Consider the following 242,846-nt stretch of genomic DNA (forward strand, 5'->3'; position numbering starts at 1 on the left):
CTGTGTGAATCTATTTAAAGTTCATTTGTCACCAACACATTGCATCTAATACCCCTTTCACACTGCAGCTCTTAACCGGTATATTGCCGTTCTTTTAGCCTTTAAAACTGGTTAGAGCTGCAGTGTGAAAGCGCCAGTCTGCATTTACCGGTTACAAATAACCGGTACTTGCAAACGGGTAAAAAGCCCTACACGGTTCAGACCTGTTTTTTTATGCAGTGTGAACGGCTGTGAACCGGTATATAGGACTCAGGCAGCAGTTAGCACTGAGCTGGTTATCAGCGCAGTGAATATTTAGTGATCGGGAGCCTCTCATTCATATGCGCATATGTAATTAGCGGCTCATTCATATCCTTCCTAGTGACTCATGCACGCCCGCTGCCTACCGTGCTGCCCGGATCCACAGCCAGGTGCCAGGGGAGAGAGGGGGTGTTTCTAGGTGCTGGCTGTGTGTGTGGGGGGCCCTGCAGCTTTACCGACACCCAGGGCCAGCGCCACCACCTCTAGGCATTTGCCTAGGGCGCCGGCCACTGGAGGGCGGCAGTTCGCCCCTCGCCCCCCCCCCCCCGCATGGAGGTAAGCGTAGGTGCTGGAGCGGGCAGAGGTGTCCGTGCCGCGGGGGTACCTGCGGCGCTGCGTATAACGCTGGCGGCGGAGGCGGGGTCCCTGCAGTGAATAGGAAATAACTAGTGCTATGCAGTGGCGCGGGAAGCGCTGCTGGGTTTCAAAACACTTGCCTCACGCTGATTGGCTGAGATTCAGACAATCAGCATGTGGCCAGTGTTTTCAGAATCAGAAGCGCTATCAGGATAGCGCTAGTCATTTCTTAATCACTGCAGGGACGCAGCCGACGCCAGCTTTATACACAGTGCTGCAGGTACCCCGCGGCACGGAAGGACACCCCTGCATGCTCCTGTCAGACGCCAGCATGGATCCCGTGCCCGCTCCCCAGACGGCCCACCCCGACTCGCCTGGGCCGCTCCAGTGCCGTGCACCGGCTCTGCCGACACCTGTGGCTGCCGCCCCCGGGTCACCCTCTGAACCCGCTCTGCCTAATGCATTGTATATTACTGGTTAATTACCGTGTACCTTTCACGTTCAATGTGAAAGGTACAAAAACGGTAATTAACCAGTAATATACCGTTTACAACATGCAGTGTGAATGGGATTAAAATGGGTCAGAGCAGGTTTGGCAGTGTGAAAGCAGCATAAGTGATTTAGGGATGTTACTGGTTTTCTAGTAGTTTAACAAACCTCCTAAAAGTAAAAAAAAAAAATGAAATAATGCTTATAAAAATGATGATAACAATCTCAAAAGTCTGTAACCTGATTATTTTTTATATATTTATTAAATCAAGTTATATATGTTAAAATAGATGGTCTTAACCTAATTCATTCATAAAAGAAAAAAAAACAGACAATTTCTGAGAGGTTGTAACAAAATATTAGCCAGTTAAGAGTTTAAAGTGAGACTTTTTTAAAGTTCTTTTTATTAAGCACTTATAGAAACATACAGGTAATGTACGTTTGTTTTGGATATACAGGTTGAGTATCCTGTATCCGTGCATCCATTATCCGAATTATTCCAAAAACCGTGGTTTTTAGAATCATTCGAAAGAATTTTTTTTTTACCCCCCTAACCCTCTTTTCATACTTACCAAGTCCCAGGGTGTCCACAGCAGGCCTCCGGCATCTTCTCCAGGGTCTCCAGCGGTCCCAGGAATGCATTGCGCGAGTGTGCGCGCGCGCCGGTGACGTCACCGGTGCGCGCACACACCCGCGCAATGCATTCCTGGGACCGCTGGAGGCCCTGGAGAAGATGCCGGAGGCCTGCTGTGGACGCCGAGGGACCACCGGACACCATCGGGGGACAGGTAAGTAAGCCTAAAAAAAAATATTCTAAAAACCGAAAAATTCCCCTATCCGGAATGCTTGTGGTCCCGAGCATTTCGGATAGGGGATACTCAACCTGTACATTAAATGCTGAAGAGAAAATAATATGTTGTACAAATATGTAAGAATGTAGTATACTGTACGTCATAATTTTGCAGTAAAAGATGACATAAGGGGTGACATTTATTAGAGATCGATGTTGGGTTTTTGGCGATTTTTATCGCAAAAACGGCCGTTTTTTTTTTTCTTTCCCAAATCGACTACTTAATGGGTGGCGATTAGCGGCATAAATCGCACTTTTTGCCGCTAATTCGCACTTTCTGAAGTGGCGATTTACAACATCGCATCCAGATGTTTTCCCATTGAAAAAGATACAAATCGCTAATTTAATGTCTGCCGCATTTGGAAATCGACAGCAAAGTGCGATTTTTGACCAAAAAAAAAATAGACCAAGTACAGGGTGGCGATTTGCAAAAAATCGCCAGCGTTTGAGCGTAGAAACGGTTAAATCTCACAGGTGACCCACATAGCACTTACTAACTCCCCTACATATACGCCCACATGATTATGGACACCTGTGAGGCTGTTTGAGATGGACATTTTGCAGAGTGGACTGGAGGTGCTAGTGTGTGAGCTGGGGCGTTTGGAGGAGCTACGCAGGAGGGATGCTGCTGCCCACCAGATCCAGGTACCCCGACCACTCTGTGCTTCTCGTCGGTACCGTGCTAGGGTGTACCTGGACTCCCTCTCTGATCAACAGGTGGTGGACATGTTTAGGTTGAACCGACAGAACCTGTTGAACTTATATGAGCAGGTGAGAGATGATTTGGACCCTTGTGGGGGAGTCAACTATGCAGTGTCTGGGCTGCAGAAATTAATGTGCGCCCTCCACTTGTCCCTCCCACCCATACCCAGTATTAGGGACCCCCAGTGGCAGAGAGGCCTTGACGCACGGCCTGGGGGCTTAGCCCTATATCTGCAGATATATGCAACCAACATCTCTGTATTATCTGATCAATATGTAGTTATTTTCTCATTCAGTGTGCAATTGGGATACAAAATGTTTTTTTTTTCCTAGACAGAATTACCCCTCCCTTTTGGCACCTGAATGACACACACCTCTGATTGAGCAGCTTACCAACCAAAATGTTGTGCAGTTGAGAGGCATAGATGGGTCAGCATTAGGAGGGATTGCTGACACCTGAGTGCCATTGGAGAAGCCAGGGGTATCTCCAGGTAAGCTGGCTCTCAGACGTTATAAGCCATTATCATGTGGCCTTACACTGGGCTATTAAGCCCAGACATATATGTTATTGCTTATGGGATGGGTTTGGGAATGTGGTTCCCCCTGTGTTGGTAGGGCTGGTCTGCTCCAGGTCAGCACACCCTAACACTTTATTAACTCTTATTTTTCCTATCACATTGTATATATTTTGTATTTTAATCCCACCTTCACTTCCCTACATAGCACTTATGTGCTTCTTATTAACCCTTACTAATTTTCATTTGTGTGCTGCCCTGGAGTAATCAACCTGTGTCGGCATATTGGGGGCCCACACCCCAGACCCATACCCAGTATTAGGGACCCCCAGTGGCAGAGAGGCCTTGACGCACGGCCTGGGGGCTTAGCCCTATATCTGCAGATATATGCAACCAACATCTCTGTATTATCTGATCAATATGTAGTTATTTTCTCATTCAGTGTGCAATTGGGATACAAAATGTTTTTTTTTTCCTAGACAGAATTACCCCTCCCTTTTGGCACCTGAATGACACACACCTCTGATTGAGCAGCTTACCAACCAAAATGTTGTGCAGTTGAGAGGCATAGATGGGTCAGCATTAGGAGGGATTGCTGACACCTGAGTGCCATTGGAGAAGCCAGGGGTATCTCCAGGTAAGCTGGCTCTCAGACGTTATAAGCCATTATCATGTGGCCTTACACTGGGCTATTAAGCCCAGACATATATGTTATTGCTTATGGGATGGGTTTGGGAATGTGGTTCCCCCTGTGTTGGTAGGGCTGGTCTGCTCCAGGTCAGCACACCCTAACACTTTATTAACTCTTATTTTTCCTATCACATTGTATATATTTTGTATTTTAATCCCACCTTCACTTCCCTACATAGCACTTATGTGCTTCTTATTAACCCTTACTAATTTTCATTTGTGTGCTGCCCTGGAGTAATCAACCTGTGTCGGCATATTGGGGGCCCACACCCCAGACCCATACCCAGTATTAGGGACCCCCAGTGGCAGAGAGGCCTTGACGCACGGCCTGGGGGCTTAGCCCTATATCTGCAGATATATGCAACCAACATCTCTGTATTATCTGATCAATATGTAGTTATTTTCTCATTCAGTGTGCAATTGGGATACAAAATGTTTTTTTTTTTCCTAGACAGAATTACCCCTCCCTTTTGGCACCTGAATGACACACACCTCTGATTGAGCAGCTTACCAACCAAAATGTTGTGCAGTTGAGAGGCATAGATGGGTCAGCATTAGGAGGGATTGCTGACACCTGAGTGCCATTGGAGAAGCCAGGGGTATCTCCAGGTAAGCTGGCTCTCAGACGTTATAAGCCATTATCATGTGGCCTTACACTGGGCTATTAAGCCCAGACATATATGTTATTGCTTATGGGATGGGTTTGGGAATGTGGTTCCCCCTGTGTTGGTAGGGCTGGTCTGCTCCAGGTCAGCACACCCTAACACTTTATTAACTCTTATTTTTCCTATCACATTGTATATATTTTGTATTTTAATCCCACCTTCACTTCCCTACATAGCACTTATGTGCTTCTTATTAACCCTTACTAATTTTCATTTGTGTGCTGCCCTGGAGTAATCAACCTGTGTCGGCATATTGGGGGCCCACACCCCAGACCCATACCCAGTATTAGGGACCCCCAGTGGCAGAGAGGCCTTGACGCACGGCCTGGGGGCTTAGCCCTATATCTGCAGATATATGCAACCAACATCTCTGTATTATCTGATCAATATGTAGTTATTTTCTCATTCAGTGTGCAATTGGGATACAAAATGTTTTTTTTTTCCTAGACAGAATTACCCCTCCCTTTTGGCACCTGAATGACACACACCTCTGATTGAGCAGCTTACCAACCAAAATGTTGTGCAGTTGAGAGGCATAGATGGGTCAGCATTAGGAGGGATTGCTGACACCTGAGTGCCATTGGAGAAGCCAGGGGTATCTCCAGGTAAGCTGGCTCTCAGACGTTATAAGCCATTATCATGTGGCCTTACACTGGGCTATTAAGCCCAGACATATATGTTATTGCTTATGGGATGGGTTTGGGAATGTGGTTCCCCCTGTGTTGGTAGGGCTGGTCTGCTCCAGGTCAGCACACCCTAACACTTTATTAACTCTTATTTTTCCTATCACATTGTATATATTTTGTATTTTAATCCCACCTTCACTTCCCTACATAGCACTTATGTGCTTCTTATTAACCCTTACTAATTTTCATTTGTGTGCTGCCCTGGAGTAATCAACCTGTGTCGGCATATTGGGGGCCCACACCCCAGACCCATACCCAGTATTAGGGACCCCCAGTGGCAGAGAGGCCTTGACGCACGGCCTGGGGGCTTAGCCCTATATCTGCAGATATATGCAACCAACATCTCTGTATTATCTGATCAATATGTAGTTATTTTCTCATTCAGTGTGCAATTGGGATACAAAATGTTTTTTTTTTCCTAGACAGAATTACCCCTCCCTTTTGGCACCTGAATGACACACACCTCTGATTGAGCAGCTTACCAACCAAAATGTTGTACAAATATGTAAGAATGTAGTATACTGTACGTCATAATTTTGCAGTAAAAGATGACATAAGGGGTGACATTTATTAGAGATCGATGTTGGGTTTTTGGCGATTTTTATCGCAAAAACGGCCGTTTTTTTTTTTCTTTCCCAAATCGACTACTTAATGGGTGGCGATTAGCGGCATAAATCGCACTTTTTGCCGCTAATTCGCACTTTCTGAAGTGGCGATTTACAACATCGCATCCAGATGTTTTCCCATTGAAAAAGATACAAATCGCTAATTTAATGTCTGCCGCATTTGGAAATCGACAGCAAAGTGCGATTTTTGACCAAAAAAAAAATAGACCAAGTACAGGGTGGCGATTTGCAAAAAATCGCCAGCGTTTGAGCGTAGAAACGGTTAAATCTCACAGGTGACCCACATAGCACTTACTAACTCCCCTACATATACGCCCACATGATTATGGACACCTGTGAGGCTGTTTGAGATGGACATTTTGCAGAGTGGACTGGAGGTGCTAGTGTGTGAGCTGGGGCGTTTGGAGGAGCTACGCAGGAGGGATGCTGCTGCCCACCAGATCCAGGTACCCCGACCACTCTGTGCTTCTCGTCGGTACCGTGCTAGGGTGTACCTGGACTCCCTCTCTGATCAACAGGTGGTGGACATGTTTAGGTTGAACCGACAGAACCTGTTGAACTTATATGAGCAGGTGAGAGATGATTTGGACCCTTGTGGGGGAGTCAACTATGCAGTGTCTGGGCTGCAGAAATTAATGTGCGCCCTCCACTTGTTTGCCACAGGCTCCACTCAGTCTGTGAGCTCATGGGCCTTGGGGGTGTCACAAGCCACTTTCTCTAAACATTTTTCTCAAGTGTTAAATGCATTAAAGAAGCTGTGGCACACATATATTACATTCCCACGTTGTGAGTCCGAGTGGCAGGACCTGAAGGTGGCATTCTATCGGCTCTCAGCATTTCCTAATGTGCTGGGAGCCATAGACTGCACCCACATTGGGATTCGGGCCCCGCACGTGAGGGAGCATGTCTATGTCAATCGCAGGGGCAGACATTCCCTCAATGTGCAGGTGGTCTGCGATGCCAACCTCAGAATTCTCAGTGTGGTTGCAGGCTACCCCGGGAACTGCCATGATGCCTATATCCTGCGTCACTCAGCTCTCTGGGACCGTTTCCACAACAACACCATGCCAGAGGGCTGGCTACTTGGTAAGTCACTTACCACTGTTTACATGCTGTTTGCTTACCTATGTCTTTACCTTTAACATCCATGTGTGTAACCTTCTAATCAAGAGTCATTTCTGTTGTAATTCTTTATACCAGCCCAAACAATATAGTATAGGCTGCTACTATTATGTACCAATTACCCACATGATATGTGACCACACAAATCCCTTTACATGTTAGGTGACTCAGGATATGGGTGTCATTCGTGGCTCATGACACCTCTGCGGAACCCACAAAGCCCTGCACAGCACCGCTACAATGCTGCACATATTGCTACCCGCAATGTAGTGGAACGCACCTTTGGGGTGCTGAACAGCCGATTTCGGTGTTTGGACAGGTCAGCAGGTACACTGCTATACCACCCTGCCAAAGTGGTTTTGGTTGTCCAGGCTTGCTGCATGCTGCATAACATAGCTTTGGGTCAACCAAATTATGTAGATGTGGCCCCTGCAGCAGTCGTGCAGGAAGCTCAAACTACTGATGTTGTAGTGCGAAGTACACGGAGGGGGGATGTGGTTCGTAGACGGATGATCCTGCAGCATTTCACAGGTAATTTGTGTGTGTACAATGAATAGTAATGGGGAACCTGTAACACACATACATTGGTAACATTACATTTTTCCCTGTCCATGTTAATTGCCCAGAAGCAGACCAACAATAATGGGCAACACCTGAAAGCTATCCCACCACAGCATACTTTATGCCTGGCAACATGATAACACCTATAACAATGTCAAGTAAGTACTGTAGTTTTCTGTGTGTACAAATGGTGGCAAATACAAATTAACATAGGCTTAATGGATGGAGGTGACATGGATCATTGATCAGAGGTGGTTGAAATGTTGCAAAACAAGTGGCGCCTACATACAGTATGCAATTCCCAATGCTTATCCCCTTCAAATGTGACTATTTCCATAAAATTCCATGACAAATAAGCACACACAACCCAAAGTCCCGTGTCTGCTAAAATGTGACTAGTTGACAATACATAATAGAACAATGTGGGTAATCATTTGTAAAGAATGACAACAAGTTTGCTGGATGCAAATAATTTTTACTTGCAGAAAAATTTAGCCATAGGCCATAGCATATCAAAAATTTGCAGGAACAATCACTGCATGAGTGAAGGAAAAAAAGAAAGAACATGATACACATGTAAATGCAAAGAACATTATTCATGTTTAAATACAGCCCGGGTATTAGCACCCTTACCACTAGTGGCACCACCACCCCTAGTACGGACACTACGCCGTGGGGGAGTAGTGGGGGACCCACTCATGGGTGTGGAGGACACACTACTGCTTTGGGTAGATGTGGTTTGGTGCTGACCTAACAAAGTAGTTGCACTGAGGCTGTTTTGCGTTTGTAGGGACATCAACGCAGTTGTTTGGCCATTAATAGCTTGGGTCTGTTCAACCATATTGGCATTTAATGCTCTAAAATTAGTAGTTTGACCCTGAATGGCTTGGCCAATTTCTGCTAAGCGTGTGTCTAATGTGGAGACAAGACAAATTTGTGTCCCTACATTAGCCCTTGTTACGCACATACCCCTTCACGGTTTCTAGTTGGGTGGTCTGCACCTCCATAAAAGCTAGTTGTTTCCCCTTAAAAAGATGGATGGATTGCGCCAACTCCTCCGCACTAGTGGGGGTGTTGGTGGCTGCAATGATTGGGGGCTGCTGCCTATGTGACTGCGTATAGGGGGCCTCATTGACTGGGTGTGCTTGGTTTTGTGCAGGTTCCAACGATGGCACCGTCTCCAGGATGATTTCACTCATGTCGTCCATATTTTGCATGGGATCCGTAGGTTCAGGCATCGGTTGTGAAGGACCTACACATGAGAAAAGAGTGGTAAGTATGCTATGAGATTGGTGTATGGCGGGTCATGTTACCTTAGTTGGAATGGTTAGGTGTTGCTCATGCATTATGCATTGGCACAGGCTACTGTGGTGGGGACAGCCATGTGTGAAATGTGCAATGTGTTTGTGTAACAGTATGATATCTCACCTGCAGACTGGACAGTGTGAACAATCGGATGTGGCTGATGTTGGTGAACAGCAGGCTGGGACTCCAGAACTGGAGCTGTTTGAAAGAAGAAGACATTTTCCATTATGATCATTTGCACCTAACTGTCACTTTTTCAAATATGCTGATAAAAACTTTACCTAAATCAAACTTTTTTACTCTGATATGATTACATAAGGAATGTGAAGCCTTTTAACTGAAGTGGTTATTTCAGTATTATGACTGTGAACGAGATTTTGAATCCACTTGCAAATAACAGGAAAGACCAGCAGATTACACATGTAAAAGTGACTGTAAAGTGCTTTTCCAAATACCCAGAGGAATGATATGGATTAACAATCAAGTACACTGCAGGCCTACAGTGATTAGGACAGCACACATTAATTGGATCTGTGGAACTACATAACCCAGCAAAATGCACAGTCCATTATTTAGCAATGCAAGGTAGCAAAATGTGATTTTGCTGGGATATGTAGTTCCACACACAGCAATCTTTTGGACACATAAAGCATAGCAACATAATAGCATGCGCACATGACATAGCAAAATGTGTAGTTGACATGTGTGGACACTTACCAGTTGGCGGTGGAGTGGGGGGCCTGTCTGTGTCGGCAATGTGGATGCCGGGAAGCACCTCCGGTGGGATGATTCGGCGTAGCAGCCTCTCATAGGCCTTAAAGCGGACCTCCTGCCTAGGGCCACCTCCTGTGCGACAGGCCTCTTTCTTCTTCAGGGCAAGCTTGGCTTTGAGGAGGCGCTTGATGTCATTGTATCGCTTTTTGACGTTGCGCACACTCCTCTTGTGTGTGCTAACTGCATTTACCGCGGAGGTGATACTGTCCCACATCCCCTTCTTCCTTGCCACACTTGTGCGGTGATGGTGAGGACCAAGTAGGCGGTCATACAGGGGCAATAGTGCACGCACCAGGGCCATATTCTCCTCATAAGAGAACCTGACTTTCCTCCCACTAGCTGTACGAGCTGCATCATCCTCCTCCCCATTTTCAGCCTCACCCTCTTCCTCCTCCTCCTCCTGTCCTGGTTCTACCCCCAGCACCTCCAAGTCAGCTTCATCTGCCTCCTGCACAGGCCAGTCCACCTCAGAGAAATCCCCCTCTTGCAGCTCCTCCTCTGTGTGCCTGGCACTCTGTTCCTCCTGTGAGGACACCTGGCTTGTGCCTGCTTCCTCCTCATCCTCCATAGCCACCTGCTCAGCTTCCACCATGTGGCCTCTCCCTGGCGCAGCTCTGCCTCTGGCAGTGCTGCCTCTCACTCCCCTACCTCTCCCAGTGGTTGGGGTATTTGGGCCCAAGCTGGCTGTCCCTCTGCCTCCTCTGCACCTAACCAATCCTCCTCTCCTCTCCATCTCAAACGCCTTACTCCCTTTCAAAGGGTAAAATGACATCTGCGCCCCTTTATATAGGGGGTGTGATGCGTATTGCAAGGGACTAAGGTGGGCCAATAGGTTAGCATGTTGTATGTGCTGTTCAGGTGGATTGGTGTAAATCGCATTTTGGTTGGCCGCAAATACGCACATGACCTAACCCGGAAATCGCACTTTTATGGCGTATTACATCGACTCAATTCGCACCTTATCGCCGTCTATCGCACTTTTCAGGCGGCTTTGCGCCAGCCATTCAATACGCGATTTCTGGAAAAAAATGCGATTTCAAAAAATGGCGATATATGGTGATTTGAGTTTAAATCGCATTTTCGGAAAAACTGTCAACACAATAAATCTCGCCCAAGGTTTCCCTGTCTCTGTTAGAGGGGAGGCATTTTTAATTTTATTGGGAGGCCAATCCTGGAGATTGAAAAAAATGCCCGCGATCCCTACACATAATTGGATTATTCAGGTTCACTCGCAAAGGCAAATTGCTTTTCAAATGGACAAAATCATATGCACTGCAGGTAGGAATGATGTAACATGTGCAGAGAGAGTTACATTTGGGTGGGTTATTTTGTTTCTGTGCAGGGAAAATACTGGCTGCTTTATTTTTACACTGCAATATAGATCTCACTTTGAAGTAAAATCCCACCCAAATCTAACATGTTACATCTGACCCACCTGCCGTGCACATGGTTTTGTCCATTTGATAAGTAATTTGCCTTTGCAAGTGAACCAGAATAAGGGCCATAATGTATTGTATTCCATCCGAAGGAGAAGTCTGTATTGTATATTAATCACAGGAATGAATTATGAGGTCACTGTTAAGGTATAATTTGTTGGGCTCGCTCCTGATATCATATGTGGGGCACTACTGGGTGTTGAATGTATGGAGAGGTGCAAACAGTAATGGTGGAAATGGTAAGTGGGCTTTGCTGGAAGGGGAGGAAGGTACACATTTTTGCCTAGTACAACTTGGGTACTAAAACTGCTCTGGAAATCGAATTTTCTACCATAGAACAGTGATGACAGTGAGCAATATGTCTATGCTCATACCAGCAGTCATAGCTGGTGTCTGACCATTACTTATGTCAGTGTTGCAGCATCACCACTTTTTGTTTGCCCCCAGTAAGTGTTAAAAGCCTGTATTTGCCTGCAATGAGCTGCCACCTACTGAAAGGCACACGTGACGGCATTCTCATATGCGCATGCCCAGGGGTTCTGTGCGGGCGCCTTTGCAGACCTGCACAGTCAGCATGGTGCTTGCACAGGGGTGCAGCCGTGTCCCCATGCAAATACGCAGTGTGCTGGGGGCGGGCGGCTGACGTCACATGACATCAACCGTCGCACTGTCTTCATCCTGGAGCCCACAGAAATAAGTCAGTCTCCACTGATTATATTTGCAAGCCCAGGAGAAATCATTCGATGGTTGCTGACCATCGAATGATTTCTCCTGCTGCGGGCACATGCGAGGGGATGTGTTTTCATAACACATCCTCTCGCAAAGTTGCAAGGGGATACAGCGGGGGGGACATTTTTCCAGGGCAGCGTGCACACTGGGACTCGGTAAGCTGCAATCTTCGTAGCTTTCAGAGTTAGCCAGAATGAGGCCCATCATTTCTTTAAAGATATTACATTAACAAACTCCTTGCTAAAATTCTTGGGAAAATGATATGGCCATAATAGGCACTAGAGGGATTCATTTTTATAAACCTCTCTTTAGTCAGTCTGCTTTTATCATACGCTAGTTAATGCCTGTGCATGGTTTGTACAGCACAACTTAACTATGTTTTCCATGTTCTAACAGAGTTGCTAATGTGAAATACCTTAAAGATCCTGTCTTTCACATCCTAATCTAAAAAGGAAACAGGAAAGGGGAACTTAAACTCCCAGTGCTTAGACAGCAACGCGGCAGAAGTAGACCAGTGTCCATGGGAAAGCAGGGAAAAAACAACTGTGTGTTATAGCAATACTGAGAACACAGAGGGACTAATAGTATGTGACCTGCACTAACTCTATGAACTGCCGTGGAAATTGGATGGATATATTTTGGAAAGCATGGATTTTTTAGCATTTTTTGTTCTCTTCATTTCCAGACTTCTGATTTCAGGTAGGAATATCCAGGGCCATTCATTAGACATGGTATGCCTATTGTCTGGAATCTCTTTGCTACTGTGTTTTTCTCCCCTCTGCTTTTATATCTAAGTGTCAACATTAACATCAGATTGACATGTTATTCTTGTTGTCAGTTTATTCATTTATTGTATATGACAAGCACATTATCGGTTAGGTGTATTTTACTGTATGTGTCACTTGTGATATGATAACGATTTAGGTGAATGAACATACACTTAGCACAATACCAACACACCATGATCATGAAGCATGCCAGTCCTTTGTTGTCTTACAATCATTGCTGAGTAATTGTTAGAGGCCTCTCATAAAGTGACACTTCATTACATGCTCATATTTGATATTATTCTATCTTGATAAACTACTGCAAAACTATGTTTTAGGCAATGTTGTCATGTCTACCATTTATGTAGATTTACCTACTAATGTATTCTTGATATAGGCGATTGTAATGTTTTAAAAATGGAATGAGACCACACTTGTATGGCTTCAGTAGATTTCTTCTAAGCACTAATAGGGGAAAAAGATAATCCGCTCCTATACATTTTTTTACGATGGCATATTTGTTTTGTCACATTTTAATTGCAAAGAAATCTACATAGAAAACCCCCACGAAGGAAAGCAATTGTAAACTGTGAAATATTAAAAAAAAATTTTTTAACTATGATTTAAAAAGAGTTTAGGCACGTTGGTCTGTACTTAGTTGAACATCCTATGGCATCTGTTTCAGTTAGTAGTCTTATATGGTAAGTGTCTATTCATTTGTAAATATCAGGGAACAAAATTTTTCAGTAAGGTCAGGGTATCGGGGACATGCACAAGGTCAGGGTATCGGGGAGGTGCACAATGGGTTCAGGGTATTGGGGATCACACAATAAAGTCATAGTATTGGGGGGCAGACACAGTAATGTCAGGGATTCAGGGACATGCACAATAATGACAGAGTATCCTGGATGCGCACAGTAAGGTCAGGGTATCAGGGACAGGCCCAGTATGGTCAGGGTATCAGACGCACAGAACATTTTATTAGACGATAACTATTATTACTGGGCCAAATAAGGACATCACGTTTCTCCATTTTAAGTCAGTCTTGTATTGCTCTAGCAGTGTACTTTGTATAAATGTTTTGTTGACTGACAAACTTCATAACTTGAACTATTTGTCAGAGAAGAGCAGGTTTTTGTCCAGAAGTTATATGTAATGTGATGGATTTATCTTCCCATCAATTTTGGCAAAATTGTGGTTCTCCATGGCTGAAAAGCAGACCCATACCATGATGTTACCACTGCCACAAGTCAACATTGCGATGGTACTACCAGGATGGTGTGCAGTGTTTGCTTGCACCCTGCTATTCTATCCACACCATTCAACTTACTTCTCAGACCACAAGACTTTGTGCCACATCTCTGCAGTATACTATGTAGCTTTTGATCTCATTGCAGGGAAAGATATGAGATTTTTCAGCTATGGCTTCTTATTTGCAACCTTACGATTAAGACCACTTTTGTGGAATGCCGTATAGATTTTGAACTATATTTCTGTAGCTTATTCATTGCAGTAGATTCTCAGTCAAGTGTACTTATCGTCGCTAGGTACATGCAATACTTCTACAAGTGAGGTATGGCTAGTAAAAACATTGCTGTTATTAATATAAGGCATAAACGATCATATGGGGTTTGCAAACCGACACTTCTTCATTAATCCTTCTGTGTTTGGTTGTTCCCAGCAGTGCGGCTGCACAGTAGTTTTATACCACCTTCACTTATAAACAATGACTGCGATGAGTGCTTAAAGGGGGTTTAATACATTTGTGGGGATCTTATTAATGCTTTTATAAATGTGTGTGTCATTAATTTTATCTCTGACTTATGTTGTTTATATGAAGGTGGTTCAGTAAATAAGCTAACAAAACCACTCACGATAGTGAGTGGTTATATTTACGCATTGAACTCATACAGTATTGTATTTCCACATAGTCCCAATACTTGTCTAAGCACTTGTTTCAATGGTACATCTATCCCAGCAAGGAAGAAATCAGTGTCAAGTGCCTGAAGCTAGTACTTGCTCATGTTGTGCACAGTAGCCACAGAGATGTTCAGTTCATTAGCTAACTCTGAGGCGTGTGACCCCCTGAATAAGACCTTCAATGTTGTACAAATTGTAATTTGTGGTGAATGTGCATGGCAGGCTAGATCACTACTCATCTTGAACATATTTTATAGGCTGTTTTCTAACCCTTTTTCATTCAATTGTGATTTCAAATGGATTTTTCCCCTATTGGCATGCCCTGCGTCTAGGTCTGAATCAGCCCCAATATGACTCATATGAGGTGCAGTCTAAGTAGCCGTGAAAGCAGTGGCCTGCCTGCTCTGGCAGGAAATGTAATTTAGACCATCCCGATGCATAGCTACTACTACAGAGGCCATGGTCAAACAGGGAAAGGGCACATGTCTTTTGGCCTGATTTAGACCTGCTCGAGTGTTCAAAACCCAGCGAGCAGGTAACCGCCTCCCCTCCGAGCATTCGCACTCATCCCTGTGCACGGCTGCGAATGCGTTGACAGTCGTGCACACAGGGGGAATATCACTCACCATTGAATGATTTCCCCCCTGCTCACAGCGTCTAGACTCACTCGGCACTGCGAAGACCATAAGGAGAAAGAGGTTGCTGCTTCCATTGGTTAAAGCTATGCACAGCAGCCAACAGGTGTTGTGTATAGCCTCAACCAATGGGAGCGCTACCTTGCGGTGGGCAGGAACAGCTGGAGCCGCCCATGTACTGCCTCCCTACATGCCCTGAGTATAGCAAGGAGCATGTACTGTAACCACCTGGAAATTAGCATGTAACCACATGTAACCCCTTGGCAATGAGCAATGAATCTAGGTCAACAAGCAAGAAACTCGTGGCAACGAGCATATAACCACCGGCAACAAGAAAGAATCCCCTGGCAATGAAATAGAAACCCCTGGCAATTAGCATGTAGGGTAAAAAAATGTATAATTAATGTTCGGGGCAGGGCATCGGAAACTTTTTTGGCTCGGGGGCACAACATTTCAAGTAACTCCACTTGGTGTGTGTCTTATAGATGCACCCCTTTTGAGTGGCCATGCTCTCCTTTGGTGCTCGTATCCGTTCCCCCTTGAGTGCACACTAATTCACTTTACATTTTCCATACCCCCACTTCAATATTTCCACTTCGACCCGTGGTCCATTATACATTGCATGGTTGCTCTCCCATAGGAGTTTTGCCCCTTGCCTCTATTACCTTCATAGGTAAAAGTCAGTGCTTTATGTTGGCGCCAGTTTGAAAACAGTATGTTTCTGATGGGATGATCTGGTGGCAGAGGCGGATTAAGACCTCATGGGGTCCTAGGCAAGTTACTGGTTTGGGGACCATTCTCAAACTATTGCTGCTGATTGCAGGCGGCATCAATAGAGTACCTTGGCGCATGTAGAGTCTACCGATAAATGCTCAGTTGCCTAAACATCGGCTTTGCGTAAGAATCTGAATCAGGCTCTAGGCCTTTCAGAAGAAGGCTTAAGACTTATGTCACATTTAAAGTAAATTGACTGCCCACATACAGTGGATGAAACCACCTTTGGAGTGTAGACAGGTCCATGTGATCTCATAACGTCATCGGGTAGTTGTGCAATGCCCCTCTGGATATGGTTTGGATGGCCAGGATATCTTTAAGGGGCCCCACTGCGCCCTAGACAGCCATATAAGTTGTCTTGTGGAAAATATGACCCTAAATGGTGGATCATCTCAGCTAATGCCACGCAAAATTACTTTATATTGAGCCCACATCATATTCAATTAGTGAGCGGTGGTCTCCTTTTCCTTGCAATTTGTTTGGCAGGTGCCTGTAATCAGGAGACGTCTTATATATAAGGGAACATTTATCTGTATTACATTTACATTAGTAAACAAAACTTTCACTTTTCACTGGGGACAGTTTCCTTCCACATGCAGTGTGTTCTATGCCTAGGCAAACAAATGAATGCGTTTGCACATTAAAAAGCCATTGAGCATCTGTATTTCTTTAGTTTAATATACTATCCTTATAGTTTTATCTATTTTATTTCCCATATAAATTATTTTAATGTTATGTTTACTTCAACAACAAGTAACATTCAAAAAAAGGCTTCAAAAACATTTAAAAAATTGTTATACTGATAATATTCATTGCTGGAGAGAAAGCATACATATTAATATTTATAAGAGCGGCTGACCAGGTCTGAATTGGAATCTGAAAGTTTGTTTGTCGGGGAAACCATCTATCTCACCGAGTAACCATACCCAGCATGTTAGCAACAACGTATCCCAACTTACAATTTTCGTACCTCATTAAACCCATGACTCAATACAGCCTAAGAAGGCAGTTGGAGACGCTATTCACTGATGATTTATTGGTTTGTAATATATATTTAGGATAACAATATATAAAAGAAAAAGTACTTTTGGGCACTGCCTACATTGTTTCAACATCGGCTCAGTTTTGTAAAGCTGTTTGGGTAGTGTGCAGTAAGCTGTGTATAGGGAGAGGAATCAGCATCAGAAAGAAATAAGTATTAGTGCCACTGTATAGGTCATTGGTATGGCCCCATCTAGAATACACTGTCTAGTTCTGGAGACTATGTGGTCATTCTATGTGCAGCCCCCCTTTGCAAATGGCTTCAGCGACTTGAATAGTAACCAAGCCATTTGCAAGAGTCGGGGCGGGGGCTTATGGCGTCGGGGATGAGAATTACCCATGGGAGCATCCAGCATTTGATGGGCATTCTCATGAAACCGCTGGACATTCCCATGGTTACATGGGTGGGCCGATGCCTTTCGGGGGTTGGCGGTTGACTTTCTTATCTTGATCCTGTAGCTTGGGTCCTCTTCTCCATGAAAAAAACCCAAATGGATACCTCTGAAAACTTATGCTTACCATCCCTTTGGCGTAGATTGGTACTCTTTGGTCCATCCAGGGGTTCAAATATAAGAAACTGGCAAAACTCAATACCATGGAGCCACCATTGATGGGGCCTGGTCATAAGATAAAGCACTATTTTGCGGAAAACAGGGTTTTTCTGTGCTTGAAGTTCGGGCTATTCATGGAGTAGGTTACCTTGGAGAAGTTCTTTGCTTCTCCTGTGGTGCCCCAGCTGTGTGGTTGAATGGCATCACCATACATTAGTATGGTGAGTGTGATTAATGAAGGAATGTAAAGCTCTGGTCTCTGCTTCTCCATGGCATTTAGCTTTGTCATCACAGGATGGCAGAATCTGAACATCTATGCAGAAGTTGCAAGCAAGCTAAGTACCCAGCACCCAGCACCCAGACATAGCTCTGCCCCCTGACCTTCCTGCAGCGTCCCGGGACCACAGGCACCAGCGCATGTGCAGAGGGACTCGCTGGCTGAATCCAACACCCCAGAAGGGGACCGAAAGAGAAGACAGCACCCTGGAACCCAAGATACCACATCACATTGCCAGAAAGGTGAGTATATATGAATTGTTACTTGCCAAAGCTATATATTGCATCGATCCTATGTAATGTATTGTTACAAGTATCCATTTTATGTAATGTACATGAACATATCCCTAAGTCTTATTGCAGTGCATTGCTGGTCACCTGCACCCATTTAAAAAAAAAAAAACAGGCCAAGCTTTGAATAAATATCAGTTTGCACCAAGACCACCCACCCCCACACCTGCTTACCAGCCTGTCCTCCCTACAAGGTCATATAAGTCATTTATAGCATGCAATCCCCCTCCTATAGACTTCCCTATGCAGCATCTTACATATTACTCAGTTAGCGATTTGCCAGTTCCTCTGTCACAGCAGCCAGGACCTCAATCAGCCTTCACAACCCTTGCCTGCTGCATATGGCAGCGCACTTCCGCACCTGCAACCCTCGGTGGCTGAATCCAGTCAAAGGTTACACCCCCGTCCCCCTGCAACCAGCTGCCTCTGCTCACCCAAGCACATACCGCTAACACCCCCCTTCCCCCAAGTCACTAACTGACGCTGCACATCCTGTCCGCACTCCCGCGCCACCTTTTTCCGCTCACTGCCAGGCCTGCTTGCACCACCGGAAAAAAAAGACATGCGGATGCCTTTTTATCAGGGCAGTCTTAACGGCATTGTGAGCCCTAGGCAAAGCAATGCACTGGGCCCCTACTTACATTTTTAAAACATATCTTTCTGTGGTGTCTCTCCACCTGCTATCAGAGGCACCAGTAAACTCCTGCTCGAAGGCCCCTAGAATTGTTGGGCCCTAGGGCAGCTGCCCAGTAAGCCCATGCGTTAAGATGGCCCTGCTTGTTAGGACCACCACCCATAGCATCCCCTGTGAAAGTATTGCGACACCACAGGGAACCACTAGGCTACAGCCTGCACAATTTGTCAGGAGAGTGTTCCTAAAACAATGATAAAAGGGCATAGCGACCATAGATCCTGCCCCACCTTCACTGTCAAAGTTACATGTATTACATATAAAGGTAGACTTTATATTAGCTGAGTATTGGGGAATGTGTACACATTGAAAGTGTAAATTATGGGGTGAAATATTTAAGTTGGTCCCTGTGTGCTAACACACTGTAGGGGGTTATTCTGGTTGATTCGCAGCCTTGCAAATCCACCAAACCCCACACGGGGAATGTCCGCCCAGCCACCCCCCCTCACAGCGCAGGTTCGCCCACACAGGCTGCGAATGGATGTTTAGCAGCCCGGCGCCCCCCACCCTTCTCCGCCCCCCCCTCCCCCACACACGCCGTATGGGGTGCGTGCACCCGGCAAACCAAAAAGTTTGCCATGGGTGTATGCACCCTACGTCTGCATATGCGCAGAAACGCGCCTGCGCGCAACATCGGTCCTCCGAATGAATCCCCACTAAGCGTGGGGAGGCGGTGGCGGGCTCCATCAGAATAGGATGGCAAACGCCGTCGGATGGCGATGCATTATCTGTGTGTAATATCTATCTATATATATATATATATATATATATATATATATATTTATATATATATATATAAGGAAACTCACTCACCCAATCTCCGTTGCAGGCAGAATAAGCAAGAAGGGACCAGCACTAGTTTTCGTGGAAACAAATTGTATTAACCCCTTCACGACATTTGACGTATATATACGTCATGGCCGGGAAGTACTTCCCGACACATGACGTATATATACGTCATGACTTTAAACTGTCACTGCGTCTCGAGACGCAGTGACAGAGGGACGATGTCTGCTGTCCCTGACAGCAGACATGTCCCTGCATGCCCAGGGGGGGCTGCGATGTCGCCCCCCCGTCGGCGATCGCTGTGATTGGCTGTTCAGTGTGAACAGCCATTCACAGCGTTTTCCGGTGTTACCAGCGAATCAGACGCTTGGTAACACAGGTGTCAATCACCGCCGGGCGTCAGGGGGCATGAGGGGGTCATCGGTGACGATGACACCTCACCCCACCCTCACCCCACCTGCCCCCAAGGCTGTGATTGGTCCGTGGGACCCACGGACCAATCACAGCCAAGGCGCGACATTTAAACTAACGGTGACTGCGCTGCAGACGCCATTCCGGTCTGGAATAGCGTGCAGAGCGGTCACCGTGCCTATCTGCCGTGATACTGACCTGATCCTTGCTAATACTTACCTGATCCTTGCAAATACCTTACCTGATCACTTGATCACTGCTTGTCGCGTGCTGGACGCTTCCTGGATCTGACTTCCTGAGACTTCCTGCTGCTGCTGCAGTGTGATAGAGAGATAGAGAGATAGAGAGAGATAGAGAGAGATAGAGAGATAGTGACAGAGAGAGCTATATTGTGTGTCTGCTACCCCCCCTTTTTGGGGGTGCAGGGGTTTTTTATATATAAATAACTGTCACTGCTGCTGCTGCAGTGTCATAGTGATAGATAGTGATAGATAGTGAGAGATAGTGATAGATAGATAGTGATAGATAGTGAGAGATAGAGAGATTTGTGTCTGCTACCCCCCCTTTTTGGGGGTGCAGGTTTTTTTTTTATATATATATAACTGTCAGTGCTGCTGCTGCAGTGTCATAGTGATAGATAGTGATAGATAGTGAGAGATAGAGAGAGATAGTGACATAGAGTGATAGAGAGTGTATATTTTGTGTCTGCTACCCCCCCTTTTTGGGGGTGCAGGTTTTTTTTTATACATATAACTGTCAGTGCTGCTGCTGCAGTGTGATAGATAGTGATAGATAGTGATAGATAGTGATAGATAGTGAGAGATAGAGAGAGATAGTGACAGAGAGTGATAGAGAGTGTATATTTTGTGTCTGCTACCCCCGCCTTTTGTGCTGATCACTATATCTGAGGTGATCAGCAACTTTTTGGGGGCGCAGAGGTTTTTTTTTTTTTATATATATACCTGTCAGTTGCTGCCAGTTGCACCAAAGGTTGTGCACCTGCTGCCCCTCACTGGTAATCAGTGTCGCATCACTGATCACCTTTTTTTTTTTTTTGTGGGTGCTGTGTGGTCTTTTTTTAATTTTTTTTTTACACACATTGTGATTTTGTGGGTGTCCTGTGGCCACTGTGCGCTGATCAGTGACGTACATCACTGATCAGCTTTTTCGGCACAGGGTTGATCTATTTTTTTTTTTTTTTTGATCAAATTCCTGTTGCCTTTGAGCGCTGTTCAGTGACGGACGTTACTGACCAACATCTGTGCTCAATTTTTGGCGCAGGACCTTTTTTTTTTTTTTTTTAACCCCTTCAATTTTTTTTTTTTTTAACCCCTTCAATTTTTTTTTTTTTAACCCCTTCAAATTTTTTTTTTTTGTATAAAGTATTTTTTTTTTCTGCACTACATACACACTACACACTACATACCCCCCGGGTTGAAATAAAGTTTGTACCCCCCCCTACACTATACACGTGTTGAAACATTTCACTACCAGTAACACAAAAATAAAAATGTCATCCCAAATGTCATCCCAAATGTCATCCCAGTCATCCAGAAGAATGTATTCAGTGGAGGAGGCATATGCCATGCTTGCTTCTGATTCTGACACAGCCAGTGAGGCAAGCGGGGAATTTGAAGGATTCGTCTTAAGCTCCTCTTCCTCCTCTGGTGATGAGGGACCCCCTCAAAGACGCCCCCGTAGAGCAGCTGAGACCCCCCCCCCAATAATTGATCTCGTATGGACCCCACCACCAGACAATTTTGAGCCCCAGGTTCCTGAGTTTTTGGCCATCCCAGGAATCCAATTTGATTCCACAGGTCTCAGAGAAATTGACTTTTTCAAATTATTTTTCTCTGATGATTTTATAAATTTAATGGTGGACCAAACTAATTTATATGCCCAGCAGTTTATTGCTCAAAACCCCACGTCATCATTTGCTAGGTGGACCCCTGTAGATGCAGTAGAGATGATGACGTTTTGGGGTCTGGTGTTTCATATGGGCATAGTAAAAAAGCCACAAATTAGGCAATATTGGAGTACAGATGTTCTGTACAGCACCCCATTTTACCGTATGGCCATGACTCGGACTCGTTTTGAGGCAATCCATAAATTTATACATTACACCGATAATGCACAGTGCCCACCCAGAGATGATCCCACCTTTGACAGGCTTTTCAAAGTCAGGCCGGTCAATGATCATTTCAGTGCCAAATTTGCAGAGCTATACATCCCTGATAAATGTATTAGCATCGACGAGTCCCTTATACATTTTAAAGGAAGGGTTAAATTCCGCCAGTACCTTCCCAGTAAGAGGGCAAGGTATGGCATAAAAATGTATAAGCTGTGTGAAAGCACCACAGGGTACACCCACAAGTTTAGGGTATATGAAGGGAAGGATTCAAGAATTGAACCGCCAGAATGCCCCCCCTCCCTCGTAGGTGTTAGTGGAAAAATTGTCTGGGATTTAATGCACCCCTTCCTGGATAAGGGTTATCACCTCTATGTGGATAACTTTTACACCAGCATCCCCCTGTTTAAGGCCCTTGGTTCAAGAGGTACAGCAGCTTGCGGTACTGTGCGTAAGAACCAAAGAGGCCTCCCAAAAACGCACATTGCCCAAGTAATGAGAAGGGGTGAAAGCAGGGGAATATGCACCGAAAATATGTTGTTGGTCAAATATAAGGACAAGAGGGATGTCCTTATACTGACAACAATTCATGGAGACAGTACCACCTCCATCCCTGTACGAGGTACCAGTACCCACACCTCAAAACCAAATTGTATCCTAGATTACAATAAGTACATGGGCGGAGTGGATCTTTCAGATCAGGTACTGAAGCCGTACAGTGCCCTGCGGAAAACAAATATCTGGTACAAGAAGCTGGCCGTGTATATCATCCAGATGGCACTGTATAACGCTTACGTGCTATTCCGTTCTACCGGCCAGAGGGGGACATTTATGCACTTTCAAGAGGAAGTCATAAAGGGCCTAATATTTGGGAACCAGCAGGCAGAGGGCCCCAGTACTTCTAGTACTGGCCCCCGTATTGTACCAGGGCAGCATTTTCCCAACGAAATCCCCTCCACTGCAAGAAAGGGCAGGACACAAAAAAGGTGCAAAGTTTGCTATAAAAAGGGAATAAGAAAGGAAACTATTTTCCACTGTGAAACTTGCCCCGACAAACCCGGCCTATGTATAAAGGAGTGTTTCAAAATATACCACACATCTATGGATTATTAGGTTCATCATTTCACCGTGCTTCGGGGGTCTTGCTAATGCCACATAGCACCCACCATTCATTCCACCAGAATCTGAGCTGCAAAATCCAAAAATCACTCCTTCCCTTCTGAGTCCTGCCATGCACCCAACTGGTATTTTTTGGTCACATGTGAGGCATTGCCGTACTCTGGAGAAATGGGGGCACAGATTTTGGGGTGCTTTGTCTCCTTCATTCCTTGTGAAAATGAAAAATTTTGAGCCAGAACTGCATTTTTGTGTAAAAAAATGTAATTTTTCATTTTCACTGCCCAGTTGTATCAAAATTGGTGAAACCCCTGGGGGTTTGAAAAGTACACTATACCCCTAGATGAATTCCCTGAGGAGTGTAGTTTGCAAAATGGGGTCACTTGTGGGGGGGTTCCACTGTATTGGTAATGCAACATAGCACCCACCATTCATTCCACCAAAATCTGTGCTCCAAAATCGAAAAAATCACTCCTTCCCTTCTGAGTCCTGCCATGCACCCAACTGGTATTTTTTGGTCACATGTGAGGCATTGCCGTACTCTGGAGAAATGGGGGCACAGATTTTGGGGTGCTTTGTCTCCTTCATTCCTTGTGAAAATGAAAAATTTTGAGCCAGAAGTACATTTTTGTGTAAAAAAATGTAATTTTTCATTTTCACTGCCCAGTTGTATCAAAATTGGTGAAACCCCTGGGGGTTTGAAATGTACACTATACCCCTAGATGAATTCCCTGAGGAGTGTAGTTTGCAAAATGGGGTCACTTGTGGGGGGGTTCCACTGTATTGGTAATGCAACATAGCACCCACCATTCATTCCACCAAAATCTGTGCTCCAAAATCCAAAAATCACTCCTTCCCTTCTGAGTCCTGCCATGCACCCAACTGGTATTTTTTGGTCACATGTGAGGCATTGCCGTACTCTGGAGAAATGGGGGCACAGATTTTGGGGTGCTTTGTCTCCTTCATTCCTTGTGAAAATGAAAAATTTTGAGCCAGAAGTACATTTTTGTGTAAAAAAATGTAATTTTTCATTTTCACTGCCCAGTTGTATCAAAATTGGTGAAACCCCTGGGGGTTTGAAATGTACACTATACCCCTAGATGAATTCCCTGAGGGGTGTACTTTGCAAAATGGGGTGACTTGTGGGGGGGTTCCACTGTATTGGTGCTTTGGGAGTCTTGCTAATGCAACATGGCACCCACCATTCATTCCACCAAAATCTGTGCTGCCAAATCCAAAAATCACTCCTTCCCTTCTGAGTCCTGCCATGCGCCCAACTGGTATTTTTTGGTCACATGTGAGGCATTGCCGTACTCGGGAGAAATTGGGGCACAGATTTTGGGGTGCTTTGTCTCCTTCATTCCTTGTGAAAATGAAAAATTTTGAGCCAGAACTGCATTTTTGTGTAAAAAAATGTAATTTTTCATTTTCACTGCCCAGTTGTATCAAAATTGGTGAAACCCCTGGGGGTTTGAAATGTACACTATACCCCTAGATGAATTCCCTGAGGGGTGTACTTTGCAAAATGGGGTGACTTGTGGGGGGGTTCCACTGTATTGGTGCTTTGGGAGTCTTGCTAATGCAACATGGCACCCACCATTCATTCCACCAAAATCTGTGCTGCCAAATCCAAAAATCACTCCTTCCCTTCTGAGTCCTGCCATGCGCCCAACTGGTATTTTTTGGTCACATGTGAGGCATTGCCATACTCGGGATAAATTGGGGCACAGATTTTGGGGTGCTTTGTCTCCTTCATTCCTTGTGAAAATGAAAAATTTTGAGCCAGAACTGCATTTTTGTGTAAAAAAATGTAATTTTTAATTTTCACTGCCCAGTTGTATCAAAATTGGTGAAACCCCTGGGGGTTTGAAATGTACACTATACCCCTAGATGAATTCCCTGAGGGGTGTACTTTGCAAAATGGGGTGACTTGTGGGGGGGTTCCACTGTATTGGTGCTTTGGGAGTCTTGCTAATGCAACATGGCACCCACCATTCATTCCACCAAAATCTGTGCTGCCAAATCCAAAAATCACTCCTTCCCTTCTGAGTCCTGCCATGCGCCCAACTGGTATTTTTTGGTCACATGTGAGGCATTGCCGTACTCGGGAGAAATTGGGGCACAGATTTTGGGGTGCTTTGTCTCCTTCATTCCTTGTGAAAATGAAAAATTTTGAGCCAGAACTGCATTTTTGTGTAAAAAAAATGTAATTTTTCATTTTCACTGCCCAGTTGTATCAAAATTGGTGAAACCCCTGGGGGTTTGAAATGTACACTATACCCCTAGATGAATTCCCTGAGGGGTGTACTTTGCAAAATGGGGTGACTTGTGGGGGGGTTCCACTGTATTGGTGCTTTGGGAGTCTTGCTAATGCAACATGGCACCCACCATTCATTCCACCAAAATCTGTGCTGCCAAATCCAAAAATCACTCCTTCCCTTCTGAGTCCTGCCATGCGCCCAACTGGTATTTTTTGGTCACATGTGAGGCATTGCCGTACTCGGGAGAAATTGGGGCACAGATTTTGGGGTGCTTTGTCTCCTTCATTCCTTGTGAAAATGAAAAATTTTGAGCCAGAACTGCATTTTTGTGTAAAAAAATGTAATTTTTCATTTTCACTGCCCAGTTGTATCAAAATTGGTGAAACCCCTGGGGGTTTCAAATGTACACTATACACCTAGATGAATTCCCTGAGGGGTGTACTTTGCAAAATGGGGTGACTTGTGGGGGGGTTCCACTGTATTGGTGCTTTGGGAGTCTTGCTAATGCAACATGGCACCCACCATTCATTCCACCAAAATCTGTGCTGCCAAATCCAAAAATCACTCCTTCCCTTCTGAGTCCTGCCATGCGCCCAACTGGTATTTTTTGGTCACATGTGAGGCATTGCCGTACTCGGGAGAAATTGGGGCACAGATTTTGGGGTGCTTTGTCTCCTTCATTCCTTGTGAAAATGAAAAATTTTGAGCCAGAACTGCATTTTTGTGTAAAAAAAATGTAATTTTTCATTTTCACTGCCCAGTTGTATCAAAATTGGTGAAACCCCTGGGGGTTTGAAATGTACACTATACCCCTAGATGAATTCCCTGAGGGGTGTACTTTGCAAAATGGGGTGACTTGTGGGGGGGTTCCACTGTATTGGTGCTTTGGGAGTCTTGCTAATGCAACATGGCACCCACCTTTCATTCCACCAAAATCTGTGCTGCCAAATCCAAAAATCACTCCTTCCCTTCTGAGTCCTGCCATGCGCCCAACTGGTATTTTTTGGTCACATGTGAGGCATTGCCGTACTCGGGAGAAATTGGGGCACAGATTTTGGGGTGCTTTGTCTCCTTCATTCCTTGTGAAAATGAAAAATTTTGAGCCAGAACTGCATTTTTGTGTAAAAAAAATGTAATTTTTCATTTTCACTGCCCAGTTGTATCAAAATTGGTGAAACCCCTGGGGGTTTGAAATGTACACTATACCCCTAGATGAATTCCCTGAGGGGTGTACTTTGCAAAATGGGGTGACTTGTGGGGGGGTTCCACTGTATTGGTGCTTTGGGAGTCTTGCTAATGCAACATGGCACCCACCATTCATTCCACCAAAATCTGTGCTGCCAAATCCAAAAATCACTCCTTCCCTTCTGAGTCCTGCCATGCGCCCAACTGGTATTTTTTGGTCACATGTGAGGCATTGCCGTACTCGGGAGAAATTGGGGCACAGATTTTGGGGTGCTTTGTCTCCTTCATTCCTTGTGAAAATGAAAAATTTTGAGCCAGAACTGCATTTTTGTGTAAAAAAATGTAATTTTTCATTTTCACTGCCCAGTTGTATCAAAATTGGTGAAACCCCTGGGGGTTTGAAATGTACACTATACACCTAGATGAATTCCCTGAGGGGTGTACTTTGCAAAATGGGGTGACTTGTGGGGGGGTTCCACTGTATTGGTGCTTTGGGAGTCTTGCTAATGCAACATGGCACCCACCATTCATTCCACCAAAATCTGTGCTGCCAAATCCAAAAATCACTCCTTCCCTTCTGAGTCCTGCCATGCGCCCAACTGGTATTTTTTGGTCACATGTGAGGCATTGCCGTACTCGGGAGAAATTGGGGCACAGATTTTGGGGTGCTTTGTCTCCTTCATTCCTTGTGAAAATGAAAAATTTTGAGCCAGAACTGCATTTTTGTGTAAAAAAATGTAATTTTTCATTTTCACTGCCCAGTTGTACCAAAATTGGTGAAACCCCTGGGGGTTTGAAATGTACACTATACCCCTAGATGAATTCCCTGAGGGGTGTACTTTGCAAAATGGGGTGACTTGTGGGGGGTTCCACTGTATTGGTGCAACATAGCACCCACCATTTATTCCACCAAAATCTGTGCTGCAAAATCCAAAAATCACTCCTTCCCTTCTGAGTCCTGCCATGCGCCCAACTGGTATTTTTTGGTCACATGTGAGGCATTGCCGTACTCGGGAGAAATTGGGGCACATATTTTGGGGTGCTTTGTCTCCTTCATTCCTTGTGAAAATGAAAAATTTTGAGCCAGAACTGCATGTTTGTGTAAAAAAATGTAATTTTCCATTTTCACATCCCAGTTGTACCAAAATTGGTGAAACCCCTGGGGGTTTTAAATGTACACTATACCCCTAGATGAATTCCCTGAGGGGTGTAGATTGCAAAATGGGGTGACTTGTGGGGGAGGTTCCTAACTTTTAGCACTTATGGTGCCTAGAAACCTACATGGTGCCTAAAAAAAAATCTCATAAAAAGGAGGCTCCAAAATCAAGTAGGTGCTCCTTCTATTATGAAGCCTGTGGTTTGGTCAACGTGCACACTAGGGCCACATATAGGATATTTTTGAAAAGAAAAGAATTGGGGGAATCAATTTTTAGTCACATTTCTCTAGTAAAATCTACTGTATTCGTTAGAAAAATGTATTAAAATTGAAACTCTGCAAAAAAAAAGAAATTTTGAAATTTCACCTACACTTTGTTTTAATTCCTGTGAAACACCTAAAGGGTTAACAAACTTCCAAAATGCTGTTTTGAATACTGTGAGGGGTGCAGTTTTTGAAATGGCATCATTTATGGGGGTGTCTCACATACAAGTCCCTCAAAGTCACATCAGAACTGAACTGGTCCCTAAAAAAATCAGTGTTTGAAATTTTCTTGAAAATTTGAGAATTTGCTAGTCATATTTGAAGCCTCCTAGTGTCCAAAAAAATGAAAAGGAGGTTGAAATAATGATTGCAACATAAAGTAGACATATGGTCTTTGTTAGTTATTAACTATTTTGAGTGGTATGATTATTTGTCTCACAAGCAGAAAATGTGACATTTTGCATATTGCTAAATTTTCCATTTTTTCACGATATTTTGGTATTTTTCACAAAAAAACACAGACTGTATCGACCCAAATTTACCACTAACTTGAAGTACAATGTGTCACGAGAAAACAATCTCAAAATCACTGGGATAAGTAAAAGCAAAAAAAAGTTATCCCCACTTAAGTGAGACATGTCAGATTTGAAAAAAAGGGCTCTGTCATGAAGGCACAAACTGGCTCTGTCATGAAGGGGTTAAAGTTTACAGTGCAGGCATGTTAAGTACAAACATCGTGTACAGCTGACCCAACAGCCGTTTCAACCAGAGGTTTTGGTTTTCGTCAGGGGTAAACCAGAACCTCTGGTTGAAACGGCTGTTGGGTCAGCTGTACACGATGTTTGTACTTAACATGCCTGCACTGTAAACTTTAATACAATTTGTTTCCACGAAAACGAGTGCTGGTCCCTTCTTGCTTATTCTGCCTGCAACGGAGATTGGGTGAGTGAGTTTCCTTATCATTTCTTTATGGACTGCTGCACCGTGCCTCTAATACCCAGAGTGTGTGCCTACCTGCCTGTTCTATTATATATATATAAAGAGAGAGAGAGAGAGAGAGAGAGAGAATGTAGTCTAAACACACTCATCGTGGCTACGACTAGCCCTGCCTGTCGCTCATTTGGTGTAGTGCGCTTGTATACTTTTATGCGCGTGTGTATGTTCACCCCACTTCACCCTCCATAGGTTTTTTATGGAGCTGGTGCAACTAGCCGCAGCTTGGCTTACTATGTTGCAACCACAGCAAGTGTGTTTCACACATTTGTACATACATGCTTCCGAAACAGAACTGCACTTGAATGTCTAGTGTGGATTTACTACATAGAGAAGGGGACGTAGCAACACACATACTGTACAAACACGATTCCAACATCAGTTGCTGTGGGAACTCACACAGCAAGAAAATTCAAGAATGCATGGGAAATCAAAGTTATTTGTATGGCTTTAAATAGAAAATAAAACCAAACAACCCCTCCAAAATAAACAAATAAAAGCTAATGAAAATTACACACAGATTTATTTTCATGTTAATTCCTTTTTTACTGTGATCGTATGTATATTCTCACCAATGTTACTTAACTTATATTGTTATTCACAAAGATAAACTATATCTTTAAGCACTGTATCATTTCTACATACCTGGCGTACATTGTAATTCTCCAATCATTTAGTTAAGTGCTTAACTTGTGAAAATGATCAAGGTCCTATTATAAGAACCAATTGGACTGTGTGGGTGTGGCCAGGAACGTATTCGTAGGCCGCATAGCAAAAGTTTGTAAGGGCCCCCTATTTAGCAACTGATGGTAATACAAGTATGGAAAACATATTACTGAGAGAGTATGGGCCCCATAGCAGCTGCACCCCTTGCACCTATGGTAGTTACTCCCTTGGATGTGGCTAGTGCAGTGGTTCCCAAACTTTTTCAGTCCAAGGCACCCTTTGGGTCTCCATGACTTTTTAAAGGCACCCTTAAGCCAAAATAGCTGATGCTACACACCTGCTAATGGTGCATGTAGAAACGCAGTTTTATTTGTGGGGGTGGCTAGGTACAAATAGACACCACCAGCTGTGTACACATGGTGCGATTCTATCTATTTTTACTATATAGTCAAAATTAAATAGAAAGTTTACTCAGAATCGCACAGTATTCAGCCACATTTGATACCTAAGCACATCCACATTTAGTCAGCATACATTGAATTTGGCCTAGGACCAAAAGTGCAAGACCAAAGTCAGTCTAAACTAAAGTGCAGTTAGCCAAAATCGAATAGTCAAAGTTGGATAGTCAAAATCGGTTATGAGCCAGACTTGAACCATGTGTACCTTAAAACAAGTCAGGATGTCTTACTCTTAAACAATAGTGTGCAGAATTTTAGACATTTTGGGTCCTGAAATCAGTGTCAACCATTTGAACACCCGATCTGTTTGCATTTGGTGGTACGTGGATAGATATTAGTACTAACTAAACTTTAGTTCTGTGTTCTATCTCCTCAATAATCATCAACTCAATAGAAAGCAGTTCATCTTTTGGGAAGCCCGTTGGGCATTATAAAGTAGTAAAGACACCAAAGACAAGATAGCTCATTGCTTTTGTCATCTCTGTTCTTCCACTTGTGATCTGCCCTGCCAACTTGTTGACAGCAGCTGCTGCCAAATATCAGTCACTTGTATAGCATCATATTCCTGCCTCTGTGACCTGCAGTGAGGATGATGCCAATGGTAAACACTGGGATGCACACAGTTTCTCCAAGCCTGCAGATAACAATAAATGTATGTATCTGCACATAAGTGACAAATGTCTCCATGGCTGTTGTGGTTGCCATCAGCCAGCTGTCCTTGCATGTCTGGAATGAATAGTTAATGATTTATGTTAACACTTTCCTTTTGTAGTCCCTCCCTTCTCCTCATTAGAACCACACTAGTATTAGCTGCACTGAAATGAGAGAGACAGAGATGAGCAGAGGTAGGTACATAGATGAAAGAGAGATAGATGAAGTATGGGGGAAGAGATGAGAGAGAGACATACACAGGTGAAGGGAATAAATGAGAGACAGGCGGGGGGGGGGGGGGGCAAAGAGGGACGTAGATGAGAGGGGCAAATGTGGGGGAGAACAGAGGAAATCAGAAACCCTGAAATGACTGACACAAAATGACCCACAAACAATGGATACCAATGTATCAATATTTCCCCACACCTCTTAGATTGTAAGCTCACTTAGCCCATACACACTAGAAGATAACGTGAACAATATAATTCAGAACGATCTTTGTTAATGATGCTCCCGTGCATTGTTAACGACGATTGATATCTACCGAACATGCAGGTCAATTTGGCAATATAGGCTAACTACCTACATATTTAGCTGGCCCTGGTGACATCATCGAACAATATCTGTGGCCAGTTTCGTTTAGCTTGAACGTACAATATGGGACGTCCGCGGACAATATTGTTAACTATTCCGGCCGCGGCCCCCGTCGTCTAGAGCAGCGGTTCTCAAACTGTGGGTCCTGACCCCCAAGTGGGTCCCGACCTTCTCAGTATGGGGTTGCAATTATTCAAAAATCTGTTGAATTGTTTATTTTAGACTCCTCCCATCATTTTATGCCTCCACAATGATGCCATGCAGGTGCTCTCTGATGACTACACATGTTATATGACCTTCTGCAGTAACTTTCTGGGGTCCCGTAATAATTGTTATTGTCTGATGGGGTCCCAGAGCAAAAAAGTTTGAGGACCTCTGGTCTAGAGTGTATGGGGCTTAGACTGCTTGCCTTTTGTTTTGTCGATATATGTTATTTATTTGTAGGATGTACCCTAAATGTAATGGAGGCATGTGTTATAAGCGTAATTTATTTTTATAAGCTTAAATTGTGCTATTGACCACTGTATAGATCATATCGTAAGAATATATGCTTAAATCTCGTACCCATCTCACAAGCCATGACAGTTTTCCTTCTTTTGTGTTATGGTGATTTCACATTTCCTACTGGCTTGGAGAAAGACAATGCTAAGTTCTTAGTGAGGTCAGAAAAGCAATCTTGACATTTACTGCAGCCAGGGGAAGTAGAAAGGGCACTTAAAGGACAGCATTAACCTTCTACCAAGTTGATAGTCTGGGTGTTAACTAAAATTCCAAATGCCAAGTAATCTCCACCTTTGTTTTGACTGCTGCTTTTACTACTTTACAAAGTGTTTTGTACTTTGGAACTATTTCTGAAGACAAAACCTTTTTTTAGTCATGCAATACACATAACTTGTGCTTTTGATGAAGTTCTAAGTGCTAAATTTGTCTTGGTGTTATAAAAATGTCTTTGAGGAGAACTATCAGCAGACCACATTGATATTGTGCAATATAAATAAGATCTAGTATATTTTCAGTGAACTGCTCCCATGATTTGCTAGATAGTTGATAGAAAAATAACCTATAAACAGACCGCATTGACTTTTATAGGAACATTCATTTCATATTTATTTTTAGAGCATTATTACATGTTTCTCTTTAGTACAAAAGCTACTTCTAGGCATTATACAGGGTGATTCAAAAGTCGCAGTACACACTTCTGTTTCGAAAACTGTGCAGGAAATGGAAAAACTGAATACTCCAGTAAGGTATGTTCGGTACATACCATAAAAGATAGCCCACCTCACCCATACAAATGGAACCAGGCTTGTTTGGTTAGCCGGTGCACTGAGACGACCCAACTTAGGACACAGCTCACGGGGACAAGGACATTCCACAAAATGGGGCACGTGAGTGTACCACACGTATGCGCACCTCATTTGCTCTGTGGTGCGCTGAATGGTGCGTGGTTTCATCTGTACCTTACTGGAGTATTCAGTTTTCCCATTTCCTGCACTGTTTTTGGAACAAAAGGGTGTACTGCGACTTTTGAATCACCCTGTAGAGATGGGATGGGAATCACCACCTGCCACTTAACACTTGTAAAAGCATGTACACTGCTATGGGAATATAAATGATGTGTTGCAATGGTTTCATACACACTCTTGCTTGTGCCTATGGTCCCCTCTACCTAATTTGTGTTTGGATGGAACTGCACACGCATACTATATAATTAAAATTGAAACGCAGCAGGAGGCCTCTATAGGAGATAGATGCCTCCTGCAGAAATTTGTGAAATCCAAGTGCTTTATCTGATGATGCATCCTTGGATCACCATCATTACTATTGGTCGCGATTTGCAATGTTTCCAGGCAGCAGCCAGTCTGCGTAAGCTGAAACTTTCTCAGGATGGCTGTTGGATCCATTCACCTGGTTCCAGGGAGTCTTCGTCTAAAAACACAAACCCTGGAGGAGGATTATCTACTCTTTTATTTATAAAAAGATATCACTGAGAAGGGCCCTTCTTAGCGACATCTTTAAAATACAAAACAAAACATGAAGTCCGTATGGGGTTTTACACTGTGATAGAACATGGAAAAATATGATGATATACTGAGAATTTGCCATGCCTGAAGCATTAAAAATGTACTCACAGGTTAGTTGGGTTGGGATCGTTTGGTCTACAAGAAGTTGGTCGATTAGGTCAACACCAATAGGCCGACATGGGGAAAGGTCGACATGGGTTTAGGTCAACAGGTCAATACTGTAGGTTGACACAAGCATTAGGTCGGCAGTCAAAAGGTTGACAGGGTTTTTCACAATTTTTTGACCCAAATGTCGACACAGTCGACATGGACACAGTTTCCAGTGCACTGCATCCCCTCGCATCGCCCGCTTCGCTTGCAATGCTTCGGGCACACTATTTTATTCTCCCACCACGCCCTAGTGGATGGTGGGGCATGAAATACCGCCTGTCGGCACATGGCTCAAAAACAATGAAAAACCCCATGTCGACCTTTTGACTGTCGACCTAGACACTGTCGACCTAATGCTTGTGTCGACCTAATGACCTGTCGACCTAAACCCATGTCGACCTAACGGTGTTGACCAACTTCTTGTAGACCCAATGACCGTATCCCAGTTAGTTAGGAAAGATTACAGAAATACTTGGATTCCAACCTCAACACTTGATTTTGCATGTTCTGCTTATCAATGCAGGATGCAGGGGAAGGGGACAAAGAAGACCTGTAAAAAAAGCTCAGATTTCCAAGACTACAGTATATGTGAACAGAAACAACAGACCCTTTCCTTCCTGTCCATTAGGGATTCTTAATTTATGGATCAGGAACCAAAACCTCTTTCACCATTTCATTTACTTAGTGAAGTACAGTAAACTCTCTCAATAGCCTGTGCCTGACTTATTGGTGTATTGATCAAGGGATCAATACAGCAAAACAGCTGCTGTCATGTTCTACACCATTATGGTCTGTAGGGCATTGACTGGTAATCTTTTATTGTGTGATGTACAATAAAACAAAGAACCTGCATTTTCATTTTTGGTATGCTGGTTTAAAGTATGATATCGATCTAGTTAAGATGAAGATGACATTTATTTAAACCACGCACCATGTTGCTTTGGGGATGTTTGTTCATACTTCTATAAAGGGGAGAAGCTGTATTAGTATTTTATTATATAGGATATTAATAGTGACAATTCTTACTTACACATTGGTAATAGGGGAAATCAATATTATCAGGAACAATCCTTATTCTTTTTATAGTAGACTGGCACTTGAGGTGTCAGGAGAGCCTGCTCTTTATTTTGACAATTTTACTTTGAGATTAATGTACAGTTATTAAACATCCTAGCATCTGATGTGTGACCTTTTGCATGTATACAGTTTAGCATTCAATAAACTTACTTATCTAAACCTAAAATAAGGACTCAGATTAATTGGATAATAATTAATTAATGGTGGCCAAGAAAGAAAGGCTAATTATCTAAGCTCCACCCCACATCTGACGTACTTAATCAAACATTCCCTAATAACATGGGTTATCCGCTCAGCTTTCTACATTGACTGCCCACCCGTCTGGATGGTATCGCTGTCCACCAGCAGGTGATCCAGCAAAGGCCTATAGTCAACGAAGACCTAATTCAATGAACCGGCTGTTCTTTCCCAACAATCAGCCAACGCAATTAAGCACCCACCTACCAATAAGAAAAAAGGGGAGGGAGGGCGGGAAACTTCAGGAAAAAGAAAGAAAGAAGTTTTCCTTTCACTAATATCCCAGCTAACACTGCCATCCCCTGCATCCTTGTTGGACCTGAGTCACAAGCTTCCCTAGGTGCACACAGCCTTGGATGTTTAACCCACTACATGCTTAGTGCTCAAATCATTAGGATGAGTGAATGATTCGAGTCACTCACTGTTTACTGAGTCAAGTCAGTCAGCGGCAGTAGCCCCGCCTCGCCTCTCTCAGACTCAAGTCAGCAGGAGGGACTTAAGTCGGCAGCAGAGTCGGAGCACTCACACAGTGGGAGTCACCCCAGTCGGAGGGAGGCAGGGAGGGAGCAGTCATGACTCACTAGTGGGTCAGGGGCAGGGCTGCAGTGCCTGGACGAATCCCTGCCAGTGGGTCGAGACAGCTGTTCAATGTGTATGCTCAGTGATTCAGCGATGCGGATCAGATTCATGCAGCAGCAGAAGTGAGCCAATGCACTAAATGTGTTCAGTGTTGTGCACTGTCCCTACATTCCAAATAAATCACTCATGACTCATGAGCCTTCACTGAACTGCCATGTGTCTCAACTCAGTTCAGTGAATCACGTTGTCCATGACTACTGATTAACTGCCAGTATGCAAGCCCCAGCCTCTGACTGGCTTCCGGTCAGGATGCTTCCATTGGCTCACGGCTGGTGCCACATGCGTAATGTCGCTGTAGCTGTCTGCGGCTTGTTGGCATGCTAACCAAGTACTCAAGTACGGCTAGACCCCCAGATGGCCATCCTGCCAGTCACCAGCAGTTTCCTGCACCCCCAAGGTGCCAGCATTGCAAAAGCAGGCAGTATTTGCCCTGCATGCAAAAGTACTAAATGTGTTTGCAATTGGGTGGATTGACTGAGGATATACCATTAAGGGACTCTGACCGCTGGAGGGATGGTGAACTACTGGGGTAGCATTATCACCCCAGATGTGTATGACTGTGCCTCTCCTAAAAGGTCCATTGTGGTATTCAGCCATTTTGTTACCTGTGATTTATATGATTTTATTCTGACATCTTAATACATTGATAATACTGCACTATGAGATGTCTCCTCTTTCATTTTTCTCTGGAGGTGATGAGGACATCATAAAGAGTACACAAAGAGGACTGTGCATGATATCATCACCATTAATGGGCTGAATCCTTGGTGGAGGAGCACTTGATACTTAGGGGGAAATTGACTAAGATGGGAGTTTTATTTCACATGGGCAACCAATCAGAATCTATTTATTTAGCACCTTCTAGATGATAATAGATAGTATCTGATTGGCTGCATATAGCAACTTCCCCTCTGAAATAGAACTACCATATTGAAAACTGAGCAATATACCAGTAAATGTGCCTCTTTGTGCTTGTAATGTTCTTGTTTTAGTGCAGGCCTGGCCAGCCTCCGGCTCTCCAGCTGTTGTGAAACTATAATTCCCAGCATGTTTGCCCAGCTGATTGGTGACAGGAGAAGCTGGGAATATTGGTTTTCTATTAATGCTTATACCAATGCAGTAATACTATTATCACCACAATGTATGATTAAAAATATCTCTGTCACATTTGAGTGATACTTGCTAGCAGCATTAAGAGAGGTCTTACCTCTACCTCTGCCAGTGTTGACGGGTTAAGAAATTGGTGCCTTAGGAAAGATTTTAGCTGGTGCCCCATCCCCAATCTGGGTGAGACGGAAAGTTGGAGCCCCTTAAATTGCAGCCACTCTCACATATCAATATAATACATTAATGATAATTACAATGTCACTGAACAGCCCCAACTCTCTTACTAGCTGGTCTGCCTCCTTATCCAGGTCTGCCTGTACCTCCCGGAGGCTCCACATCCCCCTCTACTGGCCAGTCTACCTTCTCCTCCCACCCCCCCAACCTGTGTCCTACTCCTACTTCCCATCCTCCAGTTTTCTTATCTCCTCCCTATACTCTATTTGATGATTACATTTATTTTCTTCTAATCACCATGCAGTGGCATCTCCAGTGTATGCCGCCTCCCACCATCACCTTGCGGTCCTGTGGCCTTACATCGGGAGCCTCCTTTAGCAAGGTCACCATAGGCATGTGCCTAGACCACCTATGTCAAGGACTAGCCCTGAGTTTAGCATATGTGATTCCACTGCCAGTTCACTCATGTGATGTGTGATGGATATCCCAGTAGCTTGTTTTCTCATAAGCGTATACTTTGATATTATACACAAGCACACAATTTCCTATTCATTAACTGTTTAAAATTAGCATTAAAGGAAATGAAAGGAGGTTTGTTTTTCTTATAAAGCTGAGCTGTGAATTACAAAATTGATTCACATACCTAATGTGACCCCTGTTCTACATTTGTGAGACATTTAGAATGGGAAAAAGTTGAACTTCATGAATGTATATTTTCCCCTCACTATGTAAATAATGTATGCACAATGATGAGACAGCAAGAGCTCTAAAGAAAAAAAATAACTTTGACAAATCAGATATACACTCAGGGCCGGCGCTACCCACTCAGCAGCTCCTGCAAAGCAGGGAGGCGCCATGCTGAAAAGGCTCTGTCTTTCTCCCTGATCTGCTAAAGCTGCCTCAGCCCTCACTGTCACTGCCTCCTGCACGCCGCCCGCAGCACCTGACAGCGGGCGGACGGCAGTATAAACAGCTGCTCCCTGCACCGCGAGTGCACACAGCCTGCATGCCGCCCGCAGTGCCTGTCTGACAGCGGGTGGCAGTTTGGAGAGGCTGAGCAGCTCCCTGCACCGCGCATACTGTGTTCCTCCTGCTTCCTGCCCCTCTCTTCCTCACGGACACTTACACTGAGGCATGTAGCGCTGTCTGTGAATGCCTGGATGACATGTCATGTCCGGATCCGCCCCCTACCCGTTGCTCCCTGCGCCTGTCAGCTGTCAATCAAATGACGAACAGGCAGCAGCGCCACCTCCCCTTCCTTCCCTCTTCTCAGTGTGCTGTGCCAGTGCCACTGCCAGTCCTCAACACTCTGCCCCCTCTATCTCCTCCCCTCTTCTTCCATCTCTCCCCTCCTTTCCCCCTCAGTCATGAGAGGGGTGGTCATACACTCTGCAATAGCAGCGTGTGATGCGATGTGCACACCTGCGGGCATTGCATCGCACAGTACAAAAAGTATGTGCTGCACATACTCTTTGTACTGCTTTCGGATCGCTTCGCACACACATTGCATGCATGCCGTGCAATGCGATCTAGCCCATAACATACGCGATTCTCGCAGTGTGTATGGGCACCTTTAGTGCCTGCAACATTTTGCGGACACAGCACTGAGATGGTGTATGCCTACATGTACATGCACCCGAGATCCTCCATAGGATCGCATGTTGCATACACTCCCACAATCGGGCTGCAGCTTGTTGCAATGGCAATGTTAAAGGGCGCAAAATTTATGGTTTGCAGGAGGGCGCCGGACACCCTAGCACCGGTCCTGTATACACTAGACTGAAAACTGCATGTTTTGTTATGCACTTATCAGTATGGAATCATTTTGTCATTATAATGCGATAGAACAGATTTTTTTTTGTTATCAGTGTTGCAATTTATCATTAAAGAGAGGGGGAGCAGCAGGGCCTGGCTGGGGAGAGAGAAAGACCTGCCTCCTCTCCCAACTATCAATGTATGGGGCCCCAAAAATTCTGTTGCCAGTCCTGTGTACAGGATCAGATTACCTGTAGCCAGGGCTGGATTAACAATGGGCCTGATGGAGCTACTGCTTTAGGCCCACTCTCCAAATAGGCCCATTTTGTAGATGAGGATTGGGGCTTTCCAACGAGCCCAGCCCCGTGACGTTAGCCCCCTGGGAACCAGAGATACCGCCGGGCAAAGCTAGAACATGGATAACATGGGGCCCGCTAATTCCGACCCCACCCAATTCCAAACGGCTGCCAGTCCCCCCCCCCCCCCCCTGGCATTACAGAAGCTTGAATCAAACCAAAATTGCTGGACCTTTGAGGGCAGATTTCTCTGGAACCATATGGCCCAGTTTCATGGGACCAAAACCATTCGAAGCCCACTTAAAAGTTATTTAATATGATACTGGTCTCATGTAAATGGGTCTGTTGGTTCCGAAGATAAAGCCAGTTAAACAATATAGCCAGTTAAGGGGGGGGGGGTTTCTCTCCCCTTCACACCAGAAAATGCAGGGATTAGGCTGGTGTAAAAGGGGTCAACCCAGGAATGTCCCTGCACGATCCTGGGTCCATATTCCCGGGTAAGTCCCTGCATTTTCTGGTGTGAAAGGGGTATTATTTCAAATAGCCGGGATGTCACTTCTGTCTGGCGGTGGCTGTCCCCCAGTTACTGCGAGCATGTATTCCCCCTTGGCAATGAGCATGTAATCCCACCAACGATCATGGAACCCCTGGCAATGAGCATGGAACCCCTGGCAATGAGCATGTAGGTAAGCAGCACTTATGTAGCATCATTTTTAATTGGCATTACGGTGTTTGGCATAATACATAATGGAAATTATGGTGTGTGGTTCAACATGCCTTTGGCACACAATGTCCCTGTTTGAGAAGCATATTGGGAATTTTGGCCCAATCCGTTTGGTATAGTGTGTATTTTGGCTTAATCTGTGTGGCATAACGTGAATTTTGACTCAGTCAGTGTGAATTTTGACTCAATCCATGTGGCATAATGTGTAAGAGGCAAGTACAGTATAAGGGGGTTACTATTGTGTTGCCTGATTTGTATAAGGGGTATATGGTGTGGTAAACTTAGGTGACCAAATAAAAGGTGCTGAAATGTTGTCTACCAAGTTTTGGCGTCCTGTGGGTGTACCTTTGGAGGGCACCTGGCAATATATCTCCCTGCATCCTGTGAGTGTCGGAATTTGTAATATATAATTATTTGAAAGTATTTACACAACTAGAGACACACCCATGAGCAGATCACCCAACCAGAACACTGGTCACGCCCATAGGCGAATCTAGGGGGTGGTCAGCCCCTTGTCTCTAGTCCCCTGGGAACTGGAGATACTGCCAGGCAAAGCTGGAACATTTTCCCTATAGGATAACATGGGACCCGCTAATTCCGACCCCCACCCAGTTCAACGGCTGCCAGTTACCCCTTCGGCATCACTGAAGCTCGAGGTTGATCTCAGTCGAACCCAAATCGCTGGGCCTTCAATCTGATACCAGGCTGGATCCATATGGGTTAATTGGTTCCAGGGATATTGAGGTTAAACCGTTTTTTTTTTTTTTTTCATTTCTTAAATGTAATTTCATGACTGTTTATGTTCTTTGAGGGCAGATTTCTCTGGAACCAAACAGCCCAGTTTCACGGGACCAAAATCATTCGAAGCGAACTCAAAAGTTCTTCAATATGATACTGTAAATGGGTCAGTTGGTTCCGAAGATATAGCTGGTTGGTTAAAGGGGGGTAGGGAGAGGGAAGTGGTTGTCTCTCCCCCTCACACCAGAAAATGCAGGGACTAGGCTGGTGTATAAGGGGTCAGCCTGGGAATGTCCCTGCATGTTCCTGGGACCATATTCCCGGGTAAATCCCTGCATTTTCTGTTGTGAAAGGGGTATTACTTCAAACAGCCATGACCTGCAGTGCTCTGAATACAGTCGGGTAGCCCCCTGCTCTCTGCCCAGCTGTCAATGACTTTCACCCCTGCAGCTTCCGCTGAAATTCTTCTCCCCTCTTTCACCTCAGCCCGCCCCCCTTTAATCATGTGGTGCCGGCCCGGCGCGCTCCCCCGACGCCACGCACAACAACAGCGCGCACAATATTTCAAATTTCCATTCGGCTAGAGGGGAACGTGCTCTGCGCTGCGCTCTGCTCCTCTCCCCATAGAAGCAGCTGCACCGATCTCCATCTCTCCCTGCAGCAGCAGTGAAGGCTCATATAAAAATTTACAGTAAGTGGCACTTTTGTAGGCATTGCTTTAAGGGATGCTACAAGTGGCGGTATGTGGGGGCATTACGCATAATGTGTGACTTAATGTGTAAGGGGCATTACGGTGTGCAGCATCATGTGTAAGGGACATTATGTGTGCAGCATCATGTGTAATGGGTACTATGGTGCGCGGCATCATGTGTGATGGGTACTATGGTGTGCGGCATCATGTGTAATGGGTACTATGGTGTGCGGCATCATGTGTAAAGGCTACTATGGTGTGCAGCATCATGTGTAATGGTTACTATGGTGTGCGGCATCATGTGTAATGGGTACTATGGTGCCATCAAGCAAGAACCCCCTAGCAATGAGCACGTAGGTAAGCAGCAGTTATGTGGCAAATATGTAATAGGCATTACGGTTTGTTATATAGTATGTAATGGGCATCATGATGTGTGGGACAATGTGTAATGGGCATTATGGTGTGTGGCCTTATGTGTAATTGGCATTACGGCGTGTGGCTTATGTGCAATGGGTATTACGGAGTTTGCTAAAATGTGTAATGGGCATTACTGTGTATGGTCTAAAGTGTAATACCACACCCCTTTTTGTGATACCACGCCTCCTTCCCATGAGTCCACGCCCCTTTTTGGCACGCGGTTACGCCGCACAAAGGTCCCCCTACTATTATGTCTAGATCTGGGACCACCCATTACCATAATTCTAGATTCGCCTATGGTCACGCCCCCCACATTATTAGGTGCTGGCCACAACCCCTATTATTGTGCATAATAGGCCCTTGATAATTTTTAGCTCCAGGCCTATTTAGACCTTAATCTGGCACCGCCTGTAGCTCCACACCTAAACTGTTTAATACTTATGGTAATGACATCTGATTCATAGTTGCCTACCCTCCTGCATTCTGCAGTAGACTCCCTGAAATAACAGCAATCTCCTTCTCTCCCTCATTAGTCTAGCAATCTCACCCATGTCACCTAGCCCACATTACACTGTTACATCTTGTGGGGAAAAAAGGATTGAGAGATAGATACATTTACATTGAATCAGCAGCACCATTTCCCAGCACTTTACCAAGTATAGTAGCTCTTATTAACTGCTTTGGGGCTCCTCTACATTTGAAGTAATTTTCAAAGATTCCTCTCAGATGTAGCAGTACACACCACGCTTCTAGGTGCCACGTTCACAATCTCATTTCACAATCTCCCCATATATATGGAACTAGACACGACCTTTGGGTGGTGCATGACACGCCCCCTCAATGGAGCACTGTGCAAAGTTCTACTTCCAACTATAATCTCCCTGAAACTAGTTTTCAGAAGTAGGCAAGTACAGTATGATCTGATTGTAATCAGGGGACTTAGAACAATGGGCATCTTACACTATATTAAATAACACTCTGGCCTAGTCATTCCTGTTATCAATTACATTGAGAACAATATAGCCAAACAAACAACATATTCCAAACATAACAGACAAAACATAACTATACAATATATTAATAGCACAATTCAATACAATACTATACAGCATACCGCCAATAACATGATATAAATTAGCCATGGGCAGAACCAGGGCTAGGAAAGTACCTGCAGTCTTCTAACACTGCGAAATGAGATACAGGCCTTGTTGTCACACCACCAATGTAAAACTTAACTTTTATTTCTGAACTCTTTAAAAAGACTAGCGACTGAGCTTTGCTCCGCACTGACACGTCTGTGTGATAACATTTCTTTCCATTGGGACAAACTGCTATTGCCAGCATTGGAGTGTTATGCTATATTACCAATACCAGGCACTGTTACAATGTTTATCATACCGCTTTGTATCCAGCTATCTAAATTGCTCTAACAGATACATTTATGTTCCTCCGCATATGATTACTTCTCAAATCAGCACTGAAGGAATATACTGTATTATTTACTCCCACGTGCTAGGATATTAATGAGACCATAAAATCAGCGATCCTGCTCTGTGTATCCACCTGCAGATAATCTCCACATACGCAGAGGATTTTAATTCTAATTAGCCATCTGCAGAAATTAGTAGATTGTGACCACAGATACAAACCTTTCATTGTTATTGTACCTCTAATAGAGAATTGATACTCAGCAGACAGGTATACGTAAACCTACCATCAGGTTGTTTAACCTCTATATTGTATGCAAGTGGTAATTTGATTGTATCCCTTATCTGATATATTCCAAAACACGTTACCTACCGCTAGGTACCGTACTATTCCAATTGTGGGCATAGTCACCACTATATAATTACTACTGTAAAACCAATCGGGTTCTATAAGCAGTTGACTGGAGCCATTGTTGGTGACCCGAATCCCCACTTAGTATACCACCATACCTCACTGGTCTGCCCAACACCCTTCCGAACTTGGAAGCCAAGCAGTGAAGGGCCTGGATAGTAACCGGGTGGGTGACCCCAGGTGAAGTCCAGGTGTGGTATCATTTACTGTGGGGTCCTGGTGTCACTACAATAGTGGCTTTGGAGCCGCCTACTGCTTTGCGTTCCTGATAAAAACAGCCATTTGAGCTAAAAATTACACCTACACGACGTGGGGCAGCGAATCCCCTTTTGAAAAATATTTTCCATTTTTTCTGGGGATCTAACTCATTTTGCAGCCTACGATCACTCTGGTTTATATACCTGAGATGATGAAATGCAATAAATGATATATAAAAGTGTGATTTAAATTTTCTTTAATTTTTGTTTTTGAAATATAATATCCTATTGTATTACAAATTATATAATCACACAACAAAACATAACGAAAATAATTTAATACAATGTTTAATTGCGCCACTTCTTTTTAAAGAGTTCAGAAATAAAAGTTAAGTTTTAAATTAAATCTACAACCTACTATTCTAATATTGATTAATAACCAAAGAGTGCGCCCACAAAGCGTTTACTGTCTTTTGCTTTGTTTCTCTGCAAAGACAAAAAAACCCTCTTCCAGTCTAAGTCACTGAACGCAGGGCGCACCACCAGCACCATAACCATTAGCATTAGCAAAAAGTGGTTCTTTATGCTGGTCACAAACATTGAAACCAATTAATCACTATACAAATCCAGCTGTTGCGGGTCCAAACCCCCCATTTTCCTGTACACCACCAATGTAGACAGAAAGATGGTGTGCCAGCGCTGGCTGTTTTAAGAAAACAATACACGGTTCAAAGTACAAATTTACAAATTTATTAATAACAACACATTAAAAACACTAAAGGTGAATCGCTCTAGATGGTGCTAATAGCACTATATGGGGGCATCACTTGCACAAGAACATTGGATAGAAAATAGGCTGTATATTACCATCCCTTTTGCACCTGGTGGTTTTTGGAGCCAGGGTATAGTGACAAAGTGTCCGTGGTATGTCCTATAATTTCAAGGACTCAAGGTTCCCAAAATAGGATGTCCTCTGATTGTCGTCTGGACAGGATTAGGGACAAGGCAGATATCCCAAATGAGATTTTGTAATCCAGGAATTCTTGAGGATCATCTAGGGATGAATGGACTCGTCACTTGTAGGAGGATGGATGTCAATCATACAGCAGGTTTTTGGTAGTGCTCAACGCGTTTCCCCGGTATCACCGGCTTCATCAGGAGCAAGTACCAATGTAGACAGCACTGAACAGCATATGTGGAATTCATATTAAACATTGCCCCATTGGAACTTCCTGTGTCATAATCCAACTGGAGCAACCAGAGGACAAGGTTTGATGGTGAATATCTGTCAGATGTGAGCATGACTAATGCTTCTGTAGTGAGGCCGCCTACAATCCCTTCCCTAAAAGAACCTTTAAATTACAGTGCACAAGAGTGGCAGGTGTGTACAATTGCTGCTCACCATGATGGGAAGGAAACATACCTTCCAACTTTCCAACAGTTGGCACACTGTAGCAGTACACTGAAGTCGGTGCTATTCCACGTACAGTTGGGGGATGGTTTTTGCAGTGAGCAATAAAATGTTTCCGGTTAAAAGTATAATACTCATCCTATCCTAGTGGAATCATACAAAGTGTGGATAGCATTACAGAATCGATTGATATTTAGGTGTACTTTACTTTTGGTCACAGTCACTGCATGTGTTACTGTGTCATGGGTACAAAAACAGGCAACTCCCTAAAGTAAGCAAGTCCCTTGAAGAGAGAGCTCCCAATTCACAGTGAAAGTTAAATGCTTGGAGCTGGAAGCCTTGAATTCTGCATATTTTGTATATAAGGAAGGAAATTCCATTGTGCAGGAAGCTAGGGCTTTTTCTTTTGCAATATTAAAATAAGTCAAGGAAGGATGTGGACACTGGAGAAGATACGGTGCCTATGAACAGTCACATATCTTTGGGCCCAATTCAAAGTTGTGCGCTGGGTCAATGTTTTTCCAACTGAGCGATTTTCAGCAGCCTGTACATGCGCTGCAATCGCTTTGTACATGGGTCTAGGTCCCTTTGTGATCACTCTCACCGTAAGAACTTATCACAGAGTGATTGACAGAAAGTGACCATATGCTTGAAATAATAAATGTGCCCCTTTCACTACTACTACTAATGCAGGGATTTGTGTGTCTGTAACTGCAATGATTTCATGCCAGAAGCTGTTATCATCAGTATCTGTCCTTGCCCCTACCCCATGTTCCATGCAAGAGATCCGCCAGTAACAGGCATCCCATGGACACCTATGTCATTCCTATAAAACAAAGGTGTTAGATTTTAGGAAGGCTGATTTTGTAGAGATGGGAAACTCTGTAAGGGATTCTTTTTCAAAGTGGAGAAACTTGGAAGGAGTGCAGGAGAAGTGGGAACAATTAAAAAGTGCAATACTAAAAGCAACAGAGTTAGGAAAAACACAAGGAAAAGGAAGCCATTGTGGTTTGGAAAGAAGTAGCAAGTATTGTGAAAGCAAAAAAGTTGGTCTTTAAGAAGTTTAAGCAGACGCAAAATAATGAGAACAAAGAGGTGTATCTTATTAGACAGAAGGAGGCTAAGAAGGTAATCAGATGTGCAAAAGCACAGGCTGAAGAGAAAATGGCCCAGTCAGTGGGTAAAGGGGGGAAAACTTTTTTAGGTATATAAGTGAAAGGAGAAAAACAAAAAGTGGAATAATAAGACTAAAGACAGAGAGTGGAAGTATTCTTGAGGGGGACAATGTAAACGCAGATCATATTAATAATTATTACTGCTCAGTATTCACTGCTGAAAGAGAGGGGAAGGGGCCACAGTTAAGTTTCAAGTATAGTCAGAAAACTGAGGGAGAAACAAGTACATTTACAGAGGAGAAAGTCCTCAAAGAACTCTCAAAACTGAAAGGGGATAAATCAATGGGGCCAGATGGGATACATCCAAGGATACTAAAAGAGCTTAAAGGGGAGCTGGTAAAACCAATAACAGAATTATTTAACCAGTCACTAGCTACTGGAGTAATCCCAGAGGACTGGAAAACAGCGAATGTAGTCCCACTGCACAAAAGTGGAAGCAAGGAAGAGGTAAGCAACTATCGACCAGTGAGCCTTACATCAGTAGTAGGGAAATTAATGGAAACACTCCTAAAACAAAGAGTTGTAGAATATCTCAAAACCAGCAATTTACAGGATCCGAAACAGCATGGGTTTACCAGGGGGAAGATCATGTCAAACAAATCTTATTGACTTTTTTGACTGGGTGACTAAAGTAATAGATCAAGGTGGGGCTGTCAATGTAGCTTATCTAGACTTTAGTAAGGCTTTTGACACTGTCCCACATCGCAGACTGTTAAATAAACTTGAAAGCTTGGGATTGGATTCTAAGATAGTTAAATTAATAAGATCGTGGTTGCAGGACAGAGAGTTGTAGTAAACGGAGTACAGTCAAAGGAGGGAAAGGTTACAGGTGGAGTACCTCAGGGATCTGTACTTGGACCAGTGCTTTTTAATATCTTTATTGGTGATATTGCAAATGGAATTGAGGGTAAAATGTGCTTTTTTGCAGATGACACAAAGGTATGTAACAGGGTAGATACACCAGGAGGGGTGAAACAAATGATTGATGATCTAGGTCAGGGGTCCTCAAACTATTTTGCTCCGGGACCCCATCAGACAATAAAAATAATTACAGGACCCCAGCAAGTTACTGCAGAAGATCATCATATCATATGTGTAGTCAGCAGACAGCACATACTGTACATGGCAGCATTCTAGAGGCACACAATGATGGAAGGATTCTATAACAACAGAAAATTCAACAGATTTTTCAGACTCCTTGAATTACTAACTGAGATTAGAAAACTCATCAGCATGATGGTCAGCAACATGAAGTCGTGACCCCATGCTGAGAAGGTTGGGACCCACTATGATGTCAGGACCCACAGTTTGAGAACTGCTGATCTAGGTAGATTAGAGGAATTGTCAAGAGCATGGCAACTACAGTTTAATGCCAAAAAATGCAAAATCATGCAGTTGGGTCTCAAAAATCCAAAGACTAAATACAGTATAAATGGAACTATAATGGAAACTACTGAGGAAGAGAGGATCTAGGTGTCACTATTTCAGGGGACTTAAAGGCAGGTAGGCAATGTAACAAAGCAATGAAGAAGGCAAGTCAGATGCTTGGTTGCATAGGGAGAGGTATCAGCAGTAGAAAGAAAGAAGTAATAATGCCACTGTATAGGTGATATGACCACCATGGCTGCTACCCATGCCTCCCATACTATAGTTACCCCTGGGGTCCCTAATAGGGCAGTACATGCTCTGGTGCTTACCTCCGCTGGCAGTCCCCAGGTTGCTGGGCTGTGTACTGTCGTGCTGTCACCTGCTGGTGACAGTGATGAAGTGCGCGCTGGTGACATGCGGGTACTGTTCGGCGTGGGGCCTGAGGCTCCATGATGCTCTGTGCCTCTGTTTGGGCCTTGCTGGACACACAGCCTGGAGTGTGCTGCACATGCTTCCTGCAGGCTGGGAACTGTCACCGCCCCTAGGCGGCGGCCCTCTGGTTTCTCCAATGGGACTGCACTGCCAATCAGCTCCAACCAATTGCAGTGCAGCCCTCCTGATAAATACTGACTGACTAGGTCTAGGAGTCAGTCAGTACAATGATGTCCTTCCCTAGACATCTGACTCCCTCCTCCTGACAGCGCTGCTGCCGGCCAGGTATCTTCAAGAGGAATCCTTCTGCTTGCCTGCTGTACTCGACCATCCACCTGCAGGACCCTGCTGCCACCTCTACGGTCCAGACAAGGTTAGCCCCCCAAAGGGGATCACCCTTTTCCTCACCTGACGGTCACTTCACCTGCAACCCTCCTGGTCACAGCTACTCAGGCCTGCTATTATTCCTTCCGGATTCCAACTTCCAATTGTCCAATCATCCAATCGTCCAATTGTCCAATCGTTCAATCATCTAATCTTTCATTCAATTCTTCAATCATCAATCCAATCATCTTTCCAAGTATATTCTTCAGTTTGATTATTCAAGTTTACGTTTATTATTCAATCTACACTTCAAGCCATCTTCAGATATCAACCTCGTGCTCCACCCACTACGAACTTTACAATAACTTTTATATATCATTGACTTTGGTTATCGCATATCTTCAGTATTACCTTTGTGCCACTATTCATCTCCATTATTACAGTATCTTTATTAAAACTGGTTTTCTTTTATCCAATTGCATCACTCCATTCTGTCGTTTATGCAAAAACCTTACATCAAGGCACCTAGCCTCCGTTACACTCCAGCTGGTGCCACTGCTAGCGTGACAATAGGTCATTGGTACGACCACATCTAGAGTACTGTTTTCAGTTCTGGAGGCCATATCTCCAGAAGGATATAAATACATTAGAGACTGTACAAAGAAGGGAAACTAAAATGGTGCATGCCCTACATTACAAAACGTACCAGGAAAGACTAAAAGATCTTAATATGTATATTTTAGAGCAGAGAAGGGAAAGGGGGGATATGATAGAAACTTTCAAATATATCAAGGGTTTTAAGAAGGGACAGGTGGGAGACATTCTTCACAGGAAGAGGAGCAACAGAACACGAGGACATGCACTGCAACTAGAGAGAGGAAGATTCAGGGGAAATTTGAGGAAGAATTACTTCACAGAAAGAGTAGTAGATACGTGGAATAGCTTCCCATCAGAGGTGGTAGAGGCAAATACAGTAGTACAATTTAAACATGCTTGGGATAGGCATATTGATATCCAAAAAAATAAGGATCAAATATGGTTTGAGGTAACAGGTTTAAAAAAGGGGCAGACTAGATGGGCCAAGTGGTTCTTTTCTGCCATGAAATTTCTATGTTTCTATATACCACTCCCACAAGTCAGGGTGGTTCACCAAAACACCCAACTTTATGGAAAGATAGATCTGGCCAAGTACCAACTGATTAGATAAACATGGAAAAAAAGGATGGGATATAGATACAATGGCGCAAATATAAGAATACTTCAAGAAATACTTTCGGACTCCTCTTTTCGTGAGATGAAGTGGATCTCAGATGGACGTGGATTACCAAGCCATATGGGTACGTGAAAAAACAGAAAAATAAACAATAATTAAAATCCGTGTGTGTGTTATTATAAACACTCTAGTGAGTGATATCGTGAAAGCTGAGGTGAGCTGAGTTCCACAAGGCGTACCAAGACTCACGTGGATTTTAAATGTGGTCCCTCTTATAAAGGTTTCTTTAGGCCCAATCTTGGGGAGCTCAGCTTCTCATCTTCAATAGATTAATTTTCATTTATGATGAAATTACACAGGTGCTCGAAAAAGAGAGAGATATAGTGTCTCAGCAACAAGGTGATTCTTTTAAATCAGTGAGGAGCTGTACAAAAATAATATATTCTGACAGCGTACCTCACCTACATTTTAGTCAAGTGAAGTACACATCAAAAGGTTTCTTTAACTCTGAATTACGTGGGAGCGTACCCCTACTCACGGTGTGTTTGGTGATTTTCAAACCTATAAAGGTTTCTTTTATATTGGTGTGACGAGTGAAGAACTTGTGAGAAGACCAGGTAAGTGTCTATTGGCTCGGAAATTCCAATTTTTCAGGATATGCAAATTTTGTGACGAAATGACACAGGTGCTCGAAAAAGAGAGAGATATAATGTCTCAGCAATGAAATGATTCTTTTAAATAAGTGGGGAGCTGTACAAAAATAATGTGTTTTGACAGCGTACCTCACTCACATTTTAATCAAGTGAAGTACACATCAAAAGGTTTCTTTAACTCTAGATTACGTAAGAGCGTACCCCTACTCAAGGTGTATTTGGTGATTTTCAAACCTATAAAGGTTTCTTTTGTACTGATGTGACAAGTGAAGGGCTTGTGAGAAGACCAGGTGAGTGTCTGTTGACTCAGAGACTCCAATATTTCAGAATATACAAAACATAAAGAAAGAGGGATTGTACCAATGTAATTGGATATCCTATGGAATATGTTTTGTATCATAGGTCTATTAGCTGACCAATGATAGCGTACCTTACTCACCCCTTAAAGAGGGGGGCAAAAGCCCGTAATGGTTTCTTTTTCCTATTTGTGATTGACGATTTGGATTTCAACAGGAATAGAGCCAAAATTGTAATTCGATAAAAAATTCCACAAAGTTTAATCCATATATAAAATAGTTCCACGTATGTCCCATGAACAAACCATGCGGACTTGAAAAAAACAAAAAAGCACAAAAAACAAAATTTGTCCAATAGAATCCAAAAATTTAAAACATATTTAAAAGCATACGTACATCCGGGAGTGTGGCTGCTCAATTTCCTCTGGCAGGATCTACGCGTTTCGGTCTTGCGGACCTTTATCAAGATGTCCATGATCCACTGTCACTTGTTTTGTAGATTAGATAAACATACCTGTACACACAGATGCATAAATTCACAAAGAAATCCTTAAACTCTACACAATTTAATATTTTCCCTGCTAATTGAATTTACATTTTACTTTCAATGGACAGATCCATATACAGAACTACAGCCTTAAGATGCAAGTAATCATTGGAGACCATCTGAACCCGCAGAATCAGAATAAAACTTAGTGCTGGACAAAAAGGCTGACTGAAACATCAAGAAGCACAGATATAGCAATACACCATACCAGTGGTTCCCAAACTGTGTGCCTAGGCTCCCTGGGGTGCCTCGGGACACTTGCAGGGGTGCCTCGGGTTGGTCGTCCAGGACCAATGAAAATTATTTATGATCAATTATTTCTGGACTAAACCAGTTTTGGTGGCTGCCAATCATAAAATGTGTACAGAACCAAATCCTGCCCTTTACCACATAACTGAACCTAAGAAGCACATATAAACACAATCTACTTAATTTGATATATATTTTTTGGGGCCTAGGGGTGCCGTCGAAAAATTCTGATACCCTAGGGTGCCGTGATTAGAAAAAGATTGGGAACCCCTGCACCATACTAAAGCAAATCCTAGCCACCAAACTGTTCATGAAAGTCAAGCTTTTTTTCAAACATGCAACAACATTAATAAGATTGAATCACAACTATCAGCAACTGAACCAGGGCCTTCTTTACCTATAGGCACACTGGGCAGCTGCCCTGGGCACAATGATGTTAGGGGCATGTAAGTATCTTTTGACTGGCAGGTATAGAATGCTGTCCAGCCACTCTGAATAAACACAATCAGAGTGGCCAGGCAGCTTTTTCTACCTGCATCCCAGTCTGGGGTGCTGAAGGGGGTCCCGACAGTCGGGATCCCAACAGTCATTTACCCGACGTCAGGATACCGACTGTGAAAACACTGCCAGACGGGTTCCCGACGGGTTCCCGACGTCCACCGGCTATTCTCCCTCGTGGGGGTCCACAACCCCCATAGAGGGAGAATAGAATAGAGGGAGAATAGAATAGGTGGCGAGCGTAGCGAGCCCGCAAGGGGCTTTGATGCGCTCACCATGCTGTCTGAGTCAGGCCAGTCGGGATCCCGACGTCGGGCTAAAGACTGTCAGGATCCTGACTGTCGGAAACCCTATACCACACCCCCCAGTCTGCAGGCAAAATGCATGCTGATTGGTTGGTGACTATATTTATTACTGGGCTGACAGTAATTCACTGTATGGAAGCATGTGGAGAAAAGGCACTTGACCAGATCAGGGATAATATATGATTTATTTATTTTTTATATATTCCTGTGAATTGGAATGTAGGGGCCCCAGTGCATTACTTTGCTTGGGGTCTACAGTGCCTGAACTGAGCAAGCATAGTGTGCTGATACTGGTTCCAACTAAGTGGACCATGTAGAGGAGACAGCTGCCAACTTCAAGTCCTGGTTGCGGGTGGGGTGTACTGCGCTCACCTTGAGATTGTTTCGGAGCGCTGCTCAGCCACAGGGGTATCCCTACCCCCTGTGTGTTGCGTATACAGAGAAAACAATGGGTGGGCTTAAGCGCTGCTCCTATGTGTGTCTGTCTACTGTAAATAAAGTGGATATCCCAATGTAAAAGTAAAAGTAAAGTCTGTTTATTGTAATGAATAACAGTATGCAAAATAAGAATAAGAATTAGGTAAATGGGGTGACTTTGTGGGGGTAATTGGGCAAAAGTCTGGGTACACACTGGAACACGCGAGAGCCCCTCAGGGGATCGGGGGATCAACAGACCCCTTTCTACCATAAACCCACTGGCTTATGTCTCTCCGTGTCCTATATGCCCCTGATGGTATGATCCACACACTTAGGTGGATTGCTATATGCGATAGTCAAAGTTAGGTGTGAGCAGTGTGCGGCGTCCCGCTTTACTGCTCCTTACCCTTGGTTGTTGGTGCCTCTGATAACAGGTCCCGCTGACCCCTGGTCAGTCCTGACCGGTTGCGGGGGTGATTGTCCTCGGACCCGGAGGCAGTGGGGATGTGTGGTGGCGTGATCGGCGCCTTGGTTCCGGGACTGCTGCAGCCGCAGCGTCCTCTGTGTGCGGTGTCCCCGTCAGGCTGTGTGACGCGACTTCCGGGTTTCTGTTCTCGCGAGAACAGTGCTGTTACCCGTGGTCGCGTCTGCAAGGTGTTTAACGATCGACTCCTGCCGGAGGAGACTGGATGCTTAGTGTTCCTTCAGTGGGTAGGTTGCGATGTCTAAGCGGGTCTTTTGATGGAGGTATGTGCGTGTACCAACGCGTTTCGGCAATGCTGCCTTTTTCAAGGTATGAACACCTTGAAAAAGGCAGCATTGCCGAAACGCGTTGGTACACGCACATACCTCCATCAAAAGACCCGCTTAGACATCGCAACCTACCCACTGAAGGAACACTAAGCATCCAGTCTCCTCCGGCAGGAGTCGATCGTTAAACACCTTGCAGACGCGACCACGGGTAACAGCACTGTTCTCGCGAGAACAGAAACCCGGAAGTCGCGTCACACAGCCTGACGGGGACACCGCACACAGAGGACGCTGCGGCTGCAGCAGTCCCGGAACCAAGGCGCCGATCACGCCACCACACATCCCCACTGCCTCCGGGTCCGAGGACAATCACCCCCGCAACCGGTCAGGACTGACCAGGGGTCAGCGGGACCTGTTATCAGAGGCACCAACAACCAAGGGTAAGGAGCAGTAAAGCGGGACGCCGCACACTGCTCACACCTAACTTTGACTATCGCATATAGCAATCCACCTAAGTGTGTGGATCATACCATCAGGGGCATATAGGACACGGAGAGACATAAGCCAGTGGGTTTATGGTAGAAAGGGGTCTGTTGATCCCCCGATCCCCTAAAGGGGCTCTCGCGTGTTCCAGTGTGTACCCAGACTTTTGCCCAATTACCCCCACAAAGTCACCCCATTTACCTAATTCTTATTCTTATTTTGCATACTGTTATTCATTACAATAAACAGACTTTACTTTTACTTTTACATTGGGATATCCACTTTATTTACAGTAGACAGACACACATAGGAGCAGCGCTTAAGCCCACCCATTGTTTTCTCTGTATACCCAACTCCAAGTCCTGCATGAGGGGACTGCGCAAACCCCGGCTTTTATGGACTGCGCAAACTGCAGCTCATAGAAGCTGGATTGGGCTACACAAGAAGGCAGCTCTCTGCTTATCACAGCCCAGACAGGTAGCTCTGGAGGGGAGAAACACCTCCTAACAGGACTGCCTTGTGTGTCTGTGACTAATAGATAGGATCTCCAATTGAAAGTTACTGCCAGTTATAGTGAAGCCAATGCAGTCACAGACTGCATCTGTCTTAACTGGCACCGAGCAGAGTGGCAGATTTTACAGGGAGGGGGCTGCAGTGGTTTGCAAGCTTGGAACCTAACCCATTCTCTATTGAATGAGAAGCACTTGAGCAGTTTTTCCTTCTTCCCCTAATTCTGTCCCAGATTTCTGAGTTTTGTTTCTTTTTACAAACCCTGTAGCTTTTTATATGTTAGATATTTGTTTGGCTGCTTATTTATTGGACCTTCTGCTAAACTGCAGCAAAGAAGCCCATATCACAAAGGCAGTTTCTGATCTTTTAAATCTGTGGCATGGAGTCTCATTTACCACTAGCTATTGAAGGGACTTATGCAGATTTAGTGAGCATACTGTAGCTCAAGCAATAAAAGCCCATTCCAGACTCTTTCTCCTGCTGTGTTGGGTATCACGTGTGTCTGGGTCTCTTTTGATCTCTTTTCTTATTTTGAATTAATAACCTAATGTCTCCATTTACAACAAATATGAAGATCTACCACGGCACTGGACCTTTGGTTCAGAAAGAACTTGATGTTTAAGATAGTCCCAATAGATCACAATCTTAAACATCAAGTTCTTTCTGAACTAAAGGTCCAGCACTATGGTAGATCTTCATATTCTTTGTAAGTTTTCAATAGTTTAAAGTTGAACTATTTTTTGATGGTCAAGCAGCAGCAGGGCCGAGTTTAGTGCTCAAGTTTGCTGTTTATTAATTCTTTATCTTGTACATCTACATTTCTCTCCTTTTCTGCAATTGTCATAGTTTCCAAAAAAAGAGGCACATGATGAATTTCCTCCTAGCAGTGGTGTAAGTTCGTCCCAGATGCCCAGAGGCAAGATATATATATATATTTGTGCCCACCCACCCACCAACACACACACACAACCTTAATAAATATATGTATTTATATGAAGCAGGAGCCCGGCAGCAGGTGTTTCCAATTGCCTCTCAGAGTTCTGCCTCTGCCTCCTAGTCTCCTAGAAAGCCGAATGGGGCAGGTAAACAGACTTATTGAGAGACTCGAAATGAAATTTGAGTCTATCAATGAAACGAATAGCAACTATAAGTATATAACCTAATTGGAGATACTAACGATACTAACCACTAATATATTTGAAATCAATAACTCTAGCCATAATCAGATCCATCACTTTACATTAATTGCATGCAATAGTGGCTTAATATTAACAGAATTAATGAATGAATCTGCAATTTTATGCCATGTATATGAATTTTTATGTAGTGTTTATTAATGTCAACATTATTTATATTTATTGAAAATATTATAAATTTGTTATTATTTGAAAGATAAAAGGTGTTCTTTTAATTTAAGCGCAGACTTTCTTTCTTTCCCTCCAATAGACCCATGAGTAAAAAAGTACCCGTTCTCCTCCCCCTCTTGGTGTTGCTACACCTGGGCAAATCTGCATGCAGGATAAATACTGGCTGCTTTTGCAAGTAGACCAGAAATGTTGGACAGCTTTATTTTTACACTGCAATGTGGATCTCTCTGCACATGTTACCATGCTCTCCAACATGACCCATTTCATTAGGTACAAAATGCTCTGCTTCTGGACTTCTTCCTTAGTTTAGGATTGCCTTCACCTGTGCTGGAACACCGTTATCATCACTGAACTAGTTCAACACTGGTGACTGCAATTAATAATTAAGAAAGAAGTCCAGAAACAGAGCATGTTGTACCTAATGGAATGGGTCATGTTGGAGGGTATGCATGTTCCATCTGTCCCTCCCTGCAGTGCAGAAAGTTGCCGTTTCTTACCTTATTACCACTTCCAAATCAGACCATTTTATGGGCAGCTGAGTTATGCTAAGCTTTAAGGGCACAGAGTAAATATAAGTTTAATGTATATTTTCTCCAGGCCAGTATTTGCAGATGTGCTCAGGTGCAGTAGAACTGAAGCCCAATGATTTTGTTTTTAAAAAGTTAAAAAACAAATTCATTTTTTTTTTATTACAAACTTCATTACATCATAAAAGGAAAACATATTTTGCAATGCTATTACTCAGTTATTTCTGCTTGGAGGTAATAGCAGAGTTATTATGATGGTGTTCGCCTTGCCTTTGTCGTCCTGTATACAGTATGTCACATTTTTGCTTTCTTTCCTCCGCTCATTTCAATAGTAACCTTGCAGTAGATCTTAGTAACTCCAGTATGTAAACTTTGAGCGTCCATATTAAGTTTCAAAATCCATAAATAAATATTAAATATTAAAACTTTAAATGCCATCAGTGAAATGCACAGACATTTTGTGTGCATGTGTGTGTAGCCCACATGTGGGTTCTTTGTTAACAATGTGTATTGTGGAAGTGTCTTTCTCACCTGTGACAATTGCGTTGCAAAGACGATGTGGTAGTATTCATGGATGCCACCTTTTGTGCAGCCCCTGGATCCTGTAAAGTTTGGTCGATTGAATCAATATGCTCTATAGGTAGAATTACCGTTAATTAATTACACAGGTTCTGTGGCTGATTAGAAACAGGTGAAATGCAGGCTTGAAGTCAGCCATCTGCCAAACATGTGCAATTTATTAGTGTCCCAATTTAAAGGGATGGTATTGTAAGCCTAGCTATAGCGCTGCAGTAGGCCTGTTATGTATGTTGCAATGTTTTCATATAACATGTTGGCATGTCACCATTCAGCATGACCATTTGGGTGACATGGAGACATGTTCGAATGTTGACCTAACCTCCGTGATGGCACAGCAGTTACTAACCTGTTCCCAACGTCTGTAGCAGCTCAAGCACAGCTACCATGTCCCATTAGCCATTGCCTCTGATTGTGCAATGGATTCAGTAAGTCTTTTCCCCATATGCTGAACCCTAAGCCCCAGAGCCTGGTACTAACTTCCCCATGCAGCCTAACCATAACTCTCCCATCACCATCTGATCCTAATCATCAGCCTGCTCAGAATGTTAACATTTGTAAACACCAATATTCTAAGGATGTCAACGAATCATGTCTTGTGTTGACATCGTAGTGTTGACATTATGTCTGACTCAGTATACAGTAGCAGGACATTCACATGGATTACACAAACTGTAATGGAACCCATAGATGTATTTTATAGGAACATGGAAAGTATTGTAATGGATTATTATTTATGTAGTTTTGTAGCAATTCAGCATTGTGCTTTGTTTTTGTGTAGCTTATATAATGGATATAAAGCATAATTATGTACACTACATATGTAATATATACATACATAATTGTGAACTTGTACATAAGAGTTGTTTGTTTATTTTAAGCATAGCAGCCTCTAATTATATGTAAAAAAATAAATTTGTGTAGTATTTCTTATACAATAATAATGCAAACCCCATTTGTAAATGTGTAAAATATAAATGAATAAGTACGTGTAAGAGCATTGCAGAACACTCTTTTCCCAAGATGCAATGCAGATTTTGATGATAGGCAAAATAATTGCACTACTGTACCTACACTCCAATAGGGTAAAGCATTAATCTCCACTCCATAAGCAATAGCCAGAGACTGCGGCTATATTACAGTCCTTCATATGCAAAAGGGGTCATGTCACAACTCACGGGTGCGTAACACAAGTCACGGGAAAGGCGGGTGGGGGCTTGCAGCACTTCCCTGTTTCTTTGTATGCCAGATGGGCGAGCAGAGCACTGCTGGGCAGAGCTACTCGGCCAGCCCGTGTCTATGTGAACAGAATTTTTGGTCAACCCCGGGCTCTCTGACTGGCCGGGCAGGCCCATCAATTTATTGGCCCTTTTAGCGTTTGCCAGATGGCAGTCTGGCCCTCATCATAGGAGTTAGATTCTCATGTAGTTCTTCCAGAAAAGAAATAATCAATAAGAGATCCAAGTGTGATATCTTTTGATCAAAGGTTCACAAACAAACATTCACAATATTTAAATATTTATCTCATGGTTCAGGTTTCAATTGAAATGATCAGTCCTCTCCGCTAACGCATTTTAACATCAGCAGGTATGTTTCTCAAAGCAGAAGTATTGAAATATGGACCATGGGAGTGAGCTTATTGTGATCCTGGTGGTAGAGCAAGATCCAGTCACATTGGGCCTTATTCTAGTTCACTATTTCTGACAAAATCCTTCTTATATGGACAAAACCATGTGCACTGCAGGGGGGCAGATGTAAAATGTGCAGAGAGAATTAGATTTGGGTGAGTTATTTTGTTTCTGTGCAGGGTAAATACTGACTGCTTTATTTTTACACTGCAATATAGATCTCACTTTGAAGTAAAACCCCACCCAAATCTAATTCTCTCTGCACAAGTAACATCTGCCCCACCTGCAGTGCACATGGTTTTGTCCAGCTAAGAAGGATTTTGTCAGAAAAATTGAACTAGAACAAGGCCCATTGTCAGCAGTTGCATTGTTGACACCACAATGTCAACATCAGAATGTGGGCATTGATCAACGTGTCAACAGACACCATGCTAACATCCTCAGGATGTTATCATGTTCACATAGTTGACATCTGAAATGTAATGATGTGAAATTTTTACATTCTTTAGGATTAGGCGCTACCGCTGAGAGGAGTAGTGTTATGCTGCTTAATGGGGGCTAGGATTAGGCTGTAGCGGAGGTGTGTGTGTGTGTGTGTGTGTGTGTGTGGGGGGGGGGGGGGGGGTGTTAGGGATGGGTGGAAAATACTTACTGAGACCACTGCTCCATCAGAGGACTGTACTGGAAGTAACAATCACTTTACCAACAGAATCTGGAAGTCACGCTGGAGCCAATGCAGCAATTAAGACCTACTTTGTAACCACTGCAAGTGTATTACTAATAAAACAGGGACAGGAAGTCCATTTTTTGGCAGCAATCTCATGTTCCTTTTAGACTTAAAATGTATTTGTTCTTGCCAATTTTTTTTTATATATAAAGAAAAGGTCAAAGCAAATAAGGAGATAGTAAAAAAATAAAATAAAGTTAAAATAAATAATATAATTAAAAAAATTAATAATATTAAATACAGACATTCCTCACTTAACGACCAGGTTCCGTTCCTACGACCCGGTCGTTAAGTGAATTGGTTGTTAAACGAGCCTATATAAAACCCCTTAAGACATCTGAGACGCAGGTCGTTAAACAGGCAGGGCAGGTCGTAACTGCGAGAGGGTAGGCGGGTAGGTCGTAAATCAGAGCAGGCAGGGTCGTAAGTCCGAGGATTCACAGCACGGACGCTAAACGAAGGCCCGGGTCGTAAGTTCGGGTGGTCGGTAAACAGGTAGGTCGTTAAGTGAGGAATGTCTGTATATACAAAATTTTACTATTTTATTAATAAAGAACACAGTATTTAAAAAGCATTCAATAAGTACACTCCCATCACCGAAATAGAATCCTTTTGAGATTTGAAATGTATTGGAGACTAGGGTAGCAGCGTTGGTTGCAGCCACACAGTAATCAGGAGCATTTCCCTGGTACTTGACATCAACAGGGGCCTGCAACCCACTCTGGTCGAGTGAATATCGTAACCTGCTGGAGCAGATTTAAAGCTCCCTAGGATAAGATCAGGGCTAATTTTCAACCTCCTTGACTTTCTAAACCCTCCACAGTGACACAATAGAAGAGCTAAACATTATTCTGAGTATTGTGCATTTTAAACTTTTTTACTTTAGTATTTCATTTCACCCAACTCTATGGGGGAAATTTACTAAAGGAAATTTGTAAAAAAAATAGGTGGGTACTGCTTTCCTAGCACGGCGCGACTGCCATCGCGGCATAAGATGCATGAGATGATGCAATCGACGCGATTGACGAGATTTTTACATTGGAATCAATGTAAAAAGCCCCCAAAACCCCAATTTTAATTGCTAACCCCCCCTCATGGGTGAAATGGCCCTCCCATTGTTAACGCCACCCCACTATTGACGCCAACCCAAAGCGTGGCGAGCGCAGCGGTACGTGTCCTCCGACCTTTTCATACCCCCACTATCCACGTCGGCGTGGAGTTGATTTTATATAGTGTGGCGAGTGCAGCGAGCCACCGAGCCCGAAGCATGGCGAGCGCAGCGAGCCCCGCGGAATACATGTAAAGTAGTCCGTGTCCCCTCGCCACGCTTCGGGCTCGGTGGCTCGCTGCGCTCGCCACACTATATGAAATCAACTCCATGCCGACGTGGATAGTGGGGGTATGAAAAGGTCGGAGGACGCGTACCGCTACGCTTGCCACGCTTCGGGTTGGCGTTGATAGTGCTGGTGGCGTTAACAATGGTTATTGGGGGCTCACGATTTTTTTATCTCATGCATCTTATGCATCTTATGTATGCATAAGATCTATGAGATTAAAAAATTGGGTCCATCGCGTTGATTGTATGCCTTAAGTACCTTAAACTTAAGGCATACAATCAATGAGACGGGCGCCGTGCTAGGAAAGCAGTACCAATAGGTGTATTTGTATCTAGAAATACACTTATTTTTGACATTTACTATCCCGAAAATACAGCAATTCGTATTTGTATTGATGTGCTATCAATACGAATACGAATTGCCGTATTTTCGGGATAGTAAATGTAAAAAATAAGTGTATTTCTGGATACAAATACACCTATTTTTTACAAATTTCCTTTAGTAAATTTCCCCCTATGTGTGAAATGCATGTCAGCAGCACAGGGGGATCCATTTGTGCCCACAGTATTTACCCTTGTACCACAGCTCCAGTAGACTTACCTGCCTTATATTGCAGTTACCTACCATCTCCTTATACAGTATTTACTACACTTTCATCGGTGCTATCATGGATTTTGTTTGTATTAGGTATACATACTGTATCCTGACTAACAGCAGACACAGGCTATATCTATATACCTCTTTGTTATTGTGCCCATTGGTGCTCTTATATTTCTTTCACTGTCACATGACACCCAGAATAGCAAAAGCCAGGGACATTTGATACGGTTCTTTTCCACTCTGGTACTTACATTTCAATACATGTAAATTCATACCCTCCAACATTTGAAGGGCAGAAATCGATACACATTTAGGAAGGGGCATGACCATGGGTAAAGTGGGCGTGGTCACGTCCCCAGGCACCCTGCCCCCCCGGCCAAGCAACTAATGCAGCTCTTGTCACATGGTGGCTTGGTGGGCAGCTGGCATATTAAATATATATTTAATATATTTATTTATTAAATATACTTATTGAATATGCCAGCAGCCCACCAAGCCACCATGTGACATGAGCTGCAGCAGGTGCACATGTCAAACAATGGATAGAGTATAACAATGAGGAGATTTTATTATTCAAAATCAGTGCAGCCTGAGCCACCTACTTTCTGCACTGTACTATAGTGCTTGAGTGATGTGCTGAAGTTCAGGAAGGCAGCAGGCTCCGATGCGAAGATCCCCCCACCACGCGCTCAGGGGCTGGCAGGCCACCGCACCCCAAGTGCGCATGTGGAGACTGAGGGCTGAGAGGACTGAGCTTTCCCCTGAGTGTGCAGGGTGCGCGGTGCTGGCGCATGACGTCATGACGCACGGGACCGGCCTGCAATGCACTCTTGGGAACGGGTGAGGGGGAGAGGGGAGAGCCGGCGCACCTAGCAGCAGAGACACAGAGTGGAGCAGGAGAGCCAGGAGGAAAATTATGCGCACAGTGAGTGACTGACTGCCGCAATTAATGGAGAAAAAAAACGGTTCATTTGGTGCAATCTATATTTGCCGGTATGGACTGTTAAAAATGGTACTGTACCGGCAAATTCAGTACAGTTGGAGGGTATATAAATTAGGTTATAATACCAGTATATGACCAGTGGTGTCTCTAATATGACAATGGGTGCGATAGATATAAAAAAATTCTACTCACATATAAAACTATTAACATATAACATATAAATCATACTACACCAGCATATATCTTTTTAATTATCTCATAATATCTCCCAACTTAACCACTCCGCTCTGCACATGATCTGCGTCTCTCTTCATCAGGAATTTTGGTGCCTGAGTCTCATTTTCCAGTCCTCAATTGACTTACCGTAACCCGGCTCCTGCTCCCCCATCTCCTCTTCTGCTAAGCTGCAGGCCAGAGGTCCTGGAGCGCAGGCTTTTTTAACTGAGGATGCTGGTGGCCAATTAAAGTGCAGCATCAGACCCCTTCCTAAGGCTATATACAACAAATTTAATAGACTTATATCCAGTTATGTTTGGAGGGGCACAAAACCCAAAATAGCAAAATCAACCTTAATTACCGCTAAAACTGTGGGAGGGGTCGCATACCCCGACCTAGAGAAATACCACATGGCATGCATAATTGCTCAGGCCAGGAATTGGTTTCAGAAAGACAACCCTAAACCATGGGTAATTATGGAACAAGCTTATACACCTCCCCTAACTCTGCCAGATGTGCAGTGGCTGCCACAGGTAGCGGTTCCCTCTGGGATTAGTCGGTGTAAAGCTATGCAGACGACTATTTCATTTTGGCACAAAATGGTCCTATCTAATGAAGCAACTACCCTACCCTGTCCCCACTTATATATGCTGCATCGGCTCCAGCGTGACTTCCACTTAAGCTATAGCGCAGCTGATCCCCAATCTAAATTTCAATACATGGTCTGACTTAGGCATTTCAACCCTTCAAGATATTCTTTCTAACTGTGACCTGACCCCCCTCTCCTACCTCCAAACACAATTTTGTATACCAAATCAAGACTTCAAATACCTTCAAATACGGCACTGGTTTCATAGTTTCACCCCCAAACCTCCTCGGCAACATAAATTCCCTAAAATGCTCATGTTTCTTTTTATGTCTCGTTCTGATCGGGGAGGAATTTCTAAATGGTACCGATATTTAATTAAGGAGAATGGGAAAGTTGCATTCCCCTCAAAAATTAAATGGGAGAGGGATATGCCCAACACGTTGAAGAAATTTGGTCACAAATCACGTACTCCTGCTTTTGAATCTCCAAAAACGTCAACCACTCCGAAATGTTCTACAAATTGCTGCATAGAGCATATCTTACCCCTGCGATATTGCATAAGTTCTGGCCTAATGTCTCTCCTTATTGTTGGAGGAATTTCGGCATGGTGGGAGATATAGTTCATGTTTTCTGGACATGCCCGGCCCTGCAGCCCCTGTGGCATGAGGTGTTCTGTCTTATATCAAAGGTGTTGCACAGACAAGTTTGCATGAGTCCCCTATAGGACAACTATCTCCTGGGCCACATATTGATAGCAGCCAAAGCTTCTATATCTCAAATGTGGAAGTCAAATTCAATACCTACTCTTTTAATTATACATTTTATTAACAATTAGTTACAATACAAAGTTAAAATCCAGTAACACTTCTTCTCTTATACATTTCGAGCAAACAGACAAACAGACAAACATACAAACAAAACACATTTATCCTAGCTATACCTCCCCTCTAACTTTCCTCCCCCCTTCTTCACTATTCACTCTTTTACTTTCTTAAAAGGGCGGTTCCTCATTTACCGTTTCATGTCTATACCAAGAGGAATCTGCAAATGAGTTCCTTAAGGCCTTCTTTAGGGATGGTGATAGTGTTCTGATGTATGGTAACCATGTCTCTATAAAGTTCTTTGTCAATTTCTCTTTGTGTGTTGTTGTCTCTGTCCAATCCATACAAAATAAATGCATTATCCTAGGGTGTACTAGGGACATGGAAGTTGGAGTAGTGTTAATCCATTGTGCTAGTATGGTTTTCTTTGTGGCAGATGCTAATTTAATGAGCAGTTTCCTAATGGGTAGCGTGTGATCTTTTTGCTCTTGAGGTGAGTATGACCCCCAAAAGGCCCATTTTTTCGTAATTATAAACTCTATATGTAAGGTCTGTTTTATGTACTCTTGTAACTCCTGCCATAGAGTTTGGACCACCCCACAGGAGCACATACAATGTATTATTTCAGCATTATCTTCCCCACATTTGTAACATTTTGTGTCGGTAGCCTCTCCTATCATTTCTTTGATCTTCGGAGTCAAATAGGCTCGGTGTAGTAGTTTTTGATGCATTTCTACATACGTTGTGGATGCCAATATTTTATTTAATTGATTATATGCTTTAAATATGTCTCTCATTTTCATATCTGGGAAGTCTAGTTGCCATTTTAACATCCCTTTTGGTTTTTGTTCTATATTTATTTTTACCCGACATAGCTCATATATTTGTGCTGTCGTAATATTTCTCCCCATGCCTAGATGTTTATCTAATATTACGAGTTCTTCTTTAGCTTGGCATTTTGACACTACTGAATTAATGTCTGGATATAAGTGAAATACGGTATGTTCAATTGAGGGTATTTTTCTTTTATTTCCATATAGGTTAACGGTGTTTTCACATCCCTATTTAGCATGTTTACCACGTATTTTAACCCTTCTTTCTGCCATTTGTTAAAAATATTCATATACTGATTTGGTGGAAAGTTTGGGTTACCCCAAAATGGCAGAAAAACTGAGTGTTGTTTACTACCGGTACGTATCATTCTCCATGCCATGCATGTGGTGTTTAACAGTATGCTTTAATGGAAAGAAAAGAGAAAAAGTATGTCCTTACGGGTGCACCTGTTAGGTCCTTAAATGAAATAAAATATAGCTTTTAATAGATAATTATTAAAACTAAGCGAAATATGACAAACACACATGTAACATTTAAATGTGAATACAAGGGGAAGGGTAGGTGTGTTTATTAAAATTCGGTGGCCTGCTCAATTCGCACTAATATATTTTCACAGGTTTATCTTAAATTTTCGCATGTATGTATACATCAAATAATAAACTTGTCTCAATACCACGTATGTATGTGCTCCTTGGAATAAATTGTGGTTGATATTGTATCTGTCTTTTTACTTTTTACAAAAAGTTGTGTCCGGATCATGCAGCAGATAATGCCTAAATATGACACCTTCAGGTATATAAGAAGTTGTGTCTGGAACTTGTGCAGCAGACAGTGCATAGATATGACACCTTCAGTTGGGTTATAGTTCCCATGGGAAGGAAGATCACCCTTCTGGAAATCAAAATCTCAGTGATTTGGGTAATTGTTCTCTAATCGACTCTGTGTCGTCATACATGGGGCTCCAACGGTGATTGGATGGCACACTCAAAAAATCATATATCATATCAGACTATCACTTGGAGATTTGAATGAACTAGGAGTTTTAAACTATCAGATGACAAGGATAGTCAGGTGTTGGCTGCCATAGTCGACACGCTGTGTGTCAGCCAAAGGCCCATTAATTGGTAGTATTATCTACTCGAAAGGAGCCAATGTTTACAATCACAACATCTTCCTGTGTCGTAGTATTTGTTGTTGACTCAGAGTACCTGACACCAGTATGTAATAAACCAATTGGTTGTGAATGGTGTGTCGGCTGCCGCCTGTCGACTTAAGGATATGCGTATTCCTCTGGAGGTAATATCTCACTTCTATTCAGGGAGCATGGATTTATAGTGTAGGCTATAGACACAAGTGAATAGGCTAAGTCACTCAACAGCTTTAATGTAGAAGGATAATACAAAAAGACACCTTTAATTGTAACATTGTCAAACATGAATTCTTGTGTATATATTATCCTTTTGATACACTGTAGTGAAAAAGCTGTAAGAGTAGACTGCGTGTGGCTCTAGATAGAAATATATGATTGGATGTTGGCTGCCACAGTCGACATACAGTGTGTCGACAAAAAAGCCCTTTGGTTAGTGGTATAACCTACTAGAAAAGAGCCTATATGTACCATCAAGCACCTTCCCGTATCGTGATATTCACAAATGAGTAGGTAGAATCACTTAACAGTGGTTAGTGGTATAACCTGCTGGAAGGGAGCCAAAATGTACCATCAAACACCTTCCTGTGTCATAATATTTCTAGAGGCGATATCCCACCTCTAGTCAGGAAGCATGGGTTTGTGATATGGGCTAAGTATACAAGTGAGTAGGCTGAGTCACTCAGCAGCTTTATTGAGATTGTAGGTGCCAAAGGATAACAGTTCACAATTGTAACATTTGTTAGACATAAATTCTTATGTGCACGTTGTCATTTTGATACACTGTAGTGAAAAGAACGTAAGAGTAGACTGCCTGTAACTCTAGTATTGCTGCTGCCTGAGGCTCTTTAATTTTACAGGGAGTAGACTGTAATGCTGTCGACTGGTATCGACACTAGTAATGAACTCAAGGGGCTAGAGTCACTGGGGCATGTGCTATTACGATACTGTAATGGCAAAGGATCTACTGATGAGTATCAGCTCTATGGCTGTACACTAGATCCCTTGCCTCGCCAGTGATAAACGGGAATACGTGGTAGCTTAAGGATGACACGCTCTCATGGTGTGTCAAATGTTAAGCCACTGTCAGACTGCCGCTGCCGTCCTTCTGCAGGATGCGGGATCGGCAGCCGGTATATGACAAGTATGAGTAAACCTGCGGGTAAAAATACATAAATCAAAATGCAATTTGCTAAATGTTGGCGAATGAGCAGGCACCACCGCTAGCCGGCGCGCGCTTCGCCTCCAGCTTTTTCAAGGCCAACCCGACCTTCAGACCGGATGCTCCTTAAATACCCTATTGCCGTGGGCGTGTAGGGCGGATGGTCCGTCCTATGCATGATTGGCAGTAGTCTCCCCCTATCAGCCGAGTAAGCTTTTGTGGGGGCGGGAAGTCTACCCGCAGCTCCGATTGACAGCTCTATTTCCAGACATTGGATCGTGGCTAGGTGAGTATCTTATCTATCCAGATATGTATAGCGCGTTGCTGATGATTTATCACAGTCCGGAGTGATAATGCCTATACGCGGTTCCCCCTTCCATGTCTTTAGCTATTGCTGAAATGTTTTAAGGAGGACAGAAAAGAGTGCCTTTTCTTGGTGCACCTAGAGAAATAATACTTAGTAAAACATCACTTTTATTGAGTTCATTTAAAATAGTTGCGAAGATATAAAAAGGACTGGACAACACGTAAGACAACAAATAGTGATTTTTAAAAAGGATAAGAATCCTCACCTAGCGGGACCCCACTACCCGTTATCACCGTTATTGTTTATAATAGATATAGTGTGGCACGGAAGACTTGTTTATATTACCAAAGTCATGTAATGTGGATAAGTCAGGTTTGTAACTTTATCATATACAATGTATCACAATAGTCCTGAGGCTCACTTAGTGCAGCCACCAGCACGCGCTTGAACACGGATGTGATGCCGTTTCAGCGCTGCTGTTAGGCTTGCTGGAGCCAGTAGTTCCACAACCTGCGTTCCAACCGCAGAGCTGAGTCTGAGGTGTGCCTGTGTGCACTCCCTCGCTCATGTGGATCTAGAACAGGCAGGGACACACACGGCTCTGGCGCCAGAGACCATGTCAGTGTACTGATTGGGGACCGTGTCCAACGGAAACCCCAATGTAGCCAACAACAAATATATATACAGTTTGTAAGTGGGGAGGGGAAAGTGGGGTATTAGACACACTAGGTGTGTAGTTAGTCGAGCGTACGCTTTCGCAAAAAAGCTTCCTCAGGACCACTGGGCAAGCAGCCGGAAGCTCCTTAAGTACCAGTTCCTCCATGCATATTCATGATATGCAAATTAGGGTGGGAGTGGATTAACCAACTCATTAGTGTTAACGATTGCCTGGGTTGGTGGTCAGGTTTCCATATGTGAGCATGTTATTAGTTGTCTGAGTTGGTGGTCAGATTGCCATGTGTGTATGCATTCACCTGTACAATCTTTTGTCAAGGTATAGTGCAAATTTGTTAAGAGCGCAGAGTTTTATTCTATTTGACAGTGTCACTTTAGAGATCATCTCTCTACGCTTTAAATGCACTGTGCGTGGTTTCCTATTGGCGTTCATATTATAGTTTTGGCAGATCGTCTGATACGATCAGCATGCTATTAGTTGTCAATGCGTCAATGAGTGTACCTCTTGTGGTGACAGTGACATGTGAGGGAAAATATTGTTGTGTGGAAATAGTGGTAGAGGTACACTCATTGACCGCGACATATTTATATCCTTATATATATTTAATTTTATTGCTACGTCCATCTTAACTACACATATGCGTACTTATATGTAAAGGAGATGCAGAATTTATGACAGGTACACACACCATGTGTTAAGGACCACTCATGTTATGTTATGGTATACTAATGAATATGATACTGCTCCGTCAGAAGTACATTTCAGCAATAGCTAAAGACATGGAAGGGGGAACCGCGTATAGGCATTATCACTCCGGACTGTGATAAATCATCAGCAACGCGCTATACATATCTGGATAGATAAGATACTCACCTAGCCACGATCCAATGTCTGGAAATAGAGCTGTCAATCGGAGCTGCGGGTAGACTTCCCGCCCCCACAAAAGCTTACTCGGCTGATAGGGGGAGACTACTGCCAATCATGCATAGGACGGACCATCCGCCCTACACGCCCACGGCAATAGGGTATTTAAGGAGCATCCGGTCTGAAGGTCGGGTTGGCCTTGAAAAAGCTGGAGGCGAAGCGCGCGCCGGCTAGCGGTGGTGCCTGCTCATTCGCCAACATTTAGCAAATTGCATTTTGATTTATGTATTTTTACCCGCAGGTTTACTCATACTTGTCATATACCGGCTGCCGATCCCGCATCCTGCAGAAGGACGGCAGCGGCAGTCTGACAGTGGCTTAACATTTGACACACCATGAGAGCGTGTCATCCTTAAGCTACCACGTATTCCCGTTTATCACTGGCGAGGCAAGGGATCTAGTGTACAGCCATAGAGCTGATACTCATCAGTAGATCCTTTGCCATTACAGTATCGTAATAGCACATGCCCCAGTGACTCTAGCCCCTTGAGTTCATTACTAGTGTCGATACCAGTCGACAGCATTACAGTCTACTCCCTGTAAAATTAAAGAGCCTCAGGCAGCAGCAATACTAGAGTTACAGGCAGTCTACTCTTACGTTCTTTTCACTACAGTGTATCAAAATGACAACGTGCACATAAGAATTTATGTCTAACAAATGTTACAATTGTGAACTGTTATCCTTTGGCACCTACAATCTCAATAAAGCTGCTGAGTGACTCAGCCTACTCACTTGTATACTTAGCCCATATCACAAACCCATGCTTCCTGACTAGAGGTGGGATATCGCCTCTAGAAATATTATGACACAGGAAGGTGTTTGATGGTACATTTTGGCTCCCTTCCAGCAGGTTATACCACTAACCACTGTTAAGTGATTCTACCTACTCATTTGTGAATATCACGATACGGGAAGGTGCTTGATGGTACATATAGGCTCTTTTCTAGTAGGTTATACCACTAACCAAAGGGCTTTTTTGTCGACACACTGTATGTCGACTGTGGCAGCCAACATCCAATCATATATTTCTATCTAGAGCCACACGCAGTCTACTCTTACAGCTTTTTCACTACAGTGTATCAAAAGGATAATATATACACAAGAATTCATGTTTGACAATGTTACAATTAAAGGTGTCTTTTTGTATTATCCTTCTACATTAAAGCTGTTGAGTGACTTAGCCTATTCACTTGTGTCTATAGCCTACACTATAAATCCATGCTCCCTGAATAGAAGTGAGATATTACCTCCAGAGGAATACGCATATCCTTAAGTCGACAGGCGGCAGCCGACACACCATTCACAACCAATTGGTTTATTACATACTGGTGTCAGGTACTCTGAGTCAACAACAAATACTACGACACAGGAAGATGTTGTGATTGTAAACATTGGCTCCTTTCGAGTAGATAATACTACCAATTAATGGGCCTTTGGCTGACACACAGCGTGTCGACTATGGCAGCCAACACCTGACTATCCTTGTCATCTGATAGTTTAAAACTCCTAGTTCATTCAAATCTCCAAGTGATAGTCTGATATGATATATGATTTTTTGAGTGTGCCATCCAATCACCGTTGGAGCCCCATGTATGACGACACAGAGTCGATTAGAGAACAATTACCCAAATCACTGAGATTTTGATTTCCAGAAGGGTGATCTTCCTTCCCATGGGAACTATAACCCAACTGAAGGTGTCATATCTATGCACTGTCTGCTGCACAAGTTCCAGACACAACTTCTTATATACCTGAAGGTGTCATATTTAGGCATTATCTGCTGCATGATCCGGACACAACTTTTTGTAAAAAGTAAAAAGACAGATACAATATCAACCACAATTTATTCCAAGGAGCACATACATACGTGGTATTGAGACAAGTTTATTATTTGATGTATACATACATGCGAAAATTTAAGATAAACCTGTGAAAATATATTAGTGCGAATTGAGCAGGCCACCGAATTTTAATAAACACACCTACCCTTCCCCTTGTATTCACATTTAAATGTTACATGTGTGTTTGTCATATTTCGCTTAGTTTTAATAATTATCTATTAAAAGCTATATTTTATTTCATTTAAGGACCTAACAGGTGCACCCGTAAGGACATACTTTTTCTCTTTTCTTTCCATTAAAGCTATCTCCATATTGTCCAGTGGTCGCACACCTCCCACAACCAATTTACAAAGTATAGGCTTATGCCAGTCTGTTATTACTTAGGGGGGTCCTAATTTCCTCAAAAACCCAATGAGGATCCTGTGCGGGTGACTACCTCTCTATTTTTGTTGCTCGTGTTTAACAGTATATTTTTTCTAATTTCTTCTGGCATGCTTTTAGCCGTCTAATGTAATAAAGCGGCTAATTGGATGTTAGGGCTGAAACTCTGTTCCATTCCATAATCCGCATATTTATTACTCCCCATAATCCAGTCCGTAGCCATCCGATAATTTGCTGCTATCGCATATGATTTTAGACACGGGAGATTTAATCCCCCCAGATCCCTCTTTTGCTGCAATTTAAATAATGATATTCTGGATCGTTTCCCTGACCATATGAATTTGCTGATTTTTTTTATTATGCTTGCCAATATCCCCTTTAGTGGGCATAATGGGAAGCATTTGCAAAATGTATAGGATCCTTGGGAACGTGATCATCTTTTATAGGTGAGCTCTTCCTATGTACGATAGGGGAAGGTGTCTCCATCTAGTAAAGTCAGCTTTAGTTCTTTCCCATAACGTATCAAAATTCAAAGAGTATAGCTTTGAGGGGTCTGGTGGGATTTTAATCCCGAGATATGTTATCCCTTGCGTTGTGGCCCATCTAAAGGGGAAGTTATTTCCCCATCCCTTTTTTGCTTCTGAGAAGGGGCATAGTGCCTCTGATTTCGTATAATTTATTTTAAATCCCCCCACTCTTTCAAATTCTGTTAGCATTGCTACTAGTATTGGTATAGCTTGTTTAGGATTGGCCATATATAACAATATATCGTCTGCAAAAGCGGACACTTTAAATTCCTTATCTGCCAACTGTATACCTTTCCATTCTTTAGTCAATGTTATGTGTCTTAGTAATGGGTCTAGTGCCAAATTAATAATAAGGGAGAAAGTGGGCACCCTTATCGTGTCCCTCTATTTAACTGAAATGAATTTGTATTATGATTATTTACTGTAATAAATGCTGAGGCTTCTTTATACAGTGTCTGGAATATATGGATGAATTCCTCTCCAAATTTTTGTTTCTGGAAGAGTGTTTCTAAATATTGCCATGACACCCTATCAAAGGCTTTATCAGCGTCGCAACTAATACGGCCTACACACATGCCGATATTAAGGCATTTTCTAAGCGATTTTGCTTAGTTTGGCAAAGTCGCTTAGCAAATGCCCTCACATCGGTGTATGTGTGGGGGCTGTATCGGCATCCGTGCGCGTCCCCGCGCGTCTTTATCGCTGGCCGAGATTGATGGACAGTGTCCATCAATCTCGGCATCGGCAGTGTTCTCCCACCGGAGAACACTGGCGCTGTCTGCTCGCTTAGCACACAGAGCTGACAGCTCGCTCTGTGTGTGGGCTGTCAGCTCTGTGTGCTAGGCGATAGCAGCGCAGCACAGCCCGACCTAGCATAGCTAGGTCGCCCTACACACATCGGCATGTGTGTAGGGCCCATAAGAATAATTGTGTCTTTATTTTTTTATTTGATGGGTTTTATAAATTGCAGCTATTAGTGATCTTACATTATATACTGAGTATCTGTTTTTCAGAAAACCTGTTTGTTGTGGCATTAAAAGGGATGGTAATATTTGTTGAAAGCGTGCTGCTATTATTTTCGTGAAGAGTTTGAAATCTTGGTTAAGGAGTGATATTGGCTGGTATGTCGTAATTAAAGTGGGCTCTTTATTGGGTTTTGGGATAAGTACTATGCGTGCTTCATTAAATCATGCTGGTGTCTTGTGTCCTGTTATTATAGCATTATATAATTTAGCTAACTGTGGTACTACTTGTGTATTTAATAATTTGTAATATGCTGCTGATAGGCCATCTGGCCCGGGGGTTTTGTGCAGTGGAAGTGTCTTAATCATGTGCTCTATCTCTTTTCTGTTATTGGGGCAAACAATAATTCTCTGTGTTCAGTGGATAATTGTGTTATGTGTGCCTCTTCCAAAAAATGTGCGTTCGCTAGAGGGTTGTTTACTGATGCCTTATACAGGTTCCCAAAATAAGACACGAATGCTACAGCTATTTGTGTTTGATCTCTAATTATTTTATCCTTTTCTGTTTTTATTATCGAAATTGCTTTATGTCCTCTAGCTGTTTTTACTAAGTTAGCTAGCATTTTACCTGCTCGGTTACCCCATCTAAAATATCTGTTTTTCTTATTTTGTACATACCAATTGGCTCTTTCTGTGACTATATTGTCGTAGGCTGCTTTTGCTTCTTTATATCTTGTTCTATTTATGCTCGCTGGATCTGCTAGCAGTCTCGCGTATGTCATTGAGACTTCCACTGATGCTTTTGCTAGCAGCCTTTGATGTTTCTTTCTCTGGGCAGCTTTATAGGCCATGTTATGCCCTGGCATCACTGGTTTTGACGCCAGCCATAACAAGTTAATATCCTCCTCATGCACCTCGTTGTCCTTTGTATAGTTTTGGTGCATCTGGATCAGATGTTCTTTAAATTTTGTTGAATTACTTAAATATTCTGGAAAATTCCAGTTAAAAGATTGTAATATTTTCTGGTCCAGATGCTTCCTTCATAACTACGGGTGCATGATCCGATATCACTATATCCAATATATCTGTTTTATCTATTTTTTGCAACATATTATCCTCCACCAACCAAAAGTCTAATCTAGAGAATGAATTGTGTGGGTGAGGGTAGAACGTATAACCCTTTACATCTGGGTTCGCAAATCTCCATGGGTCTATTAGATGCAAGTTCTCCAACAACATTAGCAATGTTGGGGGTGCTTTTCTTTTTCCTGTGTTCCTATCGGATCCCATTTTGGCATATAGTTGGGCGTCTAGGATTGCATTAAAGTCCCCTCCCATGACCAATACTCCTTCTTTCCACCCTTGAATTTTTGTGTATAGGTCTGAAAAAAATTGAGTATTCTCTCCTGGTGGGGCATAAATACATACCAAAAAAGTTTTGAGATGCCAGGGATCACCTAACACCACCCTATGGTATGGTTAGGTCAGGGCTTTTTAAAGCCTTTTCATCCAGTCAAGCACCATATATTGTTTTTCCCAACAGACCACCTCACTAATAAATTATTAATATTCTGTCTGCCATAAGTTGAAGATCATCAATATAAAAATTCACCGTGGAGGCACTACCCCTATAGACACTTCACAAGAGACTTTAGAGAGTCCACATATTTAATTTAAATTAATATAATAATGTCCACGAATAAATTTAATAAATTTAAATTTAATTAATTCAATTATGTTCATGATATATAAAGAGAGCCCACTAATTAATACCCCTATGATATATTAATTGATATCCACTCACCTATTTCAATCACCCTATGTTGATGAGCAACACAGTAGAAAACTTTTCCCCCCTTATTCACTGGGATTTTGATGTCCTTTATATATGGCTTCGATCAAAAGTTGTAGCAACACTCACTTGACCACGATGCCCCTTTAAAGAGTAGCATATGTTACCATGGTAACAATTAGAAGCCAACTGAATAAATAATTAAATATACACCTTAGTGATTAAAATAAGTTATCACCAGTCCGAAGGACTACTACTACTATTATTATTTATTATTTATACCAACAGCGACAGATTCACAGCGGGGATGTGCTAACAAAAACACACCCCCACATTGTGACCCGCAGGTGGAACGCACCACAATCAGGAAGGGCGCCGACACAGACAATGTATTCAGCCCCCTTCCTGAAGGACGCGCTGACACGCAAGTGAAGCGCATAAGAACTAGGAAGTGATAGCGATAGACGAGACGTCATCCAGGAAATGCGCTGACACAGATTATGTGTTCAGCCCCCTTCCTGAAGTACGCGCTGACACGCAAGTGGAGCGCATAGGAATCAGGAAGTGCGCCCACGCTAGTGATAGGCGCCACTCTATCCCAGGAAATGTGCATTGACACGCAAGTGGAACGCACGCGAGTCAATTAGACACCTTAGGGGACACAAACCCCAGCTCCCTAACATCAAGAATGCCAGCATTTAATTCACATCAGCTTCAGCAGCGATACATATTGACAGGAAGAACGCTGTCCCCATGAATTAGCACGAATCCTCTCAGTCTGTCACTTCTGACACACGGAAGTGATGTCACTATCCCTGGGCTTATAAGGCAGCCAGTTTAACAGCTGGTTGTATTGGCAGACAGAGCATTACAGAACTTCCCATTGAGACCAGGTAAGAGGAGGTGGTGTGTTGTTTGACCATGGTTACTAGAACTGTTGTTAACTTTCTGCACTAAACCCATTTTGGTGGCGATTGCCATGCCTGTCACAGATATACTGTTGATTGCTATTATTTGTTTAGAGCAACAATGTTTCAGCACAGATGTACTGTTATGACATTGATGTACTGATTACAATGCTCCATTTTGCACATAGAGCCCTGCTAAGGTTAAATTGTTTACTTGTTCAAAGCAATCACACTCATTGTGGGAATCCCACAAAGGGCTATAAGCCTATATACCCCATGTTGTTATTAGAATAATACTGTATTTTGCACAACCCCAACAAAAGGCTAGCGACATTCTTTGCACTAGTCTAATGGAAGGGCCAACAGCCTGTTGATTATTGAATTATACCAGAAGGTGTAACTAACCAATATCGCCCTTAGATGAATGAGACTGACACTTACCCTCTCAACCAAATAGACCTAATTTGGTACAATTTACATTATTCACAGAAATTGAATCTTCTGCTCTGCTTCCTATGTGCGTTTTATCCATTTTACAACGGACCAGTAGGTATGTAAATGTTCCAACGCATCCCACAGTTATATTGGTATGGGTGTATTAATAATAGCCGCCATATACTCAGATGCCCATTATTTCAGATATTGCAGACTTAAACCGGACCAAACACTGAACTGGACCGGGCCAAACACTGAATTTTACTTGTTGGCAACCCTTTGCAATATGATGGTCCCATCCATATCTATTTAGAAAGTGCTCATATTCGTGACTTACAAAGATTGTGGACACACCGTGGTTACCTTGACCCTGTAAGGGGATAATTCGGGTATGTGAAGTATAAAATTTCTTCTACCCCAAATGGTTTTGAAATATTGCTCACTATACAATTTTCCTATGACCATTAGGTAATCATCCCTCTGAAGAGAAGGCTTCTACAGCCCCCTACCTTAAAAGAAATTATACGTCAGTATATATGTTCAAAATTATTTTTTAGGTATGTCAACCGTTTACACTTCCTTTTTTATGAATTTTTAAAGTATAAAACCTATACATATATATATATATAAAAAATGATTCTCACTACCACCCACGTAATTTTGAAGATTAACAAGCTGGTAAAAGCATTATTTAATTATTTTTGGTACGTCCAATATCCTCCAAACCGTCTTTATTTAATATACAAAAATGATTTTTGTACATTAGGTATAAAAATGTATAGAAATGATTTTTTACACTTGGTTCTCATACAGATTCCTGAAATCTGCCCTACTGAGGGAGGTCATTGCTATCTACGCAAAACTGAGGAAACACACGCTGGTATAAGCGTTATAATCTTGCAATGGTATGTTTAATACCCTTCTAATTACCCTCAAGTCCATTTTCCATCAAGTCCTCTCTTTATGCAATCTAGCACTCTACTCCGTCCATTTTCTGTGCTCGTTTTCTTAAGTTACATATATATATTTTTAAAGACCTGATAGGTCCGCTTGTTCTTAATAATTTTTAAAAAAATATTATTTTTATTAAATGTATGTATAAAATGTGTATGTTTTTTGTAAATATCAGTATTTAATATACCATTATTGTTATTTTTGCCACCTGCAGTACTAAACCCCTGATGAAGTCTTTTTCAAGACGAAACGCGTCGGGTTACTTTTATTTCCGAAAAGGACACTATTTCCAGATGTGATTCTGAAAAATTACTTAATAAAAGGCACACTGGTTTTATAAATACTTGTACTGTTTTGTATTTTGACAAACTGTTGGTGGAATCTCTATTTGGTGGTTAAAAAGCGCTCTCTATATCTCTATCTTCCTATCTAAATATTGCCTCCCACTAACAGGGGGGGACATAGAGTAGCTGCTTATAACTTAAGGGCGCACGTGGGGTCATTCTTTTGTTACATACCAAGGTATATAATGTATTTTCAATATTCACTTTTATAAACAAAAATCTCCCCTCTGTGTCCGCCCACTCTGACACTATTGAGTAGTTAAGATTTCTTCTGAACGCTATTAGGACCCCTCTGGTTTTTGTATGGAATGCTGCATATCTACTTTCTCCTACCCATGAATCTCTAAAGACATTTGCCTCTGTTACTTTCCAGTGTGTCTCTTGTATAAACATTACATCAGGTTTGTATTTTTTTAAGTGGGTCAGCACTTTCTTTCTTTTAATAGGGGTGTTTAATCCCTCAACGTTCCAGGAGATAAATACCAAGTTCTTTTTTTCTACATTCTCTTGTGTTTTATTAACTAAAGTCACTCCCTCTTCTCTTCATGCTGTTATACCTATGGGATACTACTTTTCTTGTACCTCTCTTGTCCCAGCCTACAAGGGAGGTATTAGTTTGTCTAATTTTACTCTCCTTCTGTCTAAGAGTTTGAAGTGTACTTTCTAGACTTTTAACATACATTTTATTTAACTGTCTTTTAATCCCTACCCCCCACCCTCCTTTATCCCCAAATTCCTGTTTTTTTACTATACATTCAGCTTAGTGGTTCTTAATTTCCAAATAACCAAATAATTCTGGTTTCCCTTGATGATTGGTTTTCAGTATCTTTTAAATCTCTTCTTTCAATCTTTATTTACGGATTCCAAGGATTTAAGAAACTTCCAAGCATCCTCTGGTTTGTCAAATATTTGCGTTTTCCCCTCCTGGGTCACTTTCAGCTTGGCAGGGTATAAAAGCGAAAAACGAATGTTCTTTGTGTAAAGTTCTTTACAGATTTCAGAGAATTCGCGTCTTTTGCTGGATACCTGGTATGAAAAATCTTGAAATAAAAGCAGGCGTGAATTTTCATACTTTACTTCCACACTCTTGTGATATGCATTCATGATTTTTACTTTATCCATATAATTGAGCATTTTGAAGATCACCGGTCTGGGCCTTTGTTGCATATTTTGGCGTTCAGGGCCGATACGGTGTACCGGTTCCACTATGATGGGTTCTTGCCTTGATAGGCCTAATTTCTCTGGTAGCCATTCTGCGACCGTAGCCATAAGGTCTTTGTTTTTAACACTCTCGGGTAAGCCTATAAGCCTCAGATTACTTATTCTGCTTCTAAAGTTCTTCTATCTTATCCGTTAGTGTTACAATTATTTTTTCCCGTTCTTGTAATTGTGTAGTTATACTTTTGAGGTTGTCTTCTAGCGTCGATATCCTATCTTCTACCTCCGACAATCTCGCTGAATGCTGTGTTGTTTGTTCAACCATTTTATTAATTGCTTCTGACAACGGTGCCAGTTTAGCATCTAGGAGGGGTGATAGAATGTCCAGAATTTCTTGAGCCCTTTGTGCTGGTGACTGTCCCGTATATAGGGTCTCATCTAGGGATTCTGCTGTGCTGGCATTACTAGGTGAGTTAGGGGCTGAGGCCGGCATTTTATTTGTAGCTTTATCCTTTTTCCCTTTATCTTTTTGGGCTTGTGCACCTTTGGCACTTTTTGCTGTTTTGGCGATATATTTCTCCATCTTGTTTTCACTTTAGTTATTTATTTGCCTTGAACGTTCCCAGGCGCTTATTGCCTCTCTGTGCGGTTCAGCTTACGTTTCCACTTTTTATCTGCAGGTATTGTGATGTTTATACCCTTGCTGCTGCCCAGGGTCTAGTTAGCTCAATTCGTTTGTTAAGCTTTATGGGCCGCCCAGTTGCTGACCCACTTTGTTCTTTCTAATTTTAGCCCCTTAAGTTTTATTCTCCTTGTTAACAATTAACTCTGGTCACTTTTTCCTAAGGTTTAGCTACACAGTTCTCTTACTCAGCTAATTCTTGCTTGTCTTCCGTGATTACCACCTCTCAGTGGCCTTATGCACCATCAGCCCTCTGCTCACTTATTACTTATTGTATTTCATACCTGTTTTTGGCAGCCTCAGCAGTCCCAGATGCCCTTTGTGGCTTGTTATCAGATGTCTGCAGCCTCCACTGGAAAGAATGCTTAGGCAGATTGTCTGTATTGCCGCCGGGTTTCTAGAGGGTATTCTCTCATGACTCCGCTGGAGATTTCCTTTCTATGGCTCCGTGCCCTCTGGAAACCGTCACTACTTCAGGCTGTCGGGTTTACACAAGGTAGCAATCCATCTGTTCAGCAGTCTGCTGTCTCTCCCTCCATCCGCCTATACGTGGCGTCTCAGTGTCTCCTCGTGTAAATGCTCTGGGACTCCGGCAGAGGAGTTTTCCTTTTCTTATTTTCTGTGTTGTGCGGGCTTCTCGCTGCCTGTGGTTGTAACGGGTTTGGCAGCTTGTGTGGTCCGTACTCGCCTGCGTGTTCACCGCCGCGATCTTCTCCTCTCTTCCTCCGCTCCTTCATGCCGCGTCTCTGCCTGTCAGCACTCTGCGTCTCTCCTGCTTGTCGCTCGACCCTGCACTCGTTCGCCGCCTCCTCCAATATGGCGATTCCGTGCTGACTGAGGGTTGGCGTTGTTGTTGCCTAGCACCTAGCTCGATGCCCGGGCTTCCCAGGTAAATCTTTGCGGGTGGCTGGTTTGTTTCTTGCCCGCCGCTTATCCCCCTGCCTCCTGGATCTCTTTTGGGGCACTTTCTCAGGTTTTCCCCGGCAGTTTCCTGCTCGGTTCCTGAGCTTTAGGGAGAGCCTAAAATCGTGACCCTCTGTCAGGTCCACACCCCCGGAAGTCCACAATGATGCCTGTGCAGCCTCAATACCTACTCTTAAGTCCATTGAAAGCAGAATTCATAATTATTTTATCTTTGAATCGGCTAGCTGTAGATATTCCTCTTCTGCCTCGTCTATACACATGAGGTGGCGCAGATGGGGCGAGTATAGGGAATCCTCAGGTCAACCCTGTACTTCATGTATGCCATGCGACTTGTCTGTCCTGCATTCTACTAGCTGAATCTCGCGTCCAATCGGTTTTTGTTGCTATATTTGGCTGTAATGTTACACCTTATGAGCCTATACTGATGTGCCTAGCAAGTCATATTGTTCATACCCCTTTTGCTCAATTTACTATGATATGTGTAAAGTATGTGAATATTGTCCTATACCTGACATGTTATTCATACCCCCTTACATACATTGTCCTTTATACTCCTCTTCTTAATTATTGTTATTTTCATATTTTATTTTATGTAATGATGAAAAATTCTATTAAAAATAAATAAAAATGAAGTGCAGCACCGGCTGGTGAGCCAATTAGAGCTTGCGTACCAGCAGCTGCTCTGATTGGCTGCCGGTGAACGAGCTCTGATTGTCTCAAAAGACAGTGCAGCATTTTAATTGGCCGCCGGCTTCCTGGGTTGAATAAGCCTGTGCTCCAGGACCTACTTTGTTCAGCGCACTGAGCGCAGAAGAGGCAGTCGGGGGGAGGGGGGTTTACAATGGGCAAAATGAGCTGCCCAGGCCCTTCCAGAGGCTGGGGCCCAGGGTAGCTGTACCCACAGCACCCCCCATTGGCGGCCCTGCAGGACTTTCATCGGGCTGTACCCACCCTATGGAATGTCCTTCTGTGCACAATAAGACTCTACACTAGTCTCCAAACTTCCAAGCGTTCCCTGAAAACTCACCTCTTCAGACAAGCCTATCATATTTAAGTACCACACGCATAACCCTCTGAGGCATTTATGTATTATATAGCTTTTCTTCTGGACTTGCAAATTGGAGGGACTGCTATGCTATTACTGGTGCCTTTTAGATTGACAATAAATAATTAGTATTTGTCCTGGATCACCCAAGGCAACTGCAGACAATTAGGGAACAACTATTCCAGTGGTTTCCAACCTTTTTTCTCTTCTGTATCCTTGATTACGCTTTTCATTTAAGTAAGAGGCATACATGTCCTTATGTGTGTTCTTCTATTAAGGAGTAGCAGAGAAGTAGTGTACGGTCAGGAATCAGGTCCCTCTGTGTCTGACCGCTGGCTGTGTACGGTCTCCGGGGTTCCCGCTAGCATTTGTACAATTTATGCTACTGCTTCCTCCACTTATGTCAGCAGGGGGGGGGGTGTGTTAGATGATCCCTGATGTATAAGGGCATTGCAGTTAGCTCCCAGTGGATCGCTTGTCAGGCAAAAGCACGAGGAGACCCTGATGATGCTGCAGACGGAACCGGAAGTTATGCATCGTGGTTTGTCTCCATGGCAATGGGAGACTTCTTCTGCCATCAGGAGACTTCTTCTGCCATTACCAATATTTTTTTCAAGTACCCCCAACCAGTCTGCTCTGCAGAATACCCCAGGTTGGGAATCACTGCACTATTCTATGGGAAGCCTTATGTGTGTTATCCTGTTGTGAATTTGTGAATTTTTCAGTGTTGCTCTAATAGGGTCCATACATTGGGAAGATACTAGTGCAATTCATTGTTCTGTCCATGCCTGGGTCGGAGGGTTGGAGAATTGGAGTTTTTTTTTTTTAATATGCATTATTTTGATGGTTGTCTAATGCATTGTCTATCACTGATGTCCATGATCTGCATATTTTAGATCACACTGTGTGGCTCAGTGTTGACAGAACAGGGAACCGGAAAATAGATATATTTGCCTCATAAATTTGGCACATTTTTCTAATAATAAAAGCTAATTTGTAGATATCCATGTTTATGTATTTTAAATCTATGCCTTAGTTTCATCATCACACAGTTTATGAATAACAGCATTTAAACTTCCTAAATCTGTAACATTCTAATAAACTATATTTGTATCTTTGGTTGGGTTCCACCCATATGCCATAGCGCTGCTATCTAGTGAGATAAGGGTACATTTTTTCCAAAAATATTCTATATGCTGCATCCTTAGGAAGAATATAAGGTAATTAATTGGTCTGGGATACATGCAGGAATCACCAACTTTTGATCCACAAAGTTCACACTTTATTATTTGCCCTCTCTTATCACAATCTGAGGATGAATATTTTTTACAATGTTTGGCTGATAAGAAGTCGTTATACACACATTAAGTGAAATTTAATAGGATGAGAGATTCAGAAAGTGAGAGATTTGGTAAGATATCTCCAGTTTTTTTAAAGCGTCAATCATTTACACTTCAAAACAGTTTTTGCAGCTTTTAAAAAACTGGAGATTACTTACCAAATCTCTCACTTTCTGAATCTCTCATCCTATTAAATTTCACCCATTATTTCATTAAGTCAAATTTAATAAGAGTGTCATCTTTTTAGCCTTGTGTATTCTTATACATTTATCAATGTTGACACCTTCTGTGGGGGTCCTTTTGAGAAAATAGATCTGTCATGTGAGATTTGTGTGGGGTGACTCACTATTGGAGACAGAAAAGTATATCCGAACTAACATAGGGTAAACTTAATAAAAGTGTTAAGCTCCATTTGCAGTAGTGTTTCCACCTCCATATCTTACAGAAGACAAATGAGTGACAGTATTAGAAGTATGCAAAGAAGATTTTTGTTTATTATTTCACATAGTGCAATAAGAATTAAAGTAACCGACAATGTCCCGGACCTGTCTCCATCTGTATTGGGTCATGTCTCTGAATGCCTTTCTGCTGTTTCATCCTGGATGTCATCTCGCAACCTCAAACTGAATATTTCAAAAACAGAATTATATTATATAAATAGTAGTTACCAACCTGATATCTTTATTGCTGTTGAGAATATGACAATCACTCATAACACTCAAGCTCGTTGCCTAGGTGTCATTCTTGACTCTGAGCTTTCCTTTGCTCACCACATTCAATCTGTCTGGAAATTATGCCACATGCACCTAAAAAAAACATATTCAAAATTTGCCCTTACCTTACACACGACACATCTCACGCATTGGCCTTACCCAATACAGACTCTCGTCACTACAATCTATCATGAATGCAGCTGTGAGGCTGATCTTCCTAGCAAGACATTCATCGTCTGCAAAGCTACTCTGTCAGCCACTTCATTGGTTACCTGTATTCTACCGTATTCGATACAAAATACTTTTACTTACACACCTTTACAAGGCCATAAACCAAACGACACCAACTTATATCTCCTCTCACATCTCAAAATGTCTTCCAACCTCTTCACTCCTAACAAAACCTACGTCTGTCATCCAAACTCATTACTTACTCCCATTCACAATTGCAGGACTTTCTTCGGGCTGCACCCACTCTGTGGAATGCTCTCCCATGCACAATAAGGCTCTCCTCCAGTCTCCAAACCTACAAGCATCGCCTGAAAACTCTTCAGGCAGGCTTATCACATTCCAGAACCAGCCACTTAACCTTCATATACCGTTCCTATTCAATCACATCCCCACACACATATTCTCTCTTTTTCACTGTATCCTATTGTAAAATGCAATGGAATATAATGCGCTATATAATGAACTGTTAATAAATAAATAAATTAAATAATGTCAAAGAGTCAAAAGAATACATAAACCATATCCACCAGGAACCTTTGCATTCTAGTTGACTTTACACATTAAAGAATATCTATCCTTTTGTATCAATGTCTATTTCCCTATAAATGGTAAACTTGCGAGAAGGGCCCTCATACCTATATAATAAACTGTTAATAAATAAAATAAACAAAGAAAACAATGTCAAAAGAATACATAAACAATGTCCATCATACAGTGATTATAAGGGTAAATTTAAAGATGGGGGTTCTATTGAAGATGGGATATTGCCCATAGCAACAAATCATATTCTACCTCTTATTTTTTTTAGAACCTTCTAGAAGATAATAAATGGAATCTGATTGGTTTCTAATAGAACTCCCATCTTAGTAAATGTACCCCTAAATGTCTGAAGGACACAGTAATTGTTTCTGAACCTTTCCTTTTTCTTTAGCCAGGCTGGAGTCGTTTGTGCTGTGAACAGTGTGAATCCAGTTATAATAAAATGTGTAAACCAGGGCCACAATCCTTACTTTAACCAGGCCCAGTGTATATATAGCCCTAGAGCAATGGAGTTGTGTTAATAAAGAGTTAACAATAGTTTTCATATTTTCATTTGTTGGTGCTTTATAGGTTGCAGCAAGCCCTGTCATGGTCAATTATTTATATATTAACAGTTATTTGTATAGCGCACACATATTCCGCAGAGCTTTATAGAGAACATTTGAACACTCACCTCAGTCCCTGCCCCAGTGGAGCTTGTAATCTAGGGGGTGATTCAGGTTGGCTCGTAAAGAGCTGAATTCGGTCCGGAGACCGATATTGCGGGATTGCGCATTCGCATTAGCAAAAAAAATGCATGTGTAGACCTGCAGTGTGAACATCTTTGGTGAGTATCACACTCGCCAAGGCGTTCGCACACAGCGGAGCAGTCAGGGGACAGGCAGGGGGCTGCAGCATGGGGCTGCAGCATGGGGCGCAAAGCGTTTCCTGGACGTTCCCTCCCCCCGTACACTCGCATGCGAATGGAAGCATAAGCTACACATCCATTCACATGCAAATGTGGCCATTTGCTTGGGGAGGGAAGTGGCCATTCGCTCGCTCAGTAAGCAGTGAAAGCTTACAGAGCCAATTTGAATCACTGCCTAGCACAGGCACACACACATTAATTCCAGGGTGAATTTTTGTTGGGAGCCAATTAACGTACAGGTAGAAGGAGTACCCAGAGGAAACCCAAACATGGGGAGAATATACAAACTGTTACAAAACCACAAGTGTCAGCATGTCCTTCTAGACTTGGGGCCGATACAGACCCATTCCTAATGGGCCAAATTCGATTTGTCTTTTTTTCTTTAAAAGCAAAAAAAAATCAGTCTATCAGCATGCAGTGATTTCTACATTTCAAAACATGATTTTTCTTGATCTCTAACCCAAATACACAGAAAGACATTGGGAGGGGGGTATTCAATCTGTGCAGATTTTTCTGGCAGTCAAAAAGTCTGCATTTTGCTACAAATTTTTATTCAAATTTACAATTGGCCTATTCAATTCCAGTCCCGATTTTTAACAGTCGGAAAAACACCTTGGTTGGAAAACACTATGATCGGCAAATTACTCACTGACTCACATGTTTAAGTTAAAAATGTGCACGGTTTAGACTATTTCTGCTGATGCAGATTCAACTTTTAATCAGTCGAAATTTGATTGGAGGAAAAACCTAAACGAAAACAACTGCATTGAATAGTTATGCCTGGTTGAATGCCCCTCTTACAAAGTTTAAATAATACTGTGAGCATCTATTTGACCCCAACACTTATGTGACTACTCTGTAATAGGGAAATTTACATGACCAATATCCTGCCCATCTTTATAAATGTACCTATTTTAAATCTTCATCAAAATAGAGATTTTTGTTGTAATTGTTCCGCAAAACACATCATACACACAAATATTATATTCTAAAACAAAAATAAACATAATATTTTAATTTTAGTGCATTTTAAGCTTTTAAAGACTCTTAATTACAGCAGATAAACTTTCTGAATTTGACAAATCTTAGAAAAAAAATGTTTATTAAAGTTTTTATATTAATTACATTTTTCATAATGTCAACATACAATAAGAAAATATTTGTAAATGAGGGCTCAAAAATAAAAAAAAGCTATAAAACTATACAAACAAGTCTAAATAATTTTGATATGCGTTTACTAATTTTTATACTGCATAAGAAGTGAATTTGGAATTGGGGTAAAGGGGAAGGCAAGGAAATGTAATAATTTAAAGATATATACTCCCCATAACAAACATACAGTACCAACAATCATATTTTAGCCATCTGGGAAAAATAATTCTAGAAACATACTTTATAGTAATGACTAGAGAACCAACATTAGAAAAGCAAGCCAAGTCCTTCCAAGGATTTACTCAGTGACATTTAACTTTAGCCTATAGAAACCCTACTTTTCTAAATTGTTACTGAGTTTGGGTTGGAGGGTCACCTGCCGTGCAGCCTGGTGCTCTGGGTCTTCTTTATAGGCAAGTTGAGAATTACACAGAAGTCAGGCAACATTCTCTGCATTCCAGCCTGTAGCCAGACAGTGAATGACTGTCAGCATACTACTCGGTGTAATTCTGGAGCTTTTCACCAGTCAGCGTGCTGACAAGCATTCACTGTATGGAAGCATGTGAAAAGATGATGCAAGTCAGCACTAGGAGTAAATTATGATTTTATTTTTTACATTTATTCCCATGAGTGAACAGGTAATGGCCCCAGCACATTGCTTTCCCCAGGGCCAACAATCCTAATATTCCATCAAGACAGTACAGTAGTCTCCATGTTTTCATGTACACTATATTGTCTTTCAGCTTAACCCTTGGAGTGCCAAGTGAATTTGTCAAAATAGGTTTGGAAATGCCAAGTAAACATTTTTATTTACTATAATGACCTGTTATGTTTACCTTTATATAGGAAATCTAAACTTTTTTACACAACATTATTTTTGGGAATTTATATAACAAATGTGAGCATTTTTAGCGGATACATACATAAATGTATTTATTCAGCCCATCACCCTGAAGCACAGTAATAAGAGGGACAAGGTTACTGTTGACCAAAATATCAGCAAATTAAGCTGCTGTGAACATTCCAATGATATTACACAGGGTACTCAGTCCACACCCACTTTCATACTTGTAAATCACAGAACCATGCACAATATGAATCTGCTGCTCTATATAAGAAACTGTAAATAAATAAATAAATAAATAAATATGAAGATTGATGACTTAAGGGGCCCATACACGGTCCGTTAAACGGATCCGTTCGGGTCACAAAAAGCACACTTCGCATCGGATCGCATTGCATGCACACCGCATGCACTAGGCATGCGATCCGATGCGAAGTTTAGCTAGTACAAAAAGTATGTGCAGCACATACTTTTTGTACCGTACTATGTGATGCGCGGGAGCGCGCAACGCATAGTACTAAACGGACGGTCCGGGAACGGACCGTCTATGGGCGCCTTTAGTCTAGCAGAAAATAATCCATCTTTTTTTTAAGAACAATGGAGAAATGTTTCTAGTAATGTCAACTTCGTAAAATGATTTAATTATGTGTTCATATGATACCATTTACAGATGGAGTGGAAGCTGTCAGAGACCTGATCCTGGTCAACTCACTTCCATTAATTTCTAATTCTGATACATCTATGATTTGTATTGCACCTCAATGGAGTTCTCCAGAGACCATTACTATCGTAAGAGACTTTGACGCCATTGTAAATAAGCATCAAGTCCCTTTGGAAGTTACACAGGATGAAACCAGGAGATCAGCAAAGAAAGTGTTGTGGAAGAAAGAGAAGACAGGCGATGCTATTGGAGCTTATTACTGTGAATGGAAATCTCGAGACACAGTAACGAGGATACGGACCTTGAAAATGTCAGCACAAGGTAATGATTTGTTTCAATTAATTGCCAGTGGTTTTCTATAATACTTTCATTGCTGATATATTAGAATACTTTTCATTTCAAGGCAAAACAATAGATAATGCTTGCTTTAAATTTAGTCTAAATCGCTAAAAATTACACTAGTTCATTAAACACGGAACATCTTACATAAAACCCAATTACTTTTTTACATGTGTCATTTTTGTATGTATGAAGACTGCTCCTCTGCCAAAGGCATAATACAACCTGATCTGCCTCTCTGCAGAGCCTGAGGTGATGTTCTTACTGTACCTCCTGCCTTCTCTTATTGAATCTGTCTTCCTTTGCTCCCCTCACTCAGGCTTCCCACTGCTTCCACTGCTACCTGATGTTCCAGTATCAGGCTTAATCACACCTGGGTCTAATTCCCTTTGATGTGAGTCCATACTATATTTGTTTTATGCCATGCCCCTGACACGAATTCTAAATTTAACTATTGACCGATAGACTACATACAGGTCTTGCTTACAAGATGGCTGCCACTCGAAAAGGAATATAAGAGCTCAAAGTACATATTTTCTGATATTCATCCAAAATCTGTAGCCATCCGACTTTTCTCACAATATTTCTCCTCTACTCTGTTGTGACCATAGTCTTTATGCTTCATGCCTTTAATACCATCTTTACTATTATTATCTTCCCTTCACTCTGCTGATGTCTTTCCTTGTCTTTTCATACTGCCCTATTATTTGGTATCGGTACATACCCCACAATTAATTATCCTACCTGATTATAACATATCCCCCGAGAACTGCCGCTGACGAATGAAGAGCAGTGGGGGGGGGGGTAACATACACGGGCGGGCTCCAGGCAGGGGGGGCCGGGGGCGGAGGCATACTGCTCACTCACCTGAATAACTTGGCAGGTGAGTGCAGCTTTCTTCCTCCCGCTCTCCCCGGCGCTGGCGGGACCTTTCCTGCTGCTGCTCCTCCTGCAGCTCGTTACCGCCCTCCAGTAGCCGGAGCCCTAGGCAAATGCCTAAACATGCCTAGTGGTGGCGCCGGCCCTGCCTACAGGAAGCCTGATCTCTTCTTATCACAACCTGGACTGGCAATCCAACCTTCCAATGGGACTACCTTACTGCAGGTGACTGACAGGTAAGACTTCCAATAGGAAGTCACTGCCAGTCACAGTGAAGCCAGTGCAGTCTCACAGACTTCATCTGGCTTCACTAAGGCTGAGCTGGTTGGTGGATTTTAATGGGGGCTGCAGTCCTGCAAGCTATAGGTAAAATCCAACACTGGTTGTATCCATGCACATATTAGTCTCCTCACTTGTTCCTTGAAATTTTTATTTTGTTTGCTGCCTTCATGTATGCTATATATATATATATATATATATATATATATATATATGTTGAAGCAAGTGGGCACTCTTAAGATTTTTCACCCTGCACGGCGGCAGGTTTTAAAGGTAAATAAGTTGAAAACACACAAGTTTAGTGGGTCAACGTTTCGGGCTCCTGGCCCTTTATCAAGACATCAAAAAACACTGTGCAAAAACATACATTTATAGGTAAATGGGGTGTACCTCGTGCAACAAACACCTGAGAGCCTCCAGTCGGGGTGGTGATGACGTCATCGGCGCATAGAGCGTCCATGGTCACCGGGTGTCCCGGGGGCATGTGTCTAACGTGAGTGGGTAGTCAAGGCAACGAAAATGAAGTGTGTCCTGTGCAAGTGCGCACTGAAGGGAGCCTGTGTGGCAGGTGAAAAGACAGTGTATACCGGATAGTGCATAGCGCATCATCGAATAAACGGACTGACTGAAGTAGTGCTGTGTTTGCTGCAAGGGTAGTTAACAGGGTACAAGCGTTGGTTGTGTACATAAACAGCCAAATACATAATGTGTGTAAAACATAACGGCAGGTACAGGATAAAGGTAATGTAATTCATGACATGACAACGGGTCCACAGAATGATGTGGTGTGTGACCGCCACTGGGCAAGCGGCATGTCTGCTCATCAGGAACTGACATGTTTCGTATGGAAAAGTTTATAAGCAATAAAGCAGCATGTACTCAAAGTTGTATAGGCATAGAAAGCAAAATTACAATAGGGAAGCAACAAGTCCAGTGATCAGAACTCATGTGAGTATACTGAACGGCAAATCGTCTATAAGATAACAACATGCTGGCAGTCTACAAAAATATATCTAATAGACAGTAAACATGAATGGGTAGCGTAGAAGAATCTGCGAAACAGCAAGTGGAGTAATACAATCATAGCCACTAGCTGGGAAATACCAACAAAGCAACAGAATGTCAAACACGTATCCAGTGTCTCAAACTGATGGCAGCTGTCTGGCAATGGACATGCTGGGTTGCAATAGTTCAGACGGGACAGAGCCGGATAGGGGGACAGCGTTTGAACAATAATGGGGCATCCGGAGACACCGACATGGTAAGCCAGTCCAGGTTAGTCAACATCACTCTTGTAACAGTGTGTCAACTGGACAGCAAACAAACCCGACTGAGCATAAGTTCCGGGCGCTGGGGTGTTCAGAGTAAGGTTAGTCAACATCACTCGTGTGTCGGTGTGTCGACTAGAAGGCAAATTGTCCCGACTGCATATAGGTTCCAAGCGCTGGAGTGCTCGGAGAGAGCAAAGTCGTGGGTAAATCTACAGTCAAATATCGGGTGTACAAACAGTCTGCGGGGGTCAAAGTTACTAATAAGCATAGACGGGTAACACAGCTCGGGTGCTGTGCGTTGTACACCGATATGGGAAGCCGTTAGAAGACCATAGTTCATCGGCGAGTTTCCAGGCAAGATATACACAGGCGAAAGTCACTTACCCCATCAACGCTGTTGTTAGATTTGCAGTGTGCGTACTCACGGATGTGGCGATTTGGAAGCATGTAGTGGGCAACATTGCTGTATGGTGGGGAGACTTGTCCAGATGAACTTATAAGTTAGTACTGAAAAGTGGGATACAGGTACAGTGCGTTCAAAGGAAGCAGGAGAGGGGTAGAATTTCATTCAATCCGCGTGGTTGGACAGTGTCCAGTTTGTGAATCCACCGTGCCTCCAATCTCAGTAGTGCTCTGCCTCTGTCACCTCCTCGGAGACTTTCCGGTACACAGTCAATGATTTTATAACGAAGACTGGGCAAGCTGTGGTTGTAGGCTTTCCAGTGCCTGGCAACAGGTTGGTCGGAACCTTTTGTACCCAGGGCAGCTCGGATGCTCGACTTGTGGGCGGCTATCCTTTCTTTGAACTGTCGGATAGTCTTACCGACGTAGAGGAGTCCGCAAGGACATTTTATATAGTACACGACGTATCTACTAGTACATGTCAAGGGGTGTCGAATAGGGATTTTGGCACCAGTTCTCGGGTGTAGCAGGTAATCTCCCGTTTCTAAGCCTCCGCAGGTTACGCATTGAAGGCAGCGGAAATTGCCATTCTTTCTTTTGAGAAAGGTAGTATTAGTTGATGGTCCTTTGTTAAGAGTGGTAATGTCATTATGTACCACAAAGTCTTTCAAATTGCGGCTGCGCTTGTAAGCAGGCATGATGGCACAGTGTTTCAAGCTTGCTAATTCAGGGTCTGTGGTGATAAGTGGCCAAATGCGTTTGGCTGCAGAGACAATGTCGTGACTTGCTGTAGAAAAGCATTGAGTCCACACGATTTTATCTTTCTTCTGTGCTTTAGTTGTAGGTTGGAGCAATGTCGAGCGATCCATTTTTAGGACTTTGTTTTTGGTGTTCTCTAGGAGTTTGGGAGGATAGCCTCTTAGAAGGAATTTTTTGGACATTTCTGTGATTTCTTTTTCGGCCTCCTGTGTGCTGGAGCAAATGCGCATTGCTCTGATGAACTGGGAGTAGGGTAGGCCCCATTTGGATGCAGGGGGGTGGAAGCTGCTCCCCAGCAATATGGTATTTCTGTCTGTAGGCTTATGGTAGACAGTGGTTTCCAGATGAAAGTCATCATTTTGACTGATGCGTACATCCAAGAAGTTAACCGCTTCATAGCTGGAGTTGGTGGTAAATTTAATGTTGGCATCCAGTTTGTTAATGTCAATCATGGTAGTATCGAAGCTCTCCTGCGTGCCATCCCATATTAGCAAAATATCATCTATATATCTATAGTATGCCTTAATGCGGGATGCTATCAGGGTATTGGAGAAGAAGAGATCGTTTTCAATTTGATACATAAATATGTTGGCAACACTTGGAGCTACGCAGGATCCCATCGCTACCCCGGAGTGTTGGATGAAGAACTGTCCATCGAAGATAAAGTAGTTGTTGGCTAGAGCCATGTCAAGGAGTTCCATAAAAAAGGTTATGTCAGGCCCGCTGTAGATGCCACTGGATTGAACAGATCTTCTGACAGACTCCAAACCTCTGTCGTGCGGTATACAGGTGTAAAGAGAGACAACATCTATTGTGCACAACAGGCATTTGTTGGGCAATGGGGATAGATTGATGAGTTCCGATAACAGTGTGGTGGTATCCTTCAAGTAGGTTCTTTGATTTTGTACTATGGGCTGAAGAAAGAGGTCAAGGAATTGTGCTGCAGTGTAAAAGAGCGAGTCTCTTGCAGAAATGATCGGTCGACCGGGGGGATTGTGTAGATCTTTGTGTATTTTTGGTAATGAGTATAGGATGGGGACTTTGGGGAAATCCGTGGTGAGTAATTGTCTGATACTGTCGGGTATGGTGTTGGAGGTTGTAGCTTCCGATAAGAATAGGTCATAGGCCCTTTTGAATATCTGTGTGGGATCCGCTGGCAACCTACGGTACGTGTCGACATCATCCAGTTGTCTGTGTAATTCTGTTTTATAGGCTGACAGATTTTGCACCACAGTTGCTCCCCCTTTATCTGCAGTTCTAATAACGATGTCAGTATAACCGCTGAGAGCTTTAAGGGCAGTTCTTTCTTCTGTAGAGAGATTGGCTTTCAACTCCGTTTTACTGGAATGAGCTTCTTTGATCTGTTGCTCCATGTGATTGACAAAGCTCTTAATAGAGGGGTTATTTGATGTGGGGTCGAAGTTGCTTTTCTTGGTTAAGGTGTTGGATTTTTTAGGTGGAGGCTGCTGATTGCTCTTGAAGTGTTCACGTAATCTGAGCTTGCGGCCAAGTTTGTAAAGGTCAATGCGATCTTCCAGGAGGTCAGGGGTGTGTGTAGGCACAAAAGACAATCCTTTGTTGAGAACTTTGATTTCGGTTTCACTCAGAGTCCTATCAGACAGGTTTATGACTGTGCTTTCTTGCCTCTCCTTTTGTTTGATTTTCCTGAGGAATTGACCGCCTCGTCTGGTGGGTCGTCTTTTGGTGGGGGACCTCTGGCTCTTGTGGATACCCCCAGTGGTGGTTTGTGAGAGAACCGTCCTTTGGAGTTTTTTGAGCGATCAGTGTCACTGGAGGAGATATCGCTCGATTGTTCTGTGTCGAATCTGGGATTGCGTCGTCTGAAGTTGGGGCGCCTATCTTGTTGTTGTCCTCTGCCGTATACCCAACTGTATACTTTAAATTCAGAATAGTCCCTATTCACAATCTCCAGTTTAGTGCGTTTGAAAGCAATGAGCTCCTGGCGGTACTTCTCAATTTGGGCAGATAGTTGTTTAAGCCAATCCTGGGTTTTGTCGGCCTTAATGATTGGTAGATTGGTTGTTTCAAAATTGACGATTTTTTCTTTAACAATGTTGAGTTCCCTTTTGGATTCCTCTATAACCAATAACATCAAATCATGGGAACATTTGTTGAGCACAGAGGTCCATCTTCGGCAGAAGTCTGGATTATGGCGGCCGATGGTGGGGATATTCTTCACCCTGAAGCCCCTGGGAATTTTCTTTTCTCTGTAATACTCAGAGAGTGTGACTCCGTGTAAGTAGAAGTCTATCTCTCGTTTCTTGAGTCGTGTGAGTTGCGTGATGAGAGTCTCCGTATCAGTTGTTATATCTCTGTCAGACAGGCGATCTGTGAATAGTATGCCTTCAGCGTCAGAGTCCGTAAGAATCAGTGTGTCAGCCGGATTGAGGGTCACATCCTTGAATCCTGGTACAGCATCTGAGGTAGTCATGTCCCGGATAATTCGGGATGTGCGTGGTGCAGGACGTGGTGGGACAAAGACAGGTGCAGACTTGGATGCAGCAAGGTGCTGAAAAAGTCAAAAGAGTAGTGGTGCCTTGGTTCGCTGTCGTTCTCGATGTGGAATAGACAGGACAAATATGAAGAAGGATTCCCGGCACTCACTGTTGGAGGTATGAAGACTTTGGTGCCACACAATCCTGGTGTGGAAAGATATATGTTGAAGCAAGTGGGCACTCTTAAGATTTTTCACCCTGCACGGCGGCAGGTTTTAAAGGTAAATAAGTTGAAAACACACAAGTTTAGTGGGTCAACGTTTCGGGCTCCTGGCCCTTTATCAAGACATCAAAAAACACTGTGCAAAAACATACATTTATAGGTAAATGGGGTGTACCTCGTGCAACAAACACCTGAGAGCCTCCAGTCGGGGTGGTGATGACGTCATCGGCGCATAGAGCGTCCATGGTCACCGGGTGATAGGACTCTGAGTGAAACCGAAATCAAAGTTCTCAACAAAGGATTGTCTTTTGTGCCTACACACACCCCTGACCTCCTGGAAGATCGCATTGACCTTTACAAACTTGGCCGCAAGCTCAGATTACGTGAACACTTCAAGAGCAATCAGCAGCCTCCACCTAAAAAATCCAACACCTTAACCAAGAAAAGCAACTTCGACCCCACATCAAATAACCCCTCTATTAAGAGCTTTGTCAATCACATGGAGCAACAGATCAAAGAAGCTCATTCCAGTAAAACGGAGTTGAAAGCCAATCTCTCTACAGAAGAAAGAACTGCCCTTAAAGCTCTCAGCGGTTATACTGACATCGTTATTAGAACTGCAGATAAAGGGGGAGCAACTGTGGTGCAAAATCTGTCAGCCTATAAAACAGAATTACACAGACAACTGGATGATGTCGACACGTACCGTAGGTTGCCAGCGGATCCCACACAGATATTCAAAAGGGCCTATGACCTATTCTTATCGGAAGCTACAACCTCCAACACCATACCCGACAGTATCAGACAATTACTCACCACGGATTTCCCCAAAGTCCCCATCCTATACTCATTACCAAAAATACACAAAGATCTACACAATCCCCCCGGTCGACCGATCATTTCTGCAAGAGACTCGCTCTTTTACACTGCAGCACAATTCCTTGACCTCTTTCTTCAGCCCATAGTACAAAATCAAAGAACCTACTTGAAGGATACCACCACACTGTTATCGGAACTCATCAATCTATCCCCATTGCCCAACAAATGCCTGTTGTGCACAATAGATGTTGTCTCTCTTTACACCTGTATACCGCACGACAGAGGTTTGGAGTCTGTCAGAAGATCTGTTCAATCCAGTGGCATCTACAGCGGGCCTGACATAACCTTTTTTATGGAACTCCTTGACATGGCTCTAGCCAACAACTACTTTATCTTCGATGGACAGTTCTTCATCCAACACTCCGGGGTAGCGATGGGATCCTGCGTAGCTCCAAGTGTTGCCAACATATTTATGTATCAAATTGAAAACGATCTCTTCTTCTCCAATACCCTGATAGCATCCCGCATTAAGGCATACTATAGATATATAGATGATATTTTGCTAATATGGGATGGCACGCAGGAGAGCTTCGATACTACCATGATTGACATTAACAAACTGGATGCCAACATTAAATTTACCACCAACTCCAGCTATGAAGCGGTTAACTTCTTGGATGTACGCATCAGTCAAAATGATGACTTTCATCTGGAAACCACTGTCTACCATAAGCCTACAGACAGAAATACCATATTGCTGGGGAGCAGCTTCCACCCCCCTGCATCCAAATGGGGCCTACCCTACTCCCAGTTCATCAGAGCAATGCGCATTTGCTCCAGCACACAGGAGGCCGAAAAAGAAATCACAGAAATGTCCAAAAAATTCCTTCTAAGAGGCTATCCTCCCAAACTCCTAGAGAACACCAAAAACAAAGTCCTAAAAATGGATCGCTCGACATTGCTCCAACCTACAACTAAAGCACAGAAGAAAGATAAAATCGTGTGGACTCAATGCTTTTCTACAGCAAGTCACGACATTGTCTCTGCAGCCAAACGCATTTGGCCACTTATCACCACAGACCCTGAATTAGCAAGCTTGAAACACTGTGCCATCATGCCTGCTTACAAGCGCAGCCGCAATTTGAAAGACTTTGTGGTACATAATGACATTACCACTCTTAACAAAGGACCATCAACTAATACTACCTTTCTCAAAAGAAAGAATGGCAATTTCCGCTGCCTTCAATGCGTAACCTGCGGAGGCTTAGAAACGGGAGATTACCTGCTACACCCGAGAACTGGTGCCAAAATCCCTATTCGACACCCCTTGACATGTACTAGTAGATACGTCGTGTACTATATAAAATGTCCTTGCGGACTCCTCTACGTCGGTAAGACTATCCGACAGTTCAAAGAAAGGATAGCCGCCCACAAGTCGAGCATCCGAGCTGCCCTGGGTACAAAAGGTTCCGACCAACCTGTTGCCAGGCACTGGAAAGCCTACAACCACAGCTTGCCCAGTCTTCGTTATAAAATCATTGACTGTGTACCGGAAAGTCTCCGAGGAGGTGACAGAGGCAGAGCACTACTGAGATTGGAGGCACGGTGGATTCACAAACTGGACACTGTCCAACCACGCGGATTGAATGAAATTCTACCCCTCTCCTGCTTCCTTTGAACGCACTGTACCTGTATCCCACTTTTCAGTACTAACTTATAAGTTCATCTGGACAAGTCTCCCCACCATACAGCTATGTTGCCCACTACATGCTTCCAAATCGCCACATCCGTGAGTACGCACACTGCAAATCTAACAACAGCGTTGATGGGGTAAGTGACTTTCGCCTGTGTATATCTTGCCTGGAAACTCGCCGATGAACTATGGTCTTCTAACGGCTTCCCATATCGGTGTACAACGCACAGCACCCGAGCTGTGTTACCCGTCTATGCTTATTAGTAACTTTGACCCCCGCAGACTGTTTGTACACCCGATATTTGACTGTAGATTTACCCACGACTTTGCTCTCTCCGAGCACTCCAGCGCTTGGAACCTATATGCAGTCGGGACAATTTGCCTTCTAGTCGACACACCGACACACGAGTGATGTTGACTAACCTTACTCTGAACACCCCAGCGCCCGGAACTTATGCTCAGTCGGGTTTGTTTGCTGTCCAGTTGACACACTGTTACAAGAGTGATGTTGACTAACCTGGACTGGCTTACCATGTCGGTGTCTCCGGATGCCCCATTATTGTTCAAACGCTGTCCCCCTATCCGGCTCTGTCCCGTCTGAACTATTGCAACCCAGCATGTCCATTGCCAGACAGCTGCCATCAGTTTGAGACACTGGATACGTGTTTGACATTCTGTTGCTTTGTTGGTATTTCCCAGCTAGTGGCTATGATTGTATTACTCCACTTGCTGTTTCGCAGATTCTTCTACGCTACCCATTCATGTTTACTGTCTATTAGATATATTTTTGTAGACTGCCAGCATGTTGTTATCTTATAGACGATTTGCCGTTCAGTATACTCACATGAGTTCTGATCACTGGACTTGTTGCTTCCCTATTGTAATTTTGCTTTCTATGCCTATACAACTTTGAGTACATGCTGCTTTATTGCTTATAAACTTTTCCATACGAAACATGTCAGTTCCTGATGAGCAGACATGCCGCTTGCCCAGTGGCGGTCACACACCACATCATTCTGTGGACCCGTTGTCATGTCATGAATTACATTACCTTTATCCTGTACCTGCCGTTATGTTTTACACACATTATGTATTTGGCTGTTTATGTACACAACCAACGCTTGTACCCTGTTAACTACCCTTGCAGCAAACACAGCACTACTTCAGTCAGTCCGTTTATTCGATGATGCGCTATGCACTATCCGGTATACACTGTCTTTTCACCTGCCACACAGGCTCCCTTCAGTGCGCACTTGCACAGGACACACTTCATTTTCGTTGCCTTGACTACCCACTCACGTTAGACACATGCCCCCGGGACACCCGGTGACCATGGACGCTCTATGCGCCGATGACGTCATCACCACCCCGACTGGAGGCTCTCAGGTGTTTGTTGCACGAGGTACACCCCATTTACCTATAAATGTATGTTTTTGCACAGTGTTTTTTGATGTCTTGATAAAGGGCCAGGAGCCCGAAACGTTGACCCACTAAACTTGTGTGTTTTCAACTTATTTACCTTTAAAACCTGCCGCCGTGCAGGGTGAAAAATCTTAAGAGTGCCCACTTGCTTCAACATATATCTTTCCACACCAGGATTGTGTGGCACCAAAGTCTTCATACCTCCAACAGTGAGTGCCGGGAATCCTTCTTCATATATATATATATATATATATATATGTGGGCTTCATGACGTCTGTGTGTGCACCATACAAAATAAACAAACCTGATAAAATATAAAAAAGACACATAAACCTTTTAGTATAAAGGCCCATGTCCATTATTATGTAACAGGACTTCTAAGATGGCAAAGTCTCCCCACATCCCTGGGTATGCAGGAATAGAATTGGTGCTTTATCAGTGGGTGTACATACAAAAATGTACAACCAACGTGCAACACACACACACACACACATATATATATATATATCCTACAATACTTTACAAACCTATGTTTTTCCGATCGTCTGCAACCCATATTTGTTTTTGCTACTCAGGGCAATAGAGTAGTCAGTGCTACTTACAGCACATTGCAGTTTATCTAACCGGCATTTATTGTATTTCATGTTAATAGTACGCACATCTATTTTCTAGCATCTTTTATCCCAACCTCCTTGACTATTACGGGAAGTATAGGAGAGAATGTTACGCTCAGTTTTGTGAAAAAGGTCCAGAATGATGAAGATGCGCTATTCTTCAAGAACAGTGAGTGATGGGAAGCATTTACTTTGCTGAGAGTCTTGTGCATTGAGCATTACTAGTTGTAAATGTACTAAAGGTCAGCTTTAAATAATGGAGGTATTGCTCACAGCAACCAATCAAATTCTAGCTATCATATATAGAATGTACCAGATAAATGAAAGCTAGAATCTGATTACACTTTAGTAATTTTACCCTGTGGTCATGTGGTTATTGCTGTTGGTCAGTAGTATCTATTATGTATTTTGTAGCCACACATGGATATATCTCAAACAGATTTTTTGCATATTAATATACCTGACACTGTGGGGAAAATTTACTAAAGGAAAATTGTAAAAAATCTGTGTATTTGTATCCAGAAATACACTTATTTTTGACATTTACTATCCCGAAAATACGGCAATTTGTATTCGTATTGATAGCACATCAATACGAATACGAATTGCTGTATTTTCAGGATAGTAAATGTAAAAAAAAAGTGTATTTCTGGATACAAATACACCGATTTTTTACAAATTTCCTTTAGTAAATTTCCCCCAGTATGTCGTTCTGATTGGGAGGGAAACATATCAGGCCAGTATTACTCCAGTGTGTACCCGGCTTGATCCTCAAGAACAATAAATAGTACTCATTCTTTTGTAAAATATGTAACTCAACATCAAGAGGTTCACAAGACAAGAGATGACAACAATACATTTATTTTACTTTTTGTAATATAAACACATATGAAATAGTTTGGCACATTTATTCCAATAACATTGTTACATGCTGGATGTTATATGTTTATACTGTAGCTAAGATTAGCGTAACTAAGAGCCAGGAATTGTAAATATAGTACCTGCCGTATTGCAGAATGCAGAACAAGAAAACTTAGATAGCGGAAGAATAGGCTCAGCGCTGAATCTGAAAAAAAAAATAGACGTGATAGAATAAAAGTTTTACAAGCAATGTGTGTCTCAGCATCATTTGATGAAAGAAAATTAGCTAGCAAGATATATCCATTCAGTCAGTTTGATAATAAAGATTCCTGAAACCGCAATATTGTAAGGCAATTGTGTGATCTATATTCAACCTTCCAACGTCCTTGAATACAGTTTCCATAGATGGCGTTTTCAGTTGGCTGAATTGAAATATGATTACCCATGTCTACATATGCTATACGCAAAATATATTCCATAAAGACTATCTTATTACATTGCTTTGTATAGCATTTATACAGCAAGATGCAGGAACACACATTATGAGACAGAGATCAAGGTCCTTATTCAGATCTGATCGCAGTACAAATTTGTTCTTAAAATGGGCAAAAACATGTGCACTGCAGGTGGGGCAGATGTAACGTGTGCAGAGAGAGTTAGATTTGTGTTAGTAATTATGGGTGAGATTTAATAGGATGAGAGATTCAGAAAGTGAGAGATTTGGTAAGAAATCTCCAGTTTTTTTAAAGCAGCAATCATTTACACTGCTAAACCAGTTTGATTTTGAAGTGTAAATGATTACCGCTTTAAAAAAACTGGAAATTTCTCACCAAATCTCTAATTTTCTGAATCTCTCATCCTATTAAATCTCACCCTATGTTTCTGTGCAGGGTAAATGCTGGCTGCATTATTTTTACACTGCAATTTAGATTCAGTTTCAACACACCCCATCCAAATTGAACTCTCTCTGCACATTTTACATCTGCCCACCTGCAGTGCACATGGTTTTTGCCCATTTTGAGAACAAATTTGTACTGCGATCAGATCTGAAAAAGGTCCCTAGCCAGGAGCTGGTTAATGCAGGGAGCGTACTTTGCTTGCAGTGCAGACCTATAGATGCTTGCAGTGTTGGTAGTGGGACTTGTATTACGGACAGGGGTGGTGACACAGGTGTGTGTGGTGGCGTCTCTGCTGTATCATATTGTTATATATACCTGCAGCCTTTCTACAGGTACTCACAAGTGGCCCTCATGCACAGAAGGCCAATTGTGTTGCAGGTCCTCATTTACTTTCGGAACATGGGACCTATGCATAGTGTACTCCTTAACAATTTTAGATACTGTATGCCACTAGTTGTAAGTACAACTCTAGTTTTCAATTATTGAGATATTCAATAAACTACATCTATTTTTGAGGTGCTTTACTCATCTAAGCACCCATTTCTGTTATGTTTAAACTGGATATTTAAAATAGCAATAGTATTCAAAGCAAAATACACTGTGTTTTATTTGTATTAGCATTTTAGATTTTTTGCTTCTTTAGGTCACCATTTCAAATATTTACACCATTTTATGCTTATTAACAGCACAATTTTTCTTACTCGATTTTTATGTATCCAGATTCCTTCTTTCACTCTGTACCAAAGCATGAAGTGTCACGACTGTTAGAACACACCATAACAAATGTTCAGCCCAAGGATGCCAGTGTCTACTTAGTGCGCTACATTGGAGGCAACCACTTTAACACTGCTACCACCAGGCTAATTGTCAGAAGTAAGTTGTATGTTTGATTTATATATTGAAATTTGTATATTTAAATTTATGGGAGTGATGGTAGTTGCATTTTGAAAATGATCAGTTAAGGGTAAGGATTTCATTCTTGTCTTAACCCTTTGAGTGCCAATTGAATTTGTCAAAATAAGTGTGAAAATTGCCAAGCAAACATTTGTATTCATCATAATGACCTGTTTTGTTTACCTTATATAGGAAATCTAACCTTTTTTTATACACAACATTTTTTATTTGAATCTATACAGGTTGAGTATCCCGTATCCAAAATGCTCGGGACCAGGAGAATTTTGGATAACGGATTATTCCGTATTTCGGAATATTTTAATATTTCAATGATGTATTTTGAAGTATCTTGCATTTATGCTGTATAAACACATAATATACACACAAATATATTTTATTACCACATAAAATACACACAAATATATTTTAATTGTTCAAAAAACAAGGTTTCAAAACGTGAAACAAAATGTGTGTACTATCTCAGCACTGAATTTGAATGCCAAGCAATCATTGTCTTGCACATATATAGTGCCAGTTACATTTCATGTCCCCAGTGATGCTGTTACATATGTCCCCAGTGAGTTTTTAGCAAAAAAAAAAAAAAAATTTCACTTTCTGGAAAGTCCGTATTTCGGAATAATTTGGATAACGGATATTCGGATACGGGATACTCGACCTGTATAACAAATGCAAGAGACGCTGGCATTTTTAGGGAATATTTTGCACATCGCTCACAAAGATGTTGTCACTCAAAGGGTTAAGTAGGATAAATCCATGTACAGTAAATGTGTAATGATTTAGATTTCTAACTTCAATATGTAATATGTGTTGATTTTTACCGCCTTAGACTTTTAATGCTTGCTGCACTAGGATACAGTGTCTTAATTAGTTTGTTTTGATATTGCCTATCTTGACATGTATTTTCCATGTAGTAAATGTGAAGCCATTAATATAATATGCCCTGAGTAAAGATGATATACATGGCATACAATTGTTACAATAGAGACAACAATAAAGTGTATCATCTTAACAATGTAGTAAATACTTGTGATATTTAATTTTTTTTAATTTTCAGGAGGGGAAAAGGTGAAATAAACAGGGGGCATAAGGGATAAGGGGAGGGGAAATGGAGGGGGGAGGGTGACCCGAACTTAAAATAAAGTCTTAATAAAGACAATAAGGATAATGTACCAATAAATCAATAGCGCTAACAGTTATATATAAAGACTTTTTGTAAGTGACCACTTGGTGTTTTCAAATATTTTCATAACAGATCTTGAGTCCTCCTCTTGCAAATACGCTAAGTACTATTCCCACTTATTATTACATTTTCCCACCCCCTTTTCGATATCGTAGCAAGCAGTACGTCTATCATAATGCAGATACAATATTAATTCAGTTTTCAACATCTCAATAGATGGATTCCCTCTTTCCAACCATTGTCTCAATACCAATGATCTGGCCAAGGTAATGAGTGTAGGGGTTAGTGACCTAACCTGAATCATGTCTGGAAGCCATGGTGTAAAGTCGGCCAAAAATAATGGTCTCCATGAAAACAGGAGTTTGGTCTTTGTAATGGTTTGAATCAAATTATAGACTTTGTACCAGAAACGATTTTCATACGATTTTGTACCAGAAACAATGCCATATGTTATGTATAAAAGAGGCCGAAGAGATAGGGCATTTAGGGCAGGCAGAAGAAACAGAACCGTGAAAGTGACTCCATTGAGCCTGAGAAATAGCTAAGTAACTGCGTAAGCTCTGTTAAGGAACTTAATGGGAATTTCTTGTAATTTGGCCGATTTCAGCCATTTCAGCACATTAGGAAGTTGTTTAAAAGTGATATCTGAGATGGGAAATCTGGGCAGTCATGTAGCCATGCCGACCTTAATCTACTCTATATTTTATCCATATTTGAAGGTAAAAGGTCAGAATAAATGTAATGGATTTTAAACGTTGTTGAATCTGCAAACTGATATAAGGAATTTAGTGGGGAAGGAGTAGTATGGTGTAAAAGTCCATCTACGCTAATGTAGTTAATAATATAACTGTAAAAGGAAAGTCAGAAAAGAGGCCACATTGTACTGAGATAACTTGATATTTATTCCTAAATGTTAAAATGTTTCCTTTTCAAATTACTTTTCAGGATGTGGACCTCAGAAGTGGGGACCACAGTGCAACAGAACATGTCCAGAATGCCGTAACAGTGGTGTGTGCCATGAGGACACCGGGGAATGCATCTGTCCTCCAGGCTTCATGGGGACAACATGTGAGATGGGTGAGCAATGGGCTTTCAGCCACAGCTGGAGTATTATTCATTATCTTGCCTAAGGATGTACAGTCTAATAAAATATTCAAAAGAGGTGTTTTATGTTTTACTGCAATAAAACTATCACTGGCATATTAAATTCTCAGTGATTGAAAAACCCAGGGCCATCTTTTCATATTGGCTCAGTAGCCAGGTGCCCATGGGTCCCAAGATTCTAGGTTCCAATTTTGTTTTGGCCTACAACCCCCTTCATGTTATCGTTATTGTAGCAGTGACAGGCTAGTTGTAGCACTGTGAAGACTCCCGCAACGCGCATGAATAACCTCCTCTCTGCCCCCCTTCTTCTGATCCATAGTAACTAGGCACCTGGCAAGTTAGTAGCAGCACTGCTGAAGGCAAGTGACACTGCAGGCTGGCACTGTCGTGCCCTCTTATGTGACTCATGTGCAGCAATCGCACAGCATTCTGGGACATGATTTCGACAGTCATACTAGAAGTAAAATACCACAACTTCTGCCAGGGTGCCAATGAAGGGGAGATCTGTTCTACACATGTACAGATCTCCTCCAAAATAAATGGGGGACACAGAAACGTCTGCAAATGCCCAGCTTGCCTGGGTGCCGGATGACATTGCGACAGTCGGGATTTCATATGTGATCACTCTGTGTACATTTAGACACTCCTGTACACATTTATGTCATTACTGTTAGGGGTTGCTAACGTCCTCTTCTGGCAACTAGCTGCTGGTGCACATTTTGAGTCATGCGTGAATAACACAAAGTTGTCCCCTTTTTATCTTTACATGTATGTGATGTCCTCAGTGCACTTTAGTCAGAGCTCATCATTTAAGCACGTTATCATATCTCAGATAAATTCCGCAGGGAATATTCTGTGGTACTCTGTAACAGTAAACTTGAAAAATTATGCAAATGATTGGTTCCAACAGTTTTCCCACAGAAAGGACAGTCACACCAAGCAGAGTTCCTGCATAACCTACCACCCAAATAGACTCTTGACTATCTCCTGGACCTTACACTGTATTCAAATAATCATAGTTACCGGCAGGGGGTTTCGCAAGTAACTGATGGGAACTGGCGTACCTAGAATGCCGAACACCAGGCCCTGTGTACTGTATCTAGCAATTTATTCTGCAAATTCTCCTCACAATATTGCACATGTGTAATAATACCATTACTCTCTTCTTGTATATATCCTTTGCCTAGCATGTGGTGAGCACAGGTTCGGCACAACCTGCAAAGAGACCTGTGGAGATAAAGAAACCTGCAAGTCCCACATGTTCTGCCTAATGGATCCATACGGCTGCTCTTGTGCCTCTGGCTGGAAAGGGCTCACATGTGATGAAGGTACAATTCTATCTATTGCCCTTGTAGATACATTTAGGTCTGAGTTCAGTGCACCCAATGGCTGTATCCTGCACCTATCCCAGTTCAAGTGTTTTGCTTGATGGTGGCCACTAGATGGTGCCAGATGAAACAAACAAAGTGTTTCTTCATTTGGGCACTTATAGTTGCTGGTGCTGACATTACTGTTGCATTGTTCCATCATTTTGATGGGTCATAAGTAGTTTTTTTTATACTTTTTCAAAAAATTGATAATCACTAGCTATACATATGCTAATACTAGTTTCCACAAGTGTCTTGAAATGGGCTCATTCATTTTTAGGGATCTGATATGGTTGCTTAATATTCAGCAAGCATTTCAGTTTGCTTGAAAAGAATCAGAGCCATCTTTTGATCATGTTAATTTGCAGAGCTCCTGTTCTTCCTATGGGAAGGAGGTCTAAGGTTGCAAAATGTGATATGGGCGGATCACTCTGCCTCTATGTGTGACCACAGGGCAGACCCAACAGCAGTAAGTATTAGTGCTATAGAAATCTTAGTGTTATTGATCAGCCTTGAAAAGTGATAAAATGGAGAGTGATAAATGACAAACCAATCAGCTAATAACTGTCATTTTCAAACCCAGTCTGTAGCATGGCCATTTAGGAGCTAATTGGCTGGAACTTTTTCACTTTCCTTTTATCACTTTTCAAGGCTCAGTACATCTCACCTATGGTGAGTTGGGAACTTAATTATAGGCCCCTATAAAACTAATTTCTGTTTAGCAATGAATGTAAAAAAATAAAAAAAAATCACAGGTTCATAATCTAAACTCTGTGTGAGCCACTTATCATCTATTGACAGGAAAGCACTGGAATGAAGCCGTGGTTCTCAAACTCAACCCTCCATTTTTTTAGTGGCCATGTTTTAATGATTTCAAATTATGGAAGCAGGAGAGATAACTACTGACCCAGCAACATAGATTATCTCACCTGTGCATAATTAAACAAATAGACATTACATGGCTTATGGTAGTTCTTGAGGACTGGAGTTGAGAACCCCTGTATTACAGTATAGAGTGACATTGCCACGGTGTGCTCTTCTCATGTGGTATTCTCTCAAATCTGGTTGTGGCGCTTTTGCTGCATTTGTTTCTTAGTAACAGTGACGTTCATTCAGTTTACACCCAATATATCCCATGTTGTTTCACACACTTTTACTTAAAGTGATACATTTATACCCCATTCACACCAGCCTAAATTCCCGGGTTGAGTCCGGGAACAACCCGGTACTAGCGCTGGTGTGAAAGGTTCCCAGGACAAAATCCCGGGCAAATTTCAACCCGGCTAGGTACCAGGGTTGTTCCCGGGTTCAACCCGGGGACCTGGCTGGTGTGAAAGGTACAGGGTGTACTTACCCGGGTTGCCGTGTCCTCCGTGTCCTGTCCGACGGGAATTAATGCAGGCGGCGGGCGCAAATGACGGGACAGCCGGTGGATGATGATGACGCAGCTCTCCGGCGGCAGTGAGGACGCCGGAGAGCTGCGTCATCTTCATCCGCAGCCTGTCCCATCATTTGCGCCGCCTGTGTGGATCCCTGGCCTGCACGGAGGACCAGCAACCGGGGTGAGTATTCTCCCCACCTCCGCCGCCATCCCGCCGACTGCCCGCCTCCTCCCCACCTTCTGCCGGCCTCCTTCCCACCCCCTTCTCACACCAGAAAATGCAGGGACATTTCTGGTGTGAATGGGTCCAAACCCGGGAATGTCCCTGCTTGTCCCGGGAACTGAATTCCTGGGTTTGTCCCTGCATTTCTGGTGTGAATGGGGTATTACTGAATGAGTGAGCAGGTATTTATTTCAAGCTTTCAAAACTACTTCGGTTTCTTTTCTAGGTATAATACAGAGTATCAGAACATCAGCTCAATGCCTTGTAAAAATAAAAAATGGGCGGTGGTGCTTATTTTACAGCAATATAAGTACTTCATCACTAGAGCAACATCAAAAAGAAAGCAGTGTTGCTGATACTACATACATTATGTAATACGTATCTTTACTAGTTTGTCCAGATGCTTTCTATGGACCTGACTGCAAGCTGAAGTGTCTCTGCCAAAGAGGAACATGTGACAGGTTCAAAGGGTGCATTTGTCCTCAAGGATGGCGTGGGCTTCACTGTGAATACGAAGGTAAAGCAAGGTAACACTGTATTGTTATATATTGTTGTCGGGTCACAAATAAATACAACATCACATTATTAAACTTGCACAAACATACTGTAAATACTCATAGCAAAGTTATCTTTTCATTTATTGTATTGCTATTTTAAAGGTAACTCCACTCAGAAAACTTTTTTAATTAAAATATTTATGCTGGGTCCTGATATTGCCTATTGAATGCTCATGCACACACTATTGCTTTCTGTGCATCAGGCAGGCAGCCAGTGAGAGCTGTAAGCAGAAGGGGTAAGGCAACCCTTTAGCTCTCCCTACACTTATGCCAGAGGGCCTGAATAACAGATATCAAAGTAGATGTCTATAGGGGCACAATCAATGTGTGCTGGAATTTCCGACAGTCGGAAATAACGGCACATATCTATTTAACTTGGCCGCTTCCGACCGCATTGAAGCCTGTGCAGATTCAACTTTTTAATAAAACATTGACTCTGCATTATCGGGAACGGCAACTGGGTTGTCAAATCCGTTTACTACAAAATACACGTGGATTCAACAATCCACGGTTATTATCACTGTCAGACATTTTGGGCAGTTGGAAGATGGAATCCCCACTGTGGAGTTGACGAGGGATTGGCCGATATTCCGCTGCCGGAAATTTTAAGACAGTAAGAATCTACATTGAATACCCCCCCTACCCCCATAGTCTGCTAGTTGTCTGTAAATATGTATAGAGACCTTTCGGAATAATGTCAAAGTTGATTGTATACTCCTTTATATTAGGGTGGTTGCTGTTTCTCTCGTGTTTAGTCAGTTGTGTGTCTGAGTAATAATGAAATATTATGGGAATATTTAATAGTTAATTAGACCAGCTCTTAAACAAAGTGTAAAAAAAAATACTATAAACCAACAAAATTTGCAATTATTTGTTGAAATATTTTACTTCAGGATTCCATGAGACATCTCAGAGACTCCAGCAATACACATGAAATAAAGAATAGGAAACAGTAATATAACTTTAATTATGAGTTAAAATGACTATAGTGATAAAATATAAAGGACCTAGGTACTAAAATTCATATATTATACAGTGTATCTGAGAATCTGTGACTGAATACTTAGAAAGCACTTCTCCAAATATGTCAACCACAAAACAAAGCAATAGTCTATAAAGCTAGTACACACACAAACACACACACACACACACACACACTGTGTCTGCCTACCAGATTTATATAAATGAATGCCCAAACCATGCCCTTGCTGTACTTTACTCTGTAATGACAAATGACTCTCATTCTGCAGGTCCCCCATACATCCCACCACAGATAAATGAAATGGAAACGACATTAGAGTTGAATTCTGGGATTGACTTTAAGCCGACCTGTAGGGTTAGTGGCTACCCGGTGCCAGCTGCACAAGAATTCCTTCTATTTAAAGAAGACGGCACCATGTTTCAGGTTGTTTTCTATGAATGTATATGACTGTGAGACATGTCTACACTAGCTTAGATGCGATATGTAAGAACACAGTGTTGTAGAGACATTGAAGTACGATAATCTGATGTAGGTACTGTTTTACTGTTTAAAGAGCTAACCCCATTAAATGAAATTTCGCCAACTTTACTCGTTGAATAGGTGTGCACCCAATTCTTTTAAACTTGGGGAAATAAAGGCAAATTAAATAAGGAGGTTTGGTTAAGCTAAAATTCAAAGAAAGATTAGGAGGATCACTGTTGGGCAATAGACTTTTATATTATATCGGAAGACTTTTATATTATCTCAATGTTTGGTTTGGTAGTGTGTATTTAAAATGTACAGCTGCCAGTCATGCATGTGCCCCCAGCACACCATCAATGCTTTAACTAATAAACGGCAAAGTGGTATGATTAACTAGCATCGTTAGGCATGTTGGGATATTAGCATCTCCGCAACAATTTAATGGCGCCCTTCTGCTGGCCATCACTAATTCAAATATTACTAGCTATATAATATTCTCTATGGTTATGAAATATATTTGTAATACACCAAAGTAACTTTTGGATCCTTTGTGAATGGTGATGTCCAAATAATCCCTGATTAGTTAAGAAACCCACTGACTATATACTAAGTAATAAACAATGTTTTCTACAGGCAGTGTCAGCAGCTGTCAGCGACCAGCAAACAGTTGCTCAGTTTTCAGTAGGAAAAATTCTACCTAGAGATTCAGGTCTATGGATTTACAATGTGAAGACCACGGCTGGGATGACGGAGAAGTATGTGTATATCTCAGTGAAAGGTAAGAAACATATCAAAGGCCCTTTACTGAGGAACATACAGTAGGCAGTGGCGTAACAAAGGGTCCGTAGCCCCAGCGGCTGCTTGGGGGAGTCAACTTGCAGGGAACGCCGGGTCTGGGATACCGCAGATCGGATGTTTCTTACTGATCCGATCTGCTGTTCTGTGCTCCAAGCTCCCCGCTGCCCTGACTGATAGGCACAAGCAGAAAGTCCAGAAAGCTGCCCCTGCCCCAGCCCATCTCCACCTGCCCCAGCCCGTCTCCACCTGCCCCAGCCGCTGCTCAGTTGTGTTCTCTTTCATATTCAGCTGGAATATACAGTATGTCATTTTTCATATTTCTTTTCCGTTTCCAACACCTCTTTATTGCAGAGATGAACTTGTTTTGCTGTATTTTACATATTTATGTTTAGAGCAGTAAAAAGCACCAGTAACATGTTCAGGGACATTTCACAGCTACAGACTCTTCTAAGCTGGGAGTTCTATTGAAGATAGGATGTTGCCTATAGCAATCAATCAGATTCTACTTCTTATTTATTAATTTAGCACCTTCTAGAACAGTTGATCCCAACCTGGAGTACTAGTATCCCTAGGAGTACTCTGCAGACCAGTTGGGGTTACTATAACTGGTAATGACAAAAGAAGTATCCCATTGCAATGGAGATGGACCACGTTCCGTTCAGTCTGCAGCATCATCAGCATCTCCTCATGCTTTTGCCCGACGAGAAATCCACTAGGAGCTACCCGCGCTGCCCTCAGACATCAGCTATCATCTGCCCCATGCTGATGGGTGGAGGAGGCAGCAGCATTAATCCTACATGCATTAGCGGGAACCCTGGAGACAGTATTCAGCCAGCAGCCAAACACAGAGGACCCGATATCTGACCGCACACTACTCCGCTACTCCTTTATATAAGGACACACATAAGGACATGCATACTGCTCACTTCTGCTTCACTTGTAAGTACTGTGGATATTTCAATTCAAAAGGATGGGTACTCCTAAATAAAAAGCCTAATCAAGGGTACGGGAGAGGAAAAAGGTTGGGAAACACTGTTCTAGAAGATAATAGATAGAATCTGATTGGTTGCTATGGGCAACATCCAGTCTTCAATAGAACTCAAATCTTAGTAAATTTATCCCAACGCCTCCATATTTCCCTTACTTATTTTTATTTAACTTATTTTTAACACCTTAATCTTGATCTTAATTGCTATTTGATGTTTCCAATATAAATATTTTCCTTATATTGCTATTGTGTACTTTTATTGTTAGTGGTTTTGTAGTCACACAAATTACTGATCAGTGTTATTACTGTTTTCTAATTTATATATATATATATATATATATATATATATATATTTTTTTTTTTTTTGTGCCCCTCAGTTGCACCATATCCTCAGTATGGTCCAAAGTTAAACAAAACTGGACCTAACTATCTTAATATACATGTGAACACTGAGTCCTATGGAGGCGATGGACCAATTATAGCAACCACTGTATTGTATAAACCATCTAAGAAATCAACTGGATGGAGCAGTTTAAATGGTAAGAAATCCTAATGATTCTGAATGACCATTTTTTAATCAATATTGACTGTATTATACTTTTTTATGCTCAGGACAAAAAAAAAATCATAAACCACCACCAAGCAAATCTATATGTCATTATTAGATTCATAAGCTTCAACAAAAATCAAAAACAAATTTGGGAGACCTAGCAGGATAATATTATTAATGTTGTGATTATTATTATTATTATCTTTATTATGGGTTTTGTTAAGCAAAAAAGAGAATTCTGGCGTACAATTATAGATATAAAGACATTATTTATAATTTTCTGATTGTTATATTTAAAATAGGAAATAACTATAGTACAATTATTGGTACTCTTTACCTAGAAGGGCGCCCATCGCGGCCATCGCGGGCATTGAATGCACTAAAAAATCGGGTGCGATGCGACCGCCGCGATGCCCGTGATTTCCCATAGGGAACAATATTAAATGTCCCAATTGACCCGATTTTCCTGTTTAATGTCTCAATTGACATTTAACAATGTTAAATGGGCCACAGAGGCCAAATAGGCACCCTGAAGTGTGAAATGGCCCCCACAATTGTTAATGCCACCCTACGATCAACGTAAACCCGAAGCGTGGCGAGTGCAGCGAGCCAGCGAGGGGCGGCGGTACGCATCCTACGACCGTTTCATACCCCCACTATCCACGTCTGCGTGGAGTTGAGAATAGAAAGTGTGGCGAGCGCAGCGAGCCACCGAGCCCGAAGCGTGGCGAGCGCACCGAGCCCTGCGAGGGGACGCGGACAGCTGTGAAGCCCGCGAGGGGACGCGGATACCTCGTGGGCTTCACAGCTGTCCGCGTCCGCTCACCACGCTTTGGGCTCGGTGGCTCGCTGCGCTCACCACACTTTCTGTTCTCAACTCCACGCCGACGTGGATAGTGGGGGTATGAAAAGGTCGTAGGACACGTACCGCCGCCCCTCGCGGGCTCGCTGCGCTCGCCACGCTTCGGGTTCACGTTGATTGTAGGGTGGCGTTAACAATTGTGGGGGCCATTTCACACTTCAGGTTGCCTATTTGGCCACTGTGGCCCATTTAACATTGTTTCCTATGGAAAAATCGGGTCAATTGAGACATTGAACAGGAAAATCGGGTCAATTGGGACATTTAACATTGTTCCCTATGGGAAATCGCGGGCATCGCGTTGGTCGCATCGCACCCGATTTATTAGTGCATTCAATGCCCGCGATGGCTGCAATTTTTTTACTAACGATGATTACGATCAAAATCGTGGGCGCCCTTCTAGGTAAAGAGTACCCAATTATTTTATGCTATGGTCTGAATGCATAGCAAATAAATTGAATTAAAAAAAAACAGTATAAACTATAGCACGCTATACAAGGATAGACCCAAGCTCTTTGATAACAATGTCATGTTAAACTGTTCATATCAAGGGAATCGTAATTTATTCAATTTTTATTTCCAGCAACAGACAAAATTGTAAAACTTGAAAATTTGGAACCAAAAACTGAATATAAGGTTTGTGTTCAGTTGAAACGTAAAGGAGAAGGAGGAGTTGGGCACCCAGGCCCAGAAGCTATCTTCACCACAGAGGCATTTGGTAATAGATTAGACTTGATCTTAATGCAAGTTGCTGGGTTTAGTTCATGTGGCTTTGTACAATAAGTTTACATAACACAAAATAGCCTATCCCTTATTGATACAACAATACAGGCAGTAACCTAGTGCAGCTCTTCAGATTAGAGACCAAACTTATCTTTAGGACACAAATTTCTTTCATAAGTCCATGCTGAATGTATATCCATATTCATATGCAGTCTTTGAATGCATATGAAACTTAAAGTATGTTCCATCCGAACACTACCTTTATATGGTATGTCTGTTCTCCTCTGACTCCCAAATGATAACACCTCTGTACATTCAACCCAGGGGAGAAAACAAGAGGATTCTGTCTAGTGAAATACTGTATAATAGTAGGAGGGGCTGCAGCGCAGTCCATAATTCAAATAGGAAAGCCACACTGTCACCCCCAAACATCACCATCCAGGGCTTACTGGCAGCTGGTGTGGCTCCCCAATTCAAAGTTTGTTGCAGTGCCACATCTGGAGCCGCCACTGCTGTTTAATCAGATACAGGTGGGTGAATATAAACAAATACTTAAAAACATAAAGAACTGAAAATTCACCATCAGCTAGATGTGGCATCATACTGGAATGGGTGGGTGTACACAGGGACAACTAAATTAGATGCTACGACCATATCAGTATTGCCCCCACTGTGTAGTCCACTTTTGCCCTGCCACATTAAGTAACATCACAGGAGATGGTGTGTGTTTTCTTAAAAATACATAGGGGCTATGTACTAAGATTTGGATGGAATGGCTGGAGATAAAGTACCAGCCAAACAGCTCCTGTCATTTTTCAAACACAGCCTGTAACATGAGAGTTAGAAGCTGATTGGCTGATACTGTATATGTTAGAGGCCGCACGAGCGTCTCCCATCCCCGCCCGGCGGCCTCTAGACTGTGCGTCCCGGCGGTTGCTAAGCAGCCGGGACTACACAGTGACGTCAGCTCCGAACTTCCGCCCGGCGTTACTAAGCACCCGGGACGCGGTGCTCCCTCGCTGCCTTTTCTGCCGCAGCGGTTGCCTAGGCAACGGAGGACGCCAGGCAGCTGCGAGCTGGAGGAGGTGCAGCGCCCAGCTGTCCTGGATGATTAGATGAGCCAGCCGGTCACTCATTGGCCGGGGCTCCTTTTTAAACCTTCCAGTGAAGCTGGATAGTTGCCGGTTATAGTTCTGACCTGCGTCTTCAGAGTGTTCCCGGTCCCCGGTGGTTAACCCTGGCCTGTCTAAGCCTGTTTGGTGCTGCTGACCCAGAGGTTTCACCCCTGCATTCCAGTGTCCTTGTTCAGAGGTTCCCTGCCTGTCAGTGCTGCGGTGTCCCAACTTCCCTGCCGTATAACATCTCTCAGATAAATTGGGGAATTAATCCACCAGTTCATTATTGGTGTGTTCATTGTTGCTTATTACTTCACTGTGTATTGTTACACCATTGTCGCTTATGCCATTCCTGTGTATTGTTACACCATAGTTGCTTATTACATCCCTTTGTATTGTTACACCTATACCTCTGTATATTGTCTCACTGCTATTATTAATTACAGATGGAGCAGCTCTCATCCTGGCAGGGGATGGCGCTGGCGTCGCCAGCCGCCATCCCCCGCCAGCGCCATGGCGATGGCGAGAAGGGGACGCGTGCGCACGCGAGGCGCGCGCGTCCCCTTCCGACGGCGCTTCCATCCGTTCCCCCGCCAGCTTGCTGGCCGTAACCCGGGGTCCCCGCCGCCTGCCCGCATTCCCCCAAAACCCCCCTAACCCTGTCCATCGCCCTGAGGCGGAGACGGACAAGGTTTCCGTCGTGCTGGCGACGGAGATGAGACGCGCGTGCGCGCGCGTGAGACGCACGCGCGTCTCAGTATATTCGTCTTTCTATATGAGTTGTAATATTTTAATATTTTTAAGTATTGCATCATCAATAGATTTACATTAAAAAATCAATTCACTTTTTTGTCTATTTATGATTTTATCGGTAGGTGACATTTGAATATTTGGATATGACGCAAAATTATCAGAATTTAGAAACCTACACATAATCTTAATTCTGTATTCCTTTCAGGTCTTCCTCCCCCAAAAGCTATCAATCTGATCCCTAACAATCAGACATCTCTAAACATGACTTGGTTGCCTAACTGGGAAGGTTCTGAAGAAGAGCATGTGTATGAAGTGGAATGCTCCTACGACCCCACTGCCGAAGCGACACTACATAAAACAGCAGGAAATAAATCAGGAATGATTATAGGCAATCTAAAGCCAAAGACATTGTACAGGTGCAGGGTGCGGGTGAACACTAAGTCTCAGGGAGAATGGAGTGAGACGATCTTATCATGGACATACAGTGACCGTAAGTAAGACTATAACCACACACTGTAGCCTGTCTCTACCGATGGAGCAGGCTTCATTGAACCAAATGTCTATGGTGACTACTAAGTGGAGATCCATGCTATATTGTTACTGGTATGACATTTATTGTGATAAGCTAAAGATAAATATGAATTAATGGAAAACAAACCATTTTGTGCCATGGTGTACTGTTCACTGCAATACTGTGTTTTATTTCACTCTGTCTATCCATGAATCTGTATGTAAGAACTAGCAGTTCTGCTTTATCTACTGCTTCTTAAAAACTTTTTATGATCAGGAACTAGGATTCAATGATTGCAATGGATTCCATACTTGTTAACCAATTGATTGACTTTATTAAGCTGCAGAAATAAAATGAAAAAAACAAATTTAGCAAATCTGGACCCACATAGCAACAAGTACAGTAGGTACAGTACAGGAGTTTTCCAGTTAGGAAAGACAGGATCTATTGGGTTTATAGGTGTCTACACTGGGGTTTTCAGGTGTCTACACTGTATGGATGAATGAAGAAGGTACAGACTGAGTCTTAATATGAGTACATTCACATAGATGTTTAAACCCAGAAGATAGTCAAGTAAGTACATACTGTATAATGGGAGGGATGCATCAAAGGCCATTTTGTAGCTGAGGAATGGAGCTTTCCAACGAGCCCAGACCTGTGTCTCTAGCCCCCTGGGAACCGGAGATACTGCCAGGCAGAGCTGGAACATTTTCCCTATAGGATAACATGGGACCCGCTAATTCCGACCCCCACCCAGTTCAATGGCTGCCAGTTCCCCCTTCGGCATCACTGAAGCTCAAGGTTGATCTCAGTCGAACCCAAATCGCTGGGCCTTCAATCTGATACCAGGCTGGATCCATATGGGTTAATTGGTTTCAGGGATATTGAGGTTAAACCATTTTTTTTTCATTTCTTAAATGTAATTTCATGACTGTTTATGTTCTTTCTCTGGAAACAAACAGCCCAGTTTCATGGGACCAAAATCATTCAAAAGTTCTTCAATATGATACTGGTCTCATGTAAATGGGTCAGTTGGTTCCGAAAATATAGCTGGTTGGTTAAAGGGGGGTAAGGAGAGGGGAGTGGTTGTCTCTCCCCCTCACACCAGAAAATGCAGGGACTAGGCTGGTGTATAAGGGGTCAGCCTGGGAATGTCCCTGCATGATCCTGGGACCATATTCCCGGGTAAATCCCTGCATTTTTTTTGTTGTGAAAGGGGTATTATTTCAAAAAGCCGTGACCTGCAGTGCTCTGAATACAGCCGGGCAGCCCCCTTCTCTCTGCCCAGCTGTCAATGACTGTCACCCCTGCAGCTTCCGCTCCAATTCTTCTCCCGGCTTTCACCTCAGCCCGCCCCCCCCCCCTTTAATCATGTGGTGCCGGCGCCCAGCGTGCTCCCCCGACATCACGCACAACAGCGTGCACAATATTTCAAATGTCCACTCGGCTAGAGGGGAGTGGGAGCGTGCTCTGCGCTGCGCTCTGCTCCTCTCCCCATATAAGCAGCTGCACCACTCTCCATCTCTCCCAGCAGCAGCAGCGAAGGCTCATATAAAAATTTACAGTAAGTAGCACGTTTAGGGGCATTGCTTAAGGGATGCTACAAGTGGCGGTATGTGGGGGCATTACGCATAATGTGTAAGGGACATTACGGTGTGCAGCATCATGTGTAAGGGGCTTTATGTGTGCAGCATCATGTGTAAGGGACATTATGTGTGCAGCATCATGTGTAATGGGTACTATGGTGCGCGGCATCATGTGTAATGGGTACTATGGTGTGTGGCATCATGTGCAATGGGTACTATGGTGTGAGGCATCATGTGTAATGGGTACTATGGTGTGCGGCATCATGTGTAATGGGTACTATGGTGCCATCAAGCAAGAACCCCCTAGCAATGAGCACGTAGGTAAGCAGCACTTATGTGGCAAATATGTAATGGGCATTACGGTTTGTTATATAGTATGTAATGGGCATCATGATGTGTGGCACAATGTGTAATGGGCATTATGGTGTGTGGCCTTATGTGTAATTTGCATTATGGCGTGTGGCTTTATGTGTAATGGGTATTACGGAGTTTGCTAAAATGTGTAATGGGCATTACTGTGTATGGTCTAAAGTGTAATACCACACCCCTTTTTGTGATGCCATGCCTCCTTGCCATGAGGTCACACCCCCTTTTTGACGCACGGCTACGCCGTGCAAAGGTCCCCCTGCTGTTAAGTCTAGATCTGGGACCACCCATTACCATAATTCTAGATTCGCCTATGCAAGCAGGTGGTTACATTTGTGTACATGATGACTACAGTCATTCACCCTATGGAGGGTATGCTGCGATAGTTGTTCTCCTGAAAGCTTTTTGATCTAAGGTCATTATTGGGCTATAAAAGAGAAAAATGTCCCAGTTTCGTCCGATAACACAAGTTTCTGGACCCATGTGTTATCACGGCTCTTAGGGCTACTTATCAGGGATTATGCTTTGTGTACCTGAGTCAGAATTATACAGAATTATGTTGCCTTTGTAATTAAGTTTTTATGAAAGCTTTCAGAGATTGTTTGCACGTCTCAAATTTTGTTTCTAAACAATAAAACCTAGAAATGAACTCTATAAAACCCAGAGATATGCAAGTCTGCAGCAACACAGCACAAATTACTTGTTACACATCTGTTCCCAATTAAATGATGCTGATTATGGTGTTACAGTCTTTAATACTATTTACTTTCCTACTTTAAACTATTTACTTTCCTAATCTGTATTTAATTAGATTTGTAGAAGAGGCACCTTTTCACTTTACTACAGTATATAAATGTTCTATGTAAAGCACTGAGAAATATGAATATAATAAATATTTTTTATATCTTAACAGTTTTGCTATAAAGTTAAAGATCTGATTGATGAACTTCAAAGTAAACCAACATCAATGTATCATATTTCATCTTTCGTTTGATCCACTTTTATTTACAGAAGTTCCTCCACCACCTGCAAACATCAGTATATTTAACATCACAGACTCATCAGCTATTGTGAGCTGGTCGGTACAGGAAGGTCACTCAATCTCAACAGTCATTATCCGTTACAAAATATTTGGAGACACAGAGTACAATCATGACATAAGGATAAGGAATATTACCATCGTCCAGTACCAGCTTAAGGGTCTTGAAGCCAATACGCCATACCTGATTGAGCTATGCACAGAAAACAATTTTGGGCAGAGCATTCACAATCATATACGAGATGTAAAAACCCGTCAGCCAATCAGAAGTAAGTTATTCAGCATTGTCAGATTGGTTCGGATGCAAAAGTTAAATAGCAAAGTATTCAACCAACAATAAATACATGCAGATTTTCCATAATTTTTGTTTCTGCTTTTGTAAGCTATATCTTGGCCACTTTAGCTAACACCATATTAAGATGGAGCTAGTCATTGCCAACTATAGGCTACATATTGCAGCTTTTACTAGGAGATATCCCTCCTGTGCAAGTAGCCACTGCAGTACCCTGAACCTAGAGAGGGGCTGGCATGCAGGAGTTGAGCACAGTGAAGCACATGTTCAGGTAAGGATAGCACACACACACGCACAACCCCTGCAGATGTGACCAAATTAGAGTGTACACATTCAGTATAGATTTTGTGGGTACCCGTGGCATATTGATGACGGTATATACTGGGTGACATTTATTAGAGATCGATGTTGGGTTTTTGGCGATTTATATCGCAAAAACGGCTGTTTTTTCATTTTTTTCCAAAATCGACTACTTAATGGGTGGCGATTTTCGGCATAAATCGCACTTTTTGCCGCGAAATCGCACTTTCTGAAAGTGCGATATTTTTAACTCCGGAATTCGCATCCAGATGTTTTCCCCATTGAAAAATATACAATTCGCATTTTTAATGAGATGCGAATTTGGAAATCGCCCAAAAAAATGGTCTAAAGTTAAAAAAAAAAATAGACCTGATCCTGACTGGCGATTTTGTCAGAAACATGGCGATTTTGTCAGAACCATGCACAGATCATTGTGATCTGTGTATGGTTCTTTGGTAAAATATGTGTAAAAGTAGAAAAAAAAAATTGGCGTGAGGTCCCCCCTCCTGTACATAACCAGCCCCGGGCTCATTGAGCCGGACCTGGTTCCAAAAATACGGGGGACAAAAAGTGTAGGGGTCCCCCGTATTTCTGAAACCAGCCCCGGACTCTTGGACCGGTCCTGGTTCCAAAAATAAGGGGGACAAAAAATCTGGGGGTCCCCCGTATTTTGAAACCAGCACCGGGCTCTAACAGCCCGCAGTGTCATGCCACAGCCGGGGGACACTTTTTACACAAGGTCCCCCGGCCGTACCATGAGCACCGTGGCTGGTCAGCCTTGGACGGGGTACCTGGAGGAGTGGGGACCCCCCCAATAAAGGGGGTCCCCCCCCAGGCTTCACCCGTCCAGGGCTGAAGCCCGGGGCTGTCACCGGCTTCCCTGGCCATTGGACGCCGGCCTGATCGGGTTAAATTCACATTCCTAACATTGCTTAATACAGGAGAAATACAAGTGCCAGCAGACCTCCCCCGCATGCTGGGACTTGGAGAACCACAAGTCTCAGCATGCGGGGCATTAATGGGTTTGCTGGGACTTGTAGTCCACCTGTAAAAAGAATGTTAAAATAAAGCACACACACAGAAAAGTAAAACTTTACTACATACACACATCCACACACCTCACTTTTACACCACTATACATACCGATCCAGGATCCAGCGCTGGTCTCCCTTCTGCTGCAGAGCCGGTCAGCCCGCACTATCAGCGGGGACAACCGGCTGTCTCCGATGCAGCTAACAGCTTCTGACGCGCTGTCCCAGCGCGACACAGGCTGAGAGCGTGATTGGGCGATGCGTCTCCATGGAGACGCATAGCTCAGCCCTGATTGGCTGAGCTATGCGTCTCCATGGAGACACATAAGCCGGAGACGCTCTCAGCCTGTGTCGCACTGGGACAGCGCGACAGAAGCTGTTAGCTGCATCGGAGACAGACGGTTGTCCCCGCTGATAGTGCGGGCTGACCGGATCTGCAGCAGAAGGGAGACCAGCGCTGGATCCTGGATCGGTATGTATAGCGGTGTAAAAGTGAGGTGTTCGGATGTGTGTATGTAATAAAGTTTTACTTTTCTGTGTGTGTGCTTTATTTTAACATTATTTTTACAGGTGGACTACAAGTCCCAGCGGGCCCATTAATGCCTCGCATGCTGGGACTTGTGGTTCTCCAAGACCCAGCATGCGGGGGAGGTCTGCTGGCACTTGTATTTCTCCTGTATTAAGCAATGTTAGGAATGTGAATTTAAACCTATCAGGCCGGCGTCCAATGGCCAGGGACGCCGGTGACAGCCCCGGGCTTCAGCCCTGGATGGGGGAAGCCTGGGGGGGGGGGGACCCCTTTATGGGGGGGTCCCCACTCCTCCAGGTACCCCGTCCAAGACTGACCAGCCACGGTGCTCATGGTACGGCCGGGGGACCTTGTGTAAAAAGTGTCCCCCGGCTGTGGCATGACACTGCGGGCTGTTGGAGCCCGGTGCTGGTTTCAAAATACGGGGGACCCCCAGATTTTTTGTCCCCCGTATTTTTGGAACCAGGACCGGTCCAAGAGTCCGGGGCTGGTTTCAGAAATACGGGGGACCCCTACGCTTTTTGTCCCCCATATTTTTGGAACCAGGTCCGGCTCAATGAGCCCGGGGCTGGTTATGTACAGGAGGGGGGACCTCACGCCAATTTTTTTTTTATTTATTTTTTTATCACAAAATCACACATTTTAACAAAATCGCACCTCCTTTCATGACTAAAAAATCGCACTTATTATCCCGAAAATCACCCTACATCGCACTTTTCATGCCGGAATACACACCTCATTAAATATGGGTTCCTGGGAAAAAATGCGATTTAAAAAAACGGTGATACAGGGCGATTTGAGCAAAAATCGCATTTTCGGAAAAACGGTCAACACAATAAATCTCGCCCACTGTGTTAGGGTGGGGATGATGATGGTGATGACAATGACATCAGACAAACTGCCTGCCTCTTTTGTTTATAGGCATTATATTCATCATTTCTGTTTGGGCTAATACATTCCCAAGTTAATTATAGAATGACAAATGTATTAATAACATTGTTAATACACTGTCCTGTCTTGTGTACAAGACAGTGAGGGCGAGCTGTAATAGAGTGCGAATTTAAGTCTTTTGCAAATGTTTCACACAAAAACGCAGAATTTGCACGTTTTCCGAAAATCTTACATTTAAAAGGCCTGTTTCTGGTTCACTCTGAAAAGCAAACTCCTTCTTTAATGGACAAAACAATGTGCACTGCATTTAGAGCAGATGTAACATGTGCAGAGAGAGTTACATTTGGGTGAGTTATTTTTTTTCTGTGCAGGGAAAATACTGACTGCTTTATTTTTACACTGCAATATAGATCTCACTTTGACGTAAAACCCCACCCAAATCTAACTCTCTCTGCACATGTTACATCTGCCCCACCTGCAGTGCACATGTTTTTTTTCCATTTGAGAAGGAATTTGCCTTTGCGAGGGAACCAGAAAAAGGGCCATAATGTGTATGTACTACAGTATATGGGAATACAGACATTGGGTCACCACCAAGTAGGTCGGCAAGCATTAAGTCGACATCACTAGGTCAACATGCAGATCGGTCGACATGAGTTTAGGTCAACATGACTTTAGGTAGACATGCAGTAAGGTCGACATGGGTTCGGTCGACAGGGTCATTAGTTCAACATGGGTTAGGTTGACAGGGTCATTATGTCGACAAGGTCATTAGGTCGACATGGCTTTTTTTTCCTGTTTTTTTTTTTAGCCTGCATGTACCAACAGGTCGTATTTCATGCCCTACCATCCAATAGGGCATGGTGGGAGAATACAATAGTGTGCCAAACATAGTGAGGCACCCTGCCCGAAGCATGGCGAGCGCAGCGATCCATGCGAGGGGACGCAGTGGTATGTTTCGGTGTTCATGTCGACACGACATGTGCCAACATGCGTATTTCATGCCCTACCATCCACTAGGGCATGGCGGGAGAATAAAATAGTGTGCCGAGCGTAGCGAGGCACCATGCCCAAAGCATGGCAAGCGCAGCGAGCCATGCGAGGGAATGTTGTGGTACGTTTCGGTGTCCATGTCGACAAAACGTGCCGACAGGCCGTATTTCTTGCTAAACCATCCACTAGGACATAAGGGTAAAAAAAAAAGTCAACTTTTTCTCTGTCGACCTTACTCATGTCGACCTAATGACCCTGTTGACCTTACCCATGTCGACATAATGACCCTGTCGACCTTACACCTGTCAGCCTAATGCCCTGTCTGTCTTATGATCCTGTTGACCTAACCCTTGTCATCCTAGACTCATGTCGACCTTCCTGCATGTCGACATAGGCACATGTCGTGTCGACCTAAATGCATGTCGACCTAATGGTGTCGACCTAATGACTGTCTAACATCCTGCTGGTGACCAACTGATCCACACCCAGTATATGATACTGTGCAACTTAATTTTTTTATTGTTATATGCTGTGACTAGTATAATGATATTAATGTATGTTTCCTCTGTCAGATAGTGATGTTAAAGATAGCAACATGCTCCTCATTGCCATATTAGGCTCCGCTGGTATGACTTGTCTGACAATATTACTGGCATTTCTAATAATGCTGCAACTGAAGCGTGCCAACTTCCAACACAGAATGGCGCAGGCCTTCCAGAATGGCGCGGTAGGTATTGTGCTGTTTACATACGCAGTTGGCCGTAGCTCCCTATATGAGTGCAAATGAGAAATGTTAGCACAGTGTACTAGCGTAGAAGTCACCCACACTTACACCCTACCCACACCCTTTGTGTATAGTATTATATTTCTAGACACATATTACTCTAAACCTATATCATTTTATTGGGTTTAACTCCGGTTTACTACAAATACTAAGCACTAATTAAATCTTGTTGTTTTGGTTTATAGAACAGAATAGTTTTTAGGAATTATTTGAAAATGCTAATCAATGTAACCACAATGGCCCAATTGTAGCAGCTGGCAATGTGTGAGCAGTAGCTTCATTCTGGTGTGATAGCCATTAGATTTAGGAGGTTATTCTGGTTGACTCGCAAGGCTGCGAATTTCGCAGCCTTGGCAGTCAACCAGACGTTTCACCCCTTGTATAAACATACATTCGCAGCCTTGGGTGCGGAGGGAAAATTATTTGATGGTCGGAGACCATCAAATGATTTCTCCAGCACTCGCAGATCTGAGACACCTCTATGACATCAGCTGCCATCAGCTGCCCAGCCCCCCGCACCCGCATTCCCATGGGCTTATCCCCTGGCCCACCGTCCCCCACCCACACTGTTGTATGCAAGCACCTGGCAAAAATTCTGTTCACCATGGCCGCTTGCACACAGTGGCTGCAAATGTGCATAAATGACTTAGAATGCACAAATTAGTTTTAAGGTATAAGCAAATGTGCAGTACATGTGTGTAGTATGTTTATGCAATGTCATGATAAATCCATCTCACCAGAGATACTTTTTGTCCAGAGAGAAGAGCCAGTAGTGCAGTTTAATGCTGGGTCACTGAACCATTTAAGGAAAGCCAAAAACAGCCCAGACCCTGTGGAGTACCCTGTCTTGGAATGGAATGATATTAAGTTTCAAGATGTGATTGGAGAGGGAAATTTCGGGCAAGTTCTTAAAGCACGCATCAAAAAGGATGGTCTACGGATGGATGCGGCCATCAAAAGAATGAAAGGTATATAAAGTGCAAAATGACTCATAAATTGAATTAACTCATATATTTGTGACCATCATTTTCTGGATTCTGAGGACCTGCTAAACAATATGGGGATCTTTTGCTTAATACACCTCCACAATTAGTCCAATAATGGAATAATATTGCTTACTAAGTCAAAATTCTGCATCAAACTATAGGTAGCAAGTTATCTCAGCTGACATTGTTTGGACAAATTGGGATTATTTACGCTGGAAATAGACCTTGCTTAACATGTACAAATATATAAGGGGCCAATGTAAGGAACTGTCCAGGGACCTTCTTGCTTTGAGGAAGGACTCTAGGACACATGGGCATGCGTTTAGACCAGAGGAAAAAAGATTCGTACCCTTAAAAGGAATCTTTTTTTGTTCAGGAAAGTTAAATTCTGGAACTCTCTTTCTGGAAAGGGGGTGTTGGCAGAAGCAATAAATACATTTAAAATAAGATTAGACAAACATTTATTGGGTAAAAACATCTAGGTAACAATCATAATCTGCCTCTAAAAATAAATCAAAATATACATAATATATAAAGGGATGTAGCAAACAGATCATACTCTATAATCAAAGGTTGAACTCGATGGACGCATTTGATCATGGGCATCGCAGGTAAAAATGCAGGTGGCGTTAACAATTGGGGGGGCCCAGGGTGGCTATTTGGGGTCTGTGGGCCATTTAACATTGTTCCCAATGTTAAATCGGGTCCATTGACCCATTTAACATTGTTCCCTATGGAAAATCGCGGTAATCGTGTCGGTCACATCGCATGAGTTTTTAAGCCGCATGCGATGCGACCGACGCGATTTCCATTTTTAACATGGTTTTCAATGGAAAATCGCGGGCATCGCGTCGGTCACATCGCAAATGGCATGCGATGTGCATGCGATGCCCTCGATGGGCGCCGTGCTAGGTAAAGAGTACCGTTATTATTTATATCAATATCAAGAAAGTAATACTAATTGGTCAAATCATTTCTTTTTCACAATATTTTCAAGAATATGCATCGAAAGATGACCACAGGGATTTTGCCGGAGAGCTGGAAGTTCTCTGTAAACTCGGCAGTCACCCGAACATTATAAATCTCCTGGGAGCCTGTGAGCATCGAGGTCAGTATATGTGTGCTGTATATAGGACAGAAATTCACCATCTGCTTTCATGAAAAGGGTTGCACTATACAGTATTTCTTATATTGCATGTCAGGAAACCCGCAGGGATGCGGTTGGAAGGTCAACACTCCTAAGATCAACAGTAAAATGGTCGACACATGAAAATGTTGCCATACCTTAGGTCAACATGGTCAAAAAGATAACACACGTAATAGGTCGACATGAAAAAGGTCGACATGAGTTTTTCACTTTAAAAAAATAAGAAGGCTCTTCTTTTCATACTTTACCATATAGTGGTCATAGAGTTAGATTACAATAGTGGGTCGGGCATAGCAAGGCAAGTGACTTGAGCCATGCCAGGGGGTGCAGTAGATGTATACATTGTCCATGACGACCTCTATCAACCTATTGCATGTATCGACCTTTTGGCCATGTTCATCATAACATAGGGGAAAATACATTTCAGTTTAGAGAATTCTGGACAGCAAATTCAAAATGTCATAGATCTGTAGATATAATGGAGGAAATTTACTAAGCCATTGGAATACGGCAGATCGACAGTATTCCGGCGAAAGTACGAATCGTGAATAGGGCAAATTTACTAATCTGTCGTATTCACCTCATTCATATTGTATTCATAAGTGTAACCACTTTTATATGGTGTGTATGCGTCATTTTGATTCACTATGGGTTAAGTTGTAGAACTACAAGACCCAGCCGGCCCTTTAATGCCCCGCATGATGGGACTTGTGGTTTGCCAAATCCCTGCATGTGGTGGAGGCTTGCTGGGACATGTATTTGTACAACTTTTTTTTACACATTTATGGCTATATGCTCAGTGCCCACTGCCAAGGGGCTCTGGGTTTCAGCCCAGGCTGGGGGTAACCTGGAGGGGGACCCTTTATTTGAGGGGTCCCCACTCCCCCAGGGTCCCTGCTCGGGCAGACTAGTCAGGGGTTAATGCTTTGGGGGAGCTTATATTAAAAATTCTCTCCCATCTGTGGCATTTGCCTGCTGGCTGTTTGGGCCAGTGCTGGTTACACGGGGGTACCCATACTCTTTTTGTCCCTCTTCCTGTATTTTTTCAACTAGAACCATGCTCAATGAGCCTGGGGTTGGTAATTGTCTGGCGGGGGTCCCCACACCATTTTTTTTCTATTTTTTTACACAGAGAACAAAGGAAATGAAGTGGCGCTAAACAATGTAAGAATAATAATACATTTTAATAAATAAATAACATATATAAAAAAAGATAAAAAATATATATAAACAAGGATGTATTGCAATGATAATATAGGTATGCAGTGGACTTGACAGGAATGAGGTGGTATTGGTTGAAGTCCCATTCCTATAATGCCGCCATACTATAAGTACTGTCCTGGTACCAAGGATGAAGAAGGGCAGGGCTATTTTTCAGCAGGCTCCAGCAGGAACTGAGGCCCTTATTCTAGTTCACTCTTTCTGACAAAATATTTCTTAGATGGACAAAACCATGTGCACTGCAGGTGAGGCAGGTGTAAAACCCCACCCAAATCGAATTATCTCTGCACAAGTAACACCTGCCTCACCTGCAGTGCACATGGTTTTGTCCATCTAAGAAATATTTTGTCAGAAAGAGTGAACTAGAATAAGGGCCTCAGTTCCTGCTGGAGTCTACTGAAAAATAGCCCTGAAGAAGGGTACTAACTCAAAGATGTGAGTGTTTCCACATATAATTACCAATAGTCAAATAGACTGTCCCTAATCCGTGTGTAGCCTTATAAAGGGTCCAGACAATGGGGTACAATAAAGTTCTTCATTGGTCAAGAGGTCAGGTTTCGCCTCTCCATATTGGTACAGTAAAGATGCACAGCTGGTTCTTTGATCAAGGCTCTGTCATCATATCCAGGGGTTCCCACTGTGCAACGGGTTTCAACTGGATTTCTTTAGTTAGCCCTTCCTCGAGACAATGTATAGATTAATATATATATATATATATATATATATATATATATATATATAACCCACAATAGTGTCAGTAGCGCCCTATATATAATGTGTAACACATGTAATGTCCATTTGAATAAAAGAAAAAACGCTAGTGGCTTCGATTTCTTTCTTGGAATGATTCTCCGTTTATTTTGATCAGTACCCAACGCGTTTCGTTCCCGTTAGGAACTTCATCAGGGGTTTTTTGATCTTCAATCTATTAGTGCCTTTTATAGGCCGAAAGTTTTCATATATCCTCATACAATGGTGGATTTTCTATTAATGGGTCTTGCACTTATTCCAAAGAAAAAGGAGTAGGACTCTTCATGAGTAAGGCCTTAATTATAAAAGCAACCTCAACCCAATTTCCTATTATTTTGGATGTGGAACTTTTGTGCCAGATCACATTGCAAAACAACAATATTCTAGTACTGGAATCCGTATGATGTCAAAGAAAGATTCTGCTTCTATGTGTAGGTGTGTGCTCCTAGAGGTCCAGCCAGCAATCTTTCTTTGACATCATACGGATTCCAGTACTAGAATATTGTTGTTTTGCAATGTGATCTGGCACAAAAGTTCCACATCCAAAATAATAGGAAATTGGGTTGAGGTTGCTTTTATAATTAAGGCCTTACTCATGAAGAGTCCTACTCCTTTTTCTTTGGAATAAGTGCAAGACCCATTAATAGAAAATCCACCATTGTATGAGGATATATGAAAACTTTCGGCCTATAAAAGGCACTAATAGATTGAAGATCAAAAAACCCCTGATGAAGTTCCTAACGGGAACGAAACGCGTTGGGTACTGATCAAAATAAACGGAGAATCATTCCAAGAAAGAAATCGAAGCCACTAGCGTTTTTTCTTTTATTCAAATGGACATTACATGTGTTACACATTATATATAGGGCGCTACTGACACTATTGTGGGTTAGGTAAAGAATTTGGTTCCTACTGGTAGGGGACCTAAGTGTCAAAATAGCGACCTGATACCTATTGAAGCGCAATTTCGGAGATATTGTTGTATATATATATATATATATATATATACGGATCCGATACGATTTGCCGGCGGTCGGGATCCCGGCGGTCGGAATCCCGACACTGGAATCCCGACCGCCGAAATCCCGACAAGGGGGGGACATGAATCGCTACGCTACGCTCGGCACGCTATTTTATTCTCCCTCTATGGGTGTCGGGGACACCCACAGAGGGAGAAAGTTTCGGGATTTCGGCGGTCGGGATTCCAGTGTCGGGATTCCGACCGCCGGGATCCCGACCGCCGGCAAATTAACTGCATCCCATATATACATTGGAGAAGGAACCGCACTCAGTCCATTAAAGAAGACACAGGGTGGTGCTCCACTTTAGAGGATTATCCATCCCAAAAATAGTATTTTAGAGAAAAGTAGGCACTCACCAGCACTGAGATTGTGCAAAAGCAAATAAGTTTTTATTCGTCAAATCATCGGGACATCAAGAAAGTCGACGTTTCAGCCCTCAACAGGGGCCTTTGTCAAGACCAAACACACGGATACAGCAGCAGACAAAGTATATACACAAATATTCTGACAGCTTTCCATTTCTTACCACAGGCTACTTGTACTTGGCTATTGAGTATGCTCCCCATGGTAATTTGCTGGACTTTCTGAGAAAAAGCAGAGTCCTGGAGACAGACCCTGCATTTGCTATAGCCAACAGCACCGCCTCAACTTTGACTTCTCAGCAGCTTCTGCAGTTTGCAGCAGATGTGGCTCGGGGCATGGATTACCTGAGCCAGAAACAGGTTTGTACTATGTATAATTTAAAATGACATAAAATGCACCCGAAGGGCAGGGAACACAATCTGTTACTTTTTTAAAATCCTATTCTAATTCTGATCATACAAAAAGGTAGAAACAAGAGAGGCAGCCGTAAATATCAGAACCGTCACTTTGCAATAACAAAATAACGTAGTGCCAGGGGAAGAAGGCAATGGAGTCATCTGCCGCCGGGCTCCTGCTCCCAAGGAGGCACCTCTCCTCCCCTGCTAGTTTCAAAAACTAATAAATCAGTTAATTGAAAGCCATTGATATCCCTTCTGTAACTGATTTCTGAAATATATGTGTTCTTTCTCTCTCTCTCTCACTCTCTCTCTCTCTCTCAATATATATGTGTGTGTGTATAAAACACATATATTTCAGAACAGACACATACACTATTATATTAAATACGGTTGGGGGGGGGGGGGTTGGGGCACCAATATATATCTTGCCTCCGGGCAACTGTGACAAACTTACACCACTGCGTAGTGCAGATACAAGGAATAAGACTGCCACTTAGTTACTGTTACAAAAGGCTGGGCTGAGCAAACTGCTTTATGCCCATGGAGGCATTTCCATGGTATTGTCCCTCTTCCACAGCATCCAACCAGCTTCAGTTACTGACTCCATGTGCATGTAAAGTGTCAGGTTCTCAGGAGGAGTCTTTTGAAAATGTGAAAGACTATTTGGCCAAGATCTAACTTGAAACATGTGACAGCCAATTAAATCCGGGTAAATCCGAACCTGCTCATCTCTACACAGAATACATATTTTTATATAGCTCTATTATATTTACTGCACACCTCCAGAAGGGAGCCTAATCTCTCTTTGTACACCAATTGGAAAAAACGTGGGTACTTGTGTAGTTTCACGGCGCCGGAAGTGCAGAGGCTCGCGTGCCGCTCTAGCTATGAAACTTGGCAGCCTGCCAGAGGCTCTGTTTCACTGTGCGCGTGCCGCTCTAGCTCTGTCTGACTGAGCTTGTGCCGCTCTAGCTGTACGTAAACAGCGTAGCGGCCGGCCAGCAGCAGCGCTGCCCAGGCGCTGACAGGTCAATGTCACTGTGGCACTTGTAGTTCCACAGTAAAATAGGCAGCGCCTGGGCACCGCTGACAACGGGGGTATGTTAAAGTGGGCACCCCGGCACAGCGATGCCGGGGCTTCTAAACTTTACGCGAGATTCAGACGCAACTCGAGTCACATAGATAGCCGCTAAGAAGCCGGAAAGCCTGGATTCAGACGTGGCCCTAGGGGAACACTATTGAAACCCACCCTCAGTGCCACTAGTGGACACCACAGCTGTGGACCGTGTAAATCCCACTATCCACGCCCACCCGAAGCGTGGTGAGCGGCGGCGGTACGCGTCCTACGACCTTTTCATACCCCCACTATCCACGTCGGCGTGGAGTTGAGAATAGATTAGTGTGGCGAGCGCAGCGAGCCCCTGCGAGGGGACGCGGATACCTTCACAGCTAACCGCGTCCCCTGGCGGGCTTCACAGGTGTCAGCGTCCGCTCGCCACGCACCGAGCCCGAAGCGTGGCGAGCGGACGCTGACACCTGTGAAGCCCGCCAGGGGACGCGGTTAGCTGTGAAGGTATCCGCGTCCCCTCGCGGGGCTCGCCGCGCTTCGGGCTCGGTGGCTTGCTACGCTCGCCACACTAATCTATTCTCAACTCCACGCCGACGTGGATAGTGGGGGTATGAAAAGGTCGTAGGACGCGTACCGCCGCCGCTCGCCACGCTTCGGGTGGGCGTGGATAGTGGGATTTACACGGTCCACAGCTGTGGCGTCCACTAGTGGCACTGAGGGTGGGTTTCAGGCTTCTTAGCGGCTATCTATGTGACTCAAGATTCAGACGCAGTTGCGTCTGAATCTCGCGTACAGTTTAGAAGCCCCGGCATCGCTGTGCCGGGGTGTCCACTTTAACATACCCCCATTGTCAGCGGTGCCCAGGCGCTGCCTAATTGACTGTGGAACTACAAGTGCCACAGTGACATTGATCTGTCAGCGCCTGGGCAGCGCTGCTGCTGCTAGGCGGCCACTACGCTGTTTACATACAGCTAGAGCGGCACAAGCTCAGTCAGACAGAGCTAGAGCTGCAAGCGCACAGTGAAACAGAGCCTCTGGCAGGCTGCCAAGTTTCATAGCTAGAGCGGCACGCGAGCCTCTGCACTTCCGGCGCCGTGAAACTACACAAGTACCAAAATGTGAAAGCTCATTTTATGATCCTTATTCAAAATAATAATTCTTAAATCTACTTGGTCACGTAAGAAATCTTATGGGGGGGGATCTTAGAATGCACACCCGATTTACATGAGGTGCTAACATGCTGGGACTTGTAGTTCTGCAAAGAAAAACATGTGGTGCAGATGCACACTCCATATTATTAATCAAATCAATCAATAATAGAGGTTCTTGGTATATTTATTGGCCAGGAAATATTTGCCCACCAACTAGCTTCACGGTGACCTCATTTCTGGTGGGTCCCTAATACTACGTTTGAATCTGGGGCGCGGAACCCCAAAAAGGCCAGCATAAGCAAGTCACCCCAGGGCAGCACACAAGTGAAAAACTAAGCTATAAAAGTGTGTTAATAAGAAAGAAGCAGGAGCTAGAGGTTAAAAAGTGTGGTGCTAGGAAGTATATTATTAGTGAAAATAACGTAAGAAATCACCAGAATTACTTTTTCCCATGACTTGGATTTTCTAATGGATATTTACTTGAGTGTGCTTGTTTAATATAGAGCTGTTAATGACATATGTCACTATACTTTGGTGCTGGAGGATTCTCTTCCTTGTAGAAATATAGTTCTTTACTTGCCTCTGTTTGATTTACTACTGTGTAACCTTTTATTTATTTAGTGTTCTATATGTAATGAGATATATGCAACTCATTGCTTGGGGCACAAAATAAATTATACATTGGCAGCAAGTCTGGCGTAGTGGTTAGCGTTATGCCCTCACAGCATTAATCACATGACTTCAATTCTTGAATCTGTGGGGAGTTTGTTCTCCCTGTGCTTAAGTGTATCCATATAATAGGTAATATAGATTGTAAGCTACTCTGAGACCAGGGGTTAAAGTGGAGGGGAAACTGGGTGGAACTGAGTTCCCCCACCTGTAAAGGTAGGAGGAACTCATTTCCACCTCCACCACAGCCATGCACAGTAAATACAACAGAAAAGCCTGTCCCAGTGGCTTCCTTTTTCCCACATGGCATATGTGATGTCATGCCTTCATTGCCGCTGATGTGAACAAGAAAGGAAGCTGCTGCAGGGACAGATATAGATATGTGTATAAAGGGCACTTACTGTGCCCTTTTGTTTAAGGGGTACTACTGCCCTGAGCATTATGCAAATATAAGCAATACTGCTGTAGGCATTATATGTAAGCGAGACTACTGTGTGGCATACTTGTACAAGGAATACTATTGTGTAGTGTAACTTGAATAAGGAGCACTAGTGTGTTATAATACTAGTGCACTACTTTGAGGTGCAATATGAATCAGGGGCACTACATGTGTAATGTGTATATGATTGTGCTACTGTGTGGCATAATTTGTGAGGCTGCTGTCTCTTTATAAAGTATGGGAGGTAAGCACAAATATTGTAGTTTGCAGGGGGTACCGAAAACCCTGGCACTGACCCGGGTTCTGCATGGTGGAGGGAGTGAGGGGGCGGTGGCAGCGGAAATTAGTTCCACCACCTTTCCAGGACCACTTTAAGCCCTGCCTGAGACACACTGATGTGAATGACTGAAGCATTCTCTATATAATGCTGCATAATACATAACTATATATAAGGAAAAACAAACAAACTGCACTAAAATAGAAATCAAAATGTATTTAAATTAGAGATGTGCGGGTTCTGATTTAACTCAAAATGAGATCTAACTGGCTATCTGGCTGTCACATGTTTTGGAGGCAAAACATGTGACAGTTGATAGCCAATAAGATCCCGTTTTGAGATCCGGGCAAATCCGAACCTGCACATGTCTAATTTAAATAAAATGAAAATATGAAATAAAGTCATACATATATTAAAATATAAAAACAACCTCAGTCAGAAGCAACAATAGCCAATATTTTAGTGGTATTAATAGGCAAATCCAAAGCACTTTATGCTATATAAGATGAAGTCCTTGTATCAATGCATATTTAGTTAGTTGATGCATGAAACAGATCCCAGTGGGGTAGTTTATGGATTAGTGTAGATACATAACTATAGAACAAAAAGCAATAACTAGATCAGTTTGACATATATTCCTGTTCACATAGCATAATTATGTGTATTATAAGTTATGCATAATAAGGGCAATCTTGTGCTCTTGTATTTCTCTAGTTCATACATCGGGATCTAGCAGCCAGAAATATTTTGGTTGGTGAAAACTATCTTGCAAAGATTGCCGATTTTGGTTTATCAAGAGGGCAAGAAGTGTATGTAAAAAAGACAATGGTAAGTAAGCATGCATTTACAGGATAGTGGTAAACAATCACACCATGACCTTTGCAATCACTATATGGAAACATTTTATTAGAGTTTAAAATGGGTTTATTGCTTTTCTAACTGCAAATAAATTATAAGGCAGAATGAGTTCTAATCATAAAATTATATTTAATATGCTGTCACATAAATCTTTTTATATTGTTTTTTTGTAAAACTAAATTATAGTGATGTCCAGCATTATGAGGTGTAATTATGTAACCATAGCTTAACAACATATTTCAGTACTATCTGAAGTCTTTTATGTGGTTTGTGGCACAAACCAAGAGAATATCATATGTTTACTGCTTATGTGCTTATAACTACTGATGCTGTATATGGGAAAATACGTATTTACTTTTCATTTACAGCATCACTTAACACTTTCCATGTACTGTATTTAATATACGCAGTTGGATATCCTTTATTATTAACAAACATGTGATCTACAATAGGCCGCATTCAGGGCCGGTGCAATGCGCCAGAGCACCCCAGGTGGGGGGGTGCCAGGAATGTTGCGGTGCGTCTCGAGCCAGGGGGGGGGGTGCCGGGAGTGTTGCGGTGTGACGGGGGTGGTGGAGGGATTAGTTAGTGCTCACCTCTGTACCACAACCGGGATGCGAGTGTGCTTTGTGCATGCACTGCAGGAGGACAGGGCACGCAGCCAGTGTGTGGTGTGCGGGTGTTACCCCAGCCTGTTACTCCAGGGTGACACTCCACGGGGGGGATGGGCGATGCGGTGGCGGATGCGAATTTGCCACTCACCTCCATACCATGCAGGGGGGGGGGGACCTGATCCATCTTCCGACTCCAGTGGCCGGCGCCCTTTGCAAATGCCTAAAGTTGCCTAGTGGTGGCGCCAGTCCTGGCCGCACTCACAGACTTTTGATGTGTTGAAACAAGATGTCTAGTCAGAGCATGAAATCTATGTTTCTATGTTGGTTTGTTTCTACTCGGTTTGTTTAATCACTGTTGTTTCCAATTGTAAAGCGCAAAGGAATAAGCTGCCCTATGTAAGAAACTGTAAATAATAATAATATTTCGGGGACACAGCTCTCCTTCATCAGGAGAAGGAAGAAGGTGAGCTGTGTCCCTGAAACGTACTGAAGATTTCCTGTTCTGAATAGACAAGTTGTTTCAACATATAGGAAGTCTGTGAGTGCTGCCTTTATTTCTCTGTGTGTGTGTGTGTGTTTTTGGGCACAGTCCCTAAGGGAGGGCACCACAGCAGATTACCCTGTGGGTATAGTCGTAAAAATACTGTAGGTTATTAATGTAAACATGTAAGCATTTTGTCACTGTAAAGCCCCAAACACACTATACGAAAATTTAAATATAGCGCTCAGAAGGGCCCTTCAAAGCAATTTCTTTAAAAAAATATATATATATATTAGCCAATATTGTAAATGATGCAAGCTTCCGTACATCATTAATGATCCCCCCCATGTACGGAACATGCAGGTTGGATTTAGCTACAGTAGCTTGTTCAGCGGGTCCTGTTGACATCACTGAAGGATATTGTTTAGCAATAATCATTCATTGTGTACACTCAATAACGTTTGACCAGCAGCACCGCCGATATACTGTAGTTGGCCCTAGTCATTTATTGTGTATGGAGTTTAAGCTAAGGCTACAACCTTGCATGTAACCTTGCATCCGTTTCCGTAATTTCCTCATTGTCCTGCAAAATATGGAAGCACTTACTGTATAAATAAAATATAACATAGATAAAAAGTCAATTTCAAACGATATTTAAATGTCCCATAATCCAACTGGACTTATACCATAACATTTTAAGTAAATTGTCAAATACAATCTAGCTAGTAGTTTACCATTTTGTTAGCAAAGTTCCTTATTCATTACTCACATAATTATGGATTAAGCTTAATTTGTGTAATTTTTATTATATTATTTTAATTGTGTGAGATTTATATAGCATGCTTACACTGTTCTTATGGATTTTCCTAGGGAAGGCTTCCAGTTCGATGGATGGCAATTGAGTCGTTGAACTACAGTGTTTATACATCAAACAGTGATGTGTAAGTGTATGGCTGCTACCTTTTCTCTTTATGTATATCATGCAATCAGTGATGTTTGCGTTTTCTCATAATATGACATTAGAGACATCCAGACATCTATTTATACATGTGTTAGCGGACCGTACATACTAACTTACAATCTTGGTGCTGTGAACATTTGATGTATTTGATAGAGTTGGCTGTACCATGACTGAGACTTGTTAATGATTTCCTCATTAAGCAGAGAAGTGCTGACTATTAATCTTATAGTTCATGGGTCCTCAAACTGCGGCCCTCCAGATGTTGTGAAGCTACAAATCCCAGCATGCCTTTCCACAGTTTTAACACTCCCTTATAGCAAAACTGTGGCAAGGCATGCTGGGATTTGTAGTTTCACAACATCTGGAGGGCCGCAGTTTGAGGACCCATGTTATAGTTCATCATTCTGTACAGTATAGGAAAAGTGGCTTTATTATTCCACATGAAAGCATTAACTTCCAAATTTCTTATTAGCATACCACCCAACTGTCCCAATTACAGCAGGACAGTCCTATTATCTGGAAACTCTCCCACTGTCCCGCTGTCCCTCCCGCAGGCGGAAATGTCCACAGTGGAGAAGCAGTTGGGGGGAGCCAGAGATCACCGCCGCTCTGCTCTGTGTAAAAAAAAGGGGGTCGCTGCACTAGGCCACACCCATTAACCTAAGGCCATGTCCACCCCTTAGTTCCACCTACTCTTTGGCGTGGCAGGTTCCAGTCTAACAATTACAAAAAGTTGGAAGGTATGCTTTAGCATAAACTGTCTCTGAATTATGTATTACATTTGACTGTATATACTATGGGCCTTATTCTAGTTCACTCATTCTGACAAAATCCTTCTTAGAGGGACACAACCATGTGCACTGCAGGGGGGTAGATGTAAAATGTGCAGAGAGAATTAGATTTGGGTGAGTTATTTTGTTTCTGTGCAGGGTAAATACTGGCTGCTTTATTTTGACACTGCAATATAGATCTCACTTTGAAGAAAAACCACACCCAAATCTAATTCTCTCTGCACAAATTACATCTGCCCCACCTGCAGTGCACATGGTTTTCTCCATCTAAGAAGGATTTTGTCAGAAAGAGTGAACTAGAATAAGGCCGTATGTCACATGCAATTTGGTAGTAGTGGGCTTCATATCATATTACACAGACCTTTAAATAAAAACGGCATGCATTATTTGTAAAATAGTAAATTTAAGGTGAATCTGACATTTCCTAAATATTCTAACATGTCTAGATGACATTGCTATGAGTTGTGCTGCAATTGTTGCTGCATTTTGTTTTATCGTAAATGTTTGATAAGGTATCCGGATAGCTGACAATGTCTAGGTCAACAGTCAATAGAGTGACACCAAAAAGTCAACATGTACAAGATCGACATTGACAAAAGGTCAACACAAGCAATAGGTCGACATGAGATACGTTTTTCCTATTTTGGACAGAATTTACCATCAACATGTTCTATTGGTAATTGTAAAGAGCAGAGTGAGCCATGCAAGGGGACCCGAAAAGAAAAAGATGATGGAGCGCTAGAAAAAAAAAATTCTGATAAATTGGGTATCACAATAAAATATTTTTTATTTTGTTAAATTAAAACGTAATAATAATAACACATTGTAAACATATATAAAAAAACTGAAAGAAAAGGTCATATGACAATAGCAAGTGAACTAACTGAAATAATCAAATTCAGGTATAATAAGGTTGTATATGTATTGAGTTGGAGTCCCACTTTCACCGCTCTTTTTCTTGTTTTGGCTCACATTTCCACTGGGTATCCTTAATAAAAAGGAAATTTCTCAGGGGGGGTCCATAAACCTTGCAGGGTAGGCTGCTGGAGGGTAATGGCAGTCCTCAGTTATTTGGATATTTTTTTCTAGCGCTCCACCATCTTTTTCTGTATTCATATAGGGGATTTGACATCCCCCTGTGGGAGTAACTAAGCACTACACCAAAGTAGGAGCTTGTTACATTTGCAAAGCCGCAAGGTTTGTAAATATATTTATATTTTAATGCAAGGGGACCCAGTGCGCTAATTAACCCTTTCACTGGCAATCCCGAGAATTTTCCGGGCTGTGCCCTAATGCCCAGGCTGGCAAGCCCGGAAAATTCTCGGGATTGCCAGTGATTAGCGCTGGGCAGCGCTGCTGAGTTTATTGCTGAACTCAGGCAGCTTCAGCGCTGCCTGGCTCCCTCCCCTCCGCCGCGCCCCAGCTCACTCCACCCCCCGTCTGTTACATTACAGCCTGCGGTGCCGGCTTATGACAAGATGGGTCGCAGCATGTAGGGACGGGGAGCCGCGGTGCAGGCCAGGCAGAGGCTGATTGACGATTCAGCAGCGCTGCCCGGACCCAGGGGAGACGGTGGTGTTTTTTTTTTAGGGAGAGCTCCCCATAAAAAACTCGCCTAGTGGGGAGTGCTCGCTAAAAAACCCCCACCACTGAAGGGGTTAAGGGTCCATTTGCTTATGTGTCAACATTGACACAAAAAAAAAAGAGTGGAAAACTCATGTTGATCTCTTCACGTGTCATTCTTTTCAATGTGTCAATCTTTTGTCAATGTTGACCTTGTACATGACCTTGTGTTATTAATTAGGATTTATTACCTGGTGATCTATTAAATTCTCTGTAATGTTTTATCTTCTCTTTTATAGCTGGTCATTTGGAGTTTTATTATGGGAAATTGTGAGTTTGGGTGAGTATAATAATAATAATATTTTATAGAACTTACTATTTTAATTCAGTACCATGCACACACTGGGGTCAAAAGCTAATTAGCTGTGTTGTTTAAGAAAACATAACAATTAAGCAACCTTGGGAATAACATGCAAATGTTGTGGCCAATAGCAAAAAATGCAGCAATGTATTCACCTGGGACCGCACACAGCTATTTTGAGCATATGCAGGGCCTGACACCTACTGTATGCAGTAGTCTCACTGGATTCTCATTACAGCACAATATCATATCGTTTTGTAAGTAATTTTACTAAATCTAGGTTACAATTGTTCCATAAATGTCATTTTTATTGCTTTTATTTACATTGTTTGGCCTTTGAAAGTGAAATGAGACTTCACTGCAAATGTGCCAGCCTATGCTCTGAGGAGGGCAGAGCTACTGTATACTGTAATATATGAATGACCACCAGGCCCCCTCATCTGGAGTCTGCATAGCTGTCGTCCCAAATAACTATAGTGATACTCCTGCAACATAAATTAATCATGTCTAAGCTCTTTGTATATAATAAAAAAATATCCTTGATCAAGGGGCATATGTAATAAAGAGGACCAAAGAGCCTAAGGCTGGATTTTGCTTTGCCTAATACAAGAAATGGATACCTTAGGGCAGCAGTTCTCAAAATGTGGGTCCTGACCCCAAAGTGGGTCCCAACCTTCTCAGTATGGGGTCGCAAGTTGCTGAGATTAGAAAAGTCATCAGCCTGATGGTCAGCAACATGGAGTTGCGACTCGCAACTCCATGTTGCTGACCATCAGGCTGATGACTTTTCTAATCTCAGTCAGTGATTTAAGGAGTCTAATAGATCTGTCTGTTATTTTCGACTCCTCACATCATGTTGTGCCTCCACAATGCTGCCATGTATGTGCTGTCTGCACATGTGATGTGATGACCTTCAGCAGTAACTTGCTTGGGTCCTGTAATTATTTAATTAATTTTCCAGGGGTTTGCTCCAGTGCAGACTGGCAAACCCGGAAAATTCTCGGGAGTACCACTGCCTGTGCTCCTCCTTGCAGGGCAGCGCTGCTGAGCGCTGAGATCAGCACCGCACTCAGCTTCGGCGGCTGCCCAGCCCTCTGCTGTGTGCGGCGTGATCTTGTAACATCACGACGCACATAGCCAGGTTGCCGGGGGCAGGGCCGGACGGTGGCTATTTACAAAGATCAGCGCTGCCATCCGGACTCGGGACACAGTGGGTTTTTTTTTTAGGGAGCGCTCCCCAGAAAAAACTCCACCACTGAAGGGGTTAACCAGACATCACTGCATTCCTAAATAAATATTTTATTTAAAAAAAAACAACGACCTACTGTACAGATTTTTATATCAATCCAATGGTTTACCTGTAATTCCAATTGTTGGTGGTTTGTGTATGTGCAAGAACCATTCTATGTATGTGCACAATAGGTATTGCAACATCGCTCACAGCTTTTGGCATTTTTACAAAACAAGGGTGCTAACCCCATTTTGTAGGCGTTCCAGACCCATAATTTTTTTTTTCATAAGATTCATTTGGTTACTGTACACAAACATAAATAGGATTCCTGGTAAAACCAGTGTCAGTATAGTGGTCCTGCTGAGCTGTTATTTTGTCAAAGATATCTTAGAGAATGTGTTAAAAAACACATGACAGTAGATCAGCATAATTAATTTACAAAAACAGAAGTACATATTTAAAGAAATGTAAACTCAAGGAATACTGCAGTAACATATGTGTTAATGTTAGGAAACAATAGATAGTCCTATATGGAGCACAGTTTTTACTGGCCATTTTAAAATCGCAAATACTGTATACTAAAATAAAACAATATGTATCTTTTAGATTCAGAAGTAAATTTACTCATAAAGGGGAAATTTATCATGCAGTTATCTGGTCAAATTGCTCCTTTTTGGCATGATTTTCAAAACACCAGATCTATCAAAACAAAACTGCTGGGAAAACAATGCAAAACTCCAATTTCAAAACCGCTGCGAATTAGTATCCCAAATTATACATACCAGCTGCTGGATACTTTAACCTGCTCTCGCACAAACTATATGAAATACCACCCAAAGTAATTTGTTACAGGGCCCCCAAATCTAGGACAACAGTGGTTTTCCATAAACTAAATTTCAATTTGAATTTTAACCTTCCAACATATCTAGTAATGTGCAGCATTTCAGTTCCTTCAGAAAATTCTCCCCTAAGTGCTTCATGTGTATCATCTATATATATGTCTAGTGTCCATTTGTGTGTCTCCGAAACATTGCCATCTGTTGGCAGCGAGTGAATCTCTGTCTCTCTCACACATGCACAAACACAGAGGCAATCACAGGGTAGCAGACTAAGGGCCTTATTCTGATCGGTGCGTCCGGATCCGAATATGCGGCCAGGACCGTGCGTGCGAAACCCCGCCTTCCATACGGATCGCCAACTCCGTCCGTACACGGTAAAAAGCTGGCCCAACGGACCGCACGTGTATTTTTCATGGAATACGCCTCCTCCATCTCAGGGAACCTCCCCCATCATTCGATGGTCGCAGATCATCGAATGCAGGACCGAGTGGTCCACCAGCTCCCGCAACCTCAGACCACACGGACATTTCTCCGTGCAAAAGCAGGGATCTGGGCGGGCAGCTGACATCCGGCGATGTCATATGTCCGCCCCCTACACGTGCGTCACGGCCACATTACCATACGTACGCCCAGCGTTTGCATGGGAACGCCCATGAAATGCGGGGCGTATGCATATGGTAATGAGCCCAAATAGCCCTTCACGCCCCTCTCCACCCCCTGTTCGGAGTGTTCACGTTTCATGCGGGATTTTGCCGTACGCCCCGCTCGCACATGCGCAGAGACGCCTCTGCACATGCGCAGACACAAAACATCGGCGGCACGAACGCACGCGGATATTACCGCACCAACCAGAATAAGGGCCTAAATTTGAAGCATTTGCTTTGAGCAGGCTTCTAGTCATTATAATCACTGTATTAACATAGTATGTGTATTTGTCATATGCAAAATGTGATATGTTTTGCTTACAGGTGGGACTCCATATTGTGGTATGACATGTGCAGAACTGTATGAGAAGCTACCACAAGGGTACAGACTTGAAAAACCTCTAAACTGCGATGATGAGGTGTAAGGAATCCATTCCATTCTGTGTACTGTATGTCTTATTCATTGCAGTAAAAGATCAACTCACCTTGTATGTGTCCAGCTGTGAGATAATTTCATAAGGTTATTCTATATGGAATTAAAATGCATGATGGAAAGATTACACAATTTCACAACAAAATGTGTTATATAAACATCTTTACATATAAAAGGTTAAATTTTTCTCACCTCTGAGGTGAAGTTCTGCCAGTGACCACTAGATGGACCAAATTACTTCTTAACAGAAAGCAAAATAACATTTTAAACATGCTGGATATGGAGAGAGGGAGCTATGAAAACAGATATTGGTGGTAGAAGCAGATAGTGACTAAAGGCCCCTATGCACAATGTGTTTTGGGCTCGATTTTGGCAGATTGGGCTGAGAAATCGCCCCAAATAGTGTGTCCGATCCGTGATCTCGTGGCCATCGGAGCCAGAGATCATATGTGCTGCACGTTAGAATTCCGGTTGGGCCCCCTCCCAGCAACAGATAACGGGGGTTGTCACATACAGTGCTGCCTCCTCCATACTGTGAATGGGAACCGGGTCAGAGCCGTGTTCAACTCAGGGTTGAACTCCCGGGTTGCTTGACCTGGGTGGGTGACATAACGATCCGGCAATATCCTGGGTTGAGAGTGTCTGAACGGGATATAAAGTCCCCTGTGCTTTAGCATAGACATCACTTAAACTAATGGGGCATTTTTTGCTTATTTTCTATCTGTCTACATTGCTTAGAAATTAAGCACAAATTGCTCTGCGTGTATGCCACATAAAGATAGCGATACTTGGTCCCACATTTCACCATCGCCGGCTGAGATGCAGGCAAAATCTAGTGAGATCGCCTAGCAAGTGCATACAAAACATTGCTTAACACAGATCAATTAGAACATTGCTATGTGTGTATGGGCGATCTAGACATGGGAAGTTCAAGGAAAATCGCCTAGGCTAAATCGGTAAGCACACATCCCCAATATCTCCCTCCAGGAAAGGCTTAAGCTGTGTACACACGCTTAAATTTTTCCCTGTTTTCGATTCGATTTTGCTTATAGGAGCAAAATCAAATCCACATTGAATGATTTTTAGGACACATTCGATCTGCATTCGATTCGATGGGCGCTCCCGTTTTTTCAAAATCGAATAATGCCAAATCGAATGGGATGATCTAATGCCAGATCTAATACAAAATCGAATCTAACATCAAATCTAAAGCAAATCTAAGCATGTGTACAGGGCTGAAGGTCGGGGGTTCCTGCCCCTGGATGAAAGCTTGGTGGGTCCCATAGAAAATAAACCCTCCCTCGACTTGTAGTGAAGGAGGTACTACAGACCCATGCTGCTGATGATCCTTTTTTTTCTTTAGGTGCCAAGGGTCAGGTATTAAAGGTCCCTTTTGCTTTTAGAGAGGACATGAAGTTTGATTTCACTATCTGCACTAGGGCAGCGATGCCTTCTTTTCAATACATAAATAAACATTTTCACACACACTCAGAGAATATAAATAAGTTTCCCCCCAAAAAAATATCCCATAACAAAGTATCAAAAGTAATCTTTGTCTCTTTGATTAAAGGTATGACCTTATGTGTCAGTGTTGGCGTGAGAAGCCATATGAAAGACCATCATTTTCCAAAATACTGGTATCCCTGACACGAATGCTGGAGGAGAGAAAGGTAAGCAATCGTACTTTGCAGTTCTGGTCATCTATAATCCCTTCCACATCATGTAGTGCTGACTTTATGGTTTCTTTAGATTCAGCAAAGCCCAATCTTAAGTTTTATTTTTTTGACCATGCTGAATTATACTCCTTTAACAACAAAACACTGTGTTGTTTTTGCACCTGGTTTCAATCCAGCGTTTGACACTTTTTACACCAGCGTCCCTACCCAACATAATGCTGGGTGAGTGACTTCAGCGATGGCAGGTCCTGAGCTAGCACGTGGAGATTACATCATCTCCAAGCACCAGGAAATCTGCCAGCCTCGACACCAACTGACATGCTGGGGGCAAGCCCAGCACCCAGGAAAATTGCTGGACTACCCCCAGCCTCCGTCCATGAGGTTAATGGATTCTGCACACAGGCATTCATTCACCTCCACTGCTTTTTGCATAGTACAGCAGCGAAGGCAACATTTACTGGGTTAAATTGCTGAGGGCTATAATTTTTAAGACCAATTACATCAAGCACTGATTTGGGTTGACTGCTTTGGTGTGAAAGGGTACTAGATTGGCCTATGCAAAGATCAATTAGGAACACGTTGTTCAGTGGAGATGCTGCTCAATCTTGGATGATTTTTTTTCAAAGGAGCAATCATTTACAACACATAGTTTTGCTTCGCAAATGATTTGGGGGTTGATGTATTAAGCTTTAAAAAGAGATAAACAGGAGGGTGATAAAGAACGATAAACATCCAGTTAATCAGCTCCTGTCATAGGCTGTGCTTGAAAAAGGACAGTTAGGAGCTGATTGGTTGGGCATTTATCGCTCTTTATCACCCGCATGTGTATATCTTTTAAAAGCTTAATACATTTGCCCCTTGGTACTAGTAGTTATCTAGATGTTCTGTTATTCAGTTGGTGTATACACATAAACACAAACGCCAATGTGCAAAACAAAAGTCCTGTTTGTACCTGCATTTAACTTGGTGGGTTTGAGCTGAAAATGAATTAAAGTAAAAATTCTTTATTTTTCCTTTTCTATAGACCTATGTAAATACAACACTTTATGAAAAGTTTGCCTATGCTGGCATTGACTGTTCGGCCGAAGAAGCTGCATAAGAGCTTATGCTTTTTCCAGGAAGACCAGTTATGGGTGTGCAATATCTTTTTGTTCAAGAATGTCTATAATCTGTAGAATATCTTGTTTCATATTGTTTTTTTGTACTACATATGTAAATGTTTTTAAGAACTATGTAAATACCATTTCTTCTTTAAGGTAGGATTACCAAAGTTTTGAAAACAAATCTCCTCCATGGCAAATGTTTTATGAGTGAAAACTTATATTAACTTGAGATTTTCCAATTTTTTTTTGTTACTGGTAACACATTTGTATGTATGTGTATTAAAATAACAAAACCAGTTTCCATTCTTCACATACTTCTGTTAAGTGGTTGGAACATATTGCTGTAACCAAGTTAAATGGATGCATATAACATGTGTTTGAAAAATATATTTTCCTGAATACTTGGGCGTCAGATTGACTTGTACGGATAATATTGGTCAAACCAGTCATTTATACTGCGACACTGTAAGCAGGGGGATGCAGTTAAAATCCCAGCGGTCAGGATCCCGACGCTGAAATCCCGACACATTCTCCCTCCCTAGGTGTCCACAACACCCCTGGAGGGAGAATAAATTAGTGTGCCGAGCTTAGCGAGGCACCGAGCCCGCAAGGGGGGGCAATCCACTCCCCCCCTTGACGGCATTTCGGCTGTCGTGATTCTGAACGCCGGGATTCAGTACTGAATCCGTAAGCAGGTGTAATATGAACATGTACTATTTGATAACTGAGAAAAAATGCAGAAATATTTTGTATTTGCACTAGATTAGATAATTACATATTTGGTACTTATACAAACCATCTTCATGTTTACAAATAGAAAGTAGAAAAAGGTGGTTGGATGGCAATTTAAACCCCTGATGTAGCACAGGTAGTCCAGGGTTAAGAATACTGTACACTTCCACCTATTAGCCCCACTAACTATTTGTTGTAGTTGAAAAGGAAGACAGGTGCAACCCAGGCCTGGTTTGTTTTACCATCAAAATATATACATACGGGATTGGTAACAAATCCCGCCAGACGAAATCCCGACAAGAGGGGACATGGATCACCCCCCCCCCCCCTCCCACACACACACACGGGTTCGCTGCACTCAGCACACTAATTTATACTCCCTCTGTAAGTTTTGTGGACACCCATAGAGAGACAAAGTGCCGGGATTTCAACTACATCCCATACATACACCATATAGAGCAGGCATGTGCAACTACACATCCCAGCATGCTTTGTTTTTCTATTACAGAATGCTAAAACTATTGCAAAGCATGCTGGGATGTGTAGTTTCACAACATCTGGAGGGGCAACGTTGGACATGGCTTATATAGAGCATACAACACACTCACCACATATAGGTTTGGTTGCACAACAACTACCAGTATGTAATGATTTAAAAGGCATATTACATTCCTATATTAATGTAGCCAGAGAAAACGTTTTATTTTAGCCACAATTTGTGTTTTGTGGTAGAAGGTTGTATTAGTGGTCGTCTGCATACAAGCAGCCAATTATGGCTGCAAGAACAGTTTAACCCTATATTACTTATAATGCCCATATTTAACAATCTTTATTTGGAAATATTTAGATCGTGTTTATAAATGCACACCATATTTGTATACTTAGTACAGAAATAGTCAAGGATTTTATAACCATTGAAGAACTGGTTATAGCACCTACACCAAAAAGTACAGCATTTATAATACAAAAACAAAAGTGCAGACGCAACATCATAACAAAACCCATAAATATTCTGCCGGTACATACAGTACAGTGGATCAAATTAAATAAACACAACTACATTCTAATAAATTATTGTATGTTCCAGTGTATACAGACACCAGTTACATGCAAGTGCAACAAAAATACAAAACATACCAACATAAAAAGTGTTTTAGAAATTACAAAGACGTGCGGCAGATATATTCTGCAAATACAAGTTGAGTGGTTACATCAAATAAATCAAGCTTTTTGTAGCAGTAGACATTTTTCGTCTTTATCTTCGTCCTTTCGTATCTTCTTTTACTTTCCAAATGATCAATTCCATGCATGCAGTAGCATCTTCATTGGAGTCATGACCACCAACTAAATCAGAGAAGATGATAACCAGTTACGGCACATGTTTATTATAAGCAAATTAAATTTCCCATTTAAAAAAATTCTATATTAAGAATTCGGTTGCAAGCTAAGCTGGATTAGAACAAGGATCCCAACAAATGGTAACTTTACAAATACTGGCTTTACCTATAAACACACATCCAAAAGTGAGCATTCATTGAATATGGAACAGATAGTTTTATTGGGATGTAGCAGTATATGCAGTTTAAATTTATTAGACCAGGGGCTCTCAAACTATTTGCTCTAGTACCCCATACGACAAAAATAATTACAGGACCCCAGCAAGTTACCACAGAATGGCTGCCACACTTGTTTTCAGTAAGCCGCATATACATCATTTTGTGAAGGCATAAAATGATGTGAGAAGTCACAAAAGAAACATGTTTCATACTCCTTGAATTACTGATAGTGGTTGTTGACCATCAGGCTGATGACTTCTCTAATCTGCCTTTGACAAATGTAATGTGCAGTAAGTAAAATTTAGCACTCTGCTCCCTTTGTCAAAGCGAACAAGCTACTTTCCCACCTTAAGATTAAAATGTAGTTTACATGATTGTTCAGTTTAGGGTGGGCCTACTAGCAGTTTTTGCTATGATCTTACCGTCATCTTGGATGATACGTCTGAGGTAGTCTGCAATTAAATTTCTCAAAGCTCGTTTATTGGGCAAGCCTAGTCTATGAGGAAATACTATTGAAGTATCAACAACAGTATCATGAATAAGCTACAGAGAAAGAACAAACAAACAAATTAAGAATGTTACAAAGAACTAAGGTTGTAAAATAAAGTTCAGATTTCCCATGCATGTTTTATCATATGCCCCACCATGATTCAGATGGTCATTTAGCCTCAATACACCAAACAAAGCAAGTGACCAGTCAGGTACCGTGCAGTTGGGAATCTTTTTTGCCAAAAATGCATCTTCGTTGCAATGCAACGTGACTAGGTTGCACCAGGGGGCAATGTCTAAACACAATGGAACTTTGTGTTTAGACATTGTACAATTTATGATGAGTGAGACTCAGTCGCACAAAGCTATACGTGTATAAGTGCCACATATCAAATTAAGCAGCACAGTCTCCTGGTGCATCTGAGTCACATGTAGGAATGCCAATCACAGGGCATTTTTTTCAATCCTGGAATATGGGATTGAAAAACCCAATCCCAGGATTCCCGGGGTCCCAGATTTGGCTTCCCTAATAAAAAAAAAAAAACAGCCCCGGCCAACCCATATATTTACTTAAATGTGCAGTGCGGCCGGAAGGGTGGGCAGCACATCCAGGACGGGGCGGGCTGTGTGACCTGTGCAGCGTGACCTCTGACATTGTCACGCCACGCAGAGCCGCACTGCCAGGGACAGGAGTAGCTGGGCAGTGTCTGAACACACACTCAGGCGCTGCCCAACATTCGACTGCGCATGCGCAGTCTAATCCCAAAATCCCAATCCCAGGATTGAAATCCCAGCATTTTAGAGGCCAAATCCCAGGATCCCACGATTGGCCACCCAAGTTACATGGTATTAAGACTGTCCGGAAATATTGTCTCAACGTGGCAAAAGGTTTTCGCATCCAATGTTTCTTTTTAGGACCAAATGGAATGCTGGCTTAAGACACATTTGGTGGGGTTTTTTTGCTGCAAGAGCAGCTGTTTGGTGTGACTGCAGCAATGATGTATAATGGTACTAGGAACACTAATGAAATTAAGGTGCCCATACACTGCTGCAATGTCTCGCAGCAGTGTTTGGACACCAAAAACCCTGGCAAGCCGCCAGGACCTTCCCGGCGGCAGGGACGCATGCGATCCGTTGTGATGGATCGCATGCATCCCTGCTTCCCGCCTCCCTCACCGCCAGGAGGGAGGTCCCAGGATGGGTCGTCGGACGGGCAGCAGATCCGACCACCCGGTCGGGTCTAATCGACATGGGACCACGCATCGGACCCAACGGCTTGTCAAGTAGAGGCGATTTGGTCCGATTTAACTGCCCGATTGGTCGCAATCGGCCGAAATCGGACCAAATCGATTCAGTGTATGGGCACCTTAAGTTGCTTAGAAGCAAGGCCCATCACCCAAATCCACCATTGAACCAAACAAACAGTTCAAAGAAATGAATTAAGGCAGTAAGGAAAGGGAAGTATTTTTTAGAACAAAAGAAAAACCCAAAAAAAACATTTCCATTAACCTAAGCGCACTTATTTCCAAAAAAGTAATTTGTGTTACTTTTGTGTAGGCTTACCTTAAGTGCAGTTAGGTCATTTTCTAAACTGTGTCCAATTAGAATAGTGTCTGAACTAAACAAGTTGAGCAAAATGGCTTGTACATCTCTAAGGGATGTTGTTATATTCTCCAAGTTATCTTGTGTTACACCGGAAAACCTATAGGGAATGTAAACATGGTTCATAATTTTAATAAAAATAAACCAAAAATTACCATCTTTTACTTTTACTTTACTAAACCAGTGATGGAGAATATATACATACTAACATAAATTGGATGCACAAATAAATTAATCAAAAGAACAACTAGTTTTACAGTGATCTGCTTACTCAGCTGTGTAACATGTAGCTGCCATTAAGCATTTCTGTAATACTTAAAATGTAACAGGTAAACACTAGAAGTGCACTTTAAAGCAACAATGCAGAGAGCGCATTTAAACACGGAGATATACCATTTAAAAATACCAAATCATATAAAAACCAGGGAGCTGGGCAGGGAAAGCCGCTGCTGGGAGCACAAAAAAACAATAAAAAAAAGCCCATACAAATAAATGGGAAGCCACTGACTGGCTGACCCCTGGCTCCCTCCACCTGGCTCTCTGGTTGCCCGCATCCCAAGTCCGCTGCCATCCCCTGCTCCCTTCACCGGCATCCGCCACCCCCTGCAGCTCCTCGTGAGTTGCATATGATACTGTAAATCACATGAGATTTATCACATGCAACACTTGGCACATGACGCGCCTAATCACGTGACATCTTGGAAACAGTACTGTAGCTCTCATTGTGGTGGTTTGCCTAGAACCCAAGAAACCGCTGTATAACCCTTTCCAGGCTAATCTAGTTTAGCAACTGCCTATCTTTTCTAGAATGTGTTTTGATTGCAACATTCTGTACTTTGCTGCTTGTTGAGACCTTTTAACCAACTGCAGGGTGAGGATCTATTCAACAGAGCTGGCAGCACTTTGATTGTGTGAACTGTAATTGAATGCAGTTAAGTAGGTAGTTACTAAGGGGACAATATCTTGCCCCCCCCCCCCCTACATTTATACACACTAAAAATAAAATAAAGGAAATAGTACTCAGACTGTAATATGAACAGAGTTTGGTGTATTCCAGCAGTGTCCCAGGGTATGACCCACTTTCTTAAGTGAATACCACCAAGTATAAAGGGCAAACTATATTAAAGATAACCCATATTAATACTGAAACCAGCATGCATAAACCACTTCACCATTCATGAAGGCTCCCCTTCCTGAAAGGTCCCGATTTAAACTTCTGGATGTGACATCACACTGGTGCTAAGCAACAGCTGCCCTGTTTCCAGGGCAGACCTAGTATCTAGCACACTTCTAGATGCTGTTGGTCGACTCTGCAAGTCCCAGTAGAGGGACAAATGGCACCTTTAGATGGAGGTTGGAATACCTAAAAAGGGTGTGGATTAGCTCACAGACAATACCCAAGTAGACAGTCAAAAGGTCAACATGCATTAGATTGACAGGAGTTTACACTTTATTTTTGACTATCATGCTTTACTACAGTGTTTTCAACCACTGTGCCGTGGCACACTAGTGTGCCTTGAGCTGTTCCCAAGTGTGCCTCCAGATATAGAGATGCCCAAACCAGTTTATAGCCACCACCGGTTCAACAGTTATTTACTGGCCTCTTCTTGTCATGTAAAGGGTCAATGTATTTTATTTTTGTTACCTGTGGGGACCAGTGTGATTGTTTTTTATATGGGGGCCAATAGGTTTGTTTTTTTTCCTGTGGGGGCCAATGTGTGGCAATTTTAAAATCTTATTTAGTGTGCCACAAGGTAAAAAGGTTGAAAATCACTGCTTTACTATTTACATGGACTCAGAACAGTAATGTATGCCGAACACAGCAGCAGTGGGGCACAAAACCAGGCCCATAGCATTAAGAACAAAATGTGCCATGAGATGGTACGCACTACAGTAATTGGGTGCTCATGTGTCGACATGGACTCACTTGATTATGGGCTGATTCAGACCTGCTCACTGCTGCAAGTTTTCGGATCACAGCGAGCAGATAAGGGCCGCCCTACATAAGAGAAATACCACCCATGTGTACGGCTGCAAATGCGCTCGTAGCCATGCATGTGAGGGGGAAAACTATTCGGAATCACTCACCATTGAATGGTTTTCCCATCTGTTCCAATGAGTAAGTTCTGTAGACATCTTTACACCAGTCAGCCATTAAGTTGGCACTAAGTGATCAAGAAATTGAACAACCAGTCTTACATCACTTTGGTACCAGCGCTGGCTGTGAATGTTTTTTTAGAAAAATTAAATTATTAAAAATAGATATAGAACGGTATCCTTTACAATATTTATTATCAATGAAAATGCTAAAATAGCTGTACCAATTTTTAGGTAATATGATATAAAACAGGGGGTTACAATAAAATCATAATGGTGGACAATCAATAAGCATCATATTATGTTGTGGGCATTGGTATTGTATATTACCACACAGACGTCACGGATGGTAGTCCCATTAAGCAGCAAGTAGCCAGGTGGCCAGTAGCAGTCCCAGAACACAGAGTCCAGTTGGAGAATTAGGTTCCTCTGGTGGGAAAGATGGTGAACCTGGAGGATGAATGGAGTATCCAGTCGCTGCCTCGGATATGAGTCCGGATGGGGTGGTGCAAATGAACGATGCGTGGTCAGCTGTGGTTTGAAGTAAGCCCAATGGTGATGCAATAAAATAAGGATTGTCCAGCAATTGGGAGCATCCCAATTGCTGGACAATCCTTATTTTATTGCATCACCATTGGGCTTACTTCAAACCACAGCTGACCACGCATCGTTCATTTGCACCACCCCATCCGGACTCATATCCGAGGCAGCGACTGGATACTCCATTCATCCTCCAGGTTCACCATCTTTCCCACCAGAGGAACCTAATTCTCCAACTGGACTCTGTGTTCTGGGACTGCTACTGGCCACCTGGCTACTTGCTGCCTAATGGGACTACCATCCGTGATGTCTGTGTGGTAATATACAATACCAATGCCCACAACATAATATGATGCTTATTGATTGTCCACCATTATGATTTTATTGTAACCCCCTGTTTTATATCATATTACCTAAAAATTGGTACAGCTATTTTAGCATTTTCATTGATAATAAATATTGTAAAGGATACCGTTCTATATCTATTTTTAATAATTTAATTTTTCTAAAAAAACATTCACAGCCAGCGCTGGTACACTTCTTTTTCCTTTTCACCCATTTCGAGACCTGACAAGTCTCAGTACCAGCTGCAGTTAGTAGCGCACTGATCACCAGACTCTCTCACATCACTTTAAGGCTGCTGGACATAATCTGCTCATCTGTCACATATTTGCGATCTATTGCAAATATGCGATAGATTGTGTACAGTATTTGTGATGCAGAACCCTTCAAACAAGGAAACCAAATGGATATTTAAGATAAGTTATCGTCCTATCCCAAAGAACTGAATGATTAAATTAATTTAAAGACTTTGCTTAAAGAGCCATTATAGTGAGCCAGTAGGTACTTATGTAGTAGCCGGGCGCCCAGTACGCTCTTAGCGTACTGGGCTATTCTCCGTAGTGAAATCGCATAGCATTGGATCGCACGCAGTGTATGGTGCTGTGAGATCCGATGCGATGTCCCTTTAGTTAATATTAAGTGCACAAGAGTGCTTATACAAGGAAATATCGTATGGGATCGCACAGAACCATACACACCATGCAATCCAATGCGATATTTCATTGTATGGCCACCCATGCTATTAGATATGATGGGTGCTTCATTGTGGAAGTACACATGCAATTTTTGGGGGTTTGTTTTTGCACACCCACACTATCCACACCACCCCGAAGCGTGGCGAGTGCAGCGGAACGCGTCCTCCCGATCTTTTCATACCCCCACTATCCACTTCGGCGTGGAGTTGATCTTAAATATAAGTGTGGCGAGCGCAGCGAGCCCGAAGCGGATTACTTTACATGTATTCTGCTGTGCTCGCCCCGCTTCAGGTTCGGTGGCGAGCTGTGCTCCTCACACTATATAAAATCAACTCCACGCCAACGTGGATAGTGGGGGTATGGAAAGGTCAGTAGGACGCGTTCCGCCGCCGCTCGCCACGCTTTGGGGTGGCGTGGATAGTGGGGGGTTTTAGGAACACATTCACACCAGCCATATAATACACCTAACACAGTAATGTGGACACGTGTTATTGTTAAACTGTGAATTTACTTTGTAATGATTCATAAATGAAAGATAAGTAATAACATATATGAATTGAATAATAACAAAGATGATTACGAATAATAAGGATAATTAATCACATATATGAGCATTAATCAAAATATAATGAACAATAACAACAAGAATAAAAGCCTAAAGAAGTATAAAAAAGCAGTCACTGTGAGGGCACTGATGTAGCCTTTGGCAGTAGGGTCACCGTGTGCAGAATTCTTTCAAATGGATTGTGAGCTCCCAAACTTTTCCTCCACATGAATTCCTGTAGATATGATTCTAAGTGGTGTCTCTGTGCCTTTTATTTCTGTATTTGGCGGCCCCCCACATCTGCTCGATATTTTGGGTGTGGGCCCCTGACTCAGGTTCCACAAAATTGAACCTATGATTGACCCTGCAATGTTCATAGCCTGCCTGCTGCAATTCCTGGGTATTCTATGCCCTCCAGCAGTCCGAATATACAACAGACCCGGGAGCGACGTGAGCATTTACAGTAGTGACATCTCGCCTTTCAAAAGCGGTCAGGAAGCAGGCCCCTTTCTGGCTGCATATACCGCCAAAAACCCATTGCTGGGGCAGCATCCTCCCAACGTTGTATTTGCGCTTCACAAATAGGCGGTCATCAATCTCCACCACCATGCCAGGGCCTCCAATTTGTGTCTGCGGCTGGGACAAGAGATCCATGGTGCATGCCTCCCTCATGAGACCGTTGTACTGCACCGCTGTCTTTATAGACATGTGCAGCTCCCTCTCACAGAACTGCACACTCGTCCGCTCCTGTGCCCAAGAATAGACAAAACGGAACCAGTGGTCTGCTCGAACGCTGACCTTCTTCCGCCAACACTTAATGTGGCAGTGCCACGTCCCTTCCTTTAGAGACAGACTTATCAGATGGCCGTTCACGCAAGTCTGCGTATCGGGCAGCAATTGCTTTTGCTGAATAAACAGCACAGCCTCCTCCTCTGATGTAAGCAGGGTGAACATGGACATTTGCTCACCTGTCATGCCTGCACCTTGCACACCGGTCACTGTAACACTGTCAGAACTTTGAGAAGCATCCATCACTGTCAGCTAATCACCTCAGAGTGAGTGCCCGGGAGCACTTACACCAGTTCTGACTGACTACGCCAGTGGTAGCCAACCCTAGCCCTCAAGAGCTACCAACAGTTCACATTTTCCAGACAACCTAGCTGCTGCACAGCTCCACTCATTAATCACTGACACATTTTAAAAGATACACAGATGGTGCAAATCAGCTAATGAGGAGACCGGCAAAACATGCACTGTTGGTAGCTCTCGAGGACTAGGGTTGGCTACCCCAGGACTACGCTATTTCCGTAGCTTAGAATTTTCCTGGGAGACTGGGGGTTAGCCGGTCTCTCAGGGACCCCGGCGCGCTATATATATATATATATATATATATATATATATATATATATATATATATATATATATATATATATATATAAAAAATTATATAATTAGTTATGTAAAGGACCTCAGTGACTGCTCAGTGATTTCTCTTTTATACAGAAGTGAAAAGATAGGGGGGTATACACTGCGCTGTTACTGACTGGAATAAATTTGTAATAATATCTAATAGATGGGTTTTAATCACGTTGTGCACAATGATGGAGGACACGCTGTAAGTAGCAAAAATATTATATATATATATATATATATATATATATATAAAGACAAAAATAATAATAACAGGTAGGTAGGTAATAAACAGAGATTGGATGGTAAAAATACACAAAACATTAATATTATACTGATATCAGTGTTAAAAATATATATCACAGTGGATAAAAAAGCAGACTTGTGGAGATTCCTTAATTGCTGGCGTCCCAGCTAAAAGTAGATGAAGCAATGATGTTAATTCAGAGATGGCCGCTAAGCACACATTTGATTAGTAATCTGTAGCAGTGGTAGGAAAATTAGTAAGCCGAACAACCTGGTTTTAGCAAGTGGGCTAACAAGCAACAATTCATGCAGGTGTTTGGCACTGGTGCCTGCGGGTTAGTATCAGCAGGAAAAAGCACGGTTAGTGATATGCTTACTCAGACGGAGTCCCAGAATGTAGCTTATGTGGAGAGATGTAAATAACGTCCACTGGTGGAATAAGCATGGGGATAGTACCTCCGTGATGGTTGGAAAGTCCGTGCGGCAGAGAATTGACTTTGCTGTGTGCGGCTTCTGGATAGAGATGTAGAGCTCAGCTCCACGGCGCCTGTGGAGACGGAGCTGCTGGCCGGATGTAGATGCGGCCAGTCTCTGAGTGAGGGCGGAAGTGGGAATCTCGTCTGCTGGTAGCACTGGCGGAAGTGGGGCAATGCGTTTCGTCTCTTGCAAACTGGAGACTTTTTCAAACAGTAAGCTTAAGCTTATTCAGAAAGCATAGCTACGGTAACTGACAAATGTATATCAGTACTCTATGCATATAAAATAGTGGAATCGCATTGCATCGCATGCCACTAAAAAGGGACATGCAATGCGATTTCCTTCCGCAAGCGTACGTATGTTAATTGGGCACCCGGCTACTACATACATACTTACTTTTGTTTCCAAAAGTGTATATGTTCTCTTAGTTACTGTACCATTGAGATTTTAGTTCACGGGTCTTCAAACTGCAGCCCTCCAGATGTTGTGAAACTACAAATCCCAGCATGCCTTGCCACAGTTTTGCTATAAGGGAGTTTTAAAACTGTGGCAAGGCATGCTGGGATTTGTAGTTTCACAACATCTGGAGGGCCGCAGTTTGAAGACCCATGTTTTAGTCCATCAGAATTACTATAAGTGCCAGCATATTAAGGTTTATTTTTTTAGGACATTCTTGTATTTGTGCATTTTGGTTATGACCCCTTGAGGTGATCTCCCTTTAATAAGTTCACGTTTATTATTGGGGTGTGTGCTGGATTTCTGGTCTTAACAGGTTTTTTTTGCAATTTTAAAAGGGGTATAATTAAAACGGTCAGTTTTCCACATGGTAAACCTCAAGGCAGCATGTGCTAACCCATAGATTATACATTAGGTGCTGGAATCTATGGGTATGTTAAGTCCCAGGGGGTGCATGTTAACATTGCTTTTCCTTGCAGTCTAAGGTGCTGCAAGGAAAATTCCATGTTAAGTGCACCCACTGGGGCTTAAAACGCAGAAATGCTGCATTATTGAATAGGTCCAGGTTATTAGCAGTTGGTAAACCTCATGGCTAAATGAATCTGCGGTACCTCTGTAGTTTCACGGTGCCAGTATGGCACCGTGCGTCTGAGTCCCCTTGCGGGGCTTGGTGGCTCGCTACGCTTGCCACGCTATTTAAAATCAACTCCATGCCAACATGGATAGTAGGGGTATGAACTATTCATGTTGGCATGGAGTTAAGTTACTTTTTTTGACATATTTCGTGGCGAGCGTAGAACCCGGAAGTAGCACGGCTGGCGCCGTGAAACTACAGAAGTACCGGAATCTGCCTTTAAGAAGGAAAATATGAATAAGTCATCATGAAATAAAAAAAATTGTGAACCGAGCAGGACATGAATACCTACCTGGTATTATAGTCGATTATTTCATTATCTGGTTTAACAAATGTATCATAAACCACTTGTAAACTAGGATCGACCACTGTGACTCTTGTAAGTTCCAGACCAAGTGTTGTGTAGCACTAAATGTACAAGACAAAAAAAAAAAATTACTTTTCTTTTTTTTTTTTTATGCAACCAGAACCATATTGGTCTTAAAATCCTCTTTACTACCATTTCACAATCCAGAGAAAATACTCCAGGATTTCCATCTGATGGCTGAAGTTTTACGAAAGTCTTTATAAAGCCATCAAGGTTTTCTTTTAGTCCATCATGCACATGAAGCTACAGAGAAAAAAACACATTAAAAATAAAAAAATTAATTTACAAAAAATAAAAATGAAAAAATATGAAGCTGTTCCACCAGTAGATTACTATAAAAATATAAACAAGTCTCAAAAGTTTAGTGTTCAGATTTAAATTTTAAAAACACTTCTTGTTTCTGTTTTGTTAGGTTAGAGTGCAGACAAGATAACCAGTACATCAATTCTGGTGATATCATCCTAAATCACCATATACATGGGGTAAATCTAGTAAGAAATGAGTTCTAATAAAGATGGGATTTTGCCCATAGCAACCAGATTCTACTTAATTATTTAGCAAATTCTAGAAGATAGATAAATTCTAATTGGCTGCTATAGTTACATAGTAGTTAGGGTCGAATAAAGACATGTATCCATCGAGTTCAACCTTGGTTAGTGTGTATGATCCATTTGCTACATCCCTTATTATGCGTTGTGTATTCTGATATATTTAAAGACTGATTATGATTGTTATTTGTACCTCTGAATGTTTTTACCCAATAGAGGTTTGTCCAACCTTATTTTTATATTTATTGCGTCTGCCAATGCCACCTCTCCAGGAAGAGTGTGCCACAATTTGGCTGCCCTGATCATAAAAATGTTTTCCTTCTAAGGGAATGAAATCTTCTTTACTCTAGTCTAAACTCATGCCCACACGTCCTAGAGTCCTTCCTCAAAGCGAAAAGTTTGCCTGCCAGTTCCTTATATTGGCCTCTGATATATTTGTACATGTTTAGCATGTCTCCACTTAAGCATCTCTTTTCTAGCGTAAATTTTATAGTGTGGGTCTCGGAATCGTACTCTGTATTCTAGATGCGGTCTAACCAATGTTTTGTAGAGTGGCATAATTACATTTGAATCCCTAGTCTCCATACCCCCTTCTTACACAGGCTGTTGGCCTTATTTGTTGCTACATGACATTGAGCACTACACCCCAGTTTGTTATCAATTTGGAGTCCTAGATCCTTTCACAGTTCTGATTTACTCATAGTAACCCAGCTTAGGTTAAAACTAGCCCACTGGTTATGTCTCCCAAGATGCATAACCTTGCATTTATCCACATTGAACCTTATTTTCCAACCCCCCCCCCACTCTTCTAGTTTATTAAGGTTGATTTAAAGCATGGAGACATCATTGATTATTTTAATTACTCTGCTCATTTGTGTTATCAGCAAAGGTGGTAACTTTGCGGAGTATGCCCACCCCAATATCGTTAAATAAAAGGGGCCCTAGCACTGACCCCCCTTTGTGGCACTCCCTTTAGAACTGGTATCATACAATTTATACACCGTATATTGCACCGTTTACTACAATCTTTGATTAGGAAACTGATTGCGGAATAGGGAACAAATCTTTACCCCTAGTCCCAAATCCTCCATTTTATTTGTCAACCTCTTATGTGGCACTGTATCAAAAGCCTTAGCAAAATCCAAGAAGACCATGTCTACAGCATGGGCAACATCCCATGGTCAATAGAACTCCCATCTTAGTAAATTTTACCCCACATAATTAGAACACAAGTAACTGGAGAACATTCACACCTACCTGAAATACTGGAAAATAAAATAGAATAAAATGGTTAGAATATGATATTCAAAATGGGGAACATGAATGTATTAAAACAAACTCCCATATGTACCAAAATCATTCCTTCAGCAACCAAGGGACCTTTGCCATTAGTGAAGCAGTTATAAGATCAGACAGTTTATTCATTTTTACAGAAAGGTGTGTGCCAGCACTGGCTATCTTAATAATTTTTCTGGAGCAGAATTAGGGTTAATACAGGTAACCCACGGCTCCGAGGTGAAGGTTCCGGGGAAACGCGTTGAGCACATCCAATTTGCTGACACCTTCCATTGATAAAGTCACCAGTTCATATCACTCTGACGTCCCTCCAAAAAATCATCTGGATACAAAAGCCTGTGGGTTACCTGCATTAACCCTAATTCCGCTCCAGAAAAAGAGGAAGACTGTCGAATGGGAACCCTGAGTCTTTGAAAATATAAGACATCTAGAACTGCAAAAGTCACTAAGACCTGGACCCATACACACCAGGACATTTGGATGGTAATTCTTATTACATTGTCAGCGTTTCAACTATTCCCTGAGAAGGGTAACTATATACAAGAGTCAAAAATTTATGACATCTCAAAAATGGGTACTTGTGACTTATCTGGGCACCCGATTTTCTTCATCGCACCTAAAAATCGCGTCAAATCGCATCGCATACAATCAGATTGCATGCGATGCGATTTGCCGCGATTTGCCGCGATTTTAATATGTGAAGGCACCCAGATGCCTGTTTCATATGTGAAATGGCCCCCCAGACCCCATTTTTAATTGTATTCCCACCCTGATGGCTAAATGCCCCCCCATTGTTAACGCCACCCCACTATCAACGCCAACCCGAAGCGTGGCGAGCGCAGCAAGCCCGCGAGGGGCGGCGGTACGCGGCCTCCGACCTGTTCGTACCCCCACTATCCACGGCGGCGTGGAGTTGATTTTATATAGTGTGGCGAGCGCAGCGAGCCACCAAGCCCGAAGCGTGGCGAGCGCAGCGAGACCCGCGAGGGGACGCGGATACCTGTGAAGCCCGTGAGGGGACGCGTATAGCTGTGAAGGTATCCACGTCGGCTCGCTGCGCTCGCCACGCTTCGGGCTCGGTGGCTCGCTGCGCTCGCCACACAATATAAATTCATCTCCACGCCGACGTGGACTGTGGGGTTATGAAAAGGTTGGAGGACGCGTACCACGTTTCGGGTTGGCGTTGATAGTGGGGTGGCTTTAACAATGGGGGTCATTTAGCCATCAGGGTGGGTATACAATTAAAAATGGGGTCTGGGGGGCCATTTCAAATATGAAACAGGCATCTGGGTGCCTGTACATATTAAAATCGCATCAAATCGCATCGCATGCAATACAATAGCATACAATGCAACAGCGATTTTCTCTTCAAGGGAATTTCAAGGGAAATCGCGTCAAATCGCATGCTTAGGGTACTGGCATACAATTTCAACATCGGGCGCCCAGATAAGTCACAAGTACCCAAAAATGATTCACTAGCAATTGCAACTATTTGTTTATATATTGTCATATATGTTTTTTATATTTCTTATAAATAAATTTGTATTTTAGGAGAACAGTGTAATTATTAAGATAGCCAGCGCTGGCACACACCTTTCTATATTCTTATATCCTATTTTAGGGTTCTGACAAACCCTGTGCCAGCAGCTATTGATTGCGCAACACACATTTTGTTGTCTTATTCATTTTTACCTTTGCCATTTGACATCCTGGACTCCCTACTGCTGCTTCACAACAGCTATAGCGGGTTTCCATCCCTCCTGGTACTATTAATAAAAAATGAAAAAAATAAAATTGAAGCTATCCATAACGCTTTTTTGGAGAGAAAAAAAACTGAATTAATGTACTTGCCTTTATGCCTAAGAACTTTGCCAGAGTGATAAGTGCACTCCTCCTTACGCACATGCTTTCCTTGCAAGGACACAGAATAAGTTTCACCACAGCGATCACAAACTCTTCTTAAACCTAAAATGTATAAAAGAAAGTTTTTATCTAAAAAAAAAAAAAAAAAAAACTTGCTGTGGACCAATAAGAACGGTTCTATATGAACTTCGTGCAACACTAACCAGATGTGACAACTTAGTCATTGGGAAATGACAGTACATTATTGCAGCCTAAGGGAAATTGTGATTAAGTAAAAAGGTGTGCGTGTGTGTGTGTGTGGGGGCAGAGTTTAAAACCTAGAAAGCTTTAAAGTACAAAAGAATTTGGGAAACCTAAAGGAGCCTATTTCTTTGCTTGCACTGCAACATGTATGACATTGAAAAGGGGCCCACTGACAAGTCACATGCACAGCATTTGCACTTCTGATACCATAGGATTGCATGGTGTGAGCGGTGCCTCAGTGTGGCATACTGTGTCGATATATAAAAAGGACACATCTAGGTTCTGTTGTTGATTAAAACTAGATTACATGTAGGCTTGAATTTAGGCAGCCACAGAATCCATACATCATATGAGTTTCTGGATTAAAAGGGATATTATGGCACACCTAGGTATTGAGCAAGGAGATAAAAACTTATGTTTACTAAAATACTGATTTATTCATATGTACCTACATACTGTATATAGACCATGGTTTAAAGTGAACAATTTATCAATTAGAATTATTTGAGGGACAATATTTGGGATACATTCAATGCCCTTCACACCTCGCTGGTTCTTTTCAGTGAGGTGGAAATGGCGAGTACGGAGAACCTTGGTGTTCCGGTGAATCCTCGGCATCCTCTGACTTTAAGGATTTCCCTGGAAAAATTGAATACATTGAGCAGCCGGTGAGGATGGATGGTTTTCGGCAATTCTCACTAACAAGCCTTCAGTGCACAAACCCCCTCGCCGATGGCATTGAATATCGCCTTCACCCTGTCCTAATAAACTTTACCCTGTCCTAATAAACCTATTTAACACTAAAAAATATTATCACTTAAATGTCCACATCATAAAATGATTTTCCTTTACTAAAACCGTTTTAAAAACAATATAAATTTACATTCATTTAACCATAAAATACTTGGCCAGTCAAAACAACAATTTTAATCTAATTTTCTAAATGCTATCACTTAACTATATTATATTATTTACCCCCTAATACAGTTACACATTTTATGTCTCAAGAGTTAACTTTATTGTTCAATACATGACTGTCCAAGTGTATTCTAAAAAGAAGCCGCAGGGTGGCAAAAACCAAGCTAAGGTGCCTTTGTTGGTAGTGTGGAGTAGATAGTGGGGAGGCATTTTGCGATGTATTGCAACTAGATATATAAAAAGGACACATCTGCAGGGAGCAGAACTGACAATCTTGGAGGTGAGAGGGGGAAGAGGTAATCAGTAGGCAGCCTGATCATTATGTGGGAGGGTGACAAAATGGTCAGCTCATTATTATTATCATCATCTTGTCAAGACTAAGAACAATAACAGAAAAAATCTGGGAAATCCAGGAAGACATGGCAGAGAGACAGATACAAGTGGGATAGATGCGAGTCATCAGCTCATATTGGAAGCGAAAATAGCTGGTGAGCTTACCTAAATAGATTTAGGCAGGGAGAATAGGACGTGTACAAAAATAGAACCTTGGGGGATACCTACTGTACTGTACCATTAGTGGAAGTGAGAGGGGGAATGAGTCATGGGAGGAGACAGAACAGCCAAGAGGGTAGTATATCACAAACTAATGGGCCCCATACATCAGCAATCACAATTAACAGATTTCCAGATCCAGTGATTTTTTGGCCAGATAAATGGATTTTACAATCTATCTGACTTTTCCCACACATTACAGATTTATTTCAGTGATCGGCAGATTTTTCCATCTAAAGATTGCATCTTAATATCTGGAAATTGCCCAATCGATTGTCATTTCAGCTGTTCATAATGTAAATAGAAGACGACGAATTGGGAATGCCCACACATAAAAAAGATCCGCAGATAATACCAGATTATTAAGCATGTTTAAAAATCTGATTAAGCAATCGATTGGTGATTTTGATTGGGATTGCCAAAAGGGGGAGCCCACACATCTAAAATAAATTGTGGCAATCATCTCCATATCTGAAAATTGTCACAATTAATTGCTGATGTATGGGGCCCTTAAGGGAATAAATGATTTGTAGAAATATATAATTGCTGATGTATGGGGCCCTTAAGGGAATAAATGATTTGTAGAAATATATACGTTAAGAAAAATCACTTATGTGGTCAAAACCCCATAAAAACCCACAAAAAAAAACCCCATAACAGATGGCCATAGATCATGGATTACAAAACCACATGACAAATTGCAAAGTAGTAAATTCAGTGGTTTGGTTCTTCATTTGACCAGTAATGAAAAGTTGTTTGAAACCCTCAGCAGAACTTGCACTCAGTAAATGTATCCCTTTGCATCAAAATAAATAAGCATCTTGTCAAGCTGCATAAAGTACATTACTTTCATATCTGTGATTGTACCCCCTCCCCCTGTATCCCACCCTTTCCTTTCTTTGTTTGAGATTTTTATTAATGTTTTATAAAGCACAATCTTAAAAAAAAAAAAAAAATACATTACTTTCCAATAAGCAATTCATTTACCAATCTGATAAAAGCTTCAAGTTAAGGTCTTGAAGCTTGCCGACCTCAACTTTAGAAGTTTCACAAGTGAAACACATTTATCTTCATCTCACTTACCATCAGCACCCACCGTTTTGGTTGTTACACCATGTATTAAAGCACTACCAGGTTTGTCAGGATTTGGCCTTGGATATCCTTCCTCAATTAACTGGTCCCCAGACAATAAATAGTCTTTGAGGAGATTATAAAGATTAAGTCCTGTAAGTTCTGTAAATAAAATGACTGTTAGGAGCAATTCAATTTTATTTTTATTTTTGTCAGTAACCAGAGAATGCAGTTTATGATGTTGACTTTAGGCATTGCAGTTTATCAGGAAAACCTCATACAAACATTTGCTTGCTCAATCTCAGTCTTCTACAAGTATGCCTTAACAGTTTCAAATGTAAAGATTCCTGCTCATTTACCATCTGGCATATGTGCTTCAATATCCCATTTGTGGCACTATATAGGGCTTAAAGTGGTCCTGGAGAGGTGGCGGAACTCATTTCCCTCTGCCACCTAATTCAAATCCCCTGCCCTACCCTGATTACAGAACCAGTTGTAAGGTTTTCTGCACCCCCCCCCCCCCTTGCAAAACTACAATTACTGTGCAGGTTTCTAGGTGGAGGTTAAACTAGTTCCATCTGAACATTACAGGTGGTGGACAAACCTTATAAACTATCCTCTTATGCAAGTTAGGGGGGTGGTGGAAGGATGTTATAGACCAAACCAAAGAATTAAAGCAATCTGTTATTTTGTGGTCTGGTGGATAAGAATATAGCCAATTTACTTGGAGCTATTTATGAATACTTTCTTATTATTGATTGTTATCTCCAAAGTGGTTAGTTGACATGTTAATTAACAGTTAAGGTGCATACACACTGGGTGACATATTGAACGATCATTGCCTATTTTGGCCCTTCTAAGCAATATTGTTCAAAATATTGCAAGGCTTGTATGCAACAAATAAATGATGAGCACTCCTGTGTGAATCAGTCTAAATATGAATGAACAATTTAGCCCACATTTTGCTTTGACCATGAGAGAGAGTTCAAAGCAAAAAATGTACTTTACCGTATATAAAAAAAGATTCACCTACCATTTTTGTCATCCTGCTTTCTTGATCTAGAGGTCACCTTTTTGCTGCTTGACTGCTGTGAGCCTAAATTTTCAGAAAAAGTTATAGAACTCTTGTAAATGCATCCATTCCATTATTGTACTTCACTGCATTAAATTATATGAGGGAGCGTATTTGAACAATCCTCCAACAATAAGATTTTTTCCTCCTCAGAAAGTTTTATGGCCATTGTATAGAGGGAAAAGGTAACTCAGAATTGCTAAAGCATTGGCTTACGTCTTTAAACTACTTTGCACTACAAGCCTATTTTTATCCTATCATTCTTTTATATTTATTTTTTATTGCTTGCATTAGGATTTATATACTTTCACAACTTACTATCAAATGAAGATTACTCCAGCACTGTAAGGATCAGTTTCCAATACAGTGAAGTTGTAGGCAAATTCAATAGATGTACTCCATATAGTCACATAAAAAGGTTTTAATTTAATATCTTCTTCCATGGTTACTCAAATAATGAAACATTCTATCTAGTTTTATTAGGGGAGAACAGCTAACCTAGTAGTATTATCCTCTTACTGTATCTGTGGTTTGCCATTTCCAAGTTCATCTGAGAACAGTGAAGATCCTTGTTTGCATGTGTCTTGGGTGTACCAAGATAAGCGAAATTAGATCAGAGAACTTTATATACTTTAACGTCTCTTAGGGCAGTATTCAATGTTCCCGATTCACCATTTTTTTTTCTGCGAATCGGACTGTTTTCACTCCTTGCAGTGAATCTCTCACTGAAAATCTGATTCACCCTATTCAATGTTCACCGAAAGCGAACAGTGAATGCCGGCCAGACCTCTTCTGCTGCCTGTGTCCCCGGGAGCCCTCCTACCCCACACATTCTGGGGCATGTGTCCTGCCGCTGTCCCCCGCGGTGGTTAAAATTCGCGGTCAGAGGTAGCGAGCCCCTGCGGCGTTGGATAGGGTGACAGGGAGGGCTGGCAGCGAATGATCCAGACCTCCGGAACCCTGTGAATGTGCAGCAAACCCTAAACAGGATTCGCTGCACATCGTGTAATTTATCATTGAATACTGCCCTTAAAGTTAGAAAAGGTAAGGACAGTACTACAAGGACAATCACTGGTGATGGAACTCAAAGACCTGGCCACATATTAAGATACTATAGTATATTGCAGCGTCTGCATGCTACATGCAAAATGACCTTCAGCTCATTAGCCTTCATTCATTAAAGTTGTGTCTGCCTCGGGACATGTGGCTAGAATCCCCCTTTTATCATCCCCCTGGGTTGATGATGGAAGTGTGCTGCGAGCAGGGCCACCACTAGGGGGGTGCTGTAGGTACAGCTGTCCCGAGCCCCAGCCTCTGAAAGGGCCCGGGCAACTAATTTTGTATATCACAACCCCCCCCCTCCCAACTACCTCCGCTGTGCTCAGTGCGCTTTAACAAAGCAGGTGCCGGAGCACAGGCTTATTTAACCCAGGACACCGGCGGCCAATTAAAATGTTGCACCAGCTTTTGAGCCAATCAGAGCTCGTGTAGCGGCAGCCAGTACGCATGCTCTTATTGGCTCACCAGCTGATGCTGCATTTTAATTGACTGCCGGCATCCTGAGTTGAAGAAGTCTGTGCTCCAGGACCTCCGGGCTGCAGCTCAGCGGAAGAGGAGATGGGGAGCAGGAGCTGGAATATGGTAAGTCAAGTGAGGAGGGGGTAGCCCCGGACAGGAAATGAGTTCCGGGCCCCAAAATTTCTGATGGCAGCCCTGGCTGCGGGTTATGCGGTAATATGATACGCTCTGCCTCGGTGTCCAATAAGGCCTGAGTTGTTGGCCTTGAGCTTAGAGACTCAACCAATCCTTATGCACAGGTTTTTTATATTACGGTTTGAAATGACCGAGCTATCGCTGTTTAAAGAGACCAAAGAATGCTTTTAGGTTTGAAAATGTTAACAGGTACTGTAAAAGGACTTGATATTATTCTATGTATGTATACAGCAATGTATTGATATACCGTATATACTCGATAAAATCATTGACCCGAGTATAAGCCTAGGGGAGGCAGTGGTGGCCCCTGGAACGGTGGAAAGCTCAGGCTGCAGCTGTGTGAGGGGGACCCAAGGGGCCACAGTACCCAGGAACTGCACAGTGAGGGACCACATGGAGGAAGAAGGCATCCAGGCACGTGTGATAGCACGTCCAGCACCAGGGACAGACAGTACCCACTGAGGGTCCAGTATCAGGGACAGAGGAGAGGACACCTTACACCTTGAAGGACTAGAGGGGGTACCCAGCACCAGGGCTAGAGGCAGACAATAAGGGAGCAGCACCACAGTAGACCTCTGGGGCACATGGCAGGGAGCAGAGCCCAGCTGGGGACATTAGGTGGGTCAGTCCCCTCCATCTCCCTGACATAGGAATCAGCAGCACTAGGGGAACAGAGTCCGGCAGCACCCACCTGGCACAGGAGACACCCGCCGGCGGCCATGTCAGGACGGTGTGAAGAGCAGGCAGTCGGGTCCCCAGGAAGAGAAGGCCAGTGAGAAGATGCTCCAGCATCTTTGTCACCCCGACCGACGTGCTGCGGGAGGTGGGTGGAAGGCAGACGGGAGGCGGCTCCCACGGACGGTCGCTGCTGGTCTGGGCTGTGTGTGGCCTGTTAATAGTGGGTGTGCTGTTTAACGAGTCCCGGCTGTCGCACATCCCGGCCCCGCACTTCCGTCAGTGGCAGCTGCGTCCTCCCTTCTCCCTGTGTCCCTGCAATGTAACCCTCGCTCAAGTATAAGCCGAGTTGGGATTTTTCAGCACAAAAAATGTGCTGAAAAACTCGGCTTATACTCGAGTATATACGGTATGTGTTAAAGTTGTATAACTTTAAAACAGCAAAAATCAATAAAAATTATTGAATTTAAAAAGTTGTCTACATTCTATCGTTTTTATTTGTAATAGTTGTAAAATGTATGCTATAAAAGAAAGTGGAACTTAAGGCTCCCATCCAATTTATAAAATGGTAAAATTGATTGCAAAGCTGTGAGAAACCAGTGGATTTACTTAATCGCCTTGCCTTTGCTTCATATATATTGTTGAAGTTCTCAATATACAAAGTTTGCATACTTTTCATATCTATGAAGTTTTCTTTTGTAATCAGTCATAGGAGTTCTTGTAATCAGTATCCCATTAGACTGTTACCACTTCTCTCCCCTTAGAGTAACTACATTGATATAAAGTATGGAGGTAGAACGCATGCGTATGGCATTCGGTTATAGGATACACGTCTTGCCTTTGTACACGATTGAGAAAAAGAATGCATGAGGAAGCCAAGAAAAAGCCATACTGCATTATCCTGGGAGCCCAGAGGTTGCACCAGTGATGTAACTAACACCGACACACTGTGTCACTGTATGGCCTCAATATGTTGGTTGATAAACCAATGATGGGCTTTTTTTTACTTGCCCAGACAAAAAATACCAGTATAGGATTGGCTGTTGTGTCAGACCCTCAATCTGCAATGTAGAATGATTTCAACAGGAACTTTAAAAGGAACTTTTATTGTATTTCATTAATGGGTGGGTTGATTGGTTTTGCATCCGAAATGTAACATTTTGCATGCATTGTCTTAATATACCATTGTTGGTTAATTGTGAAAGTCCCAGAATACTAATTTTGCTGACTTTTCAGACAACAATTGGTATATGTAATAAGTAATTACTTGACAGCAAGCATTATGCTGGGTACACACGTGCAGATATAGTTGCCTATCATGAACTCAAAAGCAGTTTCATGGGCTTCTCTGTTATTTCTTCATTATTAAGAAAGCAAAAAAGGTCTGGGGTTAATTCCAAGAGGTGAAGTTAGTACAGTGTTACAAATGTGAAGTTGATGCCCATAGAACCAGCATCCAATTATCTGGTAACTTCAACAAGACAGCTAGATTCTTATTTGTTTCAATGGGTAACATCTCCACTTATATAAACCCGCACTTTAGTAAATACATTCCCAAGTGTGGCTTATGCATCTAGAAGCAGAGGCTGTGAACTCACAGCGTGCAGTCAAAGAAACTCAATGAAAGTGAAACCAACCATCATTAGAATGAAAAAGCAAAAGGAAACCATCATAGAGATAGTGGGAACCTAATTAGCTCAGCAGCCCAAGGAGGCCTAGTAAATAAGACAGTGGTAGATAATTGTAGGAATCTTTCCACAATAAAGAAAACCTCTTCACAGCATTCAGGCAAATTTAAGAACACTCCAGGAGGTAGAGTCTGGCCCAGCCGATATGAGGGGCCCCAAAACAGGCCCCCAACTCAGTCATTGGGTATATTACCCAAGTGTGATATTAAGAGAATCCTTCACAAATTTAAAACAGAGGGTTTTTCAGAAGGTGCAATACATTTATGTGCCTCGAGAACAGACTGCGGAAGCAGCAAATACAGTAATAGAATATTCTGAAACAGTGAAAGTCAGTCACCTTATCTCAACCACCTGAAATCATCAGCAGTAAAAGCTTGGCAAAAAATAAAATGCCTAGGGGTTCCAGACTTCAGGCACTCATTGCATCCAAAGGTTTGTAAAAGTATTAAAAATAAACATTTGTGTACTGTACATTCAAGGATTTGAAAATTGAGGACTGTATAAAATAGTTGTACTGTATTTACTAAACATTTCATACAGTATTTTAGTTCAACTCCTTGAAGTAAAGCTGAAAGTCTGCACTTTAATTGCATCTCTAATCCATTGTGGTTGCATACAGACCATAGTTGCCTACCCTCCTCCTGCATTCTGCAATCCCTGAAACAGCAATCTCCCCCTCTCCCTCAGTCTAGCAATCTCCCTCATGTCACCTAGCCCACATTACACGGTTAAATTTTTTTTGGGGAAAAAGGAATGAGAGATAGATACATTTACACTGAATCATCAGCACAATTTCCGAGCACTTTACCAAGTATAGTAGCTCTTACAAACTGCTTTGGGGATCATCTACATTTGGATCATTTTAAAAGATTCCTCTCAGATGTAGCAGTATACACCCACGATTCTAGGTACCATGTTCACAATCTCTTTTCACAATCTATCCATATATGGAACTAGACAAGCCCATTGGGTGGGGCATGACACACCCCCTCAATGGTGCGCTTTTCAAAATTCTATTACCAACTATAATCTCCCTGAAACTAGTTTTCAAAAGTAAGCAGCCCATACACGCTGCTATGAGGGCGTGCTTTCCGTGCTGTACTAGCACGGATCACATTGCATTGCATTGCATGTGCATCCGTTGTGCATGCAATGAGATGCAATGTGATGAAACCTAAGTACAAAAAGTATGTGCTTGCACATACTTTTTGTACTTAGGTTTCATCACATTGCATCGCATTGCATGCACAACGGATGCACATGCAATGCAATGCAATGTGATCCGCGCTAGTACAGCACGCCCACAGAGCAGCGTGTATGGGCTGCTGTAGACAAGTATGATACAGACCCAAAAAGCATGTCCAAATATACAGTATATGGACCTAACTATAGTCAGACTTCTTTTATGGTATAGGATTGTGCCAAAGAGGTTATATTTTTTTTCACTTTTTTTATGCAGATTTTTTTATTGAAATTCACTTACAATACAATAATAAAAACAATTTCTAGTAACACTTCAATTCTTCCTCCTATACATTATCCCGTTTATCCTATGTGTATAATTTCTGTTTGTATCTCCTTTTCTCCTTAATCTCTATTCATTCCCTATCCCTCTTCCCTTTCTAGCATGGGGGTCCATTGTTTAGTGTTTCTTCTATGTACCATGATGTTTCTATGAATTAATTCCTGAGGGCCATTTTTAATGATAGTGATAGTGTTCTTATATATGGTAGCCATGTCTCGAAAAAATTTTTTGTCAGTCTCTCTTTTTGTGTTGTTGTCTCTGTCCAATCCATAAGGAATAGGTACATTATTCTCGGGTGTACTAGCGACATGGGGGTGGGGTGGTTGTAATCCATTGTGCCAATATGGTTTTTTTTGTGGCAGCTGCTAACTTTATAAGTAATTTCCTGATGGATGGTGTAGATTTTTTTTGTTCTTGTATTGTGTATATTCCCCAAAATATCCATTTTTTCGTGATTGTGAACTCTATTTGTAGGGTATGTTTTATATATTCTTGCAGTTCCTGCCACAGGGCTTGTACTACTCTACATGCCCACATGCAGTGTACTAATTCTGCGTTCTCTTCTCCACATTTATAACATTTTGCGTCCGAGGCCTCTCCTATCAATTCCTTCATTTTTGGGGTCAGGTAGGCTCGATGTAATATCTTTTGGTGCATTTCCATGTATGCTGTGGACACTAATGTTTTATTTAATTGGCTATATGCTTTAATCATATCTCCCATTTTTATTTCTGGGAAGTCCGTCTGCCACTTTAATATTCCCTTTGGTTTTTGGTCTAATCTCAGTTTTACCCAACATAGGTCATATATTTGTGCTGTGGTGATGTTTTTTCCGGCACTTATATGTTTATCTAATACTGCTAGTTCTTCTTTTACTTGGCATTTTGACATTATTAAGCGAGCATAGCTTAGCGTCTGGATGTATGCAAAATGTGGTATATGTAATTGAGGATATTTTTCTTTCAATTCCATATATGTTAAAGGTGTTATACCGTCTATTTTTAATGTGTTTGCCACATATTTTAACCCTCCCATGTGCCATTTTCTGAAGATATTCATGTATTGGTTTGGTGGAAAATTTGGGTTTCCCCAATATGGTAGGAAGATAGAGTATTGTTTATTTCTGCCTCGTATCGTTTACCATGCCATGCATGTCGTGTTTAAAAGTATGTTATTTTTAACTTCTTCTGGCATACTTTTAGATGTTTTATGTAGTAAAGCTGTTAATTGCATATTGGGGATAAAGCTCTGTTCCACTAGATGGTCACTTTTTGACAAAATATAAAAACAGATGAACAGCAGAGGGAGCAGGAAGATCATAAATCAATTCAAATTATTTAAATTTGCATACAGTGTTACATTGATTCAAGTAACAAATACTGCAATAAAAGGAGGAAATATGGGACAGCTACCAAGAACATTTTTATAATTTAGATATGAGCTACTCCCAAGCTAATCAAATAAATGAGGCATTAGTGAGTATAGGCAATTACACAGATGCAGAACTGCCGAAGACCATGGAAGCGGTTGCCTCTGTGTGTGCCAGCACTGAATGGGACATTTCACATCTCTTCCCCACACTCCATTGTCCTAGCAGTGAGTATCTGAAGCTACAGTTGCTGCTACCCCCCACATTTTTTACCACAGCAGACGTACAGCAGGAAGTTGTGAATGTGACTGTCTCCATATCACTTATCTCCCGCACATCAGGCTCATTATGGCCCTCTCTGGCCAAGTAATGCTTCCGCCTGCAGCACTCAGTGGGGTGTATTCAGTGCTGTGGTGAGCGTGGCACAGAGTTATCCATTTTTTGTTCACTGTGCATTCTCCATGTTTTCCACCTCTCGTCTTGCCTCCTGCTCACCCAATTCACGTGTCAGCTGCTCACCGCCCCTGACGATGAGAAGTGACCAATGCGGCATACGAGGAGTTAATGGCTCCATTTGAAGGCAGTGTTCAAATCAAATATCGCAGAAAAACGCAAATCAGCCTTAAATCTGGCACTTCTAAAGAAAGAATATAGATCCTTCAAATAGAAAAATAGACTTGTAGATACCAAAAAAAACAATGAAAATGATTTTCTAAGTACGTAATGCCCCTTTCCCACTGCAGGCTTTACACGGTAAAATGCCGTATTTTTAGCCTTTTTAAACGGCTAGAGCTGCAGTGGGAAAGCTCCAGGTTGCTTTACCCGGGTAACAAATACCGGTATTTGTTAACCGGGTAAAAAGCAGTGTTTTACCCGTGTAAGAGCCGTTTTTTTGGCAATGGGAAAGGGTTTTAAACGGTATTTAGAAATAATAATAAAGGTTAAGAACATGATTGGTGCATGTGATGTTTTTAATGACAGGCAAGGTTTACTAGAGAGTTTAAACGTGTTGCTTTGTGGTTTACACGGGTAAGTGTGAATGGGACATTTACTGCTTTTAAATGGTAATTTACTGTTTAAAAGCTGCAGTGGGAAAGGGTCTTTGTGGCTCTTACCCGGGTAAAGACCCGTTTAAAAAAAACGGGTCTTTACCCGGGTAGGCAGTGGGAAAGCAGCATAAGTTGAGTTCACATAAAAAAGAGCAAAAAGAGTTCACCAAAAAAAAAAAAAAAGCAGTGTTCTCCATTTTTGCATTGAATACACAAACGGCGAGGTACACAAACTTTTCCGTAAGAAAGCAACGACAAACAACGGCAATAACCAATCGGCAAATAGGGCAAAGCTTTACTTTTGGCAAACCGGGCAAGCTCAATAGGGCGAGGTACATATAAAAATGGGAGCATTGAATACTGCCCAGTTTCTCACGTTAGTTGGCAAAAGCAATTGTGACAAAATAGTACACCTGCCCATGTGCCTAACCCATGGCAAGTGCTCAAAGTGAAATGTGGAGAGAGCCAATGAAAGAAAGATCACCAACTATCTTCCTAAGTCAAATCATTTACATACGTAAGTATACAGAAATATCAATTCATTGCGTATAGTTTTTTCCATTAAATGCAAATATTTCAAAACTAATAAGCCATGCATCCAAAACAATCCAGCGTTACTTGTGAGATCCTGGTTAATACATGCATAGAAGTACAACAAATTAAAACTAAGGTTTCCCATCAGAAATAGCGGTGTAAAGAAAATACCTCCTAAACCAGGCATGTCCAAACTGTGGCCATCCAGCTGTTGTGAAACTACACATCCCAGCATGCCTTGCCATAGTTTTAGCATACCCTATTAGCTAAGCTGTGGCAAGGCATGATGTGACGTGTAGTTTCACAACAGCTGAAGGGCCATAGTTTGGACATGCCTGTCCTAAAGTCTCAAATACATTACTATTAGTGCATGAATGAAGGTGCATATTTCTGCCCTAAGTGTCCTTATGGATACAAGATTGGCTGAAGATAAATTAATTCAAAGGTTTTGTCAAGCCATTAAAAGAACAAGACCCAGAATAAAATCCTTCATACCTCAGTGGGACCTTAATCTGGTTCTTAATTTTCTCATGAATGCACCATTTGAACCCATGGATAGGGTGAAATTGAAATTTCTGACTTGGAAGGTTATGTTTCTAGTAGTCAGTCAGTATCCTGGGCTAATGAGGCAAGAGTATCGATTAAAGACATTTGTGAAACTGCAACCTGGTCATCCCTTCACACATTTGCCAAACATTAGGAGTTGGATGTGGCTAAAGAACATTTCGGAAGTCAAGTTCTTAAAAGAGTCATGTCATAAGGTATTGTATTGCCCTCCCATATATGCTTTGGTATATCCCATTGTAAGGCTGCCATCAAGTAGGAAGGAGAAAATAACGGATACTCACGATAATTCCTTTTCTTCGGAATACTTCATGGCAGCCCAAACATATCCCTCCCTATGTCTGTTTTTTCGCTCGGATCCAGCGAAGACATTCAAAGGCTGAGGGGGTACAGGGGAGAGGGAGCAGATATACCAGGAGGAGGAGGAGCAAGGGGAGGATCCTAGCAGCATAGAGAAAAAACTACCTGTCTACAAACTGGGACATAAGGGGTTAACCGATTGTGAGGCTGCCATGAAGTAGGAAGGAGAAATTTGTATTAAACATTCTGTCCTGTTTACAACAATGTTACTATGCATTTTAGTTTTTGTGATTCTTGTGTAGGACTCAGGGGGACTCAGACGCACGGAGCCATGCTGGCGCCGTGAAACTACACAAGTACCGTTTTTGTTTTATTCATGTCCTGCTATCCGATTTGAATAATTAAGAGATTTTGCAAAACCACACAGTACATACAACTTAATAAAAAAATATACAAAGTTTTACCTACCGTTTGGTACATTCCGCTGATCCCTTAACTTTTTAAGACTGTTAATAGCTATGTTAAGATACATTATTTTGCTACTACACCGGTCATAAATAGATTTTTCTTCCCTTAATGCCTAGGGAAAAACACATGGTTAACATTACAACAACTCTATAACATGGTGTAGTTACTGTATGGTCACAAATGCAACCCATACACTAAAAAAGAACAAATAAAAGCAAAATCACTGCTTGGCCTAACTATTTAGGAGACCAGAAAATAAATATGAAAAGCGGTCTTCTATATGGTAAGAGCTGGGGTATTTTAATTTTTAAATGTCTATACTTAACATAGAAGAGAAGGTACCTATTGTATTGGCTGCAGTAGAGTACTAACAAGATAAACAAGCTACCTAACATACCTACTTTATAAGTGCAGTTCTATGAAAAGTATTGCTTACATCAGCTGTTCTCAAACTGTGGGTCCTGACCCCAAAGTGGGTCCCGACCTTCTCAGCATGGGGTTGCGACTCCATGTTGCTGACCATCAGGCTGATGGCTTTTGTAATCTCAGTCAGTAATTCAAGGAGTCTGAACAATCTGTTGAATAGTCTGTTATTTTAGACTCCTCCCATAATTTTGTGCCATGTATGTACTGTCTGCTGATACCCATGTGATGTGATGACCTTCTGCAGTAACATGCTAGGGTTCCGTAATAATTTTTATTGTCTAATGGGGTCCCAGAGCAAAATAGTTTGAGGACCCCTGGCTTATATTAATGCAATTGTATACATCTAGTACTACATACTGAAAAGTACTTTATAAAACAAACAAAAAAAAAACAGAAATAAAGCAATATAACTGAATTAGCACTATCCATTATACTCACCATGCAGAACAGTGTATAAAATCAAATTAACACTACTGAATATCAAATAATTTATAGCATAATTTTAGCACATTATAAACCACTGAATGCGCAGACAGACCTCATGGCCAACTCAAACCTACATGTCTACACAAAAACGAAGAATAAAAGAAAAAACAACCCTGCAAGGCAAGTGCCTTGACCTTAGGAGTTGCGTACTAAGTTACATAGGTACAATACCTTATCAAAAGCTTCCTGAACAGACGAAGATTCTCTCAAGAACTCTTCTACGAAAGAATTAACATAGCGCTGCCTTGTTTCATGTGGTACTTTAGAACTGCTTTCTTGTACAGCCGATGACTTTTTACGAGTGGAAGCCTAATTGCACAAAGTGACAAAATAAAATGTTATGAACTTACTCGCCACTAATTAGTTAGCCTATCAAAAAGGAAATATCTACATAATAAAAAATAAACCCAGACACTACAGAGAGTCCATCTTAATTGTAAGTGATTAGGACTTCCGGTGGGTGGTGCACTCAGCGTGGCTACTTTTTACATGACCTGCAGACCTTTACCGCACTAATTGCGTCAAAAATTGTGTTTTTACCCTAAAAACGCTCTGCAAGTTACAGCTATACTAATACTCTAGCAAAGATTTTTATCCTACCTCTAAAGGCCCCCATACACTTATGATATTTTGTCAGATTTGACCCACTTCAGACAGATTGGGCAAATTAATCTGACCAAATCTGATGGTGACTGACATGACAAGGACCCGATGCATGCTCACGTGCACACCAGATCTGACCCAAGAGATTGAGCCTCTTGCTATCTCATCTGGTCATTCATGCACACATTTGGGGACATTTTCCCCAGCGTGCAATTTATTGCCCGTCCCCCTAGGAGTGATTGGCCCACACAGCAGGCAGGAGAAGGAGGCAGCCACAAGCATTTCAGAGCACAGTGAGGGGAGAGGTCGGTAAGTATATATTGCGGCTGTTTTATTTTTTTATTTTTTTAAATGATGTAATAAGCTCAGCACCATAAAACAATTTATTTTAACCCCAAAAACGTACAGGCCGATGGGGGCAACTACATATTTATTATAATTGCAACATTTGTTTACATCACAGCCAAGGATAACAGTCCTGACTTTATTTCACAGTTTTGTCCACCCCCAGGACTCCCCAGGAGCTGCAAGGGAGAGGTCCGCTGGGGGAGGAGGGGTGATTCATCCTGCGGCTGCAGTTACACACGAGCAGCCGTGACCGCCCACAGGAGTGAACGAAAACAAGGTCCCGGCTCCGCAACCAGAACCGCTGACAATCACAACACAGCATGGGACTTCGCATCGGCTTGAAGAGAATCAAACACACATGCGATTTCTCAACTTGTCAGAATTGGGCAAATCCTGTCACAACACTAAACACAATGTTAAGTTAAATTCAGTAGATGAGATGCTAAAAAGTAATCATTTGCCATCTCTGTGACCTCTGATTACAGATTAAAATTAAAACCCGGCAAGCTCAAACTTGATATAGGGAAACTGTATCAGTGTTCTTATTTACATAAGTCTCCCCAAAAATATATATTTTTCTTTTAATAACATGTACATCATTTTGATATGTCACCTTCATTGGGGCCATCTGTATTGTCCTTTTTTGGGGAACACCAGATTTCAAGGTTGTGGCACATGTACTTCCTTGGATGAACCCACTTAGCTGGTTCCTAGCTGGCATGACTGGCACTAGATTAAAACAAACTAAGAAAAAAAAAAATTCAGAAAAAAGTATGCATCATACTATGGACCATTCAAGGGTTTAGAACATGGTTCTTCAAACTGTGGCCCTCCAGATGTTGTGGAACTACATGTCCCAGCATGCCCTGACAGTTTTGGCATGTTCTCATAGGAAAAAATGTGGCAATGCATGTTGGAACATGTAGTTTCACAACATCTGGAGGGCCACAGTTTGAAGACCCATGGTTTAGAATAATGATTAATTACTTAGAGGCATGCAAGTGGGGTTATACTTTCATGGAGTCATTATAATTAAATCATTAAAATAATTAAGGACTGTGGCTTTGATCACCTTGTGTCAAAGGGTCATTGCAATCTTGTCCCACGAACCTTTTTGGATGAGGAATCCAAGCACAAGTGCTAGGAGATGACTGTCCTGCTAGAATGTTGATGAATATTTATTAATATATGTGTGAACAATGAGAAGGTAGCACGTTTTAGCATGTAACTCTCCATGTATGGTACAGTGTTGCTGCCACAGCTGCTCAAATAAAACTAGTCACTGGGAGAAACAAGTACATGGGCAACATCAGCAATTTAACCAAAGAAGCCAAGTGGTAGGATATCTACAATGATACTGTGATTAATGCCAATCATGAATTTGATTGGTATCTATGACCATTGACGACTAAGGGGAATATGTATGAAGCCAGTAGAGAAATTACCCATGGCTACTAATCTGCATTGAAGTAAGATTTATCAAGCATATTTTATAAATTTATAGGTAGCAGCTGACTGTTTGCCATGGGAATCTTCTCCACTGCTTCATACAGACTCATTCCCTGTCAGTCCACTCAGGCATGACACCCAACAATTCAGATTTTCATGATACTTTGTACTTCCCTAGGCCTCCATTTTCAAGATATAGGGCAGTGATGGCTAACCTTGACACTCCAGCTGTTTTTGAACTACACATCCCAGCATGCCCTGCTATAGTTTTACTATATAGCCCTGCTAAAACTGATGCAGGGCATGCTGGGATGTGTAGTTCAACAAGAGCTGGAGAGTCAAGGTTAGCCTCACTGATATAGAGGGTCAAAAGCTTTGAAAAATTGCTCGGAAATGCCAGTTCTGATGCTCTGTTTTTATGGGGGGGGGGGGGGCACCTTGATAAAAAGGTCTAAGGACCTTGAAACGTCAGTTTTCTAAAACCTTGTCTCGCTGTATTATTACTCGCTGAGTGCCGCCGCCCCCTGTCCCTCTATTGTCATAGGAGACGCATCTGCACCCCATATCTGGAAGGCACCACACATTCTCTGAGGCTTTACCTATAGCCTACTACAGCACTGTATCCAGGAGTGCCACCAAAGGAATTCGTATACAAGTCTCTGTCTATGGACACAGTCTGGAAGGCACCCGGATCTACTTATCTCCTTGCTACCCTGTAACTCTGGTGAACCTGGCCAACCTTGGATAATCCAATACCGAGGTGACCCACCCTCTAGTTGCACTGCACTTTCCTGCACTGCACTCTCAAGCACCAGCACTTTACCACCAAGCATCTTTTTGCACTGCACTTTGCTTCAACAAGCTGCTATTGTTCTGTGTGAACTTCCATTTAACTTATCCCTTGCTGTTATGAGCCACATGGACACAAACCCGGCTCCTCCAGTAACAGACTCACAAAGTCGTGTGGAGCTTACACATGGAGCGATATTCAGCTACTCGGACTCCGACTATGATAGAGTCTTATTCACTGAAGAATTTCCCTCAACTAGCGAGGTCCCTGACAAAGTACAGCTATATCAGGAGTGGGCCAAACTAAGACGTAGAGAAACAGACTTCTACTACCACGGTGTCACACTCTCGGAATATGTGAGGGAGAAAAAAATACCTCAAGGATTTCGAGTTAAGAACGTCCCAACCATAGGGAGATTCAACATACCCTTTTGTAAGCTTTGGACCTCGATACTTAATAAATGTTCATTCAACCTCATGGTCGCCGTCATAGAAGAGGAGGCTTGTGAGCTTAAAAGCATCCGTGAGAAGCTCAGCACATTTGAGGTACAACACAAGGAAACTCTGTCTGTAGACCAAAGTACCAACTGGCTAGAAAAACTTAACCTCCAGATGGACAAGTACAAGAAAGAATTAATACTGTACAAAAAGCATAAAAAAGACAAAGTAGATGATGATTATTCCAAGCATTCCATCTATCCTTGGTTGACTGGCGGCAGTACCAATACTCGTCCGCCCCCCAGGCGCAAATATACAAGATACAACCGCAGAGCCCCTGATAGCGACTCTTCCAGAGATGACAGGTCATCAGCCTCTGACCAAGATGCCCATAACAACATCCCAGGTCAAAACCCTTTAGGGGGGCAATCCCGTTCATTACCCCCAAGAGACCCAGGACCTTCACGAGGAGGGGGGGGGGCCAGAGTCAGAGATTGTGGTACAAAAGTCCGCTTCCAACCGCCACGCAATGCAAAGAACTGATATTTAATTTGTCCAACAGGCTCTTGACACCTGTGGAGGAAACAGTTCTAGCTAAAGGACTAAGTTTTGTTCCACATAGTAAAATGGACCCCTTTACCTCCAAAGTTGAACAATTCAAGCTTCACCGTTCATTAAAATTGCGAGAATACTTCCAAGACGAAACAATTGACCAGCCACTTGCTGAAGCGATTCAACCCAAATTTCCAGCATGTCTAAAGAAAAAAAATCGAAATTCGACCCCATGCCTTATAATTCCTCTATTAAGACCTATTGCAGGATGGTGGAGCAAGACATTGCGGCATTGCCCAAGCGACCCCCCTCACATACCAACTTTTCTAAATCTGAATGGCAGGCGGTACGTAGCCTCAGTGAAGATACGTCCATTTCCATCAGGCCGGCAGATAAAGGTGGGGCCGTAGTCATATTGAACACCAGCGACTACGTGCTAGAAGCAAAAAGACAACTGTCCGATACGGACACATATCAGCTTCTTGATCAAGACCCCACACTACAGTATAAGCAAGAACTTGATAATATCTTACTTAACGCCGTTACCAACAAGATCATTGACCCAGCCACAAAGGAGGCACTGACTACAGATTTTCCCATCACTCCGCTACTGTACCTCACTCCGAAAATTCATAAGACACTAGTGCAACCCCCGGGCAGACCTATCATCTCAGCCCGGGGTTCACTCTACCAGCCGATTTCTATATATCTAGATTTCTTCTTGCAGCCTTGCGTCCAAAATGAGGTAACTTACCTCAAAGATACCAACACACTCCTGCATAAATTGGCCAATATTCCCATCATTCCAGAGGACTGCAGCATAGGTACCATTGACGTGGTCAACCTCTATACGTGCATCCCGCACGAAGAAGGATTGGAAGCAGTGCGCGCCCTCCTAACGCACAATGCACTTTACACCGAGCCACCCATTGACTTTTTTCTGCAACTCTTGGAACTTACCCTTAAAAGGAACTTCTTTTTGTTTAATGGTAAACATTACCTACAACAACGTGGGTGTGCGATGGGGTCCTCGGTGGCCCCATCGTTCGCCAACACGTATATGTTTGGCATTGAGAAAAAATTATTCATTAACAACCCTGATATACAACATCTGCTCAAATTCTATATACGCTTTATAGATGACCTGCTCATTATATGGGCAGGCAGCCAACAGTCCTTTGTTCAGCTCATTGACAAGCATAATTTAACTAATTCACCTGTTAAATTTACATATTGCCTGCACCCCAACTCAGTGCACTACCTTGATGTGAATATAGAGATCAGTGAGGGGAAAATCAAAACGTCACTGTATACAAAACCTACCGATAGAAACACAATTCTATTAGCATCCAGCCACCACCCTGCACCCCTTATTAGGGGACTCCCGCATTCACAAATGCTTAGAGCACATAGGATCACCAGCGAGGCCAGTCAAGTAATACCAGCACTTGACCGGATGGCAGACAAATTTATGCAGAGAGGATATGATAAACAACAAATCCTCCAAATTAAAAACAAAGTAGCATCTCTGCCGAGACACATTACCCTCGCCAGTAAACCCCCAAAAAATCACACAGTAATAGACATATTTGGGTAAAATCCTTTCATGCCAACAGCACAGATGTGGACCGCATAGCCAAAAAACATTGGCCAATAATACAATCTGACCAAGCCTTACCCTCATTAAATACCAAAAAGCTCATGAGCTCGTATAAAAGAGGCAAGAGCCTCAAAGACCTACTGGTCCATAATGATATCCAATACCCCAACAGACAACTGAATACCTTCCTTGGTACACCCAAATTAGGTTGCTACCGATGCTGTGGCTGCACCACATGTAGCCACCTCATCCCGGGTGACCGTTTCTACCACCCATATTCGGGTAAAGCATACAAGATCCGACACCGTTTGGGATGTACCACAAAATATGTAATATACCTTATCAGTTGTCCGTGCGGCCGGCACTATGTCGGCAAGACCGACAGGACATTCAAGGAGAGGGCAGCTGCCCATAGATCAGCTATTAAAGCAGCGATTGCCACTGGCAAAAGCGAGCAGCCAGTTGCCCGGCATTTCGCCGAGGCAAAACACCCTATGTCCAGTCTACGATATAAAATTATAGACCATGTGCCAGCTCCAACTCGGGGAGGCAATAGATCACTCTTGCTGTTACAAAAGGAGTGTCGGTGGATCCACACTCTCGATACCTTAGCCCCTCGTGGACTTAATGAAAATCTTGGCCTCAATTGTTTTCTATAAAAACCGCACTATATAGCAGCAAGCCATCTATCCTTGGATTACTACCTGTTTGTTTTCTATTAAAACCGCACCATATAGTAGCAAGCAATCTACCTTTGGACTACTACCCTTTTCAGTATACCCGCTCTTTAGTTATTTTTCATCATCTAGATAGTAGCTCAACATTCGTGACCCATGACAGGCATATTAGCCTAATCATATTAGCCCATGCTGACAACAGTAAGCAGTATGAGTAATTGTCCAGCAAGGCTCATACACGCAGCTATGAGAATCCTCCTCAGTAATTCAGCTATAGGCTCATTGTACACCAACCTAGCCAGCTTGTTTTTTAACCTTTTTTAACATGTTTTCAATATGAATTTTTCACTTGTTTATCCGTTATACTACGGTACAACTTCTTTGCACGCAACTCGCAACCGTATTTATGGGTCACCATATCATCACATATACATATCGGCAGTTTACATGAATCTGTTTTGTTCACAATATGTAGTGTATGTTTGTATTTACATGTTTTACACGTTTATCATTGTTTTTGTAATTACTGCCGTCTTATTGGTTCACAGTTGCGGGCCTCCGTTTGTTTGAATCATGGAATTGGCAGCCAATAGAACACGTCGGCGGTGAGCTAATCAGCGCCGTACTCGGCCCCGCCCCCCGGCTCCTGACAGTACGGCGAGGAATACCGGGAGAGAAATCCGTCGGGAAGAAGATCCATCGTGTCCGGGTGCCGGAGGATTCCAGGACCGTGATTTGGCACGGCCTGAAGGTGAGAGGGTGCGGCGCCAGGTAAGTGGTCAGACGACACCTGCACGGCAGCAGGCACCACACCGCACCTACACCCATCTCACACCTGTCTCTTGCATTATGGATTAAACTTGGTCCAGCATCTCAGCCTCCGAGTGCCTTTGTCTTCAACACACACACACACACACACACACACACACACACTAGGTGATTCATCGCGCCCTACGGGCGCTCTTCACACCGTCGTAAGGGGCTGTGCCCCCTTTATTTGTGAACGTTTGTATTGTGAGAAATATGGTTAGAATTGTATGAAAGATGCCTGTATTGCAACTTGAGTTATAGGTGGAATGTGTTAAATAGAGAGAATATTATTTGGAAGGGGGTGTGTATTGTTTTGTTTAATTAAAAAGCAGTTACAGAGTAAGATGTACATTGATAGTGTGGATGGTACAGTGACATTTGTGGGTGTGGGTGTGTGTGCAATAGTATAGTAGGGTGTTTTTGAGTCAGCGGCTCCCCACTGGCGGAGGTCACAACACAGGAAGACAGGGCACCCCAGGAGGGAGAATGTGTCGGCATTTCGGCGGTCGGGATTCCGGCGTCGGGATTCTGAACGCCGGGATCCCGACCGCCGGGATTTTAACTGCATCCCCTCGCACATACATACACACTTATATATACATACACACATGTTAATTTCTGTGCAGTTTCTTACCCATTGGACCAAAATTGTGAAAAGCTGGTGTTAAGCTGGCAATTCTTTTCTGTGATGAGGCAACAAAAGCTTGTCCTCCTTTAACAGCTGAGGTTATCTGCAGTGCCTGTTGTTGAACATGTATTATCCTTGTGTGAGGTATTTGCTGAGTGGAAGGGCCTCTATAAGGTACAAGTATACTGTTGCTTGTTTTGACCTATAAAACAAAGATAAACCAAAGTAATACAAAGTGCAACACTTGCATTTTAAAAGCAGTGTGTTTCAAATATTTGAAAGTATCTCAGTAGAAGTTGTAAATTGGGGGAAAATACATTAGCAGCCACGAGGGCATGTCAGTATCTGCTGCTGTGTGTAACTGCCCTAATTATCAGTCATAGTAATAACTACTGGCAAGAAGATCCAGGAAGTATTGACCACTTCAAGGGCACACACACACACACACACACACACACACAGGGCTTTGTAAATTATACAGCAGACTATCCAACCAACACAACAGTAATGTGGGGTACACACCAGGACGATATGGCTCAAAACTAGCCAATTTAGATACAATCTCGACCGATTGTATGTAAATCGGCCGTGTTTTGAGCCATTTTGCTGCCTTTTTGATGCGATCCCGATCCGATGAGCGGCCCCGAGGGTTAGTCGTTCTTTTCTGAGATCCTACCTGCTGCAGGTAGGATCTCAGAAACGACCATTGTAGTGGGTGGGGATCGCGAACACAGTAGGGGCATTTTCGCGGCGGGGTCAGCTCGTGAGCGGGTCGTACTTTCCTGTAACGACCCGCTCACGAGCACCATCCTCCTGGTGTGTACCGGGGATAAAATCGGAGAAGATACTGGGTGGGTAAACTATTTTTTAGATTACTTTTTATTAATTAAACCCCTTTCACACCGCCGAAAAATCCAGGTCAGCGGCGGGTCAGACCCGGATCTTCGGCGGTGTAAATCCCTAACGCCGTATCCCTTTACACGGGACTTCTACCCAGGTCCTGACCTGGGTAGAACACGGCTAGGACCTGGGTAGAGGGCGGTGTAAATGGGAACGCCGGGTCGGATGACCCGGCTACCATTTACATGAATGGGGAACGGCCAACCTGCGGACCGCAGCGTCCGCAGGTTGGACGGGTTGTCAGCCTGACACTGACAGCCGGCGCTGCTGTCTGCTATACCCTGCAGACAGCAGTGGCGGCGGGGGGTGAACGGATGCCTGTGTGCGGCATCCATTCACCTCCTGTGCGACGGCGGTGGGGGGGTGCGGGACGGCTGTCCGCCCGGTGTAAATTGCACTAAACGCCGGGTCGCACCCGGCTTGAACCTGGGTCTAAAAAAGCCGGGTGCGACCCGGCGTTTTGGTGTAGAAGGGGTATTAATGATAAAGCTACAAAATGGAGAGTTAATTAAATCATTAGTCCTTACATCACATTTTGCTGATGGATGTGCAATTCTTTTCTTCTGGCCAGGCAGCAGATCTCCTTTTGCTTCCTGCATTTCCATTTCAGATTGATCTTGGCAACCCTGAAGTGCAAATAACAACAAAAGAAGTCAGACAGTGTTCATGTGCTTTTGTATCATCAACTTCTCAAAGATAAGTGTTTGTTCAAACATAGCTTGCAATTAAATAGCAGACATTCTGAACACACTACTGAGTCAAGTCTCCTACCACTCTTGTTAATGGGTGTACACACATGGAGCGATTTTTGCTAGGGAGCGACTGACTAAGCAGTTTTACTAGATACAACAGCGATTTTGAGTAAGCGATTTGACTAAATGCACTAAGCGATTTTGTCTATGGGCGATTTTGACTATACTAGAATTAACATACTTGGTTCGTATTCATTGCAGATCACCTAGTGAATATCTCCCTCAGCAGTGAACACCAGCGATTTTGACTAGACAGCCAGCGATCTAGTCAAAATATTTTTGCCTGGCAACACTTTTACTAGGCGATATTATAGGGCGATTTGTCTACCTTAACAGCAATCTTTACTAACCTTCTAAGCAATTTTGACTATGTAGTCAAAATCGCTTAGAAGGATCGCTCTTTAGCCTACAATAAAGAGAAGCAGGCATTTGCAGTATATTCTTGCTAAGCGATTTTACTAGATTGATGGGACATGCTCATTCTTCTTCTTATTGCGATTTAGACGCGCGGGGCCGCGCATCTATATCGGTTTAGCCTCCACACACACACCGATGTATGCTTAGTTTCTAAGCGACCTAGCTAAATCGCTTAGAAAATGGCACAAAATCGGCATGTGTGTAGGTATTAACTAAATAGCTGCATATATGAGGATGTTTATTGTATGCATGGTTTATCTTACTACAAAGTATTAATATACCTATAGCCTTAAGTGTTAACAATGTTTGTCACTAGAAGTTACAAAAACGAATGCATCTTTACATCATCTAAATTGCCTCAAAAAACTTCTGGAGCAAGCAGTATGATACCAAAAGGCAAGATATGGTGCCCCCTTTCCCTTGATCTGTACTCCCCCCTCCCCCATTAGAGTGCAAAACAACACTTACGTGCGTTCCAGCATCGGTTCCTGTGATATGTGCTGCAGCCAGTGAAGGCTCTTCCTGATCCTGTTGATGGAGAAGAGATACATCAGTAGAACACACACAGGGGAAGCTGTAGCAAGCCTTGGAAAGAAAACTGAATAACTGTCCCACCAGTTTAATGCTAATTTGTTGCTTTGGGCAACTATTCCGCTTTCTCTCCAAGGCTTGATACATCTCACCCATACTGGATAACCTAAACTTCACAACAATTCTTGAAAAGCTTAGCCAATGATTATGCCTTTAAATTTCAAAACAACTCACCCAGATGGATCAGAATTTAATTCCGAAGCATCACTAGCTTTCTAAAAATAAAAACCGTCCCTCGAAATAACAGATCACATCTTCCAAACCACGTAGCGGTACACAGGTACAGTCATTACTAACTCACATAATTAAACATGCGCTGCATTCATTCCTTACAAACTCATTCTAAAGATCCACAGGTGGCTAGGAAAAAGGCTTTTGATAAAGCCGCTGAGACGGTGAAACGCGTCAGGTGCTTTGCCCACTTACATTTTATGGACTGATCCAGGCCAGCCTCGAAACACCTTTTGGACCCTGCCATCTGCACTAAAGGCTCTTTACACCTCCATCTTCGACTGCAACCCTGGGGTGTACTCCCCTAATCCCGGACGTGACTCGGCCTAGTGCATTCAGGCATGGAGTCCCTGGGAGGAACAAGACTCACCACAGTCTTCAACATATAGGTGGACGGTAACATTCATTCTTTGCACTTGCACTTTATATGGTCCTGATTAGAGGCATAATAGGAACGGACAGCACCCCACCCCCTTTTTTCCCCATTTCATATGTGAGGCTTATTTGCATCAAATACCAGCAATTCCCCCTACGGTTTTCATTGTATTTAATAAAATTTATTTTTAATGTAAAATCAGTCCAATTTCCATATTGGTTTTATTTGATTTTAATTCATTAAGTCAGCGCTGCTTTTTTCTTTTTCTTTTTGGTAGATTGAGGACTGGTTTGGTCACTCCTCCTCTATCCTCTTAAATATCATAGGTAATACAAGAATTTGTTCTCTCACTCCTAGCTAGATGTCCATACCATACCAAGGGCAGGATGCATCATATATGCCATTATCATGATTAAGAACAAATATAAATAAAAGGACAGCTCTTGATAAGAGTGAAGCTCTGCATTGTAAAGACTTCTGGGCTTATGATGTGGGAATCCTACTGCACAGGCGCAGTACGGATAGTGTAATGGTTAGCATTACTGTTTCACAGCACTGAGGTTCATTGGTTTAATTTCCACCATGGCCCTAACTGTGCAAAGTTTGTATACTCCCTGTACTTGCGTGGATTTCCTCTGGGTACTCTGGTTTCCTCCCATAATCCAAAAATATACTGGTACAATAGGTTAATTGGTTCACAACAAATTATCCCTAGAATGTCTGTGTATGTGTACGTACATACATACATACATACATACACGTAGTAGGGAATATAGATTGTAATCTCCACTGGGACAGGGACTGATGTGAATGTTCAAACCCACATTTTGCTGTTGTTACATCCCTCCCACCTATTTCAATTCTTTAAATGCCATTTAAAAACCTCATCTTTTTATTACGTTATCCTACCTCCCACCTATATTACCCAAAACTTTAGTTACACCCTCCTCCAATTACAGATGCATCCTCACACTATTGCGCCTAACAGCCCCTCTTGCTGCTCCAGGTCCTGATAGAAACCTCTAGCTTCGGCATCTATTTGGAGACTTTTTTGCAGAAAATGTCTGTCACAACATGATGCATCTATAATTAATTTAGGACATGCAACATGTGTATGTATGTTCAACGGTGTCTCAATCTTTATATAAAAGTGTTACAATCCGCAGCCACAGCTTTTTTCCAATACAAGTTTCATAGTGCCCCTTTTAAAAACTCCTGATGTTCCCACTAGAATCCAATATGGGCAGGGTGGCTGGCAGATAGTGGTCATGACCCGGCCGGTGTCACTATTGGGGGTGGAGGTGCAGGGCATCACCCAAGCTCCATCTTGAATGTGAATAGATGCTGTGCAAGTGTGCATAGCATCTATTCAAATAGCCCTAGCAAGACGGCGGGCAGGCTGTTTCAGCAGGGCACAGTTACAGGGCAGGGTGCACTTGGTCATAAATTGGGCTGCCCGAGGCATCCTGCTAAAGTAGCCTCACCACACACATGCATATTTACCATCGCATACCCCAGTGGTATTATGCTGTGATTAAGCCGTATTTTTTTTTAAAAAAAGGGGATTTCAAACAGATGCACAAGGCTAGAAGGTTCTCGCAGGACCTGGAGAAGCATTAGAGGCTATTTGGCATAATGGCAGCAACGAGTGAGGACACATCTGCAATAGGAAGAGGGTGTAACCAAACCAGACATCTCATGGTACATGTCATATTGGGGCTAGATGTAGGAGGACACATCTCGCATAAAAATATTAGAAGGAATAATAAGAGATAGTATCCAATAGTTCTTCAAACAGGATAAGGTGAGAAGTAAAGCTCAGCATGGGTTTGTCAAAAATAGATCATGTCAGACTAATTTAATTAGCTTCTATGAGGACTTCAGTAGGGGTTGGATTTAGGGAAATCTGTTAATGTAATACTGCTTGATTTTGCTAAAGCTTTTGACACAGTGCCTCATAAAAGGTTAATAAATAAAACTAGGTAATTTAACCCCTTCCCGACATTTGACGTACATTTACGTCATGGCCGGGATGTACTTCCCGACACATGGCATAAATGTACGTCATGCCATTTAACTGTCACCGCGTCTATAGACGCGGTGACAGTTTAAACATGTCTGCTGTCCCTGACAGCAGACATGTCCCTGCATGCCCAGGGGGGGCTGCGATGCCGCCCCCCCGTCGGCGATCGCTGTGATTGGCTGTTCAGTGTGAACAGCCAATTACAGCGTTTTCTGTGTCACCGGCGAATAACGTTCGCCGGTGACACAGGGATCGGTGGTGATTGGTGCTGTAAAGTACAGCACCAATCACCACGGGGTGTAAGGGTGACACTGGTGTCACCCCACCTCACTTCACCCGCCCCCAAAGGCCGTGATTGGTTCGTCGGACCGACGAACCAATCACAGCCATGGAGGGTGATTTAAACTAACGGTGACTGCACTGCAGACGCCATTCCGGTCTGGAATTGCGTGCAGTACGGTCACCGTGCCTATCTGCCGCGATATACTGACCTGATCCTTGCAAACACTTACCTGATCACTGCTTGTAGCGTTCCTGGATCTTGTTACTTCTTGTGACTTCCTGTGTTGTGCTGTGTTGTGCTGCTGCAGTGTGTTCGAGTTATAGATAGAGAGATAGAGAGAGAGAGAGAGATAGAGAGGGCTAGTGACAGAGTGCTATATTTTGTGCTGCTGCAGTGTGATAGAGTTATAGATAGAGAGAGATAGAGAGATAGTGACAGATTGTGCTATATATTTTTTATATATATACAGCTGTACTGCGTGTGCAACTGACTGCTGCCCCCCCCTTTTGTGCTGATCAGTATAAATTAACTGATCAGCAACTTTTTGGGGGCGCAGGTTTTTTTTTTATATATATACCTGTCAGTGCTGCTGCTGCTGCAGTGTCATAGAGTGATAGATAGTGAGAGATAGAGAGAGATAGTGATAGAAAGTGCTATATTGTGTCTGCTGCCCCCCTTTTGTGCACCCCCAGCAACTTTTTGGGGGTGCAGGGGTTATTTTTTATATATATAGAACTGTCAGTGCTGCTGCTGCTGCAGTGTCATAGAGAGAGAGATAGAGAGAGATAGAGAGAGATAGAGAGAGATAGAGAGAGATAGAGAGAGATAGAGAGAGATAGAGAGAGATAGAGAGAGATAGAGAGAGATAGAGAGAGATAGAGAGAGATAGAGAGAGATAGAGAGAGATAGAGAGAGATAGAGAGAGAGAGATAGTGACAGAGAGTGCTATATTTTGTGTCTGCTGCCCCCCTTTTGTGCACCCCCAGCAACTTTTTGGGGGTGCAGGGGTTATTTTTTATATATATAACTGTCAGTGCTGCTGCTGCAGTGTCATAGAGTGATAGATAGTGAGAGATAGAGAGAGATAGAGAGAGATAGAGAGAGATAGAGAGAGAGAGATAGAGAGAGATAGAGAGAGATAGAGAGAGATAGAGAGAGATAGAGAGAGATAAAGTGCTATATTTTGTGTCTGCTGCCCCCCCCCCCCTTTTGTGCTGATCACTATATCTGAGGTGATCAGCAACTTTTTGGGGGTGCAGAGGTTTTTTTTTTATATATACCTGCCAGTTGCACTGTCAGTTGCACCAAAGGTTGTGCACCTGCTGCCCCTCACTGGTAATCAGTGTCGCATCACTGATCACCTTTTTTTTTTTTTTTTGAGGGTGCTGTGGGGTCTTTTTTTTTAATTTTTTTTGATCAAATTTTTTTGATCAAATTCCTGTTGCCTTTGAGCGCTGTTCAGTGACGGACGTTACTGACCAACATCTGTGCTCAATTTTTGGCGCAGGACCTTTTTTTTTTTTTTTTTTCTGCACTACATACACACTACACACTACATACTACATTGAAATAAAGTTTGTACCCCCCCTACACTATACACGTGTTGAAACATTTCACTACCAGAAACACAAAAATAAAAATGGCATCCCAAATGTGATCCCAGTCATCCAGAAGAATGTATTCAGCGGAGGAGGCATATGCCATGCTTGCCTCTGACTCTGACACAGCCAGTGAGGCAAGCGGGGAATTTGAAGGATTCATCTTAAGCTCCTCTTCCTCCTCTAGTGATGAGGGACCCCCTCAAAGATGCCCCCGTAGAGCAGCTGAGACCCCCCCCCAATAATTGATCTCGTATGGACCCCACCACCAGACAATTTTGAGCCCCAGGTTCCTGAGTTTTTGGCCATCCCAGGAATCCAATTTGATTCCACAGGTCTCAGAGAAATTGACTTTTTCAAATTATTTTTCTCTGATGATTTTATAAATTTAATGGTGGACCAAACTAATTTATATGCCCAGCAGTTTATTGCTCAAAACCCCACGTCATCATTTGCTAGGTGGACCCCTGTAGATGCAGTAGAGATGATGACGTTTTGGGGTCTGGTGTTTCATATGGGCATAGTAAAAAAGCCAGAAATTAGGCAATATTGGAGCCATGACCCGGACTCGTTTTGAGTTAATCCTTAAATTTTTGCATTACAACGATAATGCACAGTGCCCACCCAGAGATGATCCCACCTTTGACCGGCTATTCAAAGTCAGGCTGGTCATTGATCACTTCAGTGCCAAATTTGAAGAGATGTACATCCCAGATAAATTCATTTGCATAGACGAGTCCCTTATACATTTTAAAGGAAGGGTTAAATTCCGCCAGTACCTTCCCAGTAAGAGGGCAAGGTATGGCATAAAAATGTATAAGCTGTGTGAAAGCACCTCAGGGTACACTCACAGGTTTAGGGTATATGAAGGGAAGGATTCAAGAATTGAACCGCCAGAATGCCCCCCCTCCCTCGTAGGTGTTAGTGGAAAAATTGTCTGGGATTTAGTGCACCCCTTCCTGGATAAAGGTTATCACCTCTATGTGGATAACTTTTACACCAGCATCCCCCTGTTTAAGGCCCTTGGTTTAAGAGGTACAGCAGCTTGCGGTACTGTGCGCAAGAACCAAAGAGGCCTCCCAAAAACGCACATTGCCCAAGTAATGAGAAGGGGTGAAAGCAGGGGAATATGCACCGAAAATATGTTGTTGGTCAAATATAAGGACAAGAGGGATGTCCTTATACTGACAACAATTCACGGAGACAGTACCACCTCCGTCCCTGTACGAGGTACCAGTACCCACACCTCAAAACCTAATTGTATCCTGGATTACAATAGGTACATGGGCGGAGTGGATCTTTCAGTTTAGGTACTGAAGCCGTACAGTGCCCTGCGGAAAACAAAAATCTGGTACAAGAAGCTGGCCGTGTATATCATCCAGATGGCACTGTATAACGCTTACGTGCTTTTCCGTTCTACCAGCCAGAGGGGGACATTTATGCACTTTCAAGAGGAAGTCATAAAGGGCCTAATATTTGGGAACCAGCAGGCAGAGGGCCCCAGTACTTCTAGTACTGGCCCCCGTATTGTACCAGGGCAGCATTTTCCTGATGAAATCCCCTCCACTGGAAAAAAGGGCAGGACACAAAAAAGGTGCAAAGTTTGCTATAAAAAGGGAATAAGAAAGCAAACTATTTTCCAGTGTGACACTTGCCCCGACAAACCCGGCCTATGTATAAAGGAGTGTTTTAAAATATACCACACATCTATGGATTATTAGGTTCATAATTTCACCGTGCTTCGGGGGTCTTGCTAATGCCACATAGCACCCACCATTCATTCCACCAGAATCTGAGCCGCAAAATCCAAAAATCACTCCTTCCCTTCATGAGTCCTGCCATGCACCCAACTGGTATTTTTTGGTCACATGTGAGGCATTGCCGTACTCAGGAGAAATTGGGGCACAGATTTTGGGGTGCTTTTTCTCCTTCATACCTTCTGAAAATGAAAAATTTTGAGCCAGAACTGCATTTTTGTGTAAAAAAATGTAATTTTTCATTTTCACTGCCCAGTTGTATCAAAATTGGTGAAACCCCTGGGGGTTTGAAATGTACACTATACCCCTAGATGAATTCCCTGAGGGGTGTAGTTTGCAAAATGGGGTCACTTGTGGGGGGGTTCCACTGTATTGGTGCTTTGGGGGTCTTGCTAATGCGACATAGCACCCACCAACATTCCACCAGAATCTGTGCTGCAAAATCCAAATATCACTCCTTCCCTTCCGAGTCCTGCCATTTTTTGGTCACACATGAGGCATTGCCGTACTCGGGAGAAATTGGGGCACAGATTTTGGGGTGCTTTTTCTCCTTCATACCTTCTGAAAATGAAAAATTTTGAGCCAGAACTGCATTTTTGTGTAAAAAAATGTAATTTTTCATTTTCACTGCCCAGTTGTACCACAATTGGTGAAACCCCTGGGGGTTTGAAATGTACACTATACCCCTAGTTGAATTCCCTGAGGGGTGTAGTTTGCAAAATGGGGTCACTTGTGGGGGGGTTCCACTGTATTGGTGCTTTGGGGGTCTTGCTAATGCGACATAGCACCCACCAACATTCCACCAGAATCTGTGCTGCAAAATCCAAATATCACTCCTTCCCTTCTGAGTCCTGCCATGCACCCAACTGGTATTTTTTGGTCACATGTGAGGCATTGCCATACTCGGGAGAAATTGGGGCACAGATTTTGGGGTGCTTTGTCTCCTTCATTCCTTGTGAAAATGAAAAATTTTGAGCCAGAACTGCATTTTTGTGTAAAAAAATTTAATTTTTCATTTTCACTGCCCAGTTGTACCACAATTGGTGAAACCCCTGGGGGTTTGAAATGTACACTATACCCCTAGTTGAATTCCCTGAGGGGTGTAGTTTGCAAAATGGGGTCACTTGTGGGGGGGTTCCACTGTATTGGTGCTTCGGGGGTCTTGCTAATGCGACATAGCACCCACCAAAATTCCACCAGAATCTGAGCTGCAAAATCCAAAAATCACTCCTTCCCTTCTGAGTCCTGCCATGCACCCAACTGGTATTTTTTGGTCACATGTGAGGCATTGCCATACTCGGGAGAAATTGGGGCACAGATTTTGGGGTGCTTTTTCTCCTTCATACCTTATGAAAATGAAAAATTTTGAGCCAGAACTGCATTTTTGTGTAAAAAAATGTAATTTTTCATTTGCACAGCCCAGATGTATCAAAATTGGTGAAACCCCTGGGGGTTTGAAATGTACACTATACCCCTAGATGAATTCCCTGAGGGGTGTAGTTTGCAAAATGGGGTCACTTGTGGGGGGCTTCCACTGTATTGGTGCTTCGGGGGTCTTGCTAATGCGACATAGCACCCACCAAAATTCCACCAGAATCTGAGCTGCAAAATCCAAAAATCACTCCTTCCCTTCTGAGTCCTGCCATGCACCCAACTGGTATTTTTTGGTCACATGTGAGGCATTGCCATACTCGGGAGAAATTGGGGCACAGATTTTGGGGTGCTTTGTCTCCTTCATTCCTTGTGAAAATGAAAAATTTTGAGCCAGAACTGCATTTTTGTGTAAAAAAAATTAATTTTTCACTTTCACTGCCCAGTTGTACCACAATTGGTTAAACCCCTGGGGGTTTGAAATGTACACTATACCCCTAGATGAATTCCCTGAGGGGTGTAGTTTGCAAAATGGGATCACTTGTGGGGGGGTTCCTAACTTTTAGCATCTTATGGTGCCTAGAAACCTACATGGTGCCTAAAAAATAATCTCATAAAAAGGAGGCTCCAAAATCAAGTAGGTGCTCCTTCTATTATGAAGCCTGTGGTTTGGTCAACGTGCACACTAGGGCCACATATAGGATATTTATGAAAACAAAAGAATTGGGGGAATCAATTTTTAGTCACATTTCTCTAGTAAAATCTACTGTGTTCCTTAGAAAAATGTATTAAAATTGCAAATCTGCAAAAAAAATGAAATTTTGAAATTTCACCTACACTTTGTTTTAATTCCTGTGAAACACCTAAAGGGTTAACAAACTTCCAAAATGCTGTTTTGAATACTGTGAGGGGTGCAGTTTTTGAAATGGCATCATTTATGGGGGTGTCTCACATACAAGTCCCTCAAAGTCACATCAGAACTGAACTGGTCCCTAAAAAAAATCAGTGTTTGAAATTTTTTTTGAAAATTTGCTATTCATATTGTAAGCCTCCTAGTGTCCAAAAAAATTAAAAGGAAGTTGAAATAATGATGGAAACATAAAGTAGACATATGGTCTATGTTAGTTATTAACTATTTTGAGTGGTATGATTATTTGTCTTACAAGCAGAAAATTTAACATTTTGCAAATTGCTAAATTTTCCATTTTTTTACGACATTTTGGTATTTTTCACAAAAAAACACAGACTGTATCGACCCAAATTTACCACTAATTTGAAGTACAATGTGTCACGAGAAAACAATCTCAAAATCACTGGGATAAGTAAAAGCAAATAAAAGTTATCCCCACTTAAGTGATACATGTCAGATTTGAAAAAAAGGGCTCTGTCAGGAAGGCAAAAACATGCTGTGTCAGGAAGGGGTTAAGGTTAGGAGATAAAATTTGGAATTGGTTTGTAATTACAGAAACACCCATACATTTACCTGGGTTGATTTCTTCTTTGCTTCACTTTCAGTAAATTCATTGAAAATTCTTAGACATTCTTCCATTGGATCATCTGAATCTGAAAGATCAGTGTCCTCTTCTGAATGATTCTCATTATCAGATGAAGAATTTAAGACAATAACCTCATTCTCTTTATCTAAACATTTCGTCTCTATCCGGCTTTTACACTCATCAATATGTACCATGCCAGTAGCAGGCTCACCCAAATGTCTTACATTTGCAGCTATGTCATCATAGCCTGAAAGTTCTCGTGCACTATGAGAAGTTGACTTTTTTTGGTCCAAGGGTTTTTCTGCAACTAGTAGTGATAAATCATTCTCGCCATTAGGCTTTGTGATACTGATTAAGTCTTTTTGCTCTTGTATACTCTCGTTTCTGCTTATGGAAATGCAGTTTGCCTCATTTTTAGACTCTTGTAAATTTGAGATTAGGGCTACTTCTGAAAGAGTGCCGTTGCAAGTGTGAATAGTCAGAGCACTGCCATTTGTAAAATCTTTTACACCTATATTTTTAGAGTAATGGACAGACATCATGTCCTTCTCAGTTTCAGAATTGGCATTTACATCAATGGAACTTTCTGTTGGGTCCAAAATATCCACACCAGAAGATTTTTCCTCATTGGATAGAGTGACTCCCTCAGATAAGGGAAAGCAGGTTTGTTTAGTTACACATACTTTGTTTGCTCTTGGACGTTTTGAAGCAGCTTCAAGTTGTGGAACATCAATTACAAGTACATTTTCTTCATCGGATTCATCAAGCTTAATTTCCAGCCTTACTGGAGATTCATCTCTTGATCTTTTCTTGTTACTCCCTTCTTCACACTTCTGCTTGGATTTTGACTTTTCATCTTCTGTAGAAGAACCAAATAACCCGGCAGAATAATTAAGCAATGGGTCATACTCCAAATCTGTGGCTGGACACCTTCGATCAACCACATATTTCTTTGGCACTGGCTTTCTATTTTTTGTAATGACAACTGACGAATCTACAGGATTCATGTTTTCTGGAGTCTGTGGCTCCATATCCACACCTTCTAAAATATTGCCATTCCTATCAGCTTCAGATATAGGGCCTTTAATGCTTGGTGTCCCATTTTTGAACAGCAATAACTTTTTCTGTTTCTCTTCTACTTCATTTTTTACAGCTTCAATAGCCTTATTAAGCCTCTCCAGTTCCTGCATGTTTTTACCTGCAACAAAAACATACAAACAAAATGACAAAGAGCTGTTAGGAGCAACAGGAACACTAATCATTTTGGCATCACTGGTGCAGTAATGCAAGTGAAGAACTCTCATTTTGAATGCCCTTTTCAGCACAAACAATTATATAATATAATTTGTTTCTGGGGCCACATGCACTACAATGCCAGCATAAATAAAGTTTGCGTCCAAACTCATTTATTTCACCACAACAGAAGGCAAGGGGAAAAAAAATCCCTAGAAGTCAATGATATAACATTAATGGTGTGTACACACGGCAGGATATGCCGTGAGATGCGAGTCCCGATATGATCAGATCGTATTGGGACTCGCATCTCACGGCATGCATGCAGAGGGACAATTTGGACTATATAATGCAGATCTGCACTATATAATCTTGGCTACCCTCTCTATTTCACTGCCGATTTGCGCTCACACAGGAGAGCGCGCATCAGGCTAGCAAGCCCTAAAAAAGCATGCAATATGGTTTCCGATGTTCACTGTATCTCAGAAGCCATATCGCCCTGTGTGTACACACTATTAGTGTGGACTGTAAATGGGCTAGGGACTAGCATACTATAGTAGTTGCCAATTCAGCTTATAACATGCAGAATGGGGCTGGGGCTGACCATCAGAGGTAATTAGTCATTCAGCCATTCAACACAGATCCTTAAAAAGGTATATGTGCAAAGTTCTGGATGAATACATGAATAAAGGCTTATGCCCCTTTCAGAGCACACTTTTTACCTGTTATTTTGCCCGTTTTTTTTACAACAGTAATTTGTGCAGTCTGAAAGGTGCAGAGTGAATTTACCGGTTCTATTGAACTGGTATTTCTAAACGGTAATAAAGCAGGGTCCTACCCGTCTCAGACCCGTTGTTTTTTCCACTGTTTTCTATGGGTTAAAATGGGTTCAGTGTTGTGGAGGAACAAAAACTGCACTGAAATACCATTTAAAGACACGCGGTGTGAAAGGGGGTTTAGCTGGCAGACCCGTTTTTAGAAACGTTTTAAAATACCTGGTCAAAGCCAGTTTTGCAGTCTGAAAGCAGCATTAAAGGGATGTAGCTATTGCCATCCAAAGCTGGGTACAAGCTATACGATAAAGGCAAGTGATATGCACAATAGCAAAATCGATGTGTGCCCACTATATCATCATTACTGATGTGCACTCGTGGGTTTTAATGATCCCACCTGCACTTGCAAATCTGTCTATCACCAGTGACTGCATGTTCAGCAGTTGATATCATGATATTGTTTAGTGTTTTAGTGCTATAATGTTTTTTATTTTCATGACACCACATAAATATTTCTGCATACAAAGGATATACACAGTAAACAAACATATACAGTAAGCAATTTTCACAAAGCTATTACACTAGTGGTTCCCAAACTTTTTGAATCACAGCACCCTAAAGTAATAGAATATTTTTCACGGCACCCCATGGCCAAAAGTTGGTTACTAGTTTCAGGAAAGATAGTAAATAAGTTGTGATTTAAATGTTTTCCTTAGGTCCACATGTGGTGAGAAACATGATTCACTTCTGTTTACCCACATATTCTTATATTGGAAGCCACAAGCACTGATTTTGCCTATTTCATTGGCCATAAATAACTTAAGCCACCAACCTGAGGCACCCCTGCAAGTGCTCCAAGGCACCCCAGGGAGCCTAGGCGCACAGTTTGGGAACCACTGTATTACACTATAATATTTGTAAAAATGAAAGATTGTATAAATCAGGGGTTCTCAAACTCGGTCCTTAGGACCCCACACAGTTCACATTTTCCAGGTCACCAGGCAGGGGCATTCATTACTCATTGACACATTTTAAAAGATCCACAGGTGGAGCTAATTATTTTATTTGTGACTGTGTGGAGACCTGCAAAACTTGCACGGTGTGGGGTCCTGAGGAGACAAAGTTTGAGAACCTGTGGTATAAATAATTGTCTTTTTTCTTTTTTTAAATAAAAACAACCCCACCACCCTGGGTCCAGGCCACCACCTTTTACCTTTAGTAAAGTTTTGGCAAGCGAGCCACCGAGCCCGAAGCGTGGCAAACGGACAATGATGTTATAACTGGCGTAAACTGGGGCAGCAAAGATGAGGAAATAAATATACACACACAAGTTGTGCTTTTTAGGATTGCGTTGGGCTTGTTTTGCACTCATTTTTCTAGTATTTTTTTTTTTTTTTTCATAGTTGGCAACACTGCATACTATACATCAATGCAAGATTGGCTACACTATGCATAAATTGGGTATGGCTAAAAACCGGACAGTATCCCGGAACGCCGGGGACAGGCTCAATTCATCAATACTGTCATTCTGGAGCTTGTAGTGTCCGGTCCTGGGGGGTGCATTACCAGGGGTGTCCTGTCTGGTGGGGCTTCTGAGACACCTTTTACCACTCCCCTGGTGAAAGCTATCACAGCTTTCACAGGGAGCCCCTCTAGCACTGAAGAAAAAAAAAAAGAAGAAAATTGTGTTCAACCTGATATCCTTCATAGCGGCTGTTTGATCACAAAGATATTGGACCTTGAAATACCACAGTCCCCAGCATGACAATGTACCATGCAGCTTAATATTTCATAGTGCCCAGGGCAGACAATAAGAATAGGTTGGAAGAATTGCATTTATAGTTTCAATAAATAAAAACTATTGCTAGGTAGTTTATTAAAACCTAGAACTGTTAATGGAAATGAGTCTGTTACTGCATCACACCGACCAAATGGCATTGGGAAGCACGTAGAGTAGGTGGGAGCAGGGAGGCACTGGCAGAGACAGGTGATAGAGAAGGGAGGCAGGCTGGTGGGTGCAGCGGTCTCACCTAGGGCTGCTGTACTTGCACCACTATCACCGTCCACACCGGCTGCCTTGGGACACACATGCTGGAACTGGCAGTGGGGCCGGCTGCAGCCGCCAAGGAACGGGCAGGCCAGGAGCTGGAAGAGACCCGCGGGACGCAGCATCAGGCACGATTCCCCTCCGCTCTCACTTTTCCCGCCCAACCACACACACAGAAGCGGCGCTCCCAGGCCGCACCCGGTCACTCATTAGGGCTATTATAATTATCTCAGTCACACACTGAGAGGCTCCGGCTGATTTATTATGAGCAGCTGAGCTATCCCACATGATCGGATCCTTGTTTGTGCTTTGCACTGCTTTCTGTGCTACACGCTGTGTATGCCCGGCAGTGAGAAGTCTGATGGGTGATGCATTCCTATGTGGATTTTTTCAATATCGTTACAGGATTATTAAAGCAATTATTTAATAATGTTGGAAAATATGAAAACATTTCACCATTCTGTGACTTGCATAACTCATCTTACATCTGCCATTCCCCCCCCTTCCCATAGTCAAACTAATGCTTGTGTCGACCTTCCAACCCTGTCAACCTTAGCCATGTCGACCTTCAGTCAGGGGTGTAGCGAGGGTGGAGCCGGCGGGTGGCCAAAGATGACAAGGCGCCGGAGCCGTGCATTGGCAAACACTGCTGTCGGCTCAACCGCTCCCCGGAGTGGCTGGCTGAGTGTCCGCCGCTATTTTCAATTCAAGTCTCCCACTGGACCACTAGCCAATAGGCACTTGCGGTCAAGCAGCTAATCATAAGCAGCATTGGTGGCTGCTGGACTGTGCATGCCTATTGACTAGCGGTCCAGCTGGAGACTTGAGAATTGAAAATAGCGGCGGACAGGCACAGCGGGGAGTGGGCTGCAGTCCCCCTTGGCAACAAGCTATTTAGTCCCCCTTTGGCAACAAGCAATTTTAGTCCCCCTTGGCAACAAGCTATTTCAGTCTCCCTTGGCAACAAGCCATTTCAGCCCCTTGGCATCGAGCAGGAAGACCCTGGCATCGAGCATGAAGTTCCTAGCAATGTAGGTAAGTGGCAAGTATGTGTCAAATGTGTAATGGGCATTATGGTTTGTTATATAGTATGTATTGGGCATCATGTGTTTGGCTTTTGTGGAATTGGCATTACAGCATGTGGCTGGGCATGTGTAATGGGTATTACAAAGTTTGCTAAAATGTGCAATGGGCATTACAGTAAGAAGAAGGTAGTAGAATATTAGATCGCGCCCCCTTTTCGCCACGAAAGTGCCCCGTCTACGACAAATCGTGTGTGGGGGAGGGGCGCGAAACATTCCCATGTTCCGGGCACCTAGCTACACCACGCCTTCAGTGGTCGACCCAATGTATGTCAACCTTAATTGAGTTGACCTAGTGACCGTATCCTCATTGAAATGCAGCGGCAATGGCACCTTGCACACTTCGCATATAAAAGGATTCACACCGGAGTGGTAAAGCAACCATGGCATGACAGAACATAATGATTTGACATTATACTGCTGAATATTATTATTGCATGGGTATTTGATGCTAATATAAGTATCACATTTAAGAATTAAGGTGCCCATACACGGTCCGTTTAACGGATCCGTTTGGGACTTAATTAGCACGCATCGCATCCCTAGTGCATGCCTTGTGCATGCACTGTGATCCGATGCGATGTGTACCTAGTACAAAAAGTATGTGCAGCACATACTTTTTGTACCGTACGATGAGATGCGCGGGAGCGCGCATCTCATAGTACAGAACGGACGGTCCGGGAACGGACCGTCTATGGGCACCTTTATACTAATTTCTGGTGAGATATTTTGTTTAGTATCACAGTGATAGCAACAAATATGGCACTCGGATTTACCATAACTTTCTCTTCTATAACAGAAGACCTCTGCTGAGTTATTTGCCGCTCAACGTTACTGACTTATGTGCAATGGCTGTTGCTTAGTCATGCTTAGTGCATTCCGCCCTATGGGCCTGATTCAGACCTAATCGGATGGCTGCGAATTCGTACAGCAGGCAATTATTGATGAACTGCCCATGTGTATTGTCTGCAATTTGCGTGCGCGATGCCCATCTGTGATCAAGTCACACAACTTTTTCTGTTCGCTGGCCGTACACAAGGTGATTGACATGCAGTGGGGGTGGGTGAACCGGGTGTTTAATGAGAGTACCAAGAAAAACACTGGGTGTACCGAAATAAAAATGCTGAGAGTGACAGGAAAACCGCAAGCACCTGTAATGAGTTGTGGCCAGTGTATTAATCATTCGATGGTGAGCCTGTTATAAAGGATTTTGGACATAATCACACCGGTGCAAACAGATACTCCCCTGTACACAACCATTCGTAAAGTGAGCACATTAATTCACAAGGTGGCTTAACTGAACGCTGGCCGCTGCAAGTTCATGGTCATGCGATAAGGTTTGAATTGGGCCTATACATACCTTTGCCCAACATGACCCATTCCAGGAGGGACACAATGCTCTGCTCCTGCACTTCCTTCTGTGTTGAACAGGTTAATGGATAAGAAAGGAGTTTCAGCACAGGTGATGATAATCATACATAATACAAAACATGAATACAGTAAGTCCCCATGCATACTTCCCAATAAGATCCATTCCAGGAGGGACTTCCCTCTTAAAGAATGATTTCCATCACCTGTTTTGAACAGGAGGTACTTGTTTCCTAGCACGGCCACAATCGCGGCCATCGGGTGTAATTTTTAGTGGCCTGCGACGCGACCGACGCGATGCCCACGATTTTTCCATTGAAATGCATTGAAAACAGTGAAAATCGCGTCGGTCGGGTCGTATGCGGCCAAAAATGCTTAAATGGTCCACACGCGATGGGCGCGATTTCCCCATAGGGAACAATGTTAAATGGCTAACTTTACCCCCGATGACCGCGATTTCCCATAGGAAACAATGTTAAATGGGTCAATTTACCCAAATCATCATAGGGAACAATGGTAAATGGGCCCGAAACCCCAAAAAACACCCCACATGTCCCCCCAAAAGTATTTCACGCCACCCCGCGTCCTCCGACCTTTTCATACCCCCACTATCCACGTCGGCGTGGAGTTGAGAATAGAATAGTGTGGCGAGCGCAGCGAGCCACTGAGCCCGAAGCGTGGCGAGCGCACGCGGATACCTTCACAGGTAAACGCGTCCCTTCGCGGGCTTCACAGGTATCCACGTCCCCTCGCGGGGCTCGCCACGCTTCGGGCTCGGTGGCTCGCTGCGCTCGCCACACTATTCTATTCTCAACTCCACGCCGACGTGGATAGTGGGGGTATGAAAAGGTCGGAGGACGCGTACCACCGCCCCTCGCGGGCTCGCTGCGCTCGCCACGCTTCGGGTTCACGTTGATCGCGGGGTGGCGTAAACTACTTTTGGGGGGACATTTCAATGTTCAGGGGTGTTTTTGGGCCATTTACCATTGTTCCTATGATAATTTGGTTAAATTGAGCCATTTCACATTGTTTCCTATGGGAAATCGTGGTCATCGCGGGTAAATTGAGGCATTTAACATTGGTCTCTATGAGGAAATCGCGGCCATCGCGTCTGGCCCATCGCACCCGATTTTTTAGTGCATGCGATGGCCACGATGCCCCCGATTTTACACCCGATGACCACGATCATGATCGTTGTGGCCGTGCTAGGAAACAAGTACCGAACAGGATAATAGATAAGAAAGATGTTTCAACAGAGGTGATGGTAATAGTAAATTTAGAGGGAAGTCCAGGAATAGAGCATTCTGTCCCTCCTGGAGAGGATCATGTTGGTAGGTATGCCTATATGTGCTGTCATCTTAATGGGATCTTACCACCCAGGATTGCATTTTATGTATTTATGTTTTATTGGGCACACACAGGGACAGGGGCTATGATCGGAGCATGTTCCTGTGATGTTCTTGTATGAACTGTTAGCCAGATCACACTGCACAGCAGCCACTTCTGGGGGGAACTTTCTGCCCTTCAAGAAGTGCGGTGTGTAGCTCATGGGCTACAATAGTCTACTGCCAATTTCAGATAGCAGTAGCTATGGGGCCAGTAGTCTGAATGCTTATCTTTCCCCAACCTGTACCTCTTCAACCCTACACTAGTTAGATAGGGCTAGTCCCTGTATCCACCACAAAATTGAGAGCAAGAGCGAAATGTAATAGGGTGGGATTTTTTAGACATGTGCAATTTTTGGTTAAAAACGTCCGAATTTGCACATTTTTCAAAAATTGCACATGTAATAGTGTGCGATTCGCTGCAAAAATGCGCACTTTTTGCTGCGAAATCGCACATTTTGAAGTGGCGATTTTTAGTCACACTTCAATTTGCATCCAGAAGTTTTCCCATTGGAAAGCATCTAACTCGCACATGTAATAGGGTGCGATTTTTGGTAAAGGTTACCAAAAATAGCCAAAAAATTAGACCAGGTTCTGGCTGGTGAATTTGACAGAACCATGCACAGATCATTGTGATCTGTGCATGGTTCTGTCTAAAAAAAAGGGTTAAAAAAAACGGCGTGGGGTGGTCCCCCCTCCTGTGCATAACCAGCCCCGGGCTCAAAGAATGTGCAGCTCAGCTTGCTGAAATGTTTACTTTTATTTTTAATTTGTCCCTTAGCATGTGTTATGTGCCCAAAAGTTTTAAATCTACCGTTATTACACCAGTACCAAAAAAAAAGGTATTGCCAATACTGTAAATGACTATCGCCCAATCGCTTTAACCTCCCTCATTATGAAAGCATTCAAAAGATTGGTCTTAGTACACATTAAGGAATGTATTCCACCCGGTTTCGACTTCTTTCAGTTTGCCTATAAAGCAAACAGATCAACAGACTACGCAGCACTTATTTATTTATTTTACTTCACCGAGTCCTAGCCCACCTTGAACTTAAGGGTACCTATGCTCGTATCCTACATTATATGTTGATTATAGTTCTGCCTTTAACACGGTCATTCCAACATCGCTAGTTAACAAACTTTTCAACATTGGGCTGAGTGGATGTACGTGTAGATGGATTCTTGATTTTTTGTTGAACAGGCGACAAGTTGTTAGAATAAAAGATCAGGTATGTGGTGAATTGATAGTACAGGGGTTCCACAGGGGTGTGTTTTAAGCCCTCGGCTGTACTCATTATTTACTTATGAATGTTCTGTGAACTCCGAATCTGTCCATATCATCAAATCTGCGGGTGACATTGCCATAGTGGGTCTTATCGCTGGCAATGACGAAACTGAGTACAGGTTCGAAGTATCCAGACTGGAGTCTTGGCGTAAGGACAATTGCATGGTTTTGTATGTGGACAAAACCAAGGAAATTATTATAGATTTTAGGAGACGTCACCAAGCCTTGTATTGTCTGTTAGTTCTTAACGAGCAACAGGTTGAAGTGGTTGAGCCTTTAAAATTTTAAATTGTTATAAAAAAGGCCCATGAGTGAATGTTTTTCTTTAGGAAACTACATTTATCTGGCATGTGCAAGAGAGCGTTGGTGATGTTTTATTCTGGCATTATTGAAAGTGTTTTAACCTACAGTGTTTTAGTATGGTTTGGTACTTGACTGCTGCTGAGCGCAAATCGCTCCAGAGAGTTTTTTCAATGGCAAGTAAAATAAGTGGAGTAAGTCTACCAAGTTTCCAACAAGTATATGAAAACCGTCTATTATCAAAGGTTAAGGGTATCTTGAGGGACTCCATTTGAACTTTAAATAAATAGTGGGATTATTGGTGGTGATGATTTATAGTTTTATGTCCTGATCCTCACTTTGCTCTGAAATATGCTGCTGTTTACACTTGGAAATTCCTTAATTGTGCATATTTGTATGTGGCAGTTGATGACAATAAAATTATTATTATTAACTTGTGAAAGCTTCAAGGTGCTTCAATCTTGCTGAAAGTATAGCGCTGACGCTTAAAATAAGCTATTTTACTGCTAACTCGTAGCAGTATTGCTGTAAATATGTGAGTAGCATTTTGATAGCTTGTTTAGTCCAATTGAGAGCTGCAGCCACTTCTGGAGTTCAGTGACGTCCCCAGGGCCCAGCCAAATGAAGCTGTGTGTGTGAAGTACCAGCACAGAGATTTGCATGACCCAGGTCAGTGGCAATATAACACACTGGGGGTCTTCCCCAGGAACCACTGCGAGGGAGTATGGACTCTTTCAGCGTCCAACCTGGAGGTCGCAGCCCCCTGCCTGGGTTCAATAACTTGCCGGACACTGGGATGAACTGTTGTGCTAATAATACCACTTTTACACCAGTATGCCAGGTAGGACCCGGGAAATTGAACACGGGAAATTGCCAGGGCATGCCCTGCCTCAGACCCGATTTACACTGTACTTCAATCTGGGTTATTCCCGGGTAATGCCCTTTTACACTGAAAACGGATCAGCAATGCCTTTCCTTGCTGCTGTCACAAAAAAAAGGCTTTTTGGCCTGTTGATGATGAGGTCACAAGAAATGGAACACGAAACTCTTCAAGTTTTTTGATTTATTAAGCTGAAAATATGCACAAAATCATCATACATCATACATTATAGATGTAATGCATTCTCATAAAGAAAGATAAAGATGCGTATGAATACATACTTGTAAACACACAGCCAGTGTGTGTTGCTGCAGATGAGGCTGTAAACACACTGGGGAGAGTGCCTCCAGCACAGACTGTTGCTGTAGTGTAGGGTACAGGCTGCAAACAGTGTGGTAACGCTTCTGCTGCTGCACTGCTCCATGTGCCCTGTGCGGGTCTCCGGCAGATGACATCATCTGCTGAAGCACCAATCAGCTCTCCGAGACCTTCTCCCCACCAAATAACCCGAATAATGACCATTTACACCACCCTGAGCCCCAGATAAGCCCTGTGTCCGACCCTGAACATTTGCCGGGTCAGATTCCTGGGATACAGGACCCATGTTATTTTTTTTTCAGCCCATTTACGCCACGCCCCACTGGAGCGGCAATATCCCGGGTCCAACCTCTGGTGTAAAAGAGGTATCAGGTGCTACAGCTTTATTTCCTGCCTGCACCTGAACCAACTCTCCTCCACATTTATATCTTCCCCAGGTCTTTAGCCCAATGATGGCAACAGCCTCTTCCCCCCCACCTATATTTAAGATGTTTGTTTTTTTGTTTAAAATTCAGTATAATTTTCAAATGGAAACCATTTTCTATGCTCTGTTACTCACCCATCATGAAGTGGTATGCATGGCATGAATTTGCCACTGATGGCGAGGGTACATTGTTGTTTCATCCTGAAATAAAGTGGTTCTCCTGGAAATACTGTACTGCTTTATGGTTGATTGCTATGTTTTGCTTGTTGATTTCTTATTTTTCAATATTACTCTGTTGTTTTGGATTTCCCATATGTACCTCCCCTGACATTTCCCAATTTTAATCCTGTAGTGAAAAATCATTTTGGTAGTACTTGTCAATACAAAATATTGTTGAACCTATTGTAAATTAAAGAGAGAGAACAATGCTTACATATAAAATATTGAACGCATGTTGTATATAGATAACAATGCTCCAAGGTAGGGGTGCAATCCTTAAATACTTAAAACTTAAATGTAGGAAATTTGTGGTATTTGTATACTGTAAATGTTATTTATTTACTTTTTACAGTAAATTTACAAGAAAAATGGAATTAATATCTCAAAAGCAAGCATACATGTGTCCAGTAATTTATAAGCTATTTAGCAAGCTATTATCTCATTTATTGTCACTAAAAAGTGTTGTCTTTATCACCTCAACTTGAATGCGCAGTAGGGGTCTTATTTTCTGGATGGATCACCCTTGATATTTCCATACCTCCTAATTGTCCTGTATACTGCGGGAACGTCCTGGTTTTTGGGGACGTTCCCATGTCCCTCCTGGGGCTTGCAGTGTCCAGCGGCAGGTGGGGGGGAGTTGAGAGTCCCCCTGTAATCCAGAGAATAGACGCTGTGCTCATGCGCACAGCATCTAATTCCCGCAGCTTACAGAGCCTCTGGTTAGGCCCCCAGAGCGGTGAAAATGGGGTGTGGCCTCGCAAAAATTATGTGATTAGAGAATACCCCGTTTCACAAATTTTTTAATCATATCGTCCAAAATGACAGACAGGGTCTCTGTATTACTTGAGATCCTTGCGGCTCGTAGCATTTGAGAACATGGCAAACCACGTTTCAGTGCCGGCTAATGACAACTGGAGTTAAGTAGGAAGGTGTTTCTGTCTGTCTCTTTGTTATATACCGATGTTTGAATTAGATTATTCACAATGGATATTTTTACATCTAGTTAATTGATTTATTTTTTATTCATCGTGGATGTAAACTTGATGGGAGTTTGTTGAAGGTTGATGTTAACAATTACCTGTACCAGTTTTTCCTGGGAGCCCAGCCGGAACATGAGCAAGTCATCTATATAGCGCATATATAAGAATATATTCCTCGCTATTACTGGATTATCAAAAAATAGCTCTTCCTGCTCGAACATATAGACGTTTGCCAGTGCCGGAGCAACCGGACACCTGGAAGTCCTGTGAGCTGCTGATGTTACACATATAAGTCTCCCTGTGAGGTAAGATACTATCTTTGTTGTACTGCACAATGTAACCATTATTTGAACCTGATGAAAAGACCGATTGTGGTCTTGAAACTTTGTCACGCTGTAATGCTTTAAATACCTTTTTCACAATATAATCTGCTAAAAAAAAGACCAATGAGTGCCGTCTCTTGCTATATATATATATATATATATATATATATATATATATATATAAAAACATGGATGGGTTGCTGGCACTCAGCTCTGTAAACAATGCATGGCCCTGTGCCCTTGGTAATGACCCTGTGCGCTGGATCCAATAGTATAAGATAGATGACCGCATCACTGGGGACTTGAATAAATAATGCAACAAACAGCCAGTGTTTTTGTTGACGTTTCAGCCCCTTTAATGGACTTTTTTCAAAAATGTATGCTGTTTTGAAAAAAAGCCCATTAAAGAGATGGAAACGTCAACAAAAACACTGGCTGTTTGTTGCATTATTTATTCAAGTCGCCAGTGACGCGGTCATCTATCTATCATATATATTATATATATATATATATATATATATATATATATATATATATATATATATATAGAAAGAGATAGAGAGCACATGATACAACAACCTTGTAGAGAAATTATTATATGCAAGACGACATCAAATTAGATCTTTTTGCATTTTATTGAAAAATATTATAAAATCTTGACATCCATGTCTGTTTGTTTAGCTCAAAGTGGTGGTAGAGATCACAACAGCGCATCCAAACCCTACGCGTTTCGACTAACCAGACTTCATCTGGGGTTATATTGTGTACAAACAATAAATACAAGAATAGATAATGGTGATTTTAAAAAGGTCCAATCAATGGATCTTAAGACATTCGACATCCACAAGATGTTATACCGATTTTTTTTTACAGATGATGTTCAGCTTTTCAGCAATGAACCAAAAATTGATTCGATGCCTGGAGTGACGTCTATCACAAAAGCTCCCCAAACAGAAAGAGGTGTTTCCATTTGTACCTTTCTGTCTCCCACTAACAGGGGGATTCTCATAGAGCAGCTGCTTACAATTTTAAGGTGCACTTTGGGTCACACATTTGTATTCTATATGTATGTATATATATACTCGATGTGAGCCGGCACTCCCAGTGGATGATTCAGATGGTACTGACCCGGTGCCCTCCAGAATGGACTCGCTGGTCCTGGTGTATAGAGTAGAAATCAGGCGGTACTCTCGGATTTGATGAATGTGAAAAAAACGTATTTATTCATCCAACATGTTTCGGGCATGTAGCCGGTCCCACTCTCTTCTGTTTTAAAGCACTTAGCCTTCAGATGTAAATCAGGTCATCTCCCCAGTCTGTCTATGCATTCCGTACCATCACTGCCAGGTATATTGCCAAGTACAGCAGATAAGTCACCATGGGGGTTATTCTAGTCCATTCTTTCTGACAAAATCCTTCTTAGATGGACAAAACCATGTGCACTGCGGGTGGGGCAGATGTAACTTGTGCAGAGAGAATTAGATTTGGGTGGGGTTTTTCTTCAAAGGGAGATCTATATTGAAGTGTAAAATCATGCAGTCAGTATTTTCCCTGCACAGAAACAAAATAACTCACCCAAATCTAATTCTCTCTGCACATGTTACATCTGCCCCCCTGCAGTGCACATGGTTTTGTCCATCTAAGAAGGATTTTGTCAGAAAGAATGAACTAGAATAAACCCCCATGTGTGTAGAACGCGCGTTTCGCCCAGGTTAGAGGCTTGGTCACCCACATGGTGCAGCTCCAGCTGATCTGTCATTTATAGCGCTACATCTGCGCTCCGATCTGATGAATGCAGTGCAGATGTAGTGCTATAAATGACAGATCAGCTGGAGCTGCACCACGTGGGTGACCAAGCCTCTAACCTGGGCAAAACGCGCGTTCTACACACATGGTGAACGGAGCGCAGATGTAGCGCTATATCTGATCTGATGAACGGAGCGCAGATGTAGCGCTATAAATGACAGATCAGCTGGAGCTGCACCACGTGGGTGACCAAGCCTCTAACCTGGGCGAAACTCGTGTTCTACACATATGGTGACTTACCTGCTGTACTTGGCGATATACCTGGCAGTGATTGGACCGGAATGCATAGAGAGACTGGGGAGATGACCTGATTTACATCTGAAGGCTAAGTGCTTTAAAACATTAGAGTGCAAATCATATATATATATGTGGATAGTCCTTGGCTGAATGCCGTCAGGACATTGAGGAATTTTTGCTGCATGAATGCCCCTTGATTACTTGCTTATGGCAGAGTGTTGTTAGAGTTTTTGATAACAAATATTATATCATATATAGAGATTTAAAGGGACATTGCTCCATAAATTTAAAGGAGATTATATAACCATCATTGTAATGGTATATATTCATTGAAATATTACTGTCCCTTTATATTTTAGGGGACTCTCATTGCGGTCTGTCTCAGAGGGTGAACCCTTGCGCTGGGTAACCAACAGGGGCGCCACTGTGCACTGACAGTAACAGCAGATCCTCATTTCTTTCTTCACTCACTTGGTTCAGACCCCAATTACTATGGTAACCCCCTCAAATCCATTCACTGTCCTTAGAGACACACGGCTGAGTGAAAGGACCACTAGGGGGAATCAACCAGCGAGTCTTACATATTCTCTTTTCCTCTCAACTCTCAACCCCATATATATCTGTTGAATAGGAATTACCTAGATAATTAAAAAATCCCAAAAATATGATTACAGGTATCCCAACAGCGATCACCAATATATGACAACATATGTTAATATTTCACCAATGTTTTTAATTTGCATAAGAAAATCTTTAAAAAATCAGATTCTGTTACTATCACTAAATTTCACTTGTATATAAAAATCACTTGCACATAAAATTCAGCTGGGGGCAACTAATGCCTCAAAGGGTTGTATCAATCCAAAATCTGAGAAACATTGAGTATCCCAGGTGATACACACAAATCCTTTTTTTGCAACGTGGTCAAGTGCCTAGCCATATATCTGTCTAAAACATACCCCTAAGGATACAAGGATACTGTCATCAAGTTTGATATCATAACATAAAAATATCATAATTTAAAATTATAATTTAAATAAGTGCCCCCCAAAAAGAGTCATCTTTCTTCTTTTCCTGTCTATAGCTAATTGTCATGACTCATGGGAGCACCACCAACTAGAAAATAAATGACATTCGTGTCTTATGATTGAATTTATGCGTTGGCACATATATGCAAGCATTTATTGGTCAGTCTGTGTGAGAATTTTCCCATTTCCCCTTTCCCTTTTGTAAAATAAAGTTTTATTTGTTGTAAAGTGGATTTGTGGCTTGTATGACATTAAATACATGCACAAATACTAAAGTAAAGAACCAGCATGCAGGATGAATAAAGAAGTTGGTTGTATTGAGGATGTTACAGAAAATCCATGTACTGGATCCAGCAGACCCAACAGCCATTTTAACCAGCCCTTGTCGGTTTTCCTCAGGAGTGGATATATAGAATAATTAGTAAAATATACAATTATTTAATTTACAATAGTTATTTACGGATATACTGCCAATTTAAAGCAATTTATTATAATAAATCAGAAATTAACTGACAAATCTAGTACAAGTCACACAATTAAATTATCTATTTAAAGGAAAATATATTCTAAAACTACAAAACAGAAAATTCCATCCAAATGGTAGAAAATAATAAAGTTTAAATATAGTTTTTAAACAGAAGTTATGGATAATTCATCACTGAAGTGTGAAAGTCTGGAAAAATGTATTACTTTTTCGCAAACTGTATATTCCATGCAGATTATTGGTTTTGTAGTCATGGATTTAGACGTAGCTCAGAAGCAGTTTCCTGATATGTAAGAAGAGTGCAGACTTCATAAATGCGGAAGGGGGCAAAAGCAGAGCCTAGCATGCAGGCAGCTCCTAGTACATACCACCAGTTAAATGGACCAAAAGACAATCCTTTCAGAATGCTGTAAAGTCCCAAAACAAACATGGCACGTAAAGATATTATTTGTATGCATACTGGAGGTCCTCTGTTCAAATTGTGCATTGTGTTAGATGATTGTTAGACTGCCCCAGGGACTCCTTCTAGAGGAATAGAAGAGAAGACACTTGACATCACGAATGTTCTGAGTTCTAATAAAAATAAGCCAGTCGAAACCATTGGGGAAGATACATTTATAGTGAAATGATTGCTAAAAGATGCGATAGGACAGGTATGTTATTGCTTTTTTCATTACAAGAGCTTGAACAGATATTAATTTTATCCCCAGATAATCTCTGCTGCATAAGAAGGTAGTTAAACATGTAGAGCACATGTTAAGAACAAACACACTGCCTTCATAATGTCATTTACTTAAGCCCTCTTACACTTAGTAATTCATTTTATAGCTGGTATACTGCATTCAATTAGATTCAATATAAAATGACTTAGGAAATGTCATTGACTAGGCCACTTATGTCACTTACCATAATTTGTGACATTATAAAGATGCTTGAAGATACTGTACATTCTCCTTGGAGGGGCTCTTGGTCACAGAATCTACTTGTGAGCAAAACAACTTTGTATTTGCCTATACCATATATACTCGAGTATAAACCTACTTTTTCAGAACATTTTTTTATGCTGAAAAAGCCCCCCATGGCTTATACTCGAGTGAGGCTCCCACTTGAGTCAATAAGTTTTCCCAGTTTTTTGTTGTAAAATTTGGCTTATATTCGGGTCGACTTATACTCAAGTATATACAGTAATTGGCTGTTTCAACATGGGGTATGTCTAGGTGCCTTGTGCAAAGAGTAATTTGGACTACTTTTCAGTGGAGGTTCCAACGTTGGGGCTGCAGTCCAAAACTATCCTTATAGGCACAATTCTCTGAATGCTAATACATGTGATAAGAATGTTTATTTGACATATGAATGCAGTCATATTGTTTTGTTATTATTTCTTAATATGTGCATTTCAACATTGTTTGTTCAAGGAACAATTGTCTCCTTACTTTGTCCCATTTATTGATTTATTTTAAATTTCTCCAACACTGAACTTGGAATATTGGGTCTGATTTAGCTTGAGTTATAGGTTTGCAAATAATCGCAAAATTATAACTCTCGGCAGGGGGAGGGGGGGGGTAGGGACTCCCAGCAAAGAGCAGAGCTGGCCCGCATGCTGGGTCCCTCATCTCGATGTGATTGCATCACTATGATGCTAGTGCTTCGCTATATATAGCGAAGTGCTCTCATATTAAGGGTATCCCCCTGGCATTGCAGCTGATTTAGCCGGGCTGCCATTCTTCGGGTCACAGCGGCTGTGTATGATGTTACGCAGCTGCCGTGGCCTGCCTTGCAAATAGTCCGGACACACCTGCACTGTCCAGACCACGCCCCGAAATGTTCTGTTGCTGCCCCAAATATGCCCCATCATCCCCCCCACGCCATTAGACTGTAGTCGCATTTGCGATAATTGCTAATCTCCGTACCAACCTGAATTAGGTGTATAGTTTGTAGGTGATGTAATGAAATCATTTGGATGAATTCTATATGTTTTCTTTTTCACAAACTCCTAGTACTGAGAATAATACTGTATACTCCCAGCCTCTTAGTCTAAAGGCCCCCATACATTAGGCCGACTTGTCCTAGGGACAAGTCGGACCCAATTTACCTGCGAGCCGCCCGGCAGCTCCCCGGGAGGCTCACATACAATTTGGCACTTGATGTGCCATTTTTACATGGGATAAATCGCATGCGATTTATCCCATGTAAAAAAAACCCCGGGGAGCTGCAGGGCGGTGAGCAGTAGTGGGGGCGGCCAGCGGCGGTAGTGGGGGCGGGCAGCGGCGGCGGTGGGGGGGGGGGCGGTCAGCGGCAGCGGGCGGCGTTTGCGGTGAGCGCAGTGTACTTACACATAGCAGCAGCGGCGGGGACGGGACGCGCAGTGGCGGCTATTATATTTTTAAAATACTTGTCAAATGACCGGCCGCTCTCTGATTGGCGGAGAGCTCTCCGGCCAATCAGAGAGCGGCCGGTCATTTGACAAGTATTTTAAAAATATAATAGCCGCCACTGCGCGTCCCGTCCCCGCCGCTGCTGCTATGTGTAAGTACACTGCGCTCACCGCACACGCCGCCCGTCCCCACCGCCGCTGCCCGCCCCCACCACTGCTGCCGCTGGCCGCCCCCACCACCGCTGCCGCTGGCCGCCCCCACCAACGCTGCCGCTGGCCGCCCCCACTACTCCCCCGGTGTCTGTATGCATATGCCTGTCAGGTGGCAGGCATATGCATACAGGGAGGTCGGACGTGATCGTATGTACAGACCGTCCGACCTCCCTGATCCGGTCCGATGCGCACGGGACCGCGCATCGGATCGGATCAAATGTCACATACCTACGATTTTGGGCCGATTTCATCCGATTATCGGCACAAAGTGCCGAAATCGGATGAAATCGTCCCAAAATCGCATAGTGTATGGGGGCCTTAAGGGTTTAGATTTCAGGCAGTTAATTACCATTATTTTAAGTAGATAACTTAAGCCTTGCATATCCTAAGAATTTTAAAACAGCATTAGTTAATTACAAAGCTATTTTAAAACACATTACTTTTTTCTAGGATTATCCTATTTAATACCATTTTATCAAGATACATAAAATAACGTGAAATGAGGTTAACCAGACAAAGATAAAAATAAGCTAAATTTTATCAACAGAAAGTATGTTTCAATAATCATATCATCCAACAATTTAGGCCTCAGTAAAGAAACCACAGCTAGCAGAACATTATATTATACCATAAATAACATTTTAATATATCCTTCTCGTAAAATACAGATAATGCATTATTTTTTGCTACAGTATATCACACAAGGGTAAGAATTAGAATGACTTATATGTACTCAATAATTATAACTGCATGAGTAACTGCAAATTATTCACACTGGTCTTACACAAATATGGTAGTGAACTGAGGTGCTCACTACTTTTGCCTCAGAGACACATCGGTTGCACCATCAGAACACTGAGCAGCCCTATAAACCTTGAGTAACTGAATAAATAATCTGTGTATCCACAATCACTACTCAATCAATGTACGTGTGCAATGCAGCTTTAGCGAATGTACAGTGGGAAAAAAACAGTTCCACTGCATCTGAGATCGACATTGTATGTACCTTATTCAGACCCAGTGTCTCTTACCATAACCCATGCTGTGTGGGGGTCAGGGGCGTAACTAACTATTTAGCGCCCCCCCGCCGCACGTTTATTCGGTGCCCCACCCCCCCACACACCTAACCTGCCCCCCCCCTTCTTACCCGCGGTCTGCGTCTCGCCCGGCTCTCTGTTGGGACCTTCCTGACGTCACGGTCCTGGCCGGCTCCTGCTGCTACAATGAAAACGGACTCTTAGAAAATGGCTGCCCCCATACTGCAGACATAAAACTGTCTGCAGTATGGGGGCAGCCATTTTCTAATTGTCAGTTTTCATTGCAGCAGGAGCCGGCCGGGACCGTGACGTCAGGAAGGTCCCGACAGAGAGCCGGGCGAGACGCAGACCGCGGGTAACTATAGCCCCGCAGCCCCCCGGCGGTGCCCCCAATTTCTCTGCGCCCCCCCGCCACCGCGGGGGGCTGCGGAGCTATAGTTACGCCACTGGTGGGGGTTGGATAATATGTTACATATACCAAAACATTACTTTTTATTTGTTAAACTACAAGTTTCATCAAGCCATGTAGCTTTGAAATGTATGGGCATGTTGGGGCTGGTAGAAATGCTATCAGTTCTGGATTGGTTTGTGAATCCGACTGTATGGCTGAAGCAGGGGTGCCAACAGGTTGTCTGGGCCCTGGTAAAATAAAGAAAGTTTGGTCTCTGGGAGGGGGTGTGGTCATGCCCCCATGAAACCACCCCTCCCCCTAAAAAAACTAGTTTTCCCCCTCTGTGTTCAAGGTGCCTCCTTGAACACACAAAGGGGAGAGAGATGACAGACTGCCGCTGCATCTGTCTCTTTCCCCAGCTGAGCACATGGCACTGAGCTATATGTGCTGAGCTGGGGAGAGAGGCTGTGCTGTGGCTGCAGCCTGTCATCTCTCTCCCCCGCTGCCTGGCTCCCTGCAATGAGCCGGTCCTGCAGACCCAGGCCCAGGGAAAAAGTACCTGCTCCTTCCTTCCTCTCGACGCCACTGGGCTAAAGTGACAGCAAAAGGAGGATGACATCTTGCAGGCGAATATAAGTTTTATTCATAAACAAAGTTCACAAAATAGTTAAATACGTTTAGTTAATTTACATAGATAATATAGCAATGTATCATTTTGGGTAAACCGAAGTTATGGTGTGTACACACGGTCAGATGTGCCTTAAGATACTATCCACGATCCGATCAGATCGGATCGTGGATAGTATCTTAAGGCACATCCGATTTGCATACAAGTCTGACTATATAGTGCAGATCTGCACTATATAGTCAAGGCAGACAAGACTTTCTGCCTTGCGATACGTGAACACGCATCGGAATCGGATCAGGATCGCAAGGGTTAAAACCACAGTGAGACTGTAGTATAACAAAGCAGGTCATCAGACATACTGCAACAGACTGAAGAATAACGGACTTGTAATAAAGAAGAAAGCGGCAGGCTGTAATGCAGACTGAAGTATGAACAGAACCGGAATATTCACCAAACTCACTGGACCAGCTGAAGAAATGCACACTTGGAATGAAGTGAGAAACAGCGAGCTGTAATGCAGACTGAAGCAGGTATAGAACTGAAATACAGTACATGCCAAGATGTTATAGGGTCCTATGAGAGGTTGGCAAGCAAACATCCAACAATGTATTTAACCATTACATGGTTAATGCAGAAATGGGGAGACTTGATATAGTGGTGCATATACTGGAGATGAGTACTGGAACACGGGGGCAAAGGTGAACAGGGAATTGACAAATACTCTGACAGAGGCAGAGTCTAAAGCCGCTAGTGGTCTTCACCAGGAAGTCCTGCAACGGACTATGAAATTTGCTGCTGAAGTTGCGATATCCATTTTTGAGGGGGTGTGTTCAGAGGATGTGTATGAGAAACAGTCTTTGAAGTGATATGTTCAGATAACGGTAGAATTCTATTAACCGATGATACAGAAATGTATCGGATGGTTACCGATGGTACTGGGTGGTATCAGGCTGAGTAACAATGGCACAAGGTAGATAGGGCTGAGTACCAATGGCACGGGTATATCGGGCTGGTTACCATGGCACAGGTACAGTATATCGGGCTGGTTACCGATGGCACATGTATATCGGGTTGAACCGATGGTACAGGAATATAAGACTAGATACCAATGGCATAGGAATATCGGACTGGATACTGATTACACCGGTAAATCAGACTGGATACCGATGACACAGCTATGTCGGACTGGATACCGATGGTACAGGAATATCGGACTGGATACCGATGGCACAGGAATATTGAACTGGATAACGATGGTACAGGCTGGTCTGCGCTGAGGAATTATGGACCGGGCACAGAGACTTGCAAATGCTAAGCAGGGATGGTAAACCTAGTCAATCTGTTGGGAGGCGAATAACCAGAAGGTAAGCAGTTGCAGAATTCGAATAGCTAGTATACTGGAAAGAGCCTGGGGTCTTAGGAGAACTTCACTGGAACAAACACAGGATGAAGACAATTGTTGAAGGTGTTGGAGGATTGTGGAAGACATGCTTATATCCACCTAAGTGCTTGTTGTTTGACTGCTGGCAGCAGCAGCATTTTGAGCAAAACCAGGAAGAGAGTTTACCTGGTTCTACCTGTGTCATGTGATCACACCTGGGGTTACTAGATAGGTGAGCAGTGATCAGCTGATCGCAGGTGTCATGGCGGCACCCATGTCCAATACTGTTTGGAAACAACACTGTGACATGCAATCACGTGAGAAGCAGACACAGGGACATCATGCCAAGCAACTCCAGCAGGAAAGTGATGCACAAGGACAGTGTGATTATCGTGATTACTGAGATTTCTGAGAGATTATGAATTACTTGATTATTTGCAGTCGCTCAACGAATTCTCAAAATAATAGAAAATGGTCTCATAGGGGTTCAATTCATTTACTGGTTCAGGAGATTCTGTTTCAGAGCATCAAGAACCGTAGTTCATGGGTGAATCCTCTATGGTTTCCATTAATATGGCTATCTTCAAAAACTACGTTGTTTTTATTAGCACATATGAGGCCACAAAATTGGCATCTGCTCTAGAATCCACAAAGGATTAATATATTGTTAATTGATTTGGAATAGAACCAGAATTAAGGTGTGAAAGTTATTCTTCATCTTAGACTGTTGATAATTGCATTAAATTGCTAAGTCCTTATCAGAAATCACAGATCATACCATGGAGCTACTATTTTTTTAGATCTTTAGAGAAATTCTGACACATATGAAATATGATTATGACTGATCTTTTAATATAGTATTAATTAAATGGTATGTCTTCCCAAATTGTGATCATAGTATATGCTAGACTGGTTGCTTTTAATGACAAGGGAAAACAACAAGGAGTCAGTTACAACCATCACTAAACTATAAATGGGTAGACTCTAATTTTGTATAAGGACACTTATAAACTGCTTTGGAAATGCTGATTCATGAGCCCCATGGGTGTAGTAGCGTAAAAGAATACGATATGATGTACGCAATATTATGTATTCAGGACACTGGAATACAGAAATTAGGGACATACTTAAAACCCAGTATACACAAAGAAAATACTGCAAGTCAGAAAAATATAACAATAAGCACATGGTGATAACTGTAGGATAAGTCGGAGTTCATAGTGGTCACAGGGGCAAATGAAGTCCTGTATATATAAATAACAAATCATGCTGAAATTCAGAGTTGATAAATGGTAACAAGAGTGGCAGAAAGGTAACCCGATGAGTAGTCAGTAGTTCCTACCCATGTTCTGTTGTAAAGTGCGATTCCCAGACCACTCTGCATGGGATGACCCAGTACTATCATAACTATCAGCAGCCATCCCATACAAATAATCAGTTACCCCTGCCATTTCATCTAGAGCACTAAAATGGTGGTGCTGTCTATTGGCTCTCTGCCCTCCTGCATTTGTAACTTCAGCACCCGGCTCTACAGCACCCAGCTCTCCCTCATCAGCCAGATCCCCACTTGCTGAGAGATTCCTGCTGCCTCTTGTACTGAGCCTCGTGACAACAGTGGGCAGTGCCCCGCCAGGAGAGACTCTCCCAGTGGGCGCCACACTGTTGGCTTCCCCCTGATGTCTAACATCTACAGCAGGAGCATCCAGAGCTGCCCTTCCAACCCGCAGTGCACCTTGCCCAGTCGCGCGAGAGATGACCACTCCGGTGTCTACACCACTGCATCCTGTGTGGGCGGTAAGGTCCACACTGCTACCATGGCTTGCCATATGCTGAGTGTGTCAACTGGAACTACCACGCCCCCAGTGGCCGGACCTCAGGTGGGACCCAACCGTACGTGTGCAACAGCGCGGCTTGGAGCGTGACCTCTGCTGTGGTCTACCAGAAATGTCACATTGACCGCTAACCCTCCAATGGACACGATGGGTGGCCGCCACGCCAGGCATCTTCAAGAAGAAAGTGTGAAGCTCCTCTCTTGTTGTGCCAGTACGTCAGAGGCCTCTGAATACCTAAAAGGGACTTCCACCAAATGCCTGGGCCGCGACATAGCCTGCTAATAAAGTTCTAACAAAGGTCTATAAAGAGAGAGGAGAAAGTATGAAAACAAAGAGAAGTAAGTAGAAAGAGTAGAGAGAGCAGAGTAGAAGAGATTTATGAAATGCTTAATACAACAGTTGAAAAGAGAGGAAAGCACACAGATTCAACTTGTTGGTACCATAACAAGGAGTGAAAATTGTAAAACATCTTACAATGCAAGCTTAGGCCTTGTAACAACACGTTAATGTAATTATGGTACATTTAGGCCATCATGCATGTCTAGCTCATGTACAGTAACCATGTGCTGATGTAACTACAATACAATTAGCAGTGGACACTTACTGGGGCTTGGGTTGGGATTTCATCCCACATCCCCCATACTGGAGGGCCGCTCATATTGCTGCATGCCCCTAAACCTTGGCACTACCTGCTGGTCTTCTTATTTCTCATCCACAATCTGGGTGCCATGTTAGCAGCATTGATATACCGCTGACTGTGCTGCATACCTCAGCTGTTATCTTCTAGAAGGTGCTAGATAAATGATAAGTATAATCTGTTTGGTTGCTATGGGCAACATCTCCACTTTTTTAAACCCACACTTTAGTAAATGTACCCCATTGACTGCACAATCAATATTACTATTGATCTCCAAGGATAAAGCTCTTTACAGTACTTTCATAAATATTGTGTGATACTGTACAAAACCCTTTAGGATTAGTGTAATCCCCCTTAAGTGAATGACACTTGTCAGTGAGAAAGCTGGTAAAGCACTGAGTTGATTTGGTCCCTAAACCGCTATAGAGATTGTAGCTAGGAGCAGCAGATGAAATGATTGATTACAAAATCACATTTCTTAATCGCTCCAGACACAGATGCATGGGGTGAAATTGTTAAATACGGTAAGGGGTCATTTTATTCATATTAGTGAGACTACATGTCCCAGTCAGCCTGTCCAGGCATCACACAGGTACTAAACGTATAAAGAATATATTAAAAATAACAGAACTCACACAACAAATTATTTAATCCTACACACTCATCTGCATGCTCTACTATTGTGTACCAAATTCCTGATTTCATCAATTAATAAGCAGGCTGTGCTGCAGAAGCTTTATTGGCTATTTGACACATGCGCAGTACAATTTAGGAAAGCAGCTGGTGGACAGAAAGTTGGCCACACTCTCTTTTTTTGGTATCTCAGTACATTACAATGTGACAGTATAGCATAAAGTGGCGTAGAACACTAAGAACCAACACAGGGAACAAGTAGTAGGGTACACTACATGGTGTATGACTGCTAAATGTAAGAGGATACATCTGTACCAAAGTCACTAATACTACTTTCAGACCGCAAACCCGTGTCCGACCCTGCATTTTAAACACGGGTTTGTCCTTGCGGAGAGCCGTGTCATACGCCTTTCACACTGCACTTTAACCCGGGTTTTCCTAGGATTGGTGCTTACACACTGAACCCGGGTCCGTGCTTTAAAACCTATGTGTCACACTCTGTTATATTGTGTGAATACCTGGTACTCTGACATCACCTTGTCAGCTGATCTCAGCAGCCTATCACACACCTACAGCTGAGTGATACTCCCTGTGAGAATTCCCACTGGTGCCAGAAGCAAGGTGTTATTTCCCTGAGCTACATGCTGTTCCTTGTCTCTCATGTGCAAGTTAAAGATTCTGTTATCTGGCCCAGAATTGCAGTTGCTGTAATTCCCTGCACTCCAGCTAAGTACTTGTCTGCAAGTAATCAATCCTGCAAATACCTGTTCACCAAGCTCATCCTGCAAACTCCAGTGTTACCTGCCTATACAGCTGACTGCAATCACCATCTGCACAGTACCTGGGGAGATCCACTCTCAGTTTGCTCATTCAGTCTCTGTTCATTGCTTGTTGGTTTCAAGCTCATACCTGAAGTCATCCAGTGCTGCATAGTATTATCAGTGTCCAGTGTCTCAGGTACTCACACCATTTCAGCATTATACCTGTGTGTATCCAGGCTTCTGATTTACTGTTACCGACCTGGCTATCCCTGTGACCTGCAACTGCTAAATCCTTGTCTGCACTACACTCCCTGATATCTGGTACTGACCTGGCTATCCCTGTGACCTGCAACTGCTAAATCCTTGTCTGCACTACGCTCCCTGATATCTGGTACTGACCTGGCTATTCCTGTGACAAAGAACCTGCTCAATCCCTGTGTACCTCCAGCCATCTGTTATTTGCTACCGACCCGGCTATACCTGTGACCTGCACCTGCTAAACCCTTGTCTGACTACTGCTACTTCCAGTGTAACCAGCACCTGTACGAGAAGCCTGGGCAGAGGGCCGCGACCGACGTGCCAGGTGCCGCAAAAGCCCAAATCCCGCTTGGAGGGGTCACTGGCAGAAAACCCCTGACACGGTTAGACTCCGCGCCTCTGCTCAGGTAAAGTCAAATTCTCACACAGGTAGTGTCCTCCTCTGTGATCCGTGACAGATTGCTTCTGGCCCAAAAAAAAAATGGACACTGCTGGTCAGACCCAGGTGACAGACCTTCATGTGGACTTAATGAAGATATGTGAGAGGTCGCAAGCATCCATGTTGCATTATTTAGCTGATTGTTTTACCATGGCTTCTCAGTCCCAAAGACTTTTTGCTGACTCTTGCACCCTTAACCCTTGCATTCCTCCAGTCTTTTCCAATGAATTTGCTGGTAATCTGAAAACAGATGACTCAGTTAAAGGGACCACTCACAATTATTCACAGACCTTCCAGTCACCAGGTATCCAGACTTCTGTGAGACTGAGAGTTTTTGGGCAGATGTTAGAGCAGCTGCAAAAGCTATTAATCAGGATTATTCAGTTTCTACCAGAACTTTTTGAAAAAATGCCTGATTCCATTAAAACCCCAGCACAATGCACTGCATTTAAGGAGTCTGTTGATTTAGGAGCCCTTAAAACTGAGATAACGTTCTCTGGACAGAAAAGAGAGAGGCATCAGAGCTTTCCAAGGCCCAAGTTGTCGGAAGCTGAACGCCAACGGCGCAAGGAATTGCAACTTTGTCTTTATTGTGCGGGTCCTGATCATTTCATTGAGAATTGTTCCCTGCGCAAATCCAGGAATCAGAGTAATGGCATCAGTGATAAAACATCTCGAGGGTCCTCATCAGTTCCAGTTTGCACCATTCAGAGTATGGGTGCTAAGGAGAGTGTCCAAAGAGGAATTCAAGTTCAAGATTGGGGTCCTGTGACAAAAGCACCCAATTACAGGTTTGGACTTCAAAAGAGAGTTTTCAAATCTCTTAAAGTCAATGGGAAATCTGTTCCTGCAACATCAGGAGGAATGACCGATGTTTCTATCGATGATCGGTTCCAAGGCCAAAAACCCGATTCTGAAAACCCTGAAAAGGGTGTTCTGTCAATCCAGCCCCAGGAGGGGGCTCTGCCAGTCCAGCCCCAGGAGGGGGCTCTGCCAGTCCAGCCCCAGGAGGGGGCTCTGCCAGTCCAGCCCCAGGAGGGGGCTCTGCCAGTCCAGCCCCAGGAGGGGGCTCTGCCAGTCCAGCCCCAGGAGGGGGCTCCGCCAGTCCAGCCCCAGGAGGGGGCTCCGCCAGTCCAGCCCCAGGAGGGGGCTCCGCCAGTCCAGCCCCAGGAGGGGGCTCCGCCAGTCCAGCCCCAGGAGGGGGCTCCGCCAGTCCAGCCCCAGGAGGGGGCTCCGCCAGTCCAGCCCCAGGAGGGGGCTCCGCCAGTCCAGCCCCAGGAGGGGGCTCCGCCAGTCCAGCCCCAGGAGGGGGCTCCGCCAGTCCAGCCCCAGGAGGGGGCTCCGCCAGTCCAGCCCCAGGAGGGGGCTCTGCCAATCCAGCCCCAAGAGGGGATTCTGGCCTTCCAGCCCGAGGAGGGGCCTCAGAGCATCATACCCCAAGAGCGCCCTCAGAGTATGGTGTCCCAAGATGGATCATTGTGTGGCGTGCCCCAAGATGGATCATTGTGTGGCATGCTCCAAGATGGATCAGTATGCCATGCCCCAGGAGAGATCTCCAGTCCCAGTAGGGTATCTGGTCTTGTAGACCTAGGAAGGGCATCTGAATTTGTAACTCCAGAAGGGGTGTATGATTTTTTTTCTCCAGGATGGGCAGCTGAGCTTCCAATGCCAGGGGAGATGTCTGAGTTGGCAGTTCCAGGAGGGGACTCCAGTGCCTCCAGTCCTAGTTCAGATCTGTCTATACAGTCAAGTGGAAACCTTCCAATACTGGGTCCCAAAAAAGAAGTAAAGTTTTCTGAAATTAATAATATTCCAGCAGTTATGGACTCCTCATTTGATTCTCTGCCTAGAAGTTTAGAGGATGGTCGACCATCCGTTTATTTCGATGGAGATCTGGATCAGTTTTATGCATTGGTTCGTCAATATCTTGCCGATGTGGATTCAGGATTGCTGACATCGCTTCCTTCTTCCAATGTGGTGAAATATTTCCTTTTGGCCTTTAGGGGTAAGGCTTTGGAGTGGGCTAACCCACTCATAGAGACCAAGGATCCTATTTTAGAAGATCTCTCAGCTTTTACTGAAGCAGTTCTACAAAGGTTTGCTCCAAAAGCATCAAGATCTATACCAGGTCGACAGTCTGCTATTTTGAGACTCGGAGTTGCTTCCTTGGTCTCTCTTCATGACGACTCCTCTAGGTATTCTCGTTCTTTGGATTCTTCATCCATTTCTGATACTACTGTCAAAAAGAAAAACATGGTTCTGACACTAGACCAGGACTCTGATTCTGATTTTGATCCTGTAATGGATGAAGCACCGTTTCCTGGTGGTCCTATATTTCGGAAAGCAGTTTTTATTGAACCAGAGACTCCATCTCTTCCAAGTAGATCAAGACGTTCCCGAGGGGGGAAGAAGAGTCGCCGAAAACATTAATTGTTACCAGTCCAAGGGGTGTCCGGAGGCCACCCATTCAGGGGGGAGTAATGTCACACTCTGTTATATTGTGTGAATACCTGGTACTCTGACATCACCTTGTCAGCTGATCTCAGCAGCCTATCACACACCTACAGCTGAGTGATACTCCCTGTAAGAATTCCCACTGGTGCCAGAAGCAAGGTGTTATTTCCCTGAGCTACATGCTGTTCCTTGTCTCTCATGTGCAAGTTAAAGATTCTGTTATCTGGCCCAGAATTGCAGTTGCTGTAATTCCCTGCACTCCAGCTAAGTACTTGTCTGCAAGTAATCAATCCTGCAAATACCTGTTCACCAAGCTCATCCTGCAAACTCCAGTGTTACCTGCCTATACAGCTGACTGCAATCACCATCTGCACAGTACCTGGGGAGATCCACTCTCAGTTTGCTCATTCAGTCTCTGTTCATTGCTTGTTGGTTTCAAGCTCATACCTGAAGTCATCCAGTGCTGCATAGTATTATCAGTGTCCAGTGTCTCAGGTACTCACACCATTTCAGCATTATACCTGTGTGTATCCAGGCTTCTGATTTACTGTTACCGACCTGGCTATCCCTGTGACCTGCAACTGCTAAATCCTTGTCTGCACTACACTCCCTGATATCTGGTACTGACCTGGCTATCCCTGTGACCTGCAACTGCTAAATCCTTGTCTGCACTACGCTCCCTGATATCTGGTACTGACCTGGCTATTCCTGTGACAAAGAACCTGCTCAATCCCTGTGTACCTCCAGCCATCTGTTATTTGCTACCGACCCGGCTATACCTGTGACCTGCACCTGCTACCCTTGTCTGACTACTGCTACTTCCAGTGTAACCAGCACCTGTACGAGAAGCCTGGGCAGAGGGCCGCGACCGACGTGCCAGGTGCCGCAAAAGCCCAAATCCCGCTTGGAGGGGTCACTGGCAGAAAACCCCTGACACGGTTAGACTCCGCGCCTCTGCTCAGGTAAAGTCAAATTCTCACACAGGTAGTGTCCTCCTCTGTGATCCGTGACACTATGTGTGTCATTAAAAATTGACTTTTTTCCTGGCTCACAATAATGATGTCACAAAGGAAATAAAAGTGAGGGGCGGAGATTGTTCACAGCATTGCAGAAGCAGCAGCAGCATGGCAGACTTCTCTGACCTCATGGATGTTAGTGCTTTGATTCTGTGTGATTCAGGTGTCTAAACACAGCATCAGCCAGAACATTGTAGGCCAGAGACCGGAGTCATGGGCAAGCTTTCATGCTAGCTGTGGAATCTTTCCAAGATGAACAGTGGATGGCTCATTTTCGAATGACACGTGGCACGTTTAAACACCTCCTGGATGTACTGACCCCTGCACTCACTATGCAGACCACCAACTACAGGAGACCCATTGAGCCAAGCAGGAGGCTAGCCATCGCCTTGTGGTGGTATGCTACACCTGGGGAGTACCGCACACTGTCCTGCTTGTTTGGAGTTGGGATCTCTACAGTCTGCAGCATAGTCTACCAAGTCACACGGGCAATATTGGATACTCTTTACCAGCGGTCCATCTCCCTTCCAAAGGGACAGCGCCTAGAGGACACCATCGAAGGTTTCCGCAGGCGGGGGTATCCACAGTGTGCTGGGGCCATTGATGGGACACATATCCCTATTATTGCACCCCGTGACAGCCCAGCAGACTATTACAACAGGAAGGGGTGACATTCCATCGTTTTACAAGCAGTCGTGGATCACCAGTACTGGTAAGTTAGTTTTTTGCAGTGTGTGTCTGATGTTATGTGCATTTAGACCATTTTTCCAAACTAAACATACATTCCTTTTAGCTTCACTGATGTCTTCATTTGGTGGCCAGGCAGAGCACATGACTCCAGAGTCCTCGCCAATTCTGACCTCTTCCAACTAGCGGAGGAAAAGCAAGGTGGCTGGCTGTTCCCAAGAGAGGTAAGAAATTACACGTTTGTCAAGTTGTGAGGGAGACCAGAAGTGAGCCATATGCGGACCTCCACCTGTTGATGAACTACACATACTGCCATGCTTTGTCTTACATTAGGTCATACTACAAGTGGTGCAAGGAATGCTTGTATGTGTAGATCACCAACATCTGAAGGGTAACTATGGTGTAGGCCAGTGGTTCACAACCTCAGTCCTCAAGGGCCCCCAACATGCACTGTTGGGGGTCCTTGAGGACCGAGGTTAAGAACCAGCGGTGTAGGCAATTTTAACACGTTACAAATACTTATATTTTCCTCTTTGTTTACAGAAATCAAAGATTATTGATGGGGTTGAGATACCAGTGCATATTATTGGAGATGCGGCCTACCCTTTACGCCACTGGTTGATGAAGGGATTCATGCAACATGTGCAGTTGAGCCCTGAACAGATTGCCTTCACCCACACCTTGAGCTCTGCTAGGATGGTCGTGGAGAATGCGTTTGGCAGATTAAAAGGACGTTGGCGCTGCGTCATGAAGCGAAATTATGTGGATCTTATGATTATGCCTGATGTTGTCGCAGCGTGTTGTGTACTGCACAACATATGTGAGGCTCGTAATGAGCAATTTCTCCCTGAGTGGGCTGTACAGGACTCTCCACTTGAGTACTCCTCTGTGGATGCCGCAGAGTTTGTTGGGGATGATAGCGGGAATGCAGAACAGATCCGCTCTGCTCTAATGGTGAATCTTCCTTCACTACTGTCATTGTAAATGCAAATACAAAGTTGTGGTTTAAATATTAAAACAGGTTTATTCAGGTTCAAGCAGTGTACCCGTTTAAAATTGTGTACTTCAACACACGCTAAAACATGTAAAAAACTTTGTTGTAAACATATTAACATTTACAGGTAAACACACAAACAGTATAGTGAAAGGAGCATCTTTGCCCCTAAAAACAAACATTCCTTGTTCTGGCAAGTGAAACTACAACTATAAAAAGTGCTGTTTACATATGTAAAAAACTGTAGTAATATAAAAACAAAGTGCCAAGTTAGGATAAGTTCCTGTACACAGAGTATTCAGGAGTTTGTACCCTTTCTGCCCTTTCAGGAGGGTGAGCATGGTCATACAACGGGCCAGGGTTATATTGGGGGTAGGGTTGATTTGGGTACTGAGGTGCCTGTTGTATTTGTGGAACTGAGGGATGCCCTTGATTGCGACTGGCGAGTATTCGCTCAAGGAATGTCATCTGGAACTGATGGGCATTTCTTTGCAGTAACTCTGCGTCCCTGCTTTGACGCTCCTGTATGGCTATCACCTGTGTCAAAAACGCATTTTGCATAGCTTCCTGTGCCTTGAGAAATCTATCTAGGCGAGCATCTTCTTGTGCGGACATTGCTGCGTCCATATACTGCAATTTTTCGCCAATGACATTGGCCATGACTCTGGCCATTTGTTCGTTTTTATTCACTCGCTTTCTTCTTGGAGGAACCGAATATACTAGAAAAGGGAGAAAAAAAGGAACATTACAATCAGCGTAATATTGTATTAACATAGCAGTGGAGATAGCAAACACGTGGTTGTGGTATTCGTCCACCTGCACAATAGCAACACTGCAAAAGATTACAAATATTTTTTTAATAAATGATGATGGAAAAATTTTCAGTTGGAAGATTCTTTGGGTGTCAGTGTGTGTGTGTGTATATATATATATATATATATATATATATATATATATATATATATATATATATATATATATACACATATACACAACAACCAACAAAAACTGGGATTTTTGGAGAATGTATGTTTATGTGTGTGTGTGTATATATATATAGATATATACACACACAAACGATTGCACACACATACTTACTGTTGCTGCGCAACGGTGGGGTCTGGGTATTTGGAGATGGCGTGGCTCCAGCCGATGTATTGACTCCAGATGACGTACAGGCTACGGCCTGTGTCCCTTCTGCCGCTTCAACAGACGCAACGATACTGTCATCATGGCCCCCAGGATGTTGCTCCATGGGGTCTGCCGGGTCATCATCTATTGACAGTGGCGATGGTGGACAAGAGTCTGCAACGCTGCTGTTGTCATGGTCCTTCCCAGAAGCCTGGCTGCTTGAAGCAGCTAAATTGGATGACAGCCTGACTGGTGTGGCTAATGCTGTGTATCCAAACACACCGGCACACTGGTCATAGTGTTTCCAATCTAGGCGTGCAGCACCACTTTTGTGTCTGTTGTGGTCGTGTACCTTCATGAATTGTTTCCGCAGTGCCTTGAGCTTATTGACCACCTGTTGCTGTGTCCTTTTATAGCCACGGGATGCCAATACCACCCCAATATTTTTGTACACCACAGCGTCCTTTACGGTTCCGGTGATTTGTGTGCGGATCTCCTCCTCACCCCTTATGTTGAGCAATTCCCTCACCTCCGCATCTGTCCAGATAGAGGACATATTGCTGGAAAGCAGGCTTCCAAAGTGGGTAACAGCAGGCTGTAAGTGTGGATGGTGCCTGTGTCCCGTGGTCCGCAGCTCCAGCGTGCTGCTTGATGATTTCCGGGGTCAGACTGCTGACCTCACAGAAATCCACCAATAGCGGCACTTCATAAACAACAGTGTGGGATGACATGGGTGGGGGCCTTTCTGACCGCACATAGACACGTGTTAGAGCCGTGTCCGACCCTGGTAAAGACCAGGGTTCAAAAGCCGTGTTGTTGAACACGGGTTTTCTGAGCGTGGCGCTTTCAAACCGCACTGTGACCCGTGTTTAGGCCCCGCGAACACGGCAATAAGCCGTGTTCGGAGTGCGGTCTGAAAGCGGTATAAATAAGGTTGGCCCACCATGTTTACCCAGCAATAAGCCTACTGATGTCTTGAAAAATCACCATTCTTCCATAAGAGTGTCATTTACATGAACGGTTATTGGATTACTTTCACTGTTGCGGGTATAGTTTTGGAATACCCCATAGGTGGCTGTGCTTCACATTTGGTGACTGAAAACGCCATATCAATGGTGTCAATGTCATGCTTCCCAAACTATTGGCTCTGATTATTGGGATTTGGAGCATTTTTATTCTGATATACATGTTCTACATGCTGCAACATTAGATGACTCCATACCATTAGATGGCGATTAGCATTGATCTTGCCTTCTAAGGGAGCCCCAACACCTAAATATTGGCAGATAAATGTAACTACATCATTACGGAGTCACAGTAATTACACAAAAGTAATAATGTCTTGAATGGTGAAGGCTGATTTATCTGACCATAGCAAGTCACACATGACAATTAAATGCAGGTCAATTTAACTAATGTGTTGTCAAGATATGTTTTCCTTATTAATTAAATTTCCTTATTATCTCTCCTGTAGGGAATTGTGGATGCACCGCAGTTTTTATCCTGCCAAGCAGTTTATTCACAGGGAGTGAATGTGAGAGAAGATGTCCAGCAAGGACAATGATTGCTATGTCTATTTTCATTATTACTGGCATTGTACGATTATTATATTACTGTAACCAATGTAGTTTTTGTCATTTGTACCTCTCAACCTTGCCTCCATCTGTAGCAAAATCTTCTTTCTGCTATATGTAGACTCCAGCACCCATCACACTATCCATATTTGTCTCTGGAAAAGCCACTAATGGACCAGTCAATGACAGCACTCTGTGAAACCACCCCTGGTATATGGGAATGATGGAGGCTCGGTGAAGCCAGTGGAGGTAACTCTTGGAAAGTAAAATAATGGTACATTATTTTCTGACCATGCAAATTTGTTGGCTTGTATGATTGTGTTTACATTTATTCTATTCATATCTACTATTTAGAATATTGCATTTCTCTCACGTGGGTTGAATATTGGCAATAGTACATACTTGTACTGCACATGTCTTCACTATAGCAAATATTTAGGCTATGGAATTGCTAATCATCGCAAGTGAAGCTGCCGCCCAGAAAAGAAAATAGATGCCTACTGGAAGTCATTTCGCAACTGGGAACACATATGCAGCCTATACGCAGTAATGGGGAAAATGGACTGTATTCTGTGCAGAGTTAATACTGGCTGCTTTAGTCTTACAATGCAATTTCAGTTTGAGCACACTGCACCCAAATTTAAGTCTCTGCATGTTACATATGATTATCAAAGGTCCGCAGTGTGCATGCGTGAGTCGTCTATGTGAACAAAGCCAGTGATGGATAGCCATTGCTGGTTGTTCGCAAGGTGATTGACAGCCAGGTTGCATTTGTTGGCAGCACCCTGGCATTTTCTGGGAGTGTTGCCAAAAAAAGCAGGTGGGCTGGCTGTGGGGTGGAAGAGCTGCTGACGTCTGCTGTGGCCTCCATCTCCCCATGGCCATCACAGCACAGCGTAAGTCTAGACTTACTCGGTAGCTGTGAATAGGGGGAAAACCATTTGATGTTAAGTGATTACGAATGGTTTTCTCCCTGTGTGCATGGCTGTGAATGTATTCGCAGCCATGCACAGGGGTGGAGGGAGACTGTGGTGGTGTGACATTGACCTGATCGCTGGTCTCTGAACATTCGCAGCCAGCGATCAGGTCGGAATCAGGGCCTATATGTATTTATATGTTTGTGCTAAGTGTTGTAAAATCGCTTACTGCACCTTTAAGTCCTGATGACTTTAATCTGTCGAAGGATTTCACTTTAAAACAGAAGGATTGAGGCAGCATCTGCAGAGGAGCATTCAACCTCTACAGTGAATGACAGAAAAATGAAGGCAAACATAAATGAAGAAGAACCCATGGAGCAGTGTTAGATCAACAACTACTGCCTGTCAGCCAGCCTAAACTATCGACAGATGTCCTGAGCGGGCACTGGCTGGCGGCGGGCAGGAGCTCCATCTGACGGGACGTGTGAGCATCTCACATGCACATGCGTCCCCGTCCGCACGGTGGTGGGGAGCCGATTCCCTGCCCGTCTCCACTTCAGGGAGAAGGGCATGGCGAGTGGGGGGTGCAGGCAGCTACGGGGGAGGATGGGGGAGCCAGCGGAGGGTTCTCTAAGAACAGGGCATGCAAGCGTCTCGTGTGCGCATGCCCCATTCTGGTGGCTAATGGTGATGGAATCGCCAGGAGCAGCTCCAATGTAAGCTGCTCCATCTGTAAGATCCAAGAGGAAAATGTCCTGAATGAATACCATAGGGACAGTTATAAATATATTTTATTATTATTGTTTATTCATATGGCCCCCAGGTTCCGCAGCGCCAAAGAAAACTGATATTTTTTTTGTGATTATTTGGGATTAATTAATGTTTTAGTTGTTTTTAATTGATTATTTATTGCTATTAGCTTTATTGTTATCGATTCATTATTGTTATTATCTTTATCATTCTTTTTCATATATTTAAGTAAAAATTACAGTTTTTAGTTAACACATGTCGTATTTACTGTCTCAGATGTATGATATGGCTGGTGTGAATGTGGTCCTAAAACATCCCCACTATCCACGCCACCCCGAAGCGTGTCGAGCGGCGGCGGAACGTGTCCTCCAACCTTTTCATACCACCACTATCCATGTCGGGCGGGCGTGGAGTTGATTTTATATAGTGTGGCTAGCCCGAGGCGTGGCAAGTGGACGCGGATTACTTTACATGTATTCCGTGTCCGCTCGCCACGCTCGGCACTATATAAAATCAACTCCACACTGTTGTGGATAGTGGGGGTATGAAAAGGTCGGAGGACGCGTTCTGCCGCCGCTTGCCACGCTTCGGGGTGGTGTGGATAGTGTATGTGTGCAAAAACAAACCCCCAAAAATTGCATGTGTACTTCCACAATGAAGCACCCATCATATCTAATAGCATGGATACTGGGGGTGACGCAAAACAATGGCAGAGGTGCTTACATTTGTAAGCACCCATCACATGCAATACTATGCAGAAATCACATCTCATTGCATCACATGGCATGGGTGATTGTACAATGAAATATTGCATCGCATTTGGTGCCATGCGATCCTATGCGATATTTCATTGTATAAGCACTCCTGTGCACTTACTATGGACATCACATCAAACAGCACTATACACGGTACACGATGCGATTTTCCTATGCAGAATAGCCCACTAAGCTATTTGCTTAGTGGGCGCCCTGCTAGGTAACAAGTACCCACAATTTAGCACAAGTACATGGTAAATATGGATAGTTGCATCAGGAGACAGGACACTGAAGCAATCATCAGGGTGGCAGAGGTTTATATATTCTAGGCACATAAGTAGAGAGGGCCCTGCTCATGAGAGCTTACATTCTAAAGGGGAGAGTCAGACAAACAGGGTGACACAGAAGGGAAAGAAGTGAGCATAAACAGAAGACTAGGATGAGAGATGGTCAGGTTTTATGCAGGAGGGTGGGAAGAGGTCAGCTTATTCTTTGATATTTTAAGTCTAAAAAAGCGCTGGGTCATCTAAGAGTAGATAGCAGAGAGACAGTTGGAAATATGAGTGAGTATAGAGGGAGAAGAATTATGAAAGGAGCAGTTGATTCCAGTATTATAAGCACAGATGTGATAGTGGAAGTCGAGTGAGCAAATTAGCTCACCCAGAGAGGACATGTAGAGATAGAGAAGAAGTGGACCATGAATAAAATGTTGAGGGGCACCTACTATCAATGGAAGAGCAGGAGAGGTGAAGTCATTAGAGGTACAGCCAGTGGCATAGCCACCATGCGTCAGACCCCACGGCGGCTTGGAGGAGCGACCACCAGCGGATTCTGTGCTGGGCGCCGGCGGCCTGTCAGAGACAGGCAGTGTGTTATTGCACTGGCGCAGAATAACAGAAGAGAGGAGGAGCAGACACTGTATCCCCCGGATGCCAGGCACTCCCTCCATGTAACCCGGGCCACTGCTGCTCGGCGCTCCCTCCCCATCCTCCCGCCTCATCGTCCACGGAAGCTGCAGCCTGAGGCGTAGCTACGGTGGAGCCTGCAGAGCACAAGCTCCAGGCGGCGACATGTCACCTGGCGCCGGAGCTCTGCCGCCGGCTCCACACACCCTTCCCCCCCCCCCGGAGACACTCACATCTCCTTACTGAGTGACAACATACACGGCGTGTAGGCGGCTTCCAGCTATCACTCCGGAGTCACGCAGAGAAGTCCGGCGCCCGGTGACGTCATTACCTGGCGCGCACCGGGCAGCCGGACTGAGCGGCGTGTGTGCTCTGGTCTGGTGTAGAACTCACCAGAAGCAAGCCCACAGCACAGCGGCAACAGACGGCGGGGGACTGACGCAACAGCGGGGGACCTCTGCCCCACTCTGATACTATTGCCAGGACTCATTCAGGTACCTTCAGGGGGCGTGCACTGCAGGGACGCCAGCTCTCTGCAACACGACCCCCCTGCTCACAGAGACTGCAATCACCTGCGTCCATTTGCATGGACACTTGGGGACGCATGTCATGCATATCCTGTGTCCCTGCTTATAACAAAGTCTATCATTTCTCTGCCGATAATAAAGTTGTACATCGTAACATTGGCAGCCCTGCATCCTGCAAATTAATTTCAATGCAGCTTTTATAGAAACTATAAAGGCCCGTACTCGGCTATTCCATCTGTTATTACTCTGCATTGGATGTATCTTACTATATAACGTACAAATAATATTTCTTAGCTGAGAGTTTCGTTATTGATTTTCTTCCATTGGTTATGTAATGTAAACCTGTAGCGATCCATTTGTCGCACCTGTCACCTGTCACCCGGGATAATGTACTGCAGAGTAATGAATGAAAGGGGAGCCCTGTATCTGGGAAGACGGATATTGATCTGGGGCTCTATACACAGGATACAATGTGTCTAATTCTCTTTCAGTCTCGGGTATAGTAATCTACAGATGCTGCAATACATTTTACAGTCTACGTAGTAATACGAGTGTCACCAATCTGGTTCGGACTTGCAAATGCTCGCCACTTTAAAAATGCACCCGTTCTCGGACAAAATCCTGCACTGTCATGCTTCCCACCCATGGTCGTCAGTATCCCACGGTGGTGGTGGTTGGAAATTGGGAGTCCCCCCTGTCAGTATGCACAGCATCTATGTACTATATTTTACTCCAAGGATAGTCCCCCTTGGCAACGAGCATGAAGCCCCTGGCATAGAGCATGAAGTTCCTAGCAATGAGCATGACAAATGTGCAACGGGCATTACGGTGTGTGGTATAATGTTAGGCCACGCCCCCTTTTGCCGTGCAAGGGTTCCACCTACTACAAATCGGGGGGGGGGGGGACATGCCCTTGCTCTGGGCACCGTGGAACCTAGCTACACCACTAGCCGCAGCCACCATGCAACCCGCCTCCTCCAGGGGACCTGCTGCCTCATCCGCCATGGGAGCCGCAGCCTCCATGCATTCCGCTGACTAAGTCTACTCCATGGGACCCGCTACTTCTTCCTCCAAGGGAGCCCTAGCCTCCCTGCGACCTGCCGCCTCATCCTCCTCCACAGGACCCTCCTCAGCCTCCTCCACGGGACCCGCTGCTGCCCGGCGCTGATCATCAGAACACCTGCTGCTACCTTATGTTCTGTACACCTATATTTAAAATGAAGAAGGGTAGTGTGCGGTGTTCACTAAAACACACATGGGTCGTGGGGGGGGGGGGGTTTGGCGCACGGGACACATACCAGCCAGTGTCAACCCTCTCCCTTCTCTATCTCTCTTTCCCTCCTCCCCTCTCTCTCTGCCTCTCCTTCTCTCTGCCACCGTTTCCCTCTCTCTCTGCCTCCCCTTCTCCCACTCTCTCTGCCTCTCCTTCCCTCTCTCTCTGCATCTCCTTCTCCCTCTCCTCCCCCATGCCTCCCCCTCTCTTTCTCTCTGCTCTCCTTTCTCTCTTCCTACTTATTTTCCTCCTCTCTCTGCCTACCCTTCTCTCTCTCTGCCTTCCCATATCTCTCTCTGCCTCTCCCCTCTCCTATCTATCTCTGCATATCCCTCTCTCTCTGCCTACCATTCTCTCTCTCTCTGCCTCCCCTTCTCTCTCTCTCTCTCTCTGCCTCCCCTTCTCTCTCCACTCTCCTGCTCTCTTTCTTTCTCTCTGCTCTCCTTCACTCTCGTCTCTCTCCGCTCTTAGAAAATGTGCAACTTGGCACCACTAACCCCCTCATGCCATCCCATCCCCTATAATGGTGCCTCCCCTATCATTTACTTATGGATCCACCCCTGCCGGTGGATGGCTCAGCTGTCCGATCGTATCTGACATAGCAGCCTGCATGGGAGTGGGCGCAGGAAACTTTTTTGGCTTGGGGGTGCAAATTTTATGGTTATGCCACTGGATACAGCTATGCATTTTCGAAACTTACAGTGCAAGTACAAGCATTAACAGTGATATTCAAAGTTTTAGCAGATGTAAAAATGGTGATATTATGGCTGAATAGCCAGATTAAGCAGCCAGGAGTAGTATGTTGAGAGTATGAAGTGAGCTCAATCAAAGCAGGTCTTTGGTTTTCTGAGTTGCTGTTATTTTCTGTCCTTCTGTTTCACTTTGGTGTAACGCCGGTATAACACTGCAGTTATGTTTAAATTATGCCGACCATGGCATTCCAAGATACCAAGTTGGTGTCAGTTTCTGACCAGGCTAAGTCCAGGCTGAAGTTATGTATGTGTTCTCCCTACTTAAAAATCTTCCTACCTAAAATCTGACAAAATATCTATAGTCAGCTTTCAATAGTCAGCTAAGGCTATAGTCAGCCTATATGCTGCTGTGCCTGTGCCCTGTGCATGTCCCTGCCGGCCAGCCCCACATAACAGGTCCCACACAAAAATGCCCACATTATAAAATACTATATATTTTTGGCCACACTATATATATATATATATATATATATATATATATATTATATATATATAAATACGCAATATCCAGCACCCACGGACTTTCACTTAGTAAAAATTCATACCACACAGGCTCCTTGTTGAGACAAGCTTTCGGGTTTATTACCCTTCGTCAGGTCCACAATATATACAAATCATGCAATAAATCTCACCTTATATTCCTAAGTGCGCCGCCTTTCCTCCGTTTCCAGACGCCTCTGATCCGTCCCCCCACGCTGCAGACACTTCCGGGTGCACCATCCAACATTCCCCTCTCACCGGAACTTGGGTGTGCACTCATCGTACTCCGCAACGCCGGTATCACGTAACCATAGCAACCTGGATCCGGATTTCAGACTGAAAAAAACAAAAACATAAATGATATACAATTTAACCACAATAGTGCAAAAAACATAAAAACAGACATAAACAACTAATGTGCATGAGTAAGGATTCAGAAGCATCTTGGTTCTATTATAGATAATATTCATAACATCTTAAATAAACGGATTACAAATAGACATCCAATTCATGAAAATACAGCTAAGTTTAAATGGTCATTAAGACCCCTAGGTTTAACTGTATCCAAGTAATGGATCCATTTAGACTCTAGCTGCAACAGGGTTTTATGCCTCATTTATGTTTTTGTTTTTTTCAGTCTGAAATCCGGATCCAGGTTGCTATGGTTACGTGATACCGGCGTTGCGGAGTACGATGAGTGCACACCCAAGTTCCGGTGAGAGGGGAATGTTGGATGGTGCACCCGGAAGTGTCTGCAGCGTGGGGGGACGGATCAGAGGCGTCTGGAAACGGAGGAAAGGCGGCGCACTTAGGAATATAAGGTGAGATTTATTGTATGATTTGTATATATTGTGGACCTGACGAAGGGTAATAAACCCGAAAGCTTGTCTCAACAAGGAGCCTGTGTGGTATGAATTTTTACTAAGTGAAAGTCCGTGGGTGCTGGATATTGCGTATTTATCTGAAACTTCTCCATAGCACCACGGCGGTTTACCAAGGAGGGAGGATGCTGGTCTGCTGGACTTGCTATTTATTTTGGAAACAGGGTGCACCTGTGTTCCATATATAGACCTGTATTGCACCTCTATTTGTACTTACAGCCTAAGTCCACAGTGACTAGTGGATGACTGGAAAACAATACTTTGCTGCGGTTTGTCTCTATTGACTAGATAGAGAATACTGTCATTGATTTTAAACGCTACAGACAAAAAAACTCTCTATTGTGATATGGATGAGGCAAGTGGCTTCAGTTGGACTGAGATACCGACAGGAGAATTTCTGAGTCTATCAGAGAGTGAGACTGAGGCTGTGTTATTTAAGGAGAAATTTGTGGACACTCTTAGCGATTTGTCTATTGATGAAAAATTTAATGGACTACTGCGGTTGAAAAAGAAAGAGGTGGATTACTTCTTACATGGAGTCACTCTTTCTGATTATATACGTGAGCGTAAGATCCCGAGGGGATTTAGAGTTAAAAATACACCGACAATCGGCAGATTTAACAAAGAGTTTTGCAGAAGGTGGATCGCAGTCCTCAACAAGTGTTCATTGGACTTAATGACACTTGTTGTGGAAGAATCAGCAAGAGAAATAAAAGTGTTAAAAACCAAAATGGCTGATTATGAAGCTATCCACAAACCTGCTCTAATAAAAGATAAATCGCAGGATTGGTACAACAAATTGCAACAACAAGTTGCTGCATATAAGAGTGAATTGGTTGCCTTTAAAAAGAAAAAATTGGATATAGTGCATAAAGATTATGACGAACATCAGGTATACCGCTGGCTCTCTGGCAAGCCTGAATCCTCCTTTAGAGACAAAAATCGTTTCAGACACAGGAATTACAAAAATCGTAATGACAAATTCTCCTCCAGTGACCATCCATCTTCATCGGGTGAGGAGTCCAATCGGGACTCAGGAGTTGAGAAACCCCCTTTGGGGAACTCGGGCCAAGTTGGCAAAGGACGAGGAAGGGGGAGAGGGCGAACCACAAACGCATTTGCAGAGGGGGCAAACGCCGGAGTAAAAACACGGCGTGGAAAAAACCACAGCAAGTAAACCTGGTGTACAACCTATCCAAACGTGTACTCACTGATACTGAAGAAACAGTGTTAAATAAAGGACTGAGCTTTATACCAACAAACAAGTTCAATAGTTTAAACTGGAAAATTGATATGCATTATCTACAGCGCCAACTGAAGTTACGGGAATTCTTCTCCAAAAATGAAACTCGACCAGAGGTTACAAGTTCTACTGTTACAACAACATTCAAACGAAAATCTACTTTTGAACCTTTCACGCATAACCCAGCCATCCTGGGATTCACTAGAGCCCTGGATGTTCAAGTGACAGAATCACAAGCCAATTGCCTGCCCTATAGAAATAATTTATCAGCACAAGAATGGAAAGCTTTAAAAAACCTTAATAGCTATAGAGATATAGTAATAAGGTCAGCGGACAAAGGGGGAGGGGTTGTTGTCCTTGACGTGGAAGACTATTGCACAGAAATTTATTCACAGCTGGCTGACCCCAAAGTGTACCAGCGTCTGAGAACTGATCCTACTGACGCATTTAAAATAAAGGTGGATGCGCTGTTGGATAAAGCGGTGAAGGACAATTTGATTTCATCCACAGTGTCTGATTATTTGAAAATTGATTGTCCCAAAGTCCCTATCCTGTACACACTACCGAAGATCCATAAAAGGTTATTAAATCCCCCGGGGCGTCCAATAATATCTGCCCGGGGGTCCCTATTTAGTAACATTGCTATCTTTTTGGATTCATACCTTCAACCGTGTGTACAGGATAGGGGGACGTACCTCAAAGACACTACTAGTCTTTTGATTGACCTGTGTGCGCTTGGTAATATTCCGTCTAACATCTGGTTATGTACGCTGGATGTAACCAGCTTGTACACTAACATTCCGAATGAAGGTGGTGTACTAGCTGTAAAAAAACTGTTGCAGAACAATGTTCTGTATAATGGTCCTGACTTGCATTTGTTTTTGAGTTTGTTGGAGATGGTTCTCACAAACAATTACTTCTACTTTAACAACAACTACTACTTGCAGGTCGGCGGGGTAGCGATGGGTTCGCCCGTCGCCCCCGCCTATGCTAATACATATATGTTTTCTGTAGAAGAGGATATGTTTTTTTAATAGAGATATCCGGGATAGAGTCTTCTATTACAAAAGATACATAGATGACATCTTGTTATTGTGGTCAGGATCTGCAGTTGAATTGAGCGAATACGTTGAGAAATTGAATAGTCTAGACTGCCCTATCAAATACACTTTTCAGATGAGCCGTGAAGAGATAGACTTTTTGGATGTCAAAATTATGGTCCAAGAAGGCAAAATCATCACTAGACTATTCTCAAAACCAACGGATCGCAATACGTTACGAAGAGCTGAGAGCTACCATCCCCCTGCTACTATCAATAGTCTCCCATACTCCCAGTTCCTCAGAGCTAGGAGAATACATAGTGAAGAACAGGAGTATGAGAAATGCCTAGACGAAATGTCAGAAAAATTCAAAGTAAGGGGCTACTCTGATGATATCATTGCAGGGGCGAGAAGAAAGGTACAGGGCATCAGCAGGATTCAGTCACTGACACCTAAACCCAAAGTGGATAAACCGGTGTCAGACCGTATGCATTGGGTCCAACATTTTGATACGGCACACCAAGAGGTCAGGTCTACATCTAGGACATTGTGGCCAATTGTTCAAACTGACAGGGACCTTAAAAGCCTCAAACATTCAACACTTATGCCATGTTACAAAAGAGGTAAAAATATAAAAGATTGGTTGGTGCACTCAGATGTTACAGAACATATGCGACGGGATGCGAGAATCACCAGAAAAAGCCCTGGTTGTTATAAGTGCACGGGATGTACTACATGCCAGCACATGATAGCTACAAAAAATTTCTTCCATCCACATACAGGGAGAAAATATGCTATTAGGCATGTGTTGACATGTAGCACTCCCTATGTGGTATACATGGTCAAATGTCCCTGTGGCCTGTGCTATATTGGGAAGACCATCCGGGCCTTTAAGGAACGGATGGCAATGCACAGGACCTCCATCAGAGCTGCACTAGCTGGTAAACTCTCTGAGCAACCACTGGCAAGACACTTTGCCGAGCAGAGGCATAGCCTTGCTAGCTTTAAACACATTATTATTGATCATGTGCCAGAGAGTAAAAGACGGGGTGACAGGCATAAAACCCTGTTGCAGCTAGAGTCTAAATGGATCCATTACTTGGATACAGTTAAACCTAGGGGTCTTAATGACCATTTAAACTTAGCTGTATTTTCATGAATTGGATGTCTATTTGTAATCAGTTTATTTAAGATGTTATGAATATTATCTATAATAGAACCAAGATGCTTCTAAATCCTTACTCATGCACATTAGTTGTTTATGTCTGTTTTTATGTTTTTTGCACTATTGTGGTTAAATTGTATATCATTTATGTTTTTGTTTTTTTCAGTCTGAAATCCGGATCCAGGTTGCTATGGTTACGTGATACCGGCGTTGCGGAGTACGATGAGTGCACACCCAAGTTCCGGTGAGAGGGGAATGTTGGATGGTGCACCCGGAAGTGTCTGCAGCGTGGGGGGACGGATCAGAGGCGTCTGGAAACGGAGGAAAGGCGGCGCACTTAGGAATATAAGGTGAGATTTATTGTATGATTTGTATATATTGTGGACCTGACGAAGGGTAATAAACCCGAAAGCTTGTCTCAACAAGGAGCCTGTGTGGTATGAATTTTTACTAAGTGAAAGTCCGTGGGTGCTGGATATTGCGTATTTATCTGAAACTTCTCCATAGCACCACGGCGGTTTACCAAGGAGGGAGGGTGCTGGTCTGCTGGACTTGCTATATATATATATATATATATATATATATATATATATATATATATATATATATATATATGCTGCTGTGAGTGTGCTTGTGCATACCCCCACATCATAGGCTACACACGATGGGGGTCCTGTCCTTCTTACCCAGCCTGAAATGGTGCTAAATTTAAGTGTGTCCTCCATCCCCCCTGGCTGGGTCTCCTCATTCCCGGTCAGTGCTGCTGTGCTGTTTGATAAAGCTGCCTGGGCTGGCCGGGCCCTGAATTGTAGCTCGGTCACCCCGATCTACAGTCCACTCCACAGCGCACACAGACGGCCTACCCTGTCTTTGACTTGCCATGAGGCCCGTCTGACCACATTAGTATGCGCCACCGCATCCTGCAGTGCTTCCTGGGTACATTACAGTATTGTGTGGAGTCCTGACGAAAATGATTTTCATCTTGTCAGTATTTATCAGTACATTATGGACTAATAATTCGTCATCATTTTCATTACAAATAATTTTCATTCGTTTTAGTCATTAAAAAAAACCTTAGTCAACGAACAGTTTTTGTCTGAATTTTCGTTGAAGTAATTAACACGGTTATGGAGCCAAACTGTGGATTATTCTAAAAATATCATTCATGTGAAGAGCTTTACATGTGCCCTTATATGTAGTGTGGGACTGCCAACCATGAAATACAGTGGTAGGGACCCATGCTTAAGGGGTCATGGCTTGCCACCACAGAGGCTTGGCTAACCAATAGGTCATTCTTTGGGGTATATTTCCTAAAGAGTGGATTTTAGAAAAGTGAAGATGTTGCACATAGCAACCAATCAGATTTTATATATCAAGCATCTAGCACGGTCTAGAATCAGATACCCTCTAGCTGTTGATGAACTACACATCCCAGCATGCCTTGAAACAGCTTCAGCATTAACAAATAGCAAAACTAAGGCAAGGCATGCTGGGATGTGTAGTTCATCAACAGCTGGATGGCTGCTTATTGCCTACCCCTTTAGCTAGAATCTGATTGGTTGCTATAGACAACTTTGTCACTTCTAGAAACTCAGATTTTTGGATGATTGCTATTTTTCAAGTTTAGGAATAAAGCAGCAGTGTGTGTGTGTGTGTGTGTGTGTGTGTGTGTGTGTGTGTGTGTGTGTCAGCATTCTAGTGTAGAATCAGTAATCTCATAATAGAAAAAATATAATTTATTATATGGTGGAGAGGTGCTACCAACAACCCTAATGAATTACAGAATCAAGGGGTGCTATATAAATTGCACAAACTGTGATGTAATGCATAAAAATGATGGTGGAGATTTATCACAGCTTGTACAAATATGAAGTAAAAACTGATCAGCTCCTGGCTCGTTATTTAAACATAGCATGCAAAACAACAGTAAGAAGCTTAGGGGGAATTTAATTAGCCTCGTTAATTTATTGTGGCCTAATTGAAGAAGCATGGCTATTCAATTAGTCTTGAAGGCAGCCTTCAGGCTGCATTTAGCAAGGATTTTTTTTTTCCTGAACAGGTTTTAAAGCCTGTTTTTGAGTGCCCTGTCCATGTTAACTAATAAATCTGACAACTTATCCCGGATTGAATGGGTTAACGCCAACAGCACAATAATTTACTGGGGAAGAAAAAGTGGTCCTTATGGAATAGCCCTGACTGTTAAATCCCAAGGCTACCACCCTTTTTCAATGGTGATAAATGACTGCATCTAAATGAATTCCCCCTTAATGACTATATTAGTTTGTACACTGTACCATGTATAGTGTCAGAGAGTCTCTGAAACACTGCCATCTGCTGGCATAGAGTGAAACTCCATCTCTTTCTAGAACATGCACAAACACAGAAGGTAGCAGACTAGCTTCCAAAGCTTTTGCTTCAAGCAGGCTTACAAGTATGTATATATATATATATATATATATAATATATATAAATATCCAATAGAACGGCACACCGTTTCCAACATCCAGTTACAAGGGTGCAATCACCATCTCCAAGTATCACTACCAGTCATGGTAAATTTTAGCAATGATGACACCCGCCCAGGAAATCGTACAGGAGGAGCTTGTCCTCTCTTTGATATTTAGGTAAGTCTGTATGCATTTGTTAACCGTTGTCTCTGATTTGAGAAAGGAATAAAATCCGAAATGTCATCATTGCTAAAATTTACCATGACTGGTAGTGATACTTTGGGCAAAATCCGAGTGAGTGCCGCTGACTACTGCATCTCTCTCTCCCTCTCTCTCTATATATATTTGTATATATATTTACATGATGAGTTTCTTAGAATGGAATCATTATTTATCTTCCCTGGTTTTTATTTGGCACTTTATGATGTTGGATTAGATGTAGTCCTTAATAATTATAACTGGGTTTAAGCCATACATAATTAAATAAATACATGAGCACACATATCCCATTTGTTTTTTTATTGGTTTAAAATCTTGCATTCATATCCCATTACTGCCATGTTAACCATTAGACAGTGTACTCCTATTAATCTCATAACAATTTTTCTATCATCCAGTTCTGAAAAAGAAAACATCTAATTAAGGAAATGATATGCTGAAAATGCTTGACCGAGCCAGTATAATCTCATTAGAAACTGTACTTTGTATTCTAAGTTACAAGCTATAGCAGTCAGGCAAAGAATTATTTACAGCGATTCTTTTATGAGAAAAAAAAACACAATTAACAAAATGTAACATGGCATTCAGTTAATAAATAACAATTTCATTGTATTATTTTAATAAGCAGGAAAATGAAAAACCGTACCTAGCCTCACTAATCTTCATTACGTTCAGCAAATACATGCCTTTTTTAAGTCAATCCGGATTAGTTTAGGAAGTCACTACATGTAAAGTTGACGCTGTTCCTTGTTAATTGATTTCTTGTAATAAGACCAGCAAGCAGCAACCATGAGCAGCATACAGAGATTACACTCAGATTATGTTACGAAGTACCACATGAGCTGCTGTTACACCATGTTACAGCTACTCCATTGAATCATATCTAATACAAGGACTGTAATGATGAAAGTATATTTTATTTTGTATTTCAATGGAAATATAACAGCAGCAAAACCTTGAAACCTTTCATGCAGTTTTCCTGGAGAACTGTACAAAATACAAATTTTATTTTTGTAGCACAAATAAAATTTCCAAAAATCTATCGGTTGTTTTATAGTAGAAAACCCCATCCATATATTAATCAATCAAAGTAGTCTTTTGGTAAATACTTGCTAGAGATAATTTGTTCTTTTTTTTTTTTTAAATAGCTTATTATCATTATGATTATGATTCATAGAGTAACTGAAAACTAGTTTGGCCTGCTTGAAGACTGGAAACTATACCTTATAATATTTCATATTTCCATTGGTATGTATATGCATAGTAAATTCCATTTTGATGTCTAATACAATGTATTTACGCACTAAAATGGTAAAGCCAAAAGAACCCTGAGACTTTTTTTTTTTAACTTTAAATGCAATGTGGAAGTACTGTAGAAGCTGCATTCTTGTATTCTTTGTGCAGAGCTAATGGCTCATACACACTGGGCAACTTTGAGCTGAAAGTCGCTCAAAACAGCATGTTTGAGCGGCTTTCAGCTCAAAGCCGCCCAGTGTGTATGGCTAAGCGATGAACGCTGCTGCATACTCCCGCATCATCGCAGAGACAGACGCTCATCCGCTGGTAATACCAGCAGATGAGCGGCTTTGAGGATGGCTTTGCATAGCTCTGCGCTGTGAAG

General features: G+C 42.9%; 2 protein-coding genes across 2 annotated transcripts; one reads left to right on the plus strand and one right to left on the minus strand.

Annotated features, from left to right (window-relative positions):
• The first annotated feature begins 12,239 nt into the window (after window positions 1-12,239).
• TEK (TEK receptor tyrosine kinase) lies at window positions 12,240-144,033 on the plus strand. The gene is made up of 23 exons (XM_083185453.1): window positions 12,240-12,446; window positions 86,791-87,102; window positions 97,996-98,106; window positions 100,418-100,570; window positions 102,738-102,869; window positions 104,084-104,224; window positions 106,259-106,384; window positions 107,675-107,829; window positions 108,502-108,646; window positions 110,032-110,193; window positions 111,647-111,781; window positions 113,860-114,144; window positions 117,129-117,425; window positions 121,765-121,919; window positions 122,734-122,944; window positions 123,960-124,070; window positions 127,634-127,824; window positions 132,183-132,296; window positions 134,292-134,362; window positions 137,036-137,076; window positions 140,136-140,232; window positions 141,815-141,914; window positions 142,945-144,033. The coding sequence occupies exons 1-23, from the start codon at window positions 12,395-12,397 to the stop codon at window positions 143,017-143,019; spliced, it is 3,372 nt and encodes a 1,123-aa protein (XP_083041579.1). The 5' UTR covers window positions 12,240-12,394; the 3' UTR covers window positions 143,020-144,033.
• Window positions 144,034-144,252: 219 nt separating this feature from the next.
• Window positions 144,253-197,530, minus strand: LOC146075826 (RNA exonuclease 1 homolog). The gene is made up of 17 exons (XM_083185464.1): window positions 197,296-197,530; window positions 193,247-194,457; window positions 184,002-184,061; window positions 182,892-182,990; window positions 181,471-181,666; window positions 175,135-175,265; window positions 173,742-173,879; window positions 172,659-172,770; window positions 162,735-162,797; window positions 161,714-161,863; window positions 158,906-159,019; window positions 158,747-158,820; window positions 155,343-155,453; window positions 155,136-155,251; window positions 147,364-147,502; window positions 145,734-145,854; window positions 144,253-145,099 (listed from the first exon to the last, which is right to left on the minus strand). Exons 1-17 carry the CDS (start codon window positions 197,435-197,437, stop codon window positions 145,011-145,013), a joined length of 3,066 nt encoding a protein of 1,021 aa, XP_083041590.1. The 5' UTR covers window positions 197,438-197,530; the 3' UTR covers window positions 144,253-145,010.
• Between the last annotated feature and the right edge of the window lie 45,316 nt (window positions 197,531-242,846).

Source organism: Crinia signifera, chromosome 1 (assembly GCF_055691185.1).
Source record: "Crinia signifera chromosome 1, ASM5569118v1, whole genome shotgun sequence".
NCBI classification, from domain to species: domain Eukaryota; kingdom Metazoa; phylum Chordata; class Amphibia; order Anura; family Myobatrachidae; genus Crinia; species Crinia signifera.

Bases quoted from the DNA above. Each gene is read 5' to 3' on its own strand.
- LOC146075826 (XM_083185464.1), bottom strand. From the start codon at position 197,437: ATGCTGCGTCCCGCGGGTCTCTTCCAGCTCCTGGCCTGCCCGTTCCTT. The intron at 162,798-172,658 runs GTAGGTAAAACT...CTGAAAATTTAG, and splicing joins TCAGCGGAATGTACCAAACG to GCTCACAGCAGTCAAGCAGC. The intron at 159,020-161,713 runs GTAAGTGAGATG...TATACATTTTAG, and splicing joins CAAAACGGTGGGTGCTGATG to GTTTAAGAAGAGTTTGTGAT.
- TEK (XM_083185453.1), top strand. From the start codon at position 12,395: ATGGATTTTTTAGCATTTTTTGTTCTCTTCATTTCCAGACTTCTGATT. The intron at 117,426-121,764 runs GTAAGTTATTCA...TTCCTCTGTCAG, and splicing joins AACCCGTCAGCCAATCAGAA to ATAGTGATGTTAAAGATAGC. The intron at 122,945-123,959 runs GTATATAAAGTG...AATATTTTCAAG, and splicing joins GGCCATCAAAAGAATGAAAG to AATATGCATCGAAAGATGAC.